This window comes from Mytilus californianus, unplaced genomic scaffold (assembly GCF_021869535.1).
Source record: "Mytilus californianus isolate M0D057914Y unplaced genomic scaffold, xbMytCali1.0.p SCAF_6, whole genome shotgun sequence".
Lineage (NCBI taxonomy): Eukaryota > Metazoa > Mollusca > Bivalvia > Mytilida > Mytilidae > Mytilus > Mytilus californianus.
Window position 1 is genome coordinate 81,242,793 of NW_026262712.1, and position 288,358 is coordinate 81,531,150.

Consider the following 288,358-nt stretch of genomic DNA (forward strand, 5'->3'; position numbering starts at 1 on the left):
TTGTTTACTTTGGCACCTTCTGTGGGAATGAAAAAAAGTGCTGCAAAATCCAGTTAAGTTTTTAATTTTTCTAAAACACTAAATCATCATGCATTTGAATTTTATTTATATAGGGCATGCTATGCCTTAAAACTTTTCCAGCTACACAGATTTACCTGTACTCGGGAGTAAATTTTGAGGTTAAAAAACATAGATTTTAGCCAAAGGGTCCACATGAACCTTAACGCATTACTGGCTAGATAAATGCAAGTTATATGCTTGTTTGATGTGTTTCAGAAAATAAAAACATTTTGATTTGATATTTTTTTTCAAATCGGCCATAGGTGGTAAAATAAACATACACCTGAATTTCTTGTGATGGATATCTATTGTCAATGTCATCAATATATGTACATATTAAGTTCACTACAAACACAATTGTTAAATGAGGGGAAATTTTTCCAACAACTTATTTTGGCACTTTCTGTAGGATTAAAAATAAATGCACATCAAAATCAAGGAAAGATTTAAATTTTCTTTAACACTAATTGCATTTGTGTTTATTTTGGTCCAGTTGTGACATAAAACTTTTCCTGATGCACAGATTGTCTGTACTCTGGAGTATCATTTGTGTTGCAATGTCTTAATTGTAATTTTCTTTATGAAAAAAACAATTGTGGCAAAATATTTATAATTTATTTATTTTTTGTAATGTATATTTACAGGGTGCACACAAGACCTTCAGGATCAAAATGAAATTGGCAAAAAAACAGAAACAAAACAGGCCAGTGCCACAGTGGGTTAGAATGAAAACTGGAAACACTATAAGGTAAATATTTTCACACTGAATAGCCAATCACCTCATTTTCTAGCAATGCATGTTTGAAAAAAGGGGAAAATGTGAATGCATTCATTGTCAAGCTAAGCATACCCCCACTTGTAATATGTGGTATTGGAAAATAGGTAGTAATTGTCATGAAGTCATCCTGTTCGGGAGTACCTGAGAAAAGAGAAAGTGTCACAAAATATGTTTTGATTGATCAGCAGAACAGACTGATGGACAAGGTGAATGCAAGAAGTTGGTGAAAAATTACGTATATAGCAAAATTTGCTAGTATTTCTGGTGACTGTGGTATAGTAATTATGTATGTTCCTAGAAATCAACAATCAATCAGTGTTTTTTTTTTTTTTTTATGGCTTAGATTCTAAAAATGTCATGAAGTATACACAAAATATTGACCAATACATCATATCTAGGTAATTATTCTGTTCCGGTCACTAGAAAATTATATATTGAGCATGGAATTTATGATATTCAAAAATTTTTACAGTTCTGACATAATTATACCATTACATATCTTCCTTGTTTGTGTACTTTACAAATATGAAACATTATGGTGTAAACATAAAAAGAAGATGTGGTATGATTGCCAAATGAGACAACTCTCCACAAGAGATCAAATAACACGACATTAACAACATCACCTTATGGTCTTCAACAATGAGTAAAACCCATACCACATAATCAGCTATAAATGGCCCCAAAATGACAAATGTTAAACAATTCAAACGAGAAAACCAACAGCCTGATTTATGTACAAAATAATGAACTTAAACAAATACGATATACAGCAACAAACGACAACCACTGAATTACAGGCTCCTGACTTAGTACAGGCACACAGAATGTGGCGGGGTTAAACTAGTTTGAAGATGCCAACCCTCCCCTAACCTGGGACAGTGGTGTAACAGTACAACATAAGAACAAACTATAAAAATCAGTTACAAAGGGCTAAACTTGTCAGATGGATACAAAGCAGAAATACATCTAACAAAAACACAGAGTGGACTTGGATGGGTACTTGCACATCCCCACAACAAAAAGACACTAAGTACAGATCTGAGAGTACTCGCAGTTACTGACAGCTAGTTCAAAGCCAATAACAACTAATTAAAAAAAAATCATGCATCTAAGACTAAAATATCTATAAAGTCAGTTTACCTGTAATAGGGGGTGGGAACTGAAATTGTGTTAACAAAGTATTGAAAATGTATTACCGGTATATATGTTTGTACAATTCACACTTATAACTTGCAAATTTTACATCTATCAAGTTGTTCAAAGCTTCAATTTTTATGAGCATCATATTAAGTTCAAGCTATTTGACTTGTTGATTTTAAATAATCACAGAATAGAAATTAGAAATATTTACATATTTGTCATAAAACATATAAGAAGACATCAAGAGGTCAAAAGCAGTATTGAACAAAATAAACAAGTGACAATAACATATGCCAAGTTCTGAAATGCTCCAAGACTATGCAAGTGAAGAGATTTTAGGGAAATCACAAACAATTAACCATTCACCTAAACTATTTTTTATGCAAGTCCATAAATTTGTTTGGCCTGAGGTTCATGATATGGACACGAACATGTGCATTATATGGTAGGGTTAAGCTATTTGTCCCATTTTTTCATGTTTTTCTCTTTCAGCAAAGCGAAATGAATTTTAACTTGAATGTTTACATCAATTTTTAGGGAAAGTATGCTTCTTGACTTGCAAATAGTAGAAAGAAAATGTACATTGATAGAAAGTCCTCATATAATGTTATTTTTGTATTTCAGATACAATGCTAAACGTAGACATTGGAGAAGAACGAAGCTGAAGATGTAAAGTGGGTGGATGTTAATTGGATTTAAAGTTACTGAACTATGAAACTTTTATTTATCATTTGAAAAGAAATCAGGATTTTAATCCAAAAATAAATCTGTCCAGTACAACATTTTTTTTAGTTTTTGCTGTAGCCTATCCTCATAAAAAGTGACCAATGTTAGACATGAATAATGAATTACTGGTTGTGGCATCATTACCTGGTTGTATAATTTGGAAAATGAAAGGGAGAATGATTTGATATGTTATTGAGTTTCAAGAGACATGAACTTTATTAAAGTCTTTCAATTGCATTTTTGAGAAGGGGGATGTGGGTGTAAAATTACACTTCTCTTTCCCAGTAGGAAATATTGGTTGTTACAAATGTTCTTTCAGTCATTATTTGGTTGATGCTTTTTCAGCTATGAACTATGAGGTATATGTCAAAAGACAACTAAGGAACAAAATAATGAACACATCTAAAGAGCAACAATACACTGATGTCTTTACAATATGTCAAGCTTGAAATTGTCATGAATCTATACAAAATGGGAATAAATGAAAACAGTAAGATATTTTCTTGTAGAGATATTTTGGCGGTTTTCACCAAAACAGAAGATAAATTTTGGCACTTTGGGTCAAGCTCTTATTTTAATTTTGGCATTATGGGGTTTATTGTTTAATTAGTTATGGGTAGCAATTTCACACATAAAATAATATTGCTGTTATCATTTTAATGCCTGGAATAGGACATAATACAATAGTATCAAAGACGACCCATTACTGAGGTTTCATTATTTTTTGTGGGATACCAATTTCGTGGATTTCTTTGGTATTAAAAGTTAAACCACATACTTAAATGTTTAACAGAGTACAAATTTTCTAACAGCTGTATGCAGACTTGAATAAAACCACAAAATCAAGTATCTACGAAAATTAATGACTCCATAGTATTATAATAATAGGAAAGAAATGATCTAAAAATAAATCTGATATTCATTCAAATTATTGCATTTATTTGCCACTATAATTTGAACCCTCCCATTTCTTTTTAACTTCTGTGGCCGAAAGGGCCAGTGTGAGCTGTTCTCATCACTTGTTGCCTGCTGCTGTCCAAAAAATCTCTTAATAAAAAAGCTAGTTGGCCACAATCATCCATGGGATATCTAGTTTTAAAAATGCGGCTGATGATCCAGCCTGTCAACCATCTAATATCTTGGAAGATTTAATATAGTTTTGGTGACCAGTATGAACAATTTTTTTCTGCTTTGATTTAAAATTATTATAGAGAAACTATAAATAGCTAGAATGATTACCTTAGCAAGACCAGATCTACAAGAACACAGGAGTTAATGCCCTTAGAACTAATTGACAACTTTTTTCCATATTTGGCTATTATCGTGAAAACTATAATAGATGGAGAGAAATTTTTATTTCTCTTGAATAATGTGCAAGACAAGATATACAAATAATCAACATGGCCAAAATTGTTAGTGGACTCCTTGTAAGAATTACAGCTCTTAAATGATGATTTTGAAACAATTTTTTGTGGTTTTGACTACTGGCCAATATACAATGCCCATTGCTTATTGTTTTATACAATAATGAATGTGTTGCATATATACTGCATACTGCTGTTATCTTCAGACATTAATTGTTAATTGTTAAAAAAATGGTGTTTGATCCAAAGAAAGGTGTTTTTTGTTTGTTTATTTGTAAAGATTGCATGAAATGCTATCAAAACCCTATTGTCACTGTTTTGATAGCTATATTTTAAGGGCCACATCTCTACCTTTGAGAGCTAAAAGAACATATTGCAGTTATGTAAAAAGAGTAGTTAATGAAATATTTATAAAAATAGGGAGATGTGGTATGATAGCCAATGAGAAAACATCCACCAAAGTTCAAATGAAGTTGATGTAAGTAATTATGTCAAAGGTCATGGTCACAGTACCTGCAGAGGCATATATTGAAATATATTTGTCTGGTACCTGTAAAGATATTTTTTTTAATATAGAGCATTATCCTAACCAGAACTTCTACTTTTACATTTTGGCTTTGTGTGCATATCACCTTCAAATAGTGTTTAGAGAACATTTTTACCTTTCAGGATTCTATAGCACTAGTAGCTAATCTTTGACCATGAAGTTTATCTTCTATATTTTTATACGACCGCAAAAACATTTTGCGGTCGTATATTGGTATGACGGCGTCGTCGTCGTCCGAAGACACCTTGGTTTTCGCACTCTAACTTGAGTTTAAGTGAATGGATCTCTATGAAATTTTACCATAAGGTTCAATACCACAAAAGGAAGGTTGGGATTGATTTTGGGGGTTATGGTACCAACAGTTAAGGAATTAGGGGCCAAAAATAAGCATTTTTGTAACTTCCAGACATAACTTGTGTGTTAGTGTATGGATCTCTCTGACATTGTACCACAAGGTTCCATATCACAAAGGAAATGCTGGGATTGATTTTGGGGGTAATTGCCTCAAAATTTTAGGAATAAGGGGCAAAAAACAAGCATTTTTCTAGTTTCATGACAATAACTTGTGTGTAAGTGTATGGATCTTTCTGAAATTGTACTTCAAGGTTCCATATAACAAAGGGAAAGCTGGAATTGAGTTTTGGGGTAATTGCCCAAAAGGTTTAGGAATAAGGGGCCAAAAATAAGCATTTTTCTAGTTTCCAGACAATAACTTGTGTTCAAGTGTATGGATCTCTCTGAAATTGTACTGCAAGGTACCAAGGGAGACGGATTTATATAAGAACACTGCTCTCGTTTCCTAATCCCAATTATTGAATCTCTTGTATATTTCGTATTTATGTCTTTATCCTTGTAACTATATATCATATCGATTTCTTTAATAAAATATGTTTACAGTAAGGTACCATACCACAAAGGGAAGGCTGGGATTGATTTTGGGGGTAATTCTCTCAAAATTTTAGGAATTGGGGGCCAAAAAGGGGAAAAAACAAGCATTTTTCTAATTTCATGACAATAACTTGTGTGTAAGTGTATGGATCTCTCTGAAATTGTACTGCAAGGTACCATACCACAAAGGTAAGGCTGGGATTGAGTTTGGGGGTGATGATTCATAAGGGGGTTCAAAAAATTTGGGGGAGGGATTTTTTCCTTTTTTTTTCTTTAAAATTTTCTGTTTTAAGGTAGATGGGGTGTCTAAATTATAATCCATAGAATTTTTTAATAATTTATCAAAATGTAGTTTATATCATGCTTTTTTGAAAAAAATAATAAAAAGAATGGGTCACGGGGCTTTTTTTCACGCTACAGGTTGTGCAAAATTGACAAGATTTTGTATAGATTATGCATGGAAAACGCAATTTTCTGCCATAAAACGAAAACTACACCATAGAATTTCGAGATAAAATATGAGAAGATAGCTCTAATATTATTCTTTCAGATAAGAAAAAGAAAAAATGGGGTCACGGGACCCGTTTTCTTGCTACATAATAAAATAGGTAAATTCCTAACACATTCTATTGTAAAAATAACTTTATCTGAATTATCTGTCCTTACATTTGAGTTGCCTCCCCTTATGTGGCAAAGTTGGAAAAAATTGATTCAAACAAAAGTATTCTGTTTTTTGTAAAATACAACCATAAATATAATAAAACATGTCATTTTTATACGACCGCAAAAATTGAAAATTTTTTGGTCGTATATTGGTATGACGTTGGCGTCGTCGTCGTCGTCGTCGTCCGGTGTCGTCCGAAGACACATTGGTTTTCGCACTCTAACTTTAGTTTAAGTCAATGGATCTCCATGAAATTTTACCATAAGGTTCAATACCACGAAAGGAAGGTTGGGATTGATTTTGGGGGTTATGGTACCAACAGTTAAGGAATTAGGGGCCAAAAATAAGCATTTTTGTAACTTCCAGACAATAACTTGTGTGTAAGTGTATGGATCTCTCTGACATTGTACCACAAGGTTCCATATCACAAAGGGAAGGCTGTAATTGATTTTGGGGGTAATTGCCTCAAAATTTTAGGAATTAGGGGCCAAAAAAGGGGCAAAAAACAAGCATTTTTCTAGTTTCATGACAATAACTTGTGTGTAAGTGTTTGGATATTTCTGAAATTGTACTACAAGGTTCCATATCACAAAGGGAAAGCTGGAATTGAGTTTGGGGGTAATTGCCCGAAACGTTTAGGAATTGGGGGCCAAAAAGGGGCCAAAAATAAGCATTTTTTCTAGTTTCCAGACAATAACTTGTGTTCAAGTGTATGGATCTCTCTGAAATTGTACTGCAAGGTACCATACCACAAAGGGAAGGCTGGGATTGAGTTAGGGGGTGATGAATCATAAGGGGGTTTAAAAAAATTTGGGGGGGGGGGATTTTTTTTTTCCCTTTTTTTTCTTTTTTTCCTTTTTTTTTTTCTTTTAAAATTTTCCATTTTAAGTTGGTTATTTCTGATTAATATTTAAAAGCAAATAATAATGATATGGTAGGAGATACACACCAAACAGGATGTGTAAATTATTATATAATAAGTATTGTGCAATAGCAAGAAATTTTCAATTGCACAGTATTGCACAATAGCAAGAAATCTTCAATTGCACAGTATTGCGCAATAGCAAGAAATCTTCAATTGCACAGTATTGTGCAATAGCAAGAAATCTTCAATTGCACAGTATTGCGCAATAGCAAGAAATATCCAATAGCACAATATTGCGCAATAGCAAGAAATTGTCAATTGTACAGTATTGCCCAATAGCAAGAAATATTTAATTGCACAGTATTGTGCAAAAGAAGATACTTCGTATAAATTGCTTGATCAATTTCAATTGGGTTTTATTCTTGAATTCTTGGGGTTCTTTAATATGCTGAATCTAACCGTGTATTTAGTTTTTGGATTTTGGGCCCCGTTTTTAAATTGGTCCACATTGAGGTCCAAAGGGTCCAAAATTAAACTTTGTTTGATTTCATCAAAAATTGAATTATTGGGGTTCTTTGATATGCCAAATCTAACCGTGTATTTAGATTTTTAATTTTGGGTCCCGTTTTTAAATTGGTCTACATTAAGGTCCAAAGGGTCCAAAATTTAACTTAGTTTGATTTTAACAAAAATTGAATTCTTGGGGTTCTTTGATATGCTGAATCTAAACGTGTTTAGATTTTTGATTATGGGCCCAGTTTTCAAGTTGGTCCAAGTTGGGGTCCAAAATTAAACTTTGTTTGATTTCAACAAAAATTGAATATATGGGGTTCTTTGATATGCTGAATCTAAACATGTATTTAGATTTTAGATTTTTGGCCCAGTTTTCAAGTTGGTCCAAATTGGGGTCCAAAATTAAACTTTGTTTGATTTCAACAAAAATTGAATATATGGGGTTCTTTGATATCCTGAATCTTACCATGTATTTAGATTTTTTATTTGTGGGCCCGCTATCAAATTGGTTCATATTGAGGTCAAAAGGGTCCAAAATTAAACTTTGTTTGATTTCATCAAAAATTTAATTATTGGGGTTCTTTGATATGCCAAATCTAACCGTGTATTTAGATTTTTAATTTTGGGTCCCGTTTTTTAAATTGGTCTACATTAAGGTCCAAAGGGTCCAAAATTAAACTTAGTTTGATTTTAACAAAAATTGAATTTTTGGGGTTCTTTGATATGCTGAATCTAAACATGTGTTTAGATCTTTGATTATGGGACCAGTTTTCAAGTTGGTCCAAGTTGGGGTCCAAAATTAAACTTTGTTTGATTTCAACAAAAATTGAATATATGGGGTTCTTTGATATGCTGAATCTAAACATGTATTTAGATTTTAGATTTTTGGCCCAGTTTTCAAGTTGGTCCAAATTAGGGTCCAAAATTAAACTTTGTTTGATTTCAACAAAAATTGAATATATGGGGTTCTTTGATATGCTGAATCTTACCATGTATTTAGATTTTTTATTTGTGGGCCCGCTATCAAATTGGTTCATATTGAGGTCAAAAGGGTCCAAAATTAAACTTTGTTTGATTTCATCAAAAATTTAATTATTGGGGTTCTTTGATATGCCAAATCTAACCGTGTATTTAGATTTTTAATTTTGGGTCCCGTTTTTCAAATTGGTCTACATTAAGGTCCAAAGGGTCCAAAATTAAACTTAGTTTGATTTTAACAAAAATTGAATTTTTGGGGTTCTTTGATATGCTGAATCTAAACATGTGTTTAGATCTTTGATTATGGGACCAGTTTTCAAGTTGGTCCAAGTTGGGGTCCAAAATAAAACTTTGTTTGATTTCAACAAAAATTGAATATATGGGGTTCTTTGATATGCTGAATCTAAACATGTATTTAGATTTTAGATTTTTGGCCCAGTTTTCAAGTTGGTCCAAATTGGGGTCCAAAATTAAACTTTGTTTGATTTCAACAAAAATTGAATATATGGGGTTCTTTGATATGCTGAATCTTACCATGTATTTAGATTTTTTATTTTGTGGGCCCGCTATCAAATTGGTTCATATTGAGGTCAAAAGGGTCCAAAATTAAACTTTGTTTGATTTCATCAAAAATTGAATTATTAGGGTTCTTTGATATGCCAAATCTAACCGTGTTTTTAGATTTTTAATTTTTTGGTCCCGTTTTATAATTGGTCTACATTAAGGTCCAAAGGGTCCAAAATTAAACTTAGTTTGATTTTAACAAAAATTGAATTCTTGGGGTACTTTGATATGCTGAATCTAAACATGTGTTTAGATTTTTGATTATGGGACCAGTTTTCAAGTTTGTCCAAGTTGGGGTCCAAAATTAAACTTTGTTTGATTTCAACAAAAATTGAATATATGGGGTTCTTTGATATGCTGAATCTAACCATGTATTTTGATTTTGGACATTGGACCATAATAGGTAAATTAAAAAAATTGAAGTTCTTAGACCACATTCTTTCTGTGTCAGAAACCTATGCTGTGTCAAATATTTAATCACAATCCAAATTCAGAGCTGTATCAAGCTTGAATGTTGTGTCCATACTTGCCCCAACTGTTCAGGGTTCGACCTCTGCGGTCGTATCAAGCTGCGCCCAGCGAAGCATTTTATCTATATTAAAATGAAAATTCTTACATATGAATTATCCACTACTCTCAAAATTTGCACATTTTATTAAAGATCTAGACCGATTATTTTCTGGTACTTCAAAATCCAAGATGGAGGAAGACACCCTATCTACCTTAAATTGGTTATTTCTGATTTATATATAAAAGCAAATAATGATATGGTTTGAATAGGTAAATTAAAAATTTTTAAGTTCTTAGACCACATTCATTCTGTGTCAGAAACCTATGCTGTGTCAAATATTTAATCACAATCCAAATTCAGTGCTGTATCATGCTTGAATGTTGTGTCCATACTTGCCCCAACTGTAATTTTCATGTTGAATATACTGTCATGAATTTGGCTGTTAGAAGTTATTGTGAAATAATTGGATAGATGATTATTATTGGTGTTTAATGCCACTTTCAGCACTCTTTGCTGAGTTTGCTACATCATTGCAGCCAATTTTTATTGCTGGAGGAAGCCAGCGTAACCAAAGAGAACCATCCACCTTTGCCAGTAAAATTGGCAAACTTAGTCAATTAAGATTTGAATTAAATAACCACAAGCAGAGTTCGAACTCATAACCTCAAGGTTGACAAGCTAGTGATCACTGTAGATGAACTACTAGGACCACTTGGCCACTGAGGGCTCTTAGATAGATGAAGGTACGTCATGTAAGGGTCTCACATTGTCACCAAGAAACCCTTTTCTACACTTTTTAGTTTGTTTATAGTCACATAGATCCCAGCATTGATAGGGATCTTCCTCTCTGTATATGGGACCATATATACAAGTTTGATTCATCCAATAACTCTGATGTTATTATCTGGAAACTTAGATCTTTTCTACATTAATATCGCTCTATTTATAGTAACTACTACCTACACCATGGAAACAAATTCTCGAAATCAATAGGGATTCTAATCTCATTATATGTAACCATATATGAATGTTTCATTGCAATCCCATATAAGGTTCTGAGTTATTATCTGGAGACCCTTTTCTACACTTATTTAATTTTAATTGTATTATGTACAACCCTGACCTTTGACAGAGGTCTTCCACTCATTATATGTGACCATATATTAAAGTTTAGTTCCAAGCCCTTGTAAGGTTCAGGAGTAATAACTGGGAAACTCCTTCTCTGTTCAAATTTTTGTCTACTTTTAGTAACTGTGACCTTTTAACGTAGTGAGCTCACCTAATCAATGGGATCTTCCTTCTATTATATGTGACTATATATCCAAGTAAGGTTGCATTCAGTTATAAAGTACATGTATTTAATTTATCACCAAGAAATCAAGATGACTGACGGAGGGGTCAAACAATATGTATACTCCTGTTTGGGGCATTAAAAGAAGCACCTATATATATTGGGGTTTATAATCAGGATAAAAACATGTATTTCTTATTATAATATACAAAAAAAATTCACCAAGTCATTGATACTAAAAATTAGATCTCCAACTTGTAAGACAGTAACTTGGAGGTTGAAAAGTTGTATCATTTGACCTTTTTCTATGCATTATATAAGACTACCTTATCAGTGAATAAAGCAATTAGAATCATTAAAACAGATTTCCACTAGAAATTTTGAAAACAAACTGACAACAAAGCTATGGCAAAAAAATAAAAATAAATGGGGAATGTGTCCATGGGACACAGATGATGCCCCCTCTTGCATATCTAATAAAATTATAAAGGGATATAACTGAAGAACGGTAAAAGTGATGCTATCCTTATTTGTACTTGATTTGAGTTTTGTGGTAATAAGTATTGTGTATCAGTTTCATAACATTTGGTTGAGGCAAACTAAAGTTAGAGAACGGAAACAAAAAATTCAGCAATTTTTATGTTTATAAAGGGGCATAACTCAAGAACTGTATAAGTGACGCCACCCATTTTCAAACTTGATCTGTGTTTTGTGTTAATAAGCATTGTGTATAAGTTTCATAACATTAGGTTGAGGCAAACTAAAGTTAGAGAAAGGAAACCAGCTTTGGGACGTACAGACGGACAAGGGTAAAACTTAATGCCCCCTCCGCTGCGGCAGGGGCATAAAAACAACCAAATGACCAACAGCAGTAAACAAAAACAACATAGAAAACAAAAGTAAATGATCGTCAGGGGACACTACCCAGATGTTGATTTTTCTAGGAGGTGACATGTTGTTGACCCTTTCTAAGGCTTTAAAAATACTTTCTCACATTATCACTTGACTGGTGTATATAGAACGAGGTTGGATCAGGAGAAACTGACAGCCTTGGAAGTGCCATGTTATCAAGTTGCAAAATTTGTCATAACAATAGATATGATCAATGTGGATAAATTCCAAAAGTATGCTCAAGCTATATATAATATAACAAAGAATACAAATATTTTATTGTGATAAAATGGTCACAAAAATAATTTTTTGACAATATAAGAACAAAATAATATCAGACGAACATAAAGAAATATTTGACTATATAATGAGACATAAACGAATACATAGAAATATAACAGATCTATAATCCAGTATAACAATTTTAACAACCAACAAACTTCTCTGCTAGGAGACATAATGGAATCACAAGAGTCATTTTTTTTAAATTTCTGACATTGTACCCAAAAAGTGAATGCAGGTTTGACCAGCATACTGCAATGATTATTTCAGACCTAATAAATAAATGGTAAAACACCCAAAAACTGTGTTAGCATAAATAATAAATAAGAATGATTAAAATAATATGTTTAACCCAATAGTACTTGATTTTCAAATAAGTTAACAATATGAATCTTGCTTTCATTATAAAAGGGGTTTTATAACTAAACATTTCATTTTATGCACCGGTAATATCTTTATATAAAGGTAAACACTCCTAACCCTCTGATGCCTTCATAAAAGACTTGACATTACTTGAATTTCTTATCTTTTGTAAATTCAATAATTTTGAAAACCTTATATAATCAATTGAAATCAATCATGCAAATATCTACAGAATTAACAAAACAGACAACAACTAATCCATTAAAGTTCAGATCTATAACAATAATTGAGGTAACGTTTTATTGCTTATAACATTGCCAAACAAAATATTTCTAAACTAGATATGCTGGCAAAGAGTCTGCAAAATGCAAACAATAGAGAAAAAAGGTTTATTGTCAAACTCTATATGCATAGAGCGTTAGTGAACTCCCTTTTTTTAGCTAGACAAACATATAGAAAAAGCATTTAACCATGAAGGTCAAATGGTGGTTTGCTCTTCTTGGCTGTTGATGAATACATAAACAGTACTTTATTGAAAAATATTAATGGGAGGTAACTCAATATAATAAAATTACATGATGGTAATTACATAGTAAAACCAAAAAACAGGACACAACAAAAAAGTTTAATAATAAATATGGAATGTTTCGATATATACAATATCAATGTCATGGGGAATAATTGTGACAATATAAAAATACTGGTGTATAAAATAGCACTAATATCAAATCCCTTTTCACCATCTAATGTATCACAGTTTTAACAAATTTGATGAAACCAACTACAGAATTATAGTAAGGAAAAGATTAACACATGGATAATTGTATCAGATGGTCTAGTAATTTCATATGCAAAAATAATAGACACATCAACATTTTTAGGCAGAGAACATCTTTATATTAAGTTAAGGGGAGTAGATTAAGGAGATAATTGTTGATACAATTTAAAAGGAGATAATTGTTAAACACATTAATGAATACAACATCAAGTTGTTACAAGTTTTGTTTATGATCGATCATGTTGTAATAAGGAAATCTTTTCCCATGACTTCAAATCATAATAAAATGCTCTGCTGGGCGCAGCTTGATACGACCGCAGAGGTCGAACCCTGAACAGTTGGGGCAAGTATGGACACAACATTCAAGCTTGATACAGCTCTGAATTTGGATTGTGATTAAATATTTGACACAGCATAGGTTTCTGACACAGAATGAATGTGGTCTAAGAACTTAAATTTTTTTAATTTACCTATTATGGTCCAATATCCAAAATCTAAATACATGGTTAGATTCAGCATATCAAAGAAAATCAAACAAAGTTTAATTTTGGACCCTTTTGACCTCAATGTGGACCAATTTGATAATGGGGCCCAAAAATCAAAATACATGGTTAGATTCAGCATATCAAAGAACCCCATATATTCAATTTTTGTTGAAATCAAACAAAGTTTAATTTTGGACCCCAACTTGGACCAACTTGAAAACTGGGCCCATAATCAAAAAATCTAAACACATGTCATGTTTAGATTCAGCATATCAAAGAACCCCAAGAATTCAATTTTTGTTAAAATCAAACTAAGTTTAATTTTGGACCCTTTGGACCTTAATGTAGACCAATTTGAAAACTGGACCCAAAATTAAAAATCTAAATACACGGTTAGATTTGGCATATCAAAGAACCCCAATAATTCAATTTTTGATGAAATAAAACAGTTTAATTTTGGACCCTTTTGACCTCAATATGAACCAATTTGATAGCGGGGCCCACAAATAAAAAATCTAAATACATGGTTAGATTCAGGATATCAAAGAACCCCATATATTCAATTTTTGTTGAAATCAAACAAAGTTTAATTTTGGACCCCAATTTGGACCAACTTGAAAACTGGGCCCGAAATCAAAAATCTAAATACATGTTTAGATTCAGCTTATCAAAGAACCCCATACATTCAATTTTTGTTAAAATCAAACTAAGTTTAATTTTGGACCCTTTGGACCTTAATGTAGACCAATTTGAAAACTGGACCCAAAATTAAAAATCTAAATCCACGGTTAGATTTGGCATATCAAAGAACCCCAATAATTCAATTTTTGATGAAATAAAACAGTTTAATTTTGGACCCTTTTGACCTCAATATGAACCAATTTGATAGCGGGGCCCACAAATAAAAAATCTAAATACATGGTTAGATTCAGCATATCAAACAACCCCATATATTCAATTTTTGTTGAAATCAAACAAAGTTTAATTATGGACCCCAATTTGGACCAACTTGAAAACTGGGCCCGAAATCAAAAATCTAAATACATGTTTAGATTCAGCATATCAAAGAACCCCATACATTCAATTTTTGTTAAAATCAAACTAAGTTTAATTTTGTACCCTTTGGACCTTAATGTAGACCAATTTGAAAACTGGACCCAAAATTAAAAATCTAAATACACGGTTAGATTTGGCATATCAAAGAACCCCAATAATTCAATTTTTGATGAAATAAAACAGTTTAATTATGGACCCTTTTGACCTCAATATGAACCAATTTGATAGCGGGGCCCACAAATAAAAAATCTAAATACATGGTTAGATTCAGCATATCAAACAACCCCATATATTCAATTTTTGTTGAAATCAAACAAAGTTTAATTTTGGACCCCAATTTGGACCAACTTGAAAACTGGGCCCGAAATCAAAAATCTAAATACATGTTTAGATTCAGCATATCATAGAACCCCATACATTCAATTTTTGTTAAAATCAAACTAAGTTTAATTTTGGACCCTTTGGACCTTAATGTAGACCAATTTGAAAACTGGACCCAAAATTAAAAATCTAAATACACGGTCAGATTTGGCATAACAAATAAATAAATGTGGTCAAAGATTTTACAAATCTAATGCGCCATACTGTGCAATTAAAGATTACTTCTTGAAATTTTTCAATATTTGAAATTTGAAAAAAAAATAATATTTGAAGAATAATTCTTTTTAATTTCTGAAATCTGAAATGAGAAAAAATTGACCCCCCACAATTTCTTTTTACCCCCCCCCCCCCCCCCCCCCCCCTTTTCCCCCCAAAAATTCTTTCCCTCAAGATATGGTCATAATCTCAATTCAAATTTCCAATGGAATTTGCAACCATAATTACCCATTTACATATTTAAATTTACCATAGTGCTAACTTAATCTATTTTATAATAGAATTTAAAATATGGATTTTTTTGTAAAAAAAATAAGATGCAACATTTGCAGATATTTTTACTGGTCTTTCTTTATAAATATGCATTTCTTTAAACATGATTTAAAAGCAGTGTAAGGGAAGTAATCAAAATGTTGTATGTGGATTACCTCCCTTACTGTTTTAAATTGCCTTAATTGTTCATTAACCATTACTTTATACATAATTAAAAAGCAGTGTAAGGGAGGTAATTCAAATGATGAATTTGATTTATCTCCCTTACACTGCTATAAATTATGTTTTGTACTAAACTATTTGTCCATATAAAAATGCTTGTCTTTTGCCCCTTTTTTGGCCCCTAATTCCTAAAATTTTGAGGCAATTACCCCCCAAATCAATCCCAGCATTCCCTTTGTGATATGGAATCTTTTGGTACAATGTCAGAGAGATCCATACACTAACACACAAGTTATGTCTGGAAGTTACAAAAATGCTTATTTTTGGCCCCTTTTTGACCCCTAACTCCTTAACTGTTGGTACCATAACCCCCAAAATCAATCCCAACCTTCCTTTAGTGGTATTGAACCTTATGGTAAAATTTCATAGAGATCCATTTACTTAAACTAAAGTTAGAGTGCGAAAACCAATGTGTCTTCGGACGACGACGACGACGAAGACGCCAACATCATACCAATATATGATCGCAAATTTTTTTTTGCGGTCGTATAAAAATCAATTGAGCAAAATTACCCATCAAATGAGTTACCAAAAAATTCCAAGGTTTGTATATAAAAAGGTACTACCCATCTTAAAAGGAATTTTTAGAAACACCCTATTTCTAAGAACTACATGTGTTTGGAATTTTTGACTGTATTTGTCAATAAATCTGAACAGCCCATTAGATACCTTTTTTTAGATTTTACAATGTAGATGAAAGATTCTTATTGGAATAGTATCAAGTCACAGACAAAGATAAAAAAAAAGTTGTGGAATTGTAGCAAAATTATATTATTATCAAATTGTGTAATTCATACATAAAAGTTTCTAAAACATTTTTTTAAATAAACCACAAATTGTCTGTAGATGGTAACATCTGTTTTTGCATAATTAACAATATTTACAAATAAATTATTTTCATTTAATTATTTACATATCTACAATTTGTCTACTCAACATAATTTTGATATGTATTTATGATACAAAATATACAATACACATGATAATGAGCTTAAATATTGATATGTGTGTATAACAACTTAATAATTTATGGTTTATGAGTATAAATTATTATATTGCAATATAAGTTTGTAAGGCTAATTCAAAAATTTCATTTTTTAAGAGAAAAATATCATTAAAATATTGCAATTTTTCCAATCTGTTTTCAGTCACATTTAATGAGTCTTTTTTTTTTTTGCTTGTTTTTTTCCCTCTAAAACCTGTTACCTACATAATAAAGTGACCATGCGATTTTAAATCAATTTAAAAGCGTGAAGTACATGCAAGTTTAGTAATTGACTTATACTACAATTACCTAAATGATAATGGAACTATATATTTTATAGTATATAATTTGTTTTTGTTAATTCAATATTTCTACCATTTAACTTCAATGCAATTTTAACACAATTACTACATAAATTAATGAAATCCATTGCTAAGACATGACCAAATAGAGCGTTTGCTAAAAAAGTTATCACAGAACCATATTCAGTTTCTACTGATCCTTTAACAGTGACATAAATTTCCTATCCAGCTGGAGCAAAAGAAAATCAAATATCACATTGGATAATTTTGGAACTGCAAGGCAGTTTAATTATAAAAATAAAAACTTTACATCTGTTTTTTATATGCTTTATAAATTTAGTTCACAGTTGCAGTGTTAAAATTGTCATTCCTTTGGCATTAGCATAAAATTTAACCTTGATAAATTATAACTGCCCTTTGCTCTTCATTGAGCCATGATATTTTAGCCCTCCAATAAACAGTATGAATTCTGAAAATTGTAATTGGAGGTATCAAACTCACCAAACGCTCTGTAAATAATAACAAATTACAAAACTTAAATGTAGACTATGATATATCTGCCATGGAATGTCTGGTCTTTGAAGGTGATGTATTTGAATTAACAATACTGCGTAGCTCATCACGGATAGATTGAATTGTTTGATCAGGAGTTGCTACCTTTTGAGAAAGGTTTGTTGTCACAATATCTGTCTCATCCATATCTTTTGATGTTTTGGAATGAGGTCTATGAGGTTTAGAATGAGACACGTTGCCATTTAGATTTTTCATTTCAACACTTTGCTGAGAAGGCTCTTTTGAACCAATATGACTAGATTTAAGACCAGATAAATTTGAGCTTTTAGTTGCTCCAATGTCATTCAGCATTGTGGATCTACTTGGTTCATAATTTCCAGATTTTCTATGTTCCTTTGGTCCTCCACTCTTATCTAAATCCATAGTCCTCAAAAGAATAGGTTTTGGAGGTTCTGTGGTCAATGTTGGACCATTGTAGTTAACATTTGCCACTGGTCTTTTTCCAGGACTCTTTCTGTTAAAATCTCTCCCTAACGATGTTTGCTGTAATAATACACACTCATTATTAGATTAAATTTATTAAAATTTTACATTTTCTATTAAATTTTTATAAGACATCAAATTCACCATTAATGGCAACAAAATGAGTTATTCAACAGCGACTATTTGCAACTGGTAGAATATATTAAATACATGTACTACTTAAATATTTATTTATTAGTAAAAGAACATATCAAATTTGTTGGAAATGTGTTTAATGCTATTGATTCTGCTTGTGTTTATAACATAAGATATAGCTGATGTTTTCTTAGACTGTTTATGATGTCATTACACTAAATCAATTGGACATGTACTGAATGATATTTTGTCTGGATACATGATTCATTAATTTGTTGTTATTGTCTTGGAAATACTTTTCAACAACTGCAAGTACTCCCAGATTGGTTCTTTGTGTCTTTAGTGTTTTTGTTAGTTGTTTGTTTTGCTTTGTATCGATCTGATGAGTAAAGCCCTTTCAACTGATTTTTATATTTTTTTTTATGTTGTGCTGTTAAACAACTGTCCCAGATTAGGGGAGGGTTGGGTGCCTGCAGACATGTTTAACCCAGCCACATTCTTGTGCCTGTACCAAGTCAGGAACCTGTAAATAAGTAGTTGTCGATTGTTACTGTATATCATATTGTTTTTCGATTGTTGTTTTGTGGACATAAATCAGGCTGTTGCGTTTTTTCTCATTCAAATTTTTTTACATTCTGTCATGTGGGGCCTTTATAGCTTTCTATGTGGTATGGGTTTTGCTTATTGTTGATGGTCATACAGAAACCTATAGTTGATAACATCCTTGTCATTTGGTCTTTGTAGGATAATAGTCTCATTGGTAACCATACCACTTCTCCATATTTTATATTCTAATTATTTTTTCCCCATTCATTTGGGTACTGTAAATTCAGAAATTATTGCGTGCATTTATTATTGCGATTTTGTCATTTTAGACTAAAATGAGATTTTAATTTTTGCGATATTGAGAAAAATCCTGTTTAATTCATATAAAAAAATTTCAAAATTTGAATTTAAATTATTGCGATTATTACCCGGTCGCATTTTTCGCAATAATTTCTGAATTTACAGTAAATTGTTTCTGTGCTTTTTAACCTACAGTTTTAAATGGACTTTATATAAATGCATGGATAGAATTCCTACTATAAAATATTTGATATCACTGAGAGTTGGTTGCTCAACATTCAGTGAAAAAAAGAGCTCAGAATTATTTTGAAATTGTATTGTGCATGAAAACTGACAATCCTTGACAATCAAGATTGGAGTTGAAAGCACAAGCCACTTGCACAACTAAACAAAGATATACCGTAATTGCTATTAATATCTCAGCTCTATTTGGACTATCTTCAAAATTGGGCATGGGTAAAATGTCTACTTGAGCAGCAATTTTGTATGGACACAACATAGAACTTGGCATGGGTAAAAGTGCTACTTAATCAACACTTCTGTACGAAGTTACAAAAAGAAATAGGATGGATAAAAGAGCTACTTGATCAACACTTCTGTATAGCTTACCATAGAATTAGGCATAGATATAAGTGCTACTTGGTCAGCAGCTCTGTAAGGACTCCAAGTCTGCAGCGTTTCTGGCATTGGTGTATGGTTTGTATGTACAAACATTGGCTCATGTTTCTTCTCTATAAAAAATAAACAGTGTTTTTAGAAATCATATTAATTGTATGAACACCTTAATGTCACATTGCATCCAGTGGAAATATTTCATGCATGTTCAGGAGGAGAGCAACTAAACAATGAATACAGTATGTAGGTCATGTAATAGAATAAACTGGGTCAAGAAGAAAATTTGGAATGCCACTGGAAAACGAGAATAAATTCAGAAATGAGCGCTGCGAACAGATACCACCATGACCACAAAGAGTTGACACACTTAGGGTTCTTTGATTTGAAGGTTGGTAAAATTTAGTATATAGAAATATATTCAAAATCTCGGATGATTAAAAATATGAATTAATACTCTATTTGAGAAAAACCTGCATATACTCATGAAAAAATACTTAAGAAGTAACTACTCTTTTGTTTATACATGGAAAAGTACTTTATGTGTATCCAAAGAAAACTATTTTTAAAATAAAATATGAGAAGATAGCTCTTATGAAGTATTAAAGTTTATTTATCAATCAAAGCATTTTCTTTTCAAATAGAAAAAAAAAAACATCCACATACACTAAAATAATTTTACTTTTTTATTTTGACAGAATAATCTTAAAAATATATTTCATTTTTGCAGTGAATACTGTGGATTCATTAATTTTCGTGGGTATTAATTTTTCATGGATCAAGGAAAACTTGCATTTTCGTGGATATTTGATTTGTGGTTTTGCCAATCTCTGCATACAAAGCCTATAGAAAATTTGGAATTTGTTGAACATTTGAATTAGTGGTTCACCTGAACCAACGAAACCCACGAAAATTGGTATCCAACTAATTAAAATGAATCCACAGTATGCTAATTTCAGTAAAATTCTATACCCATTGATTGTAGTTATTTGCAATCAAAACTCAAATAAGACCCTTCATCTACCTTATAACTATGCAAATGGTTGAGTAATGTACCACAGAATAGATTGAGGAGTAATATTTTTTTGCACTTTTTACTTGACATTATCAAAATAAGTTTACTAACGGGGCACTCCAAGTTATTTACAAGCACCAAAGGAGTAGGTCCGGTAAGGGCCGATTTTGGCCTCAAAATTCAGGTTCATCTGATGAAAGATTTTAGACACTTTTTACACACTTTAAGTGTCTACTTCAGTCGATTCAATTAGTTTATGTGAAAGATTTGAACTGATTTAGTCATTGAAGACGCTCAAATTCAAGCTTGAATATGAAAAATCTATCAAATAAGCCATAATATGTCACTTTTCAGATGGTTTTTGTCAAAAATGAAAGTGGCCGCATCCGTGTTCATTCTCAACCTTTATATATATTATGTATTATCATCAAATACAACTTACATTTAAATATTAAGAATGAACACAGATGCAGCCACTTCCATTTCAGACGGAAACCGTCTAAATATTAACCAAAATGCTAAAATTTCGAAGATTTCAGTAATTTAGCATGACTTAATGATGCTACTACCCGATACATGTGCATTGTATTGTCAAAAACAGTCCATACTAATGTAACAGAAGTATTCTTCTTTCCAATAAATAGCTAAAAATTTACAGTTTAACAATTTTGTAAAACTGCTATATTTTGGGGCCAAAAAGGGGTCTTACTGGGCCTACTCCTTACAGACTACAGCCAGTAACCAATACAATTCTTCTTACGTAACATCTATTTCTAATGCTGCTATAAAGTACATCAAGGCAATAAGTAATAATTGGGATTTGATTCTAGGATATTTCTTAAGATATCAAACCTAAGAAAATTGTAAAAAAGCAATATGTGCTTTTCAAGCTGTCAAAATGAAACTACAAATTACCTGATTGGGCTTTTAAATCATCTGCTCTAAATCTGGAAAAAAATTAAAATTCAACTGAAATATTGTAATGAAAATATTTCTACTGCTTCTGTAGCTAAACTAAAATCTTGTACAATTAATATTAATGTAAATACTACTTGAAGATTATTTTGATGTCAATGTAAACGTCATTGCATGTCTAATTTATATTATAAATATGAAATAAAAGTATGAAAGTGCATGAGGTTTCATGGTCACTTCCCTTGAAATTTTTGTGTTCACATGTTGTGAGTAAATTACTTTTTCATGTTATTTTCACATTTAAAGCACCATCAATACTCCCAAGATTTTCTTTGAAACGGGAATGACAGCTTGCATGGATAAAAGTCATTCTCTTTTCAATATTTTTCTTCTTAAAAAAATCTAAAGATGTAAATAGTGAATCATTTGATAATGTTATTTAGTGAATAATAAATATGACAAAAATGCTGAGGAAAAATTAAATTTAAAATTCAAAAATTCCAACATAAGATTAAAAATGCTCAAGGAAACAATTAAGAACCTGTTGTATTTAAACAAAACTTATTGACATACATAAATTATTAAGCTATTAAAAATAAATCTATTTCTCAGCTAAATTGCTATCAAATTCCTGAACTAATGCAATGATTTTTTTTTATTCTTTCTTTCATTAGAATCAGAATTTTGTACAGAAATGAAGTGTGAATGTACACAGGAACCAGTTTCCATTCACTGATATCAGTGTAGTACAGTAAATTAACTAACTGACATTGGCCAGTATTTATTTTCAAATAAAACAAAGTTATACTGTGGATTCATTTATTTTCATGGAAACCAATTTTCATGGCTGGAGGAAAAATTGTATTCTTGTAGATATTTGAATGCATGGTGTTGCCAAAGTTTGCACATCAGACTATAAAAAATGTGTACTTCATTGAACAAATCAATTCATGGTTCACTTATACCCACAAAATCCATGATCAATTGGTATTCCATGGATAATAATAAATTCACAGTACTTTAATTGGTGGGAAGATACTTTTTTCTATAAATTCCAAGCTTTTTAAATATAATTACCTTAATTGAATAAATTATAAATAAAATAAAAAAACTTTCCAACATCATTAAGCTCTGAGAAATAGATTTATTTTGAGTAGCTTGTTGAGAAACATTAGCAGATAAAATATCTGTAGCTAAATGATTGATTGAATAAATGTAACTTAAATAATAGAGACATTTTTAAAACAGTTTTTGTTTTATGTTTAAAGTTTAAAAATTGTTGTCTGAATCAGTGGTGTTTCCAATAGACCACTTTCGAGTTTTGACCTTCACCGGAAAAGTATGTCAATTATGCACGCCTTTATGACCGGAAAAGTATGTCAATTATGCGCGCCTTTATGACGTCATTTACCAGATAGAGGGGACCGCTTGTATCCCTGCACTATTAAAGTTCATTAATCGTCTTCGTGATTGTCATTATGCAGGATACACTAGAAATAATGTTTGTTCCGTAGGTACTTAATCACAATTCCCCAATGACAGCAGTGCTGATCATCAATTATAAGAATTTAATTAGCTGAATAATTGTGCAATATAGCATCATATTTTTTCAACCACTCGCTCAACATGGGAAGGAAGTGACGATGCCCCCAAATGCACGGATGATGTTCACTAAAACCAAACTTTTTGACGGAAATGCAACAAACTCGAAAGTGGTCTATTAGGTTATTGCCATAAGTGAGGCAAAAGTTGAAAATTTGTAAAAAGTCTACTAGATTAAAGAAAAAGACATTTCTCTGAACATAACTTTTCTCTCTAAATATGAATACAACAACAGGATATGAACTAACTCAGCTCAGAAGGAAATACAGGGAGATGATCTACCAATGTTTTTCTTTAATCTGACTACATATTTTTAACAGTTGTGATATTTTTCCTTACATAACTGAGTCATAATGTGAAAACTGTAAAAATGGAAATTTTTATCAACTGGTTACTTTTTTGCAGAATTGTAGCAGAATAAAAATGTGGAAATATAAACACAACAGCATTAGATGACAACTGTAATCATTTTACATCCAATTCTATTCTGGTGTTAACCAATTATTTTTATTTAACTGGCAAATTCAATTTTAAATCATAAAGGATGGTTTGCAGTTTCAAGACTGTAAACATTTTTGGCAGATTCTGCTTCAACTATGCAAAAAATGTAAGGTTTTTTAAATTGATTGGCACATCCAAAGAATATATTTCCATGTTTCAGTAACAAAACAAAAATGGGATATTATGTTTTCCTTACATGTACTCAAAGACTGAAGAGTTATCTGATAAAATATCTTCTCTGGAAACATTTAAAAATATCATAAATATATATAACAATTATACTCATGCATATCAACATATGACTCTCTATCAATTCTAAATACATTATATTTGACAATCATATAAGCAATATAATTTTTAGTTATTGCAAAATAATTAAATCCTACTAAATTGTGTGTTTTATCATCAGGAATAAAAAAAAAAAAAATTCTGTATAATTTTTCCATCTACTTTACTGTATATGCTTTTTTAGGACAATGTCTTGATTGGCCTACTTTCTTCTTTGAAGTTTTTTTGGTTTACAGCTCACTGAATCATTCACTGCACAGTTTCCTAATGACTTTAAATAACAAATTACATCCTAGACTGTTGGTCAACAGCAATGGGTTGTAATTTAGCTTTTTGGAAAGTCCTTGGGATAAGAATAAAAGACAACCCATGACTATTGCTAAATAAATGAAAATAAACTGTACTGGCTCAAAACTAAATCATGAATATACATCTCATTGAACCTTGTTTTCTTCAGTTTTGTAACCTTCCCAGTACCACAGCTTTCATTATCTAGAACTGGTCATGCATTTACTGTAAACCCAACTTACCCTTGTTTGGTCTGTGTCTTATTTTCAGGTGAGACTTTGTTTCTGTAAAATTTCAAAAATTAGTTAGAATGTTACTAGTACAAAATTATTTATTCAATCCTGTGAGTGGATATATTTTAACCAGTAATTATCCCTTCAGGAAACTTTAAGAGATGGAAAATGTTCCGGCACCAAAAAAAAACTATTTCTAATATATATCTGAAAATACTGAATCTTACTTTGTTATGTTGCAAACTTCAACAATGTAATATAAAAAAAACTGCAAAGTGACATTATATTTTAATATGATATGAGCTAATAAAAAATACAATTTATACAACCAGAGGCTCAAAGGAGCCTTTTTTGCTCACCTGGCAATTTTGCATAAAATAGATGCAAGGCAATAAGAATATTTGTATTGAATGATTTTCTATCTATCTTTTATAGTTTTCAAGATATTAGGTCAATCAAAGTGCTTGTGAGCACTGACGGGTAAATATTGCATTTATTTTGCAGTGGGAACTAAAATTTAAACAGCATTGGAAGGCAATACTATGAATTGGATCAACTACAATTATAGACAAAGGTAGATAACTCCAATTTTTAATATTACTTTGACAACAATATCATTGATATTTTTAAAACAGATACTAGATTCATGCATCATGCACCATGCACAATTTATGTATTTTTTTGACAAATATGGTTATACGCAATAAAATTGAGAATGGAAACAGGGAATGCATCAAAGAGACAACAATTGACCAAAGAGCAGAAAACAGCCCAAGGCCACCAATGGGTCTTCAACACAGCGGGATTTCACAGTGGGATTTCACAGCGGGATTTTATCCCGCACACGGAGGCAGGCTTTAGCTGGCCCCTAAACAATAATGTATACTAGTCCAGTGAAAATGGACATCACACTATACTCCGAAACATATAAATGAACCAAAATTAAAAAAACATACAAGACTAACAAAGGCCAGAGGTTCCCGACTTGGGACTGGCGCAAAAATGAGGCGGGGTTAAACATGTTTTGTGAGATCTCAACCCTCCCTAGCCAATGTGGAATAAACAAACTCACAAACACATCATTCTGTAACTTGAGTTTTTGAGTATACATTTCATTGATAAATTCTTTGAAATGTTTGTGGATAGGTTGCATAGAATGTTGTACTCAATAAATTTTGTTTTATTTATCTCAAAAGAAGTGATAAATTCTGAAAAATTGATAACTATCAAGTCAGCCCCATAAGAGTTTGATTGCATGAATACAATCTTTACCCCAAATATCATCATTTGAAGGCAATATCTCCTAAAAAGTGTGGACTGACAATTTGGGCCATGGTCTTGTCTTGTTGATAATTTTTGTTGCTTATAGTTTCCTCTTTTTACTATGGCTTTCAAAATAAAAGACAAAATCACAATAATCGGTAAAAAAAAATCAGTATTTAATGACAATAACTCCTATAAGAGTCATCTGGCATTTTTCGCCATGTTGACTTATTTGTACATCTTGTATTGCTGATCATTTTTTCTGTTTAAAGTTTCTGTATCTATATCTATATCTAATATAGTTGTCATGATAATAACGAAAAATAATTAAATTGTCATTTAAGGGCAATAACTCCTATAAGGAGTTGTGTGACAATTCTGGTAAAAATGGACAGTATAACAATAGGTAGATTTGACATTCTGAACATTTCTGCCCCCTGCCTGATTTCTCTATCAATCATGTGTCTATAACAGTTTTCAAGATATTAGCCAATACTTGCATTTTACCCATATGTTTTATTTTTAGCAATGGTGGCCACATTGGTTGTGTGGCAGGTTCATTGGACACAATTTTTAAAATTTAATACTCTTAGGATGACTGTCACCAAGTTTGGTTGCAATTGGCCTGGTAATTTCAGAGAAGAAAATTTGATGTAAAAGTTAACAAAGTTGGACATTTGACTCCAAGTGAAGAGAATAGCCCAAAGGGCCAACTGAGCTAAAATTATACCATGCTCTATTGATTTTCCATGCAGCAAACTACAGTTAGGAAAATGCTGGTGTGTATGATTCTAATAAACAAGCAGGATATAATATAAGATCTATCTTTACAATTATTTTAGCTTAATGGAACCATGTGGTTATACTATTGTATAGAAAAAAGATGAGAAGATGGCAAGTTATAAAAGTAAACCATTATAGGTAAAAGTATGGAGCCTTGGCTCACACCGAACAGCAAGCTATAAAGGGCCCCAAAAATTACTAGTGTAAAACCATGAACCACATCAACAAACGACAACTACTGAACATCAGATTCTTGACTTAGGACAGGTGCAAACAATTGCAGCGGGTTTAAACGTTTTAATGGTACCAAACCTTCACCCTTATCTGAAACAATAGTGTAACATCACAAAATAGAAAGAAACACTATAAAATATCAATTGAAATGGCTTAACTCAATTAAAAGACATATTAACACCAGTGAACATACACTGAACAAATAAATTTGATCTATGATACAATGTAAATACAAAATAAATAAACTAAGGGAAGAATAATTAAAGTAACATGTTATTCCGCTGTGAAATGTTAAACAATTTAAGAAAAACAATATGCTTGATAAAAAATATCAGCCATTTGCAATTACTTTAAACACAGGTAAATGAAAATAATTTTGTTGTTAGGTATACATGTACAGTTCAAATGGAGAAAGGAAATATTTTTACAAAATAAATAATTTTGATGTTCATAGTACGAAGAAGTGAAAATTTATAGTAATACCAAACACTTATAAAAGCTGGTATATAAACCAGATATAACCCTGAATAAGTAAACATTAAATAACAAAAAAGCATTACAATTAGTATCACCAGGTCAAATAAACAAGAAAGTACGATTTGAGAGTACTCGCAGTTACTGACAGCCGATTAAAAGCCAAAAAACAATTACTAATAAAAAATCATGCATCAGAGACTAAAATCAACTAAAACACATCCCAAGGATTTATAGATATAGGAAGATGTGGTATGAGTGCCAATGAGACAACTCTCCATCCAAGTTACAATTTATAAAAGTAAACCATTATAGGTCAAGGTACGGCCTTCAACACGGAGCATTGGCTCACACCGAACAGCAAGCTATAAAGGGCCCCAAAAAATTACTAGTGTAAAACCATTCAAACGGAAAAACCAACGGTCTAATCTATATAAAAACGAGAAACGAGAAACACGTATTTTAACGTCATGGACAGTCAAAGAAGACATGACTTGTGCAATGCCAAAAATAAATGTATCGACAGGCAGTAGGATAATTAGGAGTTAACCTCTTTATACTCATTTATAGATCAAAATGAACGTGGGTGTGTCTTTATACATCCCGTTTGAAAAGAATACAAATTTAGTTATGTTTTAATTTGCTGATGACAAAATCGATATTAGTGCCAATGTAAACTATATTCAAAGATCTAATTACAACATTGGTAAGATAACCTTTACTAATAAGTTTGTTTAAAGGTTCGATGAGTTTACACGGATCACATAGTGATTTCCGCGCTTTAAGTACAATATTACCGTAAAATTTAGGATGTGAAATACCGTTTTTAATCAACAAAATTTACTAATCAAATCTTTGTATCTATGAAAGAATTTAGTAAAAGTTTACGTAATTTATGGTAACAAAATCCCTGACTTAATAATTTACCAGTGATGCATTGATTACATTCGTTAAAATCTATGACATCACTATACACACCGGCATAACGAACGAGTTGGGATATATAAACACCGTATGATGGAGCCAAAGGAACATCGCTGTCTAAAAAAGGAAAATTAACAATAGGGAATGAAAAGTCGTCCTTTGTCGTAAATTTTAGTATGGAGTTTTCCTTTAGAGATTGAAATGTCCAAATCTAGAAAAGGACAACTACTGCTGTTTATGATAGATTAAGTTAAAGTAAGTTCTTTTGGGTAAATTTTGGTAGTATATTTAGAGAACTCTGAATTATTTAACAAAAAATATCATCCAGATAACGGAAGGTATTGTTGAATGTATCAACCAAATGTAACAATGACGTGTCTTTACTGAGTTTGGTCATAAACTGAGATTCATAGCAATACAGGAATAAATCTGCTATTAAAGGGGCGCAGTTAGTGCCCATAGGAATACCTACTACTTGTCGATACACTTGATCGCCGAAACGTACATATATGTTGTCCAGGAGAAAATTTAAAGCTTCAATCATATCTTCACATTTCCAGTAAGTGTATCTAGCATACTTTCCTTTTTCGTTACAGAAAAAGGCTTTAAACAAGTTACAGCAAATAAATTTGCAATGAGATTTTTCAAAAGACCATTTACTTAAATATGAAAACTTTTTCTTGATAAGATTGTGTGGAAGTGTAGTATAGAGAGTAGAAAAATCATAACTGTCAACAGAATTAAAAGGACCATCAAAAGCATGTATTACCAATTTTAAAGTCTTTGGTTTGACCAGGCCGGGTTTGGTTGAAGAGTTACAGGGAGGCAGTATATAGACTTCATCTTAAGGGTATGACTCTCCTGCTAGGGTTCTCCATTTTGTGGTGCAGGGTATGTATAAATATGTCGTCATGTCTGATCAGAATAGGGACTTCAGACCTGATGCCTCTGCACATTAAAGTTAATAACAACTCTCTGTTAATTTGTTCTAGTCCTATGCATGAAATATAATTGACTAATATTTGTTTGCTTAATGCCCTGTTGCAATCAGTGTATGAACACTGTTGCTATCTTTCCAATAGAAGGTTGTTTAAAAACAAAACAAACTGGGTAAAAGTAAGATTAAAAGGTGTTGGGGTAAATGTGTACGCGACATCACACATAACATACTTTTAAATTGATTTAAAAAGTCCTAAAAGCTATGTGGTAGGAGTATTCCAACCAATTTAGTTTTTCTAAAAGCACACTTAAGGCACCTAAAAGCAATTACAATGTATAATGGTATAGCATATAACCTGGGACAAAGAAAGTTACAAGTCTCATCCTATTGATACATGAAAGAATAGTGTGATCTTGCAGTTAGAATATAAGATAAAAGCAACAATTTTGTCTCAGCTTGCAGGACTTTTGTCACAGGCACTACAAAATTACATTATACGAACTTGCAACATTCGTACATAAAGGTAAAAAAATTATCACATCATATCAAGAAAAAATACATATTATAAAAGAATATTACATGTAAAACTTATAAAACATAGCAACCATATTATTCAAAAGGCATACTGACAAGTTAGTTAGGGGAGATAATAAATTGATGATCATGGAGAAAATTAAACTTCCCATGCAAATGAAACAAAAACTTTCAGATCTACTTCACATTAGAATGATTCAGTCAAAATAAGTATGATATCTAATTTATGATTTGCACAATATCAACTTAGAATTAAGTCTCCAAAATTAAAGAAAGGATAAGTTATCCTTTTCTCCATCATCATCATCTAGAAAATCTACATAAGTTGAGACAATATAAGATCATCACCTATGTCTTTTTCTTCTCCTAGATCTGTTCAAATTTCAATATGCAAATTAAAAGGTCAAAGTGAAAGACAAAATTTAAAACTAATTGGAGATGTGAATGAATTGTGAATTGTGAACAAAATAAATGGTAGACATCTGCCATATATATAAAACATGCTGTGATGGTTGCAAATTCACACACATTTTTTTACAATTTTAGTGACACATTTAAATACACCTATACCTGTGTGTAAATTTTCTAATTGGGGTAGCTGATTTTGCTACTTTTTTTGTTCTGTGAAAATATAATTAGGTAAATTATAGTACACGTCAAGTCACTAACCAGTTATAGATTGAGAAAAACCCAAAATTCATTTATTTATGTAAATTATCTACTGAAAGTGGAAGATAAGTAATGGTTATAAAGCCAAGGAGTTATCTTTATACATTATTTTAATGTTGATAGAAGTTTCTCTCAGTTGAGATGTACAAAACACATATCCATCACAATGCTTTAGATAAATTCAATACTTAAATTTGATAAAGCAAGTATATGCTTATATATTTTCTGAGGTCCATCAAGAATATTTTCAAAGCTTATAGTTTGAATGTCATATGAATAATAGTTAATCTTTAAGCACATATTTGTTTGGAGATTAATTAATTGGTGATATTTAGGACAATATCATGTTAATGACATATGAATATATCCTGCTTTGTACTACAAATTTTGAACATGCTAGGTAGCTCATAAGGTAATAGTCTGCCCTACTCAAACATGTTATTCTGACTCCAATCCGACCAGTCTTTACAGTTTCTCCTGAATGACATGTGATTAGCCGAAAAGTAGCAAATATAAAAAATAAAGTTTTTGGTTTGACTCAGCCATGCAATGAATTCACAACCTCCTCACATTAGGTTAGACTACTACCACAAGAAAATGAGGTGGTTACATATAAAATTATTAAGTTATTTCACTGTTAGGATCAATGAAGAGTTCCAAGATATAACATTTTACAGGTTTATGTAATTCATAGAGACTTTTCATCTATGACTAACAAAAATTGCATCTATGATAAGTTTGACCCCTGGTGGTCAGGCAATTACTTACACATTGTTATTCATAAAAGCATTTGTTCGTCAAGTCAAGTTACTGGTTAAGTTATTAATGTTTAACCTATTGCGACAAATGAGACTCTATTATATAAACTAAAAGCTTGGCTTTATATACCTACCCTTCACCATTGTTTATAGATTCAGCAGGTGAGATGAGTGCAAAAGCATCGTCTAATAACCGATGCATCCTCTGTCTTGCCTCTCGTAAAGACTCATCTTCTACGAACCCTTCATTCTATCAAAAAATGAATTATGGGTAAAAAAAGGTTTCCTTTTTTGTAATTTCTCACTTCAGTACACTTAAAACAATTCTTTTTTTAACGGATAAGTCTAAAATTTCTTCCGTAAATCGGAAGTATTTTCTCACATACCTGAACATGCTTAACAAAAGGGTTTTTGAAATTTTTCAAAATATATTTTTTATTTGATATTTATCGATTAATGAATTATTTTCCAAACTTCTCCAGTTAAAAATAAGATTTCATTTGTTTTAACCATAGCTATCATCCTATTTATGGTAAAATGGTCGAGATTTTATAAGAAAAGTGAAACGAAAAGGCAAACCAACAATAAATAAAACAAAAACGGACATGTAAAGGTCAACATTATCTTCAACAAAAAAAGATTGCCTAGACCATATTTTAGACAGTTCATTCCAATTATTTTTGGTTATTTATGGTTTAATGCCATTCACATGGTTTCCAGATTTAACTTGAAAATATAAATTTTGAGAGAATAAAAAATTTCTCAATCCAGCCTAAATTTTTTTCATCCAGTTCTTGTTTTCATCACTGATAAATATGTTTGCTTAAAATGAAGTTTGCAGACAAATATAAGCTTGACCAATCAAATCTGGCATTAGACAAAACTTGACATGAACTAAAACTTACCTGTTGTCCTTCTTTATCTTTTGAACGGTTTTTTCTAAACGAAAATAATATTGCAGATATATATATATATATCTTTGAGAAAACAAGAAAACATATCAATTTTATAACTTGTAACAGCACTGATGATCATTTGTCTCTAAAATAATGAATTAAAAATAATGCCAATAAAACCGTAAAAACATACTCTTCATTTTTGTTAGATGTATTTGCTTTGTATCGATCTGATGAGTTAAGCTCTTTTCAACTGATTTTTATAGTTTGTTCTTATGTTGTACTGTAACACCACTGTCCCAGGTTAGGGAGGGACAGGGGTAAACCATTACACCCCCTCCTTCAGATCAGGGTTATATTTATGTTTTGATTATCCCAGTGTAGAATACATGTATTTGGATATAGATCATTAATTTATATGAGCAAAAAGAAAAATCCTCTAAGTAAATATACCTACAAAATGCATTCAAAGTTAAATTCTTACTTTTTAGGTTGATGTACAAATACTTTTGGTATTTCATCAGTGCTGTGACCTAACACAGCATCTATTTCTTCTTGTCCTGACAAATATTCTTTCATTGCCTCTTGATCTAAAATAAAAAATGAAAACAAAAATTTAAAAAAATTTGTCAGAAGTTATATTAATTTTTTTTCCAATAAAATGTTTACAAATAGAACAAAGTAATACCTGATTCCATGTATATAGATGTAAGCAATAATGAAGCATTATATAAATTTTAATTGGGGTGCTGTTTTGCTAATGTCCTGTTTTTCCATCAAAATATTCAATTTTGTCAACTGTCCAGAAAGTTTTTTAAGCAATAGATAATGGTCTTTAATAAACCTTTAAACATATGCAAAGATAGAATATAAAAAAAAATGGGTTTTGGAGGGGTACTCTTAACAACTCCACAATTGGAGATGCCCATCAATAGTTGTGCAACTTGTCTGTGAAGTTTCAAGGAAATTAAGTAAATAAAGAGCTGCGCCATGAGCACATGATACGCCCGTTGCTTTTTCAAAGAATAAAGTTCCATAACTCCTCAATGTCATATCAGAAATTTATAAAATCTAAATGGAGTTTATTTAAATAGATATAAACCAGTCACCAAAGTTTCATTAAAACTGCTCAAAGAACTTTTGAGTTATTCTCCAAAAACTGGAAAATCCCCCTTTTTTAATGAACAAAACCCCACAACTCAAAAACGTATCATCTAAAATTTATAAAAATCGAAAGGGAGCACAAGACAATAGATATAAACAATTCACCAAAGTTTCATGAAAACTGCTCAAAGCATTTTTGAGGTATTGTTAGAAAACTGGAAAATCCCCCTTTTTTAATGAATAAAACCCCATAACTCAGAAACATAAAATCTAAAATTTATAAAAATTGAAAGGGAGCTCACATCAATAGATATAAACAATTCACCGAAGTTTCATGAAAACTGCTCAAGGCATTTTTGAGTTAATGTCCGAAAACTGGAAAATCCCCCTTTTTTAATGAATAAAACTCCATTACTCGGTAATAATTCAAAATTTATAAAAATTGAAAGGGAGCTCACGTCAATAGATATAAACAATTCACCAAAGTTTCATGCAAACTGGTTAAAGCGTTTTTGAGTTATTGTCAACATGTTGACGACGGACGGACAACTGTATACCATAATACGTCCCGTAAACGGGCGTATAAAAAATGCAGGGAGAGTTGATTACACAATATTGGTACCATCATTTGATTATTTTGCTGAAAAAAATTATTAAGTTCTCTAGTCAGGAAAATGGGAATATTCCATAAACAATTTTGTGTTGACAGATCACACCTTGTGGTTAAAAGTAAAGAAAATGTAGGGTGGGGTTTTGGCAACCTTTGTATTTATAAGACGTTGATTTATACACAAAACTGGCACCATCTTTTGAAAGTCCAAAGTCTGGAAAAATTTGGATTAATTCTGTAAAATAAATTTTATTCATTGAGTAAAAACATTTGCGTCCTTGACTTTAACAAATATAAAAGTATTACAAATTAACATACCTTTTTCCCTCTTTTTCCTTTTTTCTCTTAATCTTTGTTTATTTTTCTTTCTTTCAGCATCCTTACTTTCCTTTAAATCTTCATCAATCTGAAAAATCACAAATACTAATACAGTTTTATAGTATAAGTTTCCTCTATTTGTTTTCTGTCTCTATTGTCATAAAACCTCACATCTCAAGCAAGGGATATCAAGTGTGTAAGCTAATAATTTATTTTATCATACATGATTTTACAAATATACTTAAAAAGAGCTGAATATGAGTTTGTTTCCAACTTTTTTCCTATTATTCAATTTCCTCCATGTTTTTCGTACTATTTGTCAAATGGAAAGATATCTAATCTCAGGCAACAAATGTCAAAATTTGTAAGATAACTTTCCCCAAATTAGGTTTACAAATTATTGATATATTCCAACATATAGTTGCATTAAAAAGACAAGTTTTGCAGTTTCTGATGAAATTCAAGCATTCACAACTTGTGTTGATAATTGGGACCATATTGACATTGTTCTAAGAATGATCATTCCATAAGAGAAAGCAGATGAAACACAGCAATGAGAGTGTTGTTTTCTTGCTCTGTAAGTTCCTCATTACATCACTTAAAGGTGTTTATTGTACATGAGGAAATATCCCTTACAATTCTTAGCTATGTGGGTCTGACAATTATTGAAATGTTGTTTTCCATAAAATAACTGTACTAACAACAAATAGGAACAAAAAATCATTGAAACATTAAAAAGAGGAAAAAAAGGGGAAAAGATGTTATTAGTAATACTCTTAGATTTGAAAATGAGAGTTTTGTTCTCTTGCTAAGTAAGTTACCCTGTACATCACTTAAGGATGTCTATTGTACAGCGATGCAATATCCGTTACTATTCTAAGTTTTGTATGTCCCACAATCACTGAAATGTTGTTACCACAAAATAACTATACTTATTGCAAATAGGAAAAAAAACATTGTACAGCACCTTTAATTTTTTTTTTCTATTTTCATAGCTTGAAATTGTCTGTGATTATTTTTGAAATGCAATTTCTAAAATTTAATGCTGCCATTAAATAATGGTCCGAGTACACAGTTATTTCGTAGTGCATTTCTTTTAGACAATAAATGAAAATTAAAAAAAAATCCCACCTGCGCTTTCTCAATAATATTTTTACAGTGTGTTGTACTACTTTTGAGACAAATTATATCAAAATTGTAGAAAACTTCATCGGCTCTAACTCAAAATATGGACAATTTTATGTTAAGGGGGTCTTGAAATCTTTTGACAGCTTCCGAAGTGCTTATTTTTAACCTTTTTCAGCTGGATCAAATCACTACTTTACTTTAAAATTCATGACCCAAATTTTTTCACAGTGTAATTTCATCCCCCTACTTGCTATTTGAGGCATAAAACATGGAGAAATAAATTTGGAAGGGGTATACAAAAAATTGGCAAGTAACACACTGTCCACACTAGGGACTATATTTGTGGACAACGAAAATCAAAGGACGATAACTGTGTACTCGGACCTAATGACTCTGTACCTTCCATTAACAATCACTTTTGAAGTAAATTGGACACACAGCCATACTGGTCAAGAGGTGAAATAAAATGTAATTATCATCAGTCAGGTTTACTTGATTTTATACCATCACTGACAAATACAATCATTTCTGAACTGTTAACTTTAGTATGTTTCTATTCAAGTTAAGGTATGTTACCTTTCCATAACCTTGCGATTCATATTAAGTAAATGTTTGTTACCTGTGGTTCATATTTCTGTAGGTGTGTTGTCCTAATTAGCTTTGGAGAATTTTCATCGGGTTCTTCTAAACCAGCAACTAAAATAAAGCGTAAAACAAAGAATAAATCAGAAACATCTTGTTCAGGAATTTAATATCCTATCAAAAGTGATATATTTTCCAAGAAGTAGAACACTATAAAATGGTAATGTAAATGTTGTTATGCTTAGCATACCCTCATCCGTAATTCAAAGTATCGGAAAACAGAAAGTAGGTTTCAGACAGGTTAAAAAAGCCCTTAAATGTTACAACTCATTAATGTCAAGCTGCTGACCAAATATGAAGTCATTCTGTTCTGTAGAACTGAAGAAATGTGTGAAGAAAATTTTTAAGTTCATTCAACATATTGAGATATCCAAAGTATTGGCAAACTGGAAGCGGTATCCACATTTTATTCTCCGTGAATTTATTACTGTATAGTCTTTGAATAATTTCTTAGAATTATTCTAGTGTATTTTCCATGCAGAGGTTTGCACCAGTATAGAATAATAGCACTATAAGTTTCTTGACATTTGGTTCAGGCAAACTAAAGTTAGAGAACTGAAACCAATTTCCTGAGGTATGAACGCATGTGTAAACCTTGATGCCTCCTAGGTGAAAGGGGCTTTAAAAAATATTTTCTTGTTTCTTGGAATATACAATTCTTCTCATGGTGGTTTATGGACTGCTGTTCTTCAAGGCTTCCAAAACAGTCATATATTCCGGACATTTGTATAATGTCCGGTAAAAGTCCGGCTGGGCAAAGCATGAAACGGTCATTTACATTTTTTAGTTTTCAAGGCTTTCTTAAGAGACGGTCATTTTTACATAATTCATGATCTTTTTGACCCAACCTTTTGCCTTTAACAGCCACACATTTCCGGTCATAAAAGTGACATGATCATTAAGTACGATCAAAACAACCCCTACTTTAATACCTTCTCATTTTAATCAAGGCTAATTAGTTGTCGAACAGCTGAAATTTACCTGTTCAGGTGACAGGTAAACTATTTTGAACCGGACATTGATCGGTCTATACAAAGTTATTTTCTTACATTTCAGCAGTTTGCATCTAATTAATTTAGTCAAAAAGATTTTAATTATCAGAAATATGTTTACAAATATGATTTGATGAAAAAATTAAAAAGTAGAAAATGAAAAATCGTCATAACCACGTTGTTTGAACCAGAGACATGTCTCTGTTTGAACTAGTACACATGTGCGCATGTGCACAGGTGTGAAATTTTATTATGCATCCTAATTTCTTCAAAAAATGCTTAAATTGTCATTGATACCTTTATCTCACGTTTATTTCGAATATTTTCTTGAAGAAATAACGTAGAAAGAGCTACGTACACTCATTCATGCTTTGCAAACGTACACTCATTCATGCTTTGCAAACGTACACGGAATTTACGTATCAGTCTCTGGTCCATTTTTTACCATTGTCAAGATAACATCCGGTTTTAGATTTAAAAACGAAACTAAAGTTTTTGACAACGTTATTTTGCACAAATAAAGAGTCTAAGGCAGATATAAGTATGCTGATGTTGCACACTTCGAATGATGCACTGCCAATTTAACAGTTTACGTCAGAACTTCGAATTTGAATCAAAGAAAGTTTAATATCGTTTTTTGTTTAATATCAATCATTGGGAGGGCCAACTAGGCAACTGAATACCATAATTACCTTTTGTTTATTTAGTCTTAAGGGATTAAAATCTGGATAATATATAAAATGTCCTGCTGGCTAAAAATAATTTTGGAAGCCCTGCTGTTCTTATCATTCTTCAATCAACATTTATACAAACCATTACCAACTAGAAAATTAAAATAACATATATCTTACCAGCCTGACTATTTCTTTTCTTCTTCTTCTTTGTTTTTTCAGTGACCATATTCATTGATTCAACATCGGATCTGAAAAAGAAAAATACTTATAACTATATACCGGTATTGACAGGTTTCTCTGACTTGGTAAAATGGTATATAAAAACCTTCCTACACGCTTGTATAATGGCTCATTATGGTAGGTATTCTTTTGGCGGACTGCCAGGGATAAGGGATAAAACAAACCCTATTTCAATCCAGTAAATTAGAATGCACATGTCCATTTCTACAAATGATCAAACATGTTTAACCCCGCCACATTCTTTATGTGCCTGTCCTAAGTCAGGAGCCTGTAGTTAAGTGGTTGTCGTTGGTTCATGTCTGTCATATTTGTTTTTCGTAAATTGTTTTTTTTATTCTCAATTGAATTGTTTCATATTTTTCATGTCTGGTCCTTTTATAGCTGACTATGGTTTTTTTTCTCACTGTTGAAGGATGTATTTTTTTGGTGAAAAGAGCCACTTTATTACAAGCCTTATTGTAGTTAAAGACTAAGTTATCTATGCTTGTAGATGTCAAACGAAGTATACCTCCCAGCCATATTGGTCACTCATAAACAAACATATGAGTCCCAGTCCACAAAAGATAGTCTATTGGTATATGCCACACTGTTTGGTGTACATCCTAATGAAAGATTTAAGTTTTTGGGATTACACAAGATTTAGTTTAGAAAAATTTTAATGTACTGTATCATATGAAAATTAGTGCATAGAACTGACAAACATTATAAACTCCTACTTTGTTTTAGAGGGCGATTTACTGGACGTGGGATGTTTTGGTTTCTGAACCTCAGCATACAAATCTTCCTCCTGGTTGACCTTGTACTTCTGTTTCTTTGGTGAGGTCACTGTGTAAGCTGCTGTACCATTGGGTTCTGTTCCAGTCACCTGATCATACCGTGCATCATCCTAAAAAGACATGTCCATAAAAGATTATAAATGCATGCCTTTGTAAGTTTAGATTTTTAAATTTTCTGCACATTGATATCATAAAATATCAGACAACAGTAACAATGTGTCCAACAGTTAATATTTAACAGTATCTATATGCAAAAGACCTGATCACCAGGTTATCTTAATAATTGTAGTCATATTTTATCTCCCTTTGACCTATTTATCTCTTGTTGTCCTACCAGAAATAAGTCTGATAAGTTCTGCTACAACATTGAGACATCACTATTTTAACAGTTCTCCTATGTGAAATACTGTAAATTCAGAAATTATTGCATAAAATTGAGAATGGAAATGGGGAATGTGTCAAAGAGACAACAACCCGACCATAGAGCAGACAACAGCCGAAGGCCACCAATGGGTCTTCAATGCAGCGAGAAACTCCCGCACCCGGAGGCGTCCTTCAGCTGGCCCCTAAACAAATATGTATACTAGTTCAGTGATAATGGACGTTATTGCTTGCATTTATTATTGCGATTTTTGAAGAATGGACAAAAATCATTTATTGCGATTCCATGAAAAATCACATACAGATTTAAGTATCAGATATCATAATGTGAGTTTTAATTATTGCGATACTCACCCAGTTGCATTATTCTCATTAATAAAAACCTCGCAATAATTTTGGAATTTACAGTAATTTCTGCTCTAAAAGTCATGAAGCTGTGATGTGAGAATTACAGAATGTTGATCATCATGTGATTGGCACAGGGAAGAAATCAATGTACTGCATATAAAATAATTTATTTTTATATACACAATTAACCTTTTTTAATTCCAGAGGATATATCATTTCACTGTTTTTCATATACTTCCTCTGATTGAAATGCTAAAACAAAATTCCCTAGAAATGCAGATATAATCTAGCTGAGTTCTGATTTAGTAATCATACTGTTCATACTTATTTTATGAATGCAAAGAAAGTATGAAGGTATTAATCTATATATAAATTTGCATTCAAGCATACCTTATTAAAGTAAAGACATGTGGTATAATTGCCAATGCAACAACTATCCACCAGAGTTCAAATGATGTGGATATAAGCAACTATAGGTCATCTTACTGCCTTCAACAATAAAAAAAAACCCACATTGTATAGTCAGCTTTAAAAGGCCCCGACATGAAAAATGTGAAACAATTTTTAGACTGTTTTTCTTGTCTTGATGAAAACAGAAATGAAATAGGTTAAACGGAGAGAGAAAAAATCTTTAAAGAAGATTGATTGATTAATTGCTGGTGTTTAATGCCACTTTCGTTAATTTTAGCTATCTAATGGCTGCCAGTTTTTTATTAGTGGAGGGAAACAGGAGTACCCAGAGTTAACTACCACCCTTCAGCAGGAAATCTGCCCAAGAAGAAACAGCTTCATTACAAGAATCAGATTAACCCCAGATTAAAAATGTTATTTTTTTTTTGGTTTGAGCCAAATGAAATGACAGAGAAAGAGGTGAAATAAGAAAATATTCTGGTACTTAATAACACAGTAACTTTGACTGACCTCCTCTTCTCCTGTTGGTGATCTCATCCTAAGCAGAGGTGGATCACTTTCTGAATCTAGAGGTCTGCCCTTGGTTGGAGCTCGTTTATACTTCCAGTATATGATACACACAACAATCCAAATCACTATAACAACAAAAACAATGGCACCCACTACAGCTCCCACTATCCATAGATTTGATGGTGTATCATCAGTAGCTGGTTCCTCGGAGATGTAAGCTTAAAAGTAAAAAAGTGTTAAAATTATAAAATATTCAAATTCTAACACTTGTGTGCTATAGCAGAAAAACCACATCAATATTGTTTTAATTAATTCTTTGATTTTGTTCTATCTGTTAGTGTGATCTCATCTCTATCAAACAATTATCGGACAAGTGCAAATTTAAGAAATAGTTTTGTATAAATACCAGTATATATTCACTGGGCACCAGAAGTAAACAGAAGCAGGTTAGTAGTACAGTACATTATTTTTTTTCTAAGTTTTGAGCTTTTTCTAAAGATCATTTCATTATAAAAATGTAACTTTATTTTTGCAAATATCTGGTCAAAATTTTAGTTCTTGAAATCAGGGAACAGAAAGAATTATTGCTTTATGTCCTCTTTTATAAGTCCTGACTAAGAAATGTAAAGCAGCCAACATTTTTATAAGAACATTTATTTCTTGATTTTTTTTAACGGATCATGCATACTTTAAAACATTAATTAATACAATCCTTTTTTTTTCTCATTTTGACATGTTAAGACAGGTTTTTCATTTTGACATGTTAAGACAGGTTTTTCATTTTGACATGTTAAAACAGTTTTTTTTTATTTTGACACGTTAAGTTAGGTTTTTAATTCTAAGGATTACTTTTTGAAATTTATTGACCATATTCTGGTATCATTGATCATTATTCAAACAAGTCACAACTGGTTTTAGTAACTGAATGATATAACAGAGAGATGCATCAACTGATCATTTCTAGCATTTTTCTGCTGAACTATATTAAGAGTTTAAGAGTTTCAACACTATATAGGATTTCAAAATTTCAATAGTTGTAAAACCCTGTACTCTTTAACATTTGATCTGTGCATTATCATGGAAGTGACTGGATATAAACAATTTCATTATCCATGTGGGAATAGATGAACCCTACATGATCAATGATTAACGGTAACATTGTTCCAGAAAATGCTCTATAAAAATGTCCATACTTTCCTACAGAAATACAAGAATATGTATTCATGGAACACAATGCCCTGCTAGCACTATCATATGTCATTGTTCAGTGAACCATTAAACTGGGGGTCAAAATCGTAATTTGTCACATAATCTTAAAAGTTCACCTCTCAATAAACATATCTACTAAGTCTCAAGTTGATATGACCAAAGTTTAATGGTAAACTACTTATCCAAAAACTTTAACCTGATACAAGACGGACAAACAGATGCACAGACCAGAAAACATGATGCCCCTCTACTATCCTAGGTTTGGCACAGAAACAGGTGTATATTAGAATCAGTCATGATTATCAAAATATGTCATTATGACAATACACTATCACAGGTCATTACTTTCTGCTTTTGAAGAAACTTCATATCCTAGTTTAATTGCCATCATCTGATCACTGATACTGGAAGTGGCTGCCACAGCTTCTGAAGCTGGCAGTGTTGTACCATCTTTATCTACTGTATACCCCAATGTAACATCTTCTTTCCCCGGTGCTCTAGATACATCTGTAACCTGGTGAAATAAAGAAGAAAACAAATAAAAATCTATAAAATTATATTCCAGCAAAATTTTACAATCTGGTTGAACAATAGTAAGGTAAACAGCAACACTATAGTCAAGTCACAGTAAATATTTTTTTTATCTACTGTACACCCTAATGTATCATGTTCAGTTCTATTTGCTCTAGATATCTATGTCACCTGGTAAAAAAGTAGAAATCTGATGAAAATGTTGGTCATAAACATATTCCAGCAAAGACTTCCACACCTTTCTCTTGAGCTACTGTATACTCTTTATTTAACACCTTATGTTCCTGTTGCTCTCAATATTACTGTTAGCTGTCCATGAAACTAATGAAAAATGGTTGATTGTGCAATCTGTATGGTATATTATTCTGAATATGCCTGTTCCAAGTCAGGAGCCTGTTATTCAGTGGTTGTTCATTGGATGCTGTCCGTCATATATGGTTCTAACATAAATCAGGCTGTTGGATTTCTTGTCAAAATTTTTACATTTTTCACATTGACCTTTTATAGCTTATTATTCTGTATGGGTTTTAGTCATTGTTGAAGGCTTGTATCGTGACCTATAGTTGCAAATTCCATCTCAGTTAGTCTTGATGGATATTTTTCTTATTGGCAGTCATACCACATTTCTTTATTTTCATATAGACATTGCCTTAAGAACAAACTCAGTAGTTATGTGCATTTCCCAAGAAAATAAATGGAGAATGTGTCTATGGGCCACAGATAATATGCATGAGTCAAATTCCTCATACAAATGCAGGATTCACGTAGTAAAGACCGTTTTGTGATTATAAGCATTGTGTATAAGTTTCATAACATTTGGTTGAGGCAAACTAATGTTAGAGAACGGAAACGAAAGATTTTGCAATTTTTCCATTTATAAAGGGGCATAACTCAAGAACGGTAAAAGCGACGCCACCCAATTTCAAACTTGATCTGTGTTTTGTGGTAATAAGCATTGTGTATAAGTTCATAACATTTGGTTGAGGTAAACTAAAGTTAGAGAACAGAAACTAAAAATTCAGCAATTTGTATGTTTATAAAGGGGCATAACTCAGGAACAGTAAAAATAACGCCACCCAATTTCATACTTGATCTGTGTTTTTAGGTAATAAGCATTGTGTATAAGTTTTATAACATTTGGTTGAGGCAAACTAAAGTTAGAGAACGGAAACGAAAAATTCAGCAATTTTTATGTTTATAAAGGGGCATAACTCATGAACGATAAAAGTGACGCTACACAATTTCAAACTTAATCTGTGTTTTGTGGTAATAAGCATTGTGTACTGTAAATTCAGAAATTATTGCGAGGTTTTTATTAATGCAAATAACGTGACTGGGTGAGTATCGCAATAATAAAAACTCGCATTCTGATAACTGAAACGTAGACCTTTATTCAGATGTTTTCGAAATTGCAATAATTAAACTCGCATTTTTGTCCATTCTTATTCAAAATAATTTCTGATTTTACAGTATAAGTTTTATAACAATTGGTTGAGGCAAACTAAAGTTAGAGAACGGATACCAATTTTCGGGACGGAAGGACAAGGATAACACTAAATGCCCCCTGCGCTACGGCGGGTGCATAAAAATCTTCAGAGCAAAGATAACTGATACCAAGATATACTAGAGGAACCATTAAATTATCAAATAAAAAATCAAGCATTTAAACACTTTGATGATGTTAGAACAATAAAAAAAGCAATATGGTGGTATTCAATTAAAACATCTGCCATCATCCATAGAGCTTTAAATATTTTTTTCAATCCTTTTTCTACACATTTGTTATTATTAACATTGACAAATGAGGGGACAAAAACAATAGAATTTTTTTTTTCCCTCTAGTGTACATATAAACGCCTGTCCCAAGTCAGGAGCCTCTGGCCTTTGTTAGTCTTGTATCATTTTTAATTTTAGTTTCTTTTGTATAATTTGGAGTTTAGTATGACCTCCATTATCACTGAACTAGTATACATATTTGTTTATGGGCCAGCTGAAGGACGCCTCTTGGTGCTGGAGTTTCTCGCTGCATTGAAGACCCATTGGTCCCATTCGGCCATTGTCTGTTCTATGGTCGGGTTGTCTCTTTGACACATTCCCCATTTCCATTCTCAATTTTATTTAGATATGTCAATACTCCTTATCTTTTTATATTTTTCTATGGGTGTGATCATAATTTATCAGGAGTAAATTTCTGTTCTTATAACTATAAATTGTGCTCAAATTTCATCTCCAATTTTGAAATGAATATTTAAATTCCCACAAAATTTTAAGTGTAAATTTGCAAATAAACCAATCTTTAACCATATTTATAATGTAACTGTGAACATGTGATTTGTTATATATATAAAATAATCTTTTTTATCTGTAAATACAATTAGGGTCTGATTACTTTTTCAGATGCATAGTTACTTGTTCAGGATGTTATTTTAGGTAACCAGGCTATATAGTTCTTGTTTATCAAATCAAATATTTATGAATGATATTGAGTTGTAGTATATGATAGAGCATTTATATTATTTTGTAAACCTTATGTTTTATGTGTGATCAGATACCAGATTTAAATGTAATGATGCATGGAGTTTGCACAATATATATATATATATATATATATATCTGTCTTTTAAATAATAATTCAAAATGACAAGAAATCTTCTGCTTGTAAATAATATATTCTTACACATTGTGTGATATTTCAAAATGAATAATACTGTACATACTGTAAAATATAATAGTAGCTCAGTAATATAATCTTTTGTATTCACATAACAGAAGAATTCAAGATGGGGAGATAATTTACAACAGTAGTAGGGAAGTCTAAATGTAGCTTAGGCAAAACGTTCTAGCACTTTGATATACCTTAAAAAAATATTTGTAGTCTGACTCTACCTCCAATAACCGTATTGTCCTCCAAAGATTAAAGGAAATGAAAGAAAATACGTTCAGATCTTGCTATCAGTGTTGGGTCTCTTTTTTTAATCATTATACATCTTACTTTAGTGAGGAGGGAAGTTAAGTGATGCACCTCCTCGATGAAGCTGGTATGCACATCAATGTGTCAATTTTTTAATTTGTGCATCAAAACTATGCTTTAGCAACCCCTCCTAAACAATTGAAGTCATTTTATTTTGTTTTTGGTCCTGGATGATTTTTGAGATTACCATTGTAAAACTTGTATCTTGACACATTTTTAAAAATTTTAGGAGCTAGTTGTGTGGTGTTAGGTAGGGGTAACACTTCTAGTGAATGTTATATGTTATATCTGTACCATGCTTATCAACCAATTTAGATTTTTTAATGAAGAAAAATTATTTGAAAATGTCAGACTTTATTGATGTGTCTTACACAAGAATTCAATCTGTTACAGATCTTAAAGCAACAAATTTATTTGATTTATAGATTATCTATTGGTCTGAAAATGAGAGGGAGTTACTAGACTTCCACAAGACCATAGATAATCTGTTTATACCTATTTTCCGAGGCAATGACTATGACGTAAGCTTATGACTTCATTGCATTTTGACTCTTCGGGAATGAGAAAAAACAATCTCAGTTGAGTTGAAAATTATCCCACAGAAAGATCAATGGAAATTTTATGAAAATAGTGATAAAAATTCTTATAAGGTTAAAAGTGAAAGGAAATTAACATTACATGATAGAAACAATAAATCAATTTGTGAACAAGTAAAAAGTGGTAACAAGTGAATAATATCATGCAACATCTGTTAGTATTAGTAAGACATTGATTTCCTAACCATGATGTAAATAAACACGTCAAACTTGTATTTCTAATATGACGGACTTACTTTTGTTATTTTTATTCATACCTGATATTTGTTAGAAGGGAATTAGCCCAGTATTTATTGAATATTTAGGTGTTTTCATGATTAACCTAAAAGTTGTGATTAATGATTTGAAACAAAAATCAGATTTCAGAGTCATATGTTGCAAAGGGAGAAATACAAATAAATATATTATTAACGGGAGGGATTGTGCTTGATTTTCATATGATGAAGACATAATCTTTCAATCAGTTTCATTGAGGTCTGGAGCTGGCATGTCAGTAACTGCTATTAGTCCTTTGTTAATTTATACATCATTGTCATTTTTCTTAGTTTCTTCTGTTACCTATTCTAACATCAGACTCAGACTTCTTTTAAGCTGAGTTTTACTGTGCGTATTGCCGTGTTTTTGTTTATTGGCTAGAGGTATAGGGGGAGGGTTGAGATCTCACAAAACATGTTTAACCCCGCCGCATTTTTGCGCCTGTCCCAAGTCAGGAGCCTCTGGCCTTTGTTAGTCTTGTACGTTTTTTTTTATTTTAGTTCATTTATATGTTTTAGAGTTTAGTGTCACGTCCATTTTCACTGATCTAGTACACATTTTTGTTTAGGGGCTAGCTGAAGCCTGCCTCGGGGTGTGGGATTTTCCCACTGTGATGAAGACCCATTGTTGGCCTTAGGCTGTTTTCTACTCTTTGGTTGGGTTGTTGTCTCTTTGACACATTCCCCATTTCCATTCTCAATTTTATGTCATATGAAATCACTGTCTTAGTTTCCAAAATACTAAAGTCTTTGTATCTAATTAGATTTGAAAACAATATTTCTTGGCATTGGTGGTTACAGCAGTATATGAATTTCCTAAAACATGTTCAGTTGTGATTAATTTCAAAACGCAGATACACTTCAATAGTTCCTATGTCTTACATTAATTCCAGCCTTTCCAATCTGTACAAATCTTTTCCTCCTTCTAGCCTGTCCTTGTTTCTGGAAAGCCAGATCATAGGCATTAGCAAGTCCTGACTCTACTTTGGTCTTAAATGTAACAGTGGACACATCCACTGTCACTGGAACTAAGATTCCTGTAATCATGTATATCAAAAAATTTTATGAACACGATATGTATTTTCATCACTTCTACAGTTGGCACATAATCAAAAAATCTTTAAAACAGTCATGGATTATTTCTTCAAATAATACAGTCATCATATTACAAGCATAGGGTATCAATTCACACGCACAATTCATAAGCATGTAACCTTTTATAAGGAACATATAGAAAGTTAATACATTGTACATTGAGGTGTACCAAATGGTTCATGTCTGTCATATTTGTTTCAAAAAATGTTTTATTATTAATTATGCAGTTAGTTTTCTCATTTGAATTGTTTCACATTTCAAGTTGGGGCCTTTTATAGCAGACTATACAGTATACGTTTTTCTCATTGTTGTAGGCCGTACGCTGGCCTATGTCTGGTGTCTGTCGTTGATGGAAGATGTTCGTTGTTGTTCTGCGGTTTGCATGTTGTATCACATATTATATTATTTGTTTGTGCGTTGTCATTTTAGCGATATTTTTTAACATTGTCATATAAGCGGTAGGTTTGGCTAGCCATAAAACCAAGTTCAACCCACCATTTTTCCTTAAAATGTCCTGTACCAAGTCAGGAATATGGAAGTTGTTATCAAATAGTTCGTTTTTATGTATGTTGGCGTTTGTTTTTGTTGCACTCATTGTTCCTGTTGTTCCTTTGTTTTCCTCTTATAGTTGTTGTGTTTCCCTCGGTTTTAGTTTGTAACCCGGATTTGTTTTCTCTCAATCGATTTATGACTTTTGAACACCGGTATACTACTGTTGCCTTTATCTATAACTGCTTACTACCACTCCATTTTAACTTTGGTAGATAGTTATCTCATTGGCAATCTTACCACATATTCTTATCTTTATATTGAGGTATACCAATTGGAAACATCTCTTTTTATTCAAACTTATGAACAGTCTTACGGGTGCTTTGTGAGTGATTCACAGGAGTAAATTTCAATGTCCTCTTTAAATAAGAAGATATCTTTTGCTGCAGTGTTATTAGGTTGCTGTCGCCTTGATGTATATGCTACATTTCATTTTATACCAATTTTCTTACATTTATAACACAAAATGTGTTAAATAATCAGTATTTCATTGTATTAACAATTAAAATCAAAAGAATTGCAAACTTTAAAGACTGGATATTCATGCATACAATTCTGAATACAGCATGCTAATGAAGAATAATCATTTAGACATTGTATATATATTCATACTGAAAATTATCATATCTTTTGTTCTAAATCTTGAAACAAGCAAATGCAATACATGGCAGTAACTATTATAATGAAACTATAGGAACATCATGCAAAATAGCAATAACTATAACTAAATAATGTTTGTTAGTTTGACAAATTCATTAAATTACACGGAAAAGGAATTTTTTTCTCAATCAGACATGCTCTGTTTTGGTAAAAAATGTGTTACCAGTTTTTACTTTGTCATTTGTCTACATTCTGACAGGAATATATCTGGTCTGAAATGGATCAAAACTAAATGTTCAATGGATCTCATACATGTTATACCTTGTTTTTTGTACATTTACTTAATCTTCTCTGATATACATGTTGAAATTATTTGATAGTTCTAATTAAAAAAAAAAAAAAAAAAATCCTAAATGCAGTTTTTTTTTAAAAGGGCAAATCAGAGGTCTTTACCCAATTGATTTTATGATCAAACAGGAATGAAAGAACAGGAAAGCACTGAAAAAGTCAAAGGTCCTTTGCACACTCAGGAGATATTATAAACATGTTTTTCTATATTTTAACATTTCCTCCAAATGTACACAGACATGACGGACCAGAAAGTTTTAATGCAAAATACACCATAAATCAAATGACATTTATATTTTTTTTATTTCATTATAATATGATCATGATGATAAGCACAACTGGACCTAACTTTAAAACAAATTTCTATTTCACCTATCTGAAATTTAAAAGAACAACTTGAACACTTAAAATATGCCATTTCCAACATCTCACATGTACTAATTTCAAACAAGGAAGATGTGTTTTCAATCGACTGGCTATACTTTTTGGATCATAGAACATGATAGAAATGAACATGATGTAAAACCCTGACTCCTAGATTGTTTCAAAAAATATAATTGGCTCTTGTGTCTACAAGGAAGACTTTAAACAAGGATAGATAGATAGATAGACCCATGAATTAGTGAACGTCAGAAATTGGTATACAGTTAGGGAAATTGCAAGTACTTGAAAAGTGATTTTGAAATCACTTGTTTGAGTAAAATTTACACCAGAATTATTTTAAATGAGAGTTATCTACCTTTATTTCAATTCTGAAATTACTTATATTAGAATATTTGCTTTACTTTAAGTCATTTTATATTGTGTTTCCTTCTCTCCATGTTCATATTAAAACTACTGTTACAAAGAACATAATATAGCTATACAAATAAACTGAGTAAATAAACTTTTAAATTGTTAAATATCATTTAACATTTACTGTTATCTGGATCTTGAAGTAAAAATCCCTGGATTCAGTAGTATATTTTCATTTTCTGTTTTTTAAGTAGTTTTTTTTTTGGTTGACTCATGGTCAGGTGCTGATCCAGAATTTTGAAAAAGGGGGGAGGGAGTTGACAAGCCAGTGTATGGAGTGATACTTTTAGAAAGTCAATGCATTTATCATATATGAAGCTCCATAAGGGGGGGAGGCTTAAGACTATTCTGCATCTGTACTGTCCAATCTGATATTTTTAAATTAGGTATTTATAAAAAAAAAAAAACTACATATTGCATAGCATAATTATCTGCCTTATCCACAGCAAATATATGTGTAAGGTGAGCAAGCCTCTTAAAACAGACATCAAAGTTTATAAGGTTTGGAGTACTTAGTAATTCTGTTAAAGTTTACTAAAGTGATGGCCATGGATTATCAACCTGCATACCCTTAATTATCTCAATATCAAAGACACTGTATGAATAATTTGACACAACTGTTCAAAAGAACAGTAGGCAAGGGTTAAACTATATGCCTCGATTCTACATGGCTAGAGTTTGAAAATAATTTTTCGATTTTAGTAATACTGTATGCACTAACCTGTCTTAACCCAGTATGTGGCCTTGACATCAGGTGTTGTGGTAGGTGGTGGTGTTGTTGTAGTTGGTGTGGTTGTTGTAGTTGGTTGTGTAGTTGTTGAAGTTGTTGTCGTCTCAGTAGTCGGTGCATCTGTTGTCATAAAAACAGAACTAGACATTTGAATATGTGAAGTAGAATGAATTGCTGAAGTTAATACTTGCGTTTGTGAAAACACACCAGTGCTAGTTAACACACCAGACGTGATCATCTTTGAAGGAGAGGTGCTTACTGTTAATGATTCTGTAGAAGATGGCACCTCTGTTGCAATAATGCTACTTGTGTGAGGTGTTGAAGGAGTAACTACTGGTTCACTGCTATTCACTGGTCCCACTTTCATAGTTGTTGACATTGCTACAGTACCAGTTGATGAAGATACTGGTTTATTTATGTCTGTTGTAGATACTGTTGTAAAAGCAGATGATGGTGTTACATATTCACTAGAATTCGGAGCCATTTCTGATGCAGAGGACAATATAGGTGTTAAACTTGGTTTTACAGTTGTTGAAGAAGAATTTACTAACTCAGAGGCTGACAGAAAAGTTGTTGTTAAACTAGGTTCTACTGTTGTTGATGACATAATGCCTGTCTGATTTACTATCTCTGAGGTTGACATAAAAGAAGTTGTTAAACTTGGTTCTACTGTTGTTGACATAACGCCTGTCTGATTTACTATCTCTGATGCTGAGATAAAAGTTGTAGTAAAACCTGGTTCTACTGTTGTTGACGACATAATGCCTGTCTGATTTACTATCTCTGATGCTGACATAAAAGTTGTTGTTAAACTTGGTTCTACTGTTGTTGACAACATAATGCCTGTCTGATTAACTTTATCTGATACTGGCATAAAAGTTGTTGTTAAACTTGGTTCTACTGTTGTTGATGACATAATGCCTGTCAGATTTTCTGAACTGTTCTCAATGAATTCTGAAGAAAACACAATAGTTTGGGAAGCATTGGAAGTAACAGAAGGTATCTGATAATCAGTAGTTAGGTTTGATGTAAAAATGTCCATTACTGTAGCAGTTGATGATTCTATAAAAATTGAAGTCAAATTATTTGTTTCCAGAGGTGAAGATGAAATTACATCTGCAGAACTTACAGGCACTGTTGGTTGCACTGTAGCAATAGTAAAATTAGATGATGTAAAGTCTAGAGATGATATTGGTACTGTTGGTGTAATCAAGGCAGACATATTGTCAGTTTTCATATCAATAGATGAAGATTCTTGCAATACAACATTAGTCGAGGTCATGGCTGAAGACATATTTAATGTTTCCACTGACGGCATTGTTATAATACTGGTATTAAAAGTTTCCATGACAATAGAAGAACTAATTGTCATTGTTGGCTGAATGATGACTGGTAGTGTTGACTCCATGGAAGACGCAAAATCAGATGTTGAATTCATATACATGGTAGTCCTGAACAAGTCTCCAGAAACTGACTCATTACCAGATAACATTGATGTTGATAACTGTGAACTGATCGCTACTGTTGGCTGTATAACGACTGGCGATGTTGAATCTATTGTGGAATTAAAATAAGTCTCTAATACTGAATCTGATGTTGCATTTGGTAAAATTGTTATGCTTGTAAGTTCTCCAGAAACTGATGAATCATTTCTGGACATATATACTGTAGTGAGTTCTGACCTCATTTCACTAGATGATAGGTTTAGTGATTGTAAAATGTCTGATGCAATATAGGTCGCTGTGACATTCATTATAAGGTCACTTAAGAAGTCTGTTGTTTTCATTGGTTGTGTAGTTAGATTATAATTTAAGGTTGATGCAATTTGTATGGGTGTATCTGAAGAGTTTGACATTTCCAATGAAATGGTTGGAAGATCTGTTGCAGCAGTTAAAATCATAATGGAAGAATTTGGCAAAATTTCAGATGTGAAATTTGTTAATTCTAAACTACTTGAAAAATTCATCATTGGCAAAGTGGCTGGGAATGAACTTGAAGAGATTAAAAATGTTTCTGAAGAAAAATTAGCTTCACTTGTCAAAGTCATTGGGAAAAACATGCTTTGTGAAACAGAAGTTGTATTTATGCTATATTCTGATTGATTCAAACTTAGAGATGATCCAAATATTGTTGACACTAATTCAGGAACTAAATTAGTTGTAAAATTTTGAGTTTGCGTAATTGAAATCAAAGTAGGAGTTGCATTAAACATTAAAAGTTCACTACTCAGATCAACAACTTTAGAAGTTTGAATACTAGATATATTCAACATTAAAGAGCCATCTGAACTAATAGTCACCATTGGTGTTGGCAATATATTGAATGTTGAGCTGCCTGAAGCATTAACCAAGGCTGATGTTTGAAAAGTGGGCATACTTGATTTGGTATCCGATACATTCAGTATTTGAAAGATTGAATCTGAACTAAAAGTGCTTGTCATGTCAAAAATACTAAAACTTGATATATGTTTGATAGGACTGCTTGGCATCATTTCGGGTGTACTGGATTGGTTGATAAGTCCTAATGTTGATGATCTTAACTCTGATGGTAGTAAAGATTGTGTATCAAAAGCACTAATGTTTGTTTGTGGTGTTGTTGAAATAAATGATGTTGGAATAGCTGTTTGTTCTATATTTTTGCTTGTTGGCTCAAGTGAGCTAGATTGGCTGTCTGCCATTGTTGATGTGAACATTCTGAGGTCGGAACTTAGTAAAGATTTTGTTTCAAAATCACTAACATTCGATTGTAGTGTTGTTATCACAAGTGAAGATGTTATGGACATCATCTCTTGAGAAGCCGTCAGTTCTATTTTACTTCTTAAACTACTATCAGAAGGCGTTGTTAATATAGAAAAAGTTTCTGAAGGAGTTATTTCCCTTTCTAATATTGACGATAAAATGTTAGTTCCGTTCACCACACTTTGTGTTAATTCTATGTGTTGTACTGAACTAAAGCTTAAAAAACTCTCCATTAAATTGCTAACAGTTGAAGGTGCAGTCACGGATAAATCACTCAAAGGAATAGTTCGCATAGAAGGTTGAGTACTGCTAGTAGGAACAACGGTATCGAGATCAGATGTCATTGGTATATTATCTATAGTGCTAGGAATCACACTACTGTTTATATCTTTTGTTGGTTTATTAGTCATGGCCACCTGTGATGATTGAGCAGAAGTATAAGTCATTTGTGCTGTTGACAAGTCAGACTTTTGTTCTAATAGCAAACTTTCTGAAGTTTGAATAGTGTGTGTCGCATCACTAGAAACTATTCCCATACTGCTTTTAAGCATATGTTCAGATTTAAATGTTTGTCTAGTTGATGAGATTTCAATAGAGACGGCTGATTTTGATTCCAATACTGACGTTGGTAAAATATTAGTACCAAACGTTGCTGTAAAGTCACTAGCTTTACTTTGCGCCATACTTATCTCCCCTGAAAAAATGGAAGACATCAAAGTCAGATCACTTGTTTGAGCAAAATTTGATACAGCTACATTTTGTGATGTTTCCTTGACAGCTGAAAAATTGTGAGTAGACACTGCAGCATTATTTGATTCTGATGTTGAAGATGTTTGGATGATATCTGCAGTATTTACACTATTAGTAACCATGACAATAGATGAAGATGATGATGATGAAAGTGAAAGATCATTTCCCATTGACAAATGGCTGACTGTTATTTGCGGCACATCTTTTAATGAAGTAGTCAAATCAGCAGTTCCTAAAGATCTTGTAGAACTACTGTAAACATCATTTGATGTACTTACATACAAACTTTTAATACTAGAACCTAAGGCTAATGACTGATCCACTAGTTTTGATTTTTCAGACAGAGTATCACTTGAAATTGTTTTGGATGACACAATATCATTTTCGTTGATAGAACTGCTCAACTGTTTCACTAAATCTGAATTTTTTATCACACCAGTTGCTTGGGATGAGTCGCTAAAACTAGTTGAGATTTTCTGTTGTGTTGAAGTACTGCTTGAGATTGTCAACTGAGATGTCTCATGCATAGACTCTGTTATTATATTATCTACAGATTTAGTAAGCAAGCTATTAAACTGTGCAGGTGACTGAGTGTTAGTGAGGGCCAAACCAAACACACTACTCGGTTGCAGGGACACACTTGGATCAGCTGTCAAAACAAAGCAATTCAAATGTTAATAAAAATATCATTTAACAAAAATAACTATAATATCAAACATACAATATATTAATATCTAACAACTGCAATAAAGCACCTAAAATTTAAATCTATAATAAAAACATCTAAATCGACAAGTTAGAACTATATGAAAAACATCTAAATCTATATCTAGTGTAAATTTCTGAACTATAATGTTACCGATATGTACGACTGTATCTGAAAGGTACAATATATTTTATTATCATTCACTTAAAATCATACCCATTATTTGTTATTATGACTATTACACATGTATGCAGTACTATATAGTTTTTTTTTTTAAATGTGTGATAAAGAAATGAAGTATATCCAAAAGATATACCTAACCCACTTGTCTATTTTATATGCATCAACAATTGTTAACTTAATCAAGACGTATGTATATATAATACAAGAGTGCACACGCTGAAATGTCTAGTCTACTATACTGACCATTGATTTGATGTTGATAGTCCTAAATATAAAGTTTTACTACAAGTATCACATAAATATTTATGATCCAAGAAAACAGATCAAGGTCAGATTAACCAAGCCAAAAATACATGTACACCTTTAATACAATCATTCCATACACCGAATATAGTTGACCTACTGCTCATAGTATAAAAGAAACAGACCAAACCATGGAAATTTTATATTGACTTATGAACCATGAAAATGAGGTCAAGGTTAGATGAACCCTGCCAGACAGACATAAGTACACCTTAAAATTATTACATGCATCAAATATAGTTGACCTATTGCTTATAGTATCTTTGAAACAAAGTTAACCAGGAAAACTGAACATTGACCAATGAACCATGAAAAGGAGGTGAAGGTCAGATGATACCTGCCAGACAGACATATACACCTTACAATCATTCCATACACCAAATATAGTTGACCTATTGCTTAAAGTTTGAGAAAAACAGACCAAAACATAAAAACTTAACATTGAGCAATGTACCATGAAAATGAGGTCAAGGTTAAATAAAACCTGCCAGACTGACATGTACATTGTAAAGTATTTCCATACACCAAATATAGTTGACCTATTGCATACAGTATTAGAAAAACAGACCAAAACACAAAAACTTAACATTGATCAATATGAACTGTGAAAATGAGGTCAAAGTCAAATAAAACTGCCAGACTGACAATACATGTACATCATAAAATATTTCCATACACCAAATATATTTGACCTATTGTATATAGTATTAGAAAAACAGACCAAAACACAAAAACTCAACTTTAACCACTGAACCAACACCTGCCAGTTGGACATGTACACCTTACAATTATTACATACACCAAATATAGTAGACCTATTGCTGATAGTATCTGAGATATGGACTTGACCACGAAAACTTATCTCTGTTCTCTGATCCATGAAATGAGGTCGAGGTCAAGTGAAAAGTGTCTGACAGGCATGAGGACCTTACAAGGTACGCACATACCATACACACATACCAAATATAGTTATCCTTTTACTCATAATAAGAGAGAAATTATAATTAACATTACAAAAAATCTTAACTTTTTTTTCAAGTAATCACTGAACCATAAAAATGAGGTCAAGGACAATCGACATATGACAGATGGAAACTTCATATCATAAGGCTTCTATATACAAAGTATGAAGCATGCAGGTCTTCTATCTTATGAAATACTTTAAGCTTCTAAGAAGTTAGTTAACGCCATCGCCGACGGATCACTATCCCTATGTCGAGCTTTCTGCGACAGAAGTCACAGGCTCAACAAAAACTGAAATGATTTTTAAAGAAACATGTAAAAAGTTAAATATTATCAAAGAAGTCTCCCATGATAACTCTTTTTTTTAACTTTTTGAAATGCAGGTCATGTTGACCCAATGTTTGTATGAAACTTCATCATTACGTCAGAAAAAAAAACACTGATAAATTATCATTCCTCTTTAACGTGTTGTTACTTAGATCAGGACTTAGAAAGACAAAGATCAAAGTCACCAATACATTATATGATGATCATGATAGCCTTTTTTTTTTTTAGATCTTAAAACAAAATCGTTCATATGTAGAATATAGGTCAAGGATGGCTAAATTTTTTTTTGATCTTTCTCCTATCAATGTAATAAACTGTATTTCACAACAACACATAATTCCACTAAATTCCAAATTATGAAATGAAAATGTATATATATATTGGAACATTACCTTATTTTTAACCTGTGATCAAATTTTTGCATGAACCTTTGCTTCTATCTTAAATGTCTGCACATTGACAAAACTCTTTATCATAAAAACAGTAATACTTAGATCTGGAACATGATTGATTGATTGATTGATTGTTGCTTGGTCAACATCCAGTATTAGTTAATTAACATTATTATATATGATTAGGGATGGGACATACAAACATGTATGGTACATTCTATAAAATAATGGACCTCACCATTTGAATATATCTTATTATCTATACCCTCATATTTTACTTAGAAAAAGAATTGTCATTTATTTGATTTAATTCTGAATTCGAAACCAATTGATACATGTATGCTACTTTTTACCATATTGTGCCATCATATCTATTGCCCTTAAGGATGTTTGCTACTCTGTTTCAAATTAACAAGCTTTTTAAAAGACTGTTATAAATTGATAGTATATAAATAACGGAACTTAAAAAGCTGAAAAAAATGAAAGATCCGTGTCCTTGTTTTTGAGATACAAGCAATTGAAAATTTGTTCGGAAATGATTCTCTCTTGACTTTTAGTAAATTTAACAATGACACCTTTTTTTTCTCAAAAACTATGAAAAAATAACAAGTATTTTTTTTATAAGATATTCAAAAATGACTATTTAAACTACATGTAAATGTAATAAAATTATAAAAAGAAAAGTAGGGGTAAGCGGGCAAAATTTTTAATGGGACTACATGGTTAAAACTAGAGGATTCCGAATATCTGACAAAATGTCCGAAACAAGAGAAGCGAACATCCTTAAATCTAACTTTTGGGTCAAATTAAAAATTTTGGAAAAAATCAATAGGAAAACTGATTTCAGTGGAGGAAGCCAAAGTATTGATAGTCCTTAAGTACAATGTACTTGAAGACTGTTTATTTATGATATGTAATGATTTACACAAAGGATTATAGTAGTGTCAGTACATACAGCACTTCAATTTTTTCTTACAGAAATAATCTAAACGGTTTGTGAGGAGGCACTTAGAATTCTTTGATAAACTTCAAACGTTTCATATGAATACATATGAAGAGCTGGATATGTGGGGTAAGCAACAATGAGACAGTAACCAAACAACAACACTCCTGCATTGACAATAATATCTTTGTGTAAATTAGATACACCAAATCAGGCTTACTCCATCATAGGTGTATCTAATACATATAATCCAATATGAAATTAAATCATTTCAATTTTTCGCAACATTAATGACCTTATATGTATATTACAGTGAAGCACAACTTTAATGAACAGGAGGAGTTTATTTTGACATATTGAAAACACCTGTACATTGTAAAATACTGTGTGTTGGTCTTTAGATGTCTTTTGGTTATTTTTGTTGTTGAGTTGCTGTCTCATTGACTTAAATAAAGGCAATAGTAATTATACTGCTGTTCAATAGTCATAAATCGATTTAACTGAAACAAATCCGGGTCACAAACCAAAACTGAGGGAAACACATCAACTATAAGAGGAAAACAACGGAACAACAGAAACACTGAACTGCTACAAAAACAAAGGCTATAATCATGAACTTTAAAGTATATTGAACAATATCAAACAAATGCCTTAACACATATCCATTTTTTTTCAAAAGGAAAACTTCACTTACATGTAGCTTATTTTTTTATTGCTCTATGAATTTTTGGTTAATTTAGAAATGATCTTGAAGAAAAATTCATCTTTATACAGTTTCTTCTACAAAGGTCACTGTGTCAAGTACTTTAAGTTTTATGTGCCTTTTTCAAGCAATTGCAATGTACATGTTCTCATATTTTGGGTTTTCCTGTGTATCCAGGAATTATCAATCTCATTTTGTCAAAAAAAAAAGGTTAATCCTTATTAGTTTCTTCTTATCATAGTTTACATAGCTAAACAAATAATAAAACTATGTAACACAGACAAATGTTAATACTGAACATTTATATCTATAAAAATGACTGGACTTATAATGCAGTTTGTCAATTTTATGTTGAAGTTATATCTATATAATCCTTAAATATACTGATCATTTCTGATAAGGTAGACAAAACACACAAAAATGGATAAATTAATATTTTATTTTTAATATTGATTTGCTTCGTGGTCATAGAGATTTTAAAACAAATCAGCAAAAGAATTTGTTTATGTTTTCAGAGTAAATTTGAAGAGAAGTAAAATATTTAAAAGATGTTCAAACTCTTATCAACATTCTTCCTCCCATTTAATCATGGTATATAAAAAAAAGAAACTGTGACATGATTAAAAAACAAGACATCTCTCCACCAAAGAGCAAAGAACAAGGGTATAAACAATTACAGGTTATCATGGTTACTGATGGTCCTCAACAATAAGTCAAACCCTGACAGTGACTTATTGTAGGCTAAGCCCTGGGGTAACAAAATATAAAACAATTCAAAAGAGAAAACTAATGGCCAGATTTAAATATTAAACATTAAAAGAAAACCAATTACCACATTCAATGATAAGGAACTGCAGGCTTTGGACAGGTACATACAGAAGGTGGCAGGGTTAAATATGATTGTGATTGCTCAACCTCCAATCAGATTGAAACTCAAAGCAGAAAACAAATAACAAAATGAAAAAGATGGATGGTAAATATTCCAAGAGCACTCACTGTTACTGAAAGTTAGATCAAATGCCAATCTCAACTTATAAATAGACTGTTTTCCCAGACTTAAATATCAAAGGATAAACCTCTAACACATTCACATTTAGGATAAAGACATCATAAAACAATCTGAGAAAAGCATGCATGACCTTGAGCAATGCCAAAATATAAGTACTGACAGGATGCAGGCCCTATTTTCACAAAGATCTTAGGACTAAAATTGATCATAAGCCATGAACAATTCAGGATACTTGCAGTCAATTTTAGTCATAAAATACATGCTAGGACCATAAGAAATAACAACTGGACATCAATATTAATATGTTTATATACATTTTCAATTATCTAAATTATTAAGCTACTTCAAAATGGATACCATTACAAAATACAATATTTCAAAATTGAAGACAATTCTTTATTCCTACTCCAGCAAAAATGTCAGTTTTTGATAGGTCAAATATCAAGCAATGAAAAAACAATCTCCTGGGATGTCTCAGAATAACCATGGGAAAAAGTTAAGTCAATAACCCTTCATCATTTATTGTAGGTCAATAAAAATGTCTTTTTATAGCTTAATAGCTTTAAACAATAAATATACTTATTTAAAAACCAAGTCTGAAGCCTACATGTATCACAATAATATAACATGATATAATATTGTTATTTGCCATTTCAAGTCTGATTTGTAATACAGTATGTTGTTTTTGTTTTCTAGAAAAAGGGATACAAAAATGTATTTTTATGTCTTCATGTGGTGTCAGCTTTTTATTGAAAATTATTTTTTTAAAAAGGATTGACTATGTCCCTTACACATAATTTTATACAAATAAGCCTGAGGTTAATACCATTCTGCTCCATCTTCAACATGATTTAATTTAGTTGATAAGCTAACATTTTCTGCTTTTAACAGATGAAATATGCATGTTGCAGCAATCTGACATCCAACAATAAGTGATATTAATCTATGTTATAGCACAAATATTACTGGTCGAAAATTGGGAAAATTTGTTACCTATATATCCTCAATCCATAATATGAAGATCTTAAAAATCCTTATATATCCACTACACCATTAACTTTCCTTCATCAATTCATGGTGTACTGGGGTTTGTTTTGCTCATTGTTGAAGGCCTGAGTAGAGTGCCCTACAGTTGTTTACATAGTGAATAGCTGTCTCATTGGCAATCATACCACAACTCCTTTTTTATATATTTAAAATTTATTCATTACTTTTCTAGGCACAAGGGAATTTAGAGTTTGATAGATTGTGTACACTAATGTCTCTTGCTGAAGAATATATGTTGATCTCTAAATATTTTTGAGTTTATGTTTTGATGGATTGCTGTCTCGTTAAAATATCCCTGTCATCTCCTTTTATCAAAATATGAAACAACTATATATATGATTTTTCAGAATCTTTTTTTAATATACACAACACATGTACTATATAAAAGAAAACTTCTGAAATATCAATAAATTTTCTTAAGTTACTAAATTTCTTGGTGGTTTTTCAAATAAGGGCTGGGTCTTTTCTGTTATATAACTACTTAAAAAAACAGATGTTTATAATGAGTCAATGATAATCAATGACTTTCCCACACAACTGTCCTTAAAAATGTCTGGATTATTTGGTAACATATGGTACACAACTTATTGACTTTTTATATATTGTTATCATAAATTATGGCCTTTATTATATCTTTACATTGTTAAACTTAAATATTTATAATTTTGAATGATTTTCTGACATGTCTGATAAGCAGTTCTTTACAACAAATTATAAGTTGCTTTATGTCTCCACTTTCTTGACTTTATTGAGTAATTGAAAGTTTTTCAAAATCAGGTATCCACAAAACTTTTTAAAAAGTCTCAAACCGCTAAAGTACTTTGCACCCACAAAACAATGAATTCACAGTATTTGACAAACCTGAAGGATTAACCAAGCTACACTATGAGAAGAATAGAAAAATATTTTAGAGGCAAAACAATGATTCATTTTAACTAGATGTAAGAGACGGAGAGAAATAAAATAAAAAGAACTTCCTTCTTTCTTCTATACACTGTTATAAGTGAGAGTACAAAAATCTTTTGTTTCAAAGGCCCTCCCCCCCCTTTTGTGGGAAAAATTTAGTTGATTTTTTAGGGAATCACTGAAACATGACTGAGTGGGCCCCCTCTTGTGGTAGTTTGTGGTCCCCTCCCCTTATGAAAATATCTGAATCCTTCACTGGGTTTTAATCCGAGAAGATAACATACAGGAAATTCCAAAGACAGAATGAATCAGTCCAGGTGAGGCAAATATGAACATTTTTTTGTTGTTTTGGTTGTTTACAACAAACTAGACAAACATTGCATTAAAATGCATTTTAGTATTTTGATGGTATTGAATCACTATTCAAATATTATCTCTATGCATAATAGTATTTACAAACTATAAAATGAGCCAGCTCATGTTGAAACTTTTAATCCATCCCTTGTTTCTAGCTAATTACCACATTAAAGGATCTTTATCATAGATATTAATGGTTTAAATGTACCAAACTTCCCCCATGACAGGAATTTCAAATAGAAACTGGGTAATGTTTGAAAATTAGATCTAAAACAAAAGACCAAAGGTATGATACATGTACAAGTTCATGGAGTTCTTTGGAAGACGAATAAAAAATGATGGGTACACATCTACATGTATATATATCATCTATATCAGTTGTTCGACCTGTTAGTCAAATGCGATTTGTTAAAATATACTTTCACTTTTTTGGTCTTTTGGAAAAAGTTGTTTGTGCTGTATTTAGACCTCTCTACCAAGAAATTTGTTTTACATGCACACGTATAAAAATTGAGGTTTTTATCCAATGAAATCATAGGTTTGAACGTTGTTTTCAATTTAGACTTGTTTATATTTTTTTCGTTTGGGCTTGTATTATATTTTCCTTCGGGTTTATATGATCCGTTCATCCTATTTCGACTCTTTCAAAATTCAAGAGTCTATCCTAAATTGAGGTAAATTATATGGCCTTCCAAATACCGTTTCGATTCCTAACATCACTGAAGAGACATTAATTGTCGAAATCCGGATATGGTGTACAAATGTTTTGTTTGGTAATAAATTATTATAATATCCATTTTGTTACATCTTGTGATCCATTTATTTGGCAATTGCCATGGTAGTCAGCAGGGTTTAAGAACATCAGTTGTTTGACCTGCTAGTCAAATACGTTTTGTTAAAATATACTTCTTCACTCATTTGGTCTTTTGGAAAATGTTGTTTGTGCTGTATTTAGACCCCTCTACCAAGAAATTTGTTTTGCATGCACACGTATAAAAATTGCAGTTTTTATCCAATGCAATCATAGGTTTGAACGTTGTTTTCAATTTAGACTTGTATTTATATATATATATATATATATATGTCAATGAAACAGCAACCTAAAAACACATTTAAACTAAAAATGAGATGTAGCAGTCATTATTATTTGTAACCGTCCTCAATAATGGTGTTAATTGGATTTATATTATAGTCTTTATTTATATTATCAACATACACGATTACAAGTGGGGGTGGTATGATAAACAGTCTGCTTTTTATAGCCGACTATACAGTATGAGTTTTTCTCATTGTTGAAGGCTGTAAGGTTGCCTATAATTGCTTAAATACACTTCATTTGAACTTTGGTGGATATATAGCTGTCTCATGGGGAATCATACCACACACCCTTTTTTTCATATACATGTATTTCTGATATATAAATTTTCACACAATTTATAAGGATGCTGACTCTAGCACAAAATGTACAACATTTTATCATTAAATGTAAATAAATACACAGTACATGCAGGGGTGTGGAAATGCTATGCCCAACTTGCACGACTCGTACATTTGACCGACCGGACACACATTTTTTTGTGTCTTTGATGTCAGTGGACAAGTTAAAAAAAATGTTGCTTGACAATGTTAATTTTCATAATCATATAGAAAAGTCCTCGAAATTTATTCACCAAAGTAGAAAAAATATTAAATAACAAGAGGAAAGCAACATGTTTAGGTTAAACAACATCAATGATCAAGTAATAGATCGATTATCAAACAACAAAAAATAAGTATGTGGACCTGATTTTCATTAATACTCAGCGATTTTTCCCATTTATATTTTATTAAGATTTTTTATGCAAGACCTTCCAAATATTAATCCAAAATTAAAGAAATCAAAATTGTTCAGTTCCTAGTATATGGCTTGTTAGTTTTTGTCTATACATTTGTATATACATGTACAACAGTAAATTTGTTGTGCTACATGTGACCATAATGGTAATAGAAATTATATAAAATTAAGCATTCATGATCCTGCGTAACGTTATATGAATATCGATACCCCTTTTTTTTTTTACATCTGCTAAACTAGTGTCAGATAGCCCATATAGTTTCAGAGAAAAAGATTAAAATGGTAATTTCTTATTGAAACCTATAAGGCATAATTGCCACCATGTACGTGTATGCCATCCAATAACCAGCAAACGAACATTTTCTATATACATACATGTATATATATAATTAATTGCAACCTCTGTTAACTACTGTATTTATCAATTATGGACTTCTGACGAGGTCAATACGTTATACATGGACCTGTTCAGAATATATTGACTGAGGACGATATATGACTGAGGACGAAGTCCGAGTGTCAATATAATCTAACAGGTCCATATATAACGTATTGACTGAGTGAAAGTCCTTAATTTATATATTACATATGTTAATAATGTATTAGGAAAATGGCGTTCAATGTTCTTTTTGTGTATTTTTAAATTGTATTTTGCAAGAATTTTTACATGTTATTGAAAATATGAATATTCTTTGAACAACTTCATAGCTTGTTGAGATACGGCGCGACATGTGAAAACCCCCCTTAAAAAAAAAAAAAATCAATATCTCAAAAATAAAATTTTGAATCAAAACCAAAAAGTATACAGATCTTTAGATTAATATAACTAAGAAGTGTGTAAAATTTTAAGCAATAATCATAAATCGCTTTTGAGATACGGAGCGACATATGAAAAACCCCTCCCCCTTTTTTTACAAAATACTCAATAACTCAAAAATAAACTTTTGAATCATCACCAAAAAGTATACAGATCTTAAGGTTAATATAACTAAGAAGTGTGTAAAGTTTTAAGCAATAATCATAAACTGTTTTTGAGATATGGCGCGACATGTGAAAAACCCCTCCCCCTTTTTAAAAAAAATACTCAATATCTCTAAAATAAAATTTTGAATCATCACCAAAAAGTATACAGATCTTAAGATTAATATAACTAAGAAGTGTGTAAAGTTTTAAGCAATAATCATAAATTGTTTTTGAGATACGGCGCGACATGTGAAAAAAAACACACCTGTTTTAGTTACTAAGTCCCGTAACTCAAACATTTTTAATCTTATTTTCACCAAAAAGTATACAGATTGTTTGACCATCATAAGAAACAACTATGTTAAGTTTCATGAAATTTGGATAAGTCATTCTCAAGTTACGGTGCGACATGTTTACGCCGGACAGACAGACGGACGGACGCCGGACATTTGTATACCATAATACGTCCCGTCAAAAATTTGATGGGCGTATAAAAATAGAAACAAGGCTTCAGATACTTAAAATAACCTTTGAAACACGTGATCGTAATATCCAATGAAAACAGTAGAATGCTACACCATATGTAATATATCAGTATATCTTATGTTCTGATTCAATTTTGTATGCTGTAATTAAGATGTCAATAGGCCAATCCAAATTTTGACACAAGGCTTATAAATCTGCCACTTCAGTCCCAACTACTGTAAATTTAATATAGAAATTTATTGCATATTTTTGAAGAATGGACAAAAATGCAAGATTAATAATTGCGATTTCAGGAAAATGTATCTTAATATATATGGATCAGACATCAGAATGCGAGTTCTTATTATTGCGAAGCTCATCCAGTCGCATTATTCACATAATAAAAACCTCGCAATAATTTCTTAACTTACAGTATCATATATAAGTATGGATATGTTACTATATTACTAGACTTGCTGAGGAATTTATTTGACTGGTCCAGCAACAAACTTTATAGCATCTTGTTTTGTGGTAACCTTCTATACATTGATACATTGTATTAAGATGATTCAACAAAATTAAAGGAAACCTTATGAGACCAAAAGCTTTCAAATTTCAAGCTGCTTTCAAAGTATCTAAAATTGGACAGAAAGACTTCTTTTTGAACATCTCTTAATGAGGGAATAAGCATAGGCATACTTAAGGGGGGTTCTAAAGGAAGTCGTGCCAATGGGACTTGTTGCCATGTTAAATAAACTAAAATACTGTAATGAGCCCTGATCATTGCTTATGGTACAATTGGAAAAAATTAAAGAGAAAAAAATCACACTACTGTGGATTCATTTATTTTTGGAGGTACCAATTTTTATTGATTGAGGAAAACTTGTATTTTCGTGGTTTTGCAAACATTAGCATACAAGCCGAAAGAAAATTTGTACCTCGCTGAAAATTTAAATTAGTAGTTTACCTACATGTACATTGTATAACCACAAAATACACAAAAATTGGTAACCACAAAAAATTGGTACCAAACAAATACATGTACTAAGGAATCCACAGTATACTGTTAAAAATGTCAAAATTACAGACTTGATTAATAATTAAAAGAATAACGAAGGTGTCATGTCCTAAAAACAATACAGTCTACCATATCTTTATTGGCATGTCTAATTAAGTTCTTTTTATCAATAATTAATAGATAGCTTTGAGCTTCGACAGAAAGGATACCTGAACTTAAGAAATTCATGACAAATGTGTGATAAATCAATGAGGTTTGCATATTACCTGTGAATGTTTTTAAGACAACATATGTTGCCATGTTTGATCAAACATGCTAACATACATTTGTTCTTGTATTGAAAATATTGGATGATACCTTAAAAGTTGAATTTAAAAAAAAAACATACACTTTCTATTTTCAAAAGTAAAGTCTGTAACATTGTAATTATACAATACAACATAAAGTTCAACTATTCCATGTATGTAAGATTTGTTTTACTGCTGAGGAAAGATATAGATAATTCTTTCTCTATTATGAGAAGGGAAAAAACAGTCATTTCAAAACATTAACAAACTGAATAAGATCTCAATCTTCATTCTAAATACATAGAAACAGAACTTCCATTCTGTAAATAGAAATTTTATTTTAAAAATGTTATGGAGAATCGAATCTGAATATTAAAAAAAAAAATGGTTCAGTCCTGGTCAGCTAAATATTATGTTCATGATGTAGTAATTAGATTAAGAATTTAAAGATAATAAACTTTTTTAATACATCAGACTACCTGTAATTAATTGATTATCCACGTGGATATTTAACTCACCTGTTGTTGATTGACAGTTAACAATTAAATTCCGCTGCACCATATAAACACAGATGTAAATAACGGTTAAATAATAAAACATGTTGCTAAAATTCAGGAAACATCCAAACGGAAATATTGAAAAATAATAATGAAAAAAGCACACCAAATGTTTATGTCATTCTGATGAACGGATCTAATTTCCGAAGTCAATTGGGATATGTTTTGACTTTTTCACATGTGTGGGCCTGTTTGAAATTATAATTTCCTTTCAAATTGTAAGATATCGCCTTAAATTTCTCAATTAAATGACTGTCAGACATGATTGGAATGCGCATTCCCTTTACATCGCAAATGACAACAACAAAAGAATGTGTAACACCGGTCCATTCACTTTTCTGCAACATTTGTTTACATTGATGACAAGGCCAAAACGAGACTTAGCCGCCAGAAAACTCCGCTATGGGAGACAACTCCTAAACTTTTAGGTCTACAAATATTATAAAAAAAATTAACTGGAGGAATAGAAATATATCGATGACAATCATTTACTTTTTTGCACTTGGACCTAGGAAATACAGTGTTGCAGCATGCGACGATCCTCTTTGGACAAGCGCGACAAAAATATTGTAGATTTATGGCAAATTTTATGTTAAATATTTTGGGAGTCTATTCACTGTGTAGACTATTTGGCTGTACTTGTAGAAAACTGATTAAAAACGGTATTTCACATCCTAAATTTTACGGTAATATTGTACTTATTGCGCGGAAATCACTATGTGATCCGTGTAAACTCATCGAACCTTTAAACAAACTTATTAGTAAAGGTTATCTTACCAATGTTGTAATTAGATCTTTGAATATAGTTTACATTGGCACTAATATCGATTTTGTCATCAGCAAATTAAAACATAACTAAATTTGTATTTTTTTCAAGCGGGATGTATAAAGACACACCCACGTTCGTTTAGATCTATAAAGAGGTTAAACTCCTAACTATCCTACTGTCTGTCGATACATTTATTTTTGGCATTGCACTAGTCAGTGCCCAGTCATGTCTTCTTTGACTGTGTAACCGGAGAACATGATTCTACTTGCAAAATCGTATGTCTCCACCGGGACTCGAACCCGGGACCTCTGTGTTACAAGGCAGCGCGTATACCGACTGAGCTAAAGAAGTACTTCCTTAGCTCAACCGCTTACGGCTGACTAAGTATCTACTAATGAAGGGAAGCAATCCCGTCACAACTGTCCATGACGTTAAAATACTAAATCCCTGGGATGTGTTTTAGTTGATTTTAGTCTCGGATGCATGATTTTTTATTATTAATTGTTTTGGCTTTTAACTAGCTGTCAGTAACTGCGAGTACTCTCAAATCGTACTTTCTTGTTTATTTGACCTGTTGATACTAATTGTATTGCTTTTTTGTTATTTAATGTTATTCAGGGTTATATCTGGTCTATATAACAGCTTTGATAAGTGTTTGGTATAACTATAAATTTTCACTTCGTACTATGAACATCAAAATTATTTATTTTGTAAAAATATTTCCTTTCTCTAATCTAAAGTCATCATAAAGGTTTTTGGACAGAGCAACTAGGTCAGTGTGGGTGTTCCGCGCTAAACCTATCAATCCTTTACGTAAAATTAAATGCTGAGAAAATCCATGAAATTTTAGAATAACTGGTCAGTGTGGTTGTGCCGCGCTATACCTATAGTTGGAATAAATGTACATGTTTATCGTTAGCTTTAATACCCAGTAGCTTCACATATATATATATATAACAGATAGATAATGGCTATGCATAATTAGATCGCTTAGGACATATAAGCTTATATGCATGATTTTGTTGATTTTATATCGCCTAGTAGTGCTCATAGACAGATGTAGTAACTCCAGCATGTAGCAGGCAGGAAGCTGAAAACTCGTTATTTTTTACCTTTAAGTAACATTGTTTAGTAAATGTAAAGATTTTTTACTATAATGCATGCCCTGTAAATAATATTCAAAACTTTTTTATTTTTAAAAATTTTATTAATAACTTTTAAACTGTGACCCATTTTTAATGTACATAGAAGTTATTATTAGTATCTTTGCAGGGATTTAACTGTACATAATGTTATTTTTAAATAGTTAGGTATTCACTTAATAATTTTTATAAGGATTAACCAACCTGAATTCAGTAAGGTTGGTGTACTCCAACTATTGGAGGAAGATATAGAGGAAAGAAGAAGATTGGTACTGTACACGTATACCTAACAACAAAATTATTTTCATTTACCTGTGTTTAAAGTTTTTGCAAATGGCTGATATTTTTGTTCGAGCTTGTTGTTTTTCTTTAATTGTTTAACATTTCTTACCGATATAACATGTTACTTTTTTATTCTTCCCTTAGTTTATTTATTTTGTATTTACATTGTGTCATAGGTCAAATTTATTTGTTCAGTGTATGTTCAATGGTGTTAATATGTCCTTTGATTGAGTTAAGCTATTTCAGTTGATATTTTATAGTGTGTCTTTCTATGTTGTGATGTTACACTATTGTTTCAGAAAAAGGGTGAAGGTTTGGTACCATTAAAACGTTTAAACCCGCTGCATTTGTTTGCACCTGTCCTAAGTCAGGAATCTGATGTTCAGTAGTTGTCGTTTGTTGATGTGGTTCATAAGTGTTTCTCGTTTCTCGTTTTTTATATAGATTAGACCGTTGGTTTTCCCGTTTGAATGGTTTTACACTACTAATTTTTTGGGGCCCTTTATAGCTTACTGTTCGGTGTGAGCCAAGGCTCCGTGTTGAAGACCGTACTGTGACCTATAATGGTTTACTTTTATAAATTTTGACTTGGATGGAGAGTTATCTCATTGGCACTCATACCACATCTTCTTATATCTAGATATACTAGTATGTGACATATAACATGTATACATAAGAAGCGATGGAATCACAGGCACTTGTCTCTGAAAAAACCCTATATACTCTAATATAACAATATATATTATATTAAAGAATATAGGTAAATTTTTTTCGGAGACAAGTGCCTGTGTTTAAGCTTCAGTTCAAAATGAAAGTACACTTATGCATTTAAATAGGGTAATCAACCAGTTTTTTTTATTACGAAAAGCCTCATGACTGAATTTTATCAATTTTTATTTTATTAATATTTTCACGGATAACACATGACATATCCAAAAAGACCTGTTTCGTTCATTGTCTTTCATGGACAATGATCATCGGTTATCATGGTATCTGTCCAGTTAAAGAGAGACTGAAGATACCAAAAGGATCATGAGTCAAACTGGTAAGTCGAAAACGAACTGACAATACGACCAAAAGACAAACAACAGTGACAGTCAGACATGTAGCAGGGGCTGCCATAGTTCCGTCTGATTTTATTCAGATCCTGCCCACATGTTGCACCCGTCGTGTTGTTCATACTAGTACAAACCTGACGATAATTAAGTCTAATTCGGTAGGTCACTTTCGAGGAAAATAGGACGGTGTTGTTAATGTTAATAAGAAGTAATCGGTGATTTGGTTCTGATTATGATTTATCAAATACGTTTTAATGAATCGGCTGTATAATTTTTTCGCAAAGCAAATCGCCAAAGTGAACTTATTACCGAAATTTACCCAAAGGAACTTACTTTACATAAATCTAACATAAACAGCAGTAGTTGTCCTTTTCTAGATTTAGACATTTCAATTTCTAAAGAGAAACTCAATACTAAAATTTATGACAAAAGAGACGATTTTTCATTCCCTATTGTTAATTTTCCTTTTTAAGACGGCGATGTTCCTTTGGCTCCATCATACGGTGTTTATATAACCCAACTCGTTCGTTATGCCGTGTGTATAGTGATGTCATAGATTTTAACGAACGTAATCAATGCATCACTGGTAAAATATTAAGTCAGGGATTTCGGTACCATAAATTACTTAAAACATTTACTAAATTTTTCTATAGATACAAAGATTTGATGAGTAAATTTGGCCGCACCTGTAGAAAACTTATCAAAAACGGTATTTCACATCCTAAATTTTACGGTAATATTGTACTAAAATGCATGGTTTTTGGGATGTATAAATACACATCCATGTTAATTTTTTATCTAGAGATTGCTTTATTTATAATAACATGATACATATTTATTATAAGGTTAAATCTTAACGATTCTACTGCCTGTCGATACTTTTATTTTGGCATTGCACAAATCATGTCTTCTTTGACTGCCCATGGCGTTAAAACACTAAATCCTTGGGATTCGTTTTAATTGATGTTAGTCTTTGATGCATGATTTTTTTATTGTTAATTGTTTTTGGCTTTTAACTAGCTTTCAGTAACTGCGAGTAATCTCAAATCGTACTTTCGTGTTAATTTGACCTGTTGGCACAATTTGTACTGCATTTCTGTAATTCGGTGTTTACTTATTTTGTGTTATATCGCGTCTCAATTTTTTTAATATGTACCACCTTTGATTATTTAGTATGACGATAAATTTTCACTTCTGTACTCGTACTCTGAACAACAAATTTATTAATTGGGCATTAAATGTTTACTTCCGTACTCCTAACAACAAAATTATTATATCTAAATTTACCTATGTACGTAGTTTTATTTAATGCCATTTTGTCCCAGGTAAGAGTTGTCTTATTGACACTCTTCCTACATCTTTTTTATTACTACCTGTAACGTCTATGTTATATAGGCACCTACGTTTTAATATTGTATTTATATTGTGTCATAGATCAAACTTATACGTTCAGTGTATGTTTACTTGTTTTTGTTTAAATGCCTTTTTGATCGAGTTAAGCCATTTCATTTGATATTTCATAGTATGACTTTTTATGTTGAAATGTTACACTACTGTCTCAGGTTAGGGTGAAGGTTGGCGCCTGTTAAAACGTTTAAACCCACTGCATTTTATTCACCTGTCCTAAGTCAGGAGCCTGTTGTTCAGTGGTTTTCGTTAGTTGGTGTGGTTCATAGGTGTTTCTCGTTTCTCGTTTTTTATATAGACTAGACCGTTGGTTTTCCTGTTTGAATTGTTTTGCACTAGTCATTGTGGGACCCTTTATAGCTTGCTGTTCGGTGTGAGCCAAGGCTCCGTGTTGAAGGCCGTACTTTGACCCATGATTGTTAACTTTTTATACATTGTGACTTGGATGGAGATTTGTCTCATTGGCACTCATACCACATCTTCTTACTTGTATTAAACAGAGTTTGACATATGTTTGGAGCCTTTATAGCTTATAGGTTTAACAGATCTCAATGTATGTGTACTTTTTGGGGATTTAAAGTCTCCGACACATTGTACTTATGCCATTGAATACTTTGGTATTGGAAAATATATCTTAAGGAAATAATTCCAACTACTAGTAAAATAAGGCTTGTTAAATTGACAGTGCTTAATATCCATGCAGTGGGTACCATTACATTTAGATTCAGAACGGTATCACCATATCATAGTGTGAAGACACTCTGTGCTCAGTAAAAATTCTAACATGCACGTTTACAAGGTAAAGCTTGACATAATATCCTGACTACGAGTTGATCAGTGTTTGCTGTTATTCCTAAAAGTATCTCGGTTGACAATACTTTGATCGAACTTTTGACCTCCTGCACGGTTTGCTTATGGAGAGAAAAAGTTATTGTTGCAATTACTTTACAAAAGAGTTCACGCCTAGAAAACTTTCTCAATGAAAATTTTGTTTTAAATGGTAATCTTAATACGAAAAAAATTGGTGCTTCTGTAAAAAAAAAATATTAAGAGATAATATATACATGTACATTGTATATCAACAGTATTGTTATACTATTTATAAAGCAAACCAAGATAGGAATGCAGATGCAAGTAGTCCCAGAATAGGTAAGCGATATTCCGGGATGTTGTACTATAGTGTTGGTTTATTTCACGTAAAATTATCCATTACAACACATTTTTCAGCAGGCAGTTTATCCCCTCTTCAAAAAGTTGCGTGTTCGTTAAAGAAGTATATATATTTCACTTTTCTGCATATAGTGTTCGTACTAAAAGTATGTTTAATCCAGACGTACCTGTCTTTTTGTTAGCCAGAATGCAGGTATTTTATTGTGTGTTTTACTTTAACGATATATTAAGAGTCTAGATAAGAAAAATGGATGGGGCTGTGCGCAAGTAAAATAGGCAAAATGGATGGGGCTGTGCGCAAGTAAATTAGGCAAAAGGGATGGGGCTGTGCGCAAGTAAAATAGGCAAAAGGGATGGGGCTGTGCGCAAGTAAAATGGGCAAAAGGGATGGGGCTGTGCGCAAGTAAAATAGGCGAAAGGGATGGGGCTGTGCGCAAGTAAAATAGGCAAAAGGAGGTTGGGTTGTGCGCATGTAAAACTGGTTAAACCACACACGGGTGTGCCTGTACCAAACAAGCTATTTGGACTATGTATTGTGCGTTGTTGTTATCGGCGAAAGCGGGTGTTGGTGGTTTCTAATGTCTGTCAATTTTTTTGTTTGTATTTTCTGTTATCATTTATAAGTATTAGAAATATACCATTATACAGTGTTAGCACGGGAATGACTTTAAATTCGCCGAAGTAAGGCGTATATCCTAAAATGTAGCTAAAAATTACTGTTTTAGTTTCGTCTTCCAGCAATATAAGGGTATCTTAACAGAATCAAATTTGCCAACGAGTAAGGGTATTATTTATAAGTTCATTTGTTATTTATATAGAAGAAAAAACTTCCTTAACATCCAGTATTTTATAGTTACAAAAACACTCTATAAAAAGAAAAATAATAAACGTCATGTGCATTAAAGTCAAAATTAGAAAAAAAATTTAAATCTTCAGGAATTTGTGAATTATCAAGTCGATACAAAAAAAGAAGCCGAAGATATCAAAGGGGCATTCAAAACTCATACGTCGAAAAAAAACCCCTGACAACACCATGGCACAAAACGAAAAACAACGAAAGGACTAACAAGTCCATTAAACACTAGTACATGGAAAACTATAGACTGCAAAATACCCATCAAAAACCGGGGGTGAACTCAGATGCTCCGGAAGGGTAAGCAGTTCCTGCTCCACGTGTGACATCCGTTGTGTTGCACATGTAAGTACAAATTCGGTGATGTCACAATCGAGGAAAAGAGGACGGGATTGTTGGTACGACAATAGGAAAATATCCATGGTCATCTGTGACAAAAATATTCCAAAATTGTTAAACCAATTCGTGATGGCGTGCTTTTCATACGGCATGTGTGTTCATATAAAATGAATGCATATGACGGAATCGATTCGTCTTTTAGCCAATGGAGATCAGGATTTGTATGAACTGAACACCTACTGTAAATATTTCTATATTAAACCTCCGCTTTTTGTCCTACTTTTTTGTATCTGAAACTGTTCCTGAATAAATGACACATGATTTTCTTTGTACCGCGTATTTTATTTCTTCATATCCCATTGCTTTTTTTAGCATGACATGGACGTTGTATCCGCTAGCTTATCCTCATAAAAAACACTTGATAATAATTGAATGAAATTTTCTCTGAATCTTCATCATATAATGCCATTATGCACCTCAAATAATTTTGTTTATTAAATTATTTTGTGGGTTGAATATAGCAAATGTGTATGAACTTTGTCTGTTTTATCTTGTATCAAAATCTTCAGCATAGAACTCCATTGTGCACCTCCTTTTTTGTTATTTTATTGAAATTATTTTTGGGGTTTTCCTTAGCAAATCACGAACTTTTCAGTGGAGTCAGGGGATGGGGCTGCCCATTTTGCACCCGCAACTCCTCCAAAAGCTCTGATTATTTACTGAAACATTTTTAGAATCTTAACCATATAATGTTACTGTGCATCTCCTTTCGTGCTTTTTAGGTTTGTCGTAGAATTTAGCAATTTGGTTTTATGGCTTATTATTTTGTGAGCTTTGCTCAGTACCACTAGGTTTTATCAATTTTTAGAATGTGAGCTTTTCTCATCACTTGGCGTCAGTCGTCCGTCGTCGTCTGTTAAATTTTACAAAAATCTTCTCCTCTGAAAATACTGTGCCAAATTTAACCAAAATAGGCCAAACTCATCATTGGGGTATCTTGTTGAAAAATTGTGTCCAATGACCCCGCCTGCTAACCAAGATGGCCGACATGGCTAAAAATAGAACATAGGGGGTAAAATGCAAGTTTTGCCTTTTATTTTGAAAACCACTATAAATAGAGAAACTGCTAACCAAGATGGCCGACATGGCTAAAAATAGAACACAGGGGTAAAATGCAAGTTTTGCCTATTATTTTGAAAACCACTATAAATAGAGAAATCATCTTGAAAATTATAATAGATAGGCAGAAACTTTAAAAAGCAAAAATTATCAGCAAGACAAGAGCTACAAATAAGTCAACATGACCGAAATCTTCAGTCGACTCCTTATTGAAGTTATTGCCCTATAATGACGATTTTTACCAATTTTTTTGGCGCTTTTGCCTCATATCTTAAAAACTATATTAGATAGATAGAAACTTTAAATAGTAAAAATGATCAGCAAGACAAGATCTACAAACAAGTCAACATGACCGAAATTGTTAGTCGACACCTTATTGAAGTTATTGCCCTTTAATGATGATTTTCTCCATTTTTTCCTATTATCTTGAAAACTGTAATAGATAGATAAAAACTTTAAAAAGCACTCAAGATCCACAAATAAGCCATAATCAGTCGACTCGTTATTGGAGTTATTGCCCTTTAATGATAATTTTTAACAATATTTTTTGCATTTTTTGCCCATTATCTTGAAAACTATAATAGATAAATAGAAACTTTACAAAGGAATAATTATCAGCAGGATTAGATCTACAAATATGTCAACGCTTTATAGGTTATTCCCCTTTAATGATGATTTTTACTAGAAAGTGGCCATTGTTGAAGATGCAGGTGATCAAACGACACAGGCTCTTTAGAGCCTCTAGTTTTATATTTATTACGAATTTATGAATCTATCACGTATTATCGACAAATAATATTTCATTCAGTGATTGTTGATGGCAAGCTGATTAATTATCGAGTTTGTTGCCGAAGTTTACCGGATAGTGATATCATCGATAAACAATCAACACAGAGCAAATGGAGCACGTGACAAATGCGTGAATTAAAGGGAAACTCCGCAAAAAAATGAAAAATTGATATTTTGTTCTTAAAGCATAAAAAACCACATGTTAATAAATAAAAAACTTTTATTCTCTATGTAAAGAGATCAAAATCGATTTTTGAAATTCACTATCAGTTCTCGACATATCGCCATCTTGTCGGCATGTTCGATCTAAAAAGTCACGTGATATCTATAAACCACAAAGAACAAAAAGAATCGGGGATTTACCGACCGTGCGTTAAAAACTCCCATCATCAATTGGGGATTACCGTAGACAGTTATTCAGTGTCAAAATGTCTTGTCAAGCGTACGGTTGTTCTGTCAGACAAGGTTATGACAAAAGTCTACATAGTTTTCCCAATCCCACAAAAAAAGAAAGAATTGTATCAGACGTGGTTGTACAACCTTAAACAAACAGCAAATAGTTGCATCTATAGCAAGCACAAGTTTGTGTGTGAAGACCATTTTGAACAATATTATTTCGAGGGGATTCGATGGTAATTATCCTTTTTTAATAACAAAATAACCTAGCAGTTCTGATAGCTATAGTTATCAAATCCTTATATGATAAGATCTCGTTGAATAAAAAAAATATAGATTTGATGAGAAAGAACAGTTTCACTTATAAGAAAGACAAATGCAGTGTTCTTGTAACAATCACTGATTTACAGAAGATTCATTAGTATGCCTCTTTTATATAAAGTGCATTGATTTGTATTAAGAATAGTTCCGTATTTAGACAAGATAATTTTTCAATTAATAAAGTTATACGATATAAAATAACATTTTTTTAATTATGATATTTAACGGCTATTGACAAGGAGCAATGTTAGGAAGAGGTTTTAGCTGGGACATAATATGTTGATATAGTATAATATTCCCAGGTTATAGATGTTGAAATATCGAAATATCGGACATCTCAATTTTTTTATTAAAAGTGGGTTTTTTTTAACTAATCTTTAAATTATATCAAATTGATACGTACGGGATCAATTCGGAACGGTCACTTATAAAGACACTTAGCTTTACAGTTAAATGTGTGACTCTATCTGGTATGTTCGGTGAAAAAATTATAGGTTTTTTTTCTTTTTAAATTTTATTTACGTTATCTTATTATATATATATATATAATATATATATTTTAGCTTCCTCCCGAATTGATAATACGTATGTCAGAATCATTGATAGATGTCGTGTCAGAGCGACACATTCAGTTAGGTATTCCAAGGACGTATATTAGATACACGTCCCTGGGTATTCCAGTGACATCCTATCAACTAAAAATTCGTATTACACAATTATATAATACAGGTTCATGCATGGCCTCTTAATTGAGGTACCCGGTGTGCACAGGTAACATTTATTGAACCATATATTTGTGTATAACGTTGTTTATCTTGTGTGTTTTTGAAATTATAATTCCACCTTTTAATGAATGATGTTCTGGTAATAATATTATCCACTATTTTTGCTGATAATAAGTTTAAAAAAAAATATAAATATGACCTTTGAACATTTTTGTGAAATGAATATTGTTTTGTCATGATTCTGGACCATATTTTTGAAAAAAAATTCTTCACGCAAATACAAGCTTTTGTCGATTGGCAAACATGCAGATATATAAAGTAATGCAGCACTTAGTCACTATCAATATTAATTCATTGAAGATAAGAGAACCCTTCTCTATCTAATGTCCCAATCTTTATAAGGATTAGGACGACAGGGGAAAAGGGAGCGGAGATAGAGTGGCATAATGAAAAAAAAATAACCGAATAGAGAACAATATAGAGAATGATCGACGAAAAGCGAAATAGTTATTGTTAAGGAGCGGAGATAATTTAAGAGAGGCATAGTGAAAAAAAATGTTTGCTTGAGAAAGTTATTGCTTGCTTTGATATTTTTAGTTATACAAAATCACACATCGTGTTACTAATTGGTATTCACGTGCACTAACTTGATGCTGGGAACAGTATACAATGGTATATTAATATATATGTTCCTGCTTGATGTTTTGAGTTTCTGCATAGCATGGTTAAAAATAATTAGTATCCCATTTGTTGTATCGTAGTGTCACGGTGTTACTTTGTTAAATTTATTTAGTTTGTTAATGATTGTGTAAATAAGAATAAATCTGTATAAAAACTTCATACCATTTTAGTGATTGCCTATAGGCGTTTGATTATTGTTACATTTAAGATATATATATATATATTTAGAACCTTTCATACATCTTAAAGTAAAAGATGTGTGTCCGAGTTAAACGACACAAGAACCCTGTAATACTAGTACGAGAGTATAGCATGTAAAAATTCCTACTCAATATGGTTGTATTGGAAATCTTTTCATACAGATTGACAACTCATGGTCCGACATGCATGTAATATTTGCCAAATGACGCTCATAGTTCTTTCTACCATCATCATCTTATTCATTAAATATTACTGTAAACATCGATGGTTCACACCCAAACAAAATGGGAGTAATATACCTTCAGATCTTCTCCGTGGTATACACTTGTGAATTATATAAACGAAATTCGGTATTGAAGTGAATCTTCATCTCACAAACACAATTTTTGAATTACGATTTTGAGTGAACACCCACCAAACCAATACAAACGTATGGCAAGATATAACCATGCAGGCATTTAGTTTTCGTCAGACACAAGATAAATAATCACCCTCATAAACGTATATATGCATGCAGTTTCAAATATGAAGAACAAGCGGTCGATGTCTATAGATCATTATTAAGTCGGTTAACTAACTGTTCAGAGTCAGACATGTCAAAAGTTCATTCTTGGAACCTTCATATACCCCATCCGACAATGGGAACTCTTTCTGATAGTGTTGACAACATAAGCTTGTTTATCTGTACAAGTGGTTGCGTGGCCTCTCCTGCCCCAACAAACAAATACGCTACTAGTCTGCTATCTCTGGAGTTCATCCTCAATGGCGCTTATACGTCAGGAAACTTACAAGTATACTAGTGAAGATTGTTTCAAGAACAACGAGGTTGGGACGAACTGTTCTAAAATCGTCAATATCAGTAATATATTACAAAGATATGCCTTTAATTACAACAACTGTATTACTGATTTGGATTAATGACGGCTATCCTAAAAAAAAATCCTCAAACAAATTAATGTATTAGCTTAGATTTATAATGTATGTATATTCATTAATGAAATAAACGATAATTGGTATTCTTTTCACAAATAATTTGTCTAAGTGATTGTCAAATGAATTTAATTATTTAAGAATGAAATGTTAGTAAGAAAATTAAAAAAAATCATGCATGTTGTACTGTTGTATTTTTGCAGTTAAAAACTTTAAAATTGTGATAGTTTTACGATTGTTAGCATTTAAACATCGCCAGATTTTAATACAAGTTGAAGAATTCCGGTAAAGTAAATTAAACAGATGTGCAATGATTATTAATTGGGAAATGTAACATTTAATTTTTAAGATTAAAAGTACTATTCTTTTAACTTCATATCTTAACTTTATGCTAATTGCATAGAACGTAACCGAAAATTGTTCCATTTTAATATTGTAACACTTCCGGAATTAAAAAGTTGAATGTTAATTTTCAATTAATTTATATAATTTAATTATTGTTTCTCTATTGTCATCGGGTATTTCATCTGGGTATATTAAACACGCTATACTCTTTCTGTTAATCCATTCAAAATGACAATATTCACACCTGTGTACGTTTGAATTCACACCTGTGTACGCCTGAGGCTAAATTGCTGCAAGGTAAAGTTCAAACGAATTCTCATCAAATCGAGAAATAAACAATGACTGTACAAAATAATATACACACTCTGTTCACAAATATTTTGCATTGAAATGGTTATCAAAGTTATAACGGTAAATAAAACTTAAAATATTTTCAGTTCAATATCAGTAAAAATGTTCTATAAGATATTTTATGAAAAAATCTCAATAATTTATGAAATTAATTCGAAAATATTTATATTTAGATAACTTCATATAGGAAGTTTTATTCAATCAATACAAAACGGTACACACATATTCATTTTCTTTCATTCTTATATTGTGGTTATTAACTACGACCAACGGTCATCTGTGCGCTTTTAATTACGTAAAATTCTGATAAGCAATTAAGACTTTAACAGATTTTATTTTTTCCCATGATTCAACAAATCGGGTTAAAACGTCACAACCCAGTGACGTAGGTCAACCAAAAAAGTTACAAATACTTGATTTTTTCCGTTATTAGAAAGAATTTAAATTTAAAACTTTGTGAATGTGTTTTTTATGTTAAGATGAACATATTTAAATGATAAGTAAAAAATCGCGGACTTTCCCTTTAATAGAGCCATGATATCTTTTTTTTATATTTTCAATGCGTTTCCATTTGTTAACTTTCCCTTGACAGTTGTTAATTCTTTCATCATGTTTTTCCCCTCGCACTTGCGGTGTGCAGAGGTCTCGTAGTTAAGGTCACTGCATACGGGAAAATATCGGCGAATCAGTGTACGGGAAGACAATAATTCAATAACAGTTCATATATGAAGATTTTGATAATACAAAGAATTTCTTTTACAGCAGAGTTCACGTACATTTGTTTTATAGTAAAACTTAGTCATTCAAGTATATAAAACATATTCAACTTTTTTTTTTTTATTTTGAAGTTTCATATGAATTTAGTTTTGTATTTTGCAGAATGTTTATACCTAAATTCGTTACAAATAGATGAAACTAAAATGTGTATTCGTGATTAAAAATAAGTGAATAACATACATATTAACTATTTTAATGTAAATTTATTGAAAATATCCTATAATAAAATTCTTAAAGCAGCTAGTATATATATATCACAGTCTTATAAAAATCTATATATAGTTTGATATAGTTAACAAGTGAAAAATGTAAATGGACGGAAACTATACGTCATCATAACAATTATAAGTGTACAACGACCAGACACAATACTTATGAAGAATCAATTCATTATATTTCCTGTAGAATCAGATTGCAACAAGCACTTGAGCTAATGAATAATACTTTAACAAAATAATTTGCTGGTCACGTTGGAAATTGTCCCTCCAACGTGTCCCTCTGCATATTATAGTATATCGTAACAGACGTTTGGGTATTAAACAATAAAGGTGATAGAAACAGTTCAAAATCAGATATCTCATTGGCAAGTCTTGACAAATTCAATAGTATTTCTTAGTACTTTAAGGATTAGCAAAGCTTGACCCTAAACTATCTATGCTGCACAAGTTGAAAATGTGGATGATAACGGGAAAATAGCAATCGAATAAGCAATGAGGTACTGAAATGACAGGACAAAAAGCATGTCAATTATTTGGACTATCATCGTTCGGACATTATGAATTATATCTTTTTAATTGTCATCTATAGCTCAAAATTTCCCATATAATTATCCTTTGGTTTAAAATGTATTCTTCTATTAATCCGTTAACGGACTTCGTATCTACGTGTCAAAGACAGTTTTTAGCAGATTATCTTAACAATGGACAATAATTGCTTAAACCGTAGTTACATGTATTTCTTTATTATTATGTTTTATATACTTCTTAAAAATAATTGATATTCAGTTTTGGAAAAGTATTCTAACCGTAAACACCGGGCTAAAGTTGGATCGTTTATTAAATTGTTAAACTGTATACCGACTTGAACCTTCATTTGATACCCATCAAATAGTCTGGTTATACTGACATAAGTATGAATACAAGAAGATGCGGGTAAACGTCAATGTGACACCAACACAACAACAAAAACAACCAAAACACACCTAGACATACCTGCAACAATAGACATATGTCTATAAATATTTCAAGCTCTAAATTGTCTTGAGTCTTGTTGTAAATAAAATAAACAGAAAGAATTAAATATGTATGCCATCAACACCCATTTCATCAAGTAACAGAAAACATTAAGATATGACATACGACAATTACTGGGACAGGCACATTAAAATTAAACGGGGCCCAGTTATTCTAGTTTTTTGTGACCTCAACACTTTTTTATACTCAATCAGTAGTTAACAAAACGTACATAAAAACATACAATAAAATGTCAGGTAGAAAACTTAATTCTATACAATAACCGTATAATAACTTTCATTAACACGAAGTATACGTAATTGAGCAATATTACAGATCTCTGTTTTATCCTTTTAACGCTCTTTTCATTCTACTATCAAGACTTAAACTTGCAGTGAGGTTTTTTTTTAGCTCTGTATTCAAGGCCTCACTGTGACTTTGAGATGAAGAACAACAATACAAGCGCTGTTCCTTTGCTTTTAGTGGGTTTTTTTTGCTGTGCATGTACTGATTTTGTGTCATGGATGGATACCCCACATCCTTTGTTTTTCTATTATAGTAATTTCTAGGGAAATTAATGAATCCGGTGACCCTATATAATTAAAACAGAAATATTCATAGCAATAACGTGTTATTAAAAATAAAAATAATAATTTTTTTTAGAAAAATTACAATTTAAAGTGAAAGAAATGCATTTTCACCGTTTTTACACCTTAAACAGGACTTCATACTTAGTTGGTTGATATTATATGTTTCATATCAAATGCATATACATACTATATTTGTACTTGTTGATGTTTTAACACGAATCAATACTTTTTAACAATCGAGGCTTCTATTCAAATAAATACTACTTAATGCTGCAAACACAAAACACCGAAAGAGGAAAATACGACTTAACATTCAAAATTTGCATGACTAGTTAGGCTTGTTACAATGTTATGTTATAAATGTATTGAGTCGAGAAGATTCTAAAAGCAAAAGTCCTAAGATATAACTGTACAACAAACTACATATAAAAACATCCTATTTCTTTGGTTGAGGAGTTCTTGCTGAGCGTGGTTTATCATTAATAGCTTTTCTTTGCCCTGCACCAAGCTGTCCATAACTATCTGTAGCATTTCCTTTCCCGCCAGCTTTCTGAAATCACAGAGAAATATACTTCTATTTTTGTCTCTATCTCTCACTAGTCAGAGCAAATTTGCAAAGTAACCAAAGAAAATATATTATAATAAACTGTTAACACAGAGATATGTCACGCCTTTTTTGTTATTTTGATAATGCAAATGTTGAAATTAAAATAGCAATACTTTAACATGTAAGTTATTCAAATATTCAAAGTCAATGAACCATGACTGAAGGTACAGGGCTAAACAATCTCCATGGAAATGAGATGTGCCAATGATAATACAACTGCATACCAAATACCATTGACTTTTCATAAGTCGTTCCCTTTAAACCAAACTAAACACAAATATTAACTTGTAAACTATGTAAAAGTATGAGGGGGCGGGGTTATATAATCTCCATGGAAATGAAACTTGCAAATGCCAATACATTTGCATACAAAATATCATTGACTTAACATTAGTGGTTCATCTTGAACGGACCTAATCACAAACTAATACATATGTAAACTAAGCAAAAGTTTCAAAGTCAATAGACCATGACTGTGGGGGCGGGGCCAAATATTCTCCATGGAAATGAGATGTGCTAATGCTTATACAACTGCATACCAATTAACATTGGCATACCACTAACGGTCCCCCTAAAAATGACCTAATCACAAACTAATACATGAAAACTAAGCAAAAGTTTCAAAGTCAATAGACCATGACTGAGGAGTCGGAGCCAAATAATCTTCATGGAAATGAGATATGCCAATGCTTATACAACTGCATACAAAATATCATTGACCTACCACTAGTGGTTCCCCATAAACTGACCTAATCACAAACTAATACATGTAAACTAAGCAAAGTTTAGAAGTCAATAGACCATGACTGAGGGCAGGGCCAAATATTCTCCAATGCTAATACAACTGCATACCAACTATCATTGACCTACCACTAGTGGTTCACCATAAACTAGACCTAATCACAAACTAATACATTGTTGACGCCGCCGCCGACGCCGGAAACAGCATACCTATGTCTCGCTTTTTGACTCCGTCAAGGCGAGACAAAAATACACAGAGCATCCGATAATGCCGTTTTAACTGACCAGTTTTAATAAGCGCTAACTGCCTTCCGGTGGCAGTCTAGAGACGAAATTCTTATTTCTGTCCATCTCATCCCGAGTACATGATTTTAGTATTGTTGAACACTGCATGAAATAAGTATTTTCCAATATATCAGACCAACCATGAATCACTTCAGAGATTATGTGTTCAATTCATAAACTTCGAAGCGCGTACATCAAAACGGGATGTCATGACTTCACCGCTTGAAAAGCTGCGGTGTTTAGGTCCTGTTCGCTTTTGATTTCGTTAAACGTCAAGTTATGCAATTAGTATCATGGCTGTAATAGGAACACAGATCTTTAGTGAAAACTCAAACCGGTATAAAACATTTATTCTTGTACACTGCTTTGCTAATGTCACGCCTCTTATAAGAAGTCACAATTTACCGTTTTATGCTGAAAATACCAATATAGTAAATATAGTACAGCATAACATTGCTTACCCTTTCTTGATATCTTCTCTCATAATAATCCATATCAGCCTCTCCTGGTCTTTTCATCTGAGAGACCCTTTCAGTTAGGTCACTAAATATTTCATCGTCTGGGTCGTCAATTCCTGACAATTGGATAAGCATTCAATTAACTATGAATTAAGGTTGCACTTGTTTTGAGGTAAAAGGTTCACCTATAGTCATTGTCCATTGCAAGATGATTATAGATCTAGCTATAATATACAAAACTAAACAATTTCAAAAACTAATGGCCATTGGGTAAATATTTATGTAACACCCGTTTATATGTATACTATTTCGTTAGCTATACAATATAGATAATTGTCTTGTTAATTTAATGTTTAAGTGGTTACGTAATTACAAATACAATACGAATGTGGCACTATATCGACAAAACAACTTACTTAAAAAATATAAAGTATGATACCGATTACCGTTCGCACATGACGTGGTTCTGGAATACTTAGTAACCTAAATCCCCATTATCCGGTACGCACGAGACCTTCAGTTAGGGAAGCCAAAATTATACAACGTTTATGAGAATGCAAACCCCAAAAAAAATTTGGCTGCGAGAATATTTAATTGTTCTAATAAATTTGTTTATTTCCTTTGGACAGCATACAGCATAGTTATAAGAAAGAATTACTGAAAATGTACATTACACAAGTTTTAAGGTCACTATCAAGAATAGTTGTGAAATGGTTGACCGAAACGATGTGCCTTCGTTCCAACCCATGAGATACATAGCGACATCCTAACAGCATCTGCATATGAAGTTTACAAAATAAGATAATATAATTCAATAGAGGATCATGACGACAAAATCAGTACAATAAAAACATACAAATTGCAAAGTATTAATATAGCTCAAATCTGCAAAAAGCAAAAAGCATGAGTTGATGTTAAAACATATACACCATGATTTGTTGTGTTATTTGATCATGTACCAAAAGCAGCCTTATTTCCAATAAAAACTTAAATTCAGATTGGCTCGTGTTAGTGCAAATGAACACATTTTAAAGACACCCAAATGGAAACTACATAATTCAACTGTATCCAAGAGTGTAAAGATGTTGTACATGTGTAAGTGAATGTATTATTTATATACATTTATTTGGTCTAGTGTCCCTTTAACACCTGCTTATGCAAATGTGCAAGTATACCAACTAGTATCCAGATGCAAAAGTCACCAAGGGTAGGCGCTCATAGGACATTCACATGTGCATTTGTTCCACTTAAGTGCAAAATTTGTTTGGGTTTAAACAAAATAAAAGGATACTGATGCATTCTCCAGTACAACATGTCCCAATGTTCAAAGAAAAAAAAAGCATAAAAATATACTGAGACAACTGGGTAAATTATGTGGACTTTTCATTATTTGTTAATGATTGTAAATAGTTCAAATAAGATATCTTTATTTTCGTTATTTATTAATCAATTGAACCAAAGCTAAGTAGTCAACTTATCAAATTTATCTCGTTACTAGCACACAACAATAGTTGACTTCTATGTTTATCTAAAAAGTACAATTCAGAAGGAAATGCAACTCATCCTCAACTTGAGCATCTTAGACAAGCCCTATTGTGCTGAGGAGTATCCTGATATCTACCCGTCTCCATCTTAACAGAGTGTGCTAACACATCAACTTGTCAATTTTTATTCTAAGGTTAACACTGTGAACTACAGACAACTATTTCTCACAACCCAACGTTACTTTTAAAAGCACACAAGAACATATAGTTTACCACTAGCATGCAGCTGTTTATTTTGTCCCCGTTCTTTAAAAAAGCAGTTAATAACAGATTTATTATTTACATTGTAGTTTTTATTTTGTCAATGGCTTTGTAGAATTAGTCATTTATATCTGAAATTTTTCGTTTGAGACCAGTTTGAATGACCATATATTAATATGCTTTCGGAAAATCAATAAAGCAGTCGTACACTTTTCCATTACTGAAACTACAATACTTTTCGATTCTGGGTTTTAAAACAAACCTTTGGTCAGAAGTTCTTTATTTCCATTTAAACTTAATTTAACACTCGACTTTGGTGTTGTATTTAATTAGAATATTATCGAGAAGTTATAATAAGACACACTTTTGACTTGACCCTTAAACTTCTTGTATAGTCCTCCCTAATTGATACGATATCCCAGAGCTTACATGTCCTATCATAATTTCCTTGATAGAGGATTGCTGGTTACAAGAAAGCTATCGAACTTCATATCTCCTCGAAAGATTTATAGACGCGATCATGATTTAGTTGACCATTTTGTAATACCTGTGTCACAGATTACCATTGATATGTTTCACATCCACGATCATGTCCGCTTTTCCCAATCATGACAACTCTAAGATTATTACTTGCCATAAGGAACACAACGGGTGCAACTATCGGCGCAGGAACAGCTTACCCTTCCAGAGCACCTGAGTTCACTCCAGGTTTAAGGTAGGGATCGTGCTGCTCTAGTTTAGTTTTCTGTGCTGAGTTTTATCGGCTGTTTTTTGTCAGTTCGTCTTTTTTCTTTTGACAATGGTGTTATCTGTTTTCTTCGAAATGTGGAATTTGATTGACCCCTTGGTATGACTCCCCCTTTTTAATATATAGGCACTATTATATCTGAAATTTTATCGATGATGTCCTATTGCTCATTGTGAGATTTTCACTGAATCTGAATTCGCATGGCGGATGATACATGCATATCAAAATACGCTTACTCTGTCAATGCAACCGGTTTCGCTCCGATTGGAGTTCATGCGATTCCCCCAGTTTTTTCTCTCTCTTATTTGTATTTACAGATTTTGAAAATCGATAAACTTCTGTTTCCTCTTATCTATATTCATGTCAAAATTAAAGACGTATGAGATAGACAAACAACTAGAAGAAAAACATAAATGCAGTGTTTTCCTATGTGTTTTATGAAATCAAAATTCAAATAGCTACATACCTCCTTTCAGCATGTTCTTCTGCATTTGATGAGATTTGATAGCTTGGACATTTGATCGCAAGAAGGGGTTGTCGGCTGATGTAATCGACTGCTCAAGGAAACCTTTGTTTGGAGCACCTGAAAGGAAACATATTATATACTATTACTTACTTATACTATAAAGTAATGTTGCCTGAGTAGCCAAAGTATCAAAATGTTCTTTCGAAAAGTACTTTCGTTAAAATGTACAACATACAAGCTTTTAAAATTGAGCAAGCGCATTCTATGCAACCTAACATGGCATGAATTGCTGTTCATTGACACTGTTTTGACTTAGATTCCCGACCTCATATGAACTCGAATCTATGAAAATCTCATACATGTGTATATTAAGCTACATGAAAATTGAAATATTTTTTTCTTAGACCATTGAAATCAGCTTGACTATTGATCTGTGACCTTGAAAATAAGTATCATCTTTTTTCCCTAAGAATACGCACCAAGTTTTGATGAATGTTACGCCAGTCTGTTATGTATCCGGATGTAAAGGTTTTGAAGCAAACCTTTAAAGTCAGCTTTTTGAACTCGGACATTTAAAATTTAAAAAATGGTTCTGCATACCAAGTTTTGTAAAGTTTGACCAAACCGTTCGCATTATGTTGAAATGTTGAATACTCCAAAACAAGGACCTTTGATCTCTAATCTTGAAAACAATTGACTTATGCAAAATATTCACTGAAGTTTACATGTATGTGTGATTATCTTCGACATTAGTAGTTATATGTATTTTGGTGCAAGGTTGGGGAAATTAAGTGAACTGTCGTATCCACAATTTACTGTATGACATTAAAACGTACAAATGTAACTGTTTCTTCCCATAAGTAATTATTTTAGGAAAAAACAATTCTTACCGTTAAATTGTGTACAATTTTGGACAGGGGAGAAGAGTTCTTTTGTAGAAATATTTCAAATAGAATACTTTTGCACCGTTTCCACTAATGATAGGATTACGAAATTTAAAGTATTTCATTTATAATTTATGTCATATTTCTATTGAATTTTTGGATTAAAGTTAAACTTGAAACAACTATTAATTATATTTAAGACACATATATACCTCTACCACTAGGATCTAGCCTCATATATCCGTCTGCAAGGGACGAAAAGCCAGTTATTCCACCCATGGCAGCATAAGGCGTGGCCTGTCCTATTGGATGACCTCTGGCCTCGCGTTCTTCAGCAGTTTCTACAATCATTTTGTGTTGTTTGTATGAACCTCCACATCCACAGGTGAAGGAACTTGTAAACCCAGTGCATTTTATACATCCTCCTACATTAATATACAATGTAAACGAAAATAAATAAATAAGATTACGATGAAAACAGCTCAATAACGATTTCAAAAATGTTTAAAGGTGGAAATGAATAATATTTGTGCAAAACACAAAAAAAATCTTAAAAAAAAACCCAACCCAGAACAAGAATTATCAAAAATGGTAAACATAAGAATATTTATTTACATTAGAAGTAATAGTTTCCTTTGCTGTGCATGTGCATCAATCTATTGCTCTGTATATGTTCTTACGTTTTTTGCACCGGTAAGGCTGTTCTTCTGAATGCTCTTCGGACGTGTGTTTGCACGTACATCTTATTGGCTGACTACCATTTAGTGGAGCGAAATGGTAAGTTGCACATTTGCAGCCCCTTTGTCTGCATGGAAGTTTAATAGGTCTATCTGTAGGTATTACTTCAAAATCAGTTTTATGCTGTTTGTATCTGAAAAGGGATTTTAAATTAGCAGATTAAATTCAAAATTCCGATTCCGATTCCCAAGACAGAGATGTATATCCAAAATACATTTATAGATATATTGTTTATTAAAAAAAACTAATTTTGCCACTTAAAAAACAATATATCGACGAGATAAAAATACTTTTTTTATGGGAGAAAAATACCAACTTAAAACTACTTAAATGTAACATGAATACCAGGTGCAAGTGTTAACAAGTGAAGATGTTTACAATGTCTCTATGCTATTCAATACTAGTCTTGTCTTTGTCATTTGGACATTTTTATATAAAAAAGTTGCGTTTACTTAATTTTCTGTTCCCTTACTTGTTTAAGAGTTTGCGTAACATGCTTGAATTTGTTTTAAATCGTATTCATTAATAACAATTTCATCGTGTTATACATAATTAGTTGATCAAAATGATTTTAGGGACTTTTTTTTACATTACCTATGCGTACAGAAGCATGGCGTTTCAGGTCCGATCATTTTACAGTCCATACCAGTGGGTGCTGAGTAACTAACGAACAGTCTGTTTTTCATTCTCTACAAGTAAATATAATTGATACTTTATGTAAGGATTTGCTATATATGTGCATCCTAGCACGGTACATTGAGTTACAATTGCCTTTTATAAGTGAGCCACAGACTACATAGATATAAGAAGATGTGGTATGAGTGCCAATGAGACAACTCTCCATCCAAGTCAAAATTTATAAAAGTAAACTATTATAGGTCAAAGTACGGTCTTCAACACGGAGCCTTGGCTCACACCGAACAGCAAGCTATAAAGGGCCCCAAAAATTACTAGTGTAAAACCATTCAAACGGGGAAACCAACGGTCTAATCTATAAAAAAAAACGAGAAACGAGAAACACTTATGAACCACATCAACAAACGACAACTACTGAACATCAGATTCCTGACTTAGGACAGGTGCAAACAATTGCAGCGGGTTTAAACGTAAGTTGCATGTACATACAAATGTAGTCTATCACACCAATCTCATAATATCTCACCTTTCGAACTATATACAGTTTTGGAATCATGGTGTTTCTACAATCTATAATCTACACGTTACCAGAACTAACATTTGACTTAATGTCAACCTTGACAAAATGTAAGTGTTTCTACAATCTATAATCTACACGTTACCAGAACTAACATTTGACTTAATGTCAACCTTGACAAAATGTAAGTGTTTCTACAATCTATAATCTACACGTTACCAGAACTAACATTTGACTTAATGTCAACCTTGACAAAATGTATATACCTGTTGTATTACCACAGGTCTCCATTGGCATTATCTGTGAAAGCTTTTATTTACAAGTCGTACATTTCTAAATTTGAATGGAAGCTTTTCTTTACTACACAAATGATACTTTACTCAGAACTCATACAATACTAGTATACGTTTCAGGTAATGTTAGATAGACATTTACATGACAGGCGCTTCCAATCAGAAGTTGAGCGCAAACCTAGATGAAAATCTGGGAACAGTATATCAATATATATGTTCCTGATGAAAATTAAGTATTACCTGAAAATAAGATAGTCGTGGGTTTTTAAAAGATCTTTGACAATAGAAGGTACCACTTGTAATCAATGGTGTAATTCAGAAGACACCAATACGAGTCAACCTTGCCTCTGTACTTTTTTTTACCAATTCGTATTAAAAACTTGCATAAGTATAGTAATCATACCATTGGCAATACTTTCTTTTTGTATTCCTCAAACTGATCCGGTGTCATGAGTTCCCCTCCGTCATCATCGCCAACGATTCTGTAAAAGATATAAATTTGTGTCAAGGTGTAGACCACGTGCAGAATGCATGCATGGTTCAAACATTTGATATGTACGATGAATAAATCTTTTTTCATTATTTCATTATGGTTCTTATTTGAATAGCTCTTTTCACAAAAAATCTTACACCGAAAATTGTTCGTAAGTTGTACTAAAATATTCATGACTTGCTAGCAGTTTTTTTGTAAGATGTTTTTTTGATATTGATTGCTGCATATCAACGTCAGTAGTAACAAAACTAAATTGTATAGTTGCTAATTGCTTTGCGCATTTTTATGTTCCAGATTTTGTTTTGCATTTGATGATTTATTATCTATATTTCAAATTCTGTTCACTGGAGGGCAGTTTTAATTTTAATAATCATGAACTCATAGTTAGCTCCACATCCTTAAGATAATAAAGATACATAAACATACCATCCAATCTTATTTCTATATAAGGAACCGGGGCAACAAAAATTAGACAATCCCTTCTAAACATGTTATAATACGTACGGACAATAATTTGGGGTCAATAGTGGGCGTCTAGTAACGATTTGAAAATTTTGGAATAAAAATTGGAGTTTTTCACATTACATTTAATGACATATACAAGAATACTTAAAGCAATAGTTAAATGTAGAAAAGAGAAATACTAACATCTACCAAAATATTCTTAATCATTTTGGCTAGTATTTGTTTCAAAATTTCTTGTAGATACCTCGAATTGAAATGGGGCCGAACTATAATCAAAAGAGATACTGATTATAATTGACTGCATACTGTAGATGCAATTTTTGTATTTGCTGTTACACCTGTTGACACATGAAATGTTATAAGGAGATGTGGTGCGATTGCCAATGAGACAACTATCCACCAGATACCAAAGGACATGGATTTAAGAATCTTATAGGTCACCCTAGGCCTTCAACAATGAGAAAAAGCCATACCATATAGGAAGCTAAAAAGTCTGTATCGTTAGACATTGTAATTACCGGTTTTAGTCAATTTACTGCACCGACATTCGGATAGAAAGTTTAAATACCGGTTGAATGCATTCAATTTTCCCTATTCATACATGAATGTACTTTGTTGAACTTTGCAATACCTATATCGATATTATAGTTAACAACATAGTTGACTTGCCTTTTGTATTCCAAATATTCGTCCACAGCCTGAGCATTTTTGTTGTCAAATTTCAAATGGTACTGTCTCTCCGCCATTTTTTACTTTTACCTGGATGTTTATATTAACTACAGGATCAATATGTTTATATTCAAACCCATTAAGCATATCTAATGTTTAGTCAGACATGTAGGTTTTTGCTACACCCAATATTTAAATGGTATAAATCTTATTCAAAAAGATTAATTACGGTTTGTGACGTAAACATGTACTTTTCCCTCTTATCGCAGTGTTTGGGAAAGATACATGTACGCCGAAATTTTTCTTAAATAAAAAAAAGAGTATACGTAAGTTTGGTATAAAGATAACTTTTAATCAGCATAGTTACCAAATTTAACATTCGATTGACAAGAATTGAGACAAGTTACTTGTTGAAAGTTTGGTATCACCAGTTATCCCCACTTCACACGTATATATAGTCTCACTCAGTAAATTATAGCATTCGTTCATCATCTTTATCATATGGTTGATTTGAGTATTTATGTATTATTTTTCGTGTATTTTATTCAATATCTTTTGTGCTTTCAATCATGAAAAGCCTATAGTTTTCCATATAACATTTATTAATTAACTTAGGTTTTTGTGTTGCTTTTTCGTTGAGTTGATCCGACAACTCCTTTTACATTAGGATCAAACTCGACGGAAATATTTGGCAGTGTAAACTTTTTCAAGTTTTGACACACACAATACATGACTTGACTTAATATAAGTTCCTTATCTATGGCAAAACTCATTTTCTAATCTATGTAGTATGCATCAAGTTCTTCAGCAATAGGCGAACTTTAACTGCTTTGATTGTTCTGTTCGGATCCTATGTGATTAAAGTGATTAAAATTATTTATATATCCTTTGATCCTAAAATTTAAATATCAGTAACTGCGAGTATTCTTTGATACGGTATTACTTATTAAATGCTGTTCTTGTACTATTGTTTTTGTTCTCTATAGAAAAAAAATACAAAATTGAGTGCTTTTTATTGTACTTCTTTTATGTACATTTTGTTATAGCACTTATCGATATAAAAAATTGCAGGGTCGATTTATAAAAAAAATATAGTCTAACTTCCAAATGTTCATGTGACTGTCTCAAGTCCTGAACTTACTCAGTGGTTGTCTTTTATTATATCTAAATGTTTGTTTTTTTTTAATTTGGAGAATAAGGTGTTAATGGCAGATAGACACTGTTGAAAATATTCACAAACCTATTTTTACAGCACTGTATATACTGTTGAAGACTTATGTTTATCTTTGATGCCTTTCGATTTTCGAATAGTTGGGCTGCTTAAGGTATACCCCATATCTCGTTTTATTATCAATTCCATACATCATTTTTGTAAAGTTTGTTAGAAATTGATTACTAGGTAGTTTAGAAAAGAAGATGGAAATGTAGAAAGTTAACTGACGACGGACGACATACAACAAATAATAGCAATAGGTCACCCGGCCTAAGGTCTCGGATTTATAATTTGTAGCTTATTCCTGCATCGTGTGCATGATAATCGGTAGGATCAGAATAAGAATTGAGCTGAAAGATGTTGGGATAATTTAATATACATTATGACGATAAGTTAGGAGAATTTAAGTTTGAATACATACGCGAGATAACATTTAACACACTGCACGTTTTTGTCATTATCAATACCGTGTTACTAATTTTCATTTCATTTTGTTTCATGAAAAATTCAATTGACTACCTTTTGATTGTATATCTTCAAAGTTTATCAGTTAAATACATTTATGTATATTTCATAAGCAGTCAGGGAGAATTTATGAATATAAACAATGCTGTGTGCTCTGTTGTTAACGGATATTATATCATCTCTATGATGAAAAGGTTTAAAATGAAAGTTATTATTTGATCTTATTAAAGTTCTCAACATTTTGATTTGTTTCTTTTCAAGTATCATGTTCCCATTCTTATTTTTTCATCGTTACGAATGCTAAATTCTCCCTATTCCCGATATCCATTCTGTTCTATATAGATCCATTTTTACCTTGTTAAATATACATATTACTATTTCAAAAGTACTTTCAAAGCATATTTTCATAACAAAAATTCTAAATGCCGCATTTAAGCAGTACTTATAGTTTGGGAGAATTTAAAAATTGTTCATGTAAATATTTAACTGCATTTTATACACCTCGGGATTTTCCCTTGCCTTTACTTACAAGACAAGTTTGAACTAATATAATATTGATTATATTCATTATTCACATCACATGATCACATGATACTATGTATATAAATACAGCTTTATTTTTCAATCAACCATTTGAAGTAGACTGAAGTTTGTAACATAACAAACATGGCAAACATAAATAGTTTACATGTACCACCAGGGGGATTGTTAGAAATAATATTTTCCTTTGATACCACGGGTTCAATGTCCTCAATATTAGATGAAGTTCAAAGCCGACTGCAAGATATGATACAACGTTTGCAATCTGACATTCCCGGAATCAGAATAGGGGTTATTGCACACGGTGACTATTGCGACAAGGATGTCTTCTATTTAACAAAAGAAATTGACCTGTGTCAAAATGTTGCTGAACTCTGTAAGTTTGTACAAGATATTGAAGGTACCGGTGGAGGAGATGTGGACGAATGTTATGAGCTCGTTCTGCGCATGGTTCGACAAAAAAGTTCCTGGACTCCAGGTTCACAAAGAATTCTTGTGATGATAGGTGATGCCAATCCACATGAACCAAGCTATGAACAGAATGTCGACAATATTGATTGGAGAGAAGAATTAAAACTTATGAAATTATCGGTAATTGATATACTTTTTCATACTGTTGAAACAGCAAATTGTAAAGGAGAAGCCACTTTTAAAATTCGAAAGTCTATTTTTATGTGGTTTGGGGTTTTCAAATGAAAAACAGCGGGAAATTAATGATTTTATCGTGTTTTTAAAAAGCAAATAGTGAAACAAAGGACTATAATTGAGTATTATTATGTGTAACTAAATATTCTACATTGTTGTTTAATCTAAATGCATTCTTTCTCTATTCAAATTTCAGGGTATAAAAGTGTATGGCGTTCAGGTGTTTAACTTTACAGGAGTTGATGAGTTCTATAGAAGTTTAGCAACAGAAACTAACGGATATTATCTTAGTTTAACAGAATTTTCAAACATTTGTGATCTAATGATGGCTATTTGTTACGCAGAGCGGGGCGATGACTTCTTAATGGTAGGTTTATTAGCAAGCACTTTGGAATATGAAAAAAATCAAGACTCCACGTCAGTAATAAGTTAAAGATTTATGTATTCAAACATACGACAATATATGCTAAGAAATAATTAAACTGCAAAATGAAATATACATATATATATATATATATACAAGTCTAAATTGAAAACAACGTTCAAACCTATGATTGCGTTGGATAAAAACCGCAATTTTTATACGTGTGCATGCAAAAACAAATTTCTTGTTAGAGGGGTCTAAATACAGCACAAACAACATTTTCCAAAAGACCAAAAAAGTGAAAAAGTATATTTTAACAAAACGCATTTGACTAACAGGTCGAACAACAAATGTTCTTAAACCCTGCTGACTGCCATTGGCGATTGCCAAATAAACGGATCACAAGGTGTAATAAATGGATCTTAATTAAAAAAATTATACCAAACAGAAAACAATAAACTTGCGGCAAAGATGGTATACCGCAAACAAAGGTGCAAAGATTTTTGTACACCATATCCGGATTTCGACAATTAATGTCTCTTCAGTGATGTTAGGAATCGAAACAGTATTTGGAAGGCCATGTAATTTGCCTCAATTTAGGATAGACTCTCGAATTTTGAGGAGTCAAATTAGGATGAACGGATCATATAAACCCGAAGGCAAATATAATACAAGCCCAAACGAAAAAATATTAACAAGTCTAAATTGAAAACAACGTTCAAACCTATGATTGCGTTGGATAAAAACCGCAATTTTTATACGTGTGCATGCAAAAACAAATTTCTTGTTAGAGGGGTCTAAATACAGCACAAACAACATTTTCTATAATATATATATATATATATATATATATATATATTATAGAAAAGTGATAGAGAAAATCAAAACAAAACACATACAACCGTACACAATTGAAAAGGCAAACTAATTTTCAATTAGATTTGATGCATTATATTCGAGATTGCAGTTCCAACATGCCTATACTCTAATTTTTTAAATTTTAGAACTATGAAAACGAAGTCCGATCGCGCTTTGGTAGATCTGAGAATGTTCCAAAGGATGTTGAAGGTATATTTGGAACTTTACGCAGAGGTGACTCTACGAAAAGTACAACAAGCGGGACGACAGTTACAGTTCATAGTCAACCAACTTCTGCTAGAATTGCAACAGTGATACCAATTTGTAGAAAACGCAAGATATCTGCTATTGCAAAGGACACAAAAGCAGTTGATAACGAAAATGTTCAAAGGAAGAAAGCAAAGTTAAAACGGACATTAAAGGTATGTATATATTTTCATTATCTTTTAAAATATTTTTGCGGCAATATTTTTGAATGAATTATTTTATATGATATGTTGAACTTTCTTATGACGCCATAAAATCTAGTTTGTAAAAATATGATATTAAGTATATGTATATAAGATAGACTACAATTAAATATTATATGGATACAAGTATGAATGCGTTTAGTTTTTGCCACCAAAAAGGATAATTGGATTTTTTAAACGCAAGAAATATCGTATGTAAAGCATAGATAGAAGCGCGATATAGAAAAGAGTAAGTAAAGACCTGTTTCTTTTTTGTAGGAATTCAGAGAAAGCTTGAGTACAACACAATACGATAAAAGGTGTTCGTGTAATTCATCAACCAGGTGGCTACTTGTTTATTCCCCTGAAGATCTTCACTCGAATAAATTCATGCCTCGTCGTTTACATAATGCCAATAGATACTGGAAGAAAATGGTAGCATTTCCAAAGCTTTCAAATGACAAGGGTGTGTATGAACTAGCAGTTCAAACCAAACCAGGTAGAAAACTGCATGTTGTGTACAGTCGTGTCTTCGACCAAAGGAAATCAAAGTTAATGCAGACGACTAAATGGGAAGATGTTTTATTTCAGTCGAAATATCAGAAAAGTAACATTATGTCACGCATAAGGAATGTATCTGCCAATCAAGGATGTCGTGTGTTCTTAAGACGAATGAAATACTCAAAGAAGACAGTTGAAGTTGTTAGTAGACTGGATTTTGCATGGAAACATGCTAAGTCAAGGAAGCTGGTGAAAAATTATATTGAAATATCCTAGCAAAAATGTGATCGTTTTATTAATTATTTTGTTATTTGAGAATATTATAGATTCGATTATTTTGTTTCATTAATGTGCAATATTTGCCAAGAGCATGAAGTTTGTAATTTATGTTCATGTGTATTTGATATTTGTTATCAAAATAAATTTAAAATAAAGCATTTTCTATTTAACTGCGACGAACAACTGAAGTTGTCTGAGAGCAAACACACTTTTAGAATCCCTAGTGTTCTATTTAGCAGACACAGCCGAATTGTGGATGATAGTGAGTCTTGTAAAATTTATTCTTAATTCCATTTCACCAATCAATTAAATTAATGTAAGTCTTAAATTTCAGACAAAAAACGTTCTGAGCATTTTTCTGGCCGTCAATCTTTCTGAAGAACTCTCACAGCCGAAGCAATTTAAAAGTCAAAGTAAAACGAAAAAAACTGAGTGCAATAATACTAAATTAAGCATAATAAATCATACAATTGTATAAGGTTAACTTTTTATTAAAGATTCAGTAAGAGCATTACAAAAGATATTTTTATTCTAATTTATTCATACTCATGTACTAGTCAATTTCTACCATGGATATATCTCGCTTATCGTAGCCACAACCCCGCCCTAATTTCCTCGTTTATAACATTATCAAATGAAATTTATCACCCAATGTTCACTCGAGACATGGATAAAAAACACGAGTGCGACTAGTGGAGCAGGATCAACTTTTCCTCCACACCACCTTAGTAGTTCAAAACGTGGATAGGGCCATGTTGTCAATGTCTATTTTTCTGTGCAGTGTTCTCTAAATTGTTGTCTGCTTTTTTTCATTTTGTCGTGGTGCTGACTGCCTTTCGACGACTAACGGTTTGTATTGCTCCCCATTGATATATTGCGTCTTGCATTATTTGGGATGAAAATTAATTCCAAAATTTGAAAAAAAATTATGGAGGACTAAAATGTTTCTTTTATTATTACCCCCGTGCTCAATCCCAGCAGTAACACATAGCAGAATCTTGAAATACGCCACAATAATAACGCTATGAATGTAAACTGTATGTGTCGGCAATTATTTACAAGTCTTAAGGACAGAATTATGGTAGAAAACGAATGTTATGATAACCAGTAAATCAGTGAATCTTCCAAACTATTTAAATATTATTAAGAATAGTTAGGATAGAAAGTTGAAGCCTCAACCAAAAGTCAAACTACATATGCCAATTTGCAGTTGCAGACGAAGGTTTAAAATAATTTTGATATTTGCGCTGAGACAAACATGTAGTCGTTTAAAGTATTTGGCGCAAGAAGGTATTGTATGAATCATACCTTTTATATCATTTAAAGCAATTTAACAGATGTTGTTAACATGTTTGTGTTGCTTTTTGTGGCATGTTCCCAATGGGATCGAAACTGAAAAATTTGATTGTCTTAGAACTCCTCTCAGACCATTAAAGATAACATGGTATTTCATGTCTAATCGACACTGTAACAGTTTTATCCTGCAATCAGCCAACTATTGTACAAATAACAGGTACACAAATAAATTTTTGCTTTATTTGTACTTGTACAAATAAAGTCTCCTGTTACCCCTTTTCCATGCTGAGCAAGCGGTAATGTGGATATTTCTTTTTGCGTACCAGTTCATTTTGGTGTCCTCTTCGCGGTCCGCGTTTAAACTATGTCGATTTCTTTGAAAAATTAGAGACAATGATTTAAATTTTAACAACTAAAGTTTCAAGTGTTGGGTGTAAATTTCAGGATAAAAACAATATATGTACATTGTCGGAAAATATAAAATGTATTTGTACTCGCTGCGAAACAGGAGAAAAGCTCGGCGAGCCTCGCTTTTCGTCCTGTTTCTAAAGCTCATACAAATAAATTTTATATTTTCCGACAATGTACATATATTGTATATTTATATGTCCAATATGATTCTGTAAATTTGATTTTTACCATTGAGCCAGAAAAAAAGAAAGAAAATGTATTTTACAGTTACCAGTAACTAGAATATAGTGAACATCGTAAATTTTTTGGTGCACACTTAATATTGAAAGCGTTGCGTGTACCAAAGGTTTCAAAAATTTTAAATTTTGCCCTTTGGACAGAAAAAGGACGAAAACCTTTATAGAGTTACCCAGTATACAGTGAAATGATGTGATTGTCCCAGAAACCCACACAATGCCAGTTCTAATAAACGACCGATTATCTAATTTTAGGTTCGTTCCTACAATTTATTATATTCGGTTTAGTTTTTCATCTTCAAATTTCAAGTTTTAGATGTTTCTATTGTATATTGAACAATACTTGGTAAAATATTTTTAATCCAACTAAGTACTTTTGCAACATGCTCATAAGGAATGCTCAGCCTGAAAAATATAACCGATGTATCTTAAGTCAACCAAAGCGAGGAACTTTAACTACTGCATATAGGACCGTTTGTTAAACGGGATTTTCTTCCTTGTACTCTATAGGTAAACATATTTTTGTGACTTTGAAGACTACGTTTGAAAGTATTTGGTTATATAATCGTTATTACGGGCAGAAGTCGAAATATATACATAAATTATGGCAGCCAGAAATTTCATAACTGTGGTGAAAAAATGTAATAATTTCTTGATACAAGGTAAATATATTAATAATATGCTAAAGAAGACGAAATAATTATTAAATGTCGATATGGATGCGTGAGCTTTATGCAAAATTACATAAAATTATTGGAAAAGAACGAAAATGTAAAAATGTATTAAATTATTACATTTTCCTCTGAATATACATAATAAAGGAAAATGCAAAGGTTCAGCCTACATTTGAAGTTATAATTAAGGAACATGCAAAGGTTCAGCCTACATTTGAAGTTATAATTAAGAAACATGCAAAGGTTCAGCCTACATTTGACGTTATAATAAAGGAATATGCAAATTTTCAACCTACATTTGAAGTTAGACGACTAGATAAGCAAATAAACCCAAACACAAATGGTCTCATCATATCATGCATAGATTATCATTTTGAAATAAAAAAAAAAAAAAAACCCAAAGACAAAAATAAAATTCATTATACACATTCATTCATCTTTCCAATTGAATGTGAACTTTTCATTTCTATATACTCTGTAGCAATATCCAAGCAACGCCTTCATATGGAGTATATATCTCACATATATTACGATATTCATATATTATGCGTTTCATATCATAATTTCCTTGACAGAGGATTGCGTTATAAAATATCTGTGTCCCAAGTTGCCAATATTGATGTAACAACAATGCCGTTCTCTTTTCTCGGTTGTGAGATCACCGGATGAAACTTATCACTGAATTTGCTTATCACTGAATTATGCTGACCATGAGCAACATGACAGTGTCACTAAAGGAACAGGATCTGATTAGCCTTTCAGAGAACCTGAAGTCACCCCGAAATGTTAGTGGGGTTCTTGTTGCTCAGTCTTTAGTTTTTCCTGCTTTATTTTGTAGATATGTCTTTTCTTCATCTATTTGTTTTTATGCCATTGCGTTGCCAGTTTCTCTTCGACTTAGTCCATTTGGCATCTTTCGCGTTTTTCTATACTACATTAAGTGCAAATAATTTAATTTTGGATGTAACACGTCTTCTAATTGGCTGAACGATTTTTTCTATCAGCTCATAAACATAATTTTGTCATGTGACCGTCACGTCATCAACGTTTTTTCATGATATACTCCTAAAAAATGGAATTTAGAATTAAATTATGTTAAAGGAATGACTGTAATAATTTTTCTGTCTATTCGAGATAACCTCAAAATTGTAGTGCACACTTTTAAATATCCTACTACGCGGGTTATTCAGTGTGCACCATATTTTTGATGTTATTTCTTCATAGACAGAGAAAAAATATTAGTCATTCCTTAGATAAATTCGAAGGTAGCACATTAACGTGTAATAATGAACACAACGTAAAACTAAGTAGTGCTTATACTTGAAAATGTTGTAAAGTTTCTCAAAAAGATAAGGAGACAAGGCAAATTTTGTTGTAATTCAAAATTGAGAGATGTTGGGAATATATTTCATTATATGTATATTATATATTATACCCTCTGAATATTAGATACATTGAACAAAATGAAAGTAAAAAAAATTAAACAATGTCTGTAGGACGTTCCACCATAACGACGTGATTATCTAGATAAAACAAAGTTTCACTTAAAACTTTTTATAGCTGATGCTACATTTAGACGATTATTTATGTCCAATCTTATAATAATGTTAATTAGTTTGACTATTTATTTCTAAAATGTTTCCTGATATTTAATATATATATATAATGTATTTCAATTTTAAATGGTTAATTCCACAGGATCCTCAAAACAAAATTGTTTACCATTTTACGTCGGTGACAAACAAGTAGGAATAGTACGTCGGGACATTCTCGGTCATCTACAGAAATACAAAGATGTGTTCATCGCCTCCTCTTCCAAACTGAAACTGTCTGATGACCTGAGAACATTTAAAGAAAGAAGTGATAAAGTTCACGAAGTACTGAAAGATTTAAGAGAACAAAACGTATTAGACACACTAAATGGATGGAGAAATGAAGTAAGAAATATGTATAACAATTAAGATGTTGAAAGCTAATGTAAGAGATGTACTGTAAAAAAAAGCATGATACATACACATTTTTTTCCAATGTTAAAATAAATGTACGTGAACGTAAATTATGTAAAGCCTATTATAATTATGAATAAATCAACAAACAAGAGCAATTGTTGTAAAAATGTTAATGATTTTGTGTCCACTAGTGCATTGTGTATCATATTGATTTGTCTTTTAACGAAAAAATGAAGAAATATATATTGCAAATCATGTCTGTACCGTAGCAATGGATACTGAGCTAACAGTAAAAAACGAATAAATCAGAACTGATGTTCCTAGACCCCAAATGATAATCGTTTTCTTTTCTTTAAAACTGAGCGTATTTCTTTTTAAGAGGAATGCATTCTTTAATTGGGATTCACTATCATTGGTCCTATGTTGTCTCGAGTTGAGAAATATTGTTCACAATCGATTCACAAATAATGAAGAAAAAATAGGCATTAGAGATATGTTTCTTTTTAAGAAATATAATAATTATTTTTGTGGTAATATAAACTTGAAACGTGTATCATTAAAAGTTTTGTTTCTACTGTGAATACCCTGTATCAATGCGGAAGATCAACATTATAGACAACTTTTTTAAATGTCTACTGCATTTTCTGTGCTGCTAAGAATTTTGAGATAAAGGATATTCATTCTTCATTTTGAAAGTATGTTAAAAAACCAGTAAAATATCGTGTCATGTCGGCCTCTAGTAAGTGTTCTACAACTTATCTTTTAGTGCTTTTTACTAGTACCTTAACTACTTTCAAAGAACTTATTATTAAGTTTTGTAATAAAACATATGAAAATAGTGGAATTGACTATTTTTGCAGTGTAAAAAATCCTTTGGATGTTTTAGATAAATTACGTGCTTTTGATGGTCCTCTTGATTCTGTTGACAGTTTTGACTTTTCAACTCTTTACACTACACTTCCACACACTGTTATCAAACAAAAGTTTTCCTATTTAATTAAACGGTCCTTTGGTAAATCTGAATGTAAATATATTTGCTGCAAAACTTTTAAAGCCTTCTTCTCTATTAGAAAGGTAAATATGCTAGATATACTCACTGAAGGTGTGATGAGATGATTGAAGCTGTTAATTTTCGCCTTGATAAAATTTATGTACGTTTCGGCAATACAGATTATAGATAGGTTGTGGGTAATCCTATGGGCATCGATTGCGCCCCTTTAATATCAGATTTGTTCTTGTACTGTTATGAATAACAGTTTATGACCAAGCTCAGTAAAGACCCGTCTAATTTGCTTTTAATTGATAAATTCAACAAAATTTACCGTTATCTTGATGATATTTTTTCATTAAATAATCAAGAATTTTCTTAATTTACTTCCGAAATTTACACAAAGGAACTTTCTTTAAATAAATCAAATATAAAAGGTAATACATGTCCTTTCCTAGATTTAGATATTTCAGTTTTACACAGGAAACTCTACACGACGATTTTTCGTTCCCTATTGTTAAATTTCCTTTTTTGGACGGTGATGTTCCTTTGGCACCATCTTACGGTGTTTATATATCACAACTCGTTCGCTATGCTCGTGTCTGTTGTGACGTTTTGGATTTCAATGAAAGTAATCAATGTATTACTAGTAAATTATTGAGTCAGGGATTTCGATACCACAAATTACTTACAACCTTTACTAAATTCTTCCATAAATCTAAAGATTTGGTTTGGAAGTTTGGTTGTACCTGTAGAAAACTTATTTCAAACGGGAAACCACATCCTAATTTTTATGGAGATATTGTATACCGAGTCCGGAGATTTAGATATGATCCGGGTAAACTTATTGATCCTTTAAATAAACTTCTTCTAAAAGGTTACCAATTCAAAACTATAATTAGATCTTTGAATATTGTTTTTATTGGTATTAATTTTGATTTTGTTATCAGTAATTAAAATCAAACTAAATATTATTTTTATATTCTTATGCACATTCACGACTCTACAATCTGTCGATACCTGTATCTTGGCATTGCACAAGGTCATGTTCTTGCCTGACTGTTAATGACGTCTTTTTGCTAAATCCATTGGTCGTTGGATGTGTACTGATTGATATTTTAGTCTTAGATGCATGATTTTTTTATTAGTTGTTATTGGTTTTGAACTAGCTGTCAGTAACTACGAGTACTCTCATATCTTTACTCAGTGTCTTTTTGTTGTGGGGATAAGTACCCGTCCATGTCCACTCTGTATTTTTGTTAAATGTTTTTTTGCTTTGTATCCATCTGATGAATGAGTTAAGCCCTTTTCAGCTGATTTTTAAAGTTTGTTCTTATGTTGTACTGTTACACCACTGGCCCAGGTTAGGGGAGGGTTGGCGCCTTCAAACTATTTTTACCCTGCCAAATTCTGTATGTGCCTGTCCCAAGTCAGGAGCCTGTCCAGTGGCTCTCGTTTGTTGCTTTATATCATATTTGTTTTTCGTTCATTATTTTGTACGAAAATTAGACCGTTAGTTTTCTCTAAGAATTGTTTTACATTTGTTATTCGGGGCCTTTTATAGCTTACTATGCGGTATGGGTTTTACTCTTTGTCGAAGGCCGTACGGTGACTTATAGCTGTTAATTTTTGTGTCATTTGGTCTCTTGTGGAGAGTTATCTTATTGGCAATCATACCACATCTTCTTATTTTTATATATATATTTGAGACCTTTATCTATAATGATAATAGTAATACGAAAACTGGATACATGTATCCATATATTTGTACTTTTTTATGATTAATTTCAAATTGTAGTCTAATAGTATTAAACTTTGAATTATATCACAATTTTTACTACAACTAAAATATTCAAATATCAATGTCATTGCGGTACACTGAATAACTGACGTTCTCTTGTCAGAATTTGGCCTGAACATCTATAAAAGTTCAGGCATTTTGAACTACATTAAGTTCATATGACCGTTCTCATTTACCAAAAGCCTTTAAGGATGCATGTGTTTTCTATACTTGAATGACTTAGTTTTACACGTGTACATATACTTTCTTTTAAAAGAAAATAATTTGTTTTATCCAAATCTTTAGAAATGTACTATAGTTGAACTACTATCTTCCTGTACTATTATAATTCAACGACAGCGTTTCTGTATACAGTCACCCTAACCATTATTCTCGTTTGAAATGAAATTCGGCAATCGCACACCTGAAGTGCGTCAGGAAAAACCTTGATGAAAGAAAAATAAAAAGCGTGGAAAGAAGATAGTAACAACCGATTCTGAAAGAACAATTTTTTACACCTAATCATTTTACAATCGTTATGACAAAATGTAATCAACTAGCGAGAACGAATGGAAAATATAAAACTACAACAAATAAAATCGTTTTATCAATTAATGACTTTCAAAATTTTTATTGAGTAAATATGACGAGGATTCTTCATTTGTCCTTAATCAATGAAGTGTAATGTTGACAAAACTGAAGCCATATGGACTGGGTCAAAATAGGTAGTATGGAAAAACTTTTGCCTGTAAAATTTTTTGTTGGAATCTTTCAGGGAGTTTCAAACTATTTGGTATTCAATTTGAGCTTGCAAAAGCGAAAAAAAACTCTGTGTAGTTACAGCTGATTAAGACAAACAGTTTCAAGTCATTGCTATATACTTGGGTATACAACTCATTGACATATATTGGAATGTTAAAGTTATGAAAAACTTGAACACTCCTAATATTGGTTCAAGTCCTGACTGTCGTTCCTAATCCCCAGACGAGGTTCTGAAGGAGGTTTACGAGATACGTTACAGAAAGGAAAATCATGTAAAGTAAAGCGATCAGTGGCAAAGTCTAAATTCTATAAAAGAGAGGCGATACCAGAGGAAATTCATACTCTTAGGTCGAAAATAAGCTGACAACGAGATGACTAAAAAAGAAAAAGACAAACAGACAAACAGTAGTACAAAAACACAACATAGAAATCTAAAGACTGCGCAACGCTAACCCCACCAAAAACTGGGGGTGATAACAGGTGCTGGGTAAGCAGATCCTGCTCCACATGTGGCACCCGTCGTGTTGCTGATGTTAGTACAAATCCGAAAAATAAGTCTAATTCGGTAGGTCACATTCGGGAAAAGGGGGACGGGATTGTAGGTACGACATTAGGAATATATTTGTTATCATCTGTGAAACGTATATTATATAACGGTCAACCAACTCGTGATGGCGTCCGTAAAACTTACGAAGGGATGCCTTCAACTTCACCACTTGGAACTCTTGGTTTAAAAGCTTCCTTGTGAGCAGCAACCCTCTATCAAGGAAATCATGATAGGAAATACAAGCCCTGGAATATCGTATCAACTGGGAGATATATACTCCGTATGCAAGCGCTGCTGGAATGTTGCTACATAAAAATGGAAAATTCACAATTGGGAAGCTGAAATCATCTCTTTTGTCGTAAAGTTTTGTTTGCAACCGACTCTCATTATCAATTTTTAGTAGATGTAAGTCAAGATATGAGGCAAACTTAACTGTTTCTGTTGTATCCTTTATCTCTAGTTCGATGGGTTAGATGCATTCAACATAATCACCAAATGTTGAATTATTTAGTGAGGGAACATCATCTATATAGCGGAAAGTAAAGTTAAAGGATACTGCCAACTTCTTTTGTTTCTTTCGAAGAAGTTCTGTATGAAGTCAGCCTCATATGAATAAAGGAACAAGGGGAACAGTTGGTTGTCATGGGAATGCTGATCGTTTGTTGAAAAACACGTCCTCCAAACGTAACAAATATGTTGTCAATCAAGAAATCAAGCATCTTGATAATGTCAGTTTCAGAGAATTTTTTGTTCGAATCCGAGTGATTTTTTACAAAGTAGGATTTATCCCTCCCTAAGACAAGATACTTGTATCTACGTTGGCCATTCTTTTTTATGAAACAAATCAGGACCAACTCTTTCAATTTGTCTTTTAGTTTAAAATTTTGAATACTTGTGTAAAATGTAGAAAAGTAAAATGTTATAAAATTTAAAACTTTTAATACTATTGCAGGATGAAATAGTCTTAGATTGTATGTTCTCTAAAAGATCTTTGTAATTTTTTAGTATTCATATCTGATTCACGCCACCTCTAGAATAGGTAGTTTCACAATAATTTTGAAGCCCGCCATTTATTGCTGATAAAATTGATGTTAATAAATTAGAAAGAGGTTTCGTATAGCACTTTGAAGACTCAGCAATATAACGTTGTTTGTAATGACACTTATGTAGTTTAGGTATCCATACAGTGCTGGAAAATCCAGTTTTTTCATCTTTGGTTGAAATTCCAAAGAAACATACTAGTAGAACAGACATATCATTATCCAGGATTTCCTCTTTAGTAAGTGTCGTGGGGGTATATGTTGAGTTTCCATGTGAATTGTCAAATCCTAATTCATTTATCAAGCAGTTTAAGTAATGTGATTTACACACAAAAACGATTTGTTTGGGGCTTTATCTGCGGGGACAACACCATATTTGTCATGGAGGTAGGACAAGTGTTTTGCAACATTTGGATCTTTAAAGATTGATTTAGCATGGTATTATTAGACCCACTCAGTTTCTTAATTCTGATTTGTATCAACGACCTCACGGCTTTTGTCTTCTTTCCCGCATTTAATCCATTGCCTGGCATAATCCTAGACTGAATCCGTCAGTATTTTGAAGTTGTGTTTCCAATTGATGTTTCTAGGCCCACGATATTTTGGGTCTTTTGATAACACATGTCACAGAGAAGTGTTACTGACAATATTTAGGTCACCGGTTATAACGTGACAAGCCGGATTATATATGAATGGGGAACAAGCACAGGTGCAATCAGTAGGTTTAGACTTGAAGTCGCCAATATTTAGATCCTGCAAAACTTGTTTGTAATTGAATATTTTAGTTGCAACTGGTTTGGTATAGGTATAAGAAATGATAGGTACAGACTGGTCTTTAAAATAGGGAGGTATTTTCGAGTGAACTGATTTATGATGAAGGATATTGCTGAAGTTGATGGCATCGAGACCTTTGTTGGCAAAGGAAAGTTTAAGAAATAAAGGATCCTTTCTCCTTTTCTCCTATAATGGAGGTCTTAATATGCCTTATAGCATGCTATCCTGGAAAATGTTTCCTTGTTGTAAAATAAGTTTAAATTTGAAAAGAAATACTGATTTTCTGACCCAGTTCATATGGCTGTCCTTAACAACAAACTAGATGGCAGGATGATCTTGAAGTTCAAACATATTGAAAGATGTGATTTTTATATTAATGATCTAATGACAGAAAAAAATTTGTTTTAGAAAGTATAATATCAATAACAATTTTGTGGAGTTTTATTGTATTATAAGGACATTTCCAAAAAGGTTGAAAAGTATGTTAGAAGGTAGTTCTTAGTTGGACAATATTGAAAAAATAATGAAAAAAGAATAAAACTCCTGTAAATTTTTTATGAATTTATTTTTTGAAGAAATTAAAGTGCTGGTTTTATCTTCCCGTAAAAATAGGAAACATATTTAAATATGCAGATAGAAATTGAAAACTATCATTAACTATTATCCGCTATATAGATGATGTTCTCTCATTAAATAATTCTAAATTTGGTGACTATGTTAATCGAATCTATCCCATCTAACTTGAGACAAAAGATACAGTTTAGTCCGCCTCATATCTTGACTGACATCTAGAAATTGACAATGAGGATCAGTTGAGAACGACAAAAGAGATGATTACAGCTTCCCAATTGTGAACTTTCCATTTATATGTAGCAACATTCCAGCAGCGCCTGCATACGGAGTATATATCTCCCAGTTGATACGATATTCCAGGGCTTGTATTTCCTATCATGATTTCCTTAATAGAGGATTGTTGCTCACAAGGAAGCTATTAAACCAAGAGTTCCAAGTGGTGAAGTTGAAGTCATCCCTTCGTAAGTTTTACGGACGCCATCACGAGTTGGTTGACCGTTATGGAATATCCGTTTCACAGATGATGACCGATATGTTCCTAATGTAGTAACTACAATCCCGTACCCTTTTCCCGAATGTGACCTACCGAATTAGAATTATTACCGGGTTTGTAATAACATGAGCAACACGATGAGTGCCATATGTGGAGCAGGATCTGCTTACCCTTCCGGAGCACCTGATATCATCCCCATTTTTGGTGGGGTTCGTGCTGCTCAGGCTTTAGTTTTCTATGTTGTGTTTTATGTACTATTGTTTGTCTATTGGTCTTTTTCTTTTTTAGCCATGGCTTTGTCTGTTTATTTGCGACATATGAGTTTGTATGTCCCTCTGGTATCTTTCGCCCCTCTTTTAACTCCATGCTTTTTGAAACAACCCGAAATTCGTTTATACAAAATTTCTATTTTCTATTTCTACCATATAATTTAATTCTTTTCAAATGCAAATCAAAGGAGACTGAGCTATTTACATTTTGTTTAGAAATCAGAGAAACTATATTTTAAATTTTTGTATAAAGGTTGTCATGACTACTGACATTTAATAAATGTTTGATACTGACAGCTACATTCTTGAAACGAACATAACCTGTAGCATAGAAAAGAAAAGTCATCAGATGTAGGTATTGTGTCTATTACACGATACACCTTATTACATGTATATTTCAGACTTTTGACATTAGATCATCACCTAGAGAGGATCCTATACTGAAAGTTGAAAGATCAGGGGCATGTAAGTCTTGTAAGATGACAGGTTTGCATTTCCTTGACTGGTTGTTACCTAAAATATCTACCTACATTTATTTTTCACAAAACTTAAATGACATAAATTTGAATAGAATAAAAACAAACAACTTAACTTTCCATATGTTCTTTAAAAAATAAATACAAAACACAACATAAGGAGATATCAACAAGACCAATAAGGTCAGGCGCTTGGACCAAAGGAAACCCCCCAAAAAAAACATAAAATAAATAAATTCACCCATGAAAGACAATATAAACAAGTTGAAATATCTACTCAATATGAAAACAATATCACTAAAGGTCTGGAATTTTTGAAGATTATTACAGAAAAAAGAAATTGATTAGTAGAACACTAACTGAAGCATAAAGACACATTCTTCATGTTGAAGATTATAATTACATATTAGTTATATTCCAATGATCTAAAGTCAGACAATTTAACGATTCGGACGCATGCAATTTAAAAAAATAAGAAGATGTGGTATGATGTTCAATGAGATAACTCTCTATAATAGACCAAATGACACAGAAATTAACAACGATAGGTCACAATACGGCCTTCAACAATGAGAAAAACCCATACCGCATAGTCAGCTATAAAAGGCCCCGAAATGACAAATGTAAAACAATTCTTAGAGAAAACTAACGGTCTAATTTACGTACAAAATAATGAACGAAAAACAAATATGATATAAAGCAACAAACGAGGTCCACTGAACAGGCTCCTGACTTGGGACAGGCACATACAGAATTTGGCAGGGTAAAATTAGTTTGAAGGCGCCAACCTTCCCCTAACCTGGGCCAGTGGTGTAACAGTACAACATAAAGAATAAACTTTAAAAATCAGCTGAAAAGGGCTTGACTCATCTGATGGATACAAAGCAGAAATATATGTAACAAAAATACAGTGTGGACGTGGACGGGTGCTTATACATCCCCACAACAAAAGGCACTAAGTTCAGATCTGAGCGTAGGTCACCTACGGCCTTCAACAATAAACAAAGCCCATACCGCATAGTCAGCTATAACAGGCCCTGAAATGACAAATGTAAAACAAATCAAACGAGAAAGCTAACGGCCTAATTTATGTACAAATTAATGAACGAAAAAAACAAATATGTAACTCAGCAACAAACGACAACCTATGAATTACAGGCTCCTGACTTGGGACAACATAAGAACAAACTATAAAAATCAGTTGAAAAAAGATTTACTCTTCAGATGGATACAAATAAAAATACATTTAACAAAAACACAGAGTAGACGGGTACTTATTCATCCACACAACAAAAAGACACTAAGTACAATCTGAGCGTACCTTTAGTTACTGACAGATAATTCAGCGCCAAAAACAACTAACAATAAAAAATCATGCATCTTAGACTAAAATATCAATCGGAACACACCACACAACCAATGGATTTAGTGACAAAACGTCATAAACAGTCAGAGAAAAACATGACCTGGTGCAATGCCAAGATACAGGTAACGACACATTGTAGAGCCATGAATATGCATATGTATATTAAAATAATATTTAGTTGGATTTAATTTACTGATAAAAAAATCAATATTAATACCAATAAAAACAATATTCAAAGATCTAATTAGAGTGTTGAATTGGTAACCTTTTAGAATAAGTTTATTTAAGAGATCGATAACTTTACCCGGATCGTTTCTAAATTGCCTGGCTCGGTAAACGATATCTCCATATAAATGAGGATATGCTCTCCCTTTTGAAATAAGTTTTATACCGGTACAACCAAACTTCATCTGCGAGTATTCTCAGATCTGTACTTAGTGTCTTTTTGTTGTTGGGATGTACAAGTACCCGTCTAAGTCCACTTTGTGTTGTTGTTAAATGTATTTCTATTTGTAGCCATCTGATGAGTTAAGCCTTTTTCAACTGATTTTTATTGTTTGTTCTTATGTTTTACTGTTACAGTTACACCACTGTAACACAGGTAAGGGGAGGGTTGTCGTCTTCAAACTAGTTTAACCCCGCCACATACTGTATGTGCCTGTTCCAAGCCAGGAGCCTGTAATTCAGTGGTTGTCGTTTGTTGCTGTGTTACATATTTGTTTTTTCGTTCATTAGTTTGTACATAAATTAGGCCGTTAGTTTTCTCGTTTGAATTGTTTTACATTAGTCATTTCGGGGCCTTTATAGCTGACTATGCGGTATGGGCTTTGTGCATTGTAGAAGGCCTACGGTGACCTATAGTTATTAATTTCTGTGTCATTTGGTCTATTGTGAAGAGTTGTCTCATTGGTAATCATACCACATCTTCTTTTTATATTCAAAACCAAATCTTTATATCTATGGAATAATTTAGTAAAGGTTTAAGTATTTTGTGGTATCGAAACCCCTGACTTAATTATTTACTAGTAATACATAGATTACGTTCATTGAAATCCAAAACGTCACTACAGGCACATGCATAGCGAACAAGTTGTGATACATCAACAACATAAGATGTTGCCAAATTAACATCACCTTCCAAAAATGAAAATTAACAATAGGGAACGAAAAATCGTCCTTTTTGTCGTAAATTTTAGTGTAGAGTTTCCCGTGTAAAACTGAAATATCTAAATCCAGGAAAGGACAGGTATTACCGTTTATATTTGATGCATTTAAATTAAGTTCCGTTGATGAAATTTCGGCAGTATATTTAGAAAATTCCTGATTATTTAACGAAAAAAATATCATGAAAAAAACCCGGTAAGTTTTGTTGAATTCATCAATTAAATGCAATTAAGACGGGTCTTTACTGGGTTTAGTCATAAACTGTGATTCATAACAGGAAAAGAACAAGTCTTCTATTAAAGGGATGCAATTGGTGCCCATAGGAATACCTATAACCTATCGATAAACTTTATTGCCGAAACGTACATAGATATCATCAAGGAGACAATAAACAGCTTAAATCATCTCATCACACCTCATCACATATTTATACAGAATTACTTCAGATATTTTTACAGAATTACATCAGATATTTATACATAATTACATATTCTTATATGTAAATATAAGAATAAAAGAAGATAAACAATTAATGTAATAATTAAGAATGATATTGCAAATAAATAAAAAACTTATTTATCAAGCAATATTGCAGGTTTGTTTGGTGTTATAGTTTATGCTGTACACATCAATGGTGATACTACAAAAGACAACCAGTTAATGATGTGGTTTGGTAGACGATGAAACTCTAGGCCTACATATCATAATATGTTAGATAATATGGTAAGTATATATCAGAATATTAGTTTTTTAAGCGATAAAAAAAAATGTCACTAATGGAAATTGTAAAATTTGGGGCCAATGCTAAATATCTCAAAATATTAATTGCATAGCGTGATGAACGATATCTTTTAATCAGCTTTACTTTATATTACACAGTCGTTGAGTAAAACAGATTTTTCTGTGTTTGTGACATTTTTATTTCAGTGTTCAGGTGGGCTGACGTCAGGACAGAGTGTCAGACAATGCGCTATTAAAGAATGTGCAGAAGAGGCATCAGTACCAAAAAAACTGACAGACAAACTAAAAGCAGTAGGATGTGTGAGGTAATCTTTTACTCTCTTAATTTTTTGTATCATTAAAAACAACGGAAATTGTTCATATATAGAAAGAGACCATATAGTATGTTTTGTTGATACGGAACGTTCATTATCTAAAGCCGCTTCACAGAGGCATACACAAATTTGAAACAAGTTTGATTTTTTAAGATTAATTGTAAAGTATCAACAAGTTATTAAACAAAAGCTTAAGTATTTGAAGTACATGATTATCATATTTTCAGAAACTAAACATTTTCAAAACAACCAATAACCTTCCTTTAGCAATGGACTGCAATTTTTGCCAGTTAATCAGTTTATAAACATGAAAATCAATTTGTAACTTGAAACCTAGCTTTTTTTCGCTAATTGTTATTCCTGATGGACGACTTCAAACTAGAGGCTACGACAATCGTGCACATTTCAACTTTCCAATTGTTAACTTCTCATTTCGCAGCAGTAACATACAATATGTACCATCGTCGGTAATCTTATAACCCTATGCTGTCAGATGTAGTTTTTCTGTCGTAAAGATTTCATATTTTAAAACGCATATATAGTTGTAGTAGGTTATATATTCTATTAGTACAGAATAATGCATTATGTCGTTTTTACTATCAATATTTTGTCACATCAAATAAAGGGATACCAGTTGATAAGAAAAATGTACGCATAGAAATATTACGAAACCATATCATTTATTTTAATACCTTGATGTGATTACAGCCATATATTTGAAGATAAACGAGGAGTTTTCCCTGAGTGTGAGTATGTATTTGACCTACATCTACCATCAAATTTTTGGCCTGTGAATGCTGATGGTGAAGTTGGCAGTTTCGAAATGATTACTATTGAAAAGGTAGAGTCATAATCATATTGTAGAAATAATATAAAATTATTTCCGTTTAGGTGTTTCATATTAGCCTTAATTTTCCCATTATGTGTGTAATTTTAAATTATTCGAAAAAATAAGTTGTCTTTCCACTTAAATTACGTTAACAGTATTTGGAATAAATTTTCGCATTTTTTATGCCCCCGCTGCGGCGGAGGGTGCATTAAGTGATACCCTTGTCCGTTCGTGCGTACATTCCAAATGGTTTCCGTTCTCTAACTTTAGTTGGCCTTATGTTTTAAAACTTATCAACAATGCTTATTATAAGCCTGGTATGAAACGTAAGGGGAGTCTGATGTGGCTACATTTCAAATATAGTAAATGTCTAATTACGAAACGTGAAAGGTCAGTAAACGGGTAGCAAAAAGATATAACAAAAATACCGAACTTCAATGTAAATACAAAACCAAACGTTATCACCCAACTGTAAGGAGTGGAAAACAATTGACTTGATACATGCATTTTCCGGAGAAAATGGTGGATTAAACTTGTTTTATAGTAGAGAGGCACAACATTTATGTTTATCAAATTGTGAATTGCACAGCTATAACAACGTTAAGGTGTAGTTACTATGGTTTTCCCTTATTTCCTCAATCCTCTTTTTGAAAAGTTAAAATTACAATAAAAACTTCAATGTACAGTCAATAAAAAATCATGGAAAAACCGTATGTTAGAAAATAGACGCTGTTTTAGCCTTAGTAATACGCAGTATGACTTTCTTAACAAGGTTTTAAGTTTTTAATCATATGTGGTAATGTCCTAACTGTTAGAAAAGTTTGAAAGAAATTTTGGTTTTGACAGATAATGGATAATATTGGTTTAGAGGACTTCAGGCCTAGTTCAGCAATGATTGCATTGGATTTCTTAATACGACATGGATTTGTTTCACCAGAAAATGGTAAATATTCTTTCTTTCACTTCATTTGAGCCCAACACATAAAGTAGTTATATTATGAAAGAATACCACGTATAAGGAAGTGTGCATCATTTCAAAATTATAGGCCTCATACCTCTACAAAAGAATTAAGGACACATTATCCTAGATTACTTTTCCTTGGGTAACTAATTACGTTTGATTGTTACAGTGTGATTAATCTATTAGATACTTGATTTTACAGTTTGCAAAATACAAATTTGTGCGCAGTTATTGGTTGAATTGTCGCAGGCAAACTATTGGATATAATCAGAAAAAATCGTACACTTGACACATTGAGCAGCTCTCGTAACACGTTTATTGTTGCCTTTGTAAAAGGTAAAATAGCAAAAACTACAAGGAAAATTCAAAACGGAAAGTCCCTTATTAAATCGCAAAAGCCATTATATTGACAACAATGTGTGAGCAAAACAAACAGACATAATTGGTTTAAATTTTCAAAAAAGGAGGTACAGCAGTCAGTAAGCTTTATATTAGATTTTCCCCAAATACCAGAACAGTTTTTACAATATACCTACAGTCACGTTTAGGTTAATGCTTTCGGTGTCAGTTAAACTCCATTCAAACATATCCCCTGCATGTATATGAAGATGAAGTTAGCTTCCCACCTCAGAACACGCAATTGACTTTCGATTCATGCTTCATTCACTTCGACAAACGTTATATCAAATTAATTACCACGGTTTTTAAGGAGCATTAGTTACGAATAAGATGAAAATTTAAATACGATATTTAAGTTTCAAGTGATTTGACAAGCGGAATACAGAAATGATATTTCTGTATTAACAGTCAGTTTGGTTTGAAATAAGCTCCGAAGAAAAAGCCAACGCTGATGTACTATTGGCTTGCAAGTTAATAAGTCACCCACATTTGAATCCGTATTAATGCAACCTTTAATTTGACCATTGACTAGAGATGGGTTGGGCATGTGTTCAGAATGTGGTCAGGATGTTCATTCATCAAAAGAAATGAATGTCAACATTGAAAAGCGAAACAAGCGAGCCACCAGAAATAACCTTTAGTTGACTGAACCGGTGCACAAAACAAATCATACTTAGAGTTGTAAAACTATGATTTACATATATTTTTTGATCTGTGACATGAAATCAAACACATCCAGACAATCGTAATAATGCAATTGCACATGTGTGCCTGTCTGTTTACGTTTGATTTCATGTTTATATGGGGTTATATAACCAATGGCAGTCTTCGGAGGTCATCTCGATTAATAATTAGATGGTGTCTAGACTAAAATAAGCCCGAAATATTGATACATTACAACGAGTCTATTGTTAACTGTATATTTGTTTATGTCATTTGGATATACGTTTAAGTATGTTATAAATCAAATATGAGAATATGTTTCAAATCGGTGAACATGAATTTAGCCATAATTACTAGTCTTATAGCTATTATATACACGTATGACTATGTTTACCAACTGTTCATACCTTTTAATATTTTTCTCAATTTTGTAAGTTTAGTTTTTTAGTAGTTGATTTCATTCCAATGGTTGAATTTGACACATTGATTGCACAAATGTAGGTAATGACAGTTTCTTTTTGAAGATTGTTTTATATATTACCATTCAGTAGTGTTCTTATGCTTATTTCCTTCATTTTTTGGGGAATAGAGTAAATAAGAAGTATATTATGCTATGATTGAATTTGTTTTGCGTGAACCCCCTGAGTGGGGGGTTCACGCCTATATATTGGTGAGTTTTGGTAACGTCTATGGGCCATTTGGATATCTCTGGAAACAAGAATCTCGGTACCTCTCGAAAATTTTCTATCATTTATACAAGTAGTTATCTATGTCTTTGATAGCAGGGGCGTAGCTACCTTCTTACTGAAGTGGAATCACAAACTAAAGGGCTAGGGGTACGGTGGCCGCTCAAGGCCCCCAGTGGGTGCAGGGCACAGTCCTGGTAGGGGGCCAGGGGAGCGAAGCCCCCAGAAGCTCTGCATATATAGCGTTTCGAAACAATCACAACCGTAAAAAAACTTGTACATTTTTGTTGTGGTTTTTTGGTCAACTATTTGTTAAACTTAGAGTCGAATGAAGACTTAACATTGTCGTTTGCGTTTTTTGAACGCGTGAGAGCTTTTAAAATCACGGAGATGTGTTCCATATGCTAGTATTTGTATTGAGCAAAGTATATCTATAAAAAAACAAACAATAAACATAAACACAATACAATACTATGTGGAGTTTCTGTTAGCATAAACATATAAAACAATCAATCAGATTGAATCGAAGTCTTAAATACGAACTAACCAGCGAAATTGTCATAAACAGACGTACACCTGATATCTAGATTTCAATACGGCAACCTAATTTGAATCTACATAGAAATAGTCATATATTTATTTTCTGACACAACTTGAACAACTTCAGTGGTTAGCGGTCCGTGCTTAGCTGACAAGTTACAAGGGAAAATTTCTGTACTTACTCGATAGACACACTTCCAACAGCAGTAGACCAAATTTCTGCCCTACCGTGATCAAATAACCTACGTATTATGTTGTTCTTGTCTTGAATATGCATGGAATATTCGCAACTGGACGACTACCAAACAATATAATATACAAGTTGCTTTCTTTAAAAAAAGAAATACAATCGTGAATCAAATGCCTGTTTGGTATATAAGATCAGATATTGCTATATACAAACGCATGATTTTATCTCACACTGTTGATTTTTTTATACGATTGTGTGACACAGAGGGAAGCAGGAATAACGGTGCCAATTCAGTATAGCGCATGTTCAGTACGCAATTTAAAAATCCCGTTTTTGCCATCTCATTTCCATTGAATACAGATATTGATTTAAAGAAAAATAATTTGTTACTAAGTTGTACTATTTTTTGCTTATGAATACAAACGATTTTTTATCGCCCTTATGTGTAAGGATATCGTCATATTTTTTCGCCAAAAATGCTCTAGGCCTCTGTCAATTAGATTATTTAAACTCGCTAATGAATAAATATTGCCTCAACTCCTTGAAAACAAATTGATGGAATTCCCAGAAACTTGCACTGATTCTTGAAGTTGTGCACCTGCTACTTCAATTTTTCGTCTGATTTTGTGTGTGTGTGTGTGTGTGTTTGGGGGATGGGGTTCACATACCACAAAGAATATCACTCAGTGTGTCTGTAAATCGTTTCATATCAATAGAATTATTGTAAGGACTCAAACTAATATTCATTTATGAACTGTTTCGATATGACATATAATTTCTGCATTTAACACACCTGTAAGATGCTTTTGAAATTTCGTCGTAATTTCCAGGGTTAACTTGCATTTATTAATAAGATTAAGTTAATAGATGCATCACGTTAATACCCCTCCCACTCTGTCGGATTGAGCAATTCCTATATGTTAACTTTGTCCGTCTCTCTCTTCCTCTGTATTGTTTTTTTGTGAAAACGACGTGGATGCATGTGCTGTCGTGCCTCCGGGTATCTACGCCCCTGGATAGGTCCCTCTATGGATAGGCTACCACGAGACATTGTATATTTCAACAATCAAAGTTCATTTTGAGATCGGATTGTCAAAAAAATAAAGACTAGGTTGCAGTCAAAAAATCATTTATATGTTAGAACCTTTATGCCTTTTGACAGAGCATATGTGTTTTTAATAATGCGAATGTTTATCAAATATCAAGTATAATGACAATGTAGTTATATAATTCATGCTTTGAGACGGTCCATGTACGCGTTGTCTGTGTGTAGGATTTAATACAGATTGTGACAATAAACCTGGGAATAGTTTATTAATATATATTGTCCCGGAATAAACTGATTATTTCTGAACGTTTATCACGTGATATTTTGTATTTCAATCATAGCCTGGGAAATTTGTCGGAAAGCATGAAGAAAATTAACAAAACGATATTTCTGTTATAAATATTTATCTTAGGTCGGAAACACAGCGTCGGAAAGCAGAAAGATAATTAAACAAAAAAGATTTTTCTGTCAAAAATATTTAATTCCATAAATAGATTCTACCAGACAAGGAGAATATTCATTAAAATTTTTAAGTTTAAACTGAGACTAAATTTTTCTTAATAGAATATAATTAAAGATGGTATATATTCGTGTATTATGTCCCACGGGTTTGAACAGCGAACACATTTTTGAAAATTGTATGCAACATATGAGCACCAATGAGCCGGGATGCGTACACATAAGTTAGTATCTAAATTTTAAACGGTAGTGAATGAAAAAATTACTTGTATGGTTTCAATTCACAAAGATTTTAAATCCTTCTCACAAAAACGTAATTAATATTTTACAATAATCATAAAAAAAATTAATTACTTAGTCACTACGTTAATTATTTTTTACTGTTTTAATATGGATTTATAAGTCTCCGTTTATATTTTGTAAAGCAATACATTCATATAGTGGAAAGTTGGACTTTAAGAAGAGATTGATTTGATAAATAAATTGTCCCATCTGTAAATACTTGAGGTTTGTGTTTATTGATATTATATCCTAAATTTTCGGAAAAGAATCATTAACAGGAATGTATATTTATGTTTATTATTAAATTTCAATAATTATTCTTTTTTTTAATAGTTCAACCATATAGCATCTAAATCTTTGCAATATAGTACGATTTTGAAAATTGTATTCATTGTGTTGACCAGCTATCCTACACGTCTTGGTTCATTTACATTATATATCACCCTGTTCACACGACACACTATCGGTTTGCGCTCACACAAATTCCGGAATAAATGGCAATGAATCCGGAGTCAAACCACTGGAGGTAGGTAGTTTGACATTAGAATTGAACTATTAAACATTAGATTTGAGCCTAGATTAACATATGTGATGACGCAAATGCGTATTCTTATCCAGAGTATCAGTGCGTCTGCTTTCTATTTACTATTTCTTGCGCAAAAAAAACATGCATGGATAAATATTAGTTTCACTCGCGAATGTGAATTTTTGCTTTTTTTCATCTAAATTCAGGACACGGCAGTAAGAGCTTGACATGTGACTTTCAAGCATGGTCATCATTACTTAAGGTATTATGACCTCTAGCTGTTTTTCTTTTCTTTTGTTTTATTTTGAGTAACTGTCCTATTATAAACTTTTACATTTTCGAAACGCTAAGGATATTTTACCCCAGGAATAGATTACCTTAGATGTATTCGGCAAACCCTTTGTTTCGAAATTTTGGGTCCTCATGATCAATTCCTTTAAACTTTATTTGGTCTTTTTAACTTTTCTTATTCGAGCGTCACTGATGAGTCTTTCGTAGACTGAATTCGCGTCTGGTGTACAACATTTTAATCCTGGTATCTTTTTAGATCTACATATCTTTTTATATGAATTGGTTCTTTTGAGAGTATGTTGAGGTATTCATAAAACTTCTGAATATAAGATATTCTTCAAAACCAAATTTTCCTGTAGAATATTTGGATTGATTCAAGTGACTTTAGGAAATCCTTAAAATTTGAGATGTTTTATGAGACCAAAATAATTGTCGGTATATAAGAGGTCCCAATGAAGCTGGTGTGTTACTCTCAAGAAAAATTCACGAAACCTTCTTATAAGTTGCATGCCACAGGGTTTCACTTCACATGGAAATTGGACTTTAAATTTATCCTTACATCATCTACCATGAGTACAGACAGCTTCAGTAACGAGTATAAGAATAATTGAAGGCATCCAGGAAACAAAATATGAAGTCATGATAGATAAAAGTAAATGCATCCAGATTATAAAGCAAACCAAGTGCTTAAATTTATATTGTTCCAAGTAATAAAGAAAATAGTCAAGCCTTAAAATGTAAATTCAAATAATAGCTGTATATATACACTTTTTTATTCACAACTATCCAACATTTCTTTCAATTGACTTGTACAAGAATCTAAACACAATAACTTATGTTCAACAAAGGTGTTTTAACATCATCATTATCTTATTCTATTCACGGTCAATTATTTCAAATCAAAAGCAAACACAAATTTAGCAACATTTGTTTGGTGACTAGTCAGCTGTCTCGGGTTCACGTTTTGCTTTTGTTTTTTTAAAGAAAGCAAATTGTTCTTTTCTTTTAACAATTTCCAAACACTTATGGCTAAAGAATTCAAGAATAATTTTTTTATATAGCACATTTAACTTTTGTTTCTATCCCATAACTTTTGCTTAATACATTTCTGTATAATGTACAAAATCATACCTTAAGTGCTTTTTGATGAACCGTATTCAAGGTACAATTTTGGTAGGTTGCGCCTGCATTATGCTGCGCACAGTTTCACTCAATGATATATACAATTTTTGTACAAATTTGGCCGTAAAGGAACATATCTAAAGTGAAAGTTTTTAGTTATAAACAAATTATCTTACGTTTTACATTTTTTTTCAGAGAAGAATTATGCATACTTAGTAGAAATGATGCATATACCGCTACAAAGTTACTTCTCTTATACAACTCAATTGTTGAGCAGATAGGAATTACAGCAATATTGAAGACATGAATAGTAGTCTTAGATAAATATGCTATGTTTCAGGTAAAAAACTGAAAATCGACTTTCAGATTAAATTTTATTTTATTATCTAACGCATTTTATTTGATTCATAATGAAATATTATGAAAATCTAGAAAACAAAATTGAAGTTTGGTGGTAATTCAATTGTTTAGTATTATATAAGAAATGTTCACCAGTTATAATGCACAGTAAAAAACAAACACACATTTTTACCGAAAGTTTGTACATTAACTGCCAAAAGATATAGACTTAAATGGATCCTGTTGAACAACAGTGGATCATGATAGTCAATAATATTTGATTTCATGTAGCAAGCGTAGATAAAATCTAATCAGAGTTACACAGCTTATAATTTGGTACACAAGACGCGCGTTTTGTCTTCACAATACTCATTATTAGCGTTTTGAATAATTAGATACTAAAGTCACAGTAAAACAGAATAATGAACATATCAGTGATTTTTAATGTGATCGCAGAAGTGCTGACTACTGGGGTGTCGATACCCTTGCCCAACGGAACGTTCCCCGGCTGTTGCATCGACCGAGAGGTTGTAAAAACTTATCAGCAGTGCTCGAACCATTACAGTTGGAAGGTCAAATCATAAAAGAAGATGGAGCATAAAAAAATAGACCAGTTTTAGAATTGCTTTTTTTATTTTACTTCTTATCAAACATCTCTTGGAAGTTAACACAAAAAATTCAAAGTTTATTACTTACTAGTATATGGAATTATAATTAAATAAAAACAAATAATTGAATTAAAAAAATTTCTGTGTATCATCTAATCACTGTTCTTTCAAAAGTTTTAATGAGCCCTAGCAGTATGAGCAGATATGAGTTCACATGGATTAAACCCTAAAGATTCATGCACAGAATCCCTAACAGCAAACAGAAGTAAACACATACCTTCATCCCAATTTTTTTATAACTCAAAACACATAAATTATATTCATCAGTGTCCAATGGAACCTCTCTGAGGCATCTTGAAGTTATGGATGCTATCCACTCGACTTCTACTGATTTATGCATAACTTATACGTAACTAATAGTAAATAAAACAATCCCTACATAAAATCTGAACCTTGAGCATACTGAATTGACTACAGGAGTCCTATTAAAGTGAAAAATGTCACAAATGATACAAATACTAGCAGCTCTAATATTCCTTGGAGGCACACATAGTATAAACTCATTGCCAGATTGTTTGTATTGTAATGGTCCTACACAGGTTATACATACTCAAAATTTCTTTTCTATATTTGTTCTTGTCAACTATCTGATGTATTTTTTTCCATTCCTCGTCAGCAGGCACGTCATGGGGTTTATATTTTCTCAACACAATTCCTGACCTCAGTCTCAACCACTGTTTAAACACTATTATAAATTGAAGACACCTCAGACAGTGACGAAACGCCCTTAAAAGAAGATTGAGAACCAACAGTTCCCTAAAGATCTTTTTCTGTTTGAAGATTAGAATTATCACCTGTTATTAAATGACACAAAACCTTCAGCAACAAAGGGTTCATAATCCTTCAAAATACAGAGAATTTAACGTTATCCTCTTGAACAAGGCCTACTAAATCTTGTTTTGTTGTAGCTGAATTAACAGGTTTAGTGAAAGGGATAGTACTCATTTCTTTTCAATTCTCTGGGGGGTCCAACATTTATAGAATAACTTCAAACAGGTTCATTGGTGGGTCAAATGATTATTAAAATTTTGGATTCCAGATTTTTCTTTGTATTCAAATCTTTTTTGATCGCTTGAAACGTAAATATTGATATTATAAATTTTAAATTCATAAGAAAAATGTTCTTTTTCAGAAAATGTGTTGTGGTAGAAAAATGAATGACAAACTGATATGAAGAATTTTCAGCTCATCGTCGTCTCATTTTTAAACCAAACATCCTCATTTATTCAGAACTAGGCACTACAGATGATACAAAAGGCACCACAACAATTATTAGACTTTAGTTTGAAAGCTTATTAAGTGATTTTCAAAAATAAATATTTTATTCATGGAATGACAGATTGGTCCAATTCATTTCTTTTATTTCATATAATTCTTCATCAAAATAATTATACATATACACACATTGTTTACATAATAATTTATTTCTACATAGACTAGGTGTGTTGGCAAACCTGTTATCCGTAGAGTAAGTCTTGTGCTTGAGGTAGAGGGTTCGATTTATTCATTTAGACTCACTGTGTTTAGACTCGTTTGAAAATACAGTAGAGGTGGACATCTGGATATCAATTAAAGACCAGCGCCTTTACGTATGACACTATTTTAATCCCCCCCCCAAAAAAAAAATATACATAGAACATATGCAGTAAACCGGAATGATATTAGCGGTGTTATAACAATGTTAATGTGTGCTTTAACTCAACCTCCAATCAGCAAATGATAAAATTGATACAACGACTTCAAAATTTATGCTCAGCAATTATCAATAATATAGAAATAACTCCTCATAAAATGAGTGTCTCGCCTATAAATGGACACATCTGAATGACTTTTGAATAAAGAACAGCAATAATGGATTATCTCTAAATATATATTATCTCTGTATAATGTACAATACACAATCATTTGGAAACCGTTTTATTTCCTCATATCAGTTAAGGCATCAAAATGTACACTTTTAATAAAGGACACTAAAAAACTACATTATACACTTTATTTATTAATCTTGCTGTAACATCTCGATTGTACAATTTTTGGCCGCTTTGTATACAAGTATGTACAGTTTGAAACTTAATAGCCTTCCAATGTCATTTGCGAATGTCATACACAGTATGTTATTCAAACGTTATCTTGTATTTACTTTCTTTCATTTTTTCTTTAAACTGAGCATCAAATTTTTCATTTTGTGCGACCGTAAAATGATTTTTCCAATCTCCTATTTCACCTGAAAAATAGTTCAACGTTAATTTTACTTTTTACCTCATTTTGGCTATTTCACGCATGTTAACTTACGTTGCTTTAACATAGCACACTTTTGTTTAATATCCTCGATTTTCATATAGTCATGTTACTTTAAACAACTTTCTGAATTTGGCCCAAACAAATACAGGAATTGTACACTTTTCGGTTAAAAAACTTGCATTTTAGTACTTGTATTATAAAAAAGGAAAAAAAGGACTTATTTAAAAACACATTTAAGCTAGTTTATAGAATTTTGTGTTGATGGCAGTTCTTGTATAGTTTTTCTTTTTTATTTTTTGATAATCTTAAAGACTAGTGACGATTTAGAGTTTTACATATTGTAAAGACACCCATTCCTGTCTATACTGTTTGTAAAGACACCCATTCCTGTCTATACTATTTGTAAAGACACCCATTGCTGTCTATACTGTTTGTAAAGACACCCATTCTTGTCTATACTGTTTGTAAAGACACCCATTCCTGTCTATACTGTTTGTAAAGACATTCATTCCTGTCTATACTGTTTTGAAGACACCCATTCCTGTCTATACTGTTTGTAAAGACACCCATTCCTGTCTATACTGTTTGTAAAGACACCCATTCCTGTCTATACTGTTTGTCAAGACATCCATTCCTGTCTATACTGTTTGTAAAGACATCCATTCCTGTCTATACTGTTATAAAGACACCCATTCCTATCTATACTGTTTTGAAGACACCCATTCCTGTCTATACTGTTTTAAAGACACCCATTCCTGTCTATACTGTTTGTAAAGACACCCATTCCTGTCTATACTATTTGTAAAGACATCCATTTCTGTCTATACTGTTTGTAAAGACACCCATTCCTATTTATACTGTTTGTAAAGACACCCATTCCTGTCTATACTGTTTGTAAATTTGTAAAGACACCCATTCCTGTCTATACTGTTTTAAAGACACCCATTCCTGTCTATACTGTTTGTAAAGACACCCATTCCTGTCTATACTGTTTGTAAAGACACCCATTCTTGTCTATACTGTTGGTAAAGACATCCATTCCTGTCTATACTGTTTGTAAAGACACCCATTCCTATCTATACTGTTGGTAAAGACACCAATTCCTGTCTATACTATTTGTAAAGACACCAATTCCTGTCTATACTGTTTGTAAAGACATCCATTCCTGTCTACACTGTTTGTAAAGACACCAATTCCTATCCCTACTGTTTGTAAAGACACCCATTCCTGTCTATACTGTTTGTAAAGACACCCATTCCTGTCTATACTGTTTTAAAGACATCCATTCCTGTCTAAACTGTTTTAAAGACACCTATTCCTATCTCTACTGTTTGTAAAGACATCCATTCCTTTCTATACTGTTTGTAAAGACATCCATTCCTGTCTATACTGTTTGTAAAGACAACCATTCCTGTCTATACTGTTTTAAAGACACCCATTCCTGTCTATACTGTTCTAAAGACACCCATTCCTATCTATACTGTTTGTAAAGACATCCATTCCTGTCTATACTGTTTTAAAGACACCCATTCCTGTCTATACTGTTTGTAAAGACATCCATTCCTGTCTATACTGTTTTAAAGACACCCATTCCTGTCTATACTGTTTTAAAGACACCCATTCCTATCTATACTGTTTGTTAAGACATCCATTCCTATGTATACTGTTTTAAAGACACCTATTCCTGTCTATACTGTTTGTAAAGACATCCATTCCTGTCTATACTGTTTTAAAGACACCCATTCCTATCTATACTGTTTTAAAGACACCCATTCCTGTCTATACTGTTTGTAAAGACACCCATTCCTGTCTATACTGTTGAAGATTGCATGGCGATCTGTTGATGTGTTTGTTATATTTGTATTGTCGGGGTGCGGTCTCAATGATGTATACGTCACGTCTCCTTTTGTTCACGTGATGTATTTAACTTTCTAACCTCATTTCGAAAGCCCGTATCTAAGGCTACCATTTGTAAAAGCTTATTGTTATTAATTAGAATGACAGTCAAGATTACCAGTTTAGTCACAAACTAACTCAAGAAGAAGTCTAACCTATTTTGCAACCGGTCTACCGTCAAGATCAAAGATAAAGAGGAAAATGAAAGACCAAAAATCTCGTGAATAATAAAGAGAAAACACAATAGAATAATTCCATTTCGTTTTTCAAGATGAACAGACCGTGTATAACATAACTGTATAGGTCATCTTACATACACAAACACGTAAATCCGACAAATTATATACGTACCTTTGCGATATATAAACCCTTTGCCATCTAAAAATCACCGTGGTATCAAATTTGTTTTTCTGCATATTCTTAAATGATGTTTCTTTGGCAATCTTTTCTAATGTAGTATCTGAACATGCTATACCAAGAAAATCTGCAAGTTTCTTTATCTCTCTAACAGGTTCCTGGGGTAAATCAGTGTAAGTAATGAAATTAAAAATAATGCATAATGAAGTTGGATGCACTTAAGATATTTTGTGCGTATGTAACAAACTGTTAACACAGAGATATGTCTCGCGTTTTGTAATTTTGATGGAATAATGCAAATGTTGAAATTAAAATGGCAATATTTGAAAATGTAAACTTTGCAAATCATTCAAAGCCAATGAACCATGACTGAAGGTGCAGGGCCTAATAACCTCCACGGAAATGCCAATGCTTAGAAAACGGCATACCAAATACAATTGACTTATCATAAGTGATTCCCTTTATGTATCCTAAACACAAACTTGAATTTGTAAACTATGTAAAAATTTCAAAGTCAATGAACCATGATGAGGGGATCACCCGGGTGGGCCATATAATCTCCATGGAAATGAGACTTGCAAATGGCAATACAACTACATACCAAATATCATTGACTTAAAATTAGTCGTTTATCTTAAACATTCCAAGTCAATGAACATGATTGAAAAGGGGTGGGCAAACAATCGCCATGGAAATGAGATGTTCCAATGCTAATACATCTGCATACCAAATATCATTGACCTAACACTAACAGTTCCCCTTTAACTGACCTAATCACAAACTAATACATGTAAACTAAGCAAAAGTTTAAAAGTCAATAGACCATGATTGACGGGGCGGGGCAAAATAATCTCCATGGAAATGAGATGTAACAATACTAATACAACTCCATACCAAATAGCATTGACCTGTCACTAGAAGTTCCCCATAAACTTGACCTCATCACAAACTAATACATTGTTGACGCCGCCGCCGCCGACGCTGGAAACAGCACGCTTCATTTTCGCTTTTTAGACTTCGTCGACGAGACAAAAAATGATTTCTCAGACATTATAAAAGGTTAATATTAAGGCTCCATGATACGATTCAAGTCAGCTTTTATTAACTTGGTAATAGGTGATTCTTTATAATATTTATATGATTATATAAATATCGAAATGAACACCCCAAAATAGTGATTGTTTCATTTTGCCATTTAAAAAATTTCAAATGTACACAATGTAATGAAAATTGAAGCAATTTCCTGAACCCAACATAAGTTGAAGAGAAATTGAAAACGCCGTGACAAAAAAAAAAAACCACGAAAAGACAAACAAGTCCTCAAAACACTACATAAACATGAATTCCCACCAAAAACCATGGGAGATCTCATGTGCTCCGGAAGGGTTATAGCTGATCCTGCTCCTCATGTCAAGGTAAAACTATGACACCTGCTCTTCGGTTGATAAATGCTAGTAAGAATTTGCAGTTGAAGTTGTCAGTTTTATAGCATTTAGTTTCATACGAATGCAACATTATACTTTATCTCTTTAGACTATCAATAAAAGTGATTAAAATAAATTATTAGATAACGGCTGCCACTGAAGATATAAAAAAAGACTGACTACCTGTTTCATATCTTCATAATAACAGGTAAAAATCTTCCCAGGAAAGTCTCCCGTTGCTCGTTCTATTTCTAACTCATAGTTATACCATGTTCCATAAGGCACTATGGAGTATACAATAAACATTTTGTTATTAAATACGTAAACATATCTCCACCTTATCTTCAAAGTATTAACATTTCTGAAGGAAATCAACAAACTGTTGATATATTTGCAGTGAATCGTCAGACTTGAAGAACTATATTATCTTACTGGGGACTCTCTAAGTACATAATTATGTAAAGAGACCCTCGAAGTATAAGTAACCGTTTCAGAACTAAAAGATTTAAAATTATTGGTAACTTCATTGTAAGAACACAAAAAAAAAAAAAAAAAAAAATAGAGAATGTGTCTATGGGCCATAGATGCCCCCGCTTGTAAATATGCATGAGTCAACTCCCACATACAGATGCAGGATTCACGTTATTAAGACCGTTTTTTTTGTGATTATAAGCATTGTGTATAAGTTTCATAACATTTGGTTGAGACAAACTAAAGTTAGAGAACGGAAACGACAGATTTAGCAATTTTTCCATTTATAAAGGGGCATAACTCAATAACTGTAACAGTGACGCCACCCAATTCCACACTTGATCTGTGTTTTGTGGTAATAAGCATTGTGTATAAGTTTTATAATATTTGGTTGAGGCAAACTAAAGATAGAGAACGGAAACAAAAAATTCAGCAATTTTTACGTTTATAAAGGAGCATAACTCATTTACGGTAAAAGTGACACCACAGTATTTCGAACTTGATCTGTGTTTTGTAGTAATAAGCATTGTGTATAAGTCCTTTATGACATTTGGTTAAAGCAAACTAAATTTAGAGAACGGAAACGAAAAATTCAGCAATTTTTATGCTTATAAAGGGACATAACTCATGAACGGTAAAAGTGACGCCACCCAATTTCGAACTTGATCTGTGTTTTGTGGTAATAAGCATTGTGTATAAGTTTTATAACATTTGGTTGAGGCAAACTTAAGGTAGAGAACGGAAACAAATTTCTGGACGTACGGGACGGACGGACGGACGGACGGACTGACAAGGGTAACACTTAATGCCCCGAAGCGGTAGGGGCATTAAAACATTACACCGTCGTTATAAAGCTCTTGTTAAAGGGGCATAAGCTACGAGATATAAAAAAAATAAAAATATGATTTTTTTTTCGTTCAATCATAAATAAAAGTGAAATAGTGAAATAATAATTCGCTTTTAGCAGCCAGTTTAGTTCAATTTTGTCAAAATAAGCTAAGAAACATTACTGATGAATTATTCACTTGCAAGTGAATAATTCGACCTCATTGAATCCGTATTCATGTGATCTTCAATTTAACCCATTAGCTAGAGATTGGTTACGCATGTATAAGTTGTGTTCAGCCATTAAAAGGAAAAGAATGTCAACATTGAAAGTGAAATAAAGGTGAACCATTTCGTTGACTGATTCGATCCAAAAAAAAATCATTCTTATACAGGTAAAAACGATGATTAACTTATTTTTTTAACCTATAACATGAAATCAAACAGGCATGGAAAAGAACAATTGCACGAGGTCGCTATCTGTTGATAGTTATGTTTATGTTTATATCGGGGTTATGTGACCGTCGGCAGTCTTCGGAGGTCATCTTGATGGTTAATTAGATGGCGTCAAGATTAAAATACACACGAAATACTGATATATATAATCGAGTTCATGCGTTATTAATTGCTTATTTAAGACTTATTGTAATTTGGATATACGTGTTCAGCATTTTTAGTGTAATAATTTGAAAATATTATGCAAGATGCATTAGATGCTGAAACTCTCGTCAATTGTTGTCTTTTGTTATATGTTATTGTTTTGTTACCTTTTGGGAATTTAATGTTGATGTCCATAGCTTTTGTAGTCTATGTGTATTTAATCGATTCACAACATGTCTATTTGTTCATTGTTAAGACAACATGTGAACCTCTAGATGTTTTTTTTCTGTTTTGTTCCTGTATTTTTAGGCTGCTGTCGCACAGACTTATTATATCAAATGTATCCTTTTATTCATACTGAAGTAAAATGGATGTGGGATAGACGTTATGCTGTTCTGTGGATAAATCGTTACGTTATGTGTTTTAATTTCTTCTTCACATGTAGTTGTTACCTCTTTACTTTATGATGACGCCATATACTGCTATGGCTTTTCTCCTCTTTTGGTTTATATCCTGTATCATGAATTTCAAAACGGTTGTTCATCGCATGGTTAGCCTAACCTTTTGTTTAGCATTTTTAAGTATCGTTCTATTTAATACCTACATGATTATTGTAACTTAATCAACATAAATCTCTGGTCACATATATGTATGTGAGTTATGAAGATATGGCAAAAGCAGTTGCTAAATCTGCCAGTAGGGCATTGGGGTAATTAATAGCAAAATGTAGAGCTCATGGTGGTTTTCAATATGATGTATATACAAAACTGTTCCATTCAATTGTATGGTCAGTGATTGATTATGGTACCTCTATTTGGGGTACTAAGGAATTTTCTCTTGTATCAATGCTGTTAAACATAAGGCTATGAGACTTTTTATGGGTGTGGGTAGATATACCCCTAACTTAGCACTTTATGGAGATATGGGATGGAAACATGTATTGTTAAACAATGGTCTACTATAGTTAGAACTTGGTCACGATTTCATAAGATGTCTAGTTGTAGACTTAATAAGAAAATTATTCTTTGGAGTAATAAACTCAGTTTTAATAAAGTAAAAAATTGTAACTGTAGAGTGAATACAAAGTTTAAAGAACTTGATCTTATTCAGTATTGTAATATTGAATGTATTTTAGCAAGCCCGTTATTAAAGATATTGAAAACAACCTTTTTATTATGTACCAGAATAAATGGCATTCAAATTTACTAGCTAATGAAAGCAGTAAATTGCGTACTTACAGGTTATTTAAATCAAATTATTGTACTGAAAAATATTTAAGTATTACTATGCCGGGTAAATACAGAAGTGCATATATGCTAAATTTAGAGCAGGCGTTGCTCCAATTAAAATTGAAACTGGCAGATATGAATGTATAGATGTAAATGAAAGGTTTTGTTTTAATTGTAGAAAAAACGATTTAGATGTAATTGAAGATGAAAAACATGTGTTGTTGGAATGCCCAGAATATGCAGATTTGCGAACGATCTTTTTTAACAGTGTATGTAATGTAGAAAGTAGTTTTAATAATTGGTGTAATGAGGAAAAGTTTTTATCTATGTTTCATGACGACAGAGTTTGCTATTTCGCAGTCAAAATCTGCCATGAAGTACTTTTTAAGAGAAACTGTATTTTATACTCGTAATGACTGTATATAATGTTTTGTTTTTTTTATCTTCTGATTATGATTAGAAAAGAATTGCTTTTTAATATTATAGTGTTTTATGCTAAGATATATTGATATATGTTATATATGTAGTATAAATGTATTTTTAATGTGTGTTTTACAGTTTCTCATAACTTTTTTAGAGTGGCTCTTTTATAAATTGATCTGTTGTTATTATATTGTGTTTTATATCAAATGTTTTAAAGAGGTGAGACTCTAATAAAGTATTTGTTGTTGGTGTTGTTGGTGTTGTAAAGATCAGCACACTTTTTTAAGTTGTGAAGTGACGAATTTTTTAGATCACATCTATGTTCTGTATGTCTTTGTCCAAGAAGGCGGACAGTGAAATATGTCTCGCCATCATTTCATGGAATAGAAGTTCCTTCATAATACAAGTTTCAAATGGAAGGAATATTCTGTAAAATTATTTCCACTGAAAGAAACATTACAGTATATGTTCCTGACGTAATAAAGGGTATAGCATATTTGTTCCAACAGATATTATAGCATTGAGGAACAAATATAGGTTGACAAGGAGAACCCAGTCAGACAAACATATATTTCAAACTAAGATTGATTTTTTTTATCGGACCTCACTACGAGTGAAGCAATGGGTATCCAGTTGTTTAATCGGTGACTACTCAGGAACAATGAGATAAGGCTTTTTGATGAAAAGTTATGTTGACCACATATACAAAACAGAATAAAATACTCACGTTTTCCAGACATAAACAGTTCTAAAAATTCGTCCCACGTTCCATCAAAGTTGATAAACTTATCTTTTAAACAGTGGTAATAATATGAAACACATACATCTTTAGGATTTCGAATCATGTGGACAATTTTGCCCTTGTTTTCTCTGTGTTGCGTTGGTAAATATCTAAATAGACAATGCGTGTACATAATCCTTGGTGATGGAACACTGTCTAGCACAGACAAATCATCAACAGCTTCTAACATGGCTTGCATTTTGCTACTTTTGTCTAATTCTGTCGTGTTTCTCAGTAACATATTCACTATTTCACACGTCCAATGCGTCCCTTAAATGAAAGAGTTTTTTCTCACTTGCATCAGACATTTGAAATAGAACTTGAAATGAAACAATATTGATAAAACATATTCAAACATAGTCATGTAAAGCCTTTCACATATAAAATATTAACTTTTGAATGCAATATTTTGTATAAAGAATATCGTTGGAAAAGAAATCAAATATTAAGAAAATTGCATTTAATAATCACTTTGACTGTAACAAAGATTTATGATACTATTAAAAAAAAATCATACTTGTTCATAAAATCTATAAAACAAATTACAATATTGAACATTATGATGATTAAAATGTATCCTCAATGTTGGACAATTAGTATGAACATATGATGATTAAAATGTATCCTCAATGTCGGACAATTAGTATGAACATATGATAATTAAAATGTATCCTCAATGTCGGACAATTAGTATAAAACGACAAACCAGATGATATAGTCTGTCAAAATTTCAGGAGAACTTACGCTTTGTATATTTGATTTGAACAATGTCGACTTAAAGTTACATCTTTTAAAATTATATGGTATTTCTGGAGTCTGCCGAGAAAATCCGAACGTAAACGAAGTAGAGCAACGAGTTCTGGAATTGTTAGCAATCATGTTGTCAATTATAGTCCTGATTCCTTAATACTCTGTTTTCTTTTTTATAATTGACAGAAATAAATGTAACTATACATAAATGAGAAAGCATGTCAAAGAGTCTATTGCTAGTCGGTATATTGCTCGTCGTCTATTGCTTGTCAGTACATTGCTCCATTTAGTATATGCATATTCAGTGGCTTCCAAACTTTTTTCTCTGGGTGTGCCCGAAGGAAAATTTTCGAATAAAACAAATTCAGTGTGTAGGGCTTAAAAGTTTTACCATAATTTACATACACAAGAATTGCGGACAGCTCAGCTGGATGGCTTTATCAGCTACCACACAGAGAACCGTAATCATTGCAAATTTTTTAACGTTATTGTCTATGGGGAATTATGACCACTAGCTAAATAAACGAATACTGTGTCTATTTTATAAATCTCTTATAAAATTAATAAATTATAGAGATCTCACCAATTTTTTAGCTTTGAAATGGTGTAATAAAATCCACTTTATCTTGATATTTACTGGTGTCACTATCATGTTGAACGCCGGGTTCTCTTTTGGTTGAGATATGTTAAATTACGAGGTATACATATTTTATAAAAAATCATATTAAATTCATTTTTTATTGTAAATCAAATTAACAAATTATACAGTATTGGCAAATAATTTTCCTATAAAATGGTATAAGAATCGTCATTTTAAAATAATGTTTACTGTTGTCCCTAAGCATTTGAAAGTGAAACTTCATTATTTATGAATGCGATGTATATTCATTCAACTAAGATTGACCGTATTCAAAGACAAATTGGTCTTGTTATTTAGTTGAATTCTCATTTTTATGATGTGAACTTCTTTTCTAATTACATCCATCATTTTAATATCTAGTTAGGTTTTAAACAATGTATTAATTTCTATTATACCAGAGACAATATGTCTCTGATTATACCAAAGAGTTCTTTAAACATCAAAATTTTAAAAGTAGTGTGGTATTGTTGACATCTTGAAGAAAACTTTGCAAAAAGTGTTTTTTTTTTCTTTTTTTTTTTAAAGGGCTCTGTCTAATTAATCTTATTTTGATTTGAGTAAATTATATTATTATTATCAAATATTTGAATACACAATTGCATGATTGTATTATTGAAAAAAAATGTCTACGAAATCTGAAAAACTAAATTGAAATAGAAAAGAAAAGGTGACAACGTGCAATTTTTAATGTTATTCAAAACATACAAAATTTCATACAAGTTTTGTAGAATGAAAAGGTATAGGGAATATTATTCTTATCATTATAAGTAATGATCAAAGAAGTAAATGCAAGTATTTTGAATGTATACAGTAAGATATCATAGCATGCTAGATATGCTATCTTTATGTTCTCCTTCATACATTAATCTTATTGTTTAGTACAAGGATTTGTATAGTACTATACAAATCCTTGTTTAGTATATTCATAAAATGTCGTTTAATAATACAAATGACGAAAAACATCGAAGTCCTTTTTAAGAAAAGCTCCATAATTATCGATCTCAGCTAACATATAAACACGAATGTGTCAATATTTACATAGTATATTGTATAAGCGTCCCATGGTGCCACGGCAAATCCTTTCCGGTGCTGTATCACTATTCAATACCATATGTTACTATTTTATCTTATCATTTAAGTATTATATTGAAAATATAGTAGTCCATGCACAAGAGCTTGTTGGGAGACCCCCTTTTTTATTTTTTTATATTAATATATAATTCCAAAATAGTCTTTTCACATCAACTTTTTTACCTTGTCTAAAGTGTTCAAACTCTTATCAATGCGATTTAACAATAATAATGTATGTATGTTGCCCTCTATTCTTATATGTTTAAGAGTATTCTACACATACGAATATAGGGTAACACATATAAACTAATTTTATAAAGTCAAAATAAAATTGAGATACGGCTGAAATATGAACGAATATTTTCAAATAAGATTAATTACAACAACAAAAAATTATAAAATTAACTAGACAAAGTGATGCCCCGCACTTCACTCTGAAGTAACTGTATCATAACAAAGATAATGTAGAACTTTATCTGAGATTTAATTAGTTTAAACATATTTTATTTGCTAAATATCAGCAAAATGGATGAGACACAAGTAAATCATACTTATGAGATTTAATTGTGTCTGAGAGACACAAATGATGCCCCCGCAGATGCAAAGTGTTATTTTAAAATAACTTCAACTATCTCCAAAAGAGCAAATATTAAACTCTGACCACATGCACACCTTCAATATATGTACAAACCACTAAACTTTAAGGAGAAAGTCTGCGGTTTTATTTACTGATATCTATTTCTAATTAAGGGTAGTGAATTATGTAAATTTTATGTTCCTAGTGGACAGAAAAATATTACAATTTAATCCACAGGTGTTAATGATTTTACGTGTTACCTAGATCAAATAAAATTCAGCATGGAGTATACATCTGGCTTATACAATGTCAATATCGAATACATGTGACCTACCCATATCAAATAAAATCTAAAATTGACAGTAATGTACATCTTGTCATATTTATGATATTGCCTTTCTGTAGCTTTTATTTATATGTTTTACGAGATTTCAACCCTCCCTCTATACCTCTAGCCTATGTAGAATAAACAAAACACAGCAATACGCACAGTAAAACTCAGTTTAAAAGAAAGTCCGAGTCCGATGTCAGAATAGATAACAAAAGACACTTCACTAAGCAAAATGACAATGATACATGATAAATTAACTAAAGGACTATTAGCAATAACTGACATGCCAGCTCCACACTTCAATTAAACTGATTGAAAGATTATGTCTTCGTCATATTCATAAATTGTCTATCCTTTTCCAGAATCACGTTGAAGAGTTAAATGTTATTTTTTTTTATATAAAACCATGGAAGTAATAATAATCTAGATAATACTCAAGCTTGCTTGATGTTGAAAGGATTTGTATATTGGATTTTCATCTAACTCAATTAAAAAGAAATATACAAGGATAGATCAGTTTGCCTGCGGCTTTAAAATGTTTCTTTTATTGAACTTGTTAAAATCAGAAACACCGATGATAAATTATTTGGACTATCTTAAAGCTTCCGAAAAGGTCGTATGTAGTATAAACAGGGTTACAAATTTCATACAATAAGAAAATTTACTAGATTAAGAAAATTTTTTTTTTAAAAGTATTGATCAAGAGATATACATATATCATAAATATAGGAAATATAATAACATGAAAACAAACGTATCTCTTTTGAACCATCGTTAACAGAAAATATTCTTTCTACATCATAGATCATCATAGGGCATGCAAAACTTTTCTTTTTTTAATTTTTTCTTTTCTATCGGCAATTTCTTCATCATTCATCTGTGTATAGTGTACGCGGGGTTTCTTTCTTAAAGGGAAAATTCGCGATTTTTTACTTATCATCTTATTATGTTCATAATACCATAAAAAACATATTCACCAAGTTTTATCTGGATATGAAAACTAATAAAGAAGAAAATTGGGAATTATTAATTTTATTTATTCGAACTTCCTGACTTCTGTGACGTAGTTTAAGTCTTTTTGCATGCCGGGAGTGGAATTAATCTCATTTAAGTCTTGTTCGTTAATCATTTCATAACGCGATTTAAAGCGCATCGACGACTTTTGGCGTAGCTATTAACCAACTAATAATTAAGAAAGTAAAGTGATCAGCCGTGCAACTTTTAAAAATAAAATGTACGATTTATATTTTAAGGATTTCTGATATGATTATAGTCATTATAGTAATAAAAGTAAATCAAACAATAGAATATTTTTATGAATTTTTTTTCCGACGGATATTTTCAACAAACATATTTAACTGATAGTGTATTAAAAATGCATGTTTGTATTCTCACCTTTTACTTCAGTCTAGCAAACATTTTCCGCTAGTACCGTGTAAATACAATGTGTATTGTACTGTGACACTTAGTGACTACCTGTTGAATGCGTGATTAAATTCAAGGTATTTAAAGGTTTGCATTCTGTAATTCTAATCTTTTGACTCAGTGAATTTTAGCCGTCACGGTTCACCGTTCCAGGTGTGAACATCATTTCGTATGAATGATAAACGGGAGTGATAGTTTGAGAGTTTGCGATTTTAATGGTCGAACAGCATCAGAGAAAGATTTTCTTATTTTTGATTCTCATGATCCTTCAAATAATTTCTCTGATTTAATAGAAAATGGTGTGTCCATTTTGGACTTTTTAGATATTCCGAGGGAAAGAAAAAATAGAGATATTGGAAAAAATAGGTATGGTTCTTTATTATTGGACTTTTGCAAGGGGAATAACTGTTTTATACTTAATGGGAGGATAAATGGTGACAAGGAAGGAAACTTGACTTGCAGGAATGCAAGTGTTGTAGATTATTGCATTAGTAATGTGAATTTTATAAATAGATTTTGTACTTTGGAAGTAGTAGATTTTTCAAAATTATTTTCTGATGTACATTGCCCATTATCTATTAGTGTGTATGCAACAAATGTAGACGGATGTGAGGTACCTGATTATATAGAAGAAAGTGTAGAAAGGATAAGAAAGTGGGACAGTGATAAATTGATAGAATTTCAACAAAATATAAACCAAGGTAAAATAAAAGATCTTTTGTATAATTTGAAAGAACCAAGGGTAGATGTAAATGTTAATATACATGTTGAGAAACTATGTGAAATTCTTATAGAAAGTGCAAAAGCTACATTTGGCATTTCTCATAGTAAAAACGGGAAAACACATCAGAAATCGTTTATGAATAAACCCTGGTTTAACCGAGAATGTACATTTGCGAGACAAAATTATCGTAAATTTAGACGAAAATTTAAAAAAAATCGAACTACAGTCAATAGATCCAATTTGGCTGGATCAGAAAACATATACAAGAAAACTCTCGACAAAAATCATAGATTATACCGGCAAAATCTTTCAAAAAAATTAAAAGAATTGAGAACCAAAAATTCTAGAGACTATTGGAAAGTACTTAACCAGGGAAAGCGTAAAAAACAACCGGATATCCCAATAGAGAAATTATTTGATTTCTTTATGGATCTAAATGCTTCTCCGACGGATGATAATGGAGTTGATTTACCACCTCTCGATGAAGACCAGGTTAATCATCTTAATTATGATTTGAATTTGTATATAGAAAAAGGAGAAATTTTGAAATGTATAAAAAATTTGAAAAATGATAAGTCTGGTGGTGAAGATGCTGTTATAAATGAATACATAAAAGCAACTTCAAACCAGCTTATCGATATTTATGAAAAATTATTCAATTTGATATTTGATACCGGATTTGTACCAGAGAGTTGGCTAGTTGGTAATATTATACCAATATTCAAGAATAAAGGAGATCGAAATAATCCTAAAAATTTTCGGCCAATTACCATTGTCAGTTGTTTGGGTAAACTGTTTACGGCTGTTTTAACCGCGCGTTTGAACAAATATTCTGACGATTTCCTGATTTTACACGAAACACAATGTGGCTTTAGGCAAGGTTATAGCACTATGGATAATTTATTTATATTACATTCTCTGTTTGAACTTCTGAAGAAAAGAAAGAAAAAACTTTATTGTGCATTTATAGACTTTGAAAAGGCTTTTGACAAAATTTGGAGGGATGGGCTTTGGCATAAACTACTGTTAAACAATGTAAATGGGAAAATGTTAAATGTGATTCAAAATATGTACAAAAATATTAAATCAAATATTATTTTTAATAACAGCAAGTCTGATTATTTTCCGTGTAATAATGGGGTAAGGCAAGGGGAAAATATGTCCCCTTTTTTGTTTGCAGTTTTTTTTAAATGACTTGGAAATTTTTTTACAAACAAAAAACTGTAAGGGCCTTTTCACAGTTACAGAAGAAATAGAACATGAACTTGATGTATTTCTCAATATCATTTTATTATTATATGCAGATGATACTGTTTTGATGGCTGAAACACCACAAGATCTTCAAATACAGTTAGATTTTTTTAATGAATACTGTAACTACTGGAAATTAAAAGTAAATGTATCCAAAACCAAAATATTATGTTTTTCATATGGAAGATTACCAGACAATTTACACTTTGTTTTAGATGAGCAAGAAATAGAAATCGTTCAAGAGTTTAGTTATTTGGGTATTTTATTGACAAAAACGGGAAATTATAAAAAGGCAATTAAATCACAAGTTGAAAAAGGGACAAAAGCGATGTACGAGATACTAAAAAGGGGGAAATTTCATAGCCTATCAGTTTCTTGTCAGTTAGATATTTTTGATAGAGTAGTCAAACCTGTTCTGTTATATGGATCAGAAATATGGGGATTCAGTAACTGTGATATTATCGAAAAGGTTCATCTAAAATTTTGTAAGTTGCTCCTAAATCTGAAATCTTCCACTCCCAACTGTATGATATACGGTGAGCTAGGACGTTTTCCACTTGCTATTGATGTAAAATTAAGGATGATATCCTACTGGTCTAAATTAATTATGGGAAAGCAGTCAAAGTATTCTTGTATTATTTATAAGCTACTGTACCACTTGTATTGTACTAAAAACTTAGATTTTAGATGGTTAATATGTGTTAAAAATATATTTGATGAATGTGGATTTTCTTATATCTGGAACACACAGCTCTTTTTAAATGATGTATGGTTGAAATATAATATCAAAGTAAGATTGTGTGATCAATTCAAACAAACATGGAACGAGACTATTCAAAACTGTTCCAAAGCCTTGAATTATCGTATTTTTAAGAATTTATTGTGTTTTGAAGAATATTTTAATATTTTAGACGAAAAAGATTTTTTAACATTATGTAAATTTAGAATATGTAACCATAAACTTCCAGTAGAACTTGGAAGATGGTACAATATAGAAAGGGAAAAAAGAAAGTGTAATTTATGTAAGCTAGATATTGGAGATGAATTCCATTACATTATTAATTGCTCACATTTTAGAGAAGAGAGAAATAAATTTATAAATCGAAATTTTAGTATAAGGCCAAATATTATATTATTTACTGAAATTATGTCGTCTACAAATAGGACAGATCTCATAAATTTATGTAAGTTTATACGAATTTTAAACAAGCGAGTGTGTCCTCCTGAATAATTTCTTTTTTTTGTCTTTGTTGTTGTTGTATATATTGTATATTTATTATATTTATGTTTATGTATTTAAAAGACAGAAAAAAAAAAAAAAAATATAATTATTTTGAGGGAGTAATATGGTGGCACAATAACTGGATAGCCGTGGTATATTTTTATATTTTCCGTAAGCTCAGTTTAAAATGAATTATGACTGCTGAATATTTTTGTAACAATGAAATACTGAATTAATTTAATTGAATAAATAATAATGGCATTCTAAACACGAGTGTATGAACTAAAAATTGTACTATTTTAAATTAGAATCGGTAACCTTGAATATTTGAAATAGATAATTACCAATTGCAATTATATAATTTGGTCCGTCCAAAGCGATCTTTATTTACATATTCAGGAATTAATGTCCTTATCAAAATATTTTAAATCTCACAACGTATAAATACTTCAGCCATTTGAAGAAAGATAATTAAAAGGTTGACAGGAAATTTAAGGTCAACTTTGTCTTATTGGAATGAGATCGAATAATTAAGAACAAAAATTATTTTCCGGTTTGAAAAGCATAAAAAAAAATGAGAAATGTGGGTTTGAGACAGAAAAAAATAATTATTTGGGGAGGAATATGGTGGCAAAATACCTGAATCGCCGTTATATATATTTTTTATAGTTTGCGTTAGCTCAGTTTTTAAATAGATGGGTGAGTACTTTGTTGTAACATCGGAATTCTGAATAACTTTCAATGAAATAATTTATAAATAAAAATGGCCCACGAAAACGAGCGTATAAACCAAAAACTGTGCTATTTTGAATTATCATCGGTAACCTTGAATATTTAAATGTACAGAGAAAATTATCAGTTACAATAATATAGTTTGGTCCGTCCAAAGCGAACTACATTTACCTAATCGGGAATGTCCTTATTAAAATATTCTACATCTCACAACAAATACTTTAGCTATTTGACCAACGATGTTTAAAATTTTTTTACAGAATCAACTTACGTCAACTTGCCTTTATTGAATGGAGATAGACCGGCGGAATCAATGTTCAATGTGCTTTATATCTTGTACCTTTGTAAGACTTATCATTCATTCATAAACCATGTCTATACCGCAGACATATATATACATATAATTATATGTCTGTATTAACTGACAAGAATACTCCTGGTTTTACACTAGTAATTTGTTGGGGCCCTTTATAGCTTAATTGCTGTTCGGTGTGAGCCAAGTCCGTGTTGAAGACCGTACTTTGACCTATAATGGTTTACTTTTATAAATTGTGACTTGGATGGAGAGTTGTCTCATTTGCACTCATACCACATCTTCTTATATCTATAAGCAGTATTATCTTTAAATTTCTGTGATTTAATACCAAGAAAGAAAAAAATTCCGAAATTAATTTGATACTTTGATACTCAATATTTTTCCTGGAAAATATTCACATCCTCATTCGGTCTGAAAATAAGATAAGAAACTGGTATACAGAACATGCAGAAGTGTGAATGTCATAAAACCTTGTTATATCAGAAACCATTATAAATGTGAACCTGTATACCTAAGACCTCATGGGACGATGTACCTAACCACATACAGGTAATATACAAGTAGATTTGTTTTACCCGGAAATGTCAAGGTTAATCACTACCGATACAGAATGTACCAATGCAAAGTAAATTCTGATGATTGTGAAGCATGACCATTCATGATTTTAGAGGAGTATTAGGTGGGGGATTGTCGGAACGATTTAAATTCTGACTAGATTTTTTCTCAATTTAAATCACTGAACTAAAAAAAAAAGAAAGGAGAAAACAACGTCCAAGAACAGAATTCTTCTTGTAAATTCATAAATACAACGTTCTTATTTTGTAACTTTCGATAGACTTGACCTCCAACCCCCCCCCCCCCCCCCCCCCTCAAACCTGGGAACATTATATCTAACAATGTTTATGTTCCTGCCCAAATAAAAAAAAAAGATGAAAAAAAAAGAAAGAGATGAACCACTAGAGATGAACGGTAAGTCACATCAGATTCAGATATTTATATAGTTGATTGTCGTTAACTAGAGATGTATAGTTACATGTCTCTGCGTTAACTGATAAGAATAACAGGAAAGTATAAACTTGAAATAGATTTATGATGAATAATAGGCAACTGCGGCACCCCTTTTTTTCAAAGCGTACATGCATGTATTTTAATGACTGTCCGTTATTTCGATCATAATGACAATTGTACGTGAAATCCTATAGTTGGTGAGACTTTTTTTTTTACCAGATATGCGACTTTTCGTATTTATATTTTCTCTTATATTACTCTTATTTAATATTTTATGCATAAGTGCAATAGTGCGAATGGTTTATTCCCCCACAAGCTAACGTAATAAATTAATCAACCCTCAAGCTGATCAGACGTTAATACAACTACTATCAGTCTATCCGGAGTGAAGTTTCTTTATTTCTTCAAATAAACTTTTGGGGATCATTAGTGTACGTCCAGTGGCATATATATTACATGCATGTCGGAACAGGAAAATTGGCATAAGGTTCTATTAGAACCATGTTCACATTAATATACATTATACCCAACAATTGTGATGATGACGAATTTCTTCAACTGTTCGAGAACAATCTAATTGAAATATAAATCTGTGATTTTACTATGTCCATAACTTCGATGAACCAAAGCAAGTTAGATATCGACCTGTATTTAAATCAAATTGGTTCTAGATGTTCTTTCTTATATTCAATATACAATTTTAAATTGCGACTATCTATAGTTCCGTAACTTTCTATCCAGGCGTATAAACCAATGATCGACAAGTGCGTATTTTTTAAATCAATAGTTATTCATGTTTCAAAATGTCCATCATTATTGACAACGAGTATATACTTACATTTTCCCCTATTTACCCTTGGAAAAATATGTAAATAGATTTTTATTTTATCAAATATTTTTTTGGAATTATTTAGATTTTCATAAATATCATTCTTTACACTAGAAATGTTATTTATAAACAAGCGTATGAGTTTAGTAATGACTAGTATATCACTATCGGACACGCAAGACAAAGATGTATATTACAACTGATAGTTTTAAAATGGAAAGTTACAAGTTATCGGCCGTGTACACTAATCAATACCCTCAGAAGTGAAGCGATGCATGAACATGCTTTATGTAATTGTGTAATAAGAGTTTTTAAACCCGACAGGAAATCGCTTGCATACCTGGACGTGTCACCTCACAATACCTCAGGGAATAATTCCTTTAGCCATGCTGGTGATCAGATAAGAGAAGGTCCGAATTTATTTAAATAAGTTTATTACATAAAAGAATTATGAACAAATTAGATTTTCGAAAACGATTTTACACGGAACACTTATTTATGACTTTGAACTTTGACTTTTTAACTAATTCCCATATAAATTTCTTGTTTCAAAAACTTCGTAAAGAAAAAACAGTTTTAAAACGACAGACCATAGTTATGTTCGGAATTATCGTATAACTGCTGATATCATAAATTACCCTATAGGCATAACGTCAAAGTGACATCTATTGGCGGGGCGTTCGTTTAGGAGAGTTATCTATTCTTATCTACTGGTCACCAGACGATGAGAACAAGATGGGAACCAGAATAGAAAAGTAACACGAGTTATCTCGCCTTGAAATGTCCGTAATTCTTGTACATGAAAAAATTACGTCATAAATTTTCTGTTCCAAAACGCGGAGTTTTAGGTGTTTGGTCACTTTATGAAGCAAACGTCAGTTTACACTGTTAGATTTTAAAACGTAACTATTATTCTTCCATACCTGACTTTGCATACGTGCAGATTATTATATCTGAATCTCTAGATTAGAAATTCATCATATCTTCAATAGCGTTCTTGGCTTCTTTTTTCCTAAACGGAATAAACGATGGATACGAAACTCCTTCAAACTCTGACTGAGGAACCTGTTCAAGATTGGCAAACATTTTCTTCTTCTCCTCTAGGTCCGACTCCATTTTGGTTTTCTGCCTGTGTAATCTAAACGGTGTCAATGAAAAGAAAGTACTCTGTCATAAGACAACTAGAGGCTCACAGGAATCTGATTCACATGGCACAAATATAAAACATTAAACCTTTATCAATAGCGTCAGCTTTCTTTCGGCATTAAGTATCATTTTAACCATGTTTGATACAGATTCAATCGGAGAACAATTTGAAATAAACAGCAGCATCTGGTGCGCACGATGAGGACCGACGTTCACAAATTGAAATTATTGCAAGATTAAAATGGAACTTATAAAGTCCCACAACACTGGAATTGCAAATCTGAAAATTTTCATAAATCAAAGGGGAGCTAACTAATTCTAACAAGAGGGTAAATTTACCCAAGTATAATCGAGCTATTACGCGACATGTGAAAAATTAAAGTCCGAGCATACTCGAGTTAATGCAAGACATGTGAAAAAATGACTTGAATATGACGGTTAAAGTCTTAAACCAAAAAAAAAAACAAAAAAAAAAAAAGATTGAAAGGGAGCCTACTTTTTTTCAAATTAGGCTAAGCGCGCATTTTGTTAATAAACTGTATAATATCACAGAGAAATGTCTCGCCTTTTTGTAATTTTGATAATGCAATTGTTGAAAGTAAAATAGCAATACTTTAACATGTAAGTTATGCAAATATTCAAAGTCAATGAAACATGACTGAAGGTACATGGCTAAACAATCTACATGGAAATGAGATGTGCTAATACAACTGCATACCAAATACCATTGACTTATCATAAGTCATTCCCTTTAAACAAATCTAACAACACCATTAACTTGTAAACTATATAAAAGTTTCGAAGTCAATGATCCATGATGAGGGATGGGGCTATATAATCTCCATGGATACGAGACTTGCAAGTGTCAAAACATATGCATAAAATATCATTGACTTAACATTAGTGGTTCATCTTAAACTGATCTAATCGCAAACTAATACATGTAAACTAAGCAAAAGTTTAAGTCAATAGACCATGACTGAGGGGACGGTGGCCAAATATTCTCCATGGAAATGAGATATGCTAATGCTTATACAACTGCATACCAATTAACATTGGCCTACCAATAATGGTCCCCCTTAAACTGAACTAATCACAAACTAATACATGTAAACTAAGCAAAAGTTTTAAAGTCAATAGACCATGACCAAGGGGGCGGGACCAAATAATCTCCATGGAAATGAGATATGTTATCGCTTATACAACTGCATACAAAATATTATTGACCTACAACTAGTGGTACCCCATAAACTGACCTAATCACAAACTAATACATGAAAACTAAGCACAAAATTCAAAGTCTATAGATATGACTAAGGGGGCAGGCCCAAATAATCTCCATTGAAATGAGATGTACCAATGCTAATACAACTGCATATGTAACATAAAATATTATCTCCCATGAAATACTGTCCAGGACAATATTTCATTATGAAATAGTGTCCTTGTCCATGAAATTTTGTCACCTCCCTTTGGACAATATTTCACTATGAAATTCTGACCATGACAATATTTCACTATGAAATACTGTCTTTGACATTTTTTCACTGTGAAATTCTGTCCATGACAATATTTCACTGTGAAATACTGTCCAAGAAAATGTTTCTTAATCAAATTATTACAAAATTAAAAACAGTACACTTAAGCATGCATCAAATAAAAAAAATGTGGTATGATTGCCAATGAGACAACTCTTCACAAGAGACCAAATGACACAGAAATTAACAACTATATGTTACCGTACGGCCTTCAACAATGAGCAAAGCCCATTTTTAGATTTATATCTAAAAATATTTTGCAAAGAAAGTATTTTATATTTCAAACTAATATTTATTTTAACATAAGCTAGTTTCAAATTTATATGGATACTTTATAAATGGTTAACTGATTAAAGAATTGTTTAACATATGTTTCATTGTACTGCATTATACTGTATAAATATAAGTAACTTATTTATGTTCAAAATGGAATGTACTTATAGCATTTGTAAATACTAGATTGACAAATCTCTTTGCGACGGCGTTTTGGTGGTACAGGAATAACTGGAATAATTATTTGTGTTTATTTGTTATTACCAATCAAATAAAACACTTTAATGATATCATAATTATCAAACATGGTATATGTTATTAACCTCGCCTTCATGATACAAAATTCCAAGACAATCTGTCTATGAAATATTGTCTCAATACACACAAAATATAACCTCCCTTTAACAGGACAAAATAGTATTCATCTGAGAAATATTGTCTATATACAGACAACATTTTACAATGGAAATGTGTCCTTCTATGGAAATTTTTTCATAGATGAGGACAATATTTCATGATACATAGTCATGAAATATTGTCTTTTGGGACAATATTTCATAGGACAATATTTTGCTTTACACATACCAAATATCATTGACCTACCACTCGTGGTACACCATAAACTAGACGTAGTCACAAACTAATACATTGTTGACGTCGACGCTTGAAACACCATACCTATGTCTCGCTTTTTGGCTCCGTCAAGGCGAGACAAAAATGCCTTAAAATGACAACTGAAACCCATAACTTTGGAAAAAAATTTATCAAAATACTAGTAGACAAAAAGCTTCCTTCAAACAATTCAAATATTCCAGAGAAGTTTCATGAAATTGGAACAAAGCATTTTTATTTAAGAATATTTTAGGGATTTTGGGTCCTCAATGCTCTATAACTTTGTGCTTTATTTGACCCTTTTAATTTTATTGATTCGATCTTTACTGATGAGTCTTTTGTAGACAAAACGCGCGTCTGGCGTACAGCATTTTAATTCTGGTATCTAAGATGAGTTTATTTTTAAGGACATTTGAACAGACGCATGGGAAAACTGTTGATAGATTAAATCCCAAGACACAATTTACAAACTTTTATGCCACGTTTGGATTTACTACGTGTTTTTCTTGTGTGCGAAATCCTTGTTTGTTTTACCTGTCTAAACTCTTATATTTTAAAACCCTTTTCTGAACATTTAAATAGTTGATTGTATGTCAAGAATAACACAACCTTGCTATTTGCAAGTATTTAATGCCACTTTCATAGACACCGACTTTATCATGGCCACCACACAACTTAAATAATGAGAATACAAAATAAATTAACGACATTCGGAGGCAAGATGAACAAAATAGTCATAACAAAACTACCAACACATGGATTTTCACCTGCTTTGAAGACCTCTCTATACAAAAAAAATAAAACAAGAGTTCACACGCTGAAATGTCTCGCCTGAGTTCTTAACTATTGGTTTTATTTTGATAGTTCTAAATATAAAGTTTAACTACAAGTATCACATAAACTTAACACGATCCAAAAAAATGAGGTCAAGGTCAGATGACACCCAGCCAGTTGGACATGTATACCTTACAATCATTTCATTCACCAAATATAGTATACCTATTGTTTATAGTATCTGCTATATGGACTTGACACCGAAAACTTAACTTGTTTTGTTCATTGTTCCATGAAATGAGGTCGAGGTCAAGTGAAAAGTGTTTGACAGGCATGAGGACATTGCAAGGTACTCACATACTAACTATAGTTATCCTATTACTCATAATAAGAGAAATTAACATTACAAAAAAATAATAACTTTTTTTTTAAGTAGTCACTGAACTATGAAAATGAGACCAAGGACAACGGACATTTGACAGACGGAAATTTCATAACATAAGACATCTATATACAAAGTATGAAGCATCCAGGTCTTATACCTTCTGAAATATTCAGCAGAAGTTAGTTAGCGCCGTCACCGCCGGATCACTATCCCTATGCATCGCTTTAGCGACATTAATTACCATCTCTCTCGAGAGAAGGTATCACAAGTACTATGTTTAAAATGAGAAGGCGAAAAATTCCATATATATTGAATATTAAGTGCCGTTCTAAAGTTGACAAATGTTTTTAATACCAGCCATGCCCGTAAATGATCGATGCACATAATATATGCACATTGTTATACAGGTGAATTCTAATCTATTTGAGTTATACAGCTCATATTTACCAATAATTCAATTGTCCGACTATAAAAGTCCTTGTAGAAAAAAATAGTCAATTGCCAGGAAAATTTGTCATTGTCAAATGAGTGTTTGTCTGAGTAAATTAAGTCATACACAAATATTAGCACAAGACAAAACCAGAGGGCTCATACGGGTCGAGTGATGATACAAGGGCGAATTGTTATTATCTATTTATCACATACTTGACAAATGCTTAAACAAGAGCACATCTGTTCCTGTATCGCTCACCTAGTGAAAAAAAATCGCCAGTTTGCTAATTAGGACTTTTTTATGCATAGGCGATTATGCTATAGGCGATTCTTCGTGTTGCTGATGAGTTTTGCAACTTGCATGTTTAACTAACCTCCTATATTGATTTAAATAACAACTAAAACTTCAAGGAACTTTTCAGGGGCAATTACTGTAAAACGGATAACAAAATTTTCAGAGTAGTAGATCTTGTCATGCGGATAATTTTTTGAGTTTACACTTTTAACATAGCGCCGAAAGTTTTTCAAACTAACAGCAAAAAATGCCAAAAATTAAAATAAGGTATATTTCAGGGGAAATAATTTAAAAACAGGTCGACAGGTTTATCTGAAATTTTCAGGGTTCACCTTGTCATGCTGATCATTTTTTTTGCAGTTTACAATTTTAACCAAGCTTCTATATTTTCCACAATAACAGCAAAAAACTGCAAAAATGATATCTTAGGATCAATAACTCAAAACAGGTCTACAGATTTTTCTGCAATTTTCATTCTTGGCATGACAATCCTTTGTGCAATTTGCACTTTTATCCTAGATCCTTTATTTTTCTCGATAATTTTCAACAACTGATAAGAATTGAAACGAAAACGATATTCCAGGGGCAATAACTTAAAAAATGAATGAGTAGATTTTTCACCAATTTTCAGGGTGGATAAATCTTGTCATGCTGATCATTTTTACAATTCTCAATTATAACCTGGCTCCTATAATTTTTTGGAACAATTGCAAAGAAATACCAACAAATTCAAAATGAACATTTCAGGGGCAAAACTCCAAAACAGGCAGACAAATTTTTCTTAAATTTTCAAGGTGAATATAACTTGTTTACAGGACAATTTCTCTCTAAGTGTTAAAATATTTAGGGATTTTCACCTTAACTTTAGTTCGACCCCTATATGTTCTGTTTATAGACAAGGCGGAAATGTTGGTTGATCATCCTGGACAAAAATTACAAACTTTATAATTGACATCCTACAGAAAAAGCAGACAAACATTGGTTTCAATCCATCGAGCAGTTTGAGAGAAGAATAAATTATTTTAAAGGGGAAAGTTTATGGGCCGCGGACGCAAAGTAAGGACAAAAGATCACATGTAGGACCTTTGGGTCAAGTGAACTAAAACGTGAGAAAAATTAATAAATCTGTAGGAAGATACTTGTTCAATTCTCCACAGTAATATTTTCATTATTACAAAGCTTCCAAACAGTTCCAAACTATAATAGTCCTCGAATACCATATGTCAATGTCAATGATTATCTAATTGTCCCGCGGTGTCATTTTGCTCGACGTTGACAAAATGAGTTTCCCGCCCGCTGTTAGAAACACGTTTGTCGTCAATGAGAACAGGGCAATTATGTGGTTATAACACATGTTTTCATTACAAACATGTGATAATTAACATTACCAACACGAAATTTCACATTTGTATCTAGTTACAATAACCATGCATGAACGATATGTGTATCCCCTGTTCAGAAGCCAAACACAGACCCATTAGAAAATAAAAGTGCTCGTGATCAATGAGGGGTTCAAGATTACTACCATTGTGCTTTGAATCTAAAATCAAACATTGCATTGTATTAAGCAAAGAAAGATATGTCGACAATATCTTCATTTGAGCTATCTTCCTTTGTACACAATTGTAGAACCGATGGCTTAGTCGTTAATAATTATGTGGAGGCGTGTAGGCATCCTATTTAATAGACCTTTTCAATACTTGTCTACACCTACAGTTGACAACGACTACGACAGGTACGACACAGGTACTAATAGATAAATGATATAAAATAGATCCAATCTATTAGTTCATTTTAACAAAGAATCAATGTTCATCTAGCTGCACTATGCGGTGTGCACTCAAGAAATACAGGCATAGAAGAGATTAAAATACAACTCACTGTGACGTGACTATAGACAATCTTCATCCACCAAACACCGATATGATTAATTGACCAAAAAAAAAAAGTTTAGGGAAATATGACTACACTGTCAACGCTATAATTAAATAAATTACAAATATACAGATTTGAGCCTAGGTTCATCAGAAGGAATTGAAAAATATGGCTGTCTCGAGTCGTGAGTACAAACAAACATGTGCACCTGGTAAAGTTTTAAGGCATGACAGGAACTTTAAATGCCTTTTTATGTTTCAGTAAATTTTACACTTAACTTGATTTTGAGAATTTTTTTTGTCGTTTCCACAGAAGTGCCAACAATAACACCCGAATTTCAAGTTTAAATCACCAATTGTTGTCAGATACTTATCATTTTCCCAGTAAGAACATCTCAAACATTTTTCCAAACTTGGTTATTTTTACACCTTCTGTGAGAACGAAAAAAAAAAAAAAATCTAAAAATCCATCAAAATTTAAAATATTTTCAATATAAAATGCATTTAAAATCTAATATTGTGGTTCCTGTCATGTCTTAAAACTTAACCACGTGTACAGGGTTGTCTGTATTCAGAGTAAATACGGCGATATTTGTCAAAAGATTATGATTAACCTTAATTTAAAGACAGTCAGAGACATGATTTTGTGTAAATGCCATATCATCCTAGATTTTCACTCAGCGGAACCTTACATTTACATTAAGGAAAAAAAACCAATTCAGTAACATTCGACTAATTTGAAAACAAGTATGCATAACTTACCTGTCAACAGCTGGGAAGACAAAGAATTTAATCAAACTTTAGATATTTAATGACCTCTTTATCTATTTAGTCGACATCGAACCATTTACTGAATGAATAGGTTGTTTTATATTGAGCTTGACCCATTTTCTACTGTTGTTTATTATGTCATTGCATTTTTGTACGTACGTGGAAAAAATGAAAAGGTATGATTGTTATGTCATACCTAAGTGATCGTCTAGGTATTTCGTAGTAGGTGATAATATTTGTTTTATTTAGAAAGTATACATAAATATAACAAAACTAGTGTTACTTGATCACATTTAAAGCCCAATACTTTGGAATATTCAAATTCATTTTTACATCGCGATGACCGTGAGGGCATTCCGATGTATTGTTGCCGACGAGATTTCTACTTACGTAACTTTCGTGTTTGACTGGTAACCGATATATATATACGCGGACATTATCGAGTGCAAAATAACATTCCTTATCGCTTGTTATAAATTCATTTGGTTTATCTGTACTTCGTCAAGTTAAACATTTTTAGACAGGAAGTCACTTATACGTATTTACTATGCTTTTATTAAACCTATACTAGAATATGGTGATGTTGTTTGGGGCAACTGCTCTCAGCACGAGTCCGAGCTTCTTGAAAAAAATCAAATAGAAGCTGCTAGAATTATTACTGAGCTACGGCGTAATTCCTCAAAACATAAACTTTATATTGAATTTGGATTAGAAGCTTTGGAGAATAGACGAAATAAACATAAGCATATACTGTTTTATAAAATATTAAATGGGATGACACCTGCATACTTAGATATAAGAAGATGTGGTATGAGTGCTAATGAGACAACTCTCTATCCAAGTCAAAATTTATAAAAGTAAACCATTATATGAATTAGTCCAGCCATATTTTCCTAGACAAACTCAATATACTTTGGGGAATGAACAAAATACTTTTCACCTCCCACTTGCTAGAACTAGCTTCTACTTTAATAGTTTCATTCTTCAACTATAAGACTTTGGAATAGTCTTCCTCTAAGTATACAAAAATCCCAAAGTTTATGTATATTTAGAGGTAGACTGGACAAATGCTAGAGGACTGATGAAATATTTAAACCTTTTAATTATGGGATAAGGAAACATAATATTAGTCATTGTCAACTTAGAAATAATGCCAGCATTCTAAAATCTCATTTGTTTAATCAATTTTTATCGGAGAACACTATTTGTGCAAACTGTAACCAACCTGAGGATTACCAGCATTTCTTATTTACTTGCCCTAAGTACAATGATGTAAGACAGATCTTACTTGATTCCATTTACTCAATTGTTGATGATAATGCTGACATAAATATTGACTTATTACTTTTTGGAAACAGATTATTTTCTTATGATATAAATATTGCTATTCTTTAATCTGTTCAGATATATATCAGTGACACTCACCGTTTTGTTTCATTTGTTTCCTTCTTTTTTCAACATTATTTCGTTTATTCCACTTAGTAAGCTTAGTGTCTCTTCCAAACCTTATATATATATTACTAGTGACTTATAAAGGATATTAACATGTCTCAGGGTACTTGAATAAATTATGATTAATTGTCTACAGACTTAAATATACTAAACATTTAGTGATTAACACTGTAAATATGTATTTGTTTGTGTGTGCTCAAAAGTAGCATGCATTTCCAACTATATTATATTATTTTAAATACAGTTGTTAATATTTGATTATACCTTGTACGTGTAGTATGGAGAGAGCTTTTATAGGTTATGCCTGTTGTTCAATCCTCTTCATATTTTAATGAATAAAATATGTTTAATATACAAAAAAAAAAAAAAAAGAAAAAATACGATAAAAAAAAATGTTGATTTTCTTTGATACTTGTAGTAAAACCTTCATATTACAGACTTTCAAAACATGAATTCATTTATAAGTAAAACAGGCGAGACATTTCAGCGTTTGCACTCTTTTTAAAGGATTTCACTATTTCAATATTGCTTAGTAGGGATGGATTCAGCGGCCTTTTAATTATAATAAATTTTGTTAAGTTATTAAAATTATCTTCAAAAGTATAACATATTTAAATAATTGTTTTCGAATATTTTAGTAAATACGTCACTAGACAGAAAGAAATGACATTGCTCAGCAAGTTATTATTTTCTGATCCTTGTAATTTTTCAAAACGACAGATTCAAATTAGTCAGCACGTCTGTGTTGACATGAATTATCATTGATATGGTCATAGTTATAAATTAACTGTTTACAAAACTTTGAATTTTCGAAATACTAGGGCTTTTCTACTTCAGGAGTAGATTACCTTAGCTGTATTTGGCAAAACTTTTAGGAATTTTGGTTCCTCAATGCTCTTCAACGTCGTACTTTATTTGACCTTCTCAACTCTTTTTTTATTTGAGCGTCACTGATGAGTCTAATGTAGACGAAACGCGCGTCTGGCGTGCAACATTTCAATCCTGGTATCTATGATGAGTTTATTGTAGTGCATGATCACTGATTCTAAATTTGTGAGTAATCTTCGAACCTCAAAATTTGGATGATAAGATAATTTTATGTTTATGATCTTGATTTATTAATTTTAATAAATTTATCTTAAAGATAAATTTATTAAAATTATAATATTATTGTTTTAAGATATTCAATTTTATCATGTTTATACCTTTACGTCTGTTTGGTTATAATTGTGATATACTTTTTACCTCACCTGGACCAATAGGCCAAGAGAGCTTTTCTCATCACTTGACGTCCGTCGTCCGTCGTCCGTCGTCGTCCGTTTATTTTTACAAAAATCTTCTCCTCTGAAACTACAGGGCAAAATTTAACCCAACTTGGACACAATTATTATTGGGGTATCTAGTTTAAAAATGTGTCCGATGACCTGGCCCGCCAACCAAGATGGCCGTCATGGCTAAAAATAGAACATAGGGGTAAAATGTAGATTTTGGCTTATATCTCTGAAACAAAAGCATTCAGAACAAATTTGACGTAATAAAATTGTTCATCAGGTCAAGATCTATCAGCCCTGAAATTTTCAGACAAATCAGGCAACCCGCTGTTGAGTTGTTGCCCCTGAATTGGTAATTCTAAGAAAATTGCAGTTTTTGGTTATTATCTTTAATATTATTATAGATAGATATAAAATGTAAACAGCAATAATGTACAGCAAAGTAAGATCTACACATAAGTCAACATGACCAAAATGGTCAATTGATCCGTTAAGGAGTTATTGCTCTTTATAGTCAATTTTTAACAATTTTTGGTAAATTTTTGTAATCTTTTACAAAAATCTTCTTATCTGAAACTACTGAGACAAATTTAACCAAACTTGGCCACAATCATCATTAGGCTATCTAGTTTAAAAAATGTGTCCGATGACCCCGCCTACCAACCAACATGGCTGACATGGCTAAAAATAGAACATAGGGGTAAAATGCAAGTTTTGTCTATTATTTTTGAGCCGTTATAAATAGAGAAAATCTGAATGGAGCAAAAATGTTCAGCATAATGAGCTCTACTAATTGTCCATGTATGTCAAAACTGTAAGACAAATTTGTATAGGAGTTATTGCCCATATATGACCATTTTTTTTCATTTTTGCCTATTATCATGAAAACTATGATATTTAGAGAGAAACAATTTTTAATTGTGATATCCATCATCATGATCATGTATGAAGATTATTTTTTTTGATAATTTTTATACTTATTGATTTAAGGAAAAGAAACAAATACAAAAAAATACTAAGAAAAAAAACCCAAAAAACAAAAACGAACGTCTAACGAAGTGTGATTGGTAAATTAATTAATATTTTATACCAAAATGATAAATAATAAGATTGTGAGGTATCTGCTATATGCACCCAACTACTGTAATAATGCAGATCCATCTATGATGTATAGGCCACGGTAGTAACAGGGTAAGCGTCTCCTACAATGTATGCTGCAACCGCAATGCGAGTTAACAGTCAGTCAAAATGTCAAAATCGGGAATCGGATCTTTCTTGCTAAATTTTAAAACATATATTTTACTTACAAATAATATAGGATAGAATAATCATAGCATTAAGCATTCTGTATGTGCCTGTTCCAAGTCAGGAGCCTGTAATTCAGTGGTTGTCGTTTGTTGCTGTGTTACATATTTGTTTCTTCGTTCATTAGTTTGTACATAAATTAGGCCGTTAGTTTTTTCGTTTGAATTATTTTACATTAGTCATTTCGAGGCCTTTTATAGCTGACTATGCTTTATGGGCTTTGGGCATTGTAGAAAGCCCTACGGTGACCTATAGTTATTAATTTCTGTGTCATTTGGTCTATTGTGAAGAGTTGTCTCATTGGCAATCATACCACATCTTTTTGTATTCAAAACCAAATTTTTATATCTATGGAATAATTTAGTAAAGGTTTAAGTAATTTGTGGTATCGAAATCCCTGACTTAATTATTTACTAGTAATACATAGATTACGTTCATGGAAATCCAAAACGTCACTACAGACACATGCATAACGAACAAGTTGTGATATATAAACACCATAAGATGTTGCCAAATGAACATCACCTTCCAAAAATGAAAATTAACAATAGGGAACGAAAAATCGTTCCTTTTGTCGTAAATTTAAGTGTAGAGTTTCCCGTGTAAAACTTAAATATCTAAATCCTGGAAAAGGACAGTTATCACCGTTTATATTTGATTCATTTAAAGTAAGTTCCGTTGATTAAATTTCGGCAGTATATTTAGAAAATTCCTGATAATTTAACGAAAAAAATATCATAAAAAAAACGGAATTTATCAATTAAATGCACGGGTCTTTACTGAGTTTAGTCATAAACTGTGATTCATAACAGGAAAAGAACAAGTCTTCTATTAAAGGGGTGCATTTTATGCCCATAGGAATACCTATAACCTGTCATAACAAAGATATTATTAAGGAGACAATTAACAGCTTAAATCATCTCATCACACCTCATCACATATTTATACAGAATTACTTCAGATATTTTGACAGAATTACATCAGATATTTATACAGAATTACATATTCTTATATGTGAATATAAGAATAAAAGAAGATAAACAATTATTGTAATAAATAAGAATGATATTGCAAATAAATAAGAAACTTATTCATCAAGCAATATTGCAGGTTTGTTTGGTTTAATAGTTTATGCTGTACACATCAATGGTTATGCTACAAAAGACAACCAGTTAATGATGTGGCTTAGTAGACGATCAAACTCTAGACCTACATATCTTAATATGTTAGATAACATGGTAAGTATAGATCAGAATATAAGTTTTTAAGCGATAAAAAAAATGTCACTAATGGAGATTGTAAAATTTGGGACCAAGGCTAAATATCTCAAAATATTAATTGCATAGCGTGATGAACGATATCTTTTAATCAGCTTTACTTTATATTACACAGACGTTGAGTAAAACAGATTTCTCTGTGTTTTTGACATTTTCATATCATTGTGCAGGTGGGCTGACGTCAGGACAGAGTGTCAGACAATGTGCTATTAAAGAATGTGCAGAAGAGGCATCAGTACCAAAAAAACTGACAGACAAACTAAAAGCAGTAGGATGTGTGAGGTAATCTTTTACTCTCTTAATTTTTTGTATCACTAAAAACAACGGAGATTGTTCATATATAGAAAGAGACCATACAGTATTTTTTGTTGATACAGAACGTTCATTATCTGAGGCCGCGTTCACAGAGGCATACACAAATTTGAAACAAGTTTAATTTTTTAAGATTAATTGTAAAGTATCAACAAGTTATTTAACAAAAGCTTAAGTATTTGAAGTACATGATTATCATATTTTCAGAAACTAAACATTTTCAAAACAACCAATAACCTTCCTTTAACAATGGACTGTAATTTTTGCCAGTTAATCAGTTTAAAAAAATGAAAATCATTCTGTAACTTGAAACCTAGCTTTTTTCGCTAATTGTTATTCCAGATGGACGACTTCAAACTAGAGTCTACGACAATCGTGCACATTTCAACTTTCCAATTGTTAACCTCCCATTTCGCAGCAGTAACATATAATCTGTACCATCGTCGGTAACCTTATAACCCTATGCTGTCAGATGTAGTTTTTTCTGTCGAAAAGATTTCATATTTTAAAACGCATATATAGTTGTAGTAGGTCATATGACAGAATAATGCATTATGTCGTTTTTACTATCAATATTTTGTCACATCAAATAAAGGGATATCAGTTGATAAGAAAAATGTACGCATAGAAATATTACGAAACCATGTCATTTATTTTAATACCTTGATGTGATTACAGCCATATATTTGAAGATAAACGAGGAGTTTTCCCGTGTGTGTGAGTATGTATTTGACCTACATCTACCATCAAATTTTCGGCCTGTAAATGCTGATGGTGAAATTGGCAGTTTCGAAATGATTGCTATTGAAAAGGTAGAGTCATAATCATATTGTAGAAATAATATAAAATTATTTCTGTTTAGGTGTTTCATATTAGCCTTAATTTTCCCATTATGAGTGTAATTTTAGATTATTCGAAACAATAAGTTGTATTTCCACTTAAATTACGTTAACAGTATTTGGAATAAATTTTCGCATTTTTTATGCCCCCGCTGCGGCGGAGGGGGCATTAAGTGATACCCTTGTCCGTCCGTGCGTACATTCCAAAATTGGTTTCCGTTCTCTAACTTTAGTTGGCCTAATGTTTTAAAACTTATAAACAATGCTTATTATAAGCCTGGTATGAAACGTAAGGGGAGTCTGATGTGGCCACATTTCAAATATAGTAAATTTCTAATTACGAAACGTGAAAGGTCAGTAAACGGGTAGCAAAAAAATATAACAAAAATACCGAACTTCAATGTAAATACAAAACCAAACGTTATCACCCAACTGTAAGGAGTGGAAAACAATTGACTTGATACATGCATTTCCGAAGAAAATGCTGGATTAAACCTGTTTTATAGTAAAGGTGCACAACATTTATGTTTATCAAATTGTAAATTGCACAGCTATAACAACATTAAGGTGTAGTTACTATAGTTTTCCCTTATTTCCTCAATCCTCTTTTTGAAAAGTTAAAATTACAATAAAAATTTCAATGTACAGTTAATAAAAAATCATGGATAAACCGTATGTTAGAAAATAGACGCTGTTTTAGCCTTAGTAATACACAGTATGACTTTCTTAACAAGGTTTTAAGTTTTTAATCATATGTGGTAATGTCCTAACTGTAAGAAAAAGTTGAAAGAAATTTTGGTTTTGACAGATAATGGATAACATTTTTTTAGAGGACTTCAGGCCTAGTTCAGCAATGATTGCATTGGATTTCTTAACACGACATGGATTTGTTTCACCAGAAAATGGTAAATATTCTTTCTTTCACTTCATTTGACCAAACCCATAAAGTAGTTATTTTATGAAAGAATACCACGTATAAAGAAGTGTGCATCATTTCAAAATTATAGGCCTCATACCTCTACAAAAGAATTAAGGACACATTATCCTAGTTTACTTTTTCTTGGGTAACTAATTACGTTTGATTGTTTCAGTGTGATTAATTCATTAGATACTTGATTTTGCAGTTTGCAAAATACAAATTTGGCGGCAGTTATTGGTTGAATTGTCGCAGGCAAACTATTGGATATAATCGGGAAAAATCGTACACTTGACACATATAGCAGTTCTCGTAACACGTTTATTGTTAAAATTGAGAATGGAAATGGGGAATATATCAAAGAGACAACAACCCGACCAAAGAGCAGACAACAGCCGAAAGCCACCAATGGGTCTTCAATGCAGCGGGAAAATCCCGCACCCAGAGGTGGTCCTCAGCTGGGCCCTAAATAAAATTGTGTGCTAGTTCAGTGAAAATGGACGTCACACTAATCTCCAAAACATATAAATGAACTAAAATTAAAAAAACATTCAAGACCAACAAAGGCCAGAGGCTCCTGACTTGGGACAGGCGCAAAAATGCGGCGGGGTTAAACATGTTTTGTGAGATCTCAACCCTCCCCCTATACCTCTAGTCAATGTAGAAAAAAGAAACACATAGCAATAAGCACAGTAAAACTCAGTTTAAAAGAGTCCGATGTCAGAATAGGTAACAAAAGAAACTAAGCAAAATGACAATGATACATAAATGAACAAAGGACTATCTAGCAGTTACTGACATGCCAGCTCCAAACCTCAATTAAACTGATTGAAAGATTAGGTCTTCATCATATGAAAATCAAGTATGTTGCCTTTTGTAAAAGGTAAAATAGCAAAAACTACAAGGAAAATTCAAAACGGAAAGTCCGTTATTAAATCGCAAAATCAAAAGCTCAAACACATAAAACGATTCTATACCTCTAACTTGTATGACAGTCGCATAGAATTCCATGATATTGACAACAATGTGTGAGCAAAACAAACAGACATAATTGGTTTAAATTTTTAAAAAAGGAGGTTCAGCAGTCAGTAAGCTTTATATTAGATTTTCCCCAAATACCAAAACAGTTTTTACAATATACCTACAGTCACTTTTAGGTAAATACTTTCGGTGTCAGTTAGACTCCATTCAAACATACCCCCTGCATGCATATGAAGATGCAGCTAGCTTTCCACCTCAGAACACTCAATTGACTTTCGATTCATGCTTCATTCACTTCGACTAACGTTATTTCAAATTAATTACCACGGTTTTTAAGGGGCATTAGTTACGAATAAGATGAAAAGTTAAAATACGATAATCAAGTTTCAAGTGATTAGACAAGCGGAATACAGAAATGATATTTCTGTATTAACAGTCAGTTTGGTTTGAAATAAGCTCCAAAGAAAAACCAACGCTGATGTACTATTGGCTTGCAAGTTAATAAGTTAACCACATTTGAATCCGTATTCATGCAACCTTTAATTTGACCATTGACTAGAGATGGGTTGTGCATGCGTTCAGCATGTGGTCAGGATGTTCATTCATCAAAAGAAATGAATGTCAACAATGAAAAGCTAAACAAGCGAGCCACCAGAAATAACCTTTAGTTGACTGAACCGGTTCACAAAACAAATCATACTTATAGTTGTAAAACTATGATTTACATATATTTTTTGATCTTTGACATGCAATCAAACACATCCAGAAAATCGTAATTATGCGATTGCACATGTGTGCCTGTCTGTTTACGTTTGATTTCATGTTTATATGGGGTTATATGACCAATGGCAGTCTTCGGAGGTCATCTCGATGAATAATAAGATGGTGTCTAGACTAAAATAAGCCCGAAATATTGATACATTACAACGAGTCTTTTGTTAACTGTATATTTTTTTTGTCATTTGGATATACGTTTAAGTATGTTATAAATCAAATACGAGAATATGTAAATCGGTGAACATGAATTTAACCATAATAATCAGTCTTGTAGGCATTATATACACGTATGACTATGTTTACCAACTGTTCATACCTTTTAATATTTTTCTCAATTTTGTAAGTTTAGTTTTTTTGTAGTTGATTTCATTCCAATGGTGGAATTTGACACATTGATTGCACAAATGTAGGTAATGACATTTTCTTTTTGAAGATTGTTTTATATATTACCATTCAGTAGTGTTCTTATGCTAATTTCTTTCATTTTTTGGGGAATAGAGTAAATAAGAAGTATACTATGCTATGGTTGAATTTGTTTTTGCGTGAACCCCCTTAGTGGTGGGTTCACGCCTATACATTGGTGAGTTTTAGTAACATCTATGGGCCATTCGGATATATCTGGAAACAAGAATCTCGGTACCTCTCGAAAATTTTCGATCATTTATACAAGTAGTTATCTATGTCTTTGATAGGTCCCTCTAAGGATAGGTTACCACGTGACATTGTATATTTCAACAATCAAAGTTCATTTGGAGATCGGATTGTCAAAAAATAAAGACTAGGTTGCAGTCAAAAAATCATTTATATGTTAGACCTATTTGCCTTTTGACAAAGCATATGTGTTTTTAATAATGCGAATGTTTATTAAATATCAAGTATAATGATAATGCCGTTATATATTCATGCTTTGAGATGATCCCTGTACGCGTTGTTTGTGTGTAGTGTTTAATACAGATTGTGACAATAAACCTGGTAATAGTTTATTAATATATATTGTCTCGGAATAAACTGATTATTACTGAACGTTTATCACGTGATATTTTGTATTTCAATCATAGCCTGGGATATTTGTCGGAAAGCATGAAGAAAATTAACAAAACTATATTTCTGTTATAAATATTTATCTTAGGTCGGAAACACAGCGTCGGAAAGCAGAAACTAACAAAACAAAAAAGATTTTTCTGTCAAAAATATTTAATTGCATACATAGATTCTACCAGACAAGTAGAATATTTTTTAAAATTATTAAGTTTAAACTGAGACTAAATTTATCCTTATAGAATATAATTAAAGATGGTATATATTCGTGTATTATGTCCCACAGGTTTGAACAGTGAATACATTTATGAAAATTGTATGCAACATATGAGCACCAATGAGTCGGGATGCGTACACATAAGTTAGTATCTAAATTTTAAACGGTAGTGAATGAAAAAATACTTGTATGGTTTCAATTCACAAAGATTTTAAATCCTTCTCACAAAAACGTAATTAATATTTTACAATAATCATAAAAAAAAATAATTACTTAGTCACCACGTTAATTATTTTATACTGTTTTAATATGGATTTATAAGTCTTTGCTTATATTTTGCAAAGCAATATATTCATATAATGGAAAGCTGGACTTTAAGAAGAGATTGATTTGATAAAAAAAATGTCCATCTGTAAATACTTACGTTTGTGTTTATTGATATTATATTCTAAATTTTCGGAAAAGATTCATTAACAGGAATGTATATATGTTAATTGTTAAATTTCAATAATTATTCTTTTTTTTAATAGTTCAACCATACAGCATCTAAATCTTTGCAATATAGTACGATTTTGAAAATTGTATTCATTGTGTTGACCAGCTATCCTACACGTCTTGGTTCATTTACATTATATATCACCCTGTTCACACGACACACTATCGGTTTGCGATTACACCTATTCTGAATTAAATGGCAATGAATCCGGAGTCAAAACACTTGAGGTAGGTATTTGACATCAGAATTGAACTATTAAACATTAGATTTGAGCCTAGATTAATATATGTGATGACGCAAATGCGTATTCTTATCCAGAGTATTAGTGCGTCTGCTTTCTATTTACTATTTCTTGCGCAAAAAAAAACATGCATGCATAAATATTAGTTTCACTCGCGAATGTGAATTTTCGCTTTTTTCCATCTAAATTCAGGACATGGCAGTAAGAGCTTGACATGTGACTTTCAAGCATGGTCATCATTTCTTAAGGTATTCTGACCTCTAGCTGTTTCTCTTTTCTTTTTCTTTTTTTTTGAGTAACTGTCCTATTATAAACTTTTACATTTTCGAAACGCTACGGATGTTCTACCCCAGGAATAGATTACCTTAGATGTATTCGGCAAACCCTTTGTTTCGAAATTTTGGATCCTCAATTCCTTTCAACTTCGAACTTTATTTGGCCTTTTTAACTTTTCTTATTCGAGCGTCACTGATGAGTCTTTCGTAGACTGAACTCGCGTCTTGTGTACAACATTTAAATCCTGGTATCTTTTTAGATCTACATATCTTTTTATATAAATTGGTTCTTTTGAGAGTATGTTGAGGTATTCATAAAACTTCTGAATATAAGATATTCTTCAAAACCAAATTTTCCTGTAGAATATTTGGATTGATTCAAGTGACTTCAGGAAATTCTTAAAATTTGAGATGTTTTATGAGACCAAAATAATTGTCAGTATTGAAGAGGTCCCAAATGAAGCTGGTGTGTTACTCTCACGAAAAATTTACGAAACCTTCATATAAGTTGCATGCCACAGGGTTTCACTTCACATGGAAATTGGACTTAAAATTTATCTATACATCATCTACCATGAGTACAGGCAGCTTCAATAACGAGTATAAGAATAACTGAAGGCATCCAGGAAACAAAATATGAAGTTATGATAGATAAAATAAATGCATCGAGATTATAAAGCAAACCAAGGGCTTAAATTTATATTGCAATTGGTTTTTAGCAATTTGCATTAGACATCCAGTTTGCAGAAACTTGGATTTGCAATGGGAGTATGAAAAAATTATGTCCCAAGTAATAAAGAAAATAGCCAAGCCTTAAAATGTAAATTCAAATAATAGCTGTATATATACACTTTTCTATTCACAACTATCCAACATTGCTTTCAATTGACTTGTGCAAGAATCTAAACACAATAACTTATGTTCAACAAAGGTGTTTTAACATCATCATATTATCTTATTCTATTCACGGTCAATTATTTCAAATCATAAGCAAACACAAATTCAGCAACATTTTTTTGGTGACCAGTCAGCGGTCTCGGGTTCACGTGTTGCTTTTCTTTTTTTAAAAAAGAAAGCAACTTGTTCTTTTCTTTTAACAATTTCCAAACACTTATGGCTAAATAATTCAAGAATAAATCTTTGATATAGCACATTTAATTTTTGTTCCTATCCCATAACTTTTGCTTATCATATTTCTGTATAATGTACAAAATCATACCTTAAGTGCTTTTTGATGAACCGTGTTCAAGGTACCATTTTGGTAGGTTGCGCCTGCATTATGCTGCGCACAGTTTCACTCAATGATATATACAATTTCTGTACAAATTCGGCCGTAAAGGTACATATCTAAAGTGAAAGTTTTTAGTTATAAAAAAATTATCTTACGTTTTACATTTTTTTTCAGAGAAGAATTATGCATACTTAGTAGAAATGATGCATATACCGCTACAAAGTTACTTCTCTTATACAACTCAATTGTTGAGAAAATAGGAATTACAGCAATATTGAAGACATGAATAGTAGTCTAGATAAATATGCTGTGTTTCAGGTAAAAAACTGAAAATTAACTTTCAGATTAAGTTTTATTTTATTATCTAACGCATTTTATTTGATTCATAATGAAATATTATTAATCATTAGCGTTTTGAATAATTAGATACTAAAGTCACAGTAAAACAGAATAATGAACATATCAGTGATTTTTAATGTCATCGCAGAAGTGCTGACTACTGGGCTGCTGATACCCTAGCCCAACGAAACGTTTCCCGGCAGTTGCATCGACCCAGAGGTTGTAAAAACTTATCAGCAGTACTCGAACCATTACAGTTGGAAGGTCAAATCATGAAAGAAGTTGAAGCATAAAAAATATACCAGTTTTAGAATTGCTTTTATATTTTACTTCTTATCAACCATCTCTTGGAAGTTAACACAAAATATTCAAAGTTTATTACTTACTATTATATGGAATTATAATCAAATAAAAACAAATAATTGAATTATAAAAATTTCTGTGTGTCATCTAATCACTGTTCTTTCAAACAATTTTAATGAGCCCTAGCAGTATGAGCAGATATGAGTTCAAATGGATTAAACCCTAAAGATTCATGCACAGAATCCTTAACAGCAAACAGAAGCAAACAAATACCTTCATCCCAATTTTTTTATAACTCAAAACACATAAATTGTATTCGTCAGTGTCGAATGGAACCTCTCTGATGCATCTTGAGATTATTGATGCTATGCACTCGACTTTTACTGATTTATGCATAACTAATACATAACTAATAGTAAATAAAACGATCTCTACATAAAATATTAACCTTGATCATACTGAATTGACTACGGGAGTCCTATTGAAGTGAAAAATGTTACAAATGATACAAATACTAGCAGCTCTTATATTCCCTGGAGGCACACATAGTATAAACTCATTGCCAGATTGTTTGTATTGTAATGGTCCTACACAGGTTAAACATACTCAAAATTTCTTTTCTATATTTGTTCTTGTCAACTATCTGATGTATTTTTTCCATTCCTTGTCAGCAGGGACGTCATGGGGTTTCCATTTTCCCAACAGAATTCCTGACCTCAATCTCAATCACTGTTTAAACACTATTATAAATTGAAGACACCTCAGACAGTGACGAAACGCCCTTAAAAGAAGACTGAGAACCAACAGTATCCCTAAAGATCTTTTACTATTTGAAGATTAGAATTATCACCTGTAATTAAATGACACAAAACCTTCAGCAACAAAGGGTTCATAATCCTTCAAAATACAGAGAATTTAACGTTATCCTCTTGAACAAGGCCTATTGAATCTTGTTTTTTTGTAGCTGAATTAACAGGTTGAGTGAAAGGGATAGTACTCATTTCTTTTCAATTCTCTGGGGGTCCAACATTTACACAATAACTTCAAACAGGTCCATTCATGGGTCAAATGACTTTTTCTGATTATTAAAATTTTGGATTCCAGATTTTTCTTTATATTCAAATCTTTTCTGATCGCCTGAAACGTAAATATTGATATTATAAATTTTAAATTCATAAGAAAAATTTTCTTTTTCAGAAAATGTGTTGTAGTAGAAAAATGAATGACAAACCGATATGAAGAATTTTCAGCTCATCGTCGTCTCATTTTTAAAACCAAACATCCTCATTTATTCAGAGCTAGGCATTACAGATGATACAACAGGCACCACAACAATTATTAGACTTTAGTTTGAAAGCTTATTAAGTGATTTTCAAAAAAAAAATTTTATTCATGGAATGACAGATTGGTCTAATTCATTTCATTTATTTCATATAATTCTTCATCAAAATAATTATACATATACACACATTGTTTACATAATAATTTATTTCTACATAGACTAGGTGATCAATCCACAAAAGACACTAAAGTCATAACAACAAGTCCTAGTATAGTGATTCCTTATTATTTAGACTCACTGTGTTTAGACTCGTTTGAAAATACAGTAGAGGTGGACATCTGGCTATCAATTATAGACAAGCGCCTTTACGTATGACACTATTTTAATCCCCCCAAAAATGTACAATACAAAATCATTTGGAAACCATTTTATTTCCTCATAACAGTTTAGGCACCAAAATGTAAACTTTTAATAAAGGACACTGAAAAACTACATGATACACTTTATTTATTAATCTTGCTGTAACATCTCGATTGTACAATTTTTGGCCGCTTTGTATACAAGTATGTACAGTTTGGAACTAAATAGCCTTCCAATTTCATTTGCGAATGTCATACACAGTATGTTATTCAAAGGTTATCTTGTATTTACTGTCTTTCATTTCTTCTTTAAACTGAGCATCAAATTTTTCATTTTGTGCGACCGTAAAATGGTTTTTCCAATCTCCTATTTCACCTGAAAAATAGTTCAACATTATTTTTACTTTTTTCCTCATTTTGACTATTTCACGTATGTTAACATACGTTGCTTCAACATAGCACACTTTTGTTTAATGTCCTCGATTTTCATAGTCATGTTACGTTAAACAACTCTCTGAATTTGGCCCAAACAAATACAGGAGTTGTACACTTTTTGGTTAAAAAACTTGCATTTTAGTACTAGTATTATACCATTCCCGATTAAAATTTGTCAAAAGTCTGATCAAGATCCTGTAAATCGTGGCTGGAAATTCAAACTTTAATCAAAATTTGTAAAAATATTTATTGAATCACGACAACAATCAGATATTGTTCAGGAAGCGTCCACATTCAGCCGTTTCCAACCGAATTTGTCCCAATTATCCCGTTCTCAATCCGATTCTTATCCGATTTGTATCTTTCGCATGGTACAGAACGACTGAATTTGTCACGATAGCGTCCCGATTCTACCGAATGTGATCCGACAGAGGTCAGAAATTGACCAGACAGTGAACCGACGCTGACGGAAGATATTCGTTAGTAAACTGTCGCCATATTCGGGATGATCAGGTACTGTCGGAACGCAATCCTATGACAGTTTGCTGTACCGCATTGCACACGACTTTGTCTGGACTCAGTCGTTTTATGTTCTGTAAATGGCGGGACCCTAACGTGGGTATCATTGCCGAATTTCTTATTAAAAACGGGACTATTTCGGAACTGTTTCAGCAAGGACAGTTCGCATTCGGCAAGATCTGGATGCAATCTAGACTCAATCGGCAAAAAAACAGCAATGACAAATTTCTCCAGATCATGCACGTTCCAGAGGACAACGTCCAGAAAACACAGAACATTGTTACGATTTTAATCCGATACATCAGAATCTGGCACGACACAGTCACGATTGTAATCCGACTAGACAAAATCGGCTGAGTTTCCCGGAATGTTACGGGACGCACCTAACTGTCGGGTTGTTTGGTTGACCTCTACGGTCGACCTCTCTGGACCATTCCCGATCCGTAGGAATCAGTTACGAACGTATACGACTTCGTTAAGACAATGTTAGGACATTTCAGATCAATGAGGATAGTAATCCGACTTTTTAACTTTTCGTGTCTTAGCGCTGTCTGATCTCAAACGGGAGCCATAATCGGCATTGTATGAACGCCGCATTACATACACAAACACGTAAATCGGACAAATTATATAAATACCTTTTCGAAATATAAATCCTTTGCCATCTACAATCTGGGTGAAATCAAATTTGTTTTTCTGCATATTCTCAAATGATGTTTTTTTAGCAATCTTTTCTAAGGTGTCATCTGAACATGCTATACCAAGAAAATCTGCAAGTTTCTTTATCTCTCTAACAGGTTCCTGGAGTAAATCAGTGTAAGTAATAAAACTAAAGTAATGCATAATGAAGTTGGATGCACTAAATATATATTTGTCCGTATGTAACAAAACTGAATAAATGAATGAATACCTAATCAACGAAAACATATTTATAACATGAAAAATGATAAGCAACATTAAGTAACAATATGTCATCTGATTGACCATGCAGATGTCATGCAATTACACAATTGCTTTTTAAGTAAAACAGACTTTGATTTGAATAAATAATATAATTTAGTATTGCTTGGTCGACAACTATAAACTTTTGGCAAAAATAAGGCCTTATTGATCTATAGGTTATATTTTTCTTTATAAAAGGTTAACATTAAGGGTTTAAATTATGAAACAACTGATGTCAGTTACTCTTAACTTTGTTGTATTAAATATATGATTTTTTTAAAAATATTTATACGATGACATAACTATCAAAATGAACTTCTCAAAAGAACGGTTGTTTCATTTTGTCATTGATAAATGTTCCAAATTCAATGCAAACTGAAACCAGTTCCTGTCAAATCCTCATATTTGTCTAAAGTTGAATAGATGCATTTTGAAGAAAGCTTCAGGATTTAGCAATGAAGCCTAATTCCAAGCATTCATGTTTACTTCATTTTGAATTTATGAAAGATCGTGAACAAATATAAAAGAAGTCTATGAAATAGAAATGTGGACAACATTGGTGTAATGGTAAAATTTAAGTTTTACAGGTGAGAATAAAGTTTGTGAAATGTTTTGGAAATTAGATAAATCTTCGGCTATATATTTTACAAGAATACCATCGCTTTTGGACTGAACTCGACAAAGTGTCTATTATCGTGCTCTTCAATTCGGTTGTTTTCTTTGCATCTGAATTATCGTGTTAATTATAAACTGTTTTGTACTGTGTTACTAAGTACTTACTTACTTACTGCCCGATATGCCATTGACATGTAGGGCCGCAACAATGAATATCAATGTACTAGTATAACCAAATGGTCAACTATGATCAGAGTTTTTTGTGATATATTTGACTGCTATATGTCTGGTATTCACACAGAAAAATATTTCCAAAGAAATAACTATTCCCACCAATTTTCTCTTAAAAAAGGACAGAAAAAACTAAGGTGACATTCAAAACTCCCAAGTTGATGAGAAACTGACAACGCCATGATAAAAAACAAGTACTCAAGACACTACATAGAAAACACGAACCCCACTAAACACCGGGTACCCCGAAAGGGTTAGCAGATCGTGCTCCACATCTAGATGCTAGTAAGGACTTACAGTTGAAGTTTCAGTCAGTTTTATATACGTTTAGGTTTTATACAAATTTATTTATACTTTATTTATTTCCCACTATCAACAAAAGTGTTCAAAATATTTTTATGAAGATAACTAACTACCTGTTTCATATCTTCATAACAACAGGTAAAAATCATCCCAGGAAAGTCTCTCGCTGCTCGTTCTATTTCTAACTCATAGTTATACCATGTTCCATAAGGCACTATGGAATATAACAATAAACATTTTGTAATTAAATACATCAAAATATCTCCACCTTATCTTCAAAGTATTAACACTTCTGAAGGAAATCAACAAACTGGTGATATATTTACAGTGAATCGTCAGACTATAAGAATTATAATAACTCCTGTGGACTCTCTAAGTACATGCGTATGAACAAAGAGATCCTCGAAGTATAATAATCGTTTCATTAATTGTTGGTAACTTCATTGTTTTATGAACCACTGTATGTGTTGTATTGCTAAACAGAAATAATAGAATTAATACAATTTATGAACTCCTATATGATGTTTATTATTATTTCCTTCACCAGAGGCCCACATAAGTAACGACGGGTATATCCTGACAAAAAAAACCCCGGAACGTTACACTGGTGTCAGAAGTGGGATTCAAAAATTTTTAATTATTAAAAAAAAAAATTATCTGGTGAAGTTTGAAAAATAAATCATTTTAAAATGGATGATTCTTTGCAGTCTGATATAATTCAATTTAATCCAACTGATAGATCATCAATTGCTAGTGATGATACAGTGGTTAATAATACACATGAAATGAGAACAAGTTCGCAGAATTCTTATGAATCTATTCAAGCAGCCCTTCAATCTAATAGTTCACCAGCTATTTCTCAGTCAGTAGGAGAAATACTTGAATCACTCACAAATCAAATAAGGGACACATTTCATATGGTGACACACGAAAATGCAGCAAATCTTTCTATGATGGAAGAAAGATTTCAAAATCAAATCACACATTTGAAAATTCATTTGGAGGAACAAATACTCAGTTCTGTATCAAATTTAAGAGAACAAATATTTAATTTAAGAGAAGAATTTAATAAACAAAAGGTTAAATCTGATCAAATTCAATCTGAAAATTCAGAAATTATTGTTCCAGAAGGTGAAATCATAAAAACACATGCAGTACAAGAACCTAAACCGCTCCAAAATACAACATGTATACCTCCAAATTCTAAAACAAGCAGCTATCAAAATTACAATAATAGTCAAAATACCAGGGGTATACAATCTGATCCAAGTTAGTATGCTGGTGTTACACAAAAACACAAAGTTAATATGAAACCTGAACCCTATGATGGTACTGATGATATATAAGAATATCTCAGTCAATTTCAAATTTTAGCTGAAGTTAATGGTTGGGACTATAATACAATGTCACTCTGTTTGGCTAGCAGTTTGAAAGGTGGCGCTAGAGCCATTTTAAATGAATTAAACGAGTTTAAAAGGCGAAATTTTGATAGCCTAGTTGATGCCCTTCATAGTAGATTTGGTTCAGTTCATAGGTCTGAGATATTCCGAGCTCAGCTACAGACTAGAGTGAGAAAAGATAATGAATCTCTATCTGCCCTCAGTCAAGATATTAAAAAAATGACTCGCTGTGCTTATCCTGGTGCCCCTTCCTCTGTAACAGATATATTGACTTTGGGCCAATTTATAGATGCATTACATGACCCTGAAATGCGTCTCAGAATACGAGAAGCAAGGCCTAAAAATATCAATGAAGCTGAAATTTTAGCAATTAGATTTGATACTTTTAACCAAGCAGATAGAATAAGGTATCATAGCTTAACTAACGAAATCGTTGGGATGTCTGTTGGGATAAAGAATAAATGCTTTCGCTGTGGTGAAAAAGGACATGTCAGAAAAGCTTGTCCTATATAATAGAGAATCACTTCATTAATATTGGTTTCGTATAATTTTGTTTTAATGTTTGTGTTTTACATTTTTTGTATATTTATTCCTGAATGTAATGCAGAAATATGCTGAAAAGTAGAAACAAAAGCTTGTTTAGTTGTTGTTGTCTTCCTGTCGTTGATATAATGCTGTCGAAGTAGAATTTGCAAGAAATAGTGGTGATCCGAACTTACCACTATACACTGACCACAAAAATAACACACGCAGAAATTGTAAATGTCTCTGTAACTGCCCGATGTGTAAATAATAGGGTTAGTCACACTCCATGAGTAAAAATAAAACCATGGAACCGGACCAGTATTATTCTATTATATCGGATGTAAGTCACATGAACTAAATACAAGTCAATGAATGGTGTGTTAGTAATTCTTGTCGCTGATATATATTCATGTTATCCTGAATTAGTAGAATGGTTGGTTGTTTATATTTTTTAAGTTTCCTGTGACGGAAAATGTCTGTGGAAAACTTATATATTTTAAGGGTGTTATTCGTACGTCCTGTGATGAAGATATCTGTGGAGTACTGGTGATTTTTTTATGAGTATTTTCTGTGATCGAGTATCTGTGATATACCATATTTTAGGAGCAGTATAGTCCTGTGACTGGTATATTATCTGTGGAATATTGTTGCTAATGTTATATTTTTGAAGTCGTTTCCTGTGACGAAAGAATGTCTGTGGAAAACTGATATATTTTAAGGGTGTTACCCGTACGTCATTTGACGAAGATATCTGTGGAGTACTGGTGAATTTTCAGTATAGTCCTGTGACTGGTATATAGTCTGTGGAATACTGTTGCTTATTTGGATACCGAATTGTAATATCAGCTACTAGTATATATTTTTGTGTCAACATTAACAAGAATTGTATATGAACTGATTTTTAACTAGGCTTGAAGTGGCGAGTCAACCATTCATTGAATACCATAAAGACATTTGTATAGCTATAACATTTTATGTAACTTTAATATTGATGAAGGACTTTTTATCACCACAAAATATAATTATTAGGAGTTATGTATAGTACCGAATAAATATATTAAACATTTTACAGAAGACGATAAACAGGACGAGGAAGACAGTATGAAGAGTGGAAAAACCTGCATGATTGGATGATGGATTGTTATATTTAATATTTCTATGATGTGTTTCTTACTAAACATTATTAGTTTTAATCTTACACCAAGAGACTACCTTTACCAAGTTGCTCTATGTTGATTCTATATTATATTATGAAATGACATTTGCATGACATACATACTCTCATATTTGAGGACACATCCTTTTTATATAAGGTAGGGGGTAGTGTTACGCCCCGGTGATTTGAAAGCTGATAATTTTACTGTGGTTTAACTTGTGTAAATAAGATAGATGTGTTTATACTATCACTGTGGTCTCCGTTCCACACTTGATACATGCATATGTCCGTTGTTGTGTTCTGATTCGTATTTTACAGAAGAAATAGCTTACCTGGACCTTACATTATATACTGACTTCTTTAAATCTATATATCGACTTTATTTATGTGTGTTATTGTTCATTTTGTATTTGTATATACTTAGTTTCAGTATAACGCGCCAAATGTAACGTTACGTGTTCCTGTTCTTGTTTGTGAATAACTTGTGTATTACGTCACACGTAACGACGATTTTGTATAAAATACGGGACGCATGTTCCTACTGAGAGCTTCTCTCCAAGAACCTCCATGCAGTTAGCAGTATCTCTCAAATCATAATTTGCTGCACCAAGTAAAAGTGCTTGGTGATATTATTTATCAGACTTGATAATTAACCAAGTCTTCATATAAAAATGCTGACGTACTGTTTGCTCGGGTAAATCGCTAACCATGCACCGAGTATGCTGAGTATTAGAATGCAGTGTCCCAAGTAGATTTTCCTGCACCAAGTATGCAGAGTACTAGAATGCCGTGTCCCAAGTAGATTTTCTTGCATCGAGCGCTAGAAGAATTATTTTATTAACTTGGTGCAAGTAATGCACCTTGCTGTATTACTTATTGTATATATCATTAACGTATTTGGTTTTATGAACCACTGTATGTGTTGTATTGCTAAACAGAAATAATAGAATTAATACAATTTATGAACTCCTATATGATGTTTATTATTATTTCCTTCACCAGAGGCCCACATAAGTAACGACGGGTATATCCTGACAAGAAAACCCCGGAACGTTACAATATTGTTCAGCATTTTTAGTGTAATTATTTGAAAAATATTACCCGTGATGCATTGGATGCTGAAACACTCGTCAGTTGTTGTCTTTTGTTGTATGTTATTGTTTTGTTACCTTTTGGGAATTTAATGTTGGTGTCCAGAGCTTTTGTAGTCTATGTGTATTTAATCAATTCATACTTATCTATTTGTTCACTGCTCAGACAACATGTTGGCCTCTAGATGCTTTTTTCTGTTTTTTTATTGTTGGGCTGCTGTCACATTGACATATTAAATCCTGTGTATCTCGTTACGTTACGTGTTTTTATTTCTTCTTCACATGTTGTTGTTACCTCTTTACGTTATGATGACGCCATTTACTGCTATGGCGTTTCTCTTCATTTGGTTTATGTCCTGTATCATGAATTTCAAAACGGCAATTCGTTGCATGGTTATCTTAACCTTTTTAAGTATCGTTCTATTTTAACACCTATATGATTATTGTAACTTAATCAACATAAATCTCTGATCACATACATGTAAGGATCATCACTCTTTTTCAAGTCGTTAAGTGACGATTTTTTTTTAGTGTAAACATATTTTATTAATTAAATTCAAGTTAAGTAATAATATACACAATTTGGCATTAACATATTAATACAATTTAATAATTAATAGGATCCTGAAACAAGCTGTTAACTTATATTAATCCGTTTCCTATATGTTAACTTATATCAATCCGTTTCCTAAATTTATTATTTTTAGATCACAGCTATGTTCTGTATGTCTTTGTATAGGAAAGCGGGTCATGATTAATTTATATTGAAAAAATGTCTCGCCATCATGCCATGGAATAGAAGTTCCTCCATAATACAAGTTCCAAAAGGAAGGAATGTTCTGTAAAATTATTTCCACTGGAAGATATATCACAGTATATTTTCTGACGGAATAAAGGATATAGAGTATTTTTTTCCAACAGATATAATAGCTGAGAAACAAATATACGTTGACAAGGAGAACTCAGTCAAACAATCCTTATTTATTTCATCACAGATTAATTTTTGGAAAATGACGCAGTCAATTTTCTTTTACCGTTGACCAGACTTTTAAGCCGATTTCCAAACTCGGTTCCGTATTTTACATACTTATGTACTATACATAATTTCATTATTAACCTGTCCATATGTTTATTGGCATTTAATGGTATTTTGAGCTATTCCTTTGGTATATTTTTCATATTTATACGAGCTTTCGTTTATGTGCATGTCTGACTACCAAACATTAAATCATTTGAAGAAAAGTAATTTTGCAATAATTTATGTTGTCATTTTAAGATTTCAGTTTATGTATATATATATATATATATAACTCGTCTAAACATCAGCCCAACAATGTTAGATCTGTAAATTTGCTTTCGCAAATTTTTTGTTCTTCCCTCGCCGGGATTCGAACTCTTGCTACTGAGATATCAAATCGCCTGCACTGTATCCGACGCGCTAGACCACACGACCACCTAGGCTTCAAAAATAAAGCTTTCGGTGGCCTTGTGTTACCTTTCCTCGTCAGTTTTAATCTAGCGTCGTAATACAGTACATGATATATAAGGCATGAAGATGTAATTGTTACAGATCAGCTGAAATATCTATTGTAAAGGATCCTACAAATTAATGTAAGATATAGTCACAGAAATAATTATATTTATAAGTACGTCTGAACCAGTGACAACCCTACAACAGATTTATCCATCGGATCACAAGCAGTGATGGTGATCCATGGTTGTGTACATTCTGTATATACAACTCGTCAAAACATCAGTCCAACAATCATGACAATGTTAGATCTGTAAATTTGCTTTCGCAAATTTTTTGTTCTTCCCTCGCCGGGATTCGAACTCTTGTTACTGAGATATCGTGATACCAAATCGCCTGCACTGTATCCGACGCGCTAGACCACACGACCACCTAGGCTTCAAAAGTAAAGCTTTCGGTGGCCTTGCGTTACCTTTCCTCGTCAGTTTTAATCTAGCGTCGTAATACAGTACATGATATATAAGGCATAAAGATGTAATTGTTACAGATCAGCTGAAATATCTATTGTAAAGGATCCTACAAATTAATGTAAGATACAGTCACAGAAATAATTATATTTATAAGTACGTCTGAACCAGTGACAACTCTACAACAGATTTATCCATCGGATCACCAGCAGTGATGGTGATCCATAGTTGTGTACATTCTGTATATACAACTCGTCTTAACATCAGCCCAACAATCATGACAATGTTAGATCTGTAAATTTGCTGTCGCAAATTTTTTGTTCTTCCCTCGCCGGGATTCAAACTCTTGCTACTGAGATATCGTGATACCAAATCGCCTGCACTGTATCCGACGCGCTAGACCACACGACCACCTAGGCTTCAAAAATAAAGCTTTCGGTGGCCGTGTGTTACCTTTCCTCGTCAGTTTTAATCTAGCGTCGTAATACAGTACATGATATATATGGCATGAAGATGTAATTGTTACAGATCAGCTGAAATATCTATTGTAAAGGATCCTACAAATTAATGTAAGATGCAGCCACAGAAATAATTATATTTATAAGTACGTCTGAACCAGTGACAACTCTACAACAGATTTATCCATCGGATCACCAGCAGTGATGGTGATACATGGTTGTGTACATTCTGTATATACAACTCGTCTAAACATCAGCCCAACAATTTTAGATCTATAAATTTGCTTTCGCAAATTTTGTGTTCTTCCCTCGCCGGGATTCGAACTCTTGCTACTGAGATATCGTGACACCAAATCGCCTGCACTGTTTCCAACGCGCTAGACCACACGACCACCTAGGCTTCAAAAATAAAGCTTTCGGTGGCCGTGTGTTACCTTTCCTCGTCAGTTTTAATCTAGCGTTGTAATACAGTACATGATATATAAGGCATGAAGATGTAATTGTTACAGATCAGCTGAAATATCTATTGTAAATGATCCTACAAATTAATGTAAGATACAGTCACAGAAATAATTATATTGATAAGTACGTCTGAACCAGTGACAACTCTACAACAGATTTATCCATCGGATCACCAGCAGTGATGGTGATACATGGTTGTGTACATTCTGTATATACAACTCGTCTAAACATTAGCCCAACAATGTTAGAACTGTAAGTTAGCTTTCGCAATTTTTTTGTTCTTCCCTCGCCGGGATTCGAACTCTTGCTACTGAGATATCGTGACACCAAATCGCCTGCACTGTATCCGACACGCTAGACCACACGACCACCTACCCTTCCAAAATAAAGCTTTCGGTGGCCGTGTGTTACCTTTCCTCGTCAGTTTTAATGTAGCGTCGTTATACAGTACATGATTTATAAGGCATGAAGATGTAATTGTTACAGATCAGCTGAAATATCTATTGTAAATGATCCTACAAATTAATGTAAGATACAGTCACAGACATAATTATATTTATAAGTATGTTTGAACCAGTGACAACTCTACAACAGATTTATCCATCGGATCATCAGCAGTGATGGTGATACATGGTTGTGTACATTCTGTATATACAACTCGTCTAAACATCAGCCCAACAATGTTAGATCTGTAAATTTGCTTTCGCAAATTTTTTGTTCTTCCCTCGCCGGGATTCGAACTCTTGCTACTGGGATATCGTGACACCAAATCGCCTGCACTGTATCCGACGCGCTAGACCACACGACCACCTAGGCTTCAAAAATAAAGCTTTCGGTGGCCTTGTGTTACCTTTCCTCGTCAGTTTTAATCTAGCATCGTAATACAGTACATGATATATAAGGCATGAAGATGTAATTGTTACAAATCAGCTGAAATATCTATTGTAAAGGATCCTACAAATTAATGTAAGATACAGTCACAGAAATAATTATATTTATAAGTACGTCTGAACCAGTGACAACTCTACAACAGATTTATCCATCGGATCACCAGCAGTGATGGTGATCCATGGTTGTGTACATTCTGTATATACAACTCGTCTAAACATCAGCCCAACAATCATGACAATGTTAGATCTGTACATTTGCTTTCGCAAATTTTTTGTTCTTCCCTCGCCGTGATTCGAACTCTTGTTACTGAGATATCGTAATACCAAATCGCCTGCACTGTATCCGACGCGCTAGACCACACGACCACCTAGGCTTCAAAAGTAAAGCTTTCGGTGGCTTTGTGTTTACCTTTCCTCGTTAGTTTTAATCTAGCGTCGTAATACAGTACATGATATATAAGGCATGAAGATGTAATTGTTACAGATCAGCTGAAATATCTATTGTAAAGGATTCTACAAATTAATGTAAGATACAGTCACAGAAATAATTATATTTATAAGTACGTCTGAACCAGTGACAACTCTACAACAGATTTATCAATCGGATCACCAGCAGTGATGGTGATCCATGGTTGTGTACATTCTGTATATACAACTCGTCTTAACATCAGCCCAACAATCATGACAATGTTAGATCTGTAAATTTGCTTTCGCAAATTTTTTGTTCTTCCCTCGCCGGTATTCGAACTCTTGCTACTGAGAAATCGTGATACCAAATCGCCTGCACTGTATCCGCGCGCTAGACCACACGACCACCTAGGTTTCAAAAATAAAGCTTTCGGTGGCCGTGTGTTACCTTTCCTCGTCAGTTTTAATCTAGCGTCGTAATACAGTACATGATATATAAGGCATGAAGATGTAATTGTTACAGATCAGCTGAAATATCTATTGTAAAGGATCCTACAAATTAATGTAAGATACAGTCACAGAAATAATTATATTTATAAGTACGTCTGAACCAGTGACAACTCTACAACAGATTTATCCATCGGATCACCAGCAGTGATGGTGATCCATGGTTGTGTACATTCTGTATATACAACTCGTCTAAACATCAGCCCAACAATCATGACAATGTTAGATCTGTACATTTGCTTTCGCAAATTTTTTGTTCTTCCCTCGCCGTGATTCGAACTCTTGTTACTGAGATATCGTAATACCAAATCGCCTGCACTGTATCCGACGCGCTAGACCACACGACCACCTAGGCTTCAAAAGTAAAGCTTTCGGTGGCTTTGTGTTTACCTTTCCTCGTCAGTTTTAATCTAGCGTCGTAATACAGTACATGATATATAAGGCATGAAGATGTAATTGTTACAGATCAGCTGAAATATCTATTGTAAAGGATCCTACAAATTAATGTAAGATACAGTCACAGAAATAATCATATTTATAAGTACGTCTGAACCAGTGACAACTCTACAACAGATTTATCCATCGGATCACCAGCAGTGATGGTGATACATGGTTGTGTACATTCTGTATATACAACTCGTCTAAACATCAGCCCAACAATGTTAGATCTGTAAATTAGCTTTCGCAATTTTTTTGTTCTTCCCTCGCCGGGATTCGAACTCTTGCTATTGAGATATCGTGACACCAAATCGCCTGCACTGTATCCGACGCGCTAGACCACACGACCACCTAGGCTTCAAAAATAAAGCTTTTGGTGGCCGTGTGTTACCTTTTCTCGTCAGTTTTAATCTAGCGTCGTAATACAGTACATGATATATAAGGCATGAAGATGTAATTGTTACAGATCAGCTGAAATATCTATTGTAAATGATCCTACAAATTAATGTAAGATACAGTCACAGAAATAATTATATTTATAAGTACGTCTGAACCAGTGACAACTCTACAACAGATTTATCTATCGGATCACCAGCAGTGATGGTGATACATGATTGTGTACATTCTGTATATACAACTCGTCTAAACATCAGCCCAACAATCATGACAATGTTAGATCTGTAAATGTGCTTTCGCAAATTTTTTGTTCTTCCCTCGCCGTGATTCGAACTCTTGCTACTGAGATATCGTGACACCAAATCGCCTGCACTGTATCCGACGCGCTAGACCACATGATCACCTAGGCTTCAAAAATTAAATCTTTCGGTGGCCGTGTGTAACCTTTCCTCGTCAGTTTTAATCTAGCGTTGTAAAACAGTACATGATATATAAGGCATGAAGATGTAATTGTTAGAGATCAGCTGAAATATCTATTGCAAGGATCCTACAAATTAATGTAAGATACAGTCACAGAAATAATTATATTTATAAGTACGTCTGAACCAGTGACAACCCTACAACAGATTTATCCATCGGATCACCAGCAGTGATGGTGATACATGGTTGTGTACATTCAGTATATACAACTCGTCTAAACACCAGCCCAACAATCATGACAATGTTAGATCTGTAAATTTGCTTTCGCAAATTATTTGTTCTTCCCTTGCCGGGATTCGAACTCTTGCTACTGAGATATCGTGACACCAAATCGCCTGCACTGTATCCGACGCGCTAGACCACACGACCACCTAGGCTTCAAAAATAAAGCTTTCGGTGGCCTTGTGTTTCCTTTCCTCGTCAGTTTTAATCTAGCGTCGTAATACAGTACATGATATATAAGGCATGAAGATGTAATTGTTACAGATCAGCTGAAATATCTATTGTAAAGGTTCCTACAAATTAATGTAAGATACAGTCACAATAAATAATTATATTTATAAGTACGTCTGAACCAGTGACAACTCTACAACAGATTTATCCATCGGATCACCAGCAGTGATGGTGATACATGGTTGTGTACATTCTGTATATACAACTCGTCTAAACATCAGCCCAACAATGTTAGATCTGTAAATTTTCTTTCGCAAATTTTTTGTTCTTCCCTCGCCGGGATTCGAACTCTTGCTACTGAGATATCGTGACACCAAATCGCCTGCACTGTATCCGACGCGCTAGACCACACGACCACCTAGGCTTCAAAAATAAAGCTTTCGGTAGCCGTGTGTTTCCTCTCCTCGTCAGTTTTAATCTAGCGTCGTAATACAGTACATGATATATAAGGCATGAAGATGTAATTGTTACAGATCAGCTAATTATCTATTGTTAAGGATCCAACAAATTAATGTAAGATACAGTCACAGAAATAATTATATTTATAAGTACGTCTGAACCAGTGACAACTCTACAACAGATTTATCCATCGGATCACCAGCAGTGATGGTGATACATGGTGGTGTAGATTCTGTATATACAACTCGTCTAAACATCAGCCCAACAATGTTAGATCTGTAAATTTTTTGTTGTTCCCTCGCCGGGATTCGAACTCTAGCTACTGAGATATCGTGACACCAAATCGCCTGCACTGTATCCGACGCGCTAGACCACACGATCACCTAGGCTTCAAAAATAAAGCTTTCGGTAGCCGTGTGTTACCTTTCCTCGTCAGTTTTAATCTAGCGTCGTAATACAGTACATGATATATAAGGCATGAAGATGTAATTGTTACAGATCAGCTGAAATATCTATTGTAAAGGATCCTACAAATTAATGTAAGATACAGTCACAGAAATAATTATATTTATAAGTACGTCTGAACCAGTGACAACTCTACAACAGATTTATCCATCGGATCACCAGCAGTGATGGTGATACATGGTTGTGTACATTCTGTATATACAACTCGTCTAAACATCAGCCCAACAATGTTAGATCTGTAAATTAGCTTTCGCAATTTGTTTGTTCTTCCCTCGCCGGGATTCGAACTCTTGCTATTGAGATATCGTGACACCAAATCGCCTGCACTGTATCCGACGCGCTAGATCACACGATCACCTAGGCTTCAAAAATAAAGCTTTCGGTGGCCGTGTGTTACCTTTCCTCGTCAGTTTTAATCTAGCGTCGTAATACAGTACATGATATATAAGGCATGAAGATGTAATTGTTTCAGATCAGCTGAAATATCTATTGTAAAGGATCCTACAAATTAATGTAAGATACAGTCACAAAAATAATTATATTTATAAGTACGTCTGAACCAGTGCCAACTCTACAACAGATTTATCCATCGGATCACCAGCAGTGATGGTGAGACATGGGTGTGTACATTCTGTATATACAACTCGTCTAAACATCAGCCCAACAATGTTAGATCTGTAAATTTGCTTTCGCAATTTGTTTGTTCTTCCCTCGCCGGGATTCGAACTCTTGCTACTGAGATATCGTGACACCAAATCGCCTGCACTGTATCCGACGCGCTAGACCACACGTTCACCTAGGCTTCAAAAATAAAGCTTTAGGTAGCCGTTGGTTACCTTTCCTCGTCAGTTTTAATCTAGCGTCGTAATACGGTACATGATATATAAGGCATAAAGATGTAATTGTTACAGATCAGATAATTATCTATTGTAAAGGATCCTACAAATTAATGTAAGATACAGTCACAGAAATAATTATATTTATAAGTACGTCTGACCCAGTGACAACTCTACAACAGATTTATCCATCGGATCACCAGCAGTGATGGTGATACATGGTTGTGTACATTCTGTATATACAACTCGTCTAAACATCAGCCCAACAATGTTAGATCTGTAAATTGGCTTTCGCATTTTTTTTGTTATTCCCTCGCCGGGATTCGAACTCTTGCTACTGAGATATCGTGACACCAAATCGCCTGCACTGTATACGACGCGCTAGACCACACGACCACATAGGCTTCAAAAATTAAGCTTTCGGTGGCCGTGTGTTACCTTTCCTCGTCAGTTTTAATCTAGCGTCGTAATACAGTACATGATATATAAGGCATGAAGATGTAATTGTTACAGATCAGCTGAAATATCTATTGTAAAGGATCCTACAAATTAATGTAAGATACAGTCACAGAAATAATTATATTTATAAGTACGTCTGATTCAGTGACAACTCTACAACAGATTTATCAATCGGATCACCAGCAGTGATGGTGATACATGGTGGTGTAGATTCTGTATATACAACTCGTCTAAACATCAGCCCAACAATGTTAGATCTGTAAATTTTTTGTTCTTCCCTCGCCGGGATTCGAACTCTAGCTACTGAGATATCGTGACACCAAATCGCCTGCACTGTATCCGACGCGCTAGACCACACGATCACCTAGGCTTCAAAAATAAAGCTTTCGGTAGCCGTGTGTTACCTTTCCTCGTCAGTTTTAATCTAGCGTCGTAATACAGTACATGATATATAAGGCATGAAGATGTAATTGTTACAGATCAGCTGAAATATCTATTGTAAAGGATCCTACAAATTAATGTAAGATACAGTCACAGAAATAATTATATTTATAAGTACGTCTGAACCAGTGACAACTCTACAACAGATTTATCCATCGGATCACCAGCAGTGATGGTGATACATGGTTGTGTACATTCTGTATATGCAACTCGTCTAAACATCAGCCCAACAATGTTAGATCTGTAAATTAGCTTTCGCAATTTGTTTGTTCTTCCCTCGCCGGGATTCGAACTCTTGCTATTGAGATATCGTGACACCAAATCGCCTGCACTGTATCCGACGCGCTAGATCACACGATCACCTAGGCTTCAAAAATAAAGCTTTCGGTGGCCGTGTGTTACCTTTCCTCGTCAGTTTTAATCTAGCGTCGTAATACAGTACATGATATATAAGGCATGAAGATGTAATTGTTACAGATCAGCTGAAATATCTATTGTAAAGGATCCTACAAATTAATGTAAGATACAGCCACAAAAATAATTATATTTATAAGTACGTCTGAACCAGTGCCAACTCTACAACAGATTTATCCATCGGATCACCAGCAGTGATGGTGAGACATGGGTGTGTACATTCTGTATATACAACTCGTCTAAACATCAGCCCAACAATGTTAGATCTGTAAATAAGCTTTCGCAATTTGTTTGTTCTTCCCTCGCCGGGATTCGAACTCTTGCTACTGAGATATCGTGACACCAAATCGCCTGCACTGCATCCGACGCGCTAGACCACACGTTCACCTAGGCTTCAAAAATAAAGCTTTCGGTAGCCGTTGGTTACCTTTCCTCGTCAGTTTTAATCTAGCGTCGTAATACGGTACATGATATATAAGGCATAAAGATGTAATTGTTACAGATCAGATAATTATCTATTGTAAAGGATCCTACAAATTAATGTAAGATACAGTCACAGAAATAATTATATTTATAAGTACGTCTGAACCAGTGACAACTCTACAACAGATTTATCCATCGGATCACCAGTTGTGATGGTGATACATGGTTGTGTACATTCTGTATATACAACTCGTCTAAACATCAGCCCAACAATGTTAGATCTGTAAATTGGCTTTCGCATTTTTTTTGTTCTTCCCTCGCCGGGATTCGAACTCTTGCTACTGAGATATCGTGACACCAAATCGCCTGCACTGTATACGACGCGCTAGACCACACGACCACATAGGCTTCAAAAATTAAGCTTTCGGTGGCCGTGTGTTACCTTTCCTCGTCAGTTTTAATCTAGCGTCGTAATACAGTACATGATATATAAGGCATGAAGATGTAATTGTTACAGATCAGCTGAAATATCTATTGTAAAGGATCCTACAAATTAATGTAAGATACAGTCACAGAAATAATTATATTTATAAGTACGTCTGAACCAGTGACAACTCTATATATATATATATATATATATATATATATATATATATTATATATATTGAAAAGTTTAAAATTTTGTCCACGCTGTGCATAAAATAGGGAAAAAAAGTAAGGCTGAAAATGCACCAAATATTTATATTCAATATGAATATTCACATTTTATGTTCTCCATAGTATCCTACCGGTTTCACTGTTTAACAGATCTTCAAGGATATGGTTGCTGGCGACGTCGTCAGGGGTAACGTCCATCAGCGACATTATTATTTAGTCCTGAACATTATAATATAGCACAACGTAGGTACTTAAAACGAAAGTGAAAGTACATAATTATTGACGTTCAGGACTAAATAATAATGTCGATGATGGACGTTACCCCTGACGACGTCGCCAGCAACCATATCCTTGAAGATCTGTTAAACAGTGAAACCGGTAGGATACTATGGAGAACTTTTTTGAACAATTTGTTGTTGTAATAGACAAAATGTGAATATTCATATTGAATATAAATATTTGGTGCATTTTTAGCCTTACTTTTTTTCCCCCATATATATATATATATATATATATAGAAGTCTAAATTGAAAACAACGTTCAACCCTATGATTGCGTTGGATAAAAACCGCAATTTTTATACGTGTGCATGCAAAACAAATTTCTTGGTAGAGGGGTCTAAATACAGCACAAACAACATTTTCTAAAAGACCAAAAAAGTGAAAAAGTATATTTTAACAAAACGCATTTGACTAGCAGGTCGAACAACTGATGTTCTTAAACCCTGCTGGCTGCCATTGGCGATTGCCAAATAAACGGATCACGAGATGTAACAAAATGGATCTTATAATTAATCTATTACCAAACAGAAAACAATAAACTTGCGGAAAAGATGGTATACCGCAAACCAGAGGTGCAAAAATGTGTACACCATATCCGGATTTCGACAATTAATGTCTCTACAATGATGTTAGGAATCGAAAAGATATTTGGAAGGCCATATAATTTACCTCAATTTAGGATAGACTCTTGAATTTTGAAAGAGTCGAAATAGGATGAACGAATCATATAAACCCGAAGGCAAATATAATACAAGCCCAAACGAAAAAATATAAAGAAGTCTAAATTGAAAACAACGTTCAACCCTATGATTGCATTGGATAAAAACCGCAATTTTTATAAGTGTGCATGCAAAACAAATTTCTTGGTTGAGGGGTCTATATACAGCACAAACAACATTTTCTAAAAGACCAAAAAAGTGAAAAAGTATATTTTAACAAAACGCATTTGACTAGCAGGTCGAACAACTGATGTTCTTAAACCCTGCTGACTGCAATTTGCGATTGCCAAATAAACGGATCACGAGATGTAACAAAATGGATCTTATAATTAATCTATTACCAAACAGAAAACAATGAACTTGCGGAAAAGATGGAATACCGCAAACAAGAGGTGCAAAAATGTGTAAACCATATCCGGATTTCGACAATTAATGTCTCTTCAGTGATGTTAGGAATCGAAAAGGTATTTGGAAGGCCATATAATTTACCTCAATTTAGGATAGACTCTTGAACTTTGAAAGAGTCGAAATAGGATGAACGGATCATATAAACCCGAAGGCAAATATAATACAAGCCCAAACGAAAAAATATAAAGAAGTCTAAATTGAAAACAACGTTCAACCCTATGATTGCGTTGGATAAAAACCGCAATTTTTATACGTGTGCATGCAAAACAAATTTCTTGGTAAAGGGGTCTAAATACAGCACAAACATCATTTTCTAAAAGACCAAAAAAGTGAAAAAGTATATTTTAACAAAACGCATTTGACTAGCAGGTCGAACAACTGACGTTCTTAAATCCTGCTGACTGTCATTGGCGATTGCCAAATAAACGGATCACGAGATGTAACAAAATGGATCTGATAATTAATCTATTACCAAACAGAAAACAATAATAAACTTGCGGAAAAGATGGTTTCCCGCAAACAAGAGGTGCAAAAATGGGTACACCATATCCGGATTTCGACAATTAATGTCTCTTCAGTGATGTTAGGAATCGAAAAGGTATTTGGAAGGCCATATAATTTACCTCAATTTAGGATAGACTCTTGAATTTTGAAAGAGTCGAAATAGGATGAACGGATCATATAAACGCGAAGGCAAATATAATAAAAGCTCAAACGGAAAAATATAAAGAAGGCTAAATTGAAAACAACGTCCAACCCTATGATTGCGTTGGATAAAAACCGCAATTTTTATACGTGTGCATGCAAAACAAATTTCTTGATAGAGGGGTCTAAATACAGCACAAACAACATTTTCTAAAAGACCAAAAAAGTGAAAAAGTATATTTTAACAAAACACATTTGACTAGCAGGTCGAACAACTGATGTTCTTCAAGCCTAGGTGGTCGTGTGGTCTAGCGCGTCGGATACAGTGCAGGCGATTTGGTGTCACGATATCTCAGTAGCATGAGTTCGAATTCCGGCGAGGGAAGAACAAAACATTTGCGAAAGCAAATTTACAGATCTAACATTGTTGGGCTGATGTTTAGCTATATATAGATGGTGTCACTATGGTTGTAATTGTCAAACTAGTATAACAATACTATTGTCTTAATCTACAGAAATTGATCATGTTTAGGTAACAGAAATGACAATGTCACTAGGTCACCTGTAACTTATCTCTGGAACAAGGACTATGTGGGGTATAAGAGCTTACTTACTACAGGCTCTTCGTAATCATTTTGTAAAATATATCTACAAAGAAGGGAGACAAATTCACATATAACTTTGAATATTGTAGATTGTTCAGGTAGTCTTGAGCTATTTCTTTGTACAGCAGAACAACTAGTAGTTATCTTTACTTCACACATATATATATATATATATATATCTTGACAAACAAATAAAAAAGCTATAGACATTGAAAACAATTCATATCTATTTTACTGTCAGTCACCCTACCTACCATGAACTGAATCGTCTCCTAAGATTCAGTAGGTAAATTATGTGAAAATCAAGACTTGCATCAAAAATATCCCAATATGAGAGACAATGGCGTCATTTTTCCTTAGAACTTTCAGCTCTTTGATTTATTCATCGGACCTCACCACGAGTGAAGCAATGGGTACCCAGTGGTCCAAACGGTGACTACTAAAGAACAATGAGGTAACAAGGCAAAGCAAACTACATTTTAACTACTTTGATAAAAGGTTATGTTGACCAAAATTACAAAACAGAATAAAATACTCACGTTTTCCAGACATAAACAATTCTAAAAATTCGTCCCACGTTCCATCAAAGTTGACAAAAATATCTTTTAAACAGTGGTAATAATATGAAACACATACATCTTTAGGATTTCGAATCATGTGGACAATTTTGCCCTTGTTTTCTCTGTGTTGCTTAGGTATATATTTGAATAGACAATGCGTGTCCATAATCCTTGGTGATGGAACGCTGTTTAACACAGACAAATCATCAACTGCTTCTAACATGACTTGTATTTTGCTTTTTTTGTCTAATTCTGTCGTGTTTCTCAGTAACATATAAACAATTTCATAAGTCCAATGTGTTCCTAAAATAAAAGAATTTTTTTTTCTCGCTTGCATCAGACATTTGAAATATTAGTTGAAAAGAAAGAATATTGATAAAAAAAATATTAAAACAGTCACGCGAAGCCTTTCACATAAACAGATTTATCGAACGACCATTTAATTAAATAAGGAAAACTTTTGTTTGATAAGATTGTGTGAAAGTGTAGTGTAAAGAGTGTAAAAGTCAAAACTGTCAACCGAATCAAAAGGACCATCAAAAGCACGTAATTTATCTAAAACATCCAAAGAATTTTTTAGACTCAAAAAATGGTTAATTCCACTATTTTCTTATCTTTAAATACAAAAATTAATGATCAGTTCTTTGATAGTAGTTAAGGAACTCGTTAAAACGCTGAACGTCTAGTAGAAGAACACTGACTAGAGGCCGAGATGAAAAGATATTTTACGGGTTTTTTGTGTAGTTTAAGTAACCAATACATAGTGGAGACCTTCAAATGTTCAGAAAAGGCCTTAACCTGAGCTGTGGTTGTGACATGATTATTTACTATATGACTCTCTGTGGAGCGTACGGCATTGAATGTAGTTGAATGTATAATTTCATTCTTAAGGACTTCCGTGTAGTATTTACGTGATACCACCGCCACATTGTTGGCTGCTTTGTCAGCCGGTACGAACACAAAACGCTTTGCGACTACTTGAATATTGTTTTTAATCCTAGAAATGGGCGTATTACTTATTCTTTTATTTATTTCTAAATTATTTTTAAAATGTGATAAGCGAATATCAACAATATTCAGACATTTATTCAAATAGGAATAAAGTGACTCTTTGTCAGATTTCTCCCGTTTACACCATTTTTACAGTAGGATGAAATAGCATCTTTAATAACCTGACGACACTCTTCCCAATTTATTTTCGACGGTGGACGATATTTTGGTCCTTTTTTTAGAATCTTTATAACCTCTCGGTCTTAACGATGTTGAGGTCCCATGTAATTACATGGCCATAGGGATCATATCTAAACTTTGATGTTTCACAGTCTCATGTCGAACGAGCTTTATTTTCTATACTGTCGTCTGATGTAACTGACGTATAATTAAAAATTAACTTCTACTGGTTTTTTTATACGAAAAAGAATTTATAAGTGGCTCTATGTTATCAAAATATGGAGGTATAACAATTTGAACGGTAAATCATGAAAAATACTCCACTAATGAATAAAACCAATACCTCTATTAATGTATTTTATTTTTATGAAACACTTTTTATGGTCTTCAGGTTTGTCAATTTGAGGGACAGTCTATGGTGACAAAAGGCTGTAATAATACGTGTACACTATTTTGTTGGACTAAAAACGATACTGTATCACACTCGTTATAAATATTCTGTAATTTACTAATTTGACCCAGTTTGCATAATCATTGATGTCTACCATTGTTTTTAATTAGAGATAAAAAATCATCAAGTGTAAAATTAGAACCATGTTTATTTCGTTAATTGCGGTAAATGCGATTGCAATGAGACCTATGATTGGGTTGTCTTTTATCAACAATAGTCATGCTATCAATAGAGGAAGTTTTAGATATGTTCCCTTGGCCCATGATATTGTCATTTAGACCTAGGGGATACGCTGTCTGTAGTCGTTTAATCCAAGAAAGTTCGCAAAGTTTACAGGAATCTTCAAACTGTTTATGTGATTGTCCTGGTTGTTTATGGACGATTTGAAGTGGTTGGAATTTTATAAATTTTAATATCGTGTTACTATTTTTCTTAATGTTGGTAAATTAAACTTTTTTAATTTCTTAGGTCTGCGGAAGCGGTATAGATGTTCCTGTGTTCATTTGAAAAATTCACGTCCAGTTTGCCCTACATATTGAATATTACATTTCGATTTTGTTCATGTTACAAGAATATGAGGCTTTGGGTTTTTCAAGTAATGTCTTAAGAAAGGGAAAGAGAAAAAATGTCGGTTTCTATAAAAATTAGAGACAATAATTTGGATTTAAACAACTAAAGCTTCAAGTGCCGGGAGCAAATTGCAAGATAGAACAATATGTGTTCATTGTCGAAAAGATAGAATGCATTTGTAATCGCTACGAAACAGGAGAAAAGCTAGTAGAGCCTCGCTTTTCGTCCTGTTTCTAAAGCTCGTTCAAATTAATTTTATATTTTCCGACAATATAAAAATAAGAAGATGTCGTATAATTGCCAATGAGACAACTCTCCACCACAGACCAAATGACAAATAGAAGTTTACAGCTATTGGTCTTCAACAATGAGCAAACCCATACCGCATATATAGTCAGCTATAAAAGGCCTCGAAATGACAAATGTAAAACAATTCAAACGAGAAAACTAATGTACATATATTGTATATGAACTATCCCGACTTAAATCCACATTACCGAAGTCGTATAATTGAAGCAATCATGCTGTCAGTTATTATAGTCCTGATTCCTTTATACTCTGTTTTCCTTTTTTTAGTTAATAGAAATAAAGAAAGTGTATAAATAAACCAAAAACTAGGTCAACGATCGAGTCTATTGCTAGTGTGTCAGTCGGTATATTGCTTGTCGGTACATTTCTCTAGTTACAATATACTTATTAAGTGGCTTGAAACTTTTCTCTAAGTGTGCCCGAAACAACTTAATAAAGAAAGAAAAAAAAACTATCGAATACAACGAATTTGTTGTGTATAGCTTTAAAATACCATTATAAAAAAAAATTACGTCATTAATTTTCTGTTCGTTTGTCCTGATCACTTGTCAGCTAACACTATTAGATTTTTAAACATAACTACTATTCTTCCATACCTGACTTTGCATACGTGCAGAGTATTATATCTGAATCTCTAGATTTGACATTCATTATATCTTCAATAACGTTCTTGGCTCCTTTTTTCCTAAACGGAATAAACGATGGATACGAAACTCCTTCAAACTCTGGCTCAGGAACCTGTTCAAGATTGGCCAACATTTTCTTCTTCTCCTCTAGGTCCAACTCCATTTTGGTTTACTGCCTGTGTAATCTAAAGTGTCAATGAAAAGAAAGTACGCTGTCATAAGACAACTAGAGGCTCACAGGAGTCTGATTCACATGGCACAAACATAAAACATTAAACCTTTATCAATAGCGTCAGCTTTCTATCGGCATTAAGTATCATTTTAACCATGTTTGATACAGATTCAATCGGAGAACAATTTAAAATTAACAGCAGCATCTGGTGCGCATGATGAGGACCGACGTTCACAAATTGAAAGTATTGTAAGATTAAAATGGAACTGATAAAGTCCCACAACACTGGAATTGCAAATCTAAAAATTTTCATAAATCAAACGGTAGCTTACTAAATCTAACAAGAGGGTAAATTTACCCAAGTATAATCGAGCTAGTACGCGACATGTGAAAAATTTAAGTCCGAGCATACTTAAACCAAAAAAAAAAAAAAAGATTGAAAGGGAGCCTACTTTTTCCAATCCCAACCGTGTGTAAAGTTTCAATAAAATTGATTGAAGCAAATTCAAATTAGGCTAAGCGCGCATTTTGTTAATAAACTGTTTAATATCACATAATAATCATATATTTTGTAATTTTGATAATGCAAATGCTGAAAGTAAAATAGCCGTACTTTAACATGTAAGTTATGCAAATATTCAAAGTCAATGAAACATGACTGAAGGTACATGGCTAAACAATCTACATGGAAATGATATGTGCTAATACAACTGCATACCAAATACCATTTACTTATCATTCCCTTAAAACAAACATAGCCACAACCATTAACTAGTAAACTATATAAAAGTTTAAAAGTCAATGATCCATGATGAGGTGGTGGGGCTATATAATCTCCATGGAATGCAGACTTGCAAGTGTCAAAACATATGAATAAAATATCATTGACTTTAGTAGTTCATCTTAAACTGATCTAATCGCAAACTAATACATGAAACTAAACAAAAGTTTCAAAGTCAATAGACCATGACTGAGGAGACGGTGGCCAAATATTCTCGATGGAAATGAGATGTGCTAATGCTTATACAACTGCATACCAATTAACATTGGCCTACCAATAATGGTTCCCCTTAAACTGAACTAATCACAAACAAATACATGTAAACTAAGCAAATAGACCATGACCAAGGGGGCGGGGCCAAATAATCTCCATGGAAATTGGATATGTCATCGCTTATACAACTGCATACAAAATATCATTGACCTACCACTAGTGGTACCCCATAAACTGACCTAATCACAAACTAATACATGAAACTAAGCAAAAAATTCAAAGTCTATAGACATGACTTAGGGGGCAGGGCCAAATAATCTCCATGGAAATGAGATGTACCAATGCTAATACAACTGAATATGTAACATAAAATATTGTCCCCCATGAAATAATGTACAGGACAATATTTCATTATGAGATAGTGTCCTTGCCCATGAAATTTTGTCACCTCCCTTTGGACAATATTTCACTATGAAATTCTGACCATGACAATATTTCACTATGAAATACTGTCTTTGACATTATTTCACTGTGACATTTTGTCCATGACAATATTTTGTCCATGACAATATTTTGTCCATGACAATATTTCACTGTGAAATACTGTCCAAGAAAATTTTTCTTAATCATATTATTATAAAATTAAAAACCGTACACTTGAGCATGCATCATATAAAAAAAGAAGATGTGGTATGATTGCCAATGAGACAACTCTTCACAAGAGACCAAATGGCACAGGAATTAACAACTATAGGTTACCGTACGGCCTTCAACAATGAGCAAAGCTCATTTTTAGATTTATAACTGATATTATTTTGCAAAGTAAGTATTTTATATTTCAAACTAATATTTATTCTAACATAAGCTAGTTTCAAATTTGTATAGATACTTTATAAATGGTTAACTGATTAAAGAATTGTTTAACATATGTTTCATTGTACTGCATTATACTGTATAAATATAAGTAACTTACTTATGTTCAAAATAGAATGTACTTATAGCATTTGTAAATACTAGATTGACAAATCTCTTTGCCACGGCGTTTTGATGGTACAGGAGTAACTGGAATAATTATTTGTGTTTATTTGTTATTACCAATCAAATAAAACACTTTAATGATGTCATAATTATCAAACATGGTATATGTTGATAACCTCGCCTTCATGAGACAAAATTTCATGACAATCTGTCTATGAAATATTGTCTCAATACACACAAAATATAACCTCCCTTTAACAGGACAAAAAAGTGTTCATCTGTGAATAATTGTCTATATACAGACAAAATTTTACAATGGAAATTTGTCCATCTCTGAACATTTTTCATAGATGAGGACAATTTTTCATGATACATAAAATTGAGAATGGAAATGGGGAATGTGTCAAAGAGACAACGACCCGACCATAGAGCAGACAACAGCCGAAGGCCACCAATGGGTCTTCAATGCACCGAGAAACTCCCGCACCCGGAGGCGTCCTTCAGCTGGCCCCTAAACAAATATGTATACTAGTTCAGTGATAATGGACGTCATACTAAACTCCAAATTATACACAGGAAACTAAAATTAAAAATGATACAAGACTAACAAAGGCCAGAGGCTCCTGACTTGGGACAGGCGCAAAAATGCGGCGGGGTTAAACATGTTTTTTGAGATCTCAACCCTCCCCCTATACCTCTAGCCAATGTAGTAAAAAAAAAACGCACAACAGTACGCACAGTAAAACTCAGTATAACAGAAGTCCGAGTCCGATGTCAGAATAGGAAACAAAAGAAAATAAACAAAATGACAATAATACATAAATAACAACAGACTACTAGCAGCTACTGACATGCCAGCTCCAGACCTCAATTAAACTGATTGAAAGATTATGTCTTCATCATATGAATATCAGGCACAATCCCTCCTGTTAGGGGTTTAGTATTATACCGTCATAAAATATATGAGAAGAACATAACCCGTGTCATGCCAACAACTGGTTTTAGAATAAATGTGTTTAATTCCGATGCAAAGACCCTATAAGTGAATCAATATTAAAGCCAAAATATGCAATCTTTAATGACCTGACAACAGTATCGTAACTATATCCCTTCTTAATAAGTCTGTTTAAAGGTTTTGTTAGCTTTTGAGATGAATACTCACATTTTTGAGCTTTGTAAAGAATATTACCATAAAAGATTGGATGTGAAATACCCGAACGTATAAGATGTCTGCATGTTGAGTTCTATTTACGAATGATGTCCTTGTACCGATGATAAAATTTAGTAAATGTTTTGACTAGTTTATGATATCGAAAACCCTGGTGTAATAATTTTTCAGTAATACATAAATTTCTCTCGCTAAAATCTAATACGTTGTTACATACACGAGCGAATCGTACAAGTTGAGATATATAAACACCATAAGATGGTGACAAGGGAACGTCACCATCTAAAAATGGATAATTAACGATAGGAAATGAAAAATCATCTCTTTTATCATAAATTTTTGTATTAAGCTTCCCGTTAATGATATAGATATCAAGATCGAGGAAAGGACAGTGGTCATTGTTAGTATTAGCTTTATTTAAAGTAAGTTCAACAGGATAAATTTCTTTAGTATACACACTGAAGTCGTCATTATTGAGAGCCAATATATCATCCAAATATCTAAAAGTATTGTTAAATTGTTGTATCAGATGTTGTTTCGATGGGTCTTTGCTGATTTTAGTCATAAATTGTAACTCATAACAATACAAAAACAGGTCCGCAATAAGTGGTGCACAGTTAGTCCCCATTGGAATTCCGATAACTTGACGATATACGGAATCTCCAAAGCGAACAAAAATGTTATCAAGTAAAAATTCAAGGGCAGATATAGTATCAAAGCATGTCCAATTGACATAGTTCTTTTGTTTGTTGCTACTAAAAAATGACATAAAAGAGTTTGAACATATGTATTCGCATTCCGACTTTTTAAATGCCCATTTAATTAGGTGTGTGATTTTTTTCTTAATAAGAATATCAGGCAAAGTGGTATATAGGGTAGAACAATCAAAACTTTGAACAGATTCAAAATCACCAATATATGCATGTAATTTATCAAGTACTTCGAATGAGTTTTTGACACTCCAAAAGTAATTAATTCCACTATTTTCAAAGGCCTTGTTTGAACAATTTATTATCAGGTTTTTGATTGTACCAAGTGTACTAGTAAGTAGAATAGACAATTTAGTAGTGAAACAATGACTTGAAGACGAAATAAATCTATATTTGTAAGGTGATTTGTGTAGCTTCGGAAGCCAGTACATAGTTGGGACTTTCATTGTATTTGGTTCTGCTTGTAAAGAAGTAGCTAATAGTTTATGTTTGTTACAGATATCGTTTTCTGAAAATGAAGTCAGTTGGAATGTTGGTGAATTCGTGATTTCCTTTTGCAGAACCTCAATGTAAAATTTACGTCAAACTATAATGATATTATTAGCAGCTTTATCAGCCGGGACAAAAACAAATTCCTTGGCTAGTTCTTTTAGTTTATGTTTGATACGAGAAATAGGATTTTTATGGTTGTTGTTAAGAGTAAAATGTTCTTTAAAATGTTGTATACGTATATCAACTATCTTCATTACTGAATTAAAAAAAAGAGTCCAAAGATTTTTTGTCAGCTTTTTCCCGTTTTATCCATTTCAAACAGTAAGCACGAAGTGAGTCGTGGATGATATTACGACACTCATTCCAATTAATAATTGACGGGGGGCAATATTTAGGTCCTTTACTGAGGAATGATTTTAACTCTCGGTCGCGAACGATGTTAAGGTCTCCTGTTATAACATGGGAAATGGGGCCATAAGTGTATTCGGAATTACTAAAATTACATGACGTTGGTGTCATAGTCATGAAATATTGTCTTTGGGGACAATATTTCATAGGACAATATTTTGCTTTACACATACGAAATATCATTTACCTAGTACTAGTGGTTCACCATAAACTAGACGTAATCACAAACTAATACATTGTTGACGCCGCCGCCACCGCCGACGCCGGAAACACCCTACCTGTGTCTCGCTTTTTGACTCCGTCATGGCGAGACAAAATTGCCTTATAAAATTACGACTGAAACCCATAACTCTGGAAAAAAAATTATCAAAATAGAAACAAAGCCTCCTTCAAATAATTTAAATATTTCAGAGAAGTTTCATGAAATTGGAACAAAGCATTTTTATTTAAGAATATTTTAGGGATTTGGGACCTCAATGCTCTTTAATTTTGTGCTTTATTTGACCCTTTTAATTTTATTGATTCGATCTTTACTGATGAGTCTTTTGTAGACAAAATGCACGTCTGGCGTACAGAATTTTAATCCTGGTATCTAAGATGAGTTTATTTTTAAGGACATTTGGACAGACGCATGGGAAAACTGTTGATAAATTAAATCCCAAGACACAATTTACAAACTTTTTGATTTACTACGTGTTTTTCTTGTGTGCGAAATCCTTGTTTGTTTTACCTGTCTAAACTCTTATATTTTAAAACCCTTTTCTGAACATTTAAATAATTGATTGTTTGTCAAGAATAACACAACCTCGCTATTTGCTAGTATTTAACGCCACTTTCAGCAACACCGACTTTATCATGGCCACCACACAACTTAAATAATGAGAAAACAAAATAAATAAACGACATTCGGAGGCAAGATGAACAAAATAGTCATAACAAAACTACCAACACATGGATTTTCACCTGCTTTGAAGACCTCTCTATAAAAAAAATAAAACAAGAGTTCACACGCTGAAATATCTCGCCTGCTTTCTTAACTATTGGTTTTATTTTGATAGTCCTAAATATAAAGTTTTACTACAAGTATCACATAAACTTAACACGATAAAAAAAATGAGGTCAAGGTCAGATGACTCCTGCCAGTTGGACATGCACACCTTACAATCATTTCGTACACCAAATATAGTATACCTATTGTTTATAGTATCTGATATATGGACTTGACACCGAAAACTTAACTTTTTTTCTTCATTGTTCCATGATATGAGGTCGAGGTCAAGTGATAAGTGTCTGACAGGCATAAGGACATTGCAATGTACTCACATACTAAATATACTTATTCTATTACTCATAATAAGAGAGAAATTAACATTACAAAAAATCATAACTTTTTTTCAAGTAGTCACTGAGGTATGAAAATGAGATCAAGGACAATGAACATTTGACAGACGGAAATTTCATAACATAAGACATCTATATACAAACTATGAATCATCCAGGTCTTATATCTTCTGAAATATTCAGCAGAAGTTAGTTAACGCCGTCGCCGCCGGATCACTATCCCTATGCATCGCTTTCAGCGCCATTACTTACCATCTCTCTCGAGAGAAGGTAGCACAAGTACTATGTTTCAAATGAGAAGGTGAAAAATTCCATATATATTGAATAGAGTTTAAGTGCCGTTCTAAAGTTGACAAATGTTTTTAATACCAGCCATGTCCGTAAATGGTCGATGCACAATGTTATACAGGTGAATTTTAATCTATTTGAGTTATACAGCTCATATTTACCAATAATTCAATTGTCCGACTATAAAAGTCATTGTAGAAAAAAATAGTCAATTGCCAGGAAAATTTGTCATTGTCAAATGAGTGTTTGTTTGAGTAAATTAAGTCATACACAACAAGTAAAACTGTGAGCTACTGCTCACTGATGATACCCCCGCCGAAATGTTTCTGTTAACAGGAAGTTGTTGAGTGATGAATCTGAAAACGCATCACACGGTATAGCTGACTTATATAAACCCTAAAACCAAATTTCAGAAATGCTTGTCAAGTAGTTCCTGAGAAAAATGTGACGAAAATTTTCAACTTGGCTATCATGTGTAAAATAATACAAGTGTTCGGTAAACAGGAAGTTGTTGAGTGAAGAATCTGAAAACGCATCACACGGTGTAACGTACTTATATAAACCCTGAAACCAAATTTCAGAAATCCTTGTCAAGTAGTTCCTGAGAAAAATGTGACGAAAATTTTCAACTTGGCTATCATGTGTAAAATAATACAAGTGTTCGGTAAATAGGAAGTTGTTGAGTGATGAATCTGATAACGCATCACACGGTGTAACTTACTTACATAAACCATGAAACCAAATTTCAGAAATCCTTGTCAAGTAGTTCCTGAGAAAAATGCGACGAAAATATTCATGGGACGGACGGACTGACGGATGGACTGACGGAAGGACAGACAGAGGTAAAACAGTATACCCCCCCCTTTTTTTAAAGCGGGGGAATAAATATTAGCACAAGACACAACCAGAGGGCTCATACGGGTCGAGTGATGATACAAAGGCGAATTGTTATTATCTATTTATCACATACTTGACAAATGCTTAAACAAGGGCACATCTGTTCCTATATCGCTCACCTAGTGAAAAAAAAATCGCCAGTTTGCTAATTAGGACTTTTTTATGCATATACTATAGGCGACTCTTCGTGTTGCTGATGAGTTTTGCAACTTGCATGTTTAACTTACCTCCTATATTGATTTAAATAACAGCTAAAACTTCAAGGAACTTTTCAGGGGCAATAACTGTAAAACGGATTATAAAATTTTCAGAGTAGTAGATCTTGTCATGCGGATAATTTTTGCAGTTTACACTTTTAACATAGCGCAAAAAGTTTTCAAACTAACAGCAAAAAATGTCAAAAATTAAAAGAAGGTATATTTCAGGGGAAATAACTCAAAAACAGGTCAACAGGTTTATCTGAAAATTTCACCTTGTCATGCGGATCATTTTTTTTTGCAGTTTACAATTTTAAACAAGCTTCTATATTTTCCACAATAACAGCAAAAGCCTGCAAAAATGATATCGTAGGATCAATAACTCAAAACAGGTCTACAGATTTTTCTGCAATTTTCATTCTTGGCATGTCGATCCTTTGTGCAATTTGCACTTTTATCCTAGTTCCTTTATTTTTCTCGATAATTGTCAACAACTGATAAGAATTGAAACAAAAACCAGGGGCAATAACTTAAAAAATGAATGGTTAGATTTTTTACAAATTTTTAGGGTGGATAAATCTTGTCATGCTGATCATTTTTACAATTCTCACTTTTAATCTGGCTCCAATAATTTTTGGAACAATGGCAAAGAAAAACCAACAAATTCATTATCAAAATGAACATTTTAGGGGCAAAACTCCAAAAAAGGCAGACAGATTTTTCTTCAATTTTCAGGGTGAATATAACTTGTTACATTTTTACAGGACAATTTCTCTCTAAGTGTTAAAATATTTAGGGATTTTCACCCAAACTTTAGTTTGACGCCTATATGTTCTGTTTATAGACAAAGTAGAAATGTTGGTTGATCATCCTGGACAAAAATTACAAACTTTATAATTGATATCCTACAGAAAAAGCAGACAAACATTGGTTTTAATCCATCCAGCAGTTTGAGAGGAGAATAAATTATTTTAAAGGGGAAAGTTTATGGGCCGCGGACGCAAAGTGAGGGCAAAAGATCACATGTAGGACCTTTGGGTCAGGTGAGCTAAAACGTGAGAAAAATTAATAAATCTGTAGGAAGATACTTGTTCAATTCTCCACAGTAATATTTTCATTATTACAAAGCTTCCAAACAGTTCCAAACTATAATAGTCCTCGAATACCATATGTCAATGTCAATGATTATCTTATTGTCCCGCGGTGTCATTTTGCTCGACGTTGACAAAATGAGTTTCCCGCCCGCTGTTAGAAACACGTTTGTCGTCAATGAGAACAGGGCAATTATGTGGTTATAACACATGTTTTTGTTACGTGTTGATAATTAACATTACCAACACGAACTTTCACATTTGTATCTAGTTACAATAACCATGCATGAACGATATATGTATCCCCTGTTCAGAAGCCAAATACAGTCCCATTGGAAAATAAAAGTGCTCGTGATCAATGAGGGGTTCAAGATCACTTCCATTTTGCTTTGAATCAAAATCAAACATTGCTTTGTATTAAGCGAAGAAAGATATGTCGACAATATCTTCATTTGAGCTATCTCCCTTTGTACACAATTGTAGAACCGATGGCTTAGTCGTTAATAATTATGTGGAGGCATGTAGGCATCCTATTTAATATTAACCAAGTTCTAGTTTACGGCCTCAGACAAAAATAGTTATAAACATATAAATTATCTGAGTATATACAGGTACTAATAAATAAATGATATAAAATAGATCATTTTAACAAGAAATCAATGTTCATCTAGCTGCACTATGCGGTGTGCATGCAAGAAATACAGGCATAGAAGAGATTAAAATACATCTCACAGCGACGTGACTATATACAATCTTCACCAAACACCGATATGATTATTTGACCAAAAAAAAAAAAGTTTAGGGAAATATGACTACACTGTCAACGCTATAATTAAATAAATTACAAATATACAGATTTGAGCCTAGGTTCATCAGAAGGAATTGAAAAATATGACTGTTTACGCGGCCAAATTTACTCTCGAGTCGTGAGTACAAACAAACCTGTGCACCTGGTAAAGTTTTAAGGCATGACAGAAACTTGATAACTAAACTTTAAATGCCTTTTTATGTTTCAGTAAATTTTACACTTAACATGATTTTGAGATTTTTTTTGTCGTTTCCACAGGAGAGCCAACAATAACACCCGAATTTCAAGTTTAAATCACCTATTGTTGTCAGATACTTATTATTTTCCCAGTAAGAACATCTCAAACATTTTTCCAAACTTGGTTTTTTTACACCTTCTGTGAGAACGAAAAAAAAAAATAAATCTAAAAATCCATCAAAATTTAAAATATTTTCAATATAAAATGCATTTAAAATCTAATATTGTGGTTCCTGTCATGTCTTAAAACTTAACCATGTGCACAGGGTTGTCTGTATTCAGAGTAAATACGGCGATATTTGTCAAAAGATTATGATTAACCTTAATTTAAAGATAGTCAGAAATATGATTTTGTGTAAATGCCATATCATCCTAGATTTTGACTCAGCGGAACCGTACATTTACATTAAGGAAAAAAAACAATTCAGTAACATTCCACTTATTTGAAAACAAGTATGCATAACTTACCTGTCAACAGCTGGGAAGACAAAGAATTTCATCAAACTATAGATATTTAATGACCTCTTTATCTATTTAGTCGACATCGAACCATTTACTGAATGAATAGGTTGTTTTATATTGAGCTTGACCCATTTTCTACTGTTGTTTATTATGTCATTGCATTTTCGACGTACGTGGAAAAAAATGAAAAGGTATGATTGTTATGTCATGCATAAGTGATCGTCTAGGTATTTCGTAGTAGTTGATCATTTTTGTTTTGTTTAGAAAGTATACATAAATATAACAAAACTAGTGTTACTTGATCACATTTAAAGCCCAATACATTGGAATATTCAAATTCATTTTTACATCGCGATGACCGTGAGGGCATTCCGATGTATTGTTGCCGACGAGATTTCTACTTACGTAACTTTCGTGTTTGACTGGTAACCGATCTATATACGCGTACATTATCGCTTGTTATAAATTCATTTCTTCATTGAATACTCATAAAAATATTTTTGTTTAGAAAATAAATTAATAATATGAAAATGTTTTGTCGTTAGAAAAATATATATATAAGTAAAAAATCATTGAAAATATCTATGCACACGTACAGAAAAATTGTGTTAATGAATGCGGAAGAATATCTGTTCTGTTCTGTTCTGTTCAGGTATGTACCTCCGTTTATATTTGGAGCACTCCACTTATCGGATGAGCAATTTAAAAATACTTACTTAACCGAAAAAACGGATATCTTTATATTTACAAATATATGATAGAATATAATTCAAAAATAAAATTAGTTAAGGTGAAATAAATAAGAGTTTATAATGTCTTTGGTGCGTTAAAATATTAAAAGATATTAATAAAAAGTTGTATGTACACAGCACAAATGGCGGTAATACGATTCAACTTTTGGGGGGAAAATATGAATGCCTGCTCAAATCTAATCTATTAGAAAAATCGAATTATCACAGAAGAGTGTCCACCATGCACTTGCACTGCACTATTATTAGAATAGTAGAATAGAATGATATACAAATGGATGAAAATTATATATACATGTAACTGTTATATACAAACATTAATATAATATATATATGACAACAAACCAGAGTGCTACTATATCCGATGTTCAGTACTTCAGTACTTTGGTTTATTGTATTCATAGAGGTCGGTCAATTTAAAACGTATCCAAAGTATCCGATACGTTGACGAATTTGCATCTCGGGGAATATGCTAAAATAATTATCCCAAACGAAATAATTACTCGGTGTACTATTTTTGAAGAATAGTGGGGATAAATTTCATATGTCGTACTACCCGTCAGTGGTAGACACCCTTTTTGTAAAACAAAATTATCGCCAATCTAGAAAAATAAACCAGCGTTTAATTGTTGTAGTTCCCCATGAAATAAAGATCTTTCATATGCAACATAGACTTGAGGATTATGTACCCTTTTGTTGTTTCAATGCTAACAATAAAGAAGTTCTATATTAAGTTGAAGTGAGGCATTCAGAAGTAAACAGATGCAAATTAATTACTGTAAATTCAGAAATTATTGCGATGTTTTTATTATTGCGAAAAATGAGACAGGGTTATAAACGCAATAATTTAAACTCGCATTTTGAAATTTTGTTTATGAATTAAACAGGATTTTTCTCAAAATTGCAAAAATTAAAATCGCATTTTAATCTAAAATGACAAAATCGCAATAATAAATGCACGCAATAATTTCTGAATTTACAGTAGTGCCACAAAGTTTGATCCCCGTTATTCTTTAAAAATGGTACATTGATCAGGGTAAATATTTGAGCATATTCTCCCAGATGCGTATACGTAAACATATAAATTGAATGACCTCTAATACAACTATCGAAAAAATCAATTGTATCCTAGACATTGGGTTTGGGAGGTTACACATTTACACATAATAGACTGCAATTTTAGGGGCCAGAAGCAGGGCAAACATTTACATAAAAAATATTAAAAAATAGACGAAAGATACCAAAGGGACTTTCAAACTCGTAAGTCGAATTTCAAAACAAACTGATAATGCCATGGTAAAAAAACGAAAAACAACGAAGGACGAACAACAGTACACAAAACACAACATAGAAAACTAAAGACTGACCAACACGAACCTCCCGAGGTGATCTCCAGTGCTACGGAAGGGTAAACAGATCCTGCTCCCCAAGTGGCATCCGGCGTGTTATTCAAGTAAGTACAAACCCGGTGATAAGTTTAATTCAGTAGGTCAGATTTGAGAAAAAGAGGACGGGATTGTGGTTGCAATAATTCGAACATACCCGTCGTCGTCTGTGAAACAGATATTCTATAACGGTCAACCAACTATAGATGGCTACCGTAAAATGTTTGAAGCAATGAATTCAACTTCACCACTTAGAACACTGGGTTCAATAGCTTCCTTGTAAGCAGCAACCCTCTATCTAGGAAATCCTGAAAGGAAATGCAAGCTTTGGAATATCTGGGAGAAAAAAAACTCAAGATGCTGGTGCTGCTAGAATGTTGCTACATAGAAATAGAAGTTCACAATTGGGAAGCTGAAATCATCTCTGTTGTCGTAAAGTTTTGTGGTCAACAGACACTTATTGTTAATTTTTAGATGTAAATCACGATATTAGGCATATTTAGCTGTATCTGTTCCATGCTTTATTTCAAGTTCTATAGGATTGATGTGCTCAACATCGTCACCAGTAATATAGATTAAGGGTTTTTCAACAGGAAAGATAAGCACTCGGAGCACGGTCGTAAGTGCACGCTAACGTACAAATACTATGACTTATCCTTCAAGACCAAGAGTGATTGTGACCTTCACGTCACATCTCTTCATTCAGGAAATAAATATCAGTGTATTTTTTGCGAGAAGAAATATAAACAGAAGCAAGATTTAAAGAAACATCGATATACATGTCAGGTAATTTGATTTTAAATTTATCAAGAAAAGTATAAAGTATGTTATATCGGGTTAAAATGAAGATATTAAACGACATTCAAGGAATTAAGTTGTAAATCATTTTCTTAGGATCGAAATATCCTGTTTTTATCAATTCGAAAGATTAAGTTGTTAAAACGAGATTAATTGTATTTTTAAACGGCATTCAAGGGATTAAGTTATAAAAAAAAAAAGCAAAGGCATCCAAAATATCATGTTTTATCAGGTCGAAAGATAAAGTTGTCGAAATGAGATTAACAATATTTTTAAACGATATTCAAGGAATTAAGTTGTAGCGATATTCAAGGGATTAAGTTGTAGTGATATTCAAGGGATTAAGTTGTAGCGATGTTAAAGGGGTAAAGTTAAAAAAAAATTAAAATTAAAGAATCGAAATATCCTGTTTTATCAAGTCGAAAGGTTAATTTGTCAAAATGAGATTAATTTCATAGAAAACAAGTTAATACATCCGCGTTACCTCCCATTTATAGATAATTTTAATTTCAGTTATCTATAAATTCTCCTCAACCTGGCCCAAGTACAGCGGCAAACTCAAACGACCGAGTACACACTCACCGAATCCAGGACCCAGTTCAACCTCTCCACAACGTGGACCCAGTTCATATCGGTGTCGTCGATGTACTGCCCAATTTCGGGACAGACGTCAACTGTAGCTGCACGGCATGAGGGAACATTACCAGACGGAGGCTGGTGCCATTCAATCTCGACCATGGCAAAATGATCAAGCACCATGGGAAGTCGACGATGATGACAATTTGAAGAAAAGTATACGAAAGCAACGCACCTCTCATTTTAGAGAATCACCAGGAAATTTCCGTTTCTTCTACGTATAACGTCCCACTGACCAACGACTTAACTGTCCCACAACTGATGGAACAGGCACAACAAATCTACGATAGACAAGGGCAAGCCTTTCGACTCAACCTGGAATTTGGTCTCTTTTCAAGAAACACGGAGACGGATGAATACCGCTATTTTCGAGCGTATGCCAATGAATCTCTATTACTGCGTCTCCAGTTGTCTACATTTCAAGACGTAGAGATTTGAAGACTGCGATCTGTCTTCAACGTTTCGATGTCACCAATTATTACGTTTTGCGTTAGCTACCCGATACGAAATGGAAACCCTACCTGATCACCAACGTCCGGTTCGTTCTATACCATTTGAACTATCCCTTGGGATACATCGGCAACCAGTTACCGGAGTATACCACTGTATCTAAATCGATCATCGCTCTGAACAAAAGTAGAAAAGGAAGTGGCTACAAGGACCATCTATGCACCTCCCGATGTCTGGCCGTCCACAGGGGACATCAACAAAATGAACTGGAATCGCACACCACGACTGTACGATGAATGGATCCAGTTTACTTTAGACAAACACCTAGACGTCGAAACCGATGCCAAGATATTCAAGGATTTACCAATATATCAAATGGCCTATTTCAAACATTGTTTCAAGACCAACGTCAACGTCTATCATTTACGGGATGACGGTGTAGCCTTTACCGTCTACAAATCCCGATGTCAGTACGACGACACCGTGCACGTAAATCAATTCGACCATCATTTGTCTTACATTTCGAATTTAACGGCGTACACCCAAAAGTATCAATGAGGGACCTGTGATCGACATTTCAACCGGTTAGATAACATGAAGCAATATCAACTCAAATGTACTGTTCAGATCATGTACAATTTGAAACCCGAAAACCGGATTCGACAAACTAGAGGAACAAGGCATCCACGTGCAAGACCGATTATACCCATGGTTTGTCGTCTACGATTTTGAGGCCATGCTCATGCCGATCCATGCATATGACTCAAATTTTGAGAAGTTGACGTGAACCCAACGGCACGATCCGATCTCCGTCTCCATCTGCAGCAACGTCGAGGGATTCACTGATCCACATTGTATCGTCGAACCTAACTCTCGTCCGTCTAATGGTGGAGTATATGTCAAGCATTGGAGATAAAACGTATCAGTTGGCCCAAGACAAGTTTGCGGATGCGTTCGCCCAACTCGACAAAGACATTCAGAATCCAATGCGACCTCTGCCCGAGGACGAAGACGAGGACGAATATAAATTAGATGCCTTTTTGGACGATGAAGAATTGCAAACCACGCCGAGAAGGAGAAAAACGTCTTTAACAAGCTAAAAGAAGAACTCGACGACTACTGCCGCCCAACCGTCGTCTTGGGATTCAATTCGGCCAAGTACGACATGAATCTGGTCAAATCACACTTAGCAAAGCAACTTGACATGCACGGTTCAGTCAAAACAGTTGCCGTGAAAAGAAACAACAGTTTCGCCTGTTTGGCCAACAATCGTTTTATATTTTTGGACATCACTTCATACTTACCTCCCGGAGTTAGCTATGCTAAATTCCTAAAAGCTTCGACGTCTCTGAAAATTTGGGATTCTTCCTATATGAATGGTTCGACGGCGTTGACTCATTCGACACTTCCGTCCCACGATGCCTTCTACAGCTCATTGAAAAATCCAAAATCTCTGTCGAAGACTACACTTTCTTTCAAAATCGGCATCTTCAAATCCTCCATCTCCGTACCCGGACTCGCACGACGTATGCTCTTCGATACGGATCGACGGGCGGGAGTCTTCTTTGCCCTCTTGGACGAAATCAATAGTTATCTTTATCACACCGTTAAACAAAATTTAACTGGTGGACCGTCCATAATTTTCAATCGTCACCACGAAGTTGGACGATCGTACATCCGAAACAATCCGGAAAAACCATGCCAGAAGATTCTTGGATTCGATGCCAACGCTCTCTATCTCTGGGCCATCGACCAAGACATGCCGACTGGAGCCTTTGTTCGCCGTCGTTTGGATGATGGATTCAAACCCCCCAAAAAAGAGATCAATACACTCTGATGTATGATTGGATGGAGTACCTTAACCATACACAGGGTCTCCACATCTAGCACTAATTAAAAACAGGGAATGAGAAAAAGATCGGTACCTATCCCGTTGACGGTTTTGATGCGCAAACAATTTCACGGATGCTACTGGCATGGTAACGATTGTTGGATGACAAAGTCAGTCAAGGACCAGAAATGGCAGAAGGACGACAGGCCAGGAACGACAAGACCGATACACGGTCGTCGAAAAATTGGTGTGTCGATTTCGAGGCGAGATTCGAGGAGACGACAGCTTGAACGCCTTCTGTGATTCCCAGAAACCACCGACGCCACAACGTTCCGTCACAGAAAACGAAATTCCAGAGGGTGTCATGAACGATCGACTCTTTGGAATGGTTGAATGCGACATCCGAGTTCCCGACGTATGGCCATCGTATTTTCAACATCCGACCAAGACACCTTTTGAATATTTCAAAGAGATGTCGCCTCTCTTTTGTTCCACTGACGTCCTGTTCGACATCTTTGGCGAACACATGCAGGATCACGTCCGACGATTCTAATTATCGGAAAACCTCGTCTTTTGATTGGTAGGATGCGAACTCGACAGATGCTGATCGCCACTCCATTGCTGAAATGGTATCTTGAACACGGCATGGTGGTTTCCAAAATTTATCAGGTGGTTGAATTTACGCCGCATTGCTGTTTTCGCGATTTTGTGAAAACAGTGAGCGACAATCGTCGAATGGGTGATTCGCATCCTGATAAAGCCATCATCGCCTATACGTCCAAACTGGAAGGGAACAGCTCCTACGGCGGAACCATCATGGACCAAGAAAAATTTCAGTCAGTCAAGTACGTTCAGGGCGAAGGTAGGGTCATGAACGAGGCCAACAAACCTCAATTCAAGAAGTTGACTACTCTTCTGGAAAAGGATGCGTATTTCGAGGTCAAAAAAGCCAAAGAAAAACTCGACATCAACCTTACGATCCAGATTGGTTACTTCATTTTTGCAGTACGCAGTTTTATTATGATTTTCTGGACGTCTATGTGGACCGATCCAACTTTGCGTATTGTGAGATGGACACCGATTCCGCGTACATGGCCATCGTTGTCAAACCAGAGATGCAAGACGCATATCATGGAGCACTCACTGGATGTTGTCGGGACGATGTCGAACCCGAATGGTGTCCTCGAACATGCTGTTCGACACACGCCAAGTTCGATAATAGAACCCCGGGACCTTTAAAGTGGAATACGAAGGTGACGTCATAATTGGTCTTTGTTCGAAAACATACTAAGACGTGCCAAAAAACTGCCACCGAAACGTCTAATCCATCGATCTAGTATGGTCCGAGAAGTAAAGTTAAGTTCAAAAGGGATCACCAAACGGCGCGTCAAGGCCCCAATGTCCACTTTCCGTCAGGTCCTCAATACACAAAAAGTGGGGTGCGGCACTCTTAAAGTTTTTAGAGCACGCAACTACGGAATATCGACTTACCATCAAAAAAGGAATGGGTTTTCCTTTTTTTATTGCAAACGTTGAGTGTTGGACGAAGGAGTGTCAACCGTGCCCCTCGATCTAGAGCTATATCCCGTGCCAAAAGAAGAAGCCCTGAACATTTATAACAGAGAACCACTCATGGAGGTCGACGAACCGACCAGAGTTGAAAAACCATGGAAGTAGACCTCGACGATCAGTACCGATATTTGATTCATTTATTGGAGACAAACTTTGAAGATTCATTATTTTCTATGTGGTAATTTCTATCATAATGTTTTTATTTGTATTGAATACATTGTGAAGTTATCAATGACAGTGTGAAAGTTTCTTAGTTTTATATTTATCCTCGTTTGCATGGTAAAAATGAATACCAAATCATCTCGGTGATTAAAATTGGATCGAGAAAAATTTTTACTCTCTGTAAATTTAAGTATTCAAAAAATTGAGTCTTTAAAACTATATGTAAATAACATAGGAAGGCGAGGTTTTTTACTCATGATAATAATTGTCATTCTTCATTTTTCATTTCTATTGTATGGAGTGCAAACAGGTACATGCATATTTCTTGAATGTTTTATAAATGTATTTACTCTTTGAACAGTCTTGTTTTATCTAGTGCGTTCAATAATTCTTAATGGTGTTGTATCTAATACGAATCATGTGTCGAAAATCAACAACTAAAACACATATTCTACATTTTATTAAACCAAAAAACATACACAAAATGCAGTATATACAAGAATACTTTTTTTGCAAAAGAAAACGTTAGAGTCATAAAGTGATCCAGGTTTTATCGTTCTTGGCAGGTATTCCAGGTGGTCCGAGCTTTGGTTTCTTTTTCGGTCCTAGTTTAGGTTTCTTCGACGGTGCGTTTCCCTCGCCTATCTGACGTTTACGTAATTTCTGATAAATGTCGTATGGGATCAGTATCATTTTGTCCATGATTTTGCTACGTTCGGGAGATGTACGACGGCAGTCGATCCACGTTGAAGCGAACTCAGACGATCCCGGTTTGTCGACGATTTCCACCCGAGGGTTGTTAGAATTTTCCTGTATCTTCTTAGTTTGATTTTGCTCAAGGCTTTCAACTGTGATTTGTCGATTGTCACCAATTAAGCCTTCATCTGTTCTTTATTGGTGGTGCGCAACAATTCTAAAAAATGCACTTGTTCCTTCAACAAACGACTCATGGTTCGACGTTGGGATTGATTGCGGACTCTTATGTCTTTTTCGGAACGTAGGCGATCATGTCTTCTCTTAGGCCTGGATACACGTGGGTTCTCAATCTATAGGTGTCGTCCGAGTGCGGTGACAAAAGATATCCAAACGGCATAGACACAGCGTCGGTATAGGCCTCAGTGAGTACGTTCGAGCGTCCTGGTTAGAGTTGTCGTCCCAAAGTGGAAATTTGAGACATGTCCCGATCATTATTCATCAGCACCAAGTAGGTCGTATTCAGAGCGATGATTCTCGATCTGGCTCCTTGGACGTATAAATTTTGACTCAAGAATAACGCGGACAGTCGTCTGTGATGCGATCCCTGTGTGAACAATAGTTCCATGTCGACATCGCGTACCACACAACGCACCAACTCATCCAACACGACCATGCGGTGACGCCTATCAACCGTAAATTCCGCGATTTTCTTTATCGATGGTAAGCCCTTGTGAAACGTTAGGCGAGGTATCGTTTCTTCCATTTTGTCAAATAGAAGTTGGTGTATGCCGTAACAATAGAGCACTTGGACTTGCGAGTCTTCGACATACACGTCGTCCAGGTGTTGTAATAGCATGTAGACGAAACGCGTCTTTTCACAATTCGTTTGACCGGTGATGCACATGCTAGAACACGGTAAAAATGGAAACACCATGATGCTCTGTCTTCTCCAAAGTCTTTCTTATGTTTTCTTCAGCGAGGGACTGGGTAGAGCGTAACCGATGGCACTGCTCAGTAGAGTGACCCACAGCACGTTCTTGCCGTTTTGCACTGTCAGATTAACAATGGACGTGACGATAATGCTCAATGAGTATGTCGCGGAACGAACGGGGACGGAAACGTTCTCGCACGAAATAAACACAGTAGGCTCCACAAGTGTCGCTATCGCTCGGTTGAATTCCGGTCGACGTGTAAAGATATCGTGTCCGTTAGTCACCAGAACGTCTTCGAAACGAGGTTCGTAGATCTGTGGAGGTTTTAAAACGAATCGAAAAATTTTGCATGTCCACGTTTCGGGAAGTAAAATACGGTCCAATGTGTTCCTGCTTACGAACAAGGATCGGTATTTACTGTGAACGTTCTGGGTCTCTTTCCGATCGACACTGGTAATTCATTGGCGCAAATCACTTGAACGTACTTCCAAGAGATTCATAGTTAATCAATTTGATTGAAAGATGGCTTTCGTTTTCTCTCTCTTATAACTTCCGATTTGGCCATTTCGAGACCCTGTGCGACGGGTGTGACCATTCGACTTTGGGTGTCTCCGATCTCCAGCGGGCACCGCTTCTGACGATGATTCGTCCTTTGTGATCGGGTCGAACTCTTTCATCCTTTGCGTCTGCAAAGTGTTGCTCCCATTTCTTGTAGTCGTATATGTATGCCACCCATCGTCTGTTCGTTTGGTCCATGTGGTACGATCATCGATGTTTCCTAGACTCTCTAATGACTGATGATCCGTAAAAACTGTTCGCAAAGAGTCTTTGTCTCTTATTGGTTTTGTAATCACCAATAACACTCGTCAAAAACAGAAGTAATGAATTTCCCGTAAGCATCAAGGTTTCTCTTATCACTGTTCACCAGAACGAATCGATAACACGACAGCTCGATTGAGGTAATGATGTCTCAATAAACGAGGAATGACGTCATGATACATCAGCAATGCGTTTCGTTTTGTATGTAACGATAATCTGGGTTCTATGATCTGACGTAAGACAAACGATCGTTCTCTGAAATGCACGGTGTCTCGGGGAAGGATTTTATTATCTCCGTTTACTATATATCCTGCAACTTCTCTTAGGCTTCCATCTGGTCTTTCGGTATGTATCGGAAGAGTGATTGACTCGTTGTCTTGTCATCTTGTCCCAATTCTCTGAGAAAATAAATGCGTTCGTATACGTCCGAATGCTCCATTTTTACGTCGGCTTCATATCTCTCTTCTCTTTTAGTCTTTCAGTGACGAGGCGGGAATCCAACTGTTGAATTTCGTGGGCCATCCCATCCATTTCACCAGCATTCCGTTTCGTTTTCTTCGTAGCACTTTTTCGATGCGGTATATCGTATCCTCCGTCACCGTTACTTTACTCAATTCGGACTGGTAGTAGGATCCCCCAACGTATTCTCCGGTCGTGTCCTTTAAAAAGTAGTACGGGATGTTTTCTTGTATTCCTCGGTCGACAACCACGAAGTATTCCATGGTCCAGCGTTCGTCGTACTCTCTGTCGAAAGCTTGTCTCAGAAAAGAAATCCGAACAGTGTCTTCCTTCTTAAAAACGAAACGGGGGGTCGTACCCTTAACTCGTGTTGATCGTCCATATTGCAGTTTCAACAAATGTGCCTCATTGTTTTTGGTCACCGCCCCGCGTGCGATTTTAATGGATCGATGAATACTCCCGTTATAACTCTGTGTCTCGGATTCTAAGACGTCGATCCATCGATGCGTCTAATGACGAGACATGTATCGACTCCGTTTCGATTTAATTGTCTTGATGGCTCTTTCCGCATACGCACTCTTTTGTTCGTTTTGTGTGAAAAAGTGGTCAACTTTCTCCGTTTGAAGAAGGCGATGCACGTCTTTGTTCCGAATCTCTGTGCTTCTGTCAGATCTCAATTTTGAGGGTTAATTGTCGGTGTCAAAGATCGACTTTAGAGCGGTGGCCATTTCTTTACCTTGAGTCGATTTTAGCGCATACGTGCGAACGACACGAGAGAAAACATTGACGACGAGTAAACTGTATCCGTATCCGTCGATGACCTCCACATATGATTTCATTACGGCCGTGTCTGCATCCCACTGATAGTCGATGAATGGAGCGATCACTCTCCGTCTTTGAAATTTTTGGTTGATCCGTCTATGTAGACCGAAAGTCTCTTGCGTTTCCAACCATTTTCTTATCTTGGTTTTTCCCAATACATATTTTCCTTCTTTTCGTACGGCTTTGTACAATTTATCCACGCCACTGAACGAACCCGGATGTTGTGGGTCGTAATATATCTTTTGGAGGTAGTCTTGATAGGTCATTGTCTTGTTCTCTTCCTGTCTCGTTCCAGAAAGGCTGCGATCATGTCGGATTTCCACTGGGGTTTTCTTAGGTATTTATCTTTGAGATATGCTGCTATTTGATCTCGACTCTGAGTGGTTTTGCTTAGGCTATGTGGACGTTGCAGAGTTTCTCTCTACAGTATGAGAATGTACGTCTAATCCAATTTATGTTATCTTATAGATACAGTTCCAGTTCTACAAGAATGACATAGATGTCGTCTTTGTCGCTCGTTCGTTTAATACCCGTGATTATCGTTTTACCCGATAAGTGACAGGTGAAATGCATCCCATGACGTCGAAACATGACTGCCGGAAACAATTCAGGGTCATAACTATAACACCTCGGAAGACCTTTAGGATCGATTCGTCCGCTCAACAGGTGCACGGCTGAAGCAGTTACTATCCTGACGTTTGAGAGTTTCACCACCGACGAGCGTCTTGCAAGGACTGACACTTTCCGTAACGGTTAATTTTTCTGTTAGAAAACAATAGACAATTGCCGCCTATTCTCCGATGTTGCCATATTATGGCAGAGAAAAGACGGGGATCGTAGCGAACATTGACGAGTTTATGTGTCAGATCGCGGAGATCGATTGTACATCTCAAGTCGCCTAGAATGACTTCGTTGGTCAGTTGCATTCTAAACCATCTGCCAGATCTTCGAAATCGGATCTACGAAGAGCTCCAACGTAGTTTGAAAACGCTTTAGGGCCTCTTCTCGTCAGAACCATTAAGAGTTGTCTAGCTTTGTTCCTTTCTGTGTTTTGATACAGAATATCTTCCGTCAGTTCGTCGGTGAGAATTCGACTTAATTACACATATATTTTACAATTGTTTGTCATAAATAGATTTAATAAACAACTGTCACCATTCTGTAAAACTATGAGGATTGCATTCCGAACACCGCAAGAATCCTAATTGGTTTTGATGATCGGAACTCAATGGACATGGCACAACGGTGCTCAGTTCTTGAACAAAGTCACCAATTACACTTGCTGCATCTTTTTATTTAGTGTATTCCACAGGCCTCAGTGTTATTCCTTTCTTTGTCGGAACGACGTCTGTAAGGTTGGGTGGAAGCCAGTTCTGCCTTAAATCAACGCACACACTGTTTGTTGTTATACTGGCATACACATTTCCCCCAACGTGTGTTGAGTACGTTTTATTTTCGACAAGGGCCTGGTCAAAATAGTCAAAACTATCTACCAACATCTTCCCATTCTCTGATATCTATCCTTAACTGATCTTTCCATTCAGTGGCCTGAACGTATCTGTCATTTCCAAGTTCTACATTACAGCTTGTTGCCATTTCGACTGACTTGTTGTAAATGAGATTAAACAAGGTGTGCCTAGCTTTATATATATGCAGAAAGTTATCTGTTTTCTTTGGTTGAAAAAAACGACAGAGTGTACTACTAAACATATGTCATCATAATCCGATTAAGCAAACGATATTTTCTTATATATATTTATGTATAGGGGATTAACATCCTTATTTGGTCATGTAATTTTGCAGTCTTTCATTGGTCGAAATATGTGACATACGTCATACGTTCTTAATCGGATTATATCATCTATATTTAGTCTTAGGGGCATTCCACATTGTCCGCCACATTGGGCCCTTGAGCCCTATGTTTTTAGTTTCATAAAAACCCTTAATCTATACTACTGTCACCCAACCTTGACTATTTATTGAGAGGACATCATCTATATAGCGGAACGTGAAGATTATTCTTCCAAAGAAGCTCCTGTATGAAGTCAGCCTTGTATGCATAAAGGAAAAAGACAACAACTAGAGGAGCACAATTGGATCTCGTGCGAATGTCGATTGTTTTTTTTTAAACACATCCTCCAAACGTTAGTTGTTAATAAAAAAAAACCCAGCATCTTGATAATTTCAGTTTCAGAGATTTTTTTTAAAGAACGATTTATCCCACCCTAGGACAAGATACTTGTATCTACGTTTGTTATTCTTTTTTATGAAACAAAGTAGGACCAATTCTTTCCATTTTGCCATTAAGATTGGAATGGGGAATATTTATATAAAGGGTAGAGAAGTCAGATGTTTTAATAATATTGCAAGATGAAAGAGACTTAGATCATTAAAAATATAGGCTTTGCAGGTGCAAATGTAAAAATAAGCAATTCGGTAAAAAAATGTTTCATTGGGAAACGTATAAATGTATGTCAGACGAGAAAGACCGACCTCTGCAGACTAAACCAACCTAACAAAATAAACCAAACCGACACCTTAAAGTTTATGGTGTTAGCTTGCATCAATCTATAGCCGATGTTTCGTTTCGTTTCTTTCATATACTACACATGGGTTAAGACATTATCACCTGACTAAAGTATCAAGTATCTTGAATGTTGACAACATACAACTCCCAAACACGATTACACTACTAAACACGGATGTGTCCAACATGCATAGCATAAACGGACCATCACCACTATCCTAAACATTTTACTTATTATTATTATTATCTAATCCAAACACTAATAGTTAAAACATCAAATTTGTAGATTTCGATCTTCAAGTTGCAGATGAGACTCAGATGCAGATGGTATTAAACGATCTCGCACTGAAACTAATGAGATTCGTGATTGCTAATGAGACAACCAACGACCAAAACACAAAGATGTAAACATTAACTACTTAAAGTCACCGTACGGCTTACAACCCATAGAGTAAAGAAAGCTATAAAACGCTCCGAGATAGCAAATGTTTATCAAAGCACTGACGTACTGCTAACAATGATTATCATATGCTCTAATGACTGGCAAATTATTAATACAGAATTCAATCTCACTTTCAACTGCTAGAAGTATCATGCAGTTATTTTATTACGTTTAGTACCAAATATTTGAATAAGATTTAGAACGATTATTTAACAGTTTATTAATTTGGTAAGTTTTTTTCGGGACAGAGGGTTGACATCAAATGAGACAACTAAAATAGAAATGTCCAAGGCACTGTCTGAACGCCGGATAACGAATTCAATAAACATTTGTATCAAAATGCTTTCATAAGCGACATGTAGAGCCAATTTTTTTTTTCAATTTTGTATCAAAATGCCTTCATCAGCAACATATTTTTAGGTTTTATAGAAATATGTAAAAATTGTTTGAAACGTTATTAGTATTTGTTAAAGACTCTATGTAATCTCTTTAATATTCTGTATCCAGTAGGATTTGTCAAATTATATTTATTTTGATGTCAAAATCGAGAAAGGTTTATTATTTTCTGAAACACAAATAGGTAAAATGCATATATCCAGTTTCTGCCATGACTTAAAGCTTTATTATTTGAACTGGTTTGTCTATTTTCAGAGTAAACACGGCCATATTTGTCAATTCCTTCTGATGGACCTTAAGAAAAAAAAGCAATTCAGCAACTTCACTAATTTGTAAATGACTATGCAATAACTTACCTGTCAACAGCTTGGTAAACCAATGTATGTAATAAACCTAAGTATTTGATTGAACTCGTTATCTATTAAATTTCTATTCTATTTACTGGATAAATACGTTGTTATATTTACTTTGTTAAAAATGAACGAGTCAGTAAATATAATCCACTATCACTTCTGTTTAGTATGTCATTGTATTTGTACATTCAAAAGATGGAATGACCTACAAAACATGTGATGCCATAACTAATTGATAGTCTATATTTTTCGTCGGGTGGTGGTAATATTTATTTAATACACATTTGTTTGGAAAATTTAATTCAAACACAAGATTATTGATATATTATGATTTTGATGATCATTTTATAAGAAAACAATGTTTCTATAACATATACCTAATGATATCAAGACGATATTCGATTAGATTTCAAGATTCAAATTAATTTTTATTGTATTAATACAACCACCCCACAATAGACAAAAGGCAATATTGTACAGTTAAGAAGAGAGTGACAGTAGCTTAAAATATATAATGATATATGACTACAAATATTGGGGTATTTTTAAATATTTTTAAATATTCCTTGATTATCATGTACAAAAATATTAACATGCTAAAAGTTAGACGTTTTTGTCTCAGAGAGACAACCATTAATGTCCGGTATTTTGCATTGATTTGTATAATGACTGGAGAGCGGCTGCTCAACATTGTGGACATATTTACACTCAAATTTCCAAACGGATTCCCCTCTGTAGCTTGGGTTTCATCAAACAAGGCTATTTGGTTGTGATGCTAAGATATGAGCATCTTCACCTTTGCTACCTCAAGGGAATTATTGTGGCTTTACAATCTAATGAATTTTAAAAGGCGACAGTAGTTTACCGATGGTAAAATCTCGAAAATCGACCAAAAAGATAGGACTAATCTTTTGGGAACACATATACAAGATATGTATATGTGTGCTGTTTGCGAAACTCCATATTTTTCGAATGGTAAAAAGTAAAATCACAGAAAGACTGAACTCCGAGGAAAAGGCAAAATCAAAAGTTCAAACACATCAAACGAACGGATAACAACTGTCATGTTCCTGACTTGGTACAGGCATTTTCTTATGTAGAAAATGGTCGATTGAACCTGATTTTATAGCTAGCTAAGCCTCTCACTTGAATGACAGTCGCATCAAATTCCATTATATTGACAACGGTGCGTGAACAAAACAAACAGACACAATAGGTAAAAATGTCAAAAATGTAAGTGTTTTATCAGAAACAGTATTGACAGGGCTGAATGTGCCTTGGTTCGAGTTTCACCAAATGTGATTGTAGTGCTAAGACCAGATTTAACGCCAAACGATGTATTAAAAAACCCAGGACAAACAAGGAACAAAATTTGCCATCCAAACATGTTTTGAAATAACAAATAGTTGTAGAGTTCAGTGCTTATGGAAATTTTAAATAATCAGTAGGACTTATTTTTAGTTATTAAAACTCTTAAAATTCAAGCATTGAAATTCAGTAATAATCATAGATAAATCTGCTCTTTTCTTCAATACTTTCAATGGCTAAGTTATTGTAAACATTTCGTTCTATAAAATAATTTCAGGCATTTTGCAAAATGCATTTCAATGTGAAAAAAAATTAGTCAATAAATAAAATGACTGAATCTTACAGGCATTTTGGAAAATGCATAAATTTAGAAAATGCCTGTAACATATATATTAATCATATTATGTATCTAACCAGAAATTGAAAAATGTAAATGTTTATCAAATGTTTGTTCAAGAATACATTAAAAGATATAATAAAAACAAAAAGGATTTAAAGACATTTATGCATATTTCTTTTTCAAGCTATTTCATTTGAGATGTGTCGGACGGATAGTCACTAAGAAATTATCATAAGACTCCCCATAAAACATAAAAAAGAAGATAAAATGGAAAAAAAAGGAAAAAAAAATGTTTAAAGGGTAAAACCAGAGAAATGTTTTAAATAAAAAGATGTGTCGTTGAAACCAGTAAAGCAAACCCAGGGTAAAGACAAAAATGATAACTGACATTTAGTGAAATTGGTACCGTTAATTTTACTACTGAGATCTATTATTATGGTACAAATCGTTTATTGTATTGCAACTTAAGAACATTTTTTTTATATCAAAAAACGAGAAGATTTGGTATGATTGCCATCGAGACTACCTATACTATCCATCAGAGACAAAATGACGTACATGTAAGCAACTATAGATCACCGAGCAAATGAGCCTATAAAAGGTACCGGAAATCGGTCATAGTTCATTTATTTTGATGTGAAATACCAGTTGTCTTTTCCTATTTATTGTGTTTCTATATGTTTATAAGTTTCTCCATAGTCGGAGCACCATATGTTACTTAAAACACCCCTAAAGTTGGTATAGTCATGATTTTCACCCCTTTAAGTATAATGGACTGATCCAGATGGTAGTATATAAACCAACCCAAAGACAGAGAAACTCTGTCAGTTTTATGTGGACCGTTGAAGTGATAACATCAGGGATTATTTTCCAACTGGTAAGTAGAGTGAATTAAGTGATTCCATAGGATATATATGAATAGTGGTCGGATTTATATGTGGATATTGAAATAGTGATTGTGATATAAAGTGAAACTTATATAATAAGTTATTTGTATACTTGCTGGTGTTGCAAGTTGTACTATGTAGAAATGTGGATACTTCATAGATTTGTATTAGTGAGAATACAAGGTGTATACTTGCTGGTGTTGTAATATTGTGGAAGTGTATTAGTGAAAGTGCAGTGTTAAACCTTACCAGTTTGGATAATATTTATTGTGTGGGAACTCAAAGGGATAGTTAGTGCGTGAGTTCAGCTGTGTTTATATATATATTCCTTGTGCATTGAAGGATTTGTGCATGTGTAATTGTGTCATTGTGTTATTGTGGTTAGTTGTAGACTAACAAGGTGATACTACATATTGGTGGACGTTGTAAATAGAAGTTGTATATATGTGATTTTGTGTTCATACGTTTTGTGTGATACTTACCTGATGCATGTTGCATAGTAATCTGTTGGTGACATTGTGTAATAAAGGGCCTGTTGCATGTTGCATAGTGATCTGTTAGTGACATTGTGAATAAATCGGTCTTATACATGTTGCATAGTGATTGCATAGTGACATTGTGTATATATATTCAGTTATGAAACATTGTGTTTATGCATTGTGAATGAGGTACTTCACCTTGCATTTTGATTTATGTACATTGTATATATTTTGCGTTGTGAATCCATTTAAGGATGTGTTAATTGTTTTGAATAGGACAACTGGCTTTGGTGAAAAACTGAGTTGAACACTTGAAATCCTGATTTATTCAGATACGGATCCATTGATCGCTCGTTACACGTTACAATAGGATAAAATCCAAAACAAACAACTTGATGTATGTACAAAACAATTTAGGAAAATAACAATTTTGTAGATAGCGACCAACGACAACAAATGAAATACAGCTTCCTGACGTGGAACAGGCACATACAGAATGTGGCGGTGTTAAACATGTTTACGAGTGTATAAACCTTCCTAAACATAGGACAGTGGGGATAAAAACATATAATAAGAACAAATTGTAAAACGCGGTTGAAAAGGGTTGACTTATCAGGTCAACAAATAGAACAAACATACCTAACAACAAGACACAATACAAAAAGACCTGATATTAGAGTAGTCACAGTTACTGAAAGCTAGTTAAAAGCCAGTTACAACAAATGAAAAATAATTATGTTTCCCAGACTAAATTATTAGTCAGTACACATACATGAATTTAGTATAAAGACGCATTAGACAGTCTGAGAAACACATGCTTTGTGCAATGCCAAAATACAAGTATAGACAAAACGAAGGACCGCAAGTGTACATAACTTTAGGAATATATATCTAGTTTTGTGCTAATCTATTAATGACAAAATCAATGCGAGTACCGATAAAAACTATATTTAAAGATCGAATTACATTTTTATATTGATAATCTTGCAATTGTATCTATACTGACAGATTTTATCAACTACTTAACCGTAACAATGAGGATCTGATATTCCGTTTTGGTAAGTTTTCTGCCCGTACGACAAAACTTCCAAACCAAATCTGTGTAAAGCATTATGTAAATGTGTTAATTATTTGTGGTAAAAAAATCAATGACTTTACCAATGATAAATAGTTAAGGTTCATCAAAATTTGTAACGTCACTAAAAACCCGGCATAGAGAACCAGTTTGGTCCTTTTTATCGAAATATTTTGTATAGAGCACCTCGTGTGAAAACCAGCAAATATATACCAGGCTTATGAGTTTCTACTCCCGACGCGTCTACATAAGGCTCATCAGTAGCACTCGATTCAAAACAGTTGGAAGGCTAAATCAAATTTGAATTTGAAAATCATATGCATTAAAAACGGAAAATTCCCAAAAGTTGTACCAAATATGGATAAGGAATTCTATACTGGGGGGGGGGGGGGGGGGGGGGGGGGGGGTAGAAAAACCTCAGTGTTTCGAATTAGTTAAACATTTTATAAACAGTAAATGTATAGAAAATTGACATATACATGATATTCCATGTCAACACACAAGTGCTGACTACGGAGCGGATGACACACTAGTTATATCTAGGGGACAAAATGTCAACCAGCAGTGGCATCAACCCAGTAATTATTAAAAATTCACAAAAAAATACCAGGCTTTGGTACGCCATACGCGCGTTTCGTATACATAAAACACATCAAAGGAATATTCTGGATTAACAAAATCTAGGACACGACAGTTATTGCTGTTTATATTAGATTTATTTAAAGTAAGGTAAATGTCAGCAGTATATTTTGAGAATTCTTGATTGATTGTTTAACGCAAAAATATCATCAGAGTAACGATAAGTGTTGTTGAACTTACCAGGAATTTAGACAGATCTTTACTGAATTTGGCAATAACCTGTGATGATACAGGAACAAATTTGACATTAAAGAGGCGTAATTGGTGCCCCCCCCACTTCTCCCCAAAAAAAGATTGTTTAGGAGGTAGTTTATAATACATAACTCTTCCAGTAAGTATAGTCTAAAGCATATTTACCTTTCTTACTACAGTAGAAGGCTTTATATGTAATATGTGCTGTGCCACGGGTGATCACACATATGTTCCAACTGTCGGTACCACCATCCCGTCCTCTTTTCCTTTATTGTGACATCACCGAATGAGATTCATACATCAATAAATTTGTATTTATCATGAGTAGCATGACGGGTGCTACTACTAGTGGGTCAGGATCTGCTTACCCTTCGGGAGCACCGACGACCACCCTTGGTTTTAAATGGGATTCGTATTACTCAGTCATAAGATTTTTATTTAGTGTCTTATGAACTTTTCGTCGTCTTTCGTTCCTTTGTCACGGTTTTGTCAGGTTTTCTGATATGAAATTTCGAATGTTTATTTCATATATTTCGCCTTATTTTTGCAACAAACAAATTTGCTATCCGATTTTTCAAAGAACAATTTAATTTAATAAGAAGGCATTTGTTTGATAAGATTGTGTGCAAGTGTAGTGTAGAGAGGCGAAAAGTCATAACTTTCAACCAACCAAAATTAAAGGACCACCAACAACCCGCAATTTACCTAAATGATTTTTTTTACATTATTTTCGTATACCTTATTACAAAATATAATGACGCGTTCTTTGATAGTAGTAAGGGAACTAGTAAAACATTAAAAGAATACTTGTAGAATAATTGCTAGTGGCCGACATGAAACAATATCTGACGGATATTTTCAGTTGTTTAGGTAGCCAATACATAGTACGGATATTCAAATGTTCTGTGAGCCTTAAGCTGAAATGTGGTACTGATATGATTGTATACTATTGTCATACAACAACAACCACATTGTTGACTGGTTTGTCAGCCAGCACGAACACAATCAGCATCGCAATTACTCATCAGTGTCGCTCGAATCAAAACAGTTGCAAATCCAAATCAAATATTACGAAGTAGAAGAGGATTAATAACCGGAAATTCCGAAAACTTGTGCCAAATACGACTAAGGCAACAATACCTGGGGACAGAAAAACCTAAGCGTTTTGTATATTTCAACATTTTATAAACAGTAAATTTACAGAAAATGAACATATCAATCAATATATATTTCACGTCAGAACAAACGTACTAACTACTTGGCTGATGAAACCCTCGGGGTCGAAACGTCCACCAACAGTGGTATCGACCCATTGTTTGTAAATACTCAAAGATAACAGGATCAAACGCTCGTTTCGTGTACATAAGACTCATCAGTGGCGCTCGAATCAAAATAGTTGCAACGCTAAATAAAATATTACGAAGCTGAGCGGTTGATTTGAATCTGACACCTTAATTAAAAATAAATGCAAAGTTAAACCATTATTTGTTTTTAGCTATCCGAAATGAAGAATCATCTGATCTAACTGGCCTTGAATATTGCGCTTGTTTCTGTTGCTTCTTTCCTGGTGTGTTTGGTTAAGTTATTGGATTAAATTTAAGTAAAGTGTATCATAATATATTATGTAATGATATCATTTCATTAGATTAGTAGATCCGAAAGCTGTGACTGTTTTTCATATTCATGGTAATTTAGAACTTTTTTCATTCAGACAAAATCTTACTTTTAAACAAATACTATTATTATCTGTATAAATGCAACACAATCCCAACTAGCTATAGGGATAGACGCATACACAAACAATAAACAAGGTAGGGTTCACTTGACCTCAACATCATTTCATGAATCAGGGATCAAAGTTAAAGTTAAGCGGTCAAGTCCATATCTCAGATACTTTAAGCATTATGTCAACTATATTTGATGTATGGTGTACATGTCCGACTGGCTTGTTTCATCTGACCTTGACCTCATTTTCACGGTTCATTTGACAACGTTTAGTTTTTGTGGTTTGGTCTATTTCTCAGATATTATAATCAATAGGTCAATTATATTTTGTATATGGAACAATTGTAAGGTGCATATGTCTGTTTGACACGGTTCATATGACCTTGACCTCATTTTCATGGTTCACACTGGTCAATATTTAGATTTTGTGGTTTGATCTGTTTGTCAGGTACTGATAGCGATATGATCATTATAATTGGTGTAAGGAATGATTATATGGTGGACTTGTCTGTCTGGCATGGTTCATCTGACCGTGACCTCATTATCATAGAACATTGATAATGTTAATTTTATGGATAGTGGGAGGGATGTAAGGTTTGTAGTTTGTGATGTATCTAGAGCTTTTGATAAAATTTGGCATAAAGGACTTTTATTTAAATTTAAACAGTCTGGCATAAATGATCAGTTGTTATCTTGGATAGAAAGTTATCTCTCAGATCGTCAACAAAAAGTAGTTTCAGAAGCCTTTCCCTCAACTCTTAAAGGATACACGCAGGTGTCCCTCAGGGATCAGTTTTGGGACCCTTTCTGTTTCTCATTTATATAAATGTTATAGTAAATGACATTGCTTATGACATTAGACCTTTTGCAGTTGACACTTCTTTATTTGTAAAAGTAGAAGATGATCATGCTGTAGCAGCCGCTTCTTTGACTGATGACTTAAATGTTATCTCAAACTGGGCTAAATCAGCGGCTGTTCAATTTAACTAAAAGAAAACAAAAAAATATTGTATTTACTAGAAGGGAAAGGGAGCATCCACTTGTTTTTTTGGGGATAAATGGTGAAGAGGTTGAGAAAATAAACTATCACTGTCATCTTGGGACAATATTTCAGTCATCAGCTTCATGGATCACACATATTGATAATATTTATAAAAAAAAAACATGCTCTCGTTTATCTGTACTTCGTCAAGTTAAACATTTTTTAGACAGGAATTCACTTATACGTATTTACTATGCTTTTATTAAACCTATACTAGAGTATGGTGATGTTGTTTGGGGCAACTGCTAGTTGCTCTCAGCACGAGTCCGAGCTTCTTGAAAAAAATCAAATAGAAGCTGCTAGAATTATTACTGAACTACGTCGTTATTCCTCAAGACTTAAACTTTATATTGAATTTGGATTAGAAACTTTTAAGGAATGACTGTAATATTTTTTCTGTCTATGAAGAAATAACATCAAAAATGTGGTGCACACTGAATAACGCGCGTAGCGGGTTATTTAACAGTGTGCACCACATTTTTTATGTTATTTCGAATAGACAGAAAAAATATTAAAATCATTCCTTATAATTTAATTCTAAATTCCATTTTTAAGGAGTAAATCATGAAAAAAACGTTGATGACGTCACGGTCACATGACAAAATTATGTCTATGAGCTGATAAACAAAATTCTCTCAGCCAATCAGAAGACGTGTTACATCCAAAATTAAATTATTGGAGAATAGACGAAATAAACATAATATATAGATATAGGAAGATGTGGTATGAGTTCCAATGAGACAACTCTCCATCCAAGTTACAATTTATAAAAGTAAACCATTATAGGTCAAGGTACGACCTTCAACACGGAGCTTATACTGTTTTATAAAATATTAAATGGGATGACACCTGCATACTTAGATATAAGAAGATGTGGTATGAGTGCTAATGAGACAACTCTCCATCCAAGTCAAAATTATTAAAAAGTAAACCATTATATGAATTAGTCCAGCCATATTTTCCTAGACAAACTCATTATACTTTGAGGAATGAACAAATACTTTTCACCTCCCACTTGCTAGAACTAGCTTCTACTTTAATAGTTTCATTCTTTAACTATAAGACTTTGGAATAGTCTTCCTCTAAGTATAAAAAAATCCCAAAGTTTATGTATATTTAGAGGTAGACTGGACAAATGCTAGAGGACTGATGAATTATTTAAACCTTTTAATTATGGGATAAGGAAACATAATATTAGTCATTGTCAACTTAGAAATAATGCCAGCACCTAAAATCTCATTTGTTTAATCAATTTTTATCAGAGAACACTATTTGTTCAAACTGTAACCACCCTGAGGATTACAAGCATTTCTTATTTATTTGCCCTAAGTACAATGATGTAAGACAGATCTTACTTGATTCCATTTACTCAATTGTTGATGATAATGCTGACATAAATATTGACTTATTACATTTTGGAAACAGATTATTTTCTTATGATATAAATATTGCTATTCTTTAATCTGTTCAGATATATATCAGCGACACTCACCGTTTTGTTTCATTTGTTTCCTTCTTTTTTTCAACATTATTTCGTTTATTCCACTAAGTAAGCTTAGTGTCTCTTCCAAACCTTATATATATATATATTACTAATGACTTATAAAGGATATTAACATGTCTCAGGGTACTTGAATAAATGATGATTAATTGTCTACAGACTTAAATATACTAAACATTTACACTGTAAATATGTATTTCTTTGTGTGTGCTCAAAAGTAGCATGTATTTCCAACTATATTATATTATTTTAAATACAGTTGTTTATATTTGATTATACCTTGTACGTGTAGTATGGAGAGAGCTTTTATAGGTTGTGCCTGTTGTTCAATCCTCTTCATATTTTAATGAATAAAATGTGTTTAATATACAAAAAAAAAAAACAAAAAAAAAAATACGATAAAAAAAATGTTAATTTTATTTGATACTTGTAGTAAAACCTTCATATTACAGACTTTCAACACATGAACTCATGTATAAGTAAAACAGGCGAGACATTTCAGCGTTTGCATTCTTTTTTAAAGGATTTCACTATTTCAATATTGCTTATTATGGATGGATTCAGCGGCCTTTTAAGTATAATAAATTTTGTTAAGTTATTAAAATTATCTTCAAAAGTATAACATATCTAAATAATTGTTTTCGAATATTTTTAGTAAATACGTCATTAGACAGAAAGAAATGACATTGCTCAGCAAGTTATTATTTTCTGATCCTTGTAATTTTTCAAAACGAAATCAGTCAGCACGTCTGTGTTAACATGAATTATCATTGATATGGTCATAGTTATAAATTAACTGTTTACAAAACTTTGAATTTTCGAAATACTAGGGCTTTTCTACTTCAGGAGTAGATTACCTTAGCTGTATTTGGCAAAACTTTTAGGAATTTTGGGTCCTCAATGCTCTTCAACGTCGTACTTTATTTGGCCTTCTTAACTCTTTTTTTATTTGAGCGTCACTGATGAGTCTAATGTAGACGAAACGCGCGTCTGGCGTGCAACATTTCAATCCTGATATCTCTGATGAGTTTATTTAGTAGTGCATGATCACTGATTCTAAATTTGTGAGTAATCTTCGAACCTCAAAATTTGGATGATAAGATAATTTTATGTTTATGATCTTGATTTATTAATTTTAATAAATTTATCTTAATGATAAATTTATTAAAATTATAATATTATTGTTTTAAGATATTCAATTTTATCATGTTTATACCTTTACGTCTGTTTGTTTATAACTGTGATATACTTTTTACCTCACCTGGACCAATGGGCCAAGTGAGCTTTTCTGATCACTTGGCGTCCGTCGTCCGTCGTCCGTCGTCGTCGTCGTCCGTTTATTTTTACAAAAATCTTCTCCTCTGAAACTACAGGGTCAAATTTAACCAAACTTGGACACAATCATTATTGGGGTATCTAGTTTAAAAATGTGTCCGATGACCTGGCCCGCCAACCAAGATGGCCGTCATGGCTAAAAATAGAACATAGGGGTAAAATGTAGATTTTGGCTTATATCTCTGAAACAAAAGCATTTAGAGCAAATCTGACGTAATAAAATTGTTCATCAGGTCAAGATCTATCAGCCCTGAAATTTGCAGACAAATCAGGCAACACGCTGTTGAGTTGTTGCCCCTGAATTGGTAATTCTAAGAAAAATTGCAGTTTTTGGTTATTATCTTCAATATAATAATAGATAGAGATAAAATGTAAACAGCAATAATGTACAGCAAAGTAAGATCTACACATAAGTCAACATGACCAAAATGGTCAATTGACCCCTTAAGGAGTTATTGCTCTTTATCGTCAATTTTTAACAATTTTTTGTAAATTTTTGTAATCTTTTACAAAATCTTCTTATCTGAAACTACTGAGACAAATTTAACCAAACTTGGCCACAATCATCATTAGGCTATCTAGTTTAAAAAATGTGTCCGATGACCCCGCCTACCAACCAACATGGCTGACATGGCTAAAAAAAGAACATAGGGGTAAAATGCAAGTTTTGTCTATTATTTTTTGAGCCGTTATAAATAGAGAAAATCTGAATGGAGCAAAAATGTTCAGCATAATGAGCTCTACTATTTGTCCATAAATGACAAATTTTACCATTTTTTTTCATTTTTGCCTATTATCATGAAAACTATGATATTTAGAGAGGAACAATTTTTAATTGTGATATCCATCATCATGATCATATATTAAGATTATATTTTTTGATAATTTTTATACTTATTAATTTAAAAAAAAGAAACAAATACAAAGAAATACTTAGAAGAAAAAAAAAACAAAAACAAAAACGAACGGCTAACGAAGTGTGATTGGTAAATTAATTAATATTTTATACCAAAATGATAAATAAAAAGATAGTGAGGTATCTGCTATATGCACCCAACTACTGTAATAATGCAAATCCATCTATGATATAGGCCACGGTAGTAACAGGGTAAACGTCTCCTACAATGTATGCTGCAACCGCAATGCGAGTTAACAGTCAGTCAAAATGTCAAAATCGGGAATCGGATCTTTCATGCTAAATTTTAAAACATATATTTTACTTACAAATAATATAGGATAGAATAATCATAGCATTATCGTACGGGACAAATATACTATATTTTTTTTAAAATAATTAAAAGCATTATATTTTCAATCAGTTGCTCTTGTTTTTAATTTTTATTAAATTGCATAAATTTAATAGTAATCCAACGTTTTCTAGATGATAAGATGATGTAAAATAGGTAAGATCAGTAACGCTGAATTTTTTTGGTAACTATTTTACTTTTGTAACTGAAACAAGCTTGCCTCTCTGTCTCGAATGTGAGATGAGGCCTGTAACTCAAGGCTAGACTCAAGCTAGCAGCCACTCGCTAGCAGCCACTCCGCTAGCAGCCAGTTTTCAGATATGTCTATAAACCCAAAAGTTGCATAAGATTCAAACTTACTAAAACGTTTTTAATTTATATCACCACTACAATATCTGTTTTAACTTCAATTTAGCCGTCGAAAACACTATTCAATCAATTTGGAAATTTCATTTCCTGTTCAATATTTTAAAAACAATAGTATGTGCTTTAAACATCATGCAGGTGCTGCACGCTTTAAGACTTCATTTTAACTGTCAACACGACATTATTTAAATGTTGCTCAAAATTTCTTGTTACATGGTATCTGCTTTTCCATCAGAAAATTTTTGTGCGATATTGTGTGAAACAGCTTTCCATATTCTCGGTAAAATAGTTCCTAAAAAGTAAAAATATTTCTACACTACAAGAATACAAAGTTGCGTTCGTACTTTCATGTCAAACTAATCTGTTTTAGCGAATCATTCTTTTTCTGTAACGGTGGGGTTCGCTTAGTTTTGATGACACGCAGGGTTTATTTTTAGTAATCAAAGTATGGTGTGCAAGGACATAACTAATTAATTGTATTACCAATTTTTTTTTTAAATCCGTGCTATACCCCACCTGGATTTTTCAGTCAAGCATGCCTAAGGGTCCAAACTTTCATTTGCACCTAGTGTGGAAAAAAGTATTGCCTCAGGAAATTTTTTATTAACTTTGAAAGTTAGGGTAGGGTAGGGTGTCGGACCCCAACTTTGGATCATTTTAAAAAAAAATCCGTGCTATACCCCACCTGGATTTTCCAGTCAAGCATGCCTAAGGGTCCCAACTTTCATTTGCACCTAGTGTGGAAAAAAGTATTGCCTCAGGAAATTTTTTATTAACTTTGAAAGTTAGGGTAGGTTAGGGTGTCGGACCCCAACTTTGGATCAATTTAAAAAAAAATCCGTGCTATACCCCATCTGGAAGTTTATAATTTCCATTCTTTTGAAACAGATGGTATTTTGAAATGTCTCTGAATCCAGCTAGACTGTTTAATTGTCCTTGAGGCAAATAACCCAACAACGGGTTTTTTCTAGAGTTGACTACTTTGAGTTTGTCTTTCGATTGTTCCTTGTTTCCACTAGTTTTCTTCACAAGACTCATGCCCTAGACCTGAACGATTTTGTCAGCATTGGGTTAAGAGAGGACATCTGGTATGTCACGTAGTCTAAGTAATTATAAATTACTGCGGGTTGTCCAAGAAAAATTGAATGGAGGAGGGGGAGGGGGGCTTGGTATGTCACGTAGTCCGGCTTAACTATTGCCGACTGACCAAACTAAAAGATTCTCCGCTTTAGCCATTGCCCTATACAATACTTTATTCTCTAAAATCATTCATAAATATGAATCAACATGCAGACATCTTATACGTTCATGTATTTCACATCCAATCTTTTATGGTAATATTCTATAAAAAGCACCAAAATGTCGTCTTTCACCTCAAAAGTAAACCAAACCTTTAAACAGACTATTCAGAAGGGATATAGTTACGATACTGTTGTCAGGTCATTAAAGATGGCATATTTTGGAATTAATATTTATTCACTCATAGGGTCTTTGCATCGGAAAAAGACACATTTATTCTAAAACCAGTTGTTGACATGATACGGGTTATGTTCATATATTTTATGATGGTATGATACTAAACCCATAACGGGAGGGACTGTGCTTGATTTTCATATGATGAAGACATAATCTTTAAATCAGTTTAATTGAGGTTTGGAGCTGGCATGTTAGTAACTGCTAGTAGTCCTTTGTTGATTTATGTATCATTGTCATTTTGCTTAGTTTCTTCTGTTACCTATTCTGACATCGGACTCGGACATATTTTAAACTGAGTTTTACTGTGCGTATTGCTGTGTGTTCCTTTATTCTACATTGGCTAGAGGTATAGGGGGAGGGTTGAGATCTCACAAAACATGTTTTCCCCGCCGCATTTTTGCACCTGTCCCAAGTCAGGAGCCTCTGGCTGTTGTTAGTCTTGTATGATTTTTTTAAATTTTAGTTCATTTATATGTTTCGGAGTTTAGTGTGACGTCCATTTTCACTGAACTAGTACACATTTTTGTTAAAGGGCCAGCTTAAGCCCGCTTCCGGGTGCGGTATTTTCTCGCTGTGTTGAAGACCCATTGGTGGCCTTGAGTCTGTTTTCTGCTCTTTGGTTGGGTTGTTGTCTCTTTGACAAATTCCCCATTTCCATTCTCAATTTTACCAGAGGCAGAGGGTGACATTGCCTCTAAGATGGTCTATAATATTTATGCCCTAGACCTATACAAGTTTGTCAGCATAGGGTATTGGGTACCAGGTATGTCACATAATCAGCATCGGGTGGGGGAACTTTGTATGTCAAATAGTTCGACTTAACTATTGCAGGATGGCCAAACTAAAAGATTCACCACGTTGGCTATGATACAAAAGGAAGAGGAAGAGATTGCCCTATAAAATGGCACTTAACATTTATGCCCTTGACCCAAACGAGCTTGTCAGCATTGAGTAAGCAGGGAGAGGAGGGATACCTAGTATGTCACAAACTATTGCCGGCTAGCCAAACAAATAGATTCTCCACCCGTATGAGTTTGTCAGCATAGAGTTTGGGGTACCGGGTATGTCACGTAGTCCGACTTAACTATTGCCGGATGGCCACACTAAAAGATTATCCACGTTGGCCATGATACCATACAATATTTTATTTTCTAAAATCAATACTACCAGAGGTAGAGGGTGACATTCCCTCTAAGATAGTCTATAACAATTATGCCCTAGACCTATACAAGTTTGTCAGCATAGGGTTTTTGGGTACCTGGTATGTCACATAGTCCGACATTACTCTGGCCAGCTGGCCAATCTAAGAGATTCTCCACGTTGGCCATGATACAAGAGGTAGACGAAGATATTGCCTCAAAAATGACCCTTATCACTTATGCCTTTGATCTGTACGAGTTTGTCAGCATCGGGTGGGGGGACTTGGTATGTCAAGTAGTCCGACTTAACTTTTGCCAGATGGCCAAATTAAAAGATTCTCAATGTTGGCTATGATACAAAAGGTAGAAGAAGACATTGCCCTATAAAATGGTACTAAGCATTTATGCCCTTTAGCCAAACGAGTTTGCCAGCATTGGGTAAACTGGGGGAGGAGGGGTACCTAGTATGTCACATAGTGTGACTAAACTATTGACGGGTATCCAAACTAAGAGATTCTCCACGTTGGTCATGGTATTAGAGATCAAGTAAACATTGCCTCTAAAATGGCTCATAAACCCGTACGAGTTTGTAAGAATCAGGTGGGGAGGGGTGGGGGAACTTGGTATGTCACATAGTCCTACTTAACTATTGTCGGATAGCCAAACTAAAAGATTCTCCACATTAGCCATGGTACCATACACTACTTTATTCTCTTTAATGCAATACTAACAGAGGAAGACGGAGACATTGCTTCTAAGATGGTCTATAGCACGTATATTCTACACCCGTATGAGTTTGTCAGGATAGGGTTTTGGGTACAAGGTATGTAACATAGTCCGATTTAACTATTGCCGGCTCGCCAAACTAAGAGATTCACCACTTTGGCCATGATACAAGAGGCAGAAGAATATATTGCCTTTAAAATGGTTCTTAGCACTTATGCCCTTGACCCAAACGAGCGTGTCACTATTTTGGATGAAATATGGGAGTAACTGGTATGTAGCATAGTCTGATATCATTATTGCCGCCTAGCATAACTAAGAGATTCTCGACGTTGGCCTTGGTTCCAGAGGTAGAGGTAAATATTGCGTCTGAAATGGATCATTTCACTTATGCATTAGACTCGTACGTTTTCGTCAGTAAGGGATAAAAAGGGGGCACCTGGTATGTCACATAGTCCAATTTAACTATTACCGGCTAGCCAAACTAAAAGATTATTCATGTTGACCATGAAACGAGAGGTACATGTAGGAGTTTGCATTGCCTCTAAAAATGGCCTATAGCACTTATGGCCTAAACTCGTATATTTTTGGCATAGGGTTAGAGGGCATGGTATGTCTCATTGTCCAACTTAAATATTGCCGGCTGATCAAACAAAGAGATTCACCACGTTGGCCATGATACCAGAGGTAGAAGAAGACAATACTAGTACCTCTAAAATGGTTTATAGGACTTATGCCTAGCCTCGTGCGAGTTTGTCAGCATGTGGGAGGTCCTGCTTAGGAATATGACAATTGTTTTCCATTCGTTTGATGTGTTCGAGCTTTTGATTTTGCCTTTTGATAAGAGACTTTCCGATTTGAATTTTCCTTGGAGTTTGGTATTTTTGTTATATTACTTTTTATCCTAGCATGTCATAAAGTCCGACTTAACTATTGCCAGCTACCCAGACTAAAAGATTATCCACGTTGACAATGGTACCAGAAGAAGAAGTAGATATTGCCTCTAAAATGGATCATGCCACTTATGCCCTAGACTTGTACGAGCTTGTCTGTACCAGGTGGGGGAGGGGGCGGGGGAACTTGGTATGTCACATAGTCCGATTTAACTTTTGACGGATGGCCAAATTAAAAGATTCTCCACGTTAGCCATGGTCCCATACAATACTGTTGATTCATTTATTTTCGTGGGTGCCAATTTTCGTGGATTGCGGGAAAATTGCCTTTTCGTGGATAAATGATTTCGTGGTTTTGCCAAAGTCTGCAAGCAACCTGATAGAAAATTTGTAATTCGTTTCACATTTAAATTTGTGGTTCATCTGTACCCGCGAAAATCACGAACATTGGTATCCAACAAATATTAATGAATCCACAGTATTTTATTCTCTTCAATCCAATACTACAAGAGAAAGATGGGCACATTGCCTCTCAGATGGTACATAGCACTTATGCCCTACACCAGTATGAGTTTGTCAGCATAGGGTTTGGGATCCTGTCTTGTCACATAGTCCGACTTAACTATTGCCGGCTGGCCATACTTAGAGATTCCCTACGTTGGCCATGATACAGGAGGTAGAAGAAGATATTGCCTCTAAAATGGCCTTTAGCACTTATGCCCTTGACCCATACGAGTTTGTCACTATTGGGTGTAAGGTAGGGGTACCTGGTCATATAGTCTGACTTAATTATTGCCACCAAGCCAAACTAAGAGATTCTCCACGTTGACCATGGTCCCAGAGGTAGAGGTAGAGATTGCCTCTAGACCCGTACGTTTTTTTCAGCATAGGGCGAGGGAGTCGGAGTAGCAGGTATGTAACATAGTCCGACTTAATTATTGCCGCCTGCTCAAATAAAGGCAACAGTAGTATACCGCTGTTCGAAATTCATAAATCGATTGAGAAAAAAACAAATCCGGGTTACAAACTAAAACTGAGGGAAACACATCAAATATAAGAGGAGAACTAAGACACAACAGAAACACAACATTAAAATGTAACACACACAAAAACGAACTATAATATAACAATGGCCATTTTCCTGACTTGGTACAGGACATTTTAAGAAAAAAATGGTGGGTTGAATCTGGTTTCAAACTAAGAGATTCTCCACGTTGGCCATGATACAAGAGGTAGAAGGCATTTCCTCTAAAATTGCCTTCAGCACTTATGCCCTTTACTCATACGAACTTGTTTTTGATTATATACTTTTGACGTGGATCTGTACTTATACATCCCGCATTGTGTTATTTGTGCTATGGTCAATATTGAGTTCTTTTCTTTCATTTTTGCTTATGTACTTTCTCTATATGCCATCTCCTGTTTCTTTGTTGAAACAGTTATTTGTTTTCATAGCGATTAAGATTATATTACAATGTTGACTGCTGTACCCCGATTTTTGACGTTTTTACCTATTATGTCTGTTTGTTTTGCTCACACATTGTTGTCAATATAATGGAATTGAATGCGACTGTCATACAATTGAGAGCGGGTCCTCGGTGGCCGAGTGGTCTAAGTTGTTACTACTGTAATCACTAGCCAGTCAACACTGAGGTTGTGAGTTCGAACCCCGCTCGTGCGGGTGCACTCGACTCCAATCTTAATTGACTAGGATTGTCAGTTTTTCTATCGAAGGTCGGTGGTTTTCCCCGGGCGCTCCGGCTTCCTCCACCAATAAAAACTGGCCGCCACGAAATAGCCCAAAAGCGGTGCTTAAAAGTGGCGTTAAAACACCAAAAATCAAAATCAATCAAAAAATCATACAATTGAGAGGTTTAGCTAGCTATAAAACAAGGATTAATTAACCATTTTCTACATAAGGAAATGCCTGTACCAAGTCAGGAATATGACAGTTGTTTTCCGTTCGTTAGGTGTGTTTGAGCTTTTTATTTTGCCATTTTGTAAAAGACTCTCCGTTTTGAATTTCCCTTGGAGTTCGGTATTTTTGTTATTTTACTTTTTTGTCACTATTGGGTGAAGGGTGGGGTACCTGGTTTGTCACATAGTCTGACTTAACTTTTGCCGCCTGGCCAAACTAAGAGATTCTCCAAGTTGACCATGGTACCAGAGGTAGAAGTAGAGATTGCCTCTAAAATGGCTCATATCACTGATGCTCTATACCAGTTCACTTTGCAAGCATACTGTGAAAAAAAGGGGGGTACCTGATATATATTACATAGTCCAATTTAATAATTACCGGCTGGCCAAACTAAGAGATTATTAACGTTAACCATAATACCAGGGGTAAAAGTATACATTGCCTCTAAAATGGCTCACAGCACTGATGCTCTAGACCCGTACGAGCTTGAAGCATAGGGTTGGGGGTACCTGGTTTGTCACATAGTCCGACTATTGCCGGCTATTCAAACTAAGAGATTCATCACGTTGGCAATGATACCAGCAGTAGAAGAAGACAATGCCTCTAAAATGACCCGTATGACTTATGCCTAGACTCGTACGAAATTTTCAGCTTGTCGGGGTCCTGGTATCCTAGTATGTCATATAGTTCGACTTAAGTATTGCCGGCTGGCCAAACTAAGAGATACGTCACGTTGGCCATTACACAAGAGGCAGAAGAAGACATTGCTTCTAAAATGGCCCATAGCGTTTATGGCTAAACCCGTACAAGATTTTCAGCTTGTGTGTGTGTGGGGGGGGGGGGGGGGGGGAAGGGGGGGCCTGGTATCCTTGTATCCTCACATTATCTGACCTCCTATACATTTCTAGGAATATGATTTTTTAATAGCAACTGCGTGGAGACCGTGTATATTCCATATTGGGTTAGTAGGCGGAGCTTATTCCAATACACGATTAGTAGTGGTGTTACGTCCCTTTATAAAAACAACATGGTGTTGAGGAAAAATCTTAAAGGTTTCAACAGACGAAGAAATTGACGATGAACGATTGAAATGATTTCATAAAACACATTTAAAGCTGACAAGTTGTTATTTTTGGCATTTGCTTTTGTATAGACCAATAGAAGAAGGTTCTTAATACCAACGGTATTGAAGACTTGATCACTTTGACATATATGGGGTCAGTAAATTCAATATGGGGATTCGAGCTTCGCTCTCATCCCATATGGAATTTACTGACCCCATATATATTGTATTAGGTCACTAGCATAATCTGCAACAAATATAATCCGACTTAGTACTAATGCCGGCTGACCAAACTATGAGAGTCGTCACGTTGGCCATGATACAAGAGGTAGAAGATGACGACATTGCCTCTAAAATGGCCATAAGCATTTATGCCTAGACCCGTACGAGTTTGTCAGCAGGTTTTTTTGCGGGGGGGGGGGGGGGGTCCTGATGTTCTGATGTCACATTGTCCGACTTAACTATTACCAGCTGGCCAAACTAAGAGATTATTAACGTTAACCATGATACCAGGAGTAAAAGTATACATTGCCTCTAAAATGGCTCACAACACTGCTGCTCTAGACCCGTACAAGTTTTAAGCATAGGGTTGGAGGTACCTGGTTTGTCACATAGTCCGACTATTGCCGGCTGATCAAACTAAGAGATTTATCACGTTGGCAATGATACCAGCGGTAAAAGAAGACAATGCCTCTAAAATGACCCATAGGACTTATGCCTAGACCCGAACGAGATTTTCAGCTTGTCGGGGTCCTGGTATCCTAGTATGTCACGTAGTTTGACCTTAGTATTGCCGGCTGGCCAAACTAAGAGATACGTCACGTTGGCCATAATACAAGAGGCAGAAGAAGACATTGCCTCTAAAATGGCCCATAGCATTTATGTCTAGACCCGTACGAGATTTTCAGCTTGTGGGGGGTCCTGGTTTCCTTGTATGTCACATAGTCCGACTTAACTATAGCTAATGCCGGCTGGCCAAACTAAGAGAGTCGTCACGTTGGCCATGATACAAGAGGTAGAAGATGACGACATTGCCTCTAAAATGGCCATTAGCATTTATGCCTAGACCCGTACGAGTTTGTCAACAGATTTGTTTTTTGTTTTTGTTTGGTTTTTTTTTAGGGGAGGGGTGTCCTGATATTCTGATGTCACATTGTCCAACTTAACTATTGCCGGCTGTACAAACCTATAGATTATTCACGTTGGCCATAGTACCAGATGTTACCGCTAACTGGCTCATGGTACATATGCCCTAAACCCGTACGACTTTGTCAGCATAGGGTGGGGGTAACTGGTTTTATGTTTAGTCTGAACTGTTAAATATGGTTGAAAACGATTGTATATAATATGAGTACTGTATAATTCTGAAAGTGATTTAAAACCAGTAAAAAATCACGTCGGCTAGTAAGATAATTTAATAAGAACCATTTTGTAATCTTATATGGAATGTGTCTTTACTAAGAAGCATCTGTAGATTGTATTTTTGGTTCAGCTTAATGTTTGAATATAAAAGGCTATTCATTGATGTTTCAATTGGCATTTTTATAATTTACCGAAAATATTTGTAAATTATCGGTTTACGTAAGCGTTCCCTTTTTATAATTGATTAAGTAAACGCAGACCTCGAAGAAGACACCCGTTGAGTTAAGAATTTATTTATATTTATAGCAATATCAAATATAATCAGCAAACATTATTTTATCCTTATAATTGATATTTTCTTACAACACTTCATCGAACCCAGGTCATCTCATGAATATTAATGCAGGTTGCCCTAATGAATAGTAAGCGGCTGACTGTTATCGCCGGTTAGCTTCACAATAGTCATTCATGTTTACCGGTTTCTATGCAGGCTCATTTTTGGGGGCCGGCAAAGCCGCGCGAAAATTTACTTTCGATTTCGTACATAATAATTCTTTATTTTAGGTAGAATATTCACTTCATCCTTTTTCGACAAGATACGTTATGTTCAGTTCTCACTTCGTCTAGGCCAGCTTATTCATTCCATTACTTATTAGCAGTTCTAACTAGTTAAAATTCCCCAACCGAATTAAAAATAAATAGTAGTCCCTTCCTTTTTTTCTGATCATATTTGTCAATGTTAAAGCTTAATGGGATATATTTATGTTTTTAGTCTGTAAGATTAGTTTTCATTATCTATAAATTTGTTTTACTTTTATTCTATTTTAATCTTTATCTCTATAAAGATTTCTTACTGTTGATGAAGATTCCGCAAAATTAAAGTTATTCGAAGTCCATGAATATTCATAATGAATCTCATGAAATGGGCATAAAATGAAAAGAAACTGAAAATAGCTTAATTATATATAATTTCTGCAACTGTTTGTTACATGATCATTAATTGTCAATAAATAAATGCTTGACACCTTATGATACAAGTATTTGTTGTTTTACGCATCAAAGAAGACTTAATATTTCAATTATTCTAAAGTAATAATTTTCAAAGGGAGGTAAATCATATTTATTAAAGATTTTTAACAAACATTTTATTCCACATTTCCATGCTTTTTAGGGTTAAATTGTTAAAGAAAAATGCTGCTTAACATTGTGTTTTAAAAAAGAAATTCCTTATTTCTCCGCTCTTGTAGTGTTTTATATTTTTTTTAAATTTATTTCTCATCCTTTCAACGTGCAGCGCGGTGTGCTAATAAAATATACAAATGTCTTTTAATTCTTGATCAAAAAATGAAAATGTAAAATTCAGTGGAGGATTCAGATAAAGCGTGGTGGGTGTACATGAAGCGACCCTCCCTTTTAAACGGAAAAATATCTTCTTCTTTTTCGGCATATAAAATCGTTCAACAATTTTTTGCAATCCTCCGATCAGCGGTATACGTATATGCTTTTGGCAATTAGCCCCCCTTTTTCCCCTTCAAAAATCCTGGATCCACCCCTTAAACTCGTGCATGGTGTCTTCGATGTTAAATTAAAAAAACGTTTTAAATAGTATAAAAAAAACATTTGAGTCTTATGCAACTTTTGGGTTTATAGACATATCTGAAAACTGGCTGCTAGCGGAGTGGCTGCTAGCGAGTGGCTGCTAGCTTGAGCCTAGCTAACTCAAGTTGGAGTTGGTCTGATTTTCACGGTGAAGAGAAAGAAGATTATAAGCTAGATGATCTAAAAAGACCAAAGACTGTCTCCGTATCCATAACCGCCGAACATATACATACACAATGCTTATCAGGCTGGACACAACCCATCAAATGTATACATATACCATAAATGAGTAACATATTCATAAGTGGCAAAATTTAAAAAAAAAACCACTTTTTTGGCTGTAAAAATAAAATCTTATAATGACAATTATTATGAAATGGAACAAGTATTCCTTAAGAACTATATTGTTATTATAAACATTTTTAAAAGTAAGTTTCCTTGAAACATGTCAATTGAGAAGTTGGCTTGTACAGTCTTAGTACATCAGTTAAAGACTATCAATGTTTGTTGAAAAGTTGCTCCATTTGTCAAAAAAATGTGCCTTTTCGAAACTAAAATATTGAATTTACATCGGAAAACTGTCCCAAATTTTCCTCCCTAGGTGGTAACTCCCTCTCCAGATATCACATATACATGGGCAATTTATTACTGTTCATGTTTCAGTAATGTGGATTGCCTCACTATTGAATGCAATTTTGTTCAGCATAGTGCATACTGAAATGGAGAATTTTTAATATATGATTCACGTTATTTATAAAGATCTGTGATCATTATAAGTTTAATTCACGATTGCATTTCGACATTTTCTGTAAAAAAGAGAATTATCACTCATGTGTATATGTCATGCACCATTTCAATCTAATTAAAATATAGAACTCGGATTTCGTTATACTACATGTAGTATAACGAAATCCGAGTTCTATATTTTAATTAGATTGGCACCATTTATGTATCATGAAGATTATTATGTTTCTTAGTAAGTTGTGTGCTGTTCTCTTATATGTCATAAAGAAAACAATATGGAATCATTGAATGAATGAATGAATCTTTATTGTAAAAGAATAAACATGCTATGGCAAAAGTAACAATATATATTACATAATATAAAACATGGATAGACAGCAGAGATTATAGTAAAATATTATGACAAATGTAAAGTCATGACGCTATATGAAATCTAATATATAGCGAGTCCAAAAGGCTCAAATAAGTACAATGGACTCTGTCTAGGGTTCGTAGTGATTTTATTCACACTGCATGTAATTATTAAACCCTACAACATATATACCATTAATAAATACACAGTACATAGACAGCACATAACGACATAAACATAACTATAGACAAAGGGGAATAAATTAAATATATTCAATCTATTATTTCTCAATCTTATATTCAAATGCTCACATAAAGTCTAATAATCATGTGCTATCGAGTATAATAAATAAGCACTTCCAATCTCAATGTTAGTGTTCCAACATATTCATATAAATGCAATACTATGCAGTTTCTAACAAACACATATATAATAAACACTATACAGTTACAAAATAGACAAGACAATCATAAACTAAAACATGTAACACATTCCTTACCATATATGTGGTATATAGATCATGCATGGAACCATCACACAATGAAAGGTACCAGTATACTGTCAACTGGAATTCTATATTATAACCCGAATAAAATAAATATTACATTCATAAGTCCACTGATTTTGACATTTCTCTTACATAAATTAAAACACAATGTACTCAATAAAATGTCTATTAGTTTCAGATCTCTGTACTTATGTGCTTTTAAATATATGGAAAATTATGAAGTTTATTTACTGTTTTAATTGATTTATACTATTTGATGTTTACCAAATATGTTTTACTAATAAACGTTTTTATTTTAATATGTATGTTATTAATTTTAATCACTTCCTTTGCATACTCTCATTCAACTCATTCATTCATCTTTTATTCAATATATGTTAAAATATCGATATATTAGTTCTTGTTAGAAAATAGAATATAACTGACCTGTAGAAATGAATAGGCTAAATAAAACAGGTAAGTAACAATACTGTCACAAGAAATTGAATAATAACAAAGGAATCAATAGAGAATACCAAATGAACTCATAAGTGACCAATAGAATGACCAGAACTTTCCCTCCAAAAACTGAATGAGGTTTAGTATAGGAAAATGACTGAGGTCCAATAAAGGAAAGTATGAAACTGAATACTTAAGACTGAAAATCATAGCTGTATCAAATATAATAAGCAAACTAACTAAATATATGACTAAAACTATATTAACAAATACTAATCATATTTGATTGGTATGACTCTGGCACACACACCCTCAGTGTAAAATGACGTCCCTGTCATTTTTAAAGGAATAAACTTTGAAACAAACTAAAGTACAATCATTATGTTAATGTAAAAAAAAATATCCTTAGTGATCACTGACAACAAACTCCCCTGCCTGTCTCTCTAATCCGATAAATACACCTCTCGCAATACAATCCCTAATATACTAAGCTTTCTGCTGCCAAGGCTGAACAGTAACAAAGTCTCCTGATCGCATCCATGTAGGTTCCTCTCTAGCACGTGCTGAACGTCTAGGAACTTCATCTATAAGCTCTGGTTCATCTGTTGACTCAACTGTAGGTTGAAGTACATGTCCATCCGCCTGTTCATCTGTTGAAGCGCTTCCTGTATCACTCTCAGAATCTTTTTCCATCAGTACTCTGTTCCCTTCAGATTTCTCATGGTCAGACTGCTCAATATCCTGAACTGTAGTTCCATCCATGACAATAGGTACTGTGTCATAAACTACAATTACTGAAGTATCCTCATCTGAACTCTCATAAATGGATGATTGGGAGATTGCTGAGGTTTCTTATGTCTCGTTCTTGTTCTAGTTCTAGGAACTGGTTTAGCTCTTGGTGCTGGAGGTGATTTCCTTTCAGCTATATATCCAACTGGCAGTAGAAGGTTTCTATGTAAAGTGCGTTTCCGGCCTTCACCACTCTCCTTCTGCACATTAAAGACAGGTAGCTCCATGTTTGGTTGATCTATGATGGTGTACACATCATCCTTCCATCTGTCGGCAATCTTGTGTTAAGCATCATAGGCAATAACTTGACAAGTACACGGTCTTCTTTTTGCAATGTAGCACCTGTTCAAATCATAACCTGCCTTTTGCTTTATCCTGGCTCTGCTAGCTGCCTTGTATGCACATTCGTATGCTTTGGCTAATCGTTGTCTCAGTTCCTGAACGTACTTGGACTTGGGCTGATATGTGGCCTCAGATGTAAGTCCAAAAGCAATGTCAATAGGTAGGTTGGGTTTTCTGCCAAACATCAAAAAGTATGGAGAATGTCCAATTCCGTCATGTCTAGTGCAATTATATGCATGGACTAGTGGTGCAACATGAGTCTTCCAGTTGGTCTTTTGATGTGGGTGTAGTCTACCAAACATTTCTAATAGAGTTCTGTTGAATCGCTCGGTCTCGGTCCTTTATCACTTTACTCTCGAAGTTAGCACCTATGTCTGAGTGTAGTCTGCTCGGTATCCCATAATGTACCAGCAAGCTGTTGACCAATGTTTCTGCTGTTGTTCTCTCTGTTTGGTTCCTTGTAAGCACTGCTAGGGCATAGCGAGTGAAATGATCTATAAACACCAGGATGTTCTGTATTCCTCCTTTTGATGGTTCCAAGGTAAGAATATCCAAACATACTAATTCCATAGGTTGCGATGACATGATGTTCTTCATAGGAGCTCTACGTTGTTCCTTCTTTCTCTTTAGACACCGATCGTAATGCTGTATCCACTCGTCTATGTCTTTAGAAATAGATGGCCAGTAAAATATGTCGCGTACTAAAGAATTAGTGCGTTCACGACCAGGATGACCCATCTCATCATGAAGTGCTTCCAGGACCATAGGAACATGTGTTGCTGGTAAAACTAGTTATCTGATCTTTCTGTCATCTATGGCTACCTCTCTGTATAGAACATCATCTTTGACTGTCAGCTGCTCAAAGTGTCTTTTCAATGACTAGGTAGTAGATGTCCTTTCTTTGGTTTTATACCAGACTTCACAAATTCAATCCATAGTTGCAGTTAGGAATCTTCAACTTCAAGGCTAGGAACTCCATCTTGTGAGCTGGATAATGTCTTTCGGCTTTAGTCAATCCTCGACTAGCATATGTAGTGACCTGTTGATGACCTTCATGATCCCTATATAATACTGCTCTTAATCCTAGACTACTTGCATCTGTATGCAACTCAAATGATCTGCATAGACAAGAATTGGAGCTGATTCAAGTCTTTCCTTCAATTCGTTGAATGATTTTTCTTCCTTTTCTCCCCAAGTCCAAGCTTCCTGTTCTCTCTTATTCTTTTTTTTCCCTTCTTTGCTATTGGTAAGTGGTCTCGCAAACTGGCTGCAGTGATGGATAAACCTTCGATAATATCCAGCGAAACCAATAAACCTCCTTACTTCTTCCGGTGTTGTTGGAGTTGGCCAAGTATGTATACGATCTATCTTCGCTGGGTCTGTCTCTACAACTTTCTCAGAAACTATGTGACCTACATACTTCACTCATGTCTGAAAGAATGCGCACTTTCCTGGTGATAACTTCAAATTAGCTTTCGAAGACTTCATCCAAACGTTCTAGATGTTCCTCATATATCTTTGAAAAAAGGATGACATCATCAATAAATATGCAGCAGATGTTCATGTGTAGATCATGGAGACATTCTTGTATTAACCGTTGGTAGGTTGCTGGAGAGTTGGTGAGACCGAATGGCATGCAGTCATACTCCTATAATCCTAGTGGACCAACTGTAAAGGCTGTCCTCTCCTTGTGTTCTTCTAATATATCTGATGATATCCAGATTTCATGTCGATGACTGTAAAGTATCGGTTTCCTGCCAGACAATCTAGTATAGCTTCTATGCGAGGCAAAGCGTAGGCATCTTTTTTCGTCTTAATGTTTAGGGAGCAAAAATACACACACACAGTCTCAGAGAGTTGTTCCGCTTGCGTACTTATACCAAGTTGGATGAGTATGGACTAAACGACTTCCTGATGATACCAGCTCGAAGCAGTTGATGGATGTGACCTTTAACCTCCTCATGTATAGATGGCGGAATCCTTCTGTAGTGTTAATTAAATGGTGTTGAATCATCAAGGTATATTCGATGTTTAACCATGTGAGTGTGTCCAACATCAATGTCGCTCTTCGAGAAGATGTCACTTTAAGATGTGATGAAGTCTTTTCCTCTCTGTAGTTCATCAGTTGACAGGTTATGCTCAGCAATCTTAACTTGGTCTGATAATGGTGTTGTAAAGTCAACTATATCTTTGACTTGCTGATCTTGTATAGTAACCGGCTGTATTTCAGCAATGATGCATTTGGGTGGAATGATGACTGTTCAAGTAGTTACTTTACTGATGTTGACATCTATACGGTTGTAAATTCCATGATGATAATCAACTAAAGATAGAGTGATATCTAAATCTAATGGCATGACGGAATGTGAAGTTTGTTGTACTATGGCTGCTGATGGTATGGTAAGGTAATCCTTTGTCGATGTAACCAGATATTCGTATGTTGCTGTTGGGTGGTATGGTTATAGTCTTTGTCTCAGCGCTTTTTATGACAGCTAATCTGTTATTTATCCTCTGTAATTCCTTCTCTCGTAATGTTATACATCGGAATGATGTGTACCATGGTGTTGTTAACATTGCTAGTTGAAGAAACTTGCATCCATGTTGTTCCTTACAAAGTTCAATGCTGTGACTTAGGGTGTTAGTTCCTAACAAAAGTGGTACGTTGTTGTTGTAATCGCTGTCTTGTACAATAAGTAATATACATGGTATATCCTGACGTAATTCTGGTATACGCAACTCTGTCTCTATGTATCCAATGTATGGTAAAGCTTTCCCATCTGCATATTCAATCTTTAAAAGTTGGTTCTCTCATGGGTAAGTGTGATAAATACTGCTAGCAAAAATTGGTACTAATTGTAGATTCAGTTGATCCAGTTTCTGAGAGAGCTGTTGTTTTAATCCCTTCAATTCTTATTTTGGCATCTGTTGGTGTTCCACAAAGTCCAGCTGGTATTTTCTTTGATGTTATGTTGTTGAATATTTGTTGATGTTCTAAGGGCTACTGTCTTTCCTCTCGTCTACGTCCCACCCCATGGTGTAGACTGGTTGGTGTTTAAAGCCTTGTATTGGTCTGGCTTATTCATACATCCTCTAATCATGTGACTTTCCAATCCACAACGTCGGCAGTAAATAGATCTGTTTGGCTCTTGTGTGTTCTTACTACCAGTATAGTTGTTTCCTTGATATCCTCATCTGTAGTTTCCTCTGTTGTAGTTATTACCTCTGTAGCTGTTGTTACCTCGATATCCTCTACCTCTATTATATAGATATAAGAAGATGTGGTATGAGTGCCAATGAGACAACTCTCCATCCAAGTCAAAATTTATAAAAGTAACCCATTATAGGTCACAGTACGGTCTTCAACACGGAGCCTAGGCTCACACCGAACAGTAAGCTATAAAGGGCCCCAAAAAATTACTAGTGTAAAACCATTCAAACGGGAAAACCAACGGTCTAATCTATATAAAAAACGAGAAACGAGGAACACTTATGAACCACATCAACAAACGACAACTACTGAACATCAGATTCCTGACTTAGGACAGGTGCAAACAAATGCAGCGGGTTTAAACGTTTTAATGGTACCAAACCTTCACCCTTTTTCTGAAACAATAGTGTAACATCACAACATAGAAAGACACACGATAAAATATCAACTGAAATAGCTTAACTCAATCAAAGGACATATTAACACCATTGAACATACACTGAACAAATAAATTTGACCTATGACACAATGTAAATACAAAATAAATAAACTAAGGGTAGAATAATAAAAGTAACATGTTATATCGGTAAGAAATGTTAAACAATTAAAGAAAAACAATATGCTCGAACAAAAATATCAGCCATTTGCAATAACTTTAAACACAGGTAAATGAAAGTAATTTTGTTGTTAGGTATACGTGTACAGTACCAATAGAGAAAGGAAATATTTTTACAAAATAAATAATTTTGATGTTCATAGTACGAAGTTTATTATCTCTATTATATTGGTTTTCTTGTTTGAATGGTTTTAAACTAGTCATTTTTGTGGCCCTTTAGAGCTTGCTGTTCGGTGTGAGCCAAGGCTCCGTGTTGAAGGCCGTACTTTGACCTATAATGGTTTACTTTTACAAATTGTGACTTGGATGGAGAGTTGTCTCATTGGCACTCATACCACATCTTCTTATATCTATATACTGTTTCATACATGTTTGTACTTTTCCCGACAACTTGATTAGTTTTTATAATCAACGTGTGGTAATTAGTTTGATCTCATTTCTTCATTGGTCAAAATTCAATTATGACATCACATTTTCTTGCTTTCCTCTGAAATTCATATTGTGACATCACGAACATGGTGACCATGCTTGGTGACGTTACATATAAAGAACACATCTTTTTGCAGAATCTCGTGCTATACGATATTTCTCCACTCTCGACAGTTAAGGTTTCAATATCTAAAAAGCTCGACAATCCTAGAGTTTTAAATTTAAATATTTAACTGTCTTGACAGGAGAAATATTGTTTTACAGTTGATGCAGAAGTAGATTCTCTCTCTCTCTTTATATGTACCTTTTCGATTGTGTTTATTTTCACGAATTTCAGAAGAAAGAAAAACACATCGAATAACTATCACTAGACTATACAACTACACAGGCATGTTTACCTTACATTGCACTGTGAAAATTAAAACAACATCATTAATCCATACAGACAACGAATTCAGGATAAAAGGACAAAAGGTTACAAAAAATGCCCCAAACAAACAGAGCTTTATTGTGTTACTTACGACTTATTGGATAATAACCTATATCAAACAGACCAGTTTTGATGACTGGTTAGAACAAACTCATCCGTTCTAGTCCAATGGAAAATCAGTATATTGCCTTCTATTTTTCATAGTACTTGGCTTTTCATGCACTATAACATGCTATATATGAATGATTTTTCATTGTAGATAAATTATGAAAGTGAACTTTTAAAAACTGCACTAAAAATGACAAACGAAGTGTATAATCCCCTGAGGCAATTTCCAAAGGAAATGAGCAAAAGAAAAAAACCATGAGTACTGTTGTTTGACAGTCTAATTATTATTAATGAAAACAGGAGAATAGAACTATAAAAACATTTTAAGTTGAGATTTTACTATTGCAAACGTTATATAATGGTACATATTTAGAACAAACAAACAAACAAAAATCGAAAAGGGGGCAAAATAATATTTAATCTAATTTATATACGAAACATTGAACAATTTTTTTTAAGAAACAATGACCTTTGATATAAAAAGCAAAGGAAGTTTTCGAAAAAAAGAACAATACAAAAGTAAGCATCTGAAACTGAAATGACCGTAATTCAAAAATTAATTGATAAAGTCTAGTCATCATGGTCATTATCAAAAATTATATAATTTTAGAAAAGCTGATTTATATTACATTGTGTGCTTTTTTAAAATGAAGAAATTTTAGATTTTAGATAAATAAGTATTAAATTGTACCTGAAGCAGAAAAAATCTCCATTTTTGAATGATTGTTCCTTTTTGTTATCACAAAACTACATTGCTATTTCATTCTATATTTTGAAATGACAATTAGATATGATTTACATCCCTTTTACTAACCATGATAACACTTTAAGTGAGCTCATATTAAGATTTTACTTTTACTATGATAAAGGATAATTTTTAATGTCACTCGAAGGTGTAAATATGTTCTAAATTGGTCAGACAATATTTGGTCATGTTTTATGAACACTTAAAACCCTCGGCTACGCCTCGGGCTTTAATGCTAAAAAAACATGACCAGGTATTTTCTAACCTTTACATATTTAAAAAAAAAATCATATTGTTAAACTATATTAAGACATAATTAATGAACATTTTTCTTTTCTTTTAGAAATACTATGAAATTAAATACATGCAAATTAATCGGCAATACAAAATTCTTGAAAATAAGTACAATCCAAAAAATGTATATATACAGTATAGCAAATTGCTTATGTCATACCAAGGAAACTTCAAGGGTATATAGAATTATGGTCCTCTTTGGACTTTTCCTGTTCTTGCAGTAAAACCTTTGCTGAAGTGGACCATTCATTTGGCTGTGTAGGATGAATAAATTATCAGTCAAGTCTGGTTGGAATGGGGACATTTAATCCCAGTCAACCAATCGGTGTGTGTGTTTCACACTTTCTGCAGGTTGAAGAATACCTGCAACAACTCTCAGTGTGGTCCTTAGTTGTCTTGTTGCAAGGCACAATTTCTGTTTCTACCCAATATACCCTTATTTTTTTCAGTACAAGTCTTAATTTCCTGCCCTTCAGTAGGCTTACATTCATGAACCCACCAAAAGTATAAAATGGTTATTTTTTTCTTGTCCTGAATTTACATGAAAATAATTGCCACAAAACGTTAAGCTGGCAAATATCAACAGATCAATCCCACCCAGAATATAGGTGGGATTGATCTGTTGATTGTCAGATTGGTGAATATGATTTCCCTCGATAAGTACGAGAACTGTAAACCACTATTTTTGCAATCAAAACATCGATGCAAAGTAGAAACAAGAGGCTGTCAGAGTGACAGCAAACCGGATTTTCCTGCAGAGGTTGAACCCTGAACAGTTGAGCAAGTATGGACACTACATTTAAGCTTAAAACAGCTCTGAATTTGGATTGTGATTGAATATTTGACACAGCATAGGTTTGTGACACAAAATGAATGTGGTTTAAGAACTGAAATACTTGAAATTGGACATTTAAATACCTATTATGGTCCAATATCAAAAATCAAAGTACATATTTAATAGAATCAGCATATCAAAGAACCCCAAGAATTCAATTTTTGATGAAATCAGACAAAAGTTTAATTTAAGACCCTTTGGACCTCAATGTGGACCAATTTGATAAAGGAGCCCACAATCCAAAATCTCCCAATACATGGTTAGATTCAGCATTTCAAAGAACCCCATAAATATTGTTTTTGTTGAATCAAACAAAGTTTAATTTTGGACCCTGATTTGGACCAACTTGAAAACTGGGCCCAAAAATCTAATATTTAAATACAGGTTTAGATTCAGCATTTGAAAGAACCCTATATATATTCAATTTATGTTGAAATGAAACACAGGTTAATTTTATCCATATTTTCTGTGCAAAGGGAAATAACTCAAACTGGATAAATAGTTCTCTAAAATAAGATATGATGCAATTTTTCAAATTATAATCAATAATATAATAACAACAACCAGTGATGACTAAGTTCTCTAAAATTAGATATGATTTAACACTCAAACATTGCTAGAATCAGCATATCAAAGAACCAAAGAATTCAATTTTTGATGAAATTAATCAAATGTGTAATTTAGGACCCTTTGGACCTCATTGTGGTATTATCTTATTAATAATGAAAAGAAATACAGGTTTAGATTAAGCATTTCAAAGAACCCTATATATATTCAATTTATGTTGAAATCAAACACAATTTAACTTTGGACCCCAATTTGGACCAACTTGAAAACTGGGCCCAAAATCAGAAATCTAAATATATGTTTATTAATAGACAATGTAAGCTTAGTTTTTAAAGAAGTTTACTTCATCAAAAAAAAATATATATAGCATTCAGAAAATTAGTTTTTACAGAATAACACGCAAACTTGACACAAAATTCTACAAACAATTTACCAAAGAAAAGAAGATAAAAATCCAAAATTTTATTTATCATTAATACAATGTCATTTCAAAATCTATAAAACTTATCAGTAACAAGAAATAATTGTAACAGAATGCTGTTACGAAGTCTCCCAAACAAAGCTCCAATAATTCGTCATTCCCATTGTCGCTTGACATTGGGCAATGTCCAGTACAAATTGTTTTATGATATGCATTAGTGACGCCTATGGATTGACCCTGTATGTCATTCAAATCTTCTTGAAATTATGAACAGGAATTTCTATGGTTTAGGGGTGGAGATCTCGACCGTTTACAAGTTCTCAAAGGGGGGGGGGGGGGGGGGGTGATCCCAAGGGGACTCTCCCTTTATTTCACTTTATTTCACTTTAATGTCACTCGAAGGTGTAAATATGTTCTAAATTGGTCAGACAATATTTGGTCATGTTTTATGAACACTTAAAACCCTCGGCTACGCCTCGGGCTTTAATGCTAAAAAAACATGACCAGGTATTTTCTAACCTTTACATATTTAAAAAAAAATCATATTGTTAAACTATATTAAGACATAATTAATGAACATTTTTCTTTTCTTTTAGAAATACTATGAAATTAAATACATGCAAATTAATCGGCAATACAAAATTCTTGAAAATAAGTACAATCCAAAAAATGTATATATACAGTATAGCAAATTGCTTATGTCATACCAAGGAAACTTCAAGGGTATATAGAATTATGGTCCTCTTTGGACTTTTCCTGTTCTTGCAGTAAAACCTTTGCTGAAGTGGACCATTCATTTGGCTGTGTAGGATGAATAAATTATCAGTCAAGTCTGGTTGGAATGGGGACATTTAATCCCAGTCAACCAATCGGTGTGTGTGTTTCACACTTTCTGCAGGTTGAAGAATACCTGCAACAACTCTCAGTGTGGTCCTTAGTTGTCTTGTTGCAAGGCACAATTTCTGTTTCTACCCAATATACCCTTATTTTTTTCAGTACAAGTCTTAATTTCCTGCCCTTCAGTAGGCTTACATTCATGAACCCACCAAAAGTATAAAATGGTTATTTTTTTCTTGTCCTGAATTTACATGAAAATAATTGCCACAAAACGTTAAGCTGGCAAATATCAACAGATCAATCCCACCCAGAATATGGGTGGGATTGATCTGTTGATTGTCAGACTGGTGAATATGATTTCCCTCGATAAGTACGAGAACTGTAAACCACTATTTTTGCAATCAAAACATCGATGCAAAGTAGAAACAAGAGGCTGTCAGAGTGACAGCAAACCGGATTTTCCTGCAGAGGTTGAACCCTGAACAGTTGAGCAAGTATGGACACTACATTTAAGCTTAAAACAGCTCTGAATTTGGATTGTGATTGAATATTTGACACAGCATAGGTTTGTGACACAAAATGAATGTGGTTTAAGAACTGAAATACTTGAAATTGGACATTTAAATACCTATTATGGTCCAATATCAAAAATCAAAGTACATATTTAATAGAATCAGCATATCAAAGAACCCCAAGAATTCAATTTTTGATGAAATCAGACAAAAGTTTAATTTAAGACCCTTTGGACCTCAATGTGGACCAATTTGATAAAGGAGCCCACAATCCAAAATCTCCCAATACATGGTTAGATTCAGCATTTCAAAGAACCCCATAAATATTTTTTTTGTTGAATCAAACAAAGTTTAATTTTGGACCCTGATTTGGACCAACTTGAAAACTGGGCCCAAAAATCTAATATTTAAATACAGGTTTAGATTCAGCATTTGAAAGAACCCTATATATATTCAATTTATGTTGAAATGAAACACAGGTTAATTTTATCCATATTTTCTGTGCAAAGGGAAATAACTCAAACTGGATAAATAGTTCTCTAAAATAAGATATGATGCAATTTTTCAAATTATAATCAATAATATAATAACAACAACCAGTGATGACTAAGTTCTCTAAAATTAGATATGATTTAACACTCAAACATTGCTAGAATCAGCATATCAAAGAACCAAAGAATTCAATTTTTGATGAAATTAATCAAATGTGTAATTTAGGACCCTTTGGACCTCATTGTGGTATTATCTTATTAATAATGAAAAGAAATACAGGTTTAGATTAAGCATTTCAAAGAACCCTATATATATTCAATTTATGTTGAAATCAAACACAATTTAACTTTGGACCCCAATTTGGACCAACTTGAAAACTGGGCCCAAAATCAGAAATCTAAATATATGTTTATTAATAGACAATGTAAGCTTAGTTTTTAAAGAAGTTTACTTCATCAAAAAAAAATATATATAGCATTCAGAAAATTAGTTTTTACAGAATAACACGCAAACTTGACACAAAATTCTACAAACAATTTACCAAAGAAAAGAAGATAAAAATCCAAAATTTTATTTATCATTAATACAATATCATTTCAAAATCTATAAAACTTATCAGTAACAAGAAATAATTGTAACAGAATGCTGTTACGAAGTCTCCCAAACAAAGCTCCAATAATTCGTCATTCCCATTGTCGCTTGACATTGGGCAATGTCCAGTACAAATTGTTTTATGATATGCATTAGTGACGCCTATGGATTGACCCTGTATGTCATTCAAATCTTCTTGAAATTATGAACAGGAATTTCTATGGTTTAGGGGTGGAGATTTCGACCGTTTACAAGTTCTCAAAAGGGGGGGTGATCCCAAGGGGACTCTCCCTTTATTTCATATGATTTGTTTTTTTGTCCTGTACAAGAATATATATGGTTTAGGGGTAGGGATCTTGACCGTTTACAAGTTCTTAAACAGGAGAGGGTGGGGGTGACCCCAGGGGACTCGCCTTATATTTCATTTGATTTGTTTTATGGTTCCATACAAGAATATATATGGTTTCCGCATGGGGATCTTGACCGTTTACAAGTTTTCAAAAAGAAGGGGGGGTGGGGGTTACCCCAGGGGATTTCCCCTTAATTTCATTTGATTTGTTTTATTGTCCCATTCAAGAATATATATATGGTTTAGGGGTGGGGATCTAGACTGTTTACAAGTTATCAAAAAGAGGGGGTGGAGGTGACCCCCATGGACTTCCCCTAGATTTCATTTGATTTGTTTTATTGCATACAAGAATATATATGGCTTAGGGGTGGGGATCTCGACCGTTTACAAGTTCTCAAACAGGAGGGGGTGGGGGTGACCCATGGGGACTCGCCTTTTATTTTTCATTTGATTTGTTTTATTGTCCCATACAAGAATATATATAGTTTCAGGGTGTGGATCTTGACCGTTTACAAGTTTTCAAAAAGAAAGGGGGTGGAGGTGACCCCTATGGACTTCCCCTATATTTCATTTGATTTGTGTTATTGTCCCATACAAGAATATATATGGTTTAGGGGTGGGGATCTCGACCGTTTACAAGTTCTTAAACAGGAGGGGGTGGGGGTGACCCCAGGGGACTCGCCTTTTATTTCATTTGATTTGTATTATTGTCCCATACAAGAATATATATGGTTTCCGGGTGGTGATTTTGACCGTTTACAAGTTATCAAAAAGAAGGGGGGTCGGGGTGACCCCCATGGACTTCCCCTATATATCATTTGATTTGTTTTATTGTCCCATTCAAGAATATATATGGTTTAGGGGTGGGGATCTCGCCGGTTTACAAGTTCTTAAACAGGATGGGGTAGGGGGACCCCAGGGGACTCGCCTTTTATTTCATTAGATTTGTTTGATTGTCCCATACAACAATATATATGGTTTCAGGGTGGGGATCTTGGCCGTTTACAAGTTTTCAAAAAGAAGGGGGGTTGGGGTGACCCCCATGGACTTCCCCTATATTTCATTTGATTTGTGTTATTGTCCAGTACAAGAATATATATGGTTTAGGGGTGGGGATCTCAACGGGTTACAAGTTCTCAAACAGGAGGGGGTTGATAGACCCCAGGGGACTCACCTTTTATTTCAATTGAATTGTTTTGTTGTATATGGTTTCAGGGTTGGGATCTTGACTGTTTACAAGTTTTCAAAAAGTAGGGGGGTGGGGTGAACCCGGGGACTCCCCAAATATTTCATTTGATTTGTTTTATTGTCCCATACAAGAATATATATGGTTTAGGGGTGGGGATCTCAACCGTTTACAAGATAAAAGCACATTCTCAAATTGAAAGGGGGTGGGGGTAAGAATATATATGGTTTAGGGAGACTTAATTATCTAAAAAATGTCTAATAATGAACAGTAAATTTCAAATTTCATTTATAGTCCTACTAGTAAATTTCAAACTTTATATATACAGTCCTACAGATCTTATCAGAAACCAGAAAATTTTCAAATAAATCTGTCACTCCAATGATATTATATGCTAAGATATAACCCAGATCTAATTAATAATGTAATTAACTTCAAAATGTCTAATAATATAGATTATAATCATTACCACTTAGGAAATAGATAATTTTCAAATAAATCTATCACTCCAATTTTTATTGTGAGATAAGACATTATGCTTAGTCATAAAAAAGATAACAAGAGTAAAATATTTAACAATTCCACTCTTGGATATTAAAAATGGTGATAACTCACAAAGGAGATATACTTATATCTTGAAAATTGAACTAGACCTTCATTAAGTCCCAGGAAACAACATATTTAAATTTGAAAAAAATTTGTTAAAGTGTTTTCATGTTATTGTTCTGACAATGTTTGACAGCTGCCCGTAGGCCCTCCCAGCCGCCCGCCGTAAATCACCATTTTAATAACCGATATTTCCTTTGAAAATCCGGTTAAAAATGCCTGAAATAAATCTTTGCAAATGTCAAACCTAGACATTCTCTTATGAACATGATGAATACATCTCCCAAATTTGAAAATGGGCAAAATGTATTGCTGCAATGTCGACTAAGAAGGGATTAATACTTAAAAGAAACCTGAATCGCTCACCTTGTAAAAAATATGCCATTTTGGTATTTATTTTTTCCTTCATTGCAATCAGTTATACTGTAATAAGTTAAATCAACTTTTACAGGCAATATCTCAATAGCAGTCAATTGACAATTTCAGCCAAGTTTACGTTTTTGTAGATCCTATTTTGCTGAACACTTTTGCTTGGTATAATTTCTCTTTATTGCTGTTTCTGCAAAATACACAATAAATGCAAGGGCAATAACTCCTATATAAAGTCATTTGACAATTTGTCCATGTTGACTTACATGACTTACTTGTAGATTATATTTTGTTGAGAACATTTTCACTTTGGAAAGATTCTCTTTATAAACTAGTTTCCTAAAAAATGCAAAAACACTAAAAAATCATCATTTTGAGATATAAGGCAAAAATTTTGAAATTTACCAACTAGAGGCTCTAGATAGACTGTGTTGCTCACCTAGGGCTATGTGCATCTTCAACAATGGACACTCTCCAACATTGTGGACTAGAATAGAATTCATGACAAATATATCTTTATTGTTGATCTTGTATCGCTGATAATTTTTTTCTGTTTGCAGTTTCTATCTTCTTTAGTTCACAAAAAGGGTAAACAAATTGTCATTTAAGGACAATCACTCCTATAAAGAGTCTACCAACAATTTCTGCAAAATTTGAATTTTTTGTAGATATTGTCTTGCTGATAATTTTTGCTATTAAAAGTATTTATCCATCTTTTATAGTCTTCAAGATAATAGGCAAAAACGTAAAATATTGGTAAACATCATCACTAAAAAGCAAAAACTCCATTTTGGAATCAATTTATGATTTTAGCTTTGTTGACTTATTTGTAGATCTAGTATTGCTAGACATTTTGGCTCATTCAAGTTTTTATCTATCTATTATAGCTTTTCAGATATTAGTCAAAAACATAAAATATTGGTAAAATCATCATTTAAGGGTAACAAATCAATAAGGGGTTGTCAGACAATTTCAACAATGCTGACTTACGCGTAGATCTTGCTGATCATTTTTTGTGTTTTCAGTTTCTATCTATCTATTATATATATATTTTAGATATTTGGCTAATACCCAAACTGTTAGCCTTACATCATGTACATGTTGGTTTCAGGTTAAAACACTTTTAAAACTAGACAACATAATGAAGAGTGTAGTCAAGTTCAGTGAAGCCTGGTCAAGTAGTTTTAGAGAAGATTTTTGTAAAAGTTAATGACAATAGACACCAAGTGATGAGAAAAGCTCACTTGGCCCTGTGGTCCTCGTGTGCAAAAAAACTATAAATTAGGGTAATTAGTCCATAGAACAAGGAATTATTGGAATCAGGAATAATTTTAAATTCTGGAAAATTGATAAGAAATTTATGACGAAAACTAACCCAATTTTAGGAGGGTTAGCCATGCATGCATGGCTAAGGGTGTTTATCTAGATGATACAGAAATATCAGTGAAAGTAAAATTAACCTTAGCCATGCACGTATGGCTAACCCTCTTTAGTTGGGTTAGTTTTCATCATACATTTCTTATTACTTTTCCAGAATTCATAATTATTCCAGATTCAAATAATTCCTTGTTATAGTTACTGTGGATTCTTTTATTTTCGTGGGTACCAATTTTCGTAGATTGAGGAAAACTTGCATTTTAGTGGATATTAAATTTCGTGGTTTTGGCAGAATCTGCATATATTCCTTTAGAAAATTTGTAATTCGTTGAAATTTAAATTTGTGGATCCCTTGTTCCCACTAAATCCACGAAAATTAGTATCCAACGAATATTAATGAATCCACAGTACATCGGCAAATGAAGACAAAAACTTATAGCTGACAAACTTAATAATGAGTAAATAATAATGGTAAAAAACCCAGGCAGTCAGGATTTGGAGGATATTTCTATTACTTATATAATTAAAAGTTTACTTGTAAAAATTTAAAGTATCTTTTATGTTGGAGCCAGCGATTCTATTTTTAGCTTAGGGTGACATAAAAGGTATTTGTTAACATAAGTGGGTTGATAGTATCATCACTGCAACTATCTTGATTATCTATGCCATAAAATCATTATGAATTAGGATTAGTTGCAACAGATCTTCAATTTTTCTTTCATATAAAATCAATAACGATTTATCGTTGAAGTTGATTTTACAGAAGATATTTGAAAATTGATAAAACTTAATCAATAATTGCCTGTAGATGCCATGTTTTCTCCTGACATAAATTGAACAAGGAGTCTATAGGTTGCTCTTCTGTAAATATAGACAATGCAATTTCCCATAGGAACTCCTTTTACAGCTACAACTGTGCCACTTTTACTATGAAGTTTCATAAAAAATTATATCCTAGAATGGAAAGTTCAAATGTGCTACAATTTTTTTCAAAGGTCAAAATATAGGGCTGTGCGGCATATTTTCAACATTTATATGCCCCGAACTTCTAAGAGTTTAAACTTATACTTAAATTTTGTACTCCCCTTCTTCACTTTTGGTCCTCCTCAGATTTTAATTTCGCCGCTATCCATGTGTATTTATACTGGTAACATTCCCAAGTTATGTCTCTATGAGATGAAACATAGAGATCATATCTGGGAAGCAGTACGTAAACAAAACAAAATATCTATGAATATTATATATCTCCCCAAAATAGATGTGGTTTGTGAAACAGCTATATTTACAAAGTGCAACCTATATGATCATGATTATAAAAAAAAATTCAATAACTTATTCCTGCTTAGCATAGTTTAGATAAACTGATAGAAAGATGAGATGACAAGATGCAATTTCATGTAGGAGGGTCTGGAAGGGGTCTACAGAAAAGAGATTAATGGGAAAAAGGTGCAGAAAAAAGGGCCTAAAAAATAAAGAAGAGAAAAATAGGCCAAAAAAAAAGAATAGAGAATAATGGGGAGCTGAAATATAAAGAATACACAATAATGGACAAAGAAGATAAAGACTAGAGAAAATCGACCTAAATAATTAAAGAATAAAGGAATGAAGGACCCCCCCTTTCCCCCATCCAGACCCTCATGTAGGGCTTCCACTTGATGTTAAGCAACCAACAATTTAATCAATCAATCAAGTGGACTTGATTCAAACCAATGGAGCATCACAGAAAAAAAAGAAAATCAATTTATGGTAAATGAATAAAAAAACAAAGACAAACTGACATTATTTATGTTCACTAAGGAAATGAGCTATAAAATCATATTTATCTTGTGCCATTTTACCACACAAGTTACAGCACCTAACATCCATTTTATCGTGCATGCTTTTATGAAGATGGTACATCGCGGCATCCTGAAAAATCATACAACAAAAATCACATTTATATACATCATCTCTTGACATCATGTGGGTCAATAAATCAGAACTTGTAAAATTAACCAAGTTAACTCGATTATTAGACAAAATTTGTGCAGATGTATCATTTGACTGTGTTTGTGGTAAAGTCATAATACATCGATCTATTCTATTTTCAAGTTGATTAAGTTTTCTCATTTTAAACCTATGCCACATTGGTCTCCCTCGTCCAAATCCTCGGAAACCTTTGAAACCCATTCCATGTCTAGATGAAAACTGAGGGTGATTTTGTTCTGATTCAGACATGTTACTCTCACTTGTAAGACTTATTCTATCCAAATCCAAATCATCGCCCGACAAACTTCCAAGATTATTAAAATCCCCACCTACTATTTCACTATTATCTCCCTCACCATCATAGGGTGGTGTTATTTGAGTCAGATCAATTTCTCCCATCGTCTGCTCGGGATTATCTCCCTTCATTTTTGATTCTGGAAGCTGATTCTGTTCTGTTAAATTTTCAATGTTATCTTCTTCTAGTTTTATAACAACCCTTTCTGTTCCCCTATCCTCATTTGTGTCTTCAAATTGGTTAGTATTTATGTGTTGTACTAGAGCAGGTTTCCTTTTATGACCCTGTGAACTTTCATTATCTACAGGAAAATCACTTGAACTTAATCTGTTTGGAAATAGAGGTTGTGATGATTCTTTTGACACTGATGGCTGTAAAAGTCCTTGCAAATTATTAATTTTTGAGTTAATATTTACAAACTGATTGTGTAAGACAATGTGTTTTTCAAGCCTTCTTTTTCGACAAAATCCCATACCACATTCTGTACAATAATAGGGCTTTTCTCCAGTATGTATTCTCTTATGTGTGTTAAGATGTGATGACTGTGAGAATCTGCAAAAAATTATTGATGTTATAATATAAAACAAAGAAAAAATGTCACATTTTTAAGCTCATACACAAGAGTAATGTCCTTACCATTTTCTGCTAGAAGTCACCTAATATGCAAACATAAATTTGTGTTTTTGTTAGACATATTTCTGCCTTGTATCGATCTGATGATTTAAGTCCTTTTGAACTGATTTTTATAGATTGTTCTTATGTTGTACTGTTACACCACTGTCCCAGGTTAGGGGAGGGTTGGCGAGCCTTCAAACTAGTTTAACCCCGCCACATTCTGTTTGTGCCTGTCCCAAGTCAGGAGCCTGTAATTCAGTGGTTGTCGTTTGTTGCTGTATATATATATCATATTTTTTTTTTTTTCATTATTTTGTACATAAATCAGGCCGTTAGTTTTCTCAATTGAATTGTTTTACATTTGTCATTTCGGGGCCTTTAATAGCTGACTATGCAGTTTGGGTTTTACTCATTGTTGAAGGCAGTACGGTGACCTATAGTTGTTAATTTCTGTGTCATTTGGTCTCTTGAAGGGAGTTGTCTCATTGGCAATCATACCACATCTTCTTATTTTTATATATAAAGTGTGTAAAGTAGCTAGAGGCTCTAAAAAGCCTGTGTCTCTCACCTAGGTCTATGTGCATCTTCAACATTGTAGACTACTGTTTACAGTTTCTCTCTATCTTATTTAGTTTTTGCCCAAAACACAAGAGGGTAAACAAAAATTTGTCATTTAAGGTCAATCCCTCCTATCTGCTAACTTTTTTGGCAGTATTTGACTCGATTGTAGATCTTGTCTTGCTGATCATTTTTTGGTAATTTAAAGTTTCTATCTATGTTTTATAGTTTTCAAGATAGAAGGCAAAAACACCAAATATTGGTAAAATTCGCCATTAAAGAGCAATAACTTCAATAATCAGTCGACTGAAGAATTCGGCTATTAGACTTATTTGTAGATCTTGTCTTGCTGATCACTTAGCTGTTTAAAGTTTCTCTCACAGTCTACTGTAGTTTTTAAGATTTTAGGCAAAAATGCAAAAATATGGTAAAAATTATCATAAAAGGGCAATAACTCTAATAAGGAGTCTATTGACGATTTCAGCTATGTGACTTCTTTGAAGATCTTGTCTAGGCAAAATGAAAAATAAAGTATTAAAATTCGTCATTTGAGGGCAATAACTCCGATAAGAAATTGTCTTACAGTTTTAAATAAATAAAAGGTAGAGCTCAACATTTAGAACATTTCTACCCCTGTCAGATTTTCTCTATTTATAGTGGTTTTCAAAATAATAGACAAAACTTACATTTTACTCCTATGTTCTATTTTTAGCCATGTCAGCCATCTTGGTTGGCAGATGGCAGGGGGGTCATCCCACATATTGCTCATATTTTTTCTCTGTTTTTTTTCTCTCCTTTTACTATAGTTTTTGCCCTAAGCACAAAAGTGGGTAAAATCATCATTCAAGGTAAGTAATTCCCAAAAAACTGATAATTTCGGTTTTGTTGACCTATTTGTTGATTATATCTTGCTGACCATTTTCCAAGGCAGATCTAGGAAAATTAAAATAGGGGCGCAATTACAGAAAAAAGGGAATATGCCCTCTACGCCCCATGCCCCCATATCTACCACTGATTCTTTTTGCTTACACTTTCTCAAAATCTTCAATAGTTTTTTTTGCCAGAAATGCAAATAAGTGTAAAAACCATCATTTTAGGGCAACAACACCTATGTCAACTGAAGACAATTTTGGCTATACTGACCTATTCATAGATCTTGTCTTGCTGATAATTTTTGCTTCTAAAAGTTTCTATCTATCAATTACAGTTATTAAGATAATAGGGAAAAAAATTTGTAAATTCAATATTATAGAACAATAACTCCAATAATGATCATGAGTCCAGTGACCATTTCAGCCATAATACTTATTTGTAGATCTTGTCTTACTAATCATTTTTGCTTTTTAAAGTTTCTATCGATCATTGTCTATCAAAAAAATTACAGTTTCTAAGCATTTAGGCAAAAAGGTAAACAATTGGTAAAATTTGTCATTAAAGGCATAACTCCAATAAGGAGTCACCTCAACATTTTGGCCTTGTTTGACATATTTGCTGATCTTGTCTTGCTGATCCTTTTTTAAATATAAAGTTTATTTATATCTGTTATAATTTTCAAGATAGCAGGCAAAAATGAAAATAAAGAGCTGCTCATTGAGCGCATGATACGCCCGTTGCTTTCTTAATAAATAAAGTTCCATAACTCCTCAATGTCATATCAGAAATTTATAAACCAGTCACCAAAGTTTCATGAAAATTGTTCAAAGTATTTTTGAGTTATAGTCAGAAAACTGGAAAATCCCCCATTTTATATGAATAAAATCCAATTATTCGGAAACGTAAAATCTAAAATTTATAAAAATCGAAAGGGAGCTTACGTCAATAGATATAAACAATTCATCAAAGTTTCATGAAAATTGGTTAGAGCATTTTCGGATTATTGTCCGACATGATGATGATGGACGGACAAACAGACGGACGGACAACAGTATACAATAATACGTCCCATATACGGGCGTATAAAAAAAGGTAAAATTCTTCACTTAAGGGTAGTTCTGATGTAAATGGACAGAATTTAGATCTTAACATTCGGAACATTTCTGCACCTGTCAGAAATTCTCTATTCAAAATGCTTTTCAAGATCATATACAAAACTTGCATTTTCCCCCTATATTCTATTTTAAACCATGTCAGCCATGTTGGTTGGCATGCTGGGTCATCAGAGACATTTAGAACTAGATACTCCTATGATGATTGTGGCCAAAGTTTTTTTAAATTTAGCCCAGGCCGACGAAGATGGATGCCAAGTGATAAGAAAAGCTTACTTGGCTCTGTGTGCCAGGTCAGTTAAAAACACAAGATATTTTTTTAGGAATTTACAGTTCAGGTGCTGGTTGTGTCCCTTTGACTTACTGTATAAATTAATTAGAAGTCTAATTCACAACTGTATTTCTCGTTTTTGGTAGAATGAGAGACATGTTTCATTCCCTTGTGTATATGTTCCATACTATTTATGTACAGTACTAATGTACATGTACATGCAATAATTTGATATAAAAGGATTAAGGGTAAGATAACAGTATTTCATATTTTATCATTAAGGCTGATCACCTAATCCAGCAAGATGGATCACTAAACTAGATTGTTTGAATTGATGTTGGTGAAGACAAATATCTGATGACTTTGATTGTGTTGAAAGGTGTTTACATGTTGTACAGCCTGAGAAATTCTGTTTTACGCAATTTATTGCTGATTTCTCATTCATGTTAAGGACATACAATACAGTTACAGGGGAGGTAATGACTTATACAAGATTGTTTGTACCAATTTCATAATTTTTTTTTTTATAAAATTAGATAATAAATGCTGTTTTTTCTAAAATCTTAAAATTTAATGAAAATGAATTATTTCCAAAGAATTGTGTGACAAATTTAGAGCATACTTTTGCATACTTATGTAAAGAAGATATTCCAAATGTTCTTACAAAAATCCACTGGTGTTTATTTTTTGAAACAAAATAGGCATGTCTGTCTTAAGGATAGAAATGTCAAAGAAACGGAAATTTTAGTAAAATGTTTAATATGTTGACCCCATTGAACTCTAAAAGTAGCACATAAAGGTATATTTTTAAATCATTTTTGAATTGACTAGGTGAAAAATAGCTTGTATGAAAATTTAGTCAAAAAATCACTGTGAAACCAAAACTGTATAGTATGCTCTTAAGTGACATACATTCCATTTCTTTATTAGCAGTAGGAAAGCCCTCACCTTTTATTACAGATATGACATGAGTAAGGTTTTTCCCCAGTATGTGTTCTCCTGTGGGTCATTAGATGGCCCTTCTGTGTGAACCGTTTATTACAAATCTGACAAACATAGGGTCTAGCTTCATCTGTCTCATTCATGTCAAACTGCATGGGTGTTGCCATGCTTCTTGTTCAAAATCTAGAAACGACTATTCTCCTGTAATGATAGGAAAATAATAACCAATGTTTAGTAAAGTATTCTATAGCTTAAAATGTAATATTAAAGTTTATAACACAAGTAATTTCATAACTGCATTTATTTTATTTCATTTTTATTCAACATGATATTCACCATCAGTCAGGGGTAATACTTATACAAGTCATGTTTACCTACTTAAAGATGTAAGAATTAAACTAATATTTATTTGTATAATTAATTTTTAAGATTTTTATTATATTTTTAAAGTTTGAATAATCTCCCCTTAATCTTCTCCAAATTTTACTTATACAAGTATTTTTTTTTACAACCCCTTTAATTCTCAAGTTTTGGAGGTCAAACATGCCACAGCAAAATTTTTTAAATAGAGTTCAACCTTTTATCTCAAATACTAAAGAAAGTACTCACCGGTGCACAGATATTAAATAACTGTCAAGGCCTTTAAAAATTGCTCCCTGGAGGCTTGTAAAGAGCAGTATTTTGAAGATAACAGACAATGTGCCTGTCCAAAGTCAGGAGATTGTAGTTCTTCAGTGGTTGTCGTTGGTTCATGTCTGTCATATTTGTTTTTCGTAAATTGTTTTGTTATAAATAAAGCTATTAGTTTTCTCAATTGAATTGTTTCATATTTTCATGTCGGGCCTTTTATAGCCAACTATACAGTATGGGTTTTTCTCATTGTTGAAGGCCATACGGTTGCCTATAATTGCTTACATTCACTTCATTTGAACTTGGGTGGATAGTTGTCTCATTGGCAATCATACCACATCTCCTTATTTTAATAAAGAAGACTCTCTTTGTTATACATGTTATAGCAATGTAATCAATCTAAAATTCAAGAAAAGGGGAATAAGACTTTTTTACTTACATGTACAACTACATAAGTGAAAAAAAATCTGAATGTCTAAGGGATATAACTCTACCTCCAAATTGAGTTACCTGTACCTGTAAATAATAATCAAAATAAATGTATAAGTATTAATCCTGACTGACTTGAGCATGTAACCAAATGTTACAGCGAGATATTCCTAGCCCAACCTGGAATCATTGTTCAATACACATAATGTGGAAAGCAAACATGTTGACATGTCTTGTTCATGTTTTTGGGTTGCTTATTTAATTTTATACTACATTTCATTTTGAGAATACACAAAACAAATAAAATGCTCCGCAGGGCGCAGCTTGATACGACCGCAGAGGTCGAACCCTGAACAGTTGGGGCAAGTATGGACACAACATTCAAGCTTGATATAGCTCTGAATTTGGATTGTGATTAAATATTTGACACAGCATAGGTTTCTGACACAGAATGAATGTGGTCTAAGAACTTAAAAATTTTAAATTGGACATTCACCTTTTATGGTCCAATATCCAAAATCTAAATACATGGTTAGATTCAGCATATCAAAGAACCCCAAGAATTCAATTTTTGATGAAATCAAACAAAGTTTAATTTTGGACCCTTTTGATCTCAATGTGGACAAAGTTGATAACGGGGCCCAAAAATAAAAAATCTAAATACATGGTTAGATTCAGCATATCAAAGAACCCCATATATTCAATTTTTGTTGAAATCAAACAAATTTAATTTTGGACCCCGATTTGGACCAACTTGAAAACTGGGCCAATAATCAAAAATCTAAATACATGTTTAGATTCAGCATATCAAAGAACCCTAAAAATTCAATTTTTGTTAAAATCAAACTAAGTTTAATTTTGGACCCTTTGGACGTTTATGTAGACCAATTTGAAAACGGAACCAAAAATTAGGAATCTAAATACACGGTTAGATTCGGCATATCAAAGAACCCCAATAATTCCAATTTTTGATGAAATCAAACAAAGTTAAATTTTGGTCCTTTGGACCTCAATGTGGACCAATTTAAAAATGGGGCCCAAAATCCAAAAACTTAATACACGGTTAGATTCAGCATATTTAAGAACCCCAAGAATTCAAGAATAAAACCCCATTGAAATTGATCAAGAAATAAGCAAATTATAGGAAGTATCTTCTTTTGCACAATACTGTGCAATTGAATATTTCTTGCTATTGCGCAATACTGTACAATTGACAATTTCTTGCTATTGCGCAATATTGTGCTATTGGATATTTCTTGCTATTGCGCAATACTGTGCAATTGAAGATTTCTTGCTATTGCGCAATACTGTGCAATTGAAGATTTCTTGCTATTGTGCAATACTGTGCAATTGAAAATTTCTTGCTATTGTACAATACTTATTATATAATAATTTACACATCCTGTTTGGTGTGTATCTCCTACCATATCATTATTATTTGCTTTTAAATATAAATAATCAGAAATAACCAACTTAAAATGGAAAATTTTGAAAGAAAAAAAAAGGAAAAAAAGAAAAAAAAAGAAAAAAAAAATCCCCCCCCCCCCAATTTTTTGAACCCCCTTACGATTCATCACCCCCAAACTCAATCCCAGCCTTTCCTTTGTGGTATGGTACCTTGCAGTACAATTTCAGAGAGATCCATACACTTGAACACAAGTTATTGTCTGGAAACTATAGAAAAATGCTTATTTTTGGCCCCTTTTTGGCCCCCAATTCCGAAACGTTTCGGGCAATTACCCCCAAACTCAATTCCAGCTTTCCCTTTGTGATATGGAACCTTGTAGTACAATTTCAGAAAATATCCAAACACTTACACACAAGTTATTGTCATGAAACTAGAAAAATGCTTGTTTTTTGCCCCTTTTTTTTGGCCCCTAATTCTTAAAATTTTGAGGCAATTACCCCCAAAATCAATTACAGCCTTTCCTTTGTGATATGAAACCTTGTGGTACAATATCAGAGAGATCCATACACTTACACACAAGTTATTGTCTGGAAGTTACAAAAATGCTTATTTTTTACCCCTTTTTGGCCCCTAATTCCTTAACTGTTGGTACTATAACCCCCAAAATCAATCCCAACCTTCCTTTCGTGGTATTGAACCTTATGGTAAAATTTCATGGAGATCCATTCACTTAAACTAAAGTTAGAGTGCGAAAACCAATGTGTCTTCGGACGACGTTGGACGACGACGACGACGTCATACCAATATACGACCAAAAAATTTTCAATTTTTGCGGTCGTATAAAAATTGGTCAAGCTTGTTTAGCAATGGAGACTACTACTGAAAGACAAGCTTCTTCATTGTATAGTTACTGCCCATATTCAACGGTATCTGGTCCGTTCGTCCTAATCACATATTTGCCCTGGGTCCGTTTGCCCTGAGTTCGTTTGCCCATAGAGTCCGATCGGCCTAATTTTTATAAAAAAATTTAATATTAATGGTTTAATTTAAGGTTTTATAATCTTATTCAGATATTTAAATTAGAAATATTAAAAATATATATCTCTCTGCAAATTCATGAATAAACATTGGAATAAAAAAAAAAAGGTTTTTGTTTTGGAGCATTAATCAGGCTAATTGGTTTCATTGTACATTTGTTTTTATTCAGAATTACTTTTAATGACTGTTGATGGTACATTTGTAAATAAACTCATCAAAGATACCAAGATTGAAATTTTGTATGCCAGACACACGTTTCGTCTACAAAAGACTCATCAGTGACGCTCGAATAAAAAAAGTTAAGCCCCAATAAAGTACGAAGTTGAAGAGCATTGAGGACCCAAAATTCCAAAAAGTTTTGCCAAATACAGCTAAGGTAATCTATTCCTGGGGTGGAAAAGCATTAGTATTCCGAAAATTCAATGCTGATTAGGTATGATTATCATGTCTTTGATCTCACTGATTGTTGTAGTTATTGTTTTTGATGTATTAATAATGAAAATTAAAACAATGATGTAAGACATTAAACATTGTTAAAGGGAAATTGTTTTCGCCGCTTGGCTTCTTTAATCTCAAGGTGTTGAGTGAGTTGGATCTTGATATGCCTGTTTAGATTGTTTTGTAATTGTTACAAGGTTTCAAAAAAAGATAAATTCATACAGATAACTTGGTCTCCAGTTTCTGCAAAATACTGCCCACATTCAACATGATGAATATTCTGGCAAGAATATTCAATGCAAATAAAAAAAAAAAATAATTATCTGATAGCAGCAATACAACATAAATATTCGGCGGAATTTTCAACAAACTTTAACAAAATTAATTCAAATAATTTATATTATATGGACAACATAATAAAATAGAAATCAGGACGAACGGACTCAGTGCGAACAGGAATTAGGGTGAACGGATTCATATTCAACATACAGTGTGACGTATGAATATTCTGGAAAGTTGCACAAAATTAAAAACAATATTGCTGATATTGTTATTAAGTAGTGTTGACTTTGCTGTGGCCATATCCAATAGACAGTGTGTTCCAGTCCTTGACTGTGTATACAAAGAAGTTTGTAAATATTGTCCTGTTTTGGCAACAATAATCATGATATTTGAAACTGAATTATTTTTCTTATTTGGTATTGAATAGATAGAAAAAAGTTATTTTTCATGTTTTATTGTAAAGTACTTAATGTTATATACAATGAGCATCATAGCAATATTGGGAAAATTTATATTTAATGGGATGCCTATTTAGTGCTGTGTCTCCTTTTAGACATTCAGTCTTTTCATCAACCAAGACTACTACAAACTGCCAGACAATAAAACACCAGCTACATGAAACGCATATACTGTTTTCATTTTTATTTATCCAGAATGTTTTGGGATTTCCAAATCTGGCACAGAAACAATCTACTGTCCTTCTTGTACAACTGAATGATGGAAAAAGAACTGTATTTTTTATTTATTTAAAGTTATATATTTAAACAACGGAACAAACTGATATTTCAGGAACACTAAGCTAATATGTTCTGTAATTTGTAATTGTTCCGCTATTCTGTGTTTTAGGAAATACAATGTACCTCCTTAACAGTAAGATAAAACACCTTATCGCTATTCCCGCTTAACCCGAGAATCTGTCCCGCTTGAACTTTTGACGTCATACAACAATCACTTTTCCATTGTGGCGTCAGATATTTCCTATTATGTCGTCAAAATTTTACGGGAACTTTTGTGATGTCCAGTAATGGCGGACAAATAGCGATGAGGTGTATATCAAGGAATTGTATATTTAAATATACAATTCCTTGATAATATACAATGGAATATATTTGAATACGTAAAAAAATGATTGCTGGTAGTACTGTTTTTCTTTAGTATGATTCTCAAATATAACAACAAAATAATGCACATAAAAATATGAAAAAAATATAATAGGATTACATTTCACGGAATTTAATATATTGAATTGTTTTATTTTGTAATATTACTGTTTTCCTTAGAATTTATTTGTCTGTTTTGCCGTCCTATTTTATTCATTAGTTGAAAATGTAACAGTAGTTTGATTCCGCCAGTGTATCCGGAGGAAGAAAATCCCCAGTGATTTTTATCCACTAACAAAAATTCACTAGGTTTTTCTATCCGGGTCCAGTGTAAAACATCCACAAGTCATTATAAGGTTTTAAAAAGAGTTTTTTCGAAGGGGAAATACAAATGTATATATAAAATGTGGCTTAGTAGTTTTTAGTGTATTTGAAACTTGCATCATGTGCATAGTTGATTTATGTAAAAAGTGGAGAGTTTTCATCCAAGGAATGTTCCCACTAGTGTTTTTGTACCGGAATGATTGCACTAGTTATTTTATACCGGGATTAATTACACTACTGCTTTAGATCCATACATTGATGAAGTGATTAATACTCATTTTGAAAACACGATAACACAATAATGCTTATTAATGAATAAGATTTAACTAATTTTTCTATGCAAATCTATAAAATCATATGCTTTTAAATTGTCACTTATTGTAATATTCATATTTATTGGATTGCTGAAGTTTTTCTGTGTTTTTGCTTTTTGGTTGACTTAGACATGTTTGATATAAAATCATATCTTCTATGTCAATATCAAAGGATGCTTCTATAATTAAAATTTATGTAAAACAAATCTGCTCTTTAAATTTGGTTTATATCAAGTTCAATGTCCTGATCATTGATAAAGTATTTTGAGTTATAAAATATCATCCTCATTATCATCAATATTATTTACTGGATCGACTCAGATTAATTAAACTGGTTCCTTGAAAATCATTCTAATTTCAACCCATTTATTTATGCAAACAACAAACCGGTCTAATATAAACACAAAACAACGATATCAAGATCGACGCTTTCACACTATTTACATCCAAATTATATTCTCCAGTGAATAACAGTTACCCGGAATAAATACACGGCGGAATAAAAATACGCTTACAAAAACACAGACAGAAGAAGTTAACTGTTATCTCGATCGATGACATGTTTGTTACCGTATGAAAAATGAGAATAATAGTTTTTTTAAAACCTTGTAGAAGTCTCTAATGGAAATTTGCGGTCCTTTTTACAACTAACAGAACTGACAGCCAAAAACCTCATATAAAGGGGAGGTAATTCTCGGAAATAATTACAAGACCCGGCACAAATGCGGATAAACCATGAACATTTGATCCATGGATGAGTGATCAGGTGATGAAAGACATAAACAAAAATCCATCATGATATAATCATAAAGCAACAGGTAAAAATCATATCAGATGAAGGTGGGTTCATAGTTCGGTCAATTATTTATGCGTCTTACGAAGAAGGTATTTTGCAAGCGATGAACAAAATTAGGCAAGAAACTAATTAGTTTATATATATATATACATCTTAGCAAGGATTTGTATCACTATTCAAATCCTTGCTCTTAGTGATTAACTAGGACATATACTTCTGCATTAATATTTACGACTGTAAGTTGTTTTATCAGAATAATAATAACCAAATTTTATTTTGATTTGGCATTTATAAAACTATATTCTATGCAACACAAGATCGAAAGAGCTATATTGACTGAATCAAGGATTTGTATACAAATCCTTGACTGAATATATACAGACATGTGTATATATATATATGTGTCTCTGATATAAACATGATAAAAACATGTAGCTACACACCATAAAAACAATAAGAATGCATTATACATACACAAAATTAGGCATTTATATGTGAAAGACTTTGGTTTATTACATGTCTAAGCAAATTTGAAGTATGATAAAAGTGACATAGTACTATTTTCACCTTAATAGTTGGGTACAGTCATAAACAAATATGGATCTGCAGCAACTAATAATAGAATATGATTTGACTCCTCACTTAAGATATTTCTCCTTTAGTGATCTTTAGTGGTTCTGCAGGTTATAGATATGGAACAACAATGTACTAAGATTAGGCATTGTTTGATTTAGTTTGAGTTATTTTGCATCATTGCATTATTTTCAAAAACCTTAACATGTTATGTACATATTTGAGCTAGACAGGCATAAAATACTCATAAACACTAAAACACATCCATAAAAAAACTAGTACTGCCAATTTTTAAAAGCTATTTTTTTTTATAAAAATATTAAACATGTTGAAATTTACAGATCTGCTGTCAGTTGTCAGCTGAACATGTTGAAATAAATAAAATGAATATTTTTCAAGTCTCCAAAGTAATTTTTAAACAAGGATAGACAATGAAAAAAGTTTCCAAAATTTTTTAAAATCAAATAATGAAGAAACGCACATTTATGACATACATGACATATGGTATTTGCCATTTTTACCATCAACACAAATCAAGTGCTGAAAAATACTTATTTTAAATATCAATAAACTTCTAACTATTATACATACATGTAGTTAGACTTGCACATAGTAGGCTATATATAACTAGGGGACTAATGAATAAACAAGTAAGTAGTATAGGCAAGGTCAAAATCTAGATTGAGTTGACAGTCAGGGACATCATTGAAAACGATTATTTTTAATTAACTGGTTTCAGTAAGTTGTAGTTATAGCTTAATTTTTGAAGTTTTGGATATTTTTGACAATTTTTCTGTATTTGATTTCTCAGTTCTTATATTTCCCCCCAATAAACCATTCTCAGTTCATATATTTTCCCCCATTAAACCAAGAATTATTCCATGTGGACTGACACTTCATCTCTTTATTATATTCCATGCCAATGCCATCATAGTAACTAAAGAACTTGCAAAGTCTCTAAATACCAACACCCTTGGGATATTAAATTAAAGTTATATTTCAGACACATTCATGATATTATCATCATTGACAGTGCAATTATAGCCACATTATCTTGAAGATCTTGAAAATACCTATAAAATCAAATAGTATAAGTATTATACATTTGTGTATGTCTATACATGTAAATGTAGATCAGATACTAATTAAAAGAAATAAACATTGAATTAATTTCCCGATAAATATTGACAATGGATTATGAATAACTAAAACTAAAACTTTATTTTCAAGATTTCCTGGAGTTATGTCCCTTGAAAGCCCCAAATTAATAACTGCCTTTGGTTACTTTGCATTATAACAGAAGATACCTTTTCCAGTTATTTAATAATAAAAAAACAAGTAACCATTTGAAGTTATTTATGAACAGATATATCATGTTAAGAAGGGGTATTTGCGAAAAATACTAGTCGAGAGAATGTTAAATTTCGCGAGCCGTAAGGCGAGGGAAATTCATTCTCAAGACTGGTATTTTTCGCAAATACCCCTCAAGAACATGCTATATCTGTTTAATTACACCAAATGTTAACGTACAAAACGCATTGATGATCGTGACATAAAACCCATTGATGATCGTGACATTACAAGCGTCCAGTCGGATAGAGTATTTTTTGGCAAATACCACGGCAGAGAGGGTAAAAAAGGCATATCCTTTTTGCATATACCCCGGCGCTGTTTAAAAATGAACAATATTTATTTGATAAAAGTAAATTGGTGAAAAATACACTGGCTATCAACCAATCAAAACCCAGGATTCTTACATAAGGTGTAATTAAAAAAAATCAACTGTTTCAATGATGCCCTTGACAGTTTATAGGTGATGACCTGAGGATGACTTTTTATAGAAAACTTTTCAAGATTACATTCATTGTTAATTATAAGTTGCTAAAATTTTGAAATAACAAATATATAATAGTTAATTAACACTTTTAAAGCATTTTTCTTGATCAAGTTTATATAACAGAGAAAACATTTAGTTTAATGTGGCCCGATGTTTTTTTTACAAAATATATATGTAATAGGAACACATAAAGTTTTTAAAGCATTTACATGTAACAGGACATCCCTGTTAGATTTGTTTACTGAGTAAACAGGGAAATTGTTCACTTAATAACAATATAGTTGTACATTTTGTCTTCTGCAGTGTCTAGCTAGATTTTGTTAGGTAGACAAGTTCTGTTTTCATTGTTTTAAAAGGATTAAATGGTCTTAATAAACAAATGTATGCAGAGTACTCTATATACATGTATACTGTATGCATAAGTATCTATTTAAAGCATTTATTGTACCCTCATATTGGCGGGTTCCTATCTGGTTGTATATAGATGAATAAGGAGATGTGATTTGATTACCATTTGTGTATATGTGCAATAATTCTATTTTGTAGGATGATTTTGAAATCAGATAATACAGCATTAATTAGTGTGTAAAACCAATCAAGATGACTTCAAATTTAAGACATGAAGATATAGCATTTGATGTTGATTTGGTAGAGGCAGCCAAAAAACAAGTAGAGTTCCTGCATCTTGTTGACAAAGAAGCAAATCTTTATGAAGGGGAGATTGTTAGACAAGCTATTTTTAGGTAAATTTTATATTGTAACAAAAGCAGTAGCCTTTAACAAATTTCATATTATAATTGTTAAAGCATACATGTAGAAATTATTATAAGAGTCTGTGGATATTAGAAGTAAGTGTTGACTGTCCCTTATTGACGTTATAGACATAATAACTTGATTTTTATTTTGCCATGGTTACAGATATGAGATATTTTTGGCTTCTCCCTGGCAGTAGTTATTTTCAGTAACTGGAAACTTTATTTTTCAGAAATGAGGGGCTTTTTGACTCCCCCGTTAGTTTTCTGTATGTCTGACCTTTATCTGACAAAAGGTTTCATATTTAGTTGTCTGCTCCTCTTTCCTGTCTGTTACACATATATCCTTATTTACAAATCCAAGAGAGATTTTATATATGTGAGAGCTTTAAGGGTCTTGCCTTTCCGTGTCAGCTGTCAGTAACAGCGATGATCTTCAATAGATGTATGAGCTTTTTAGCTTGTGCTGTCTAAATATACCTGTAACTGTGTACTACACTTATATCATGATGTAAATTCTCTGATTTTATAGATATGATGCTAGTTTTTGCTGCCAGTGTTGTTTGTAGGTAACTTTTATCTTTATTCAGAGATTTAAGTGGTTTAATGAATACCTACATGTATATAAACTCATAGATACCAGGATTGAAATTTTGTATTTGCGCCAGACGCACGTTTCGTCTACAAAAGACTCAGTGACGCTCGAACCAAAAAATGTTAAAAAGGCCAAATAAAGTACGGAGTTGAAGAGTACATTAGCTTTCCATTAATCTTATATGTATTTACACTACATACTAGATCTGAGATGTTTTAACTGTCATTTCGGCTGTTGGTAACTCTAATCTTTATTGTCCCCCCCCCATGGGATACGTTGCATAAAACATAGAAATACCGGGTGTCTGTCTGTTCATCTGTTCATCTGTCTAAATAGTCTTGTTAGCGCTCTCAGATGTACAATTCTTGCCAGATTTTTATAAAGCTTATATGGTATCTTTATATCAGGAATGTTTCAGATAGTTCGAAAATTAGTGCAGATCAATTATTTTTAAAAGAGTAATGCCCTTGGAAATAATTAATTATATGGAAAATTGCATTGTAAAGGCTCTAAAAAAGAGGGTCGAAAGATACCAGAGGGACATTCAAACTCATAATTCGAAAATAAACTGACAACGCCATGGCTAAAAAAGAAAAAGACAAACAGACATGAACAATAGTACACAAAACACAACATAGAAAACTAAAGACTAAGCAACACGAACCCCACCAAAAACTGGGACTGATCTCAGGTGCTCCTGAAAGGTAAGCAGATCCTGCTCCACATGTAGCACCCGTCATACTGCTCATGTTAGTACAAACCCAGTAAATAGTCTAATTCGGTAGGTCACATTCATGAAAAGGGAACAGGATTGTACATGTAGTTACGACATTAGAAACATATCCGCTATCATCTGTGAAATGGATATTCCATAACGGTCAACCAACTCTAATGTGTACACTTCATGCCAGATTTTTATCAAATTTATTCAACAGGGATATATCAGGTATATGCTGCCTCTGTTACAATATAGCTGACAATAAATCCTATATGTACTTACTGGATCTGTTGGTAATTCTCATCTTTATATTACAGATATTCATAGGTTTTAAGTTTTCTTAATTGTTAGTTGTCTGTTAATTTGATAATTTATTTGCATGCATATCTATACATGTGTTTATTTAGCTATTTATGCCCCTGCCGGCGTACGTCCGTACGTCCCAAAATTGGTTTCCATTCTCTAACTTGAGTTTGCCGCAACCAAATGTTATGAAACTTATACACAATGCTTATTACCACAATTCACAGGTCAAGTTTGAATTTTGGTGGCGTCACTTTAACCGTTCTAGAGTTATGCCCCTTTACAAATGGAAAAATTGCTAAATTTTTAGTTTCCGTTCTCTAACTTCAGTTTGCCTCAACCAAATATTATGAAACTTATACACAATGCTTATTACCACAAAACACAGATCAAGTATGAATTTTGGTGGCGTCACTTTAACAGTTCTAGAGTTATGCTCCTTTAAAAATCGAAAAATTGCAAAATTTTTAATTATTTCTAAATATCAAGTAATTTTTAGAATTGGAGTTATCTTCCTTTGTCCATGATTATAGTTGAATCAACTACAATCAATGCTTTATACAATGCAATGTTTAAATTTGACTTCCATTGATAAAACACAGATCAAGTTGAATTTGGGTAGTGTCACTTTAACCATTATTGAGTTATGTCCCTTTATAAATTGAAAGATTGCAAAATTTTTAGTTTCCATTCTGTAACTTAAGTTTGCCTCAACCAAACATTATGAAACCTATACACAATATTCATTACCACAAAACTAAGATCAAGTACAAATTTTTTGTTTCTGTTTTCTAACTTTAGTTTGCCTCAACCAAATGTTATGAAACTTATACACAATGCTTATTACTACATAATACAGATTAAGTACGAAATTTGGTGGCGACACTTTTACCTTTCTTGAGTTATGTCCGTTTATAAACATATTTTTCGTTTCCGTTCTCTAACTTTAGTTTGTCTCAACCAAATGTTATAAAACTTATACACAACTGTTCTAGAGTTATGCATGTTTACAAATAGAAAAATTGCTGAATTTTTAGTTTCTGTTCTCTACTTAAGTTAGCCTCAACCAAATGTTATGAGACTTACACACAATGCTTATTACCACAAAACTCAGATCAAGTTCAAATTTGGGTAGCGTCACTTTTACATGTTTTACCGTTCTTCAGTTATGTCCCTTTATAACTATATGATATGCAAGCGGGGGCATCATCTGTGTCCACATGTGGACACTATCCACATTTATTTTTATGTTTCATAAATGTGAGTTGCTTTGACTACCCCTGTCATCTATTAATACATCTGATCTTTATTTTACAGATATGAAAAATGTTGGCTTCCCTTGTTAGCTGTCAATAACCATGACCACCAACATGTAGCAGCGCCATTAGATATATGTTGGATATGGCATTGTCACATGCTATCACCATTGTCTTATGCCAGAGACTGCAACAAAATATTTGGAAAAATTTTGAGCTACAAGCTTATGGTTGGTCAGGAGAGAATAGAAGGATTAAAAACTGCCGAACAACTGTGGAAACAGATGTATCCTTATGCACCATTTTATAACCATGATCCCATGACCTTTGAAATTCCATCAGATTTTGTTTCATGTCTGACTTATGATTTGGAAGCTGCTGTCTGCAGACAGAGATTGTTTTATTATCAAGTATCCCTACCTCATTATACTGATAACAAATTTCTGGAAAGCAGTCTTATTCGATACAAGAAGTTTCTACACATGAAACGATGTTATCCAGACAGTTTTATCGTGCCTTGTTATGACATTGACTTGATATGGCATACCCATCAGCTTTATCCATTGTCATACAAATCAGATACAATGTTAATACTTGGAGAGCACTTCAACCATGACGATTCAGTCAATGATAGAACTGAGGGATCAAAATTGTGCCGGTCCATGTCTGAAACTCAGAATATGTGGGAGGAATTGTTTAATGAAAAATTTACTAATATAGCCTCTATGTACAGGGGATTACCTCCAAATGGAAAGCTTAACAATGTTTCAAAAGATGTTGTTTTTCAAAGTAGTCACAAAATTGCAAACATTGAAATATTAAGCATAGATGTTGTACGAGAATCAGCAAATAGTATGAAGAAAAAAATATGTGGTGTTAAATTATGTACAGAATTTACTTCTGGGATCAGAATTGATCTGATGAAGTTGAAAAAGCCAACAAAGGAAAACAGATGGACAAAAGAGACCCATAACATATCAGTTTTTGATATAGATTCCAGATTTTGTGATATCATCACTGTTAAAGTCAAGCAATCTGGAAAAATTGGAATCTTTAAAGAGAGTGTCAAAGGGCAAATGGAAATGAATCCATTACTGGCAAAATGTATGACATTGGATGAGAAAATTTATGAAGACACAATTGTCAATCTTTCTGATGGTTCATTGCTGGAGATGAAGTATGGTATAACAGTAACATCACTCAGTACATGTGTATTAACATTACACATGGGGGATTTCCAGTCCTGTGTCATGCCTGAGTACATTGAACAGTTGTGGGGACCTGTTACATTGCCACACCTACCTGAGGGTACAGATAATGTCTGCTCAGTTGCATCTCACAAGTATGAATTTATAAATCACAATAGTTTTGTAAAATCTACCAAAATAACTGAAAAGATGCATGATGTAGGTATCCAGTGCACCTAGCAACTTTGCAAATGACTGAAACCAATTTCAAACATCTTCATGATCTTCCATAAGTGTTGTAGGTACAGGTAGAAATTATTCTTAATTGTGGTCCTAATAATAATTATGAAAATATTCTTTCTAAGATATATATTCATCATATTATTTTTTTTTTTTCAACAAAAAATATGACTTGGGAAAATTCTACTCTCAAAAGCATCTTTTCAAGCTTTTTAGTATATCAAGCGTTAATCTGATTTTTAAAGTAAGAGTTTGTAAAAGATATTCCCAACTTTCGGTGTGCTGCAAAACCGTAGCTCTTTAGTTTTGTGCTGATTTTCGACTTGTCTATCACACACAACCACAACATTTTCTAAAGACCAATACAAATACAATTCTGCAACCATTTGGCATGATAGAAAGTTGGTATCCACACATGTGTGCAAATCAACTTTGGGGAAAACATTTTGATTGCTGTATAAATGCCTTTCATAGTGTGACTAAATGCCTTTCATAGTGCTGACTAACAGTACAGATACTTCAATAGTCTTCAATATAATCTACTTTTATTCAGTTGGTAGAGCAAAACACACATCATATATCTATTTTTTTCATTTTTAAATGGTTTTTTATTCAGAGCTAGATATATCTTTGATTATCAGTAACCGTTACATGTATTTTCAGAATTGTCAACATGACAGGAGCTGTAACCTTTACATGTCGTATTATACACAGTATCCCATTACTGATGTCAGCCATACATGTTTTCTGTAAGGATAAGCTTAGTGTTGTTTGCCAGCTGATTGGATCTGACCAACTACCAGTTTATTCACAGGTAAAAAAAAATGTTCTTCATGCATGTACCTGACAAGGAATTTATGATAACAGAAAGGCTAAATGTTTCTCTTTAGGTTTTTCATAAAAACTTATGGGAATTATCAATTAGGTTCCAATTCTTTTTTATGAATGAGTTACAATGGTTGACCCAAGATCAATCCATGTAAATTATGTCATTAAACAATGGACTCTTACTGTGATTTTTTATAACCTATGCATTGTGACATCAGAAATGTACGAGAAAATGCACAAAAGTAAAAGTCGACTACTTGAGAACATTTGACATACACATTTGTATATCATGAATATATGTACATGCTCATCTTCAGCCAGGTCTCAGGAACTTATTCGACAAACAACTATTCAATTTAGCCTACAGTTACATTCTTGAAATGAAAAAGGCATGAACAACAATTATTATAAAACGGAGATATTGGTTATAGGCCAATAGGACAGCAACCCGACTACACAAAAATCCCAGGCATTGTAAGTTAACTTTTAGTCTTCAAGTATAGGCTTGTGCAATAATCAAGTTGTAAAATATCTGAAGTAAAAGTATTGAGTCTATTTTACAGAATTTATAAAAAAAATCTGCATCCAACATTACTATATTTGTTAAATGTTTAACTTGATTACAAAATGTATGTAGGTAGCAGATCATAAGAAGTGTGTGACCCTTGACCCTGTAAAATTTGAAAGAGCTATTTTAATCAAGAACAATGATGGTGACTGGGGCATTGCACTTGGACAGTGGTCAGGGTTTAGACGAGGAAGTAAGTAATTATCTAATTGACAACATAGTTCAACATCTTGTTATAAACCATTATACTCTGCAGTAGGGAATGATTTGATATTTGGTTTGGACATTTATAATGTTGAGATCTAACTGGTAAACAATTTCCCGATCTGCAGGGCAGTAACACGTCCTATTTATTGATTCTTTGATTTTGTTTTATACCCTATGAGGATGGAATTTTTCATATAAATCAACATTACTGCATGTAGGCACACACACAACACCATGAGCAACTTCTCATTTTCATGAGCTTTCTGATACAGTTGTTTCTAAATATTCATGAAAAGTTAAAAACATGAGGAGTGAACATCCTAGATTTTTAAAATGTTGCTATAACGAAACTGCCAGTAGTTGAATTTTTGTTTTAAAGCATCACGAGAAAAAAACAATTTGCCTTAGTTTTCTTCTGTAATACAATTTTCTAATGTTGTAATATACCATAATTGCAAAAGTTAAGGTATATTCAATTTAGTATTATACTGAATGCAAGTGGTTCAAATGAAATGTTCATAAAAAATGTTAAAATCAGGGCTTCCAAAATTTCCTGACGACAGCCGGACATTTTTCAAAGAATTATTTATGACGGTCAATGATCAGCTGGATACTTAAATGTAACTGAGAGGATGCATAAATTGATATATGTGTCTAAATAATTAGTAGTGTTATATGCAATAAAATTATTTATAACTGTTTTGTTTTCTTCATTCTAAAAATAAATAAAATATTATCCTCGGTATTGTGTCATTTTTCTGTGTATCGTAATACAGTAACCATCATTGCATCAATCAGCTTCAGTACCTGACTGTTCTCATGTTTTTGTTTCTGTTTATATAATCTATCTTCTCTCTGTGAGTACTTAACACTTTGTAAATTAAGGCCATCTTATTTGAAACTGTTGATGTTGGCTTTAATTGCAGTACAACTTGATCATCAATACACGTGATACTTTTCTTTTTGTGTATTTATTACCTGACCACGTGACTTTTACAACTGATGCGGTATTTATAGATAACATTGAGGAGGCCCGATGAAGGATATTGTTTTAAACCGTGTAAAATCTACTGAACAGTGATAACATTTGTCTTTGTACAATTTCCCAACCTGATTTAGAAAATAAGGAATAAATAAAAACATACTCAGTTGATAAATAATTTAATGAATAACAACATGATATTTTATGTAAGCATATAACAACAATAAAATGTCAGAAGAGCACAATGCTGACAAACACACGCAATAAATATTACAATGAGCACATTGAAAAGAAGCACAGATCACAGCACAAGATTAGAGTTCATTTAGTCTAATTAAAGATTTTACATTCATGAGCTTGCTAAATGCATTGTTCTGATAAACATGGCGGTTACGAACGGATTGCCATTTGCGGATAGCAGGAACAGGGTCAAAGTCTTTAACATCTACACCTACTAAGCTTATCCTCATAAGTTGATCTAAAGCGTCAATACCTAGACTACACCTTAGTCGATCATAATTCCCACGGCGGGACTTAACTTTACGTCGGACATCACCTCTTTCTCTATAACATCGGAAATTGTCTGAATAAATTCGGAGCAGGCATTGTTCTCTTGATATAATTTAGAAGTGATCACGGCACCATTTAACTTAGTTAAATCATTTATTGACTGAAATTTGTCCATTGGTTTTTCCTATATATTTTAGTAAATTTTCCCCTTGAGAGTACCCCAGTATTTAACACGATGTACAGTGTTAAATAAAATAATATATATCATACTTATTCATTTATAAATATCCTTATTTGAAGAATAACTTTTAAATATCAGGATACTTTTAAAACTGAATGCTCATTTAAAATAATATCTATAAAGCGTAATTAAATAGGATGTTGTTCCATACACGCTTACATGTTTGACCTCGTTTACGGGATTACCTTTATGTACATTGTTATGCATCATTAATTCTATTGATAAAGATAAGCTAAGGACACCTCATCAAAGGTAACAAACCTGTAATCAGTGAATGATTTATGGCTTCAATATAACTTATTGAAGGGATAATTGTTTGACAGCTTGTTGTTATTTAAATAAAAGAAAACGTGTTTTTTCTACTTTTTATTGATGTACACAAGCTAAAGACCAAGCCGTACATTTATGTACCCAGAGGATTAGACTAACTGAGACACTTCAAAGTATCTGAAATATGCTGCTTCTGTTTTATTAAACCCAATTATGACCGAAATATCTTTGTGAAATAGATTGCCACAATTATAAACTAAAATGCCCAAACGGCCATGCCCAAAGCCCCAAACGGACATTTTTATCGATCGATAGTTGGTAAAAATTGAAATGACCGTTTCATGAAAATGCCTTGAATAACAAAATGTGGCACACCAATTCTATTTGACCGTTTGAGGCTGAGAGCAGCCGGTCTTTTTATGAAAGTTTCGGTCAAGTCCGGAATATATGACCGTTTTGGAAGCCCTGGTTAAAATGTTCATGGAAAAAGTATCTACAAAAATATTCACCTGTCAGATGGGTATTTTTTATGTGTTTTTTAGCTCACCTGGCCTAAAAGGCCAAGTGAGCTTTTCTCATCACTTGGCGTCAGTTGTCCGTCGTCTGTTTACTTTTACGAAAATCTTCTCCTCTGAAACTACAGGACCAAATTTAACCAAACTTGGCTAAACTCATCATTGGGGTATCTAGTTTAAAAAATGTGTCCGATGACCCCCGCTTGCCAACCAAGATGGCCGACATGGATAAAAATAGAACATAGGGGGTAAAATGCAAGTTTTGCCTATTATTTTGAAAACCGCAATGAATAGAGAAAATCTGACGGGGCAAAAATGTTCAGAATGTTGAGCTCTACCTATTGTTTATTTCCTTCAAAACTGTGAGACAACTTCTCATATGCATTATTGCCCTTAAACATGTTAAATGATGAATTTTACCACTTTTAAAATTTTTGCCTATTATCTTGAAAATTATAATAGATAGACAAAACCTTTAAAATGCAAAATTGATCAGCAAGACAAGATCTACAAATAAGTCAACATGGCCCAAATCTTCAGTCGACTCCTTATTAGAGTTATTGCCCTGTAATGATGATTTTTATTAATTTTTTGGTGTTTTTGCCTAATATCTTTAAAACTATATTAGATAAATAGAAACTTAAAATAGCAAAAATGATCAACAAGACAAGATCTACAAATAAGTCAAACATGACTGAAATTGTAAGTCGACTCCTTAGTGAAGTTATTGCTCTTTAATGACGATTTTTCCCATTTTTGCGTATCATCTTGAAACTGTAATAGATAGATAGAAATTTAAATAGCACAAATGATCAGCGACACAAGATCCACATATAAGTCATTTTTTGCATTTTTTGCCTATTATCTTAAAAACTATTATAGATAAATTGAAACTTTAAAAAGGAAAAACTTATCAGCAGGATAAGATCTACAAATATGTCAAATGACTGAAATTGTCAGTTAGCTCTTAAAAGAGTTATTCCCCTTTAATGATGGTTTTTACTAAAAAATGGCCATTGTTGAAGATGCAGGTGAGCAACACAGGCTCTGTAGATCCTCTAGTTTAATAAGATTTTTTTCAGATTGAGATGTTCCAATACTACATGTTAAACTCCCAACAAATATATTTTTATAATCTGAGAGTGGTAATCATGGTAATGCTATTTAGTGTAAAAATAAGGAGATTTGGTATAACTGCCAATGAGAGTACTATCCACCAGACACCATGTGATATAAATTAGTAATGCAATACCATGAATGAATATATACATTTGTAAATCCTACACTGTGAAGGTGTACAATTTAGAATATCACAGAGTAACATAAACTATTGGTTTTTCAGGGAGTGGTGGTATTTCTGGTGATCCAGGTCATTTGAAGGTTAAATTGTACAAGATGACCAGCAAGTCATGGATAGACTTAGATCTGCGAAATTCTTATTCCCTTGGTTCCTACAAATTTACAATTGATGACACAGAGGTTGACCTAGTCAATGGTACAATTCTGACCAAGCCAGATAGTAAGACCATTGCAGAGCATATTGCAGTGTCATTCAGTGTTTCCCTTCTACATGTGCTTTGTCAACCACACCAAAATGATTGGGAACCAGGACAGCAAGAGGACAAAGTTGTAATGAGAGGACGAAGAAGAATTCAAACATTAAATGTTGGGAAAGTTGCAATGTTTACAGCAGCAGGAATGGCTATTGCCACACCATCTAACCATCATATTAGGAAAAAATATGGTAGAAGATATTATCCATGTTATATGGGTGGAGCCACAGTTCTCTATTTAGGTGACAATTCTGGATCTGATTGGGGGACTGATTTGGATGGTTGTGGAAATGGGTGTGGTTATGGGTTTGGTAGTGATGGTAATACAGATGGAGACATCAATGGTGATACTGATGGTGGAGATGGTGATGGAGGCAATGGTGATGGGGGAGATGGGGATGGTGGGGGCTGTGGAGGGTGTGGTGGTTGTGGTGGTGGTGAGGGATTTGGTGGAGGAGGGGATGATGGAGGTGGTGGTGGTGGCTGGGACTCGGGTGGTGGGGGTGATTGTGGTGGCTGGGGCGATAGTGGTGGAGGAGGTGATGGCGGTGGCTGGGGTGATAGTGGTGGAGGGGGTGATGGTGGTGGTTGTGGTGGTGGTGGTTGTGGTGGTGGTGGCTGCGGAGGGGGAGGATGTGGTGGTTGTGGTGGCTAAATGCAGGAATATTTACAAACAATATACACTTTTACTATAAATAGTAAAATAACAATTGTATTTTATCCTGGTATTCAAGTTTTTTTCTCTATGGAACGGGAAAACCTTTTTGTCTGTTAGGTTTTACGAAATTCTTAAAGTTTCTTTTTTTCTTTGTTTTTTAAAGTATTACTACTAACCTATTAACACATGCACAGCATTATTTTTTTGTTTTTCATACATCAATGTACTTAATGTGCATGTGTAAGTAGGACATTTATTTAGTCATATCCATAGAGAGAAATAGATATTTTTCTGTCTTTCAGTATAACTTTTACATTATTATGTCTTTATTAATTTTGATATAATTCTACATATGAAAACAAGGCATATTTGGTGGGGTTTCTGTTGGAAGATAAAGATACATGTAGCTTGTGTACATCTGTAGCTAAATATTGTGTAAATTATGAAGTTTGTTGTTTTAAAACACTTATTCAGCATGTTAAAGCTATATTCATAGGCAATTTCATGATTATACTTTGTAACCACATCTGTTTATTTTAGAACTGATTCATACCTAGGTAAATTGAATGTTGTGTGTTGCTTTCTAAAAAATATATATACATTTATACAACTATATAAATATATATCAGATCATATTGATTTCTATGAAATGGTTTTATTCCTGAAAACCCTCAAAGGATATTTATTCTCAATCAAAAAATAAAAAATCGGAAGAAGAATGTTGCTGAGTAATAAATGAAGTCACAGTAGCAGTACTTTGACCTATAGTTGTTTACTTTTTACACATTGTGACTTGGATGGAGAGTTGTCTCATTGGCACTCATACCACATCTTCTTATTTCTATATATATCTAATACCTGTGGACAATGAGGTCACAATATTTGTTTAGTTTTGAAACAATGTATTTTGGTTCCTTTTTTTGCATAGGCCAGTAAAAGTATGGATATTCCAAGTACAGTCAAGCCTGCTTTAGAGACCACCTGTATTCAGCAAAAAACTGTATTATGAGACCGCTTTGTTGCTCTCCCCTTAGTGGATTTTCTGGTTTCACTGTACTTATATCCAGGAAGGTTGAGCAGGTTAAGAATGTCATTTTACATTATTACGTATGTACTGTAAATTTAGAAATTATTGCGTGCATTTAATTTTGCAATTTTTAAAAAATTGACTAAAATGTGAGATTTATTATTGTGATTTCAGGAAAATCTGCATACATATATAAGTATCAGATTTCGGACTGAGAGTTCTTATTATTGCGATCTTCATCCACTCGCATTATTCGCATTAATAAAAACCTCACAATAATTTCTGAATTTACAGTAATGTCATGTAGACAACAATAAAAAAATATGTTTGTCTCACTCAATCATGATTTGAATTTTTTTTTAATTTGATTATTCCTTAATTTTAATGTTTGAACTGAAAGATAAAATAGTTGTATTTTTAAGTTGTTGAGCAGCTTAAGCATGTCCTTTAAATGTAAATGTAAATATTATTGTTATCTCTCTTTAACCATTTGGTTACACCAGATTCAAACAACAAAATGAAATTCCTTAGAAGATAATACCTAAAAAGTAAGAATTTTACCTGATACTTACTCTTCATAGCAATGTTGCTTCTGTGATGCTCAAAGGCAAACACACTGTTAAGTTGTGTTTTAAAATCAGACAAAACCAAAAACGTGTTAACTTCATTTTAAAAAAAATTTCTTTTAAACTTATTGTTCCCATGAAGCGTGCTTTAAATATTTTTTTTTATTTGAGTGATATTTTGGGTTTCCCATATCAAAACATTAGATTAACCATATCTGCTTATACATTGCATTATTTGAAGATTCACATATTTTATTAAATGTATATATATATATATATTTTTTTCAAAATCTACACAAACTGACATCTAATAAACATAATAAATTATAATGTTGCAGTTACAATGTATGCACTTGAAATACTTGTTTAGAACTTTAGAAATAATTTAGAAGTTATTAAGAGACTGAGGTTTCATTGGCTATCAAATATTTTGCTTTGTGCGGTCTCGATGAATTTAAATCCAGAAAAGCTCCTCAGATGCAGGAAATTTATTAAGTGTTGTTTTTAATTTTTTTTGCGATAGGTACTTTATGCACATTGTGATAAATTAATGTAATAGAAAATACATCTATTTAAAATTTTTGAAATGTTCTTCTAAACCTGTAGTTAAGAATATACAATGTAACTTACAGGGACTTACTTTGACTATGAATGGAAATGACAGTTTGTTGAGTGTATTGACATCAAATGCCATATTTTCTCAGGAGGTACAGTGATTGAAGTATCCCTTAATATATATTATATTTTCTATTCAAACACTTGGTCAAAATTTCCAAAAAACTATATTCGAGGCTGATAATTATGGCCTTTTACTTGATTATTGGAGGAGTTAAAAATAGGATAATTTTTTCCCTAACAAGAAAGGATTTTAACAATATCAGATAGAATATCAAATTATGATACTACACTTGGACTGCATGGCTATTTATAAATTCACTTGGACACAAAGCGATTACTTTAACTGTAGATATTAAAATTTACCACGATAATTGTGTTAATTTTCCTATCAGATCAGCTAGCACATCTACATATTTTACATCTCTTTAAAAGACAACCGGAATTCCTATGGGAAGTAACTGTGCCTTGATAATAGTTGTTATTTATCAATTCCTTTCATATTTAAATTTAAACTCATATAAATTTGGCAGAAATAATTTCTAAACAGGGGTTTATACGAATATCACCTGTCATATCCCAGAAATAATCTTCATTTCTTGTTTAGTCTTATTCAAATATGAATACAGACTACTCTTTTCTAAACAGTAGATTAGTTTTATGTGGTTTTTTTTTTAATTTTTAGAGAGATTTTTACTTGATTTTTGTGATATTATAAGTTTGAAATGAAATATTAGTTATCTGTTATGTTTTTTTTTATTTATAACAGCAAAATTTATTGCCCAAATGGTTGTACTACATATATGTAATCTGAATGAGGCTGCTCAAAGTTTTGCTGTAATCTCCATTTGCCTTAGTACATTGAGACAATGTTTAATGTGCTTCCCTTAATTTACAGAAGGCCAGGTTTTTGTTGTTGCTCAAAGTTGAAATTTTTTTTGTTCATATATATGGAAAATTAGCAATTATAGAAATATTTTACCATGTATTAGTTTTAGCATTATTATTTAGCTATATAATTTTTTATGTTATTTAATTCTTTAAGTAATGCAATTTAGATCTTCTTGCCATTTATTTTGAAAATATATTTGAGTTAAAAAATGCCTTTTCCATTTTAAAGAAATATTGTTTCTTAGGCTACGAGTACATTAGTATAATTTATTTAATACTCCTACAGATGATAGGATGAGGTCAGTACGTTTTCTTGTCTGTATCAATCCTTATCTGGTTAAATCTTTTGATTTGTGATATCTTTATGAAAATATATATATATATATATATTATTCAACAAGTGATCATTTAAAAAATGTGTAATTTGATGTAACCTATCTTGATAGATTAAACTTGAGTAGATACATGCAAAACGACTGTTTTCTTGTGATATATTGAATTTTCAGATTTATATATGCATTTCATTATTTTTACAAATTTTAAATGTTTTTACACGAGAATGAACACTTGTGGTTCATTCTGAAATCAAAAGTTGCCTTACTGTACCTCTTTTTATTGACAAGGATAAATTTTGATATTAATGTGATATAGCTGTATGCTTTTTTTATGTTTTTTATATATTTATAATACATGACTCTTTTTATTTAAAACTATAGATAGTTCTATATGTATCTACATGGAAATATTTTGGACAATTGTATCATTTTATTATTTTTACTGTACTTGATGAAAAAAAGTTTGTACTGCTGCTTTCAAAACTTTTATGATTTGTATATCTTGTTTGTAAATAAAAAAGGTATGTAGATTTTTACCTCAATGTTATTGTCATTAAGGAGAAGAATTCAACCTAAACGTCATATTTGGATAATATAATTATTCATACATATATTTACCTTATTTGATGCAAATGTTCAGTGTTTTAAATTGTTAGGAGCTTGAAATAATGTTACATATTAAAATTAAATTTATTTGAAAAATAATGCTACATATTCAAATCAAGATTGTTAAGTGCCAAATAAACTCATCATAGATACCAGGATTAAATTTTGTATTTACGCCAGATGCGCGTTTCGTCTACAATCTACCTAAGAATCAGGCAGTGGTGATAAAATGGCAAACAAAAACCCACTCACTTTTACATTGACTTCAGGTCAAAATGTATTATAGTGAACAAATATAACATTCGTTTCCTTTTCCTGTTCTGGTATTTCAAGATATAAATTGGTTGATATGAACTAGAAATTACCAATTAAGGGGAGCTAACTCCGTAATTTGCTATCATTCTAACCAAAATTTATCTAGAGATTTCTCGAATTACCAGACACGCAGAAACAAAAGACCTACTGTTTCTCACTCAGGACAAGGGTAACTTTAAAATAGGATGGTTAGGGTGGTGGTTTTTTTTTAGGTCATGTTTTAAAATTTTTCAAAATTGCCTGATTCTTACAAAGACTGGCACTTAATACAAAACTTATTCAAATCTAAGATAAAGTTTCCAGTATCAAGCTGTGTAATTTTAAAAACAATGTTTATTTCAGTAGCAACACTTTTTTAAAAGTGCTGATATAATTATAGACTGAAATGATGCTCTTTGGGGTAAAACAAGCCCAAACAATTATCCTGCCATAGTATGATAATGCAATTTACTTTTGCATTATTTTTTTCTTACATGTATTTATGGAAACAATAATATTTTCACTAGTCAGTGTGTATGTATCCTCTGTAACTAGTCTTTCAGTCTTGCCTGATTTAGGTTGACTTTTATTTACTTTTGATATATACTTCAAAGTTTAATTTCAAGAAGTTTTATACAATAGGGGATTAGTATAAATTTTTTTTGTTTTGTTTTTTTATATGTTTTTATTTGTTTTTTTTTTTTATATTTTTCACGTTTAATCAGTCTCATTGCAAATGAAATACAAAGATGCTTTATTGATAAACAGCTTTTGTGTTGTCTTCAAGTGTGAGTGTTCCTGATGATTCGAAGGTAAATCAAGAAAAGCACTTCCGGCACACACAATTAATAAACCGTCATTTTTATTTTGAAGTAGGTGAGACATAAGTATAGCTTCAGCAGAGATTCATGATTTACTCCTTATCTAGGTCTTTTTTTTTTTTTTTTGGGGGGGGGGGGGGGTCCTGTTATTATCTCTTAAAAATTTTGTTTAAAGTTTTGGACTTTCAATAATTTTGGCCTCAAGCGTCACTGAAGAGACATTAAGTGGTGAAATACACATCTGTTGCAGTAAAAGAGGTACCACTAATGTTATTACAAATTACAAACCTAGTACCATTTTTGGCTTATTTCTTAAAAATATAAACTAAAATACTAGTGAGTTGTACGGTATTGACAATTTAAAAAAAATTATTATAAAAGAAGTCTTGTTTACAAAATATGTATCCTATGTTTTCACATGTTATGTACAAATATTAATATTTTATTGCATAATCTATCAACTACTAATTATAGCTTCTTGATATTTGGTACCATGCCATATGGAATACAACAAGGTACATTCTCATATTCCATGCTCATTTATTTCCTGCTTGCCTAACATAAGAATAGAAACATCTATTGTTTATCATTAAACAAAAGTGTAGTGGTACATAGTTGTTAACAGTATCTTACACTGCAGTTGTTTCATTTGTTTTATATCAGATATGAAAAAAATTCACGCTCTTACACCACTGACTTGTATACATATATATTGTTTAATTAGGTCAATTGGCCAAAGAGAAATAAATAAAACCTGAAAATAAAAATCTCTACAAAATACAAATTTGATATACATATTCAACTAAAAATAAAGCAGTGGACAAATTAAGGCAATTAAGAGATAATTAAATTTCTGTTTGTGGTCCAGTAAGCCTGTGAACCATTTTTCCCATCAGACGTAGCAAGTAAAGATTTATTTTTCCAATAGAGACAGATTCATTTCATGGGTATGTGACAATTACATATACTTAATTTATCTAATCAATTTATATGTAGACAGCATGTTTATTATGTGAATGCAACTTTGTGACGCAAGTATCTTCATTCTTGTGCTAAAGTAATAAAGTGATATTCTGTGTTAAAGGTAATTGTAGTTTAGAAGCTATTATTGCAATAAATATTATAATTTAAATTTAATATATTTATTGGTTGATTTGTTTGTGGAATATATGTCTCCATTTGCTGGCCAGTTAGTAAAAACTCGATAAAATTAGCTTATTTAATTTCTACTTTCAGGAGCATGCAACTTGTTGGTCAATTTGATAATGGCCAGTCAAAATTATCATAGATCTGAAATTGTGGATGTATCAGTATTGTCAAAGATGCGTAGAATAAACAAACATTTAAAAATTTCAGTATTGTAGGAAGGTATAATTTAACCATCA

At 33.0% G+C, this 288,358-nt stretch overlaps 7 protein-coding genes, 2 long non-coding RNA genes and 1 pseudogene across 13 annotated transcripts; 5 read left to right on the plus strand and 5 right to left on the minus strand.

The window, feature by feature from the left end:
* Nucleotides 1–16,967: 16,967 nt before the first annotated feature.
* LOC127704446 (uncharacterized) lies at nucleotides 16,968–66,677 on the minus strand. Of its 3 annotated transcripts, none has more exons than XM_052208494.1 (17): nucleotides 66,257–66,677; nucleotides 49,836–49,964; nucleotides 46,610–46,764; nucleotides 41,721–41,889; nucleotides 40,167–40,384; nucleotides 38,457–38,626; nucleotides 37,678–37,748; nucleotides 35,812–35,888; nucleotides 34,065–34,152; nucleotides 32,517–32,622; nucleotides 32,042–32,075; nucleotides 31,271–31,386; nucleotides 30,058–30,081; nucleotides 24,567–24,608; nucleotides 21,646–21,677; nucleotides 19,713–19,834; nucleotides 16,968–18,182 (listed from the first exon to the last, which is right to left on the minus strand). In XM_052208494.1, exons 1-17 carry the CDS (start codon nucleotides 66,336–66,338, stop codon nucleotides 17,673–17,675), a joined length of 2,145 nt encoding a protein of 714 aa, XP_052064454.1. In that variant the 5' UTR covers nucleotides 66,339–66,677; the 3' UTR covers nucleotides 16,968–17,672. The 3 variants fall into 3 exon arrangements, with proteins under 3 accessions (XP_052064454.1, XP_052064452.1, XP_052064453.1); XM_052208492.1 differs by having other exon boundaries at nucleotides 49,836–53,981; XM_052208493.1 differs by lacking the exon at nucleotides 30,058–30,081 and having other exon boundaries at nucleotides 49,836–53,981.
* A 13,456-nt stretch (nucleotides 66,678–80,133) lies between these two features.
* LOC127704332 (protein FAM221A-like) lies at nucleotides 80,134–91,694 on the minus strand. Of its 2 annotated transcripts, XM_052208343.1 has the most exons (9): nucleotides 91,518–91,694; nucleotides 90,294–90,372; nucleotides 89,039–89,133; nucleotides 88,387–88,577; nucleotides 87,919–88,131; nucleotides 86,823–86,939; nucleotides 85,621–85,653; nucleotides 83,867–83,979; nucleotides 80,134–82,322 (listed from the first exon to the last, which is right to left on the minus strand). In XM_052208343.1, the coding sequence occupies exons 1-9, from the start codon at nucleotides 91,592–91,594 to the stop codon at nucleotides 82,209–82,211; spliced, it is 1,032 nt and encodes a 343-aa protein (XP_052064303.1). In that variant the 5' UTR covers nucleotides 91,595–91,694; the 3' UTR covers nucleotides 80,134–82,208. The 2 variants fall into 2 exon arrangements, with proteins under 2 accessions (XP_052064303.1, XP_052064305.1); XM_052208345.1 differs by lacking the exon at nucleotides 85,621–85,653.
* Nucleotides 91,695–93,842: 2,148 nt separating this feature from the next.
* Nucleotides 93,843–97,001, plus strand: LOC127704331 (uncharacterized). Its single transcript, XM_052208342.1, has 4 exons — nucleotides 93,843–94,326; nucleotides 94,577–94,747; nucleotides 95,749–96,024; nucleotides 96,331–97,001. The coding sequence occupies exons 1-4, from the start codon at nucleotides 93,862–93,864 to the stop codon at nucleotides 96,826–96,828; spliced, it is 1,410 nt and encodes a 469-aa protein (XP_052064302.1). The 5' UTR covers nucleotides 93,843–93,861; the 3' UTR covers nucleotides 96,829–97,001.
* Nucleotides 97,002–109,030: 12,029 nt separating this feature from the next.
* Nucleotides 109,031–113,522, plus strand: LOC127706043 (uncharacterized). Its single transcript, XR_007984161.1, has 3 exons — nucleotides 109,031–109,088; nucleotides 112,225–112,675; nucleotides 113,393–113,522. It is a non-coding gene; the product is annotated as an uncharacterized LOC127706043 (long non-coding RNA).
* Nucleotides 113,523–114,372: 850 nt separating this feature from the next.
* On the plus strand, nucleotides 114,373–123,552 carry LOC127704176 (uncharacterized). The gene is made up of 3 exons (XR_007983174.1): nucleotides 114,373–114,456; nucleotides 120,876–121,020; nucleotides 122,820–123,552. It is a non-coding gene; the product is annotated as an uncharacterized LOC127704176 (long non-coding RNA).
* A 113-nt stretch (nucleotides 123,553–123,665) lies between these two features.
* LOC127704174 (sulfotransferase 1B1-like) lies at nucleotides 123,666–215,193 on the minus strand (annotated as a pseudogene).
* LOC127706636 (uncharacterized) lies at nucleotides 154,728–163,850 on the plus strand. The gene is given in 7 exon segments (XM_052211291.1): nucleotides 154,728–154,750; nucleotides 156,038–156,176; nucleotides 156,379–156,497; nucleotides 157,206–157,239; nucleotides 157,241–157,339; nucleotides 158,175–158,271; nucleotides 163,713–163,850. Coding segments are annotated over 7 exon segments (597 nt in total). The 3' UTR covers nucleotides 163,799–163,850.
* On the minus strand, nucleotides 165,950–200,312 carry LOC127704173 (sulfotransferase 1B1-like). Its single transcript, XM_052208065.1, has 6 exons — nucleotides 200,156–200,312; nucleotides 189,877–190,091; nucleotides 186,760–187,083; nucleotides 168,980–169,080; nucleotides 167,414–167,576; nucleotides 165,950–166,197 (listed from the first exon to the last, which is right to left on the minus strand). Exons 2-6 carry the CDS (start codon nucleotides 190,067–190,069, stop codon nucleotides 166,088–166,090), a joined length of 891 nt encoding a protein of 296 aa, XP_052064025.1. The 5' UTR covers nucleotides 190,070–190,091; nucleotides 200,156–200,312; the 3' UTR covers nucleotides 165,950–166,087.
* Nucleotides 215,194–256,401: 41,208 nt separating the features above from the next.
* On the minus strand, nucleotides 256,402–267,937 carry LOC127704863 (zinc finger protein 629-like). 2 transcript variants are annotated; one of them, XM_052209087.1, is made up of 4 exons: nucleotides 267,835–267,920; nucleotides 262,336–262,412; nucleotides 261,273–261,467; nucleotides 256,402–257,447 (listed from the first exon to the last, which is right to left on the minus strand). In XM_052209087.1, exons 3-4 carry the CDS (start codon nucleotides 261,431–261,433, stop codon nucleotides 256,412–256,414), a joined length of 1,197 nt encoding a protein of 398 aa, XP_052065047.1. In that variant the 5' UTR covers nucleotides 261,434–261,467; nucleotides 262,336–262,412; nucleotides 267,835–267,920; the 3' UTR covers nucleotides 256,402–256,411. The 2 variants fall into 2 exon arrangements, with proteins under 2 accessions (XP_052065047.1, XP_052065048.1); XM_052209088.1 differs by lacking the exon at nucleotides 262,336–262,412 and having other exon boundaries at nucleotides 267,835–267,937.
* Nucleotides 267,938–267,976: 39 nt separating this feature from the next.
* Nucleotides 267,977–284,125, plus strand: LOC127704417 (uncharacterized). The gene is made up of 7 exons (XM_052208451.1): nucleotides 267,977–268,047; nucleotides 270,982–271,178; nucleotides 274,121–275,401; nucleotides 276,150–276,300; nucleotides 276,952–277,075; nucleotides 280,950–281,609; nucleotides 281,733–284,125. Exons 2-7 carry the CDS (start codon nucleotides 271,036–271,038, stop codon nucleotides 281,813–281,815), a joined length of 2,442 nt encoding a protein of 813 aa, XP_052064411.1. The 5' UTR covers nucleotides 267,977–268,047; nucleotides 270,982–271,035; the 3' UTR covers nucleotides 281,816–284,125.
* Nucleotides 284,126–288,358: the final 4,233 nt, after the last annotated feature.

Bases quoted from the DNA above. Each gene is read 5' to 3' on its own strand.
- LOC127704332 (XM_052208343.1), bottom strand. From the start codon at position 91,594: ATGGCGGAGAGACAGTACCATTTGAAATTTGACAACAAAAATGCTCAG. The intron at 88,578-89,038 runs GTAATGTAAAAA...ATCCCTTTTCAG, and splicing joins CCATGCTTCTGTACGCATAG to ATACAAACAGCATAAAACTG. The intron at 82,323-83,866 runs GTAAGCAATGTT...CTGTGATTTCAG, and splicing joins AGAGAAGATATCAAGAAAGG to AAAGCTGGCGGGAAAGGAAA.
- LOC127704331 (XM_052208342.1), top strand. From the start codon at position 93,862: ATGGCAAACATAAATAGTTTACATGTACCACCAGGGGGATTGTTAGAA. The intron at 94,327-94,576 runs GTAATTGATATA...TTCAAATTTCAG, and splicing joins TAAAACTTATGAAATTATCG to GGTATAAAAGTGTATGGCGT. The intron at 96,025-96,330 runs GTATGTATATAT...TCTTTTTTGTAG, and splicing joins AGTTAAAACGGACATTAAAG to GAATTCAGAGAAAGCTTGAG.
- LOC127704173 (XM_052208065.1), bottom strand. From the start codon at position 190,069: ATGGAGTTGGACCTAGAGGAGAAGAAGAAAATGTTGGCCAATCTTGAA. The intron at 187,084-189,876 runs GTATGGAAGAAT...CTTTTATTTTAG, and splicing joins CTGCACGTATGCAAAGTCAG to GAACACATTGGACTTATGAA. The intron at 169,081-186,759 runs GTGAGTATTTTA...TATATTCCATAG, and splicing joins ATTGTTTATGTCTGGAAAAC to TGCCTTATGGAACATGGTAT.
- LOC127704446 (XM_052208492.1), bottom strand. From the start codon at position 66,338: ATGTTTTATTATTTAACCGTTATTTACATCTGTGTTTATATGGTGCAG. The intron at 53,982-66,256 runs GTGAGTTAAATA...TTGTTTTGACAG, and splicing joins TAACTGTCAATCAACAACAG to CTGATCCAAGTGTGTCCCTG. The intron at 21,678-24,566 runs GTAAGTTGGGTT...ATTTTTTTCCAG, and splicing joins AAGACACAGACCAAACAAGG to ATTTAGAGCAGATGATTTAA.
- LOC127704417 (XM_052208451.1), top strand. From the start codon at position 271,036: ATGACTTCAAATTTAAGACATGAAGATATAGCATTTGATGTTGATTTG. The intron at 271,179-274,120 runs GTAAATTTTATA...TTTATTTTACAG, and splicing joins GTTAGACAAGCTATTTTTAG to ATATGAAAAATGTTGGCTTC. The intron at 276,301-276,951 runs GTAAAAAAAAAT...AAATGTATGTAG, and splicing joins AACTACCAGTTTATTCACAG to GTAGCAGATCATAAGAAGTG.
- LOC127704863 (XM_052209088.1), bottom strand. From the start codon at position 261,433: ATGGCAACACCCATGCAGTTTGACATGAATGAGACAGATGAAGCTAGA. The intron at 257,448-261,272 runs GTGAGGGCTTTC...AATTTTTTGCAG, and splicing joins TGTCATATCTGTAATAAAAG to ATTCTCACAGTCATCACATC.